The following is a 288,358-nucleotide window of genomic DNA, read 5'->3' as shown; positions in this document are numbered from 1 at the left end:
GCTACGAGATACGCGGCGAGTTAGAGCCTAGATACGGCAAGGCGAAGAGAGTTTAGAGAGAATGAAGTTGGAGAATGATATCTCAGAACGAGAGTTCGGAGAACGAGAGTTTGAAAAAAGAGAGAGAGAGAGTGGAGTCTTTTGAAGCCGAGCAACGGTGCCGTATGCAAAAGGAAATAATGGAACGGCATTGCACTTTGGACTCTGGACTTTTCGAAGAAAGACACTGGTAACTGAGGTCCTGTGAGCATCACTCGGCTAAAGTAAGGCCATTTGTTTCTACTCTTGCCATGACTAAGCTCTGGCGCAGTGCACAGCCGGTCCACTAGAGTTTTAGCGGTGATGGCCAGCTACGAGGAACCGTGAGGAGGGAAAGTTGTCTAGACGCAATGTGCCCAAGTGGAAATTGAGCAGGTTCTGGCGGGACTAGTCAGAAAGGGCGAGCGGTCGATCGTTTATGGTTTTAAGAGGCGTAGTCCGGAAGAGCCCAGCGGTTTTAGCAGAGAAGTCCCAGAACGGCGACTGATCGAGAAACTTAGTGCCAGAGATCACACTACTTGCCAGAAAGGGCGACCGATTGTGGTTTCAAGAGGAGTAGTCTTGGAGAGTCCTTTTTGCGTGCCTTACACTTAGAGCTGTGTATATAGAAGTTAATGCGTCTTAATACTTTTATGGCGCTCAGTGGAACTCTGAAAGAAGTTTTCTCCGTTTCAACCCACCAACTGCAGCCCACAAGGAAGGAGCGTGGGAGCGACTAGTTTTATTTTTAATTTTAATTTTATTTAATTTTTAATTTGAATGATGAACACTCCGTAAGCTCTCATGTAAGCTGAAAACATAATTTACTCCAGACCATTAACCTTTGTTTTTATAGATTCAGCAGACGGTGAAGGGCTAATAGGACCATCGGGGGAATGTTACCTCCCTAATTTAAATCGCCAAGACTGCCGCCAAACTTGATTGGCCACGTAGGCTAATATAGCATCACCAACCAAAGAATAATATGGTAACGACGAGTAGTCTTTATTTAAGACCTTGTCCGGTTAGTAGAGGTGCAGAAAACATCGATGTTTTAACAGGCAAACATCGAAAAACATCGATGTTTCTCCACCTCTACCGGTTAGTGAATCATCAGCATCAGAGTCTAAAAGCGCAAATATGTTACAAACTGCTTATTTGTCGGTGGCAGTGCCGCTAGCTCAGACTTTTCTCAGGGCAGAGTACCCCTAGTGCCACAGCTCGCAACATATTATCGACAGCTCCGCTGTCTCACATCACTAAACTATCGGTCATCACTGAGAACAAAAGAACGAAAAGAAAGGTAAGTACCTACAAATATTTGGTGGCTATCTATGACCTAGCCAAGCGCTCCCACCCAACCATAGATGCCCTTAAGATGTTGCAAGGCACCACCCGTTCTCAGTCGGCAGGAGCCCCCTCCTCGCGACTACGACGGTTCCATCTCCCCCACTGGGAACGCTTACTCACACATTGTGGGGTTTACAAATGTTTAATGCATATGTATGGTAAGTACAATATGTATGGTAAGTGCATGGTCACCCAATCCTGAGGAGCTCCTGTGGAAAAGAAGGGACAGGTGAAAAAGGTACGTAATTGCACTGTAAGCTATACCACTTAACTAATGCTCGCGACCTTTTTGATTCAAGGCAAACGACGAGGACAAATAAGGCTCTCCGGTCTAAATCTGGATAATTTCACAGTTAAACAGGGAAGTATATATCAATATCAATAATCAAGGTTCACATGTATTTAAATTTTTTCTAAATTTCAGCCACTATCGGGCCAGGCCTGGAGGGCGATTATAGCCCGGCTGAAGACTTCTCGCCGGAGGTCAGCGGCAACACGGGTCTCCACAAAGGAAAACTTGCGCACTATGGTGAGTTGCGCAAGGGAAGCAGTTCGACTGCCAAACAAAATGGCGGTACTTCTCAACTTTGCGATGCGACGGCTGGGAGTTCCCAAATGAGGTGGACGTGGTAGACCGGAACGGACTCACCGGGAAATGCTCGATGTCGTTGGCGTCGACTGCGAAAGGCGTTTGTGGCTGCTCGTCTGTGCGGGTCGAGCGGACACCGGTAGCTGGTAGCTAAGTCGAGGCTGGTTGTATTACGAAGTCGCGCAGAAATCCATGGAACTCCCAAGTAAATATCCCGGGGCTCTTTGTGTTGGGACCCCGTCTGCCTTTATAAATGATTAATAATAAATAACTAAATAACATGTTAACTTTCCTATCACTCGCTTTTATATAATTTTAAGCACAACAAATTTATCCTAGAACTTCCAGCTGCATCTGCCTGGTTGGACAATATGGGTGCGACTATACCAGCGGTCGGCAGCGGGCTATTAAGTGAGCATAGGGAATTGCTCTGCCCATCTGCTGCTCGCTCACGTATAACGTAGATTTTCGTATGACTTCGGCATGGGTTTTCGGGTCCTTTTTTCTCAGCTTCGGCGCGCTTTTTTGCTGCTGACAGAGAAACGTCAGGCTTCAGCGCTCTGCGCGCCAACTTCGTGTTTTCTACACTCACACTAATGCAAGGCAAACTTGTGATGTTATGTGTGTGCCGACCGCTGGACTATACTAATATCTGCTGATCATCGTCGTTCCTTCCCCGCCATATTACATGGCCTCTCCCAAAGTTGGGTCATTGAATACATGAGTGGCATTTAAGTTAATCTCAGAGCGAACCGGGATTAATCCTCCAAAGGCCAGATCGCCCGCCAGATTCATCCCGCTGCTGCAACTATCGCCCTATCGACCTAACCTATCGATAAAGTCCCTCTCATTATCAATTCCAATTGCAACAAATTAAAATGTTGCATGTTTTACCTCGTTCTATGCTAATAATTGGTTTAGACTGCTTGCACCATTGTCAAACATTCAAAAATCATGTCAGGCTCTTACACTTCACTTAGGGAAAACACTGTGTTAAAATCAAGTACAATCAGTCCTGAGTTAAGATCGATTTCATGGTTACCATTTTAAGAACGTTCGTACTGAAAAAGGGTTACATTGAGCACATTTTGGATTTAAATATCTAACAACTCTAAAAGTTCCCAACTGTTTGTTCTGAAAGGCCTCGCTGTATAATGCGCATAGAATACACAGTGTAAATGGCAGTGAGTGACAAATCATAAATAAAGTTATATTATTAATGTAATTGTAACTAAGCGTACAGATACGGCTTTTAAAAATTCGATTTTATAGACAACTTACTCTGGAAAGCGCTGCTAGTGTATTATTTTTTTTACAAGTGCATTAAAAAATATTTATCAAACATTCAACGTCATTATGAGAAAGTTAGAATGTTCTGTTCAATGGCAGACCATTTTATAAGTTAGTCGCCGAGTCGCCGAGCGGTTGGGGAATGCACCGGGCGCGAGGCGCTAATTCAGACCAAAACGGCCGAGGTATGCAGCGGGCTATGCAGCGGATGCGAAGTACAAGGTCAGCATTCTGTCCATAGCCGACGTCTGGCCTTCTGCCTGGCTTTCTAATAAAATACTTAAGTTAGCTTTAGACAGTTCTTAACAGACTCGCAAAGAATCCGAACGGATTCCGGGAAAAAATTAATTCCAACAATAGAAAGAGCGCTCTATCACAAGCTATGCTTTAATCTCCAGCTGACTCCACCACCAAAAGTCTGCGATATCTTCCGAGCAAGGAAATCACAACAAACACATGTGGATCCGGTAATAATAATTAAAATGCTAAACCCACGCGAAAAGATCAAGCTGCTTGGTCAAGTCGGAATGTACAGGCGCGAGCACAAGAAACAACTTAGCTTGCAGTTTCTGGGTTTCAATTCAGAAGCGTTAATTTATATTAATGAGCAATTGTTAAAAGAGCATTATCTCATCTTTAAAGAGGCTATGCGTATGAAAAAACATAAAATCCTTACGGCTGTCTTTACACGACGCGGCCTTGTGCACGTACGCTGCACTCGAAGAGAGGGTGTCTGTTGCATTAACAGTATGGAGGAACTTTCGTCCATTAATCTTTCGCCTGATCCACTTTCTACATCTCTCACTAACGCTTCGGCTGGACCTGAAGCTGATAGCTTTCGTTCTTAAGCGTATAAATCGTATCCTCTTAAGTAAGATATGTTTAAAACTAGTTTACTTTAAGAAATGTATAAGATACGCATTGAATATTGAGATTGCGCGCCTAATAATCATTGATAACAACAATGCAGGATGAGGAAGTTTGTTCCATAGCTAGTGCTATGATAAAAACTATAAGTAGCTATAACATTGGTCTAAAAATTGTTCACTTAAATGCACAAAGTTTGCTAAAGAAGATTGATGAGTTTAGATTCCTTTTCACTCAGTCTAATGTCGATGTGATATGTGTGTCTGAGACGTGGTTTGTAAATGATCTATGTGATTCGTCTATTATTTGTGAAGGCTTTAATGTCTATCGGTCCGACCGTACTGGTCTTGCAGGAGGTGTTGCTATATACGTGAATGTGAAGCTGAAATGTAAAGTGGTACTTAAACAGCCAAGTGACAGTACTATCGAATACATTCTATTATAACTTCCCAATAAATCCCATGGAAGAACCCTTCTAGGTTGCATATATAGACCGAATCGGACAATTGACTACGGGTCATTACTTAATGTTGTTTCAGACATTTCGTTGGAGTACACTGACATCATATTGGCAGGTGATTTTAACAGCATCCTATTATCAGAAAGCCATCTTGTGGATAACTTTAAATCCTTAGGTTTGTTTACCGTAAACGAAACGATTCCCACGCACTATAGCAGCCACTGTGATACATTACTTGACTTATATCTTATCAATGACCCTAGCAAAATCATACATTATGACCAGGTTTCATTACCAGCCTTCTCCAGACATGACCTAAAATTTTTAACATACGACTTGACCTTTGACAGCAAAATCAATTCTTTTACGTATAGAGATTACAAAAATATAAACTATAATGAATTAAAAACGGAATTTTTGTGCTGTGACTGGTCATGTATTTACCATCTTCGTCATGTAGATTGTCAATTAGAGGTTTTAACCAACAATGTCCAGTATTTGTTCAACAAGTTTGTGCCCCTAAGGGCCAAGGTGATTAAGCCAATGCAAAATCCATGGTTCAGTAGTGAAATTAAAAACCTAACCCGTCAGCGAGATGTAGCTTACCTCCGGTGGAAGCGATACAAAACTGATGAATTTCGAAAACAATACAAAGAGGCTAGGGTAAAAGTAAACAAAAAAGATAAAATCAGCAAAGAAAGAGCATTACAACATACAATTTAATAACTGTGTTAACTCAAAAAACAGATGGAACAAACTAAAACGGTTAGGTATTGGAAAGTGTAAACAATAGACAGAGTCTGAGGTGGATGTCGAATTAATAAACAAAAAGTTTTTGGAAATAGATGTACCTGAAGCAACATGCAATCCGTACCTGAATATTCAACCCCTCTGTGATAATAGTTTTAGCTTTATATGTATAAACCAAAGTGATGTCCTAGCTAGTATTCTGCATGTCAAGTCCGATGCTGTTGGTCTCGATAATATGAGTCCAAAATTTGTTAAGCTTTTGCTCCCCTTAATGTTGCCCCATGTTACATATATTTTTAACACGGCTATTACAACGTCTTCATTTCCGTTAATATGGAAAAACGCCAAAATTTTCCCAATTCCTAAGCCAAACAATGACTATAGACCTATTTCAATATTACCTTTTCTATCAAAAGTCTTTGAAAACCTTATGTCCTCACAGATTCAACTATACTTAGCTAATAATTCTCTACTTGACGAAAAACAATCAGGGTTCCGTAAGAAAAGGAGTTGTATTACTGCAATCACTAATATTGTAGAGGATATAAGACAAGAACTGGACAGTAACTGCGTAACGTTTTTGACGCTCCTTGACCACAGCAAGGCTTTTGATTCTGTGAATCATAACATTCTCTGTACCAAGCTTAGGAATATGTTTAATTTCTCAACTAATGCGACGAAGCGTATTAGGTCGTACTTAACGAATAGGTTTCAAGCAGTCGTCTCTGGAACGCAAGTTTCTTCTCTCCGGAACTTATCCGGGAGAGTGCCACAGAGATCTGTGCTAGGCCCTTTATTGTTTTCTATATATGTTAATGATCTCCCTAGTATCCTGTCTGAGTGTGAAGTACATTTATATGCTGATGATGTCCAAATATTTGTTAGTAGACCCGTAACAGAAATACATGATTGTGTCCGTATAAGTAATAAAATGTTGTGGCTAATTGAAAAATGGGCGAAGGAAAATGGCTTGGGTATAAATCCTAAAAAATTGAAGTGCTTGGTAATTGGTAAAAAGCAACTTTCAACACTTTCACTCCAAAAATTATATATAAACCATGCGCCGATAAGCTATGAAGTGAATGTAGTTAATGTAGGGATAACATTTAACAATACTTTATCATGGAGCAATCATATAGTCAAAGCGACAGGGCGTACATATGCTCTGCTGACAAAATTTTCATTCTCCAAATCGTTCCTAACTGAGGCAGTTAGACTATTAATCGCCAAAGTTATCCTCCTACCCACTCTCTTTTAGGGCATAGAAATTTTTGGAAATTGTGATGCGCGGGATTTGCGTACATTAACTGTAGCTTTTATTTCAGTTGTCCGTTATGTGTTTAACTTAAGACGTTTTGACCATGTATCAGAACTGACATATAAAATACTTGACCTTAACTTGACCTCCTGGATCGATCTCAGAATTTTAATATTCTTTCACAAAATAGTGACGAGTGGAGAACCAAAATATCTTTTCAATAAACTTATCCCAGCCACATCTGTAAGAACCAAAAATTACATATGCCCTCGAATACAAACACTGTGTTCGAGAAGGCAATTTTTCATAAATGGTATGCGGCTAGGGAACAATCTATCGCACCAATACAAAACAATTAGGAGCGCAACTCAATTTTACAATAAAGTTAAAGATCTTTTAAAATACCAGTACACATAAGTACAAAAATTAAATGAAATAAAATAAAACAAAAAAAAAAAAATAATAAAAATATATATATTTTAAAAACAATAATAATTGTAACTAAGAAACTTACGTCTTACGACTAAAATACGACCTTTTAAAGTATTATCACTTGTTTTTTTGTTCACTTGCTGGAAACTCCCCAGAATAGATTTTTATCTAAAAACATACTCTGGTCACACTCCCTAAAGAACCACGCCAAAAGGCCCACCAAGAAAATAGATTTCACTTTCCACCAAGTTGTAACAAATAGAATCTGAGCATCCCAGCTTTGTGCTTTAGTTAAGTGCAGGACTTTACCTTTGTTTGAAGTCAAACATAATTGGTGACCCCGACGTTTCGAATATATACTCAAAACCTCATCATAACCTCAAACAATTCTTGACAACGAAGACTCGACGAAGCGCAGGAGCCATTACAATGGGATTCCTCTAGGCAGCGGCCTATCTAGTGAGCATAGGGAAGTGGTCTGCCCATCCTCTGCGCGCTCACGTATAACGTAGATGTTCGTGTGACTTCGGCATGGGTTTGGGTCATTTTTTTCTCAGCTTCGGCGTGCTTTTTTGCTGCTGCGGTAGAGGATCTCAGTGCAAAGTAGAGTAACATTAGGCTTCAGCACGCCGCGTGCAAACTTCGTGTTTGTTACACTCACACTAATGCAAGACAAACTTGTGATGGTATGTGTGAGCCGACCACTGCTCTAGAATTTAGAGAAATGTAAGCAATTTTTTTTCGCTTTTATTAATATATATTATCAACTATACAAAAATATTTTCCCGCAGTTTCATTTGCTTACTCCGAATATTTACTATAATATACTCAAGTGCGTTATAGGTCGTTTTTCCGAGAAATATGGCATTTTGACAGTTTATTTACTAATTTGATGTCGAAAAACACGGATAAAATTATCACTTTTTTCTCAATTCTCAAAACCCATATTCTTTGCACATAATAAAAGCATCCTGAATAATAAAGAATTAACTTTTTTCGTTTTAGATACACCCAAAAAAAAAACCAAAAGTATACACTTAATAAGCGTTGTGTCAAAAGTATACTAAAGTTAGTATAAAAATGTAAGTATTAACTCAACACTAATTAGTTTCAACTGTATACTTTGTAGTGTAAGTGCTCTACCAAAGAGTATAAAGCGTAAACCTGTAGTGTTATTTTTAAACTAGTCATATTTGACTATTTAGTTTATAATTTATACTTTTGGTTTCAACAAAAACTTAATGTAGTATAAAGAAAATGTAGTTTCAAGTTATTACAAAATAGTTTCATGCCAACACTTTATAGTATTAAGCTTATACCAATTATTATATGAGTGAGACTCAGTAGTATAAATAGTATACTGAACATTAAATAGTTTTTCATGGTGTGAAACTAGGACAATAGCGAATATTCGAACATATATTTTGGTGTAAAACCAGGACAATAGCGAGTATACGAACACAGAAAATGCTACCGGAGTTGGCGTTGTTTGACGCGTTAATGATTATTGTGATGATTTATCTCGGTGAGTTTGGTCCCGCATTTTTGTGAATTTTGTGCCGAGTCAACATGTAAGTAAAATATTTGTTCTAAAATTAAAAAAAATCAATATTATATTGTCCCTGTTGGTAAATTTTGTGTGTATTGTGTATTTTCAGATGCAAGTGCTTTGCGCACGCGTACAGATGCATAACGCGAAGGAGCTAACGAACTCGACGTACCGCCTTTGTGCTGTCAGAACAGCGAGTGCCTTCCGGACGACGCAGCGCTCGTCATTGCAGGCCAAGTTCCCCTATGTGAACTGGTGCGGGAGCCACAGAACCAAGACCGAGGTGAAGAGGAGTGCCAGGATGCAGAGCGTCGACAACTGGCAGGCAGCCTGGGACAACTCCAGCAAGGGACGCTGGACGCTGGACGCAAGGGTAAATAGGAAGCACGGCCAGGTAGATTTCTACCTCACGCAGGCGCTGAGTGGACATGGTTGCTTCCGAAGCTTTCTTAAGCGCTTCGGACACGACACGGAGAACGGTTGTCCAGAGTCCGGCAGTGGGATTGTTGAGGACGATCAGCATGTCCTATTTTAATGTCACCGCTTCGGGTCTGATCGCCAAATGCTGATGAAGACCACCGGGGCAAGGGTTCGGCCAGCGACGGCAGCCTACGCAGCGAGTGTACTGCGAACGCTGCTTCGCATCGAGAATGAGAGGAGAGAAGCTACAGCCTAGGTGGCTACCATTGCGCTAAGCAATACCTTGCGGTGATACCGCGCAATCACGGCCCCTACTCTTGTTGCTTGTACTTATTTTAGTCTGTATATACGTGTTAGGTAAAGGAATATAAAAAAAAACACGAAGGAGCTAAAAACATGAGTTTTGTGTTGCGCAAAATATGAATATTTATGAAATAATAACAAAATAATATGTCAAATAGTAATAAAAGAAAAACAACATACAACTTGATTTTATTGGGTTTGGGATACCACAAAAAACAAAATAGTATACATTTTATACTACAGGCAACGGGGAAATCGTATAAGTTTTATACGAAATAGTATAAAATGTATACTAACGATTTCGATAAATAGCTTAAAAAGTATACTACGGCTCTCTAGATTAGTATAATATGTATACGAAATAGTATAAAACGGAGACTACATAGGATAGCTTTTATACTAAATAGTATAAAAAGTAAACTATCAGCATAAATGTCAGTACACTGAGTGAGTATAAATTGTATACTCGTTAGTTTAACTTTGATAACTTCGAAAGTTTCAGTTTAATACTTTCGGTGTCATAAGGTTAATACGCATCTTATCAAGATATTTTTGACACTCAATAGTTTAGTTTTAATGTACGAATAGTTTAGTTTCTATGATCATTTTTTTTTGGGTGTAAGAAGAAGAATAATAACAGGAAGTTGACGTCCGCAAAAAATGTCAACCAACGGTATTGTTGATTGTTCTTGATTAATGTTTTCGCAATTTTTTTCCCGACCTTACGCCTCCCCGTTACACATGGCCCACAAGGCTACTGGAGAATGGCGGTGATTAACGTGCTCCTAATTCCTAAGCCACCCCAGATCGGTATTTTTACCACACATACACACTTTCGAGGAGCACGTATTTATCAAAGATTTAAGTGTTCACGTATTTATGTCAAAGATCGATCAGAACCATACATACCATCTTACTCCGATCGAGGCTTGAGACGTCCCCATAATGGCCCCATTCGAATTCACCCACATGACTTTCGGACTGTGTAACGCTGCACAAACATTCCAACGACTCATGCATTCCACATTTTCAGAAATGGATTTTGTCTTCGTTTACGTCGATGACATCGCGGTTGCATCAGTTAATATAGAGCAGCACCAACTTCACCTCCCCAAAATATTTTAACGACTACGGAAATTCAACCTCATCAAGATAAATGTGGTTTCGAAAAGAATTTTGTCGATTTCTTGGGTCATCATATCGGTTCAAACGGCAGCAAACCACTGCCAGAAAAAGTGAAGGCAATTTCGGATATCCGTCTGCCCAAATTCGCTAAGGAGCTACGCAGGCTCTTGTCAATGATTAATACGTACAGATTCTTGCCAAATGCAATTCAACACCAGACACCGCTAAACCAACTTTTTCCTGGAAACACGAAGAATTACTTAACTCCAATCACTTTGACTGCCGCCACCGTCAACAATTTCGATGAATGTAAACGAACTCTTAAAGAGGCAACATTAATTGTCCATTCAACACCCACTGTATCCCTGCACAGATGCAAGCGATTTCGCAGTTGGAGCGGTACTACATTATGTCGTTTATCAGAAACGCAACGGAAGTATAGCACGTGTGGTCGTCGATATGATCGAAAAAAGCCAGACAAAGCCTCCCCACGGAAACTAAGACAATTGGATTTCATTAGCCAATTCACTACCTCTCTCGTGCATGTGGCTCAATTAAAAACACCACCGCTGATACGCTTTCCCGCATCTCAACTTATCGACTAAAACCAACCCAGCATCACAAGAAAGTTGCGGAGAGCTTAAACGCCTATTGAACGACAACACCACAGAATTGCAGTTAAAGTCAATCACCATTTCCAACTCTAATATGCAAGACACTGTATACCTTCTCAAAAATTAAAAATTGAAGAAGACACGTCCGCTCGCCGCTGCAGTCTACGATTCCTACACAAAGATTCGACAATATTAATTTGGACCTCATCGGACCATTACCCCAGTCAGGTCAATATAAATAGTGCTTAACAATCATTGACCGTTGTACACGTTGGACGGAAGCCACCGCATTCGAGGACTTGCACGCCTACACGGTAGCCTTAGCACTCATGATTTGTTCCATGAATTGTTATGAATGCTGGGAATATACTATCTTCGCACAACAGCGAATCCCCCGCAGCGGATCCCCCGAACGGAATCATCGAGCGCTGGCACAGAACTGTAAACTTTACTGAGTAAAGGCGGCCATTATGAATAAATTAAATATAAATTGGGCACAGAAACGTCTCCAGATCCTGCTCGGGTTGCGTTTAACATTCAATCCAGACATCAAAACAACATCAGCACAACTTGAGTGCGGCACAACCCTTTGCCTTCCAGGAGATTTATTTCATCAAAGGTCCAATTTCCAACCGCAAACTGTCTTTGTAAAGGAGCTGGAGAAAAAATAAGCGAGAAATTCGACCATTTGTTGCCTCTGAATAAGGCAACTCACGTCTTTCTACGAAACTACACCGTCCATGGATCTCTTCAACCGCCTTACGATGGACCCTTTAAAGTAAAAGAAAAGCAATCCTAATAGACCGACTCAAGCCCGTCTTAATCGAAACTAAACAGCCAACAATTTCACTTCCAAACTCATCCACTGACTCCAACAACAGGTCCGAAGACGAACGAGCCCCGCTGTTAACCAATCATTAGACCTCGTCGTACAATTATACTCCCTGTTCGTTTCACAACAGAAAGTCTAGGAAATAGTACTGTGGCGATCATGTTTATGCCATCTGGCATCGCTGGAAAAAGAAAAGAGATCTCTCAGTTTTAACAAAGTATAAAGTAAACAATATAATCTAAACATCTGTGTTTCACTTTAGTGCAGGACTTTACCTTGGTTTGAAGACAACCATAAGACAATAACCATGCATAGTTTGCTCTTATAAGGGCAATGCTAACGGCTTTGTATGATATTAAATAAAATACCAAAGATGACGGCTATACCTCTGCGTACACCACCAAAAAAATGTCACATCAAACATTAAACTCGAATTGTCTTGCCATTGATGCACGAATACAACTTTTTTGGATTACGTATTTTTTTAGAAATTATCATTCATTTAGATCGAAATAAAAGCGCACGATATCGATGTCCAATCCGCCAGTTTTTTCTCAACAATCGATTGTAATTGTACCCGGTACTCGTAGAGAAAAAGGAAGGAATTTTTTCCCACATTGTATCTACCCACGTCCGTATGTCCATATACAAACGTGGCTTGTATCGAGCTGCTTAAAGAGCAAGAACAAAAGAGAACGCCATGATCAAGTGCCTTGACTATTTCTATCATAAATTGATAAGTATTGACGAGAGTAATAAATTCCAGTTAAATTTTTTTAGCATTAAAATTGTAGGAGCCAAAGTTTTGGCTCCACTTTGGCTTCACTTAACACACTTACGATGCGTACGAAGCTAAGGAATCTAAATCTGAAATCTCAACCCTCAAGATCATATATGTAGTTTCCGAGATCACAACGCTCACACGGGCAGACGGAAATAGCTAAAAAGACTCGGCGAGTGATCTTGATCAAGAATATATATATATACCCAATGAGGTCGATAACACATTCTTCTACCTGATACATACTTGTAACCAGGTACAATACACCCTTTTGCACTATCAGTAACGGGTGTAAAAATGGCCGTTTTTACCCATAAACCATTTTGTTCTGTGAGTAACGGGTATAAAAATGGAAGCTTTTATTAGTTCAGAACAATTAACGCTGCCTAGGCATTGTAAAGTGTATTTTATTGTCAATGAATCATTTCATAGGTTTAATACACAAATATCAACAAAAAGAATAAAACAAGCTTATAAACATTAATTTTGGGTATAGATCCATTTTTTTTTAAATATGGTAATCAAACAAAAACACCTCTTTACGTGGTAAGGGGTCCTGACGATCGCACCTTCAACATACAAAAGTTCTAATATCAACTTTTGTGACGAAAAATGCTTGTACATTCGACTGAATAAATGAACTTTCCAAAATGCTTTCATTCTGCCCGCTTTAGCAAAATATTCAAGCTTCTCGCATACAAAAGCCATATTCTATTGCATTCAAATACCCCCAAAATCTTGTTTTTGACATAACCTTTGAACGAACCATTAAATTTTAACAAATGAAGTGACATTTTACGCGTTTAATCATCAGGAATAAAAAATGTGTTTTCTATATTTTCACTTTTTTAACGCAATTTCTGCCAAGCCAATTGCAATTTTTTAATTCTTGAGATGCTATCTTTTTAGTTTTGGAGATACTTTTTGATTGGTGTATCATCCGTTATGATCGGATCACCACTTCAAATTTTCAGCTCTGCTGCTATATATAGTAGTTGCCTTGGCAAACTCTCCGAGTGCGATTCGTCACTAAGTGGACCACCGCCCACAGTAATTAATTTATTCGCCTGTTTATTTAATTGTTTATGCTGAGTCCTTGTAACCCAGTTTTGATTTTTAAGTACTAATATTGCTAAAAGTTTGTCATGTTCAACAGGCCTGTAAGTGAATACCAAATTCAAATCAAAATACTTCGGACAACCGAACTTTAATCTGTGGAGTATAATGTTTACCTTACCTTTACCTTTTTAATTTTTTTACAGCGCATTGGTCAAGCAGTTTCATTTAATAGCCAAAAAATGACATGTGTTCCCTTGATAAAAGCAGATTATACATTATTACTGCAAATACATTAATAACCGGTTTGACAAGCAAAAATTAAATGTAGCCTATGCTATATATTATATATTTTTATTATTTTTGTATTATTATATTATATTATATATATTATAAATATATACACTTGCTCTATATAGCCATGTTCCACTGCCATTTCTACTTAAACTATTTTATTAGATTTAAAGTTATCTGAGTGAAACTTTCCCAAGTCTCTACTTAATTGTAGGTAGTATTTATGTCTGAATAGGACAGAATGCTCCACTTAATTTGAAAGCTCTTGTAGAAATGATCGAGTAACTTAAAAAACAAAATTATAATATCGTTGTTCTTCATCCTTTTTATACCCGTTACTCGTAGAGTAAAAGGGTATACTAGATTCGTCGGAAAGTATGTAACAGGCAGAAGGAAGCGTTTCCGACCCCATAAAGTATATATATTCTTGATCAGGATCACTAGCCGAGTCGATCTAGCCATGTCCGTCTGTCCGTCTGTCCGTCCGGATGAACGCTGAGATCTCGGAAACTATGAGAGCTAGGCTATTGAGATTTGGCGTGCAGATTCCTAAGCTTCTTACGCAGCACAAGTTTGTTTCAGTAGAGTGCCACGCCCACTCTAACGCCCACAAACCGCCCTACAGTTTTGATGCTAGAATAAAAATTTTAGCTGAAATGTAATGTTCTCATCAATACCTATCGATTGACCCAAAAAAAAGTTTGCCACGCCCACTTTAACGCCCACAAACCGCAAAAACTTGTGACGCCCACAATTTTCATGCTAGATAAAAAATTTTAACTGAAATGTATTGGTCTCGTAAATACCTATCGATTGATCCAAAAAAAACTTTGCCACGCCTACTCTAACGCCCATAACGCTTAAATCTGTATACCGCCGGTAGGTGGCGCATTTTAATCTCGCTTTGCTGCTTGCATATCTCCATTTAGCTGAGTAACGGGTATCTGATAGTCGAGGTACTCGACTATAGCGTTCTTCCTTGTTTATTCTTAATTTGGATGCATATTCCTTTATAAGTTTCAAATTACGATTTAAGTCTTTTGAAAAAGGGAAGGACAATATAAAACTGCTGTCAGAGGAACGATAAAAAAACCAGAGAGAATGCTATAGTCGATGCCATCGACTATCATATACCCGTTACTCAGCTAAGGGGAGTGCAAGGGAGACGGAAAATGCAAACAGAAAGATTGGACGTTGATAATCAAAAACAAGGAAGAACGCTATAGTCGAGTACCTCGACTATCAGATACCCGTTACTCAGCTAAATAGAGATATGCAAGTAGCAAAGCGAGATTAAAATGCGCCACCTACCGGCGGTATACAGATTTAAGCGTTATGGGCGTTAGAGTGGGCGTGGCAATTTTTGGACCAGTCGATAGGTATTGACGAGACCAATACATTTCAGTTAAAATTTTTTATCTAGCAAAAAAATTGTGGGCGTCACAGGTTTTCGCGGTTTGTGGGCGTTAGAGTGGGCGTGGCATATTCGCGTGACAAACTTGCGCTGCGTATAAGGCTACGGAATCTAAATCTGAAATCCCAATTCTCTATCTTTGATAGTTTCCGAGATATCCACGTTCATATTTACGATTTTTTGAAGTTTGTGGGCGGTTTATTAGCGTTAGGGTGGGCGTGGCAAACTTTTTTTGGGTCAATCGATAGGTATTGATGAGAACATTACATTTCAGTTAAAATTTTTATTCTAGCATCAAAACTGTAGGAGCCACAGTTTTGGGCGGTTTGTGTTAGAGTGGGCGTGGCACTCTACTGAAACAAACTTGCGCTGCGTAAGAAGCTCAGGAATCCTCACGCCAAATATCAATAGCCTAGCTCCCATAGTTTCCGAGAACTCAGCGTTCATCCGGACAGACAGACGGACAGACGGACATGGCTAGATCGACTCGGCTAGTGATCCTGATCAAGAATATATATAGTTTATGGGGTCGGAAACGCTTCCTTCTGCCTGTTACATACTTTCCGACGAATCTAGTATACCCTTTTACTCTACGAGTAACGGGTATAAAAATTTTATATAAAATTTTCAAAAATAATGAGAACTGTGCGTGATAAACGAATTTTAGCATTATTGGAGAGTTAGAGTGGGCGTAGAACACTGCTAAATCAATCTGTACATGCCGTACAACAACTATTTAGCTTTTATGGGGTCCGAGATCTCGTCGTTCATACAGACTGCCATAAAGACGGACAGTCTAGATCGACTACACTAGTGATCCTGATCAAGAATATATATTCTTTAAAGGGTCAGAAACGCCTTGTTCTAGTAACACATTTTCCGACAAATCTAGTACACCCTTTTACTCTACGAGTAGCGGGTATAATAATAAATGTTTAAAAAATAAACAAAGCTGCAAAGGAATGATACAAAATAATAACGAAAATATAGTTTCAGTTGCTGTATGAAAATGCCGAAATTGTCTTCATTTCTTGTTTTCGGGTCATCTGTTTTTAAGAAACTTGTTAAATAAGTACATGTGTCGACTTATACTATAAGCATGGGTTTCAGTTCTTATCACTAAAGTTTTCTTTATTAATTACCAATTCAACCTTGTGACTATGGCTGCAAGCTTTGAGCTCGTGTGTACATCTGTATATACATACATATGTAAACTTTCAGAAAATGTACGTGTCTTATTCGGCTTAAGCCCTCGTCGGCAGTAGTCAGCAAGCTTTATTCGTGTTCAGAGCAACTAAAGGAAACCAGCCGCATTTATATACATAGTAATTCTTAAAGTTCAATATTGTTACATTTTGCAGCTTATTAATATTTACCACTATACAAATAATCAATATTTTATAATAACGAGTCAATAATAGCCAAAAGACATGTACATATGTAGACAGTATTGGTCAGTATTTGGTCAGTTAATACTTATATATATGTATGTACATATGTGCAGCTATTCAACGGGTGCACTCGTTTTTGTCTTGTTCCGGTAGAACCACATCCTCAAAACACATTTTTGTGCTCTGCCTGAGGGTATTATAATTCTGCTAACTCACCATACGGACTTATATATTTTAAGCATAGCTCCCAAAGGAACAATCGGTTAAAATATGAACGAAATGATGCTGTTTTGACATTTTGTGAAGCTTGAAAGCTATTAACATTTTTATGATAGCCCTTAGTCAGGGTACAGAAGCTTGCCAATGCAATGTACAAGTTTAAGTTCGTGAAATCAGAAGGAATTTTTAAAGTTAAAGGGGAACAAATTGACACGCTTGTTTTAGTTGAAAATTTTTGGAGAAATGTATATACAGCTGCGGCAACAAAAATAGCACCAATGTGTAGGCAATTCTTCTTTGTGCTACAGAATTGTCATTTTTATACGAGGGTATATTGATTTCAGTTTGCAACGCAGTGAAGGAGACGTTTCCGACCATATAAAGTATATATATTCTTGATCAGCATGCCTAGACGAGTCGATCTAGCCATGTCCTTCTGTCCGTCTGTCCGTCCGTTTCTACGCAAACTAGTCTCTCAGTTTTAAAGCTATCGGGCTGAGACTTTCCAAAAGTCGTATATCTCTTGCAGGTACTATATAAGTCGGAACCAGCCGGATCGGACAACTATATCTTATACCTCCCATAGAAACAATCGAAAAAAAAAATTTTTTTAAATTATATCTTTTGTGTTTTTATACCCGTTACTCGTAGAGTAAAAGGGTATACTAGATTCGTCGGAAAGTATGTAACAGGCAGAAGGAAGCGTTTCCGACCCCACAAAGTATATATATTCTTGATCAGGATCACTAGCCGAGTCGATCTAGCCATGTCCGTCTGTCCGTCTGTCCGTCTGTCCGTCTGTCTGTCCGTCCGGATGAACGCTGAGATCTCGGAAACTATGGGAGCTAGGCTATTGAGATTTGGCGTGCAGATTCCTGAGCTTCTTACGCAGCGCAAGTTTGTTTCGGCACAGTGCCACGCCCACTCTAACGCCCACAAACCGCCCAAAACTGTGGCTCCTACAGTTTTGATGCTAGAATAAAAATTTTAGCTGAAATGTATTGTTCTCATCAATACCTATCGATTGACCCAAAAAAAAGTTTGCCACGCCCACTTTAACGCCCACAAACCGCGAAAACCTGTGACGCCCACAATTTTCATGCTAGATAAAAAATTTTAACTGAAATGTATTGGTCTCGTCGATACCTATCGATTGATCCAAAAAAAATTTGCCTCGCCCACTCTAACGCCCATAACGCTTAAATCTGTATACCGCCGGTAGGTGGCGCATTTTAATCTCGCTTTGCTGCTTGCATATCTCCATATAGCTGAGTAACGGGTATCTGATAGTCGAGGTACTCGACTATAGCGTTCTTCCTTGTTTTACTTATAACCTCCATAGCTTGGAAATAACATTTATTAATTAGTTTTGAATTTCGAATTAAATTTTATCAAAATCGGACGACTATATCATATATCTGCCATAGGAACGATCGGAAAATTGGTGGGAAAATAATATGAAACAAATTATAGCTTCGGTGTTTTTTAACATACAACCTTTTACGCTTGGAAATAACATTTTTTAATTAGTTCTGAATTTTGAGTTTAATTTTGTCAAAATCGGACGACTATATAATATAGCTGCCATATGAACGATCGGAAAATTGCTTGGAAAATAATATGAAACAAATTATTGCTTTCGTGTTTTTTAACAAATAACCTCCTACGCTTGGAAATAACATTTTTAAATTAGTTCTGAATTTTGAATTTAATTTTATCAAAATCAGACGACTTTGTCATATAGCTGCCATAGAAACGATCGGAAAATTGGTGGGAAAATAATATGAAACAAATTATAGCTTTGGTGTTTTCTGACATATACAATTGGGAATATCATTTTTTGTATTTTTAAATTTAATGAATATAACTGCAAGGGTATACAAGCTTCGGCTTGCCGAAGTTAACTTCCTTTCTTGTTTGCAATATTTTTATTCTGCTTGTAAGGGTAAGTAGGGTTACATATCTATTAACTAAAATAAAAGTGGTTACTCCCACAATGCGGATAGTTTTTAAAATTTCGTTACATTATCAAAAAAGTATCAAAGTTATGCGGCAACAAAAATAGCACCACTTAAAGAAAAGTCTTTAAAAACTTAAAAATAAAGCGATTTGAAAAATTTTTTTGATTGAAATGTATGTACTTATACATCACTAGACACCAGGATCTTTCTTAACGAAATTGTTGTGTGGCTATTTCAAAATAGCTCAAGGGCAGTTTTTTTTCTTGAAAGGTCCCCATTATACGATTTAGCTTAAGGGTTTGAAACTTTAGACGACTCTCTATCAGATTTTTCTTGGTTTATAATTGTGGTAAAGCTTCCACAATAAATTAATTTTGTATTACGAATAAAATTGCATCATAATTTCTGAGCTATCAAAGTTAACATGTTGATCCTCTATGGGTTCACATTATGATATGGTACCATCACTATAGTAAGAGAATATGCCCATACCATGATACTTGCTTCATCATTATTATTCTTTGCAAATGTGAATTGGGGATTCAATTTGGATTTGTAGGTTATCTGATGTGAATTTAAGCCTTTTTCATCTAAGCATAAGCAATTTTCAAGCGCCAGACCATAAAAGAGTTTTCCTTTTATTGTGGGCATTATTTAAAACTCGTCCTTCAAATTCACCCATGCTCTGCAGGGAAAATTTTTTTTTTGACGTCAAGCGCATAGTTTTTGTTTATGTACATTACATTCAACTTTTTATGTACCTACAAATATTAAAAAAAAAAATATTCAACTTGATAGGCGGTTTAAACGGGACCTACTTGCATTCATGCACCTGACTTTTTAACAGTTATGGGGTCATTGCGGCTTTCGCACTGCGTGCTATTCTTTTGTGTTCTTGTTTTAGGTACCTACTAATCATTATTTTAAAGAATTTGACGAACTTACCTTTTGCATTGCCTTTATAAATTAGCTTTTTGAATTTCCATATATTTTTATCATTACAGTGCGCTTAATGACCCATTGGGAACACTATTTTATTCATTATTTTACCAATTCAAATAGTAGTACTTATTCTTAATGCAACAAAACGAAAAACAGCCAAAAAATCTGAGCATATGAAGTTTTAAAACGAAAACCGTTAATAGTGCTATTTTTTTGCCGCTTAACTTTGCTACTTTTTTGATAAATGTATCGAAATCTTAAAAACCATCCGCATTATGCGCGTAACCACTTTTATTTTAGATAATAGATATGTAACCCTACTTACCCTTACAATCAGAATAAAAACATTGCAAAAAGTGAACATTTTGTAGCACAAAGAGCAATTGCCTACACATTGGTGTTATTTTTGTTGCCACAACTGTATAATGAAAAAAAAAACAGTTCCAATTGGGAATCGGAGTTATTCTGGGTGTTTATGGATTATGGATTCAGTGAACTTTCAAGTTCGCCGTTGGACTGAACCCACACTTGGGGCTATAAGCCTCAATAACATATGTAAAATAAACAGCCGACAGACCCCTAGGCTACTTCCTACTTAGGCCTATTTTACGATTAAAGGAGATTTTTTCTAAATTCCAAGGAACAATTTCTTAAGAAAAGAACATTTTCTTAAATCTGAAGCTGATATAAAGCGCGGAATTTTGTTATGCTTTTTTAAAAAGTATTTTTAAAAAATTTTTGTTACGTTTTTTGTTTTTAGAAAAACAACATTGCTACAATGCAAACATTTTTCTATTCCTAATGCCGTTTTTTTTTAGTATTAAAAAAGCTTAGTCTTTTTTTTGTAAAATCAATGGCGACTTTCACCATTGAATAAATGTTTTTGTTTTTGCTTTGTTTGTTTAATAGTTAAGCCACTACTAACATAGTAAGGTTCGCGTGATGTGTGTCTTTTGTTATTGCAATAGTAAATAGTTTATTAACTATTAACATGGAAGAACGCTATAGTTGAGTACATCGACTATCAGATACCCGTTACTCAGCTTTAGGGACCAAAGGGAAATGGAGATATGCAACAGCAAAGCATGATTGAAATTCGCCACCTACCCGCGATCTCAATATATGGTTATGCGGTAGATTGATTAAAGCGTTATGGGCGTTAGAGTGGGCGTGGCAAACTTTTTTTGGATCAATCGATAGGTATTGACGAGACTAATATATTTCAGTTCAAATTTTGTATTTAGCATGAAAATTGTGGATGAAACAGGTTTGGGCGGCTTGTGGGCGTTAGAGTGGCATATTCGCGTGACAAACTTTCTCTGCGTACAAGGCTACGGAATCTAAGTCTGAAATCCCAATTCTCTATATTTGATAGTTTCCTCGATATACTCGTTCATACTTACGATTTTTTGAAGTTTGTGGGCGGTCAATCGATAGGTATTGAAAACTGTAGGAGCCACAGTTTTGGGCGCTATGTTGGAGTGAGCGTGGCACCCTGCTGAAACAAACTTGCGCTGCGTAAGAAACTTAGGAATCTGCATGCCAAGTCCCAATTGCCTAGCTCTTAAAGTTTCCGAGATCTCTGCGTTCATCCGGACGGACGGACAGACGGACATGGGGCTAGATCGACTCGGTTAGTGATGCTGATCAATAATATATTTACTTTATGGGGTCGGAGCCGCTTCCTCTACCTGTTACAAACTTTTCCCCAAATACCATATATCACTGATGGAATTCTTACGATAGTGCTACTGAACGTACGAGTACATGGTTACTATTCATGGTGCACAAATTCTTGCATCATGATTAGTAAAAAGGAGCTTAAAAATAGTACGCTACCTGTTCACGATGTACTCGTATGATACATTACTGTTCGATTAGTGAAATATCGATAAGAATTAACAGAATAAATTTTAAAAAACCATGAAGACCCTAAGACAAAAACTATTTTAAGTTCTGTGGCTCTGTTCATTAAAATAGCAGTGCGACAGAAGCGAAACTATATAACGGTTTATTAGCATAGTCCTTTTCATTAGTTGATCGCTAGTACATTTCTTTTGTAGAATGGATCATAGAGAAACAAAACAAGCAAAAACCCCATTAGATTTGGTCTGTTTTTGGGTTTCTTTCAAATTTTTGCACACGGACACAACATTTTGGCTGTTCACTAAAATATCAGTTTTTGATTTTCTTCCAGGAAAAGTCCCGAAAATTTTTGTAATTTGGTAAAAATGGGTTTCAATGAAGACCATTATTATAAATCGAACCATAATACACTATAACTATAGACAAAAACAAGGAAGAACGCTATAGTCGAGTACCTCGACTATCAGATACCCGTTACTCAGCTAAATAGAGATATGAAAGTAGCAAAGCGAGATTAAAATGCGCCACCTACCGACGGTATACAGATTTAAGCGTTATGGGCGTTAGAGTGGGCGTGTCAAATTTTTTTTTGATCAATCGATAGGTAATGACGAGACCAATACATTTCAGTTAAAATTTTTTATCTACAATAAAAATTGTGGGCGTCACAGATTTTCGCGGTTTGTGGGCGTTAAAGAGGGCGTGGCAAACTTTTTTTTAGGTCAATCGATAGGTATTGATGAGAACATTACATTTCAGTTAAATCTTTATTCTAGCATCAAAACTGTAGGAGCCACAGTTTTGGGCGGTTTGTGGGCGTTAGAGTGGGCGTGGCACTCTACTGAAACAAACTTGCGCTGAGCAGGAATCTCAGGAATCTGCGTGCGTAATCCCAGTATTGTAACTCTCATAGTTTCCGAGATCTCTGCGTTCATACGGACAGACGGATGGCTAGATCGACTCGGCTAGTGATCCTGATCAAGAATATATATACTTTGTGGGGTCGGAAACGCTTCCTTCTGCCTGTTACATACTTTCCGACGAATCTAGTATACCCTTTTACTCTACGAGTAACGGGTATAATTATCTTTAGTGGGTAGAGGACCTCAGTGCTTCAAGGGAGAAAGGAAAAATTGATTGAGCTTAGAAAGGAAGGCAAAACGTTTCAATATATTCAGTGTCCCTTAAAATGTACAGCCAATATGGGTTACAATGCCATAAACTATGAACCGAAGCCCGAAAAACGTTATGCGATACGGAAAACCACAATTATAGAGGACGTTCGTAAAGTGCGCTTCAGCAAAACTTATCCTTTTGCGTCCTGTAGGACTATAAAAGCGGATCTGAGCTTAGGAATCAGGGATGACACTATTCTCCGAAGTCTGTTCGATGAAAATTTGAATGCTAGAAGTCCACCAAAGGAGCCATTACTTGGTAAAAGACACCCTAAAGACAGGTTGAAGTTTGCCAAAACCCACTTGAACTATCCACTTTCAAAGGGTCGATAAATCCTTTGGACAGATGAGTCTTAGCTGGTGTTTTTTGGTGGAACAGGTTTAAAATAGTATGTCCGTCGGCCACCATACACCGGGTACCACCCAAAACAAAATCTCAAGACCGTTAAGCAGGTGGCCTTAAAATCATTGTATGGGAAAATTTCTCATACAGCGGTGTGGGCCCCATACGTTTGATCGATGAGATCATGGACCAACATGTTTATGTAAATATACTGAGAAACGTCATTCTGTCGTATACTGATGATGAAATGTCGTTAATATGGACATTTCAGCAGGACAACGATCCTAAACACACCAACAAATTGCCCAAGGAATGGTTTAGTCAAAAACAAATTGACGTAATGTCGAGTCCAGCACAGTCCCCGGATCTAAATCCGATTGAGAACTTATCGAGGGACATAAGCGTTTTGTTGCCAAGAAATTCCCGACTTCTTAGCCGCAGCTTTGGCAAGTTGTGCAGAAGGAAAGGGGTCAGATTTCCCGCAAACTTGGTGGACTCCATGCCACGAAGGTGTTAGCCTGTAATAACCAATAAAGGCCATACTACAAAATATTTGGTCGTAATCAAATCGATGTTTAGTAGAATTAAGTTATTTATGAGCCATATTGAATTTTATCATATTTTTCTTTTAGGACTGCTATTTCTATGAACACCATATTTAAGTCTTTCTTTTTTGTTATTATCCATTTTTGCTAAAATATTTAAGAACCCAACAGGAAAAAACACCTAAATTATTTAAAAATAAATAATTAAAACTGTTGTATTTAAGTTTTGTTTCAATGTTGTGTTTATAATAGTGTTTTTCGATTTTATACGTGCAGGTCGTATGCACTGCTATTTCAATGAACACAGCTGTATATGTATATGTATAGCAGTCGCCTTAGCACACAGAAAGTGTTCTTCAATGGGTGGACTGCCGTCCACAGTGACTTACTTATTGTATAGCTACTTAAAGTATTACATTTATTTTACTGCTAGTATCAAGTAACCCAAATCCGCATGCCACAAAAAAAGTAATGAATTGTTGTTCTTTGCAGACTAAGATGATTGGCTACAAAAGTATTATGACCGCGTTATTGGCGATCCTAGCAGTAGCTCCTTCAGCGCCTGCTCCTCAACAAAACTTAAACGCTCAGAAAAACATTGAAGAAATATTTAACACTAAAACTAACAGTCTTGCGTCACAAATCAGCGGAATTGGATTAGTCGTTACACCTGAGCCTTTAGATGACGTAAGCACACAGAAAGTCTTTAACTCAATTAGTGGCAAAAGTACATCTTGCAATTGTGTACCTTATTATATGTGCGACCCGTCAACGAATAGTGTGACTGAGGACGGGTCATTTGATGGATTTGGTGTGATTGATATTCGATTTAACGCCGATGATCCGGTATGTCCTGCATCGGTAGACGTGTGTTGTGCGGATAATAAGACGCGTAATGTAACCTTAAATCCCACACCTTTAAATCAAAGACCAAACCAACCACGAGGCTGCGGTGTTCGCAACACAGGTGGATTAGATTTTGCTCTTTCTGGGGTGACGCAAAATGAAGCTGGGTTTGGCGAGTTTCCATGGACAGTAGCTTTATTACACTTCGGAAACCTAAGCTATTTCTGTGCTGGATCACTAATACATCAAAGAGTGGTTTTGACTGCGGTACACTGTGTTGAAGCGCATGGACCAGGAACTTTTATTGTCCGTGCAGGAGAGTGGGATACACAAACAACGAAAGAGCGTCTACCCTATCAAGAAAGAACAGTGCAAACGGTCATTAAACATCCACAATACAAGAGCAGAAACATAGCTAATGATTTTGCTCTTATAGTTTTAAGTGAGCGCGTTGTTTTGGATGATCACATTAATGTCATATGTTTACCACAGCAAGAAGCTATTCCAGAACCATCTACCACATGTTTTTCCACAGGCTGGGGCAAGGATGTTTTCGGTTCTTTTGGAAAATATAGTGTCATAATGAAACGTGTGCCCTTGCCTATTGTGGCATTTAATACTTGTCAATCGCGGCTTAAAAGTACTCGACTTGGACCCAAATTTACCTTGGATAGGTCATTTATATGCGCAGGTGGGCAGCGTGGAATTGATACATGCCAAGGTGACGGTGGAGCTCCATTAGCGTGTCCAATCGGGATTACATCAGAAAACCGATATCAGCAGAGTGGTATAGTTGCTTGGGGAATTGGTTGCAATGATGAAGTGCCAGCAGCTTATGCCAATACAGCTTTGGCACGAGATTGGATTGACCAGCAAATGATAGCCAATGGCTTCGGAACTGATGCTTACACTGCATAAATGGTGATTCCAGCAGACAAACAAATTTTAAATAAAATATTTAAGTATATTTACTTACAAATACAATATTTTTATATACGATACTTATAAAACGATTGAATAAACAATATATTTTATGAATAAAGCCAACGATAACGGATTCATAAGTCACATCCCTAGATGAAATTCCCCAAATGCCATTTATTTGTTTTGTTTAGGCGTGCTGGCAACATCGATCTCGTGATAATGGAATTTAATAATCCATTTTTGAAATTCAATCTCAACGATACGTGTGAAATGTCGTAAAATATTCAAAGATTAATATCTTAGAGGAACACGTTCGATTGTATTTGAGAATGATGTGTCCTGTAATTGTTAAACTAATTAAGAATTTAAAAAACCCCAATAAAAGTGTGCGAATACTTTCAAACACACATTTTGGTTTCCGACCCAGAACGTGAATTATCTAAGATTTTTTCATTTCCACAAATGGCTCATAAATATGTCTTAAGCAGGGCACAATATCTACCCGAGCATGCGCACCTTTCCATTACCTGACCGCAACAAAATGTATACATGCAGAAGCTTGAAGGCGCCCGATCATTGATATGATCATAGACCCAACGCCAACGCACAGGCTGACTGCTAGCTATAACGTATGCCACAATAGAGGTTGAAATCACGATCGCAGAGCAACTCGGAAGTAGCCGACGTACCTCAATCAAGGAAATATTTTGCATTCTCCGTTCATGTTATTTTAACTCCATATACAAGGTGGCTGATAAATTTTGCTACATTAAGAAACTCAAATAATTTTTTTTTCAGTGTATGGAATTCAGTTTTCTTTTATTCATGTTAAATCTCATTCAATTTTATTAAATATAGCTTAATTAGTTTTAAAATAATGAAAATTAAATGCCCCACTGCTCGTTGATGCATGTGCGGCATCTTACCAAAAAGTTGTTCATTACTGCTTGGAGAGTTGAGACAGGAGTAGCCGCAATTGTTTCTCGAATGGATTGCCTTAGTTCATTCAAATTTGTTGGTTTTGCTTTGTAGACTCCCTGTTTGCAATAACCCCACAAGAAAAAGTCAGGTGCAGTAAGGTCAGGCGACCTGGGTGGCCAACGGAATTTGGAGTTGAATGTGGATATCAACTTATTGGGAAATTTTCGTCGCAATTCTGTCATAACAGGTTGGGCTATGTGAGGAGCTGCACCATCTTGGTGAAACCACACAGAGTTGAAAGAAATTCTTATTCGGCGTAGTTCTGGATAGAAAAACTCTCTCAACATGCTCAAGTAACGGTCTTCAGTAACCGTAACGATGTGACCGTTTTCTTCGAAGAAGTAGGGCCCGACAACGCAGCGTGATGAAAATGCACACCACACTGTGACACGAAGTGGATGCAATTCCGTCTCATGGAGTATCTGTGGGTTGGAAGCACTCCATATTCGACAATTTTGTTTGTTTATGTTGCCGTTTAAATCGAAATGGGCCTCGTCAGACATGAAAAGACAGTTCAACATGTTTCCATCCTCTTCCACCATTTGTAGCATCTTCTGGCAAGCGAATCGGCAAGTCTGCAGTGTTCAGTTTGTTGGCCATTTGAATTTTATATGGGAATAAGTCCAAATCTTTCTGCATAATTGACTGTAATGACTATCTGCTTACACCCATTTGAGCAGATAAGCTTCTTGTCGAAACACGTGGATTGTTTTGTATGGCAGCAGCTACAGCAGCGATTGTTTCCTCCGTTCGAACTGAAGGGTTTCGATGTTAAGGTCTTCTGTTGACTTGGCAAAATTGTTTACAAGTCTCATTATGGTCCATCTGCTCGGAGGATTGCCGCCAAACGTGCGCCTATACTCTCTTTGAACCGATACTACGGACTCCAGTGCGTGATAGCGGCGGACAATCTAAATTCTTGTTTCAGTGTCCCAGTTATCCATTTTTGTTAAATGTAAAAGTCAATCTACAAAATAAAAAAAAATTAACCAGATTCATTAAATAGAAAAAAAGTTATTTAATTTTTTTTGGTAGCGGCTTTCATCAGCCACCCTGTACGTTTAAAAATTCAGAAGTCTATTTTGTAGCATAATAATATATTTGTCGGGCCAGCCACAGCAATTAATTAACGACTCATAGTCAAAGCTCTGATATCAGCGGCATCGCAATAAGCCTCTCTTTCATCTCGCTCACTTGATTTGCATTCTTGTGCCCACTCTTCAGTTCTGCAGTAGGCTCGGAGGGAAATGTCAGACGGCAAAAAGATTTTTGTTTTTATTTGTGCCTAAAATTCTGGCCGCTGCTGTTGACGTCAGCAGAGAAGTCGGCGCATCGTAGAAGAATGACTACGAAAACGGTCGTGCAAAAAAGAGAGGCAGATATTCAGAGATATCCCTCTCTTTCTTTGTCTTATAATCTGCCTGCACTCTGCGCTCGCAGAGACAAATTTCGGCCGGTCCGTTGTTCGTTTTAATACCCGTTACTTGTAGGGTAAAAGGGTACACTAGATTAATCGGAAAGTATGTAACAGGCAGAAGGAAGCGTTTCCGACCCCATAAAGTCCGGATGAACGCTGAGAACTCGGAAACTAGAAAAGCTAGAAAGTTGGGATTTGGTATGCAAATTCCTGAGCTTCTTGCGCAGCGCAAGTTTGTTTCAGTCAAGTACCTCTACTATCAGATATACGTTACTCATCTAAAGGGACAAAAGGGAAATCGAGATATGCAAGCAGCAAAGCGAGATTGAAATGCGCCACCGACTCCCGATCTTAATATATGGTTATGTGGGCGGCAGACAGATTTAAGCGTTATGGGAGTTAAAGTGGGCGTGGCCAACTTTTTTTTTGGTCAATCGATAGTTATTGAAGAGACTAATACATTTCAGCTCAAATTTTCTATTTAGCATGAAAATTGTGGGCACAACAGGTTTGGGCGGCTTGTGGGCATAAGAGTGGGAGCGGCAAACTTTTTTTTGATCAATCGATAGGTATTGACAAGACTAATATATTTCAGTTAAGAGTTTTTTCCAGCACAAAAATTGTGGGCGCCACAGGCTTAGGCGGCTTTTAGGCGTTTGAGTGGGCGTGGCAAACTTTTTTTGGATAAATCGATAGGTATTGACGAGGCTAATACATTCCAGTTAAAATTTGTATCTAGCATGAAAATTGTGGGCGCCACAGGTTTGGGCGGTTTGTGGGCGTGGCATATTCGCGTGAAACACATTCGCTGCGTACAAGGCTACGAAATGTAAATCTGAAGCCCCAATTCTCTATCTTTAATAATTTCCGAGATATCCGCGTTCATACTTACGACTTTTTGAAGTTTGTGGGCGTGGCAAACTTTTTTTAGATCAATCGATAGGTATTGACGAGACTAATACATTTCAATTAAAATTTTTTTTAGAACGTCCATTGTCGGAGTAGGCCAAGGGGTTGAGTCCAGGAGCAAGTACGTGGTTAACTTCAAGGTTCTAAGCACTAATAATTGTTTCTCGTTAGACGTCTCTTCGGCATACGTGTTGGCCACGGTCTCTATGCTGCTGCCCTGCACAAGCCTCTCATGGCAACGATGGACCCACATTCATGGACTTCCGCTAGCGGATCCGGAGTACTACCTTTGAAAGAGGATTGACCTTGTTTTGGGAGTGGACCTTATCGCGCAGATCATGCTGTCCGGTACGCGAATAGGAAGTCCTACGGAGCTAATTGCTCAACAGACTCAGCTGGGATGGATTCTCTCAGGTCAACCCGCCGACTCGACCAGCTCCACCCAGATCCGTTGCCATCATGTAGTCTCCGAGGCGGAGGCGCTTCTCAAGGGTTTTTTTCGAGATCGAGACCGTACCAGAGCGGACGGCTCGTACGGATGAGGATCGGTGGTGCGAATCGTTCTTTCGAAGAACGCATTCCCGTCGAACGGATGGACGCTACGTGGTGCGCCTCCCTTTTAAGAGGTATATGGATCACAACATCGTGTTGGGACGATCTCACTAAGAAGCCCTTAACCGATTTCTCCAGCTCGAACGGCGTTATGCGGCACGCCCAGTGCAAGGAATACAGTATACTGAGGACATTGAGGAGTATTTCACCTTGGGACAAGTCGCTGTCGCGGAAGGATCCAAGAGCAGCTTATGTGTACGCACCCGGCCGGAATACATCATGCGTCTTGTGTGCTACCCCATCATGCCGTCTATAAGCAGAAGCAGAGGATAATGTTCGACGCCTCCGAAAATGATGTTCTATTCACTGGAGCCCCGTTCCAAAACGACATGTCTGCAATGCTTCTCAATTGGCGAAAATATGTTTGTTTTTGCAGCCGACATTCAAAAAATGTATCGCTGCATTGACGTTCACCCGGAGGACACGCAATATCAGCGGATTTTATGGCGGGCGGAGGATGGAAACATCAAGACACACGCGCTGTCGACTCTGACGTTCGGAACGGCATCCGCACCATACACAGCCATTAGAGTCATACACCACTTAACGCAGGACGAGAAGGATTCTTTCCCAAGGGCTGCCGAGGTCTTAAAGAAGGAGATATATGTGGACGACACACTATGGAGGATGCGGACGAGAAGCGGGTGCAGGTCGTGGGAGCTATAAAATCGCTCGGACGGAATTGCGTAAATGGTCGAGTAACGATCCGCGATTGCCAGGCTCTGTTCCACAGGAGCATCGATGCTGCCAGACGCCTTTAAATTGGGATAAAAGAGATCCGGTAAAGGCGTTGGGGATGTATTGGCTCCCAGACTCCGACTGTTTCAAGTTTAAAATGAATTGTGACTTTCCAGATTGCACGACGAAAAGGACCTTGCTAGCCGCTATCGCGCGTCTTTTCGATCCGTTAGGTCTGATAGCTCCGGTCATCATAATTGGAAAGCTCATTTTAAAGGAGGTGACTTTCGTCAAGGTGGCGAACAGCGAGGGAGTGCAGGTGTCGTTGAACTGGGACTCACTGGTGCCAGCAGCGCTTCTGGAGCGTTGGCGAGCGTTTCGCTCTGACCTCCCAGGAATCGAGGACATCGCCGTCAGTCGGTGGACTGAGTACGATCCGGCCTCCGTAGCCTTTGTGCAGCTGCATGCGTTCTGCAACGGGTCGTCGTCGACGTATGCTGCCTCTGTTTACCTGCGAGTCGAGCACGTCAACGAGACCGTCGACACGACCTTGCTGGCGGCCAAGGCAAAGGTCACATCAGTCAAACCGTTAACCATACCCATGACGAAACTAAGCGGAGCAGTACTGGCAGTCAAGCTTGTCAGGTGGTTATCCACAGTGGTTCAAATTGGCGGAGTTCCAGTGGAGACTTTCTTTTGGACGGACGCCACTATCGTTTTGCACTGGCTGACTGGAGACGTACAATGGTGGAAGACCTTTGTGGCCAACCGAGTCGGATTCATCTTGGACCATTCTGACCCAAGTCAATGGCGGCACTTGGGTACCGAAGAAAAACCAAGTGGACTGCGAGACCAGAGGATTGGCACCTAAGGAGTTGCAGAACTTTACCCTGTGGTGGAGGCTAGTTGTCGCGTGAGCGAGATTCTTGGCCGAAGCACTTTCCCATCTCGATTTTACCGTCCGAGCCAGCGTTGGATGCGAAAGCGGGTAAGCTCCGGATCCACCACGCCTCTCCAGTCCCTTCATTTATCGCCCGTTCTTCCACGTATAGTCGAGCCGTTCGAGTGGTCGCCTACCTAAGGCGTTTTGTTATCAACGCTTCGCTCAAGCCGAGCCGACGCGCAGGATCCTCGAGCATACCAGAGCTCGACGACGCCATGTTTTGCATCGTACGGATGGTTCAGAAGGAATCGTTCGCGGCGGACCTTCAATCCGTAAGACACTCAAAGCGGATTCCTTCTCAGAGCAATCTGTTGCGACTGTCGCCCATTCTGGTGGAGGATATTTTACGGGTTCTCTGCGTTGCCGCCGAACAGGCGCCACTCTATTATTCTGCCCAGTACCCATCATTTTACCGATCTGGTTATTAACCATTCTCACCTAGCTTCGCTTCACGGAGGTGCGCAGCTGACCTTGGCTCACACGCGCCAGCGATACGCTGTTTTCGCGTCAACCCAACCACCTCGTCGCAGCTCATGGGAGACCTGCCTCTTCACCGGGTAAACCCGCCGCAGATGCCTTTCGTCACTACAGGAGTCGATTATACCGGAGCCATTGAGCTCAGAGCGGCGCGGATTCGGGGGTCGAGCACCTACAAAGGCTACATTGCAGTGTTCATCTGTCTCGAAACGAAAGCAGTTCATTTGGAGCTGGTAACCGGGCTCACCACGGAGCACTTCCTGCTGGCATTCGAACGGTTTACTGGGCGTCGAGGGATGGTCCAAGATCTTTATAGCGATAACGGCACCAATTTTGTGGGAGCAGACAGTCAGCTCAAAGGTTTGGTGAAGCAATTCCGCGATGACTATGAGACGCTCATCGCTCCGAAGTGGTCCCAGCTACGACTCACTTGGCATTTTAGTCCGCCTCAGTCGCCTAACTTTGGTGCGCTTTTGGAGGCCAACGTCAAGTCGGTCAAGCACCATCTCAAGCGCGTGATCGCGGATCGAAGGCTTACCTACGAGGAGATGACCACGGTGTTAGTCAGCATAGAAGCGTGCCTTAACTCAAGGCCGCAGTACGCGGATGACTTAGATGTGCTCACTCCGGCCCACTTCTTAATCGGCGACTCTATGTTTGCGCCCACAGAATACCAACCAGCCTCTTCCAAGTTTAGGGAGCAGTTTCTGCTTTGGCAATCAATGCTGCGCCATTTTTGGGACGGCTGGAGTAGGGATTGGCTTGGCTCTTTGCAGCAGCGTCCAAAATGGTCCCAAAGTTCAGAAAACTTAAGGTTGGACGAGTTTGTACTCGTCAAGGACGACAGATTCCCAACATCGCAGTGGCTGCTCAGAAGGATTATCGATCTTCACCCGGGTCAGCAAGGACAGCTGAAGTGTTCGGTAGCGAAGATCTGACGCTTGCCGATACAAGAATAGTCTCCCTCAAAGCGGCTCTAGTCGCTCACGCTTATGCACACAATTTCTTTTTCTGTCTCCTCTCAGATTCTAGGTATAGCTCAGGACTCTCAGGGCACTTTTAATGCTATGGTCTACCATTGGCGTACGGCAGGTTCAGATTCACGATCTGGCCCCACGGCGCCCAATACCTGCGGAGAATTTGGGCAAAGGAGCTTTCGGTACTGCTGAAGAGAAAGGAAAAAGTCAGTCTGAGCATTGAACTGCATCGCGACGCTAACGGAGCTGAGTTATTCTTTTTGATTGCTTGTTATATATAAACCACTCGAAAACCACAAATAAATAGTGAAATTATATTGTCTAAATTTCCAAAGTGTTTTGCACGACTAAGGGAACATCTTAATAATTTGACCCCGAGCTGCCGGCAGGGGACACATCTTAACAGTTTACTTGTTATACATTTTTGTTACAATATAATTTTTTAGTTTAGTTATAGAAATTTAGTCCGTTAAAATTTACTTCAATATTTAAAACAATTTAGTATTAACATTTTTTTGTGCGCAGCAAAGTTACTTTAATCGTTTCTTTAAGTTAAAATAATAAAGTCAGATAGGTGCTACATTAAGATTAAGATGTTGTGCATTTATCTTAGTTTAAAGTACGTAAATTTTGAAGGTATTCAATGGGTTCCGTTAGCCGAAAGTGGATAATAAAATGTTTTCTGTCAAAAAAATCCCGCAAAGGGCTTATACACAGCTCTAAATACAAATAAATAAGTTAAACGCATTTTTTAATCATATTCCCATACATTTTTTCAGAAGCGTTGGCCAAGGACCCTGAGGACCCGGACACATGTTTAAGAAAGGCGGTGACAAACGTGAAAAACAAACTAACAAAACAAAAAATCAGAAATACTAACAATAATTGTCCCTTAATGGAAAATCTGAAAAATATGATCTAACTAAAATGAATTTAAATGTAATTAAACATGTATGTATCTTAAATTATATATTTTCATAAGTGAAAACTCATGGGAAAAATTCTCAATTTCACAAGTGATTTCACTTGGGACGTGTCACTTGCAAGTGTTTTCATAAGTGAAAACTCATAGGAAATCTTATGAATTTCACAAGTGATTTCACGTGGGAGGTGTCATTGGCACGCGACAGGCCATCCGACCAATGAGTATAAGGAACTAGTGAAATCCCGTGGGACTTGGAAAAATTTTCATTTGAATTTTCGATTGTGGAAAGGCGGTCATTCCATACAATTGTCTATATGGAGTGTCACTTGTTCTTCATTTGTGCAAGAGGACATGTGCCACGGGACTCACAAGGTGGTTCATAAGTGAAACTTTTTTTTTGGAACTGAAGGGTATGTATGTTTGTACCTGATTTTATTTTACTTGTATATTTCGCTTAATGGGAAAAAGGAACATAAACACGATATATCGTTAAAAAAGTCGAAAAAGGTCCATCACCTAAAATGCTGTCATCGATTAATCTAAACCATCTGACGCCATTTTGTGTTTTAGAAAAAATGATTATAACAAAAAATCTGATTTATAAATATCTTTTGTTTTTGTCTGAAACATTTTTTGGTTTTCGTTATAATTTTGGGAGAAACAGCAAAAAACCAAACTGATATTTTCCAACCGATATTTTGCGCCAACTTTGACTATTTTTCCCGTAATCACAAACAACCAAAAAATGTCGATTTGAAAAGTTGGAACAAAATCGGGCGTTGCAACGCGTTGGTGCTAAACGGAAGCTTATACCGAATTTTTTAAAGTGAGCGTGGCAACATTTTTTTTGGGTCAATCGATAGGTATTGATGAAAACATTACATTTCAGTTAAAATTTTTATTCTAGCATCAAAATTGTAGGAGCCACAGTTTTGGGCGGCTTGTGGGGGTTAGAGTGAGTGTGGCACCCTGCTGAAACAAACTTGTGCTGCGCAAGAATCTCAGAAAACTGTGTGCATTATCTCAGTATCTTATGGGGTCGGTAACGCCTCCTTCTGTCTGTTACATACTTTCCGACGAATCTAATATACCCTTTTGGTCTACGAGTAACGGGTATAAAAAACGAATAATATTGTATTATATAAGTACATTTTTTGATCATAGTAAAATTAATTTAATTCAATTTACTTATAATGTTATGTTTGCGCATTATACATTATTATTACAATATTTTTCTTAGTTAAGTTAAGGAAATTAAGTATGTTAAAATTTATTTAAATATTTAAAACATTTTAATATAAACATTTAAAAAAAATGTATATTGTATTTTTTACTCAAGGCCGGAGCAGTGGCACCCGCCAACAGGGAAGAGAAAACAAAAGAAATCAAGTAAAGGCGTGAGAGGACTTGGTGCATTATGTTTGAGTAATTAAAAAAAAAGCAGGCTATTTGAATTGTGCGTAGCGAAACACATTTGTTTTGTTATTAAAAGTGATATTTTTAATTTTTGTTATTAATAATAAGGTCAATCTAAGTTTAAGATGTTGTGCATTGATCTAAGTTTAAAGTACGTAAATTCGGAGGACCCGGACAAATGTTTAAAGAAGGCGATGATCAATGTAAATAACAAATTGTCGAAACAAAACTAGGCTTATTAACAATAATTGTCCTTCAACAAAAGAACTAAATAACACAATTTAATAAAAATGAAGTAAAAAGTAATTAAAATTAAATGTATTTTAAATTCTATACTTTCATAAGTGAAAACTCTTTGGAATTCGGATTTTCACAATTTATTTTAAGTGGGACGTGTCACCTGCAGGTGACAGGCCAAACGACAAATGAGTAAATGAAATCACGATTGACTTCGAACAAATTTTATTTTAATTTTCACTTGTGTCACTTGTTCTTCACGCGCGCTAGCTGACATGTCACGCGTTATTCACAAGGTGATTTACAAGTGAAACTTTATTTTCGGAAGTGAAGGGCACCGTACGGCTGGCTAAAGTAGTATGCATTTGCTATCATTTGTTAGCCAGTACATAAAACCAACTATGAATTTCGCACTTTAATTTTACAACAGCTAATAAAGAAGCTTACTAGCTCAAGATTGATGACCCCGACTTGAATTGTGCATAAACAATATTTAGTGCAAATCATACGTATATATTTATATAATTAAGTCTTTGTTGCGGCTGCGGTGCGTTGGCAGAGCAACAAAACATTCGTCGCCAAAAACAATTAAGTATTAAATGCAGTGCAGATTAATTGCAGTTGTAACGAACTGGCACATTGAAATAAAATTCAGGCGCATGTGGTACCATGGAAATCAAGCGCACGCGGGTATGCTCGTCTGGCTGATTGTCGGCTGTGGAAGTGGATAAAAATGCTTGACCCCATAAAGTGCCTATTATTAATGGTAATCGAAATCTAATTTCGCGTGCTGGACAAGCTAAACTTGGAAACGAGCAAAGTCACATAAAAATCGAAAATAAAGTCCTGGCCGAGTCTCAAATTCCTCTCTCTATATGTTCCCGAAGTCCCTTAATGCCCACCCAGCCATTGGCCGTTCTCTTCCATACACCCCTATTGTCAGAACGACCCCCTCAAATGCATAAGACTTTTATAAAGGTCTTATTACCAGCTAAGAAAGTAAATAATTGTAAACGCATATCTTACAACTAAATATGCAGGATAATATAATTTAAATATGGGTACGATTAAGTGCATATTATGAAGATTTAAATTACAATTAAAATCATTACAAATCGTGGGTATAGTTATTCCTTTGTTGTTTCAATAATAAAGGAAGCAAAGGATACGAAATAAATGATCTAAATAAAACATTAATTAACAAGGAAGAACGCTATAGTCGAGTACCTCGACCATCAGATAACCGTTACTCAGCTAAAGGGACAAAAGGGAAATGGAGATATGCAAGCAGCAAAGCGAGATTGAAATGCGCCACCTACCCGCGATTTCAATATATGGTTATGTGAGCGGTATACAGATTTAAGCGTTATGGGCGTTAGAGTTGGCGTGGCAATTTTTTTTTTTGGGTCAATCGATAGGTATTTTGGAGACTAATACATTTCAGCAAAAATTTTTTTCTACCATGAAAATTGTGGACGCGGACAGACAGACGGACATGGCTAGATCGACTCGGCTAGTGATCCTGATTAATAATATATATACTTTATGGGGTCGGAAACGCTTCCTTCTGCCTGTTACATACCTTCCGACGAATCTAGTATACCCTTTTACTCTACGAGTAACGGGTATAATTATAGTGTTTTGAACTCCTCGAATATTTGAATCGGCGTAATATGATCCCCTGACACCCCTGAACACCAAAGTAACCGTTTGAATAAGTATGGTTTTCTGTTGGCAGCAAAACGGTCAAGGGAAGGGAGGGCGATGTAAATCTCTATCGACATCCGAGATTTTCTGATGTTTAAAGTTTAGATAAAGTGCAATAGACCCCCTAATTTTAAATTCTGTACAATTGCCGTTATGTCTGGATAAAATGTGTAGAATTTCGTCCCTTTGTTTTGGCTTGTCCTTTCACGCGATTATTTTAGATTTAATAATGAAAATAGGCAATACGAAATAAGTAGCAGAGACCTACACCTCTACTCGACGAGCCAAGCCGGAGAACAATTCGCGTGAGCGATCGTATTGCTAAGGTTAGAGACTTTCAGATATTTTCACTTAATTTAGCTTCGAACTTCACTTAAAATTTCACTCAAACGCTTTGGAAACGAAGAGACTGTCCAGACAGGTAAGTCATCCATCCACTCTTGTCCAAAATTTTTACTGAGACAAAGGAAGGCCCAACTAGTATACCCTTACATTTTTCAAGTCCATAGGCATGGTCACTTAACGCATAAGAACTGCAGGCATTTTTGTTATTATTTCGCTTTAAAAATTTAAATATTACAGGAGTAACCTAATTACTCATCAGACAGATCAGCTTGCCATAATTCGCATAGGATAGACATCGGATATTATTTACATAAAAATACAGTGACTACGATGAATGGCATAGCTAACATGCTCCGCAATTGTAAAGCGCGATGCAGACGGCTCGGATTATAGGCATTGTCGCGACGGTCGAACGATCGGCAAGCTGCTGTCTGCGCGTGGTGCTTATTGTTGTCGGTGTTTTTTTGGCAATGCGATAAGCGCAATGCACATGCAATAGCAATGTTTTTTTATGCACTTTTCTTATCTTTCTTAGGTTTGTCAGAACGGGAATATTTATGTTCGATGTCAAATTAATTTATGACAATTCTTTTTTTATGCTTCTTTTGTTTACAGATTTATTTGATATTATTTATTCAAATTTGTATGCTTTTACATGTTCATATTTCTGCTGTCAATCGATCTTTGATTTTTTCCTGTGTACTCGAGCAGTTCAATTGGATTTATGTACGCTGGAGTTCGAACCTTGAGTAATTTTTCACAGAGAGTTGGACAGCTGATTGATCAGAGGAGGTCATCGACCTCACAATACAAAAGGAGATAAGAAATTTTGGTTTATGTAACATGTTTTAATTTTACTTCGCCTTGTGCAATTTTGTTCGCTTTATCTAACTAGTTTCAAACTTTGATTTAATTTTTAGCACTCGAACATTTTTTTATATATTAGTTTAAATTTTATTAGTTCTTAAACTAGGATTTATTTATATTCAATATGGCTGATTGCGAAAGTACACAAGAAAAAAAGGCACAAGCCTTGTGGCACGCTTTCAGACAATAGCAATAAATATCTCTGAGCAAGAAGAAGGGGTCGATTTGGAGCGACAAATTCCAGTAGATCACACGGGTGTTCAAGCAGGCTCGGGACGAGGAACTCCTAGGGGCTTCACGTCCGATCTAAGCCAGTTTGTGATGCTCGGACGGACATGGATATAAGGGAGGCCATTCGTGATAAGAAACAGCGAGAAAAAGAGGGATTTGACTCCTTTTGCAATGTTTAGATAGTCGTAAAGTCAACGCTTTGACGAAAAAGGATGCATATCCTTTACCGCAGATCGATGGAATTTTGTCAAGACTACCCAAGGCAATGTTGCCTATTGGCAGATTCCTTTAGATCCAAAATCGATAGCGGTAAGACGGCTTTTACCATTCCGAGAAAACCTCTTTATCAGTACAAAGTGATGCCATTCGGGCTTACAAACGCCTCGCAAACTATGACGCGCCTAATGGACAAGGTCATAATAGCCAATCTACGCAATGAGGTTTTTGTTTATCTGGATGATCTGTTGGTAGTGTCGGATAGTTTTGAAACCCATAAAAAAGCGTTAGGCTTAGTAGCTAAGCAGGTAAAGATCGATTGTTTAACTCTTAACGTGGAAAAAATCCATTTTTGTATGCGATCAGTGAAATATTTAGGTCATTTAGTGGGGTAAGGAGTTATACGGACTGATCCAGAAAGGCAATGTCTGAATTCCCTCTTCCAAAGAGCTTGAAGTCTCTCCGAAGTGTCTTGGGGATGGTAGGCTGGTATATCAAGTTTTTTAGCAATTTTGCTTCGATAGCGGCCCAACTAACAGACTTGTTTAAACCCAAGAAAAAATTCCAGATGAATCCAGAGGCGAAACAGCATTTAATCAGCTGAACACTATGCTATGCTCTGCTCCTGTATTACGCAGCGCATATTTCAATAAGCATTCAATAACATTGAAGGACATGAACTTACGGTCATAACAGACCATGCATCTATTGAATGGCTCATGTCCCAGACCGATTTACATTCTCGTCTAGCTCGGTGGGCATTAAGCTGCAAGGCTTTAATCTTAAGATAGAGCATCGAAGTGGCAGGCTGACCGTTGTACCAGACGCCTTATCAAGAGTAAACGAGGCTGAATTAGCATATATTAAATCAAGTCATGGAGAGTTAATCGATCTTCAGTCGCCACAGTTCAGATCTGATGAATATGTGAAGCGTCCGAAAAGAGTAAAGGCATACCAAGACAAGTTGCCAGACTTGAAGGTAGTAGATGGACGGGTGTATAGGAGATCAGAACATGCCACTGGCGATCAGTTGCATGATAACTTTACTTGGAAGCTTTGGATTCGCGAAAATTCAGTATAAGAGGTGTTGAAGAAATCCCACGATGACCCACTTGCTTCGCATGGAGGCTTACATAAAACTTTGGAAAGAAATCTTGGGTATTAATATTGGCCTGGTCTGATTAATGGTGTTAAGTCATATATTCAATCCTGTGGAACTTGCAAGACCACCAAATATCCAAACAGAATACAGCGGCCACCAATAGGCGTGGCACCAGAGTCACAGCGGTCACAGCGGATCCAAGATATCGCTCTGGTAATGTGGGTATTATCATTGTTTTGGACCATTAATGCAAGTTCGAGTTCCTAAAAGCGGTCAAGAAGCTCACAGCAGACGTGGTGATAAAATATATACAACAGGAATTATTCGATACGTTCGGATTCCCAGAGACCATAGTATCTGACAATAGTTCCCAGCTCAAGGCGGAAGCCTTTCAGAAGTTTCGAATGGAATCCCAATATCTCATCATATCTTACAGCAGCTTATTCGCCTCAGGCGAACGCTTCCGAAAGGTAAATTGATCAGATATCGCCGCCATTTGGTCGTACGTAAGAGCTCACAAAATAGATTGGGATGAGCAGCTTAGTAGTATATGCTGTGCTCTTTGTTCTGCAGTCCATTCAGCTATAGGATCCACACCATATTATATGGTATTTGGGCAACATTTCATCTCGTCCGGATCTTCCTATAAACTGCTGAGAGTATTGGTAATTTTGGAGGACAGATCTGCTGTTTTAACTCGAAAGGATTCTCTGGATGTGGTCGGGAAAATTGCACAAGAAGTTATGAGTAGGCAAAACGCCAAAAACGAGCGCCAATACAATTTGCGGACAAGAGAGGTTGCAAACAGCGAAGGGCAAGAAGTACCCCGAAAGAATTTTAAACAGAGCAGTTTTGCAGCCGGATATATTTCAAAACAAGGAAGAACGCTATAGTCGAGTACCTCGACTATCACATACCCGTTATTCAGCTAAAGGGAGATGGAGATATGCAAGCACAACCTACCCGCTATCTTAATATATGGTTATGTGGGCGGCAGACAAATTTAAGCGTTATGGGCGTTAGAGTGGGCGTAGATCTTTGTAGATCGATAGGTATTGAAAAGACCAATACATTACAGTTACAATTTTTTATCTGACATGAAAATTGTGGAAGCCACAGATTTGTGAGGTTTGTGGGCGTAGCATATTCGCGTTACAAACTTTCGCTGCGTACAAGGCCCCGTAATCTAAGTCTGAGATCCAAATTCTCTATCTTGATAGTTTCCGATATTGATATCCGCGTTCATATTTACGGTTTTTTGAAGTTTGTGGGCGTTGGGACGTGGAAAACTTTTTTTTGGGTGAATCGATTGGTATTGATCAGAACAATACACTTCAGTTAAAACTTTTATTCTATCATCCAAACTGTAGGAGCCACAGTTTTGGGCGGTTTGTGGGCGTTAGAGTGGGCGTGGCACCCTGTTGAGACAAACTTGCGCTGCGCAAGAAGCTCAAGAATCCGCATCCCAACAGCCTAGCTTTTATAGTTTCCGAAATCTCAGCGTTCATCCGGACGGAGAGACAGACGGACAGACGGACATAGCTAGATGGACTCGCCTAGTGATCCTGATCAAGAATATATATATTTTATGGGGTCGGAAACGCTTTCTTCTACCTGTTACATACTTTCCGACGAATCTAGTATACCCTTTTACTTTACGAGTAACGGGTATAATTAGGACCAACGTATAGTACAGCCCGAAAGAAGTAAGGGAATTCTATTTATGTGATGGAAGATTTACAAGAAAATTTGGTAGGTCGTTTTCACGCTAAGGACCTGAAACAGTAGGCTGTATCAACTACAAGCTTGATGGAGATCATTCTTCGGGTTATTAAACCCTAAGTCTGCTCTTAGGAGGGTAGTAGTTGTAGTTGTAGTTGACCAAATGTAGAGTAAGGTGAGCGCCATCTAGGAGTAGCTCTGCGATACGGGAGGGGGCAAAAGGAATGCGGCAAGGAGAGCAACAGACCCTTCTGTCAACTTTACCTTGTTCTTATTCCCATACTCGGCTAGGGGTCACATTTTTGGCGTCTAGATATTTCTGTTCCGATCTGGTCGTGAAAGGATCAAGTTGTGCTAGAGGAAAATAATATATCTGAACTCTAATTTTTGTGCTCAGCCAACCCAGAAAGACGAGGCAGAACAGCAGATTTAATATACAGCGCAGCGCTAGGCCCTAACTGGTAAGTTTTTAAAGCTTGAGGTTTGGTGGACTAAAATTTAGCTGAAAAATTAATTTTTATTAAGTTCGGCGCTTAAGAAATATAAATTAGTCTCGGCCGAAAATGAATTACGCAATAGTTGAGTGGATTTTGCAAATGAAGAGAAAACCGAAGCATGCAACGAAATCCCGAAGTAGTGCAGCCAAAAAGTCTAAAACCGGCGCCCCTGCTCGAGTGTTTTGAATTCCCGCAGGAGTTGCGCAGTGCTTATCAATCGATTCACGCCCACAAACTTAAAAAAATCGTAAATATGAACGCGGATATCAATATCGGAAACTATTAAGACAGAGAATTGGGATCTCAGATTTAGATTCCGAAGCCTTGTACGCAGCGAAAGTTTGTAACGCGAATATGCCACGACCACTCTAACGCCCTCAAACCGCACAAATCTGTGGACGAGGCAGAGGCCTTTGTGCCTTTGCCTAGCTACGGGAAAATTCCGCCAAGTCCAATTTAAATCCTCAAGGGCCAACAAAAATGGTTAGAAATTTGTAATTGGTAAAAATTTGAGGAAATGTACCCGATAATATAAAAGGAAAAAAGGGAAAAATATACAGAAAGGAAAAGTTAAACAGCAGTCGAGAAAAAAAATAGTCGATGTTTTATTTAAGTTCTAGTTTTAGAATCATTTTTTTCATTTTACTAATTAGATAATGGCCATGTGGATGAGAAAAAAACGACCGAAAATGATGAAAAAAAGGCAAAGGCGAAATTGAGTGGTTTTAAATTCGATTGAGTGATTTGGTGATTTCTGTCTTTTTTTATTGTTATAAATGCATTAAAAGATAAGTAAATTACTTGGAATGTTGGCGCCGGGAAAAAAAAATATTATCTAAATTTCTAGGTTTTTCTCAGAAAAGCGCTTTCCTCGAGGAGGACATCAGCAGCAATTCGGTGAGCGAACAGAAGTTCCTAATACTTCTTAAAAGAATACTATAACAAACAAAAAAAATAATCCCAAGTCTAAGGAAAGATATGCGATAGGTAGCAAGGTATAAATATATATTATAGATAAATGAAAGTTTAAAAAAAAATTAATGGCAGATAGGTAATTAACAGATCAAGAAAATACAAAGAAATTTATTTGTTTATGGTTTTTTGTTGGTAGCAAAACGGTCAAGGGAAGGGGGGCGATCTAAATCTCTATCGATATCCGAGATTTTCAGGTGTTTAAAGATTAGATAAAATGCAAGAGACCCCCTAATTTTAAATTCTGTAGTATGTCTGTGTAGTATTTCGTCCCTTTGTTTTGGATTGTCCTTCCACGCGATTATTTTACATTTAATAATGAAAATAAGAAGCAAGGGCCTACACCTCTAGTCGACGAGCCAAGCAGGAGAAAAATTCGCGTGAGCGCTTCTTTAGAAAACATCTTAGCCTTAACAGTTGTGAATGTTCGTTACACATCCTGCCTTATTCTGCAATTTTGTGTCTCCTTTATCGATTTCATCTCGTCTTATTGGTTACATTTGTATCAAATATTTTCCAAAATCCATACTTCTCATCCTTCTAGCTAATGAATAGACTAACTAGCTGTAATTGTCTACATTTTTATTTAAGATAATCCAAAATATGCACCCCACAACTTCTATAATGTTCTACACACCCAATTCAAACACTATAAATGATCGAGGACAATAGATAGTTTACCAAAATCTACCCTGCTACGTCGAGTACCCGTGATCCCCAAGCTGTTGAAAATTGCTCAACTGTAGGAGCCATCCGTTCAGAGGCTTTGTGACCAATAGCATACTTCGGAGAAAGTGCCAATCAAAGCTAAAGTGAACTTATGCATAACTAAAAACCAATATCCTCAAGTAATACAATCAGAAAGAAAACATTCAAACATGCATACATTTAAACCAACCGAATCGATAGACAAAGTGCGAACCATGATGAACCATTAGAGAAGACGAGTCAATTCACCATCCGTTGAAGAAGTCTCATGCCTCTGTATTATATAAGTGAATTGGTATTGTTCATGTCGAACAAGGCAGAGTGCAACATTGCTGGGTTGGCATGACTGGTCGATGTTTCCGAACCGGTTAAAGAGCGCTCTATCTGTTCCTAGAATACCCGATAGACTAAGCTCACGCCATGTTAGTCCATTGGAGAATAACAAGTGAAAGTAAACGCAACCCCTCAGTTCTATTTCTTTGAGAAAAACTTGGACGATTCTTGGCACAGACCCACCCCAACATTTGGTCCTTCGAGCCGGATTTCTTTTCATCGTTTTCCACAAGCTAAATAATTCTAAAGTTTTTTGCACTTGCGATAAAATTTATATATATATTTCTTCCACACAGCCCCGCTTCACCGCCTCCATTTTCTGAAAATATATATATTTATATATTTTGTTTATCTTTCCCATCGGAAGCATAATCTGCTCACCACAAGTGGCACATTCCGCGCAAGTTCCACAAAATATATCGACATATATTTGTATATTATCAGCACAAACCCCGTTCCGCCAAATTGGCCGCTCGACCGGTAAGGCCTCCATTTTGTGCGAAAAAAATATATATATATTTTTTTTTTTTATCTTTCCGATCGGAAGCATAATCTGCACACCACAAGTGGCACATTCCGCACAAGTTTCACAAAATGTATTGACATATATTTATATATACAAAGTCAGCACACACCCCCATTCCACCAAATTGGCATCCCTTTTTTCTGAGAAAAAATATACATATGCGTAGATGTAGTTAAGATATATGAGTTATGAATTTCAGCGCAATTTAACAAAATTAAAACACAAAAAAAATTTAACATAATCCTGACATATACACATATACAAGTTATATATCTAGATTATTGTATAGATAAAACTTTTTACAGTGTAGTTATTTTTGGTTAGTTTCTCTCGCCCTTCATTCGCTGGCTTTTGCAGATAACGCTGTGGATCTTATCAACATGCTCAAGCTCAAGATAAGCCATCGAATAAACGGTTAAGTTAACACGAGGCGCCAGTCAATTATGCTGTACCTCTTCATAAGCTTTAACTTTAAGAGGAGTTCCTAAGTCAATGTCAACGAGAATAGAACGTGTAATAAAAGTCTGTCCAACAAACTCATACAAGAAAAACTTCAATTAAAGTAAAATAAAATAAAATAATTACTTAAATTAACTTCACACAATTGGCGCAGTCGGTGCGGTCTGAAAAAAAAACCCAGACCCGCAAAAGAATCTCATGAACAGATCCACAACAGGTGGACTTACAACGCACGACGAACAAAAATTCGCAAACAAAACTTAAACAAAAATCAGCCAGCTGAGTAAAAGTTTAAGTTGCGAATAAGAACAGCACAGGATGGCAGGAGAACATGTCCTTTCGGATCCCAATGCTTAACACAAATCCGACAAATACCTCCGTTTAATGGCGCTTTTCATCAAAAGAGTCGAACACCAACTTGGCCTGTACCCCACCAATAACCCAGTCCAGTCCAGCATTATTAATGTTAGAGCCCTCGAGAACCTCATCATTGGAAACGTTCAACACTTGCTCATGCGATCAACACCACGAGGCTGGACCTGAAGGACCTACTAATCGGGGAGTATAACACCCAAACACCAATCCCTCAATTACTTATTGATATTTACAAAATTAAATATTCTGGAAATTTAAGAAAATTTGTCGATGACTTAGAACTGAAATCATTCATCATTTGTAATAAATTACATTTAGATGGCAGTATAAATAATAGATACCTGTTCACCAAAGCAATGAACTCAGCTGTTTGTGAAATTATTCGAAAAGAATTACCAAACCGAATATATATGTCAGTGTGTATATTTGATGTTAGTACCCCAAGTAAATTAGGACGTGTTGCTCAAGAACTTGGAATTTATAAAAATTAAGCAACATCAAAATTATTCAAATAAGAAATATTTTAACAACCCTCAAATGCTTCCTTATTTTGAGTACCAGCCTCCAATTATGCAAAACCGAAATTGATTTAATCCATTTTATCAGAATACTATTCAAAATATAATTAATAATCACCCATATCCACAGATTAATCAGCAAGTCCAAAGTCAAAATTATTTTAGAAATCAAGCTAGGCAAAGTAGAAACGATAGATTTGGCAACAACAGGTTCCTAAACAATTATGATACCAGAAACATTCAACAACAAGCCAATTCAAAAAATTATTGGTCTTTCGAATTTCAAAATCAGAAAGAAAGCAATGGTCGAAGCAATGGACACTAACGAAAATTTTCTAATAGAAGCCTCGGTCGATCAAAAAACTCCACAATTTGCATACAAATAAATAAACAAAAATATTTATGTCACGTAGATACAGGATCTAGTATTAGTCAAATTAGGCCAGACATGTTAAATACTCTTCCGTCGCATGAAACAAGCACGAAAGCAATATATACAATGATAGGAAAAGTCATTTTGAGTACCGTACGAGAAATTAACGCCAAACCTTTAACTAGGAAACCTGGAAAATTAAATCTTTTAATCCATGATTTTTGACAAAATATGATATTTTGATTGGAAGAGATATACTAGAATTAACTAATGCCCAAATAAACTTCAAAGAAGAATATCTAAAGTAAAATAACATTATTTTTAATTTCACCTCTAAAAAACCTAGTTACAATATTAATTTACCAAGTGATCTAAAAGAAGAAGTTAAGCAAAATTATATCCCAATTAAAAAAGTCACAAATTTGGACGAGAAATTGGAAGATAAAGACTTTAATTATGCGCTTAATGAAGAAATTAGTTATTCTAATAAAATTCGCATTAGTCATCTAAATAGTGAAGAAAGGAAATCAATAATGAATTTAATAATATCGTATGGAGATCTACAATTTGTTGAAGGTGACAATTTGACCTTTACACATACCATTAAACACATAATAAAAACTAAACATGAAAGTCCTGTCTATGTAAAACCATACAGATACCCATACATTTATAGAGATGAGGTCGAGAAGCAAAAAAAAGAATTAATAAGTCAGGGTATAGTTCGAAAATCATCTTCTCCGTATTGTAATCCAATATGGATAGTCCCAAAGAAAGATAATGCCTCGGAGACAACGAAATTTCGCTTAGTGATCGATTATAGACACTTAAAGAATATCACTATTAGCGACAAATTCCCAATTCCTAATATTGATGAAATATCAGACAAACTGCGAAAATGTCAGTACTTTTCGACCCTTGACCTTGCCAAAGGATTTCATCAGATCGAGATGGACCCGGAGTCCATAGAAAAAACCGCATTTTCAACACAAAACGGTCATTATTAGTACACTCGAATGCCTTTTGGGTTGAAAAACGCACCGGCGACATTTCAAAGGTGTATGAATGAGATTCTTAAAGATTTAATTGGTGTTCACTGCTTAGTTTATCTCGACGATATCGTTATTTTTTCTACGTCACTGCAGGAACATAACCTTTCAATTTTTAAAGTTTTCGATAAATTAAGAGAAGCTAATTTAAAATTACAATTGGAAAAGTGCGAATTTCTAAAACGTAAAACAAACTTTCTTGGTCATATAATTACACCTAATTGTATTAAGCCGAACCCAAGCAAAATAAAAGCCATATTAGATTTTTTCATCCCAAAAACATGTGGTTTTTATAAAAAGTTTATTAAAACTTTGCTAAAATTGCTAAAACTATTACAAAATGCTTAAAAAAGGGACAGTCAATCGATATAAATAACATAGAATACAAAAGCGCATTTAACAAATTAAAATTATTGATTAGAAGTGATCCTATTCTAACTTATCCAAACTTTAATAAAAAATTTACATTGACGACGGACGCCAGCAACTTTGCTTTAGGTGCAGTTTTGTCGCAGGACCAGAATCCAATTTGTTTTGCAAGCCGCACTCTTAACGAACATGAGACTTGGTATTCAGTTATAGAAAAAGAATTATTGGCGATAGTGTGGGCAACCAATTACTTCCGCTGTTACCTTTACGGTAGAAAGTTTAAAATTATTTCCGATCACAAACCTTTGGCTTGGTTACACAATGTAAAAGAGCCAAACATGAAGTTACAGAGGTGGATAATCAGACTAAACGAATACGACTTTGAAATTGAGCACATTAAAGGCAAACCAAATTTTGTAGCAGACGCTCTTTCCAGAGTAAACATAAAAGACAGAAGTCAAGAAGCGGCGACAAACTTTATAAACAACGAATCAGATTCACTTGTATCTGGAACTGAAGATTTTGAATCATTAGTCCCTACAATTCATAGTGCAGAAGAAGATGGCTTTCTAGGTATTCCAATTACAGAGCGTCGTCTGAATATTTATAAAAGACAATTAATATTCATAAAAAGTGACAAAGAAAAAGTCGATGTAGAAAAAATATAAAATCGCACTATTATAAAAATATTTTATTCTGAAATGACCAGTGAAAAGGGAAGCGATATAATACTAGAAGCCATTTGTGGACGAACCTCTACTACTTTGTTCGAAAATATTAATGATTTTGTTATTTTTCAAATAATATAAAATATATAAATATATATATATAATATAATAATATATAAAAATTATTCGACCAAACACTGGAACTAAACTCTATAAAGCTACAAAAAATCTTATAAATATAAGTAGCTATTCAGAATTTAAAGACCTTATTATTAAAATACACAAAAATAAAATTCATCAAGGAATACAAAAAATGATAATAGACTTTAGAAACTCATATTTTTACCCAGACTACATAAAATTAATACAAAACATAATTAACGAATGCAATACGTGTAATACGTGTAATTTATATATTTCTTCCACACAGCCCCGCTTCACCGCCTCCATTTTCTGAAAATATATATATTTATATATTTTTTTTTATCTTTCCCATCGGAAGCATAATCTGCTCACCACAAGTGGTACATTCCGCGCAAGTTCCACAAAATATATCGACATATATTTGTATATTATCAGCACAAACCCCGTTCCGCCAAATTGGCCGCTCGACCGGTAAGGCCTCCGTTTTGTGCGAAAAAAAAAAATATATATATATTTTTTTGATCTTTCCGATCGGAAGCATAATCTGCACACCACAAGTGGCACATTCCGCACAAGTTTCACAAAATGTATTGACATATATTTATATATACAAAGTCAGCACACACCACCGTTCCACCAAATTGGCATCCCTTTTTTCTGAGAAAAAATATACATATGCGTAGATGTAGTTAAGATATATGAGTTATGAATTTCAGCGCAATTTAACAAAATTAAAACGCAAAAAAAATTTAACATAATCCTGACATATACACATATACAAGTTATATATCTAGATTATTGTATAGATAAAACTTTTTACAGTGTAGTTATTTTTGGTTAGTTTCTCTCGCCCTTCATTCGCTGGCTTTTGCAGATAACGCTGTGGATCTTATCAACATGCTCAAGCTCAAGATAAGCCATCGAATAAACGGTTAAGTTAACACGAGGCGCCAGTCAATTATGCTGTACCTCTTCATAAGCTTTAACTTTAAGAGGAGTTCCTAAGTCACTGTTAACGAGAATAGAACGTGTAATAAAAGTCTGTCCAACAAACACATACAAGGAAAACTTCAATTAAAGTAAAATAAAATAAAATAATTACTTAAATTAACTTCACACAATTGGCGCAGTCGGTGCGGTCTGAAAAAAAAAACCCAGACCCGCAAAAGAATTTTATGAACAGATCCCCAACAGGTGGACTTACAACGCTCGACGAACAAAAATTCGCAAACAAAACTTAAACAAAAATCAGCCAGCTGAGTAAAAGTTTAAGTTGCGAATAAGAACAGCACAGGATGGCAGGAGAACATGTCCTTTCGGATCCCAATGCTTAACACAAATCCGACAAATACCTCCGTTTAATGGCGCTTTTCATCAAAAGAGTCGAACACCAACTTGGCCTGTACCCCACCAATAACCCAGTCCAGTCCAGCATTATTAATGTTGGAGCCCTCGAGAACCTCATCATTGGAAACGTTCAACACTTGCTCATGCGATCAACACCACGAGGCTGGACCTGAAGGACCTACTAATCGGGGAGTATAACACCCAAACACCAATCCCTCAATTACTTATTGATATTTACAAAATTAAATATTCTGGAAATTTAAGAAAATTTGTCGATGACTTAGAACTGAAATCATTCATCATTTGTAATAAATTACATTTAGATGGCAGTATAAATAATAGATACCTGTTCACCAAAGCAATGAACTCAGCTGTTTGTGAAATTATTCGAAAAGAATTACCAAACCGAATATATATGTCAGTGTGTATATTGATGTTAGTACCCCAAGTAAATTAGGACGTGTTGCTCAAGAACTTGGAATTTATGAAAATTAAGCAACATCAAAATTATTCAAATAAGAAATATTTTAACAACCCTCAAATGCTTCCTTATTTTGAGTACCAGCCTCCAATTATGCAAAACCGAAATTGATTTAATCCATTTTATCAGAATACTATTCAAAATATAAATAATAATCACCCATATCCACAGATTAATCAGCAAGTCCAAAGTCAAAATTATTTTAGAAATCAAGCTAGGCAAAGTAGAAACGATAGATTTGGCAACAACAGGTTCCAAAACAATTATGATACCAGAAACATTCAACAACAAGCCAATTCAAAAAATTATTGGTCTTTCGAATTTCAAAATCAGAAAAACTGGAAAAACTGCAGCATCAATATTTTTATTTAACGAAGAGCCAGCGATAGACGTAAAACAAAATAAGGAAGATATAATACAGCGATTAAATAAAGAGGGAAGGGAACATGAAATTGATACACCTTTTGCCAAAGTAGATATGCAACTAAAAAGAAAATTAAAAATTGATAACCCATTTAGGAAAAGTAAACATATATCTAAGCTTGATGATACTCATTATAAGGAATATATTAACAATAGAAATATAAGGCGACACAGATCTAAATTTAAACGATTGAAATTAATTAGAAATTCATAGTACTCAAATGAATACGAAAGGAACAAAATGCTAATTCAAATGATAGTCGCAGCGAACAAGTTTAGTTGTATAAACACCACTTAAAATCCATTGTAATTTGTTTTTTTTAAGTAAATATTATATATTAACGAGGACGTTAATCATTCTTAAGAGGAGATGAGTTATATATGTATCTAGATTATTGTATATATAAAACTCTTACAGTGTAGTTATTTTTGGTTAGTTTCTCTCGCCCTTCATCCGCTGGCTTATGCAGATAACGCTGTGGATCTTATCAACATGCTCAAGCTCAAGATAAGCCATAGAATAACCGGTATGTTAACACGAGGCGCCAGTCAATTATGCTGTAGCTCTTTATAAGCTTTAACATTAAGCGGAGTTCCTAAGTCATTGTCAACGAGAAAAGAACGTATAATATAACTCTGTCCAAGAACTACATATAAGGAAAACTTCAATTAAAATAAAATAAATTAAATTTAAAATTAAATAAAATCCATCCACCGTGCAATACCCAATACAAGTACTTTGACGGCATCAGTCATAAACACTTTGTTTCTTCTTTAAAAACCAGTTTTTCTCCCTACGCGGCATCCCGAATGGAAAACACAGCCCAATAATCGTTTAGCTGATATTTCAGTAGATTTTAATTATTAGGGGTATTTACATTGCGCACTGGTATGTGTGCCGTCATACATGGTGTTCCGAGCATTCCGTACTGCAACGCGTCGCATAAGGGCTAAGACAGGCCGTTCACACTGCACTGCATTTGGGACGTCGGTAAAAAGAAACTCTATAACTTTTCCAAACTTACACATATATATATAAATATACTTATTTCAAAGTGTTTTAGCGAAAAATGAACTAAAAGCTCAAGTAGCGTTCCGATTTTACGTGTTCCGAATCCAACCCTTCTGGTTCAGTTTATGATTTATTCTATCCAACCACATATTATTTTTCTTTAATTTATATCCTTTAAGCGTATACATCCAAATCAAATTCCAGCACAATAATATATCGTATCCACTAACATATAAGTATTATTATATTATATATTATATTACATATGGTCTTTAATTTGAATTGTGTCGAAGTGTTTCATCCAAAAATAAAGTAGGTCCTCAGGCAGCGTTCCGATTCCACGCGTTCCGCATCCATTCCTTCTCCAAGATATACATCCATATCACAATCCAGCCAAGTAATATATCGGACCCACTTACACATTTTTATACCCGTTACTCGTGGAGTAAAAGGGTATACTAGATTCGTCGGAAAATATGCAACAGGCAGAAGAAAGCGTTTTCGACCCCATAAAGTATATATATTCTTGATCAGAATCACTAGCCGAGTCGATCTAGCCATGTCCGTCCGACCGTCTGTCCGTATGAACGCTGAGATCTCGGAAACTAAGAGCATCAATTCTGGGATTAGGCATGCAGATTCCTGAGATTCCTGCGCAGCGCAAGTTTGTTTCAGCAATGTGCCACGCGGACTCAAATGCCCATATACCGCCCAAAACTGTGGCGCCTACAGTTTTGATGCTAGAATAATAACTTGAACTGAAACGTATTGTTCTCATCAGTACCTATCGATTGACCAAAAACAAGTTTGCCACGCCCTTTCTAACGCCCACAAACGGCCCAAACCTGTGGCGCTTACAATTTTCATGCTAAATAAAAAATTTTAACTGAAATTTGCCACGCGCACTCTAACGCCCATAACGCTTAATTCTGTATACCGCCGGTAGGTGGCGCATTTTAATCTCGCTTTGCTGCTTGCTTATCTCTATTTAGCTGAGTAACGGGTATCTGATAGCCGAGGTACTCGACTATAGCGTTCTTCCTTGTTTTTATTATTTGAAATTACTATGTTATCTTTTTCTACTATACTTTCAACCTTATTGGGTCCGGTATATTTAAAGTCTAGCTTATGCCCTGTTTCATGTTTGTCAAAGCTAATTATACCCGTTACTCGTAGAGTAAAAGGGTATACTAGATTCGTCGGAAAGTATGTAACAGGCAGAAGGAAGCGTTTTCGACCCCACAAAGTATATATATTCTTGATCAGGATCACTAGCCGAGTCGATCTAGCCATGTCCGTCTGTCTGTCCGCGTCCACAATTTTCATGGTAGAAAAAAATTTTTGCTGAAATGTATTAGTCTCCAAAATACCTATCGATTGACCCAAAAAAAAAAATTGCCACGCCAACTCTAACGCCCATAACGCTTAAATCTGTATACCGCCGGTAGGTGGCGCATTTTAATCTCGCTTTGCTGCTTGCTTATCTCTATTTAGCTGAGTAACGGGTATCTGATAGCCGAGGTACTCGACTATAGCGTTCTTCCTTGTTTTGTTTTATTGATGTCGTACCATGGTCTTCGTTACTTAACTCTAAAAATTGTGTTTCGTTAACACTTATTTTTTTTAAACTTTAAATGTAGTTATTTTGTGTGCTTTTGATGTAAGCATTGTTCTAAGAGTTCCCAGATAATAAACCGTTTTTATAGTGTTCAATTGTAAGATTTCGTGAACTCACTCCCTTTGCTTTATTATGGTAAGATTCAACTTCATCTATTTTATAACCATAAACCTTTGAGCACAGACCTTCAAATTATGTCATGAGTTTAAAGTTAAGCTCATCTTTAAAAAACCTTAAACTTTTTTTGTTAACTCTTTTAAAGTTATGTATGAATAGTCCGATGTATCCAATTTTGCTTCAAGATTATTACGAATATCTTTATAAAAATCAAAAAAAAAACTTTTCCTGGCTTCATATATTAGTAGTGAAAATCATACATTTTCCATTTCAATAAGTCTAATACTGCAAATCCTAATAAATTGGCTTAATATATAGAAATATACAGAAATGATCATTAATTTTAGTTGCACTATTAAAATTGGGTTTTGAAATTCAAGTTTTGGCATAATGTCCCTTTCGTCCAGTCTTGGTGCTATCTGGAGCTTCCCATGTACTAACAAGCTTAATATCAACCTTGCACTTTCAAATTGGTTTTTTGCATTTTGCCTATGTAAAGTATTTAGATCAATGTAATTCTTTTACCAAGGCTTTGGTAAGACCTGAACTTCTCTATGGATCTTTTTCAGTACTAGCCCGTTCTGTATTTATTGTTGCAAATTCCGATAATGTATTACATAATTGTTCTTATTTCCCAGTTCAGCAAGTCATTTTTTTACCATATCCTCTTTTGAGGCCAGACAATGGAAGATCATTATGAAGATCGAACGGTACGGATATATTAAGTCCACTTCCAAAAAATAACCGTATTTGCTATCAATGGGAATATTATGAATATCAAAACTGTCTATGTCTGTGGAAGACATGTATTTAAAGTCTTTATATGGTAAAGGTTGTGACATTGCCCAACCATATAAGTTATTCGCATCCACATACATTAAAAATGAAGACTCCTTCGAGGAATCAGAATCTAACAAGCATTTATTATTTGCTTTTGTAAAATTATGAAAAAAAAGGCAAAGGCAAAATTGAGTGGTTTTAAATTCGTTTGCGTGATTTGGTGATATCTTCCCTGTGAATAACTTGGAATGTTGGTGCCAGAAAAAGAAAATATTTTCTAAATTTCCAAGTTTTTCTCTGAAAAGCGATTTCGTCGAGGAGGACATCAGCAGTAATTCAGTGAGCGTACAGAAGTTTGTTATACTTCTTAAAAGAACACTATAACGAACAAAAACGAATCCCAAGTTTAAGGAAAGAAATGCGATATTGAGAACCCATAATTTATTTTAAAGTAAAAACAAGAAAGAACGCTATAGTCGAGTACCTCGACTATCAGATACCCGTTACTCAGCTATAGGGACAAAAGGGAAATGGAGGTATGCAAGCAGCCAAGCGAGATTGAAATGCGCCACCTACCCGCGATCTCAATACATGGTTATGTTGGCGGTAAACAGATTTAAGCGTTATGGGCGTTAGAGTTGGCGTGGCAATTTTTTTTTTTGGGTCAATCGATAGGTATTTTGGAGACTAATACATTTCAGCAAAAATTTTTTTCTACCATGAAAATTGTGGACGCGGACAGACAGACGGACATGGCTAGATCGACTCGGCTAGTGATCCTGATTAATAATATATATACTTTATGGGGTCGGAAACGCTTCCTTCTGCCTGTTACATACCTTCCGACGAATCTAGTATACCCTTTTACTCTACGAGTAACGGGTATAATTATAGTGTTTTGAACTCCTCGAATATTTGAATCGGCGTAATATGATCCCCTGACACCCCTGAACACCAAAGTAACCGTTTGAATAAGTATGGTTTTCTGTTGGCAGCAAAACGGTCAAGGGAAGGGAGGGCGATGTAAATCTCTATCGACATCCGAGATTTTCTGATGTTTAAAGTTTAGATAAAGTGCAATAGACCCCCTAATTTTAAATTCTGTACAATTGCCGTTATGTCTGGATAAAATGTGTAGAATTTCGTCCCTTTGTTTTGGCTTGTCCTTTCACGCGATTATTTTAGATTTAATAATGAAAATAGGCAATACGAAATAAGTAGCAGAGACCTACACCTCTACTCGACGAGCCAAGCCGGAGAACAATTCGCGTGAGCGATCGTATTGCTAAGGTTAGAGACTTTCAGATATTTTCACTTAATTTAGCTTCGAACTTCACTTAAAATTTCACTCAAACGCTTTGGAAACGAAGAGACTGTCCAGACAGGTAAGTCATCCATCCACTCTTGTCCAAAATTTTTACTGAGACAAAGGAAGGCCCAACTAGTATACCCTTACATTTTTCAAGTCCATAGGCATGGTCACTTAACGCATAAGAACTGCAGGCATTTTTGTTATTATTTCGCTTTAAAAATTTAAATATTACAGGAGTAACCTAATTACTCATCAGACAGATCAGCTTGCCATAATTCGCATAGGATAGACATCGGATATTATTTACATAAAAATACAGTGACTACGATGAATGGCATAGCTAACATGCTCCGCAATTGTAAAGCGCGATGCAGACGGCTCGGATTATAGGCATTGTCGCGACGGTCGAACGATCGGCAAGCTGCTGTCTGCGCGTGGTGCTTATTGTTGTCGGTGTTTTTTTGGCAATGCGATAAGCGCAATGCACATGCAATAGCAATGTTTTTTTATGCACTTTTCTTATCTTTCTTAGGTTTGTCAGAACGGGAATATTTATGTTCGATGTCAAATTAATTTATGACAATTCTTTTTTTATGCTTCTTTTGTTTACAGATTTATTTGATATTATTTATTCAAATTTGTATGCTTTTACATGTTCATATTTCTGCTGTCAATCGATCTTTGATTTTTTCCTGTGTACTCGAGCAGTTCAATTGGATTTATGTACGCTGGAGTTCGAACCTTGAGTAATTTTTCACAGAGAGTTGGACAGCTGATTGATCAGAGGAGGTCATCGACCTCACAATACAAAAGGAGATAAGAAATTTTGGTTTATGTAACATGTTTTAATTTTACTTCGCCTTGTGCAATTTTGTTCGCTTTATCTAACTAGTTTCAAACTTTGATTTAATTTTTAGCACTCGAACATTTTTTTATATATTAGTTTAAATTTTATTAGTTCTTAAACTAGGATTTATTTATATTCAATATGGCTGATTGCGAAAGTACACAAGAAAAAAAGGCACAAGCCTTGTGGCACGCTTTCAGACAATAGCAATAAATATCTCTGAGCAAGAAGAAGGGGTCGATTTGGAGCGACAAATTCCAGTAGATCACACGGGTGTTCAAGCAGGCTCGGGACGAGGAACTCCTAGGGGCTTCACGTCCGATCTAAGCCAGTTTGTGATGCTCGGACGGACATGGATATAAGGGAGGCCATTCGTGATAAGAAACAGCGAGAAAAAGAGAGATTTGACTCCTTTTGCAATGTTTAGATAGTCGTAAAGTCAACGCTTTGACGAAAAAGGATGCATATCCTTTACCGCAGATCGATGGAATTTTGTCAAGACTACCCAAGGCAATGTTGCCTATTGGCAGATTCCTTTAGATCCAAAATCGATAGCGGTAAGACGGCTTTTACCATTCCGAGAAAACCTCTTTATCAGTACAAAGTGATGCCATTCGGGCTTACAAACGCCTCGCAAACTATGACGCGCCTAATGGACAAGGTCATAATAGCCAATCTACGCAATGAGGTTTTTGTTTATCTGGATGATCTGTTGGTAGTGTCGGATAGTTTTCAAACCCATAAAAAAGCGTTAGGCTTAGTAGCTGAGCAGGTAAAGATCGATTGTTTAACTCTTAACGTGGAAAAAATCCATTTTTGTATGCGATCAGTGAAATATTTAGGTCATTTAGTGGGGTAAGGAGTTATACGGACTGATCCAGAAAGGCAATGTCTGAATTCCCTCTTCCAAAGAGCTTGAAGTCTCTCCGAAGTGTCTTGGGGATGGTAGGCTGGTATATCAAGTTTTTTAGCAATTTTGCTTCGATAGCGGCCCAACTAACAGACTTGTTTAAACCCAAGAAAAAATTCCAGATGAATCCAGAGGCGAAACAGCATTTAATCAGCTGAACACTATGCTATGCTCTGCTCCTGTATTACGCAGCGCATATTTCAATAAGCATTCAATAACATTGAAGGACATGAACTTACGGTCATAACAGACCATGCATCTATTGAATGGCTCATGTCCCAGACCGATTTACATTCTCGTCTAGCTCGGTGGGCATTAAGCTGCAAGGCTTTAATCTTAAGATAGAGCATCGAAGTGGCAGGCTGACCGTTGTACCAGACGCCTTATCAAGAGTAAACGAGGCTGAATTAGCATCTATTAAATCAAGTCATGGAGAGTTAATCGATCTTCAGTCGCCACAGTTCAGATCTGATGAATATGTGAAGCGTCCGAAAAGAGTAAAGGCATACCAAGACAAGTTGCCAGACTTGAAGGTAGTAGATGGACGGGTGTATAGGAGATCAGAACATGCCACTGGCGATCAGTTGCATGATAACTTTACTTGGAAGCTTTGGATTCGCGAAAATTCAGTATAAGAGGTGTTGAAGAAATCCCACGATGACGCACTTGCTTCGCATGGAGGCTTACATAAAACTTTGGAAAGAAATCTTGGGTATTAATATTGGCCTGGTCTGATTAATGGTGTTAAGTCATATATTCAATCCTGTGGAACTTGCAAGACCACCAAATATCCAAACAGAATACAGCGGCCACCAATAGGCGTGGCACCAGAGTCACAGCGGTCACAGCGGATCCAAGATATCGCTCTGGTATCAGAGACCATAGTATCTGACAATAGTTCCCAGCTCAAGGCGGAAGCCTTTCAGAAGTTTCGAATGGAATCCCAATATCTCATCATATCTTACAGCAGCTTATTCGCCTCAGGCGAACGCTTCCGAAAGGTAAATTGATCAGATATCGCCGCCATTTGGTCGTACGTAAGAGCTCACAAAATAGATTGGGATGAGCAGCTTAGTAGTATATGCTGTGCTCTTTGTTCTGCAGTCCATTCAGCTATAGGATCCACACCATATTATATGGTATTTGGGCAACATTTCATCTCGTCCGGATCTTCCTATAAACTGCTGAGAGTATTGGTAATTTTGGAGGACAGATCTGCTGTTTTAACTCGAAAGGATTCTCTGGATGTGGTCGGGAAAATTGCACAAGAAGTTATGAGTAGGCAAAACGCCAAAAACGAGCGCCAATACAATTTGCGGACAAGAGAGGTTGCAAACAGCGAAGGGCAAGAAGTACCCCGAAAGAATTTTAAACAGAGCAGTTTTGCAGCCGGATATATTTCAAAACAAGGAAGAACGCTATAGTCGAGTACCTCGACTATCACATACCCGTTATTCAGCTAAAGGGAGATGGAGATATGCAAGCACAACCTACCCGCTATCTTAATATATGGTTATGTGGGCGGCAGACAAATTTAAGCGTTATGGGCGTTAGAGTGGGCGTAGATCTTTGTAGATCGATAGGTATTGAAAAGACCAATACATTACAGTTACAATTTTTTATCTGACATGAAAATTGTGGAAGCCACAGATTTGTGAGGTTTGTGGGCGTAGCATATTCGCGTTACAAACTTTCGCTGCGTACAAGGCCCCGTAATCTAAGTCTGAGATCCAAATTCTCTATCTTGATAGTTTCCGATATTGATATCCGCGTTCATATTTACGGTTTTTTGAAGTTTGTGGGCGTTGGGACGTGGAAAACTTTTTTTTGGGTGAATCGATTGGTATTGATCAGAACAATACACTTCAGTTAAAACTTTTATTCTATCATCCAAACTGTAGGAGCCACAGTTTTGGGCGGTTTGTGGGCGTTAGAGTGGGCGTGGCACCCTGTTGAGACAAACTTGCGCTGCGCAAGAAGCTCAAGAATCCGCATCCCAACAGCCTAGCTTTTATAGTTTCCGAAATCTCAGCGTTCATCCGGACGGAGAGACAGACGGACAGACGGACATAGCTAGATGGACTCGCCTAGTGATCCTGATCAAGAATATATATATTTTATGGGGTCGGAAACGCTTTCTTCTACCTGTTACATACTTTCCGACGAATCTAGTATACCCTTTTACTTTACGAGTAACGGGTATAATTAGGACCAACGTATAGTACAGCCAGATCCCGAAAGAAGTAAGGGAATTCTTGTTATGTGATGGAAGATTTACAAGAAAATTTGGTAGGTCGTTTTCACGCTAAGGACCTGAAACAGTAGGCTGTATCAACTACAAGCTTGATGGAGATCATTCTTCGGGTTATTAAACCCTAAGTCTGCTCTTAGGAGGGTAGTAGTTGTAGTTGTAGTTGACCAAATGTAGAGTAAGGTGAGCGCCATCTAGGAGTAGCTCTGCGATACGGGAGGGGGCAAAAGGAATGCGGCAAGGAGAGCAACAGACCCTTCTGTCAACTTTACCTTGTTCTTATTCCCATACTCGGCTAGGGGTCACATTTTTGGCGTCTAGATATTTCTGTTCCGACCTGGTCGTGAAAGGATCAAGTTGTGCTAGAGGAAAATAATATATCTGAACTCTAATTTTTGTGCTCAGCCAACCCAGAAAGACGAGGCAGAACAGCAGATTTAATATACAGCGCAGCGCTAGGCCCTAACTGGTAAGTTTTTAAAGCTTGAGGTTTGGTGGACTAAAATTTAGCTGAAAAATTAATTTTTATTAAGTTCGGCGCTTAAGAAATATAAATTAGTCTCGGCCGAAAATGAATTACACAATAGTTGAGTGGATTTTGCAAATGAAGAGAAAACCGAAGCATGCAACGAAATCCCGAAGTAGTGCAGCCAAAAAGTCTAAAACCGGCGCCCCTGCTCGAGTGTTTTGAATTCCCGCAGGAGTTGCGCAGTGCTTATCAATCGATTCACGCCCACAAACTTAAAAAAATCGTAAATATGAACGCGGATATCAATATCGGAAACTATTAAGACAGAGAATTGGGATCTCAGATTTAGATTCCGAAGCCTTGTACGCAGCGAAAGTTTGTAACGCGAATATGCCACGACCACTCTAACGCCCTCAAACCGCACAAATCTGTGGACGAGACAGAGGCCTTTGTGCCTTTGCCTAGCTACGGGAAAATTCCGCCAAGTCCAATTTAAATCCTCAAGGGCCAACAAAAATGGTTAGAAATTTGTAATTGGTAAAAATTTGAGGAAATGTACCCGATAATATAAAAGGAAAAAAGGGAAAAATCTACAGAAAGGAAAAGTTAAACAGCAGTCGAGAAAAAAAATAGTCGATGTTTTATTTAAGTTCTAGTTTTAGAATCATTTTTTTCATTTTACTAATTAGATAATGGCCATGTGGATGAGAAAAAAACGACCGAAAATGATGAAAAAAAGGCAAAGGCGAAATTGAGTGGTTTTAAATTCGATTGAGTGATTTGGTGATTTCTGTCTTTTTTTATTGTTATAAATGCATTAAAAGATAAGTAAATTACTTGGAATGTTGGCGCCGGGAAAAAAAAATATTATCTAAATTTCTAGGTTTTTCTCAGAAAAGCGCTTTCCTCGAGGAGGACATCAGCAGCAATTCGGTGAGCGAACAGAAGTTCCTAATACTTCTTAAAAGAATACTATAACAAACAAAAAAAATAATCCCAAGTCTAAGGAAAGATATGCGATAGGTAGCAAGGTATAAATATATATTATAGATAAATGAAAGTTTAAAAAAAAATTAATGGCAGATAGGTAATTAACAGATCAAGAAAATACAAAGAAATTTATTTGTTTATGGTTTTTTGTTGGTAGCAAAACGGTCAAGGGAAGGGGGGCGATCTAAATCTCTATCGATATCCGAGATTTTCAGGTGTTTAAAGATTAGATAAAATGCAAGAGACCCCCTAATTTTAAATTCTGTAGTATGTCTGTGTAGTATTTCGTCCCTTTGTTTTGGATTGTCCTTCCACGCGATTATTTTACATTTAATAATGAAAATAAGAAGCAAGGGCCTACACCTCTAGTCGACGAGCCAAGCAGGAGAAAAATTCGCGTGAGCGCTTCTTTAGAAAACATCTTAGCCTTAACAGTTGTGAATGTTCGTTACACATCCTGCCTTATTCTGCAATTTTGTGTCTCCTTTATCGATTTCATCTCGTCTTATTGGTTACATTTGTATCAAATATTTTCCAAAATCCATACTTCTCATCCTTCTAGCTAATGAATAGACTAACTAGCTGTAATTGTCTACATTTTTATTTAAGATAATCCAAAATATGCACCCCACAACTTCTATAATGTTCTACACACCCAATTCAAACACTATAAATGATCGAGGACAATAGATAGTTTACCAAAATCTACCCTGCTACGTCGAGTACCCGTGATCCCCAAGCTGTTGAAAATTGCTCAACTGTAGGAGCCATCCGTTCAGAGGCTTTGTGACCAATAGCATACTTCGGAGAAAGTGCCAATCAAAGCTAAAGTGAACTTATGCATAACTAAAAACCAATATCCTCAAGTAATACAATCAGAAAGAAAACATTCAAACATGCATACATTTAAACCAACCGAATCGATAGACAAAGTGCGAACCATGATGAACCATTAGAGAAGACGAGTCAATTCACCATCCGTTGAAGAAGTCTCATGCCTCTGTATTATATAAGTGAATTGGTATTGTTCATGTCGAACAAGGCAGAGTGCAACATTGCTGGGTTGGCATGACTGGTCGATGTTTCCGAACCGGTTAAAGAGCGCTCTATCTGTTCCTAGAATACCCGATAGACTAAGCTCACGCCATGTTAGTCCATTGGAGAATAACAAGTGAAAGTAAACGCAACCCCTCTGTTCTATTTCTTTGAGAAAAACTTGGACGATTCTTGGCACAGACCCACCCCAACATTTGGTCCTTCGAGCCGGATTTCTTTTCATCGTTTTCCACAAGCTAAATAATTCTAAAGTTTTTTGCACTTGCGATAAAATTTATATATATATTTCTTCCACACAGCCCCGCTTCACCGCCTCCATTTTCTGAAAATATATATATTTATATATTTTGTTTATCTTTCCCATCGGAAGCATAATCTGCTCACCACAAGTGGCACATTCCGCGCAAGTTCCACAAAATATATCGACATATATTTGTATATTATCAGCACAAACCCCGTTCCGCCAAATTGGCCGCTCGACCGGTAAGGCCTCCATTTTGTGCGAAAAAAATATATATATATTTTTTTTTTTGATCTTTCCGATCGGAAGCATAATCTGCACACCACAAGTGGCACATTCCGCACAAGTTTCACAAAATGTATTGACATATATTTATATATACAAAGTCAGCACACACCCCCGTTCCACCAAATTGGCATCCCTTTTTTCTGAGAAAAAATATACATATGCGTAGATGTAGTTAAGATATATGAGTTATGAATTTCAGCGCAATTTAACAAAATTAAAACACAAAAAAAATTTAACATAATCCTGACATATACACATATACAAGTTATATATCTAGATTATTGTATAGATAAAACTTTTTACAGTGTAGTTATTTTTGGTTAGTTTCTCTCGCCCTTCATTCGCTGGCTTTTGCAGATAACGCTGTGGATCTTATCAACATGCTCAAGCTCAAGATAAGCCATCGAATAAACGGTTAAGTTAACACGAGGCGCCAGTCAATTATGCTGTACCTCTTCATAAGCTTTAACTTTAAGAGGAGTTCCTAAGTCAATGTCAACGAGAATAGAACGTGTAATAAAAGTCTGTCCAACAAACTCATACAAGAAAAACTTCAATTAAAGTAAAATAAAATAAAATAATTACTTAAATTAACTTCACACAATTGGCGCAGTCGGTGCGGTCTGAAAAAAAAACCCAGACCCGCAAAAGAATCTCATGAACAGATCCACAACAGGTGGACTTACAACGCACGACGAACAAAAATTCGCAAACAAAACTTAAACAAAAATCAGCCAGCTGAGTAAAAGTTTAAGTTGCGAATAAGAACAGCACAGGATGGCAGGAGAACATGTCCTTTCGGATCCCAATGCTTAACACAAATCCGACAAATACCTCCGTTTAATGGCGCTTTTCATCAAAAGAGTCGAACACCAACTTGGCCTGTACCCCACCAATAACCCAGTCCAGTCCAGCATTATTAATGTTAGAGCCCTCGAGAACCTCATCATTGGAAACGTTCAACACTTGCTCATGCGATCAACACCACGAGGCTGGACCTGAAGGACCTACTAATCGGGGAGTATAACACCCAAACACCAATCCCTCAATTACTTATTGATATTTACAAAATTAAATATTCTGGAAATTTAAGAAAATTTGTCGATGACTTAGAACTGAAATCATTCATCATTTGTAATAAATTACATTTAGATGGCAGTATAAATAATAGATACCTGTTCACCAAAGCAATGAACTCAGCTGTTTGTGAAATTATTCGAAAAGAATTACCAAACCGAATATATATGTCAGTGTGTATATTTGATGTTAGTACCCCAAGTAAATTAGGACGTGTTGCTCAAGAACTTGGAATTTATAAAAATTAAGCAACATCAAAATTATTCAAATAAGAAATATTTTAACAACCCTCAAATGCTTCCTTATTTTGAGTACCAGCCTCCAATTATGCAAAACCGAAATTGATTTAATCCATTTTATCAGAATACTATTCAAAATATAATTAATAATCACCCATATCCACAGATTAATCAGCAAGTCCAAAGTCAAAATTATTTTAGAAATCAAGCTAGGCAAAGTAGAAACGATAGATTTGGCAACAACAGGTTCCTAAACAATTATGATACCAGAAACATTCAACAACAAGCCAATTCAAAAAATTATTGGTCTTTCGAATTTCAAAATCAGAAAGAAAGCAATGGTCGAAGCAATGGACACTAACGAAAATTTTCTAATAGAAGCCTCGGTCGATCAAAAAATTCCACAATTTGCATACAAATAAATAAACAAAAATATTTATGTCACGTAGATACAGGATCTAGTATTAGTCAAATTAGGCCAGACATGTTAAATACTCTTCCGTCGCATGAAACAAGCACGAAAGCAATATATACAATGATAGGAAAAGTCATTTTGAGTACCGTACGAGAAATTAACGCCAAACCTTTAACTAGGAAACCTGGAAAATTAAATCTTTTAATCCATGATTTTTGACAAAATATGATATTTTGATTGGAAGAGATATACTAGAATTAACTAATGCCCAAATAAACTTCAAAGAAGAATATCTAAAGTAAAATAACATTATTTTTAATTTCACCTCTAAAAAACCTAGTTACAATATTAATTTACCAAGTGATCTAAAAGAAGAAGTTAAGCAAAATTATATCCCAATTAAAAAAGTCACAAATTTGGACGAGAAATTGGAAGATAAAGACTTTAATTATGCGCTTAATGAAGAAATTAGTTATTCTAATAAAATTCGCATTAGTCATCTAAATAGTGAAGAAAGGAAATCAATAATGAATTTAATAATATCGTATGGAGATCTACAATTTGTTGAAGGTGACAATTTGACCTTTACACATACCATTAAACACATAATAAAAACTAAACATGAAAGTCCTGTCTATGTAAAACCATACAGATACCCATACATTTATAGAGATGAGGTCGAGAAGCAAAAAAAAGAATTAATAAGTCAGGGTATAGTTCGAAAATCATCTTCTCCGTATTGTAATCCAATATGGATAGTCCCAAAGAAAGATAATGCCTCGGAGACAACGAAATTTCGCTTAGTGATCGATTATAGACACTTAAAGAATATCACTATTAGCGACAAATTCCCAATTCCTAATATTGATGAAATATCAGACAAACTGCGAAAATGTCAGTACTTTTCGACCCTTGACCTTGCCAAAGGATTTCATCAGATCGAGATGGACCCGGAGTCCATAGAAAAAACCGCATTTTCAACACAAAACGGTCATTATTAGTACACTCGAATGCCTTTTGGGTTGAAAAACGCACCGGCGACATTTCAAAGGTGTATGAATGAGATTCTTAAAGATTTAATTGGTGTTCACTGCTTAGTTTATCTCGACGATATCGTTATTTTTTCTACGTCACTGCAGGAACATAACCTTTCAATTTTTAAAGTTTTCGATAAATTAAGAGAAGCTAATTTAAAATTACAATTGGAAAAGTGCGAATTTCTAAAACGTAAAACAAACTTTCTTGGTCATATAATTACACCTAATTGTATTAAGCCGAACCCAAGCAAAATAAAAGCCATATTAGATTTTTTCATCCCAAAAACATGTGGTTTTTATAAAAAGTTTATTAAAACTTTGCTAAAATTGCTAAAACTATTACAAAATGCTTAAAAAAGGGACAGTCAATCGATATAAATAACATAGAATACAAAAGCGCATTTAACAAATTAAAATTATTGATTAGAAGTGATCCTATTCTAACTTATCCAAACTTTAATAAAAAATTTACATTGACGACGGACGCCAGCAACTTTGCTTTAGGTGCAGTTTTGTCGCAGGACCAGAATCCAATTTGTTTTGCAAGCCGCACTCTTAACGAACATGAGACTTGGTATTCAGTTATAGAAAAAGAATTATTGGCGATAGTGTGGGCAACCAATTACTTCCGCTGTTACCTTTACGGTAGAAAGTTTAAAATTATTTCCGATCACAAACCTTTGGCTTGGTTACACAATGTAAAAGAGCCAAACATGAAGTTACAGAGGTGGATAATCAGACTAAACGAATACGACTTTGAAATTGAGCACATTAAAGGCAAACCAAATTTTGTAGCAGACGCTCTTTCCAGAGTAAACATAAAAGACAGAAGTCAAGAAGCGGCGACAAACTTTATAAACAACGAATCAGATTCACTTGTATCTGGAACTGAAGATTTTGAATCATTAGTCCCTACAATTCATAGTGCAGAAGAAGATGGCTTTCTAGGTATTCCAATTACAGAGCGTCGTCTGAATATTTATAAAAGACAATTAATATTCATAAAAAGTGACAAAGAAAAAGTCGATGTAGAAAAAATATAAAATCGCACTATTATAAAAATATTTTATTCTGAAATGACCAGTGAAAAGGGAAGCGATATAATACTAGAAGCCATTTGTGGACGAACCTCTACTACTTTGTTCGAAAATATTAATGATTTTGTTATTTTTCAAATAATATAAAATATATAAATATATATATATAATATAATAATATATAAAAATTATTCGACCAAACACTGGAACTAAACTCTATAAAGCTACAAAAAATCTTATAAATATAAGTAGCTATTCAGAATTTAAAGACCTTATTATTAAAATACACAAAAATAAAATTCATCAAGGAATACAAAAAATGATAATAGACTTTAGAAACTCATATTTTTACCCAGACTACATAAAATTAATACAAAACATAATTAACGAATGCAATACGTGTAATACGTGTAATTTATATATTTCTTCCACACAGCCCCGCTTCACCGCCTCCATTTTCTGAAAATATATATATTTATATATTTTTTTTTATCTTTCCCATCGGAAGCATAATCTGCTCACCACAAGTGGCACATTCCGCGCAAGTTCCACAAAATATATCGACATATATTTGTATATTATCAGCACAAACCCCGTTCCGCCAAATTGGCCGCTCGACCGGTAAGGCCTCCGTTTTGTGCGAAAAAAAAAAATATATATATATTTTTTTGATCTTTCCGATCGGAAGCATAATCTGCACACCACAAGTGGCACATTCCGCACAAGTTTCACAAAATGTATTGACATATATTTATATATACAAAGTCAGCACACACCACCGTTCCACCAAATTGGCATCCCTTTTTTCTGAGAAAAAATATACATATGCGTAGATGTAGTTAAGATATATGAGTTATGAATTTCAGCGCAATTTAACAAAATTAAAACGCAAAAAAAATTTAACATAATCCTGACATATACACATATACAAGTTATATATCTAGATTATTGTATAGATAAAACTTTTTACAGTGTAGTTATTTTTGGTTAGTTTCTCTCGCCCTTCATTCGCTGGCTTTTGCAGATAACGCTGTGGATCTTATCAACATGCTCAAGCTCAAGATAAGCCATCGAATAAACGGTTAAGTTAACACGAGGCGCCAGTCAATTATGCTGTACCTCTTCATAAGCTTTAACTTTAAGAGGAGTTCCTAAGTCAATGTCAACGAGAATAGAACGTGTAATAAAAGTCTGTCCAACAAACTCATACAAGAAAAACTTCAATTAAAGTAAAATAAAATAAAATAATTACTTAAATTAACTTCACACAATTGGCGCAGTCGGTGCGGTCTGAAAAAAAAACCCAGACCCGCAAAAGAATCTCATGAACAGATCCACAACAGGTGGACTTACAACGCACGTTGATTATAAATTGTATATTATAAATTTATATTATAAATTAAAAAGATAGGATTATTTTAACATTTTAAATGCGGTGTACAGTCAAGTAAATTTGTTTGTAAACTAAAATTAGTTTTGCCGATCTAAGGATAATATTTCAATATGTTTTAGAACGAAGAATTTTTTGTTAAATTATATATAATAAATTTAATTAAAAACAAAATTTTTCCCATCTGTAAACAAACCCACTCACAAATACACACACTCGCAAATCAAGTGACAACGCCGCTAGCAAGAAGAAGAACCCGCCATGCCACATAGTGGCAGTAGAAATTAGTTGTCATATTTCATTTTAACGATGGCCGTTTATGAAATGCTAAATGCAGAGAGGCCAGTCGCTTAAAACCATAGACTTCTTTTCAAAAGTTCGTTTTGTTCCCGGTACTCGTAGAGTAAAAGGGTGTATTAGATTCGTCAGAAAGCACGTAACAGGTAGAAGGAAGCGTTTCCGAATCTATAAAGTGTATATATATTCTTCATAAGGATCACAAGCCTAGTCGATCTAGCCATGTCCATCAATCCGTTGAATAACTCCCCACAAATTGCATCGGCAATTATTCAGGATGGCCGGCCGGCTACGAGATACGCGGCGAGTTAGAGCCTAGATACGGCAAGGCGAAGAGAGTTTAGAGAGAATGAAGTTGGAGAATGATATCTCAGAACGAGAGTTCGGAGAACGAGAGTTTGAAAAAAGAGAGAGAGAGAGTGGAGTCTTTTGAAGCCGAGCAACGGTGCCGTATGCAAAAGGAAATAATGGAACGGCATTGCACTTTGGACTCTGGACTTTTCGAAGAAAGACACTGGTAACTGAGGTCCTGTGAGCATCACTCGGCTAAAGTAAGGCCATTTGTTTCTACTCTTGCCATGACTAAGCTCTGGCGCAGTGCACAGCCGGTCCACTAGAGTTTTAGCGGTGATGGCCAGCTACGAGGAACCGTGAGGAGGGAAAGTTGTCTAGACGCAATGTGCCCAAGTGGAAATTGAGCAGGTTCTGGCGGGACTAGTCAGAAAGGGCGAGCGGTCGATCGTTTATGGTTTTAAGAGGCGTAGTCCGGAAGAGCCCAGCGGTTTTAGCAGAGAAGTCCCAGAACGGCGACTGATCGAGAAACTTAGTGCCAGAGATCACACTACTTGCCAGAAAGGGCGACCGATTGTGGTTTCAAGAGGAGTAGTCTTGGAGAGTCCTTTTTGCGTGCCTTACACTTAGAGCTGTGTATATAGAAGTTAATGCGTCTTAATACTTTTATGGCGCTCAGTGGAACTCTGAAAGAAGTTTTCTCCGTTTCAACCCACCAACTGCAGCCCACAAGGAAGGAGCGTGGGAGCGACTAGTTTTATTTTTAATTTTAATTTTATTTAATTTTTAATTTGAATGATGAACACTCCGTAAGCTCTCATGTAAGCTGAAAACATAATTTACTCCAGACCATTAACCTTTGTTTTTATAGATTCAGCAGACGGTGAAGGGCTAATAGGACCATCGGGGGAATGTTACCTCCCTAATTTAAATCGCCAAGACTGCCGCCAAACTTGATTGGCCACGTAGGCTAATATAGCATCACCAACCAAAGAATAATATGGTAACGACGAGTAGTCTTTATTTAAGACCTTGTCCGGTTAGTAGAGGTGCAGAAAACATCGATGTTTTAACAGGCAAACATCGAAAAACATCGATGTTTCTCCACCTCTACCGGTTAGTGAATCATCAGCATCAGAGTCTAAAAGCGCAAATATGTTACAAACTGCTTATTTGTCGGTGGCAGTGCCGCTAGCTCAGACTTTTCTCAGGGCAGAGTACCCCTAGTGCCACAGCTCGCAACATATTATCGACAGCTCCGCTGTCTCACATCACTAAACTATCGGTCATCACTGAGAACAAAAGAACGAAAAGAAAGGTAAGTACCTACAAATATTTGGTGGCTATCTATGACCTAGCCAAGCGCTCCCACCCAACCATAGATGCCCTTAAGATGTTGCAAGGCACCACCCGTTCTCAGTCGGCAGGAGCCCCCTCCTCGCGACTACGACGGTTCCATCTCCCCCACTGGGAACGCTTACTCACACATTGTGGGGTTTACAAATGTTTAATGCATATGTATGGTAAGTACAATATGTATGGTAAGTGCATGGTCACCCAATCCTGAGGAGCTCCTGTGGAAAAGAAGGGACAGGTGAAAAAGGTACGTAATTGCACTGTAAGCTATACCACTTAACTAATGCTCGCGACCTTTTTGATTCAAGGCAAACGACGAGGACAAATAAGGCTCTCCGGTCTAAATCTGGATAATTTCACAGTTAAACAGGGAAGTATATATCAATATCAATAATCAAGGTTCACATGTATTTAAATTTTTTCTAAATTTCAGCCACTATCGGGCCAGGCCTGGAGGGCGATTATAGCCCGGCTGAAGACTTCTCGCCGGAGGTCAGCGGCAACACGGGTCTCCACAAAGGAAAACTTGCGCACTATGGTGAGTTGCGCAAGGGAAGCAGTTCGACTGCCAAACAAAATGGCGGTACTTCTCAACTTTGCGATGCGACGGCTGGGAGTTCCCAAATGAGGTGGACGTGGTAGACCGGAACGGACTCACCGGGAAATGCTCGATGTCGTTGGCGTCGACTGCGAAAGGCGTTTGTGGCTGCTCGTCTGTGCGGGTCGAGCGGACACCGGTAGCTGGTAGCTAAGTCGAGGCTGGTTGTATTACGAAGTCGCGCAGAAATCCATGGAACTCCCAAGTAAATATCCCGGGGCTCTTTGTGTTGGGACCCCGTCTGCCTTTATAAATGATTAATAATAAATAACTAAATAACATGTTAACTTTCCTATCACTCGCTTTTATATAATTTTAAGCACAACAAATTTATCCTAGAACTTCCAGCTGCATCTGCCTGGTTGGACAATATGGGTGCGACTATACCAGCGGTCGGCAGCGGGCTATTAAGTGAGCATAGGGAATTGCTCTGCCCATCTGCTGCTCGCTCACGTATAACGTAGATTTTCGTATGACTTCGGCATGGGTTTTCGGGTCCTTTTTTCTCAGCTTCGGCGCGCTTTTTTGCTGCTGACAGAGAAACGTCAGGCTTCAGCGCTCTGCGCGCCAACTTCGTGTTTTCTACACTCACACTAATGCAAGGCAAACTTGTGATGTTATGTGTGTGCCGACCGCTGGACTATACTAATATCTGCTGATCATCGTCGTTCCTTCCCCGCCATATTACATGGCCTCTCCCAAAGTTGGGTCATTGAATACATGAGTGGCATTTAAGTTAATCTCAGAGCGAACCGGGATTAATCCTCCAAAGGCCAGATCGCCCGCCAGATTCATCCCGCTGCTGCAACTATCGCCCTATCGACCTAACCTATCGATAAAGTCCCTCTCATTATCAATTCCAATTGCAACAAATTAAAATGTTGCATGTTTTACCTCGTTCTATGCTAATAATTGGTTTAGACTGCTTGCACCATTGTCAAACATTCAAAAATCATGTCAGGCGCTTACACTTCACTTAGGGAAAACACTGTGTTAAAATCAAGTACAATCAGTCCTGAGTTAAGATCGATTTCATGGTTACCATTTTAAGAACGTTCGTACTGAAAAAGGGTTACATTGAGCACATTTTGGATTTAAATATCTAACAACTCTAAAAGTTCCCAACTGTTTGTTCTGAAAGGCCTCGCTGTATAATGCGCATAGAATACACAGTGTAAATGGCAGTGAGTGACAAATCATAAATAAAGTTATATTATTAATGTAATTGTAACTAAGCGTACAGATACGGCTTTTAAAAATTCGATTTTATAGACAACTTACTCTGGAAAGCGCTGCTAGTGTATTATTTTTTTTACAAGTGCATTAAAAAATATTTATCAAACATTCAACGTCATTATGAGAAAGTTAGAATGTTCTGTTCAATGGCAGACCATTTTATAAGTTAGTCGCCGAGTCGCCGAGCGGTTGGGGAATGCACCGGGCGCGAGGCGCTAATTCAGACCAAAACGGCCGAGGTATGCAGCGGGCTATGCAGCGGATGCGAAGTACAAGGTCAGCATTCTGTCCATAGCCGACGTCTGGCCTTCTGCCTGGCTTTCTAATAAAATACTTAAGTTAGCTTTAGACAGTTCTTAACAGACTCGCAAAGAATCCGAACGGATTCCGGGAAAAAATTAATTCCAACAATAGAAAGAGCGCTCTATCACAAGCTATGCTTTAATCTCCAGCTGACTCCACCACCAAAAGTCTGCGATATCTTCCGAGCAAGGAAATCACAACAAACACATGTGGATCCGGTAATAATAATTAAAATGCTAAACCCACGCGAAAAGATCAAGCTGCTTGGTCAAGTCGGAATGTACAGGCGCGAGCACAAGAAACAACTTAGCTTGCAGTTTCTGGGTTTCAATTCAGAAGCGTTAATTTATATTAATGAGCAATTGTTAAAAGAGCATTATCTCATCTTTAAAGAGGCTATGCGTATGAAAAAACATAAAATCCTTACGGCTGTCTTTACACGACGCGGCCTTGTGCACGTACGCTGCACTCGAAGAGAGGGTGTCTGTTGCATTAACAGTATGGAGGAACTTTCGTCCATTAATCTTTCGCCTGATCCACTTTCTACATCTCTCACTAACGCTTCGGCTGGACCTGAAGCTGATAGCTTTCGTTCTTAAGCGTATAAATCGTATCCTCTTAAGTAAGATATGTTTAAAACTAGTTTACTTTAAGAAATGTATAAGATACGCATTGAATATTGAGATTGCGCGCCTAATAATCATTGATAACAACAATGCAGGATGAGGAAGTTTGTTCCATAGCTAGTGCTATGATAAAAACTATAAGTAGCTATAACATTGGTCTAAAAATTGTTCACTTAAATGCACAAAGTTTGCTAAAGAAGATTGATGAGTTTAGATTCCTTTTCACTCAGTCTAATGTCGATGTGATATGTGTGTCTGAGACGTGGTTTGTAAATGATCTATGTGATTCGTCTATTATTTGTGAAGGCTTTAATGTCTATCGGTCCGACCGTACTGGTCTTGCAGGAGGTGTTGCTATATACGTGAATGTGAAGCTGAAATGTAAAGTGGTACTTAAACAGCCAAGTGACAGTACTATCGAATACATTCTATTATAACTTCCCAATAAATCCCATGGAAGAACCCTTCTAGGTTGCATATATAGACCGAATCGGACAATTGACTACGGGTCATTACTTAATGTTGTTTCAGACATTTCGTTGGAGTACACTGACATCATATTGGCAGGTGATTTTAACAGCATCCTATTATCAGAAAGCCATCTTGTGGATAACTTTAAATCCTTAGGTTTGTTTACCGTAAACGAAACGATTCCCACGCACTATAGCAGCCACTGTGATACATTACTTGACTTATATCTTATCAATGACCCTAGCAAAATCATACATTATGACCAGGTTTCATTACCAGCCTTCTCCAGACATGACCTAAAATTTTTAACATACGACTTGACCTTTGACAGCAAAATCAATTCTTTTACGTATAGAGATTACAAAAATATAAACTATAATGAATTAAAAACGGAATTTTTGTGCTGTGACTGGTCATGTATTTACCATCTTCGTCATGTAGATTGTCAATTAGAGGTTTTAACCAACAATGTCCAGTATTTGTTCAACAAGTTTGTGCCCCTAAGGGCCAAGGTGATTAAGCCAATGCAAAATCCATGGTTCAGTAGTGAAATTAAAAACCTAACCCGTCAGCGAGATGTAGCTTACCTCCGGTGGAAGCGATACAAAACTGATGAATTTCGAAAACAATACAAAGAGGCTAGGGTAAAAGTAAACAAAAAAGATAAAATCAGCAAAGAAAGAGCATTACAACATACAATTTAATAACTGTGTTAACTCAAAAAACAGATGGAACAAACTAAAACGGTTAGGTATTGGAAAGTGTAAACAATAGACAGAGTCTGAGGTGGATGTCGAATTAATAAACAAAAAGTTTTTGGAAATAGATGTACCTGAAGCAACATGCAATCCGTACCTGAATATTCAACCCCTCTGTGATAATAGTTTTAGCTTTATATGTATAAACCAAAGTGATGTCCTAGCTAGTATTCTGCATGTCAAGTCCGATGCTGTTGGTCTCGATAATATGAGTCCAAAATTTGTTAAGCTTTTGCTCCCCTTAATGTTGCCCCATGTTACATATATTTTTAACACGGCTATTACAACGTCTTCATTTCCGTTAATATGGAAAAACGCCAAAATTTTCCCAATTCCTAAGCCAAACAATGACTATAGACCTATTTCAATATTACCTTTTCTATCAAAAGTCTTTGAAAACCTTATGTCCTCACAGATTCAACTATACTTAGCTAATAATTCTCTACTTGACGAAAAACAATCAGGGTTCCGTAAGAAAAGGAGTTGTATTACTGCAATCACTAATATTGTAGAGGATATAAGACAAGAACTGGACAGTAACTGCGTAACGTTTTTGACGCTCCTTGACCACAGCAAGGCTTTTGATTCTGTGAATCATAACATTCTCTGTACCAAGCTTAGGAATATGTTTAATTTCTCAACTAATGCGACGAAGCGTATTAGGTCGTACTTAACGAATAGGTTTCAAGCAGTCGTCTCTGGAACGCAAGTTTCTTCTCTCCGGAACTTATCCGGGAGAGTGCCACAGAGATCTGTGCTAGGCCCTTTATTGTTTTCTATATATGTTAATGATCTCCCTAGTATCCTGTCTGAGTGTGAAGTACATTTATATGCTGATGATGTCCAAATATTTGTTAGTAGACCCGTAACAGAAATACATGATTGTGTCCGTATAAGTAATAAAATGTTGTGGCTAATTGAAAAATGGGCGAAGGAAAATGGCTTGGGTATAAATCCTAAAAAATTGAAGTGCTTGGTAATTGGTAAAAAGCAACTTTCAACACTTTCACTCCAAAAATTATATATAAACCATGCGCCGATAAGCTATGAAGTGAATGTAGTTAATGTAGGGATAACATTTAACAATACTTTATCATGGAGCAATCATATAGTCAAAGCGACAGGGCGTACATATGCTCTGCTGACAAAATTTTCATTCTCCAAATCGTTCCTAACTGAGGCAGTTAGACTATTAATCGCCAAAGTTATCCTCCTACCCACTCTCTTTTAGGGCATAGAAATTTTTGGAAATTGTGATGCGCGGGATTTGCGTACATTAACTGTAGCTTTTATTTCAGTTGTCCGTTATGTGTTTAACTTAAGACGTTTTGACCATGTATCAGAACTGACATATAAAATACTTGACCTTAACTTGACCTCCTGGATCGATCTCAGAATTTTAATATTCTTTCACAAAATAGTGACGAGTGGAGAACCAAAATATCTTTTCAATAAACTTATCCCAGCCACATCTGTAAGAACCAAAAATTACATATGCCCTCGAATACAAACACTGTGTTCGAGAAGGCAATTTTTCATAAATGGTATGCGGCTAGGGAACAATCTATCGCACCAATACAAAACAATTAGGAGCGCAACTCAATTTTACAATAAAGTTAAAGATCTTTTAAAATACCAGTACACATAAGTACAAAAATTAAATGAAATAAAATAAAACAAAAAAAAAAAAATAATAAAAATATATATATTTTAAAAACAATAATAATTGTAACTAAGAAACTTACGTCTTACGACTAAAATACGACCTTTTAAAGTATTATCACTTGTTTTTTTGTTCACTTGCTGGAAACTCCCCAGAATAGATTTTTATCTAAAAACATACTCTGGTCACACTCCCTAAAGAACCACGCCAAAAGGCCCACCAAGAAAATAGATTTCACTTTCCACCAAGTTGTAACAAATAGAATCTGAGCATCCCAGCTTTGTGCTTTAGTTAAGTGCAGGACTTTACCTTTGTTTGAAGTCAAACATAATTGGTGACCCCGACGTTTCGAATATATACTCAAAACCTCATCATAACCTCAAACAATTCTTGACAACGAAGACTCGACGAAGCGCAGGAGCCATTACAATGGGATTCCTCTAGGCAGCGGCCTATCTAGTGAGCATAGGGAAGTGGTCTGCCCATCCTCTGCGCGCTCACGTATAACGTAGATGTTCGTGTGACTTCGGCATGGGTTTGGGTCATTTTTTTCTCAGCTTCGGCGTGCTTTTTTGCTGCTGCGGTAGAGGATCTCAGTGCAAAGTAGAGTAACATTAGGCTTCAGCACGCCGCGTGCAAACTTCGTGTTTGTTACACTCACACTAATGCAAGACAAACTTGTGATGGTATGTGTGAGCCGACCACTGCTCTAGAATTTAGAGAAATGTAAGCAATTTTTTTTCGCTTTTATTAATATATATTATCAACTATACAAAAATATTTTCCCGCAGTTTCATTTGCTTACTCCGAATATTTACTATAATATACTCAAGTGCGTTATAGGTCGTTTTTCCGAGAAATATGGCATTTTGACAGTTTATTTACTAATTTGATGTCGAAAAACACGGATAAAATTATCACTTTTTTCTCAATTCTCAAAACCCATATTCTTTGCACATAATAAAAGCATCCTGAATAATAAAGAATTAACTTTTTTCGTTTTAGATACACCCAAAAAAAAAACCAAAAGTATACACTTAATAAGCGTTGTGTCAAAAGTATACTAAAGTTAGTATAAAAATGTAAGTATTAACTCAACACTAATTAGTTTCAACTGTATACTTTGTAGTGTAAGTGCTCTACCAAAGAGTATAAAGCGTAAACCTGTAGTGTTATTTTTAAACTAGTCATATTTGACTATTTAGTTTATAATTTATACTTTTGGTTTCAACAAAAACTTAATGTAGTATAAAGAAAATGTAGTTTCAAGTTATTACAAAATAGTTTCATGCCAACACTTTATAGTATTAAGCTTATACCAATTATTATATGAGTGAGACTCAGTAGTATAAATAGTATACTGAACATTAAATAGTTTTTCATGGTGTGAAACTAGGACAATAGCGAATATTCGAACATATATTTTGGTGTAAAACCAGGACAATAGCGAGTATACGAACACAGAAAATGCTACCGGAGTTGGCGTTGTTTGACGCGTTAATGATTATTGTGATGATTTATCTCGGTGAGTTTGGTCCCGCATTTTTGTGAATTTTGTGCCGAGTCAACATGTAAGTAAAATATTTGTTCTAAAATTAAAAAAAATCAATATTATATTGTCCCTGTTGGTAAATTTTGTGTGTATTGTGTATTTTCAGATGCAAGTGCTTTGCGCACGCGTACAGATGCATAACGCGAAGGAGCTAACGAACTCGACGTACCGCCTTTGTGCTGTCAGAACAGCGAGTGCCTTCCGGACGACGCAGCGCTCGTCATTGCAGGCCAAGTTCCCCTATGTGAACTGGTGCGGGAGCCACAGAACCAAGACCGAGGTGAAGAGGAGTGCCAGGATGCAGAGCGTCGACAACTGGCAGGCAGCCTGGGACAACTCCAGCAAGGGACGCTGGACGCTGGACGCAAGGGTAAATAGGAAGCACGGCCAGGTAGATTTCTACCTCACGCAGGCGCTGAGTGGACATGGTTGCTTCCGAAGCTTTCTTAAGCGCTTCGGACACGACACGGAGAACGGTTGTCCAGAGTCCGGCAGTGGGATTGTTGAGGACGATCAGCATGTCCTATTTTAATGTCACCGCTTCGGGTCTGATCGCCAAATGCTGATGAAGACCACCGGGGCAAGGGTTCGGCCAGCGACGGCAGCCTACGCAGCGAGTGTACTGCGAACGCTGCTTCGCATCGAGAATGAGAGGAGAGAAGCTACAGCCTAGGTGGCTACCATTGCGCTAAGCAATACCTTGCGGTGATACCGCGCAATCACGGCCCCTACTCTTGTTGCTTGTACTTATTTTAGTCTGTATATACGTGTTAGGTAAAGGAATATAAAAAAAAACACGAAGGAGCTAAAAACATGAGTTTTGTGTTGCGCAAAATATGAATATTTATGAAATAATAACAAAATAATATGTCAAATAGTAATAAAAGAAAAACAACATACAACTTGATTTTATTGGGTTTGGGATACCACAAAAAACAAAATAGTATACATTTTATACTACAGGCAACGGGGAAATCGTATAAGTTTTATACGAAATAGTATAAAATGTATACTAACGATTTCGATAAATAGCTTAAAAAGTATACTACGGCTCTCTAGATTAGTATAATATGTATACGAAATAGTATAAAACGGAGACTACATAGGATAGCTTTTATACTAAATAGTATAAAAAGTAAACTATCAGCATAAATGTCAGTACACTGAGTGAGTATAAATTGTATACTCGTTAGTTTAACTTTGATAACTTCGAAAGTTTCAGTTTAATACTTTCGGTGTCATAAGGTTAATACGCATCTTATCAAGATATTTTTGACACTCAATAGTTTAGTTTTAATGTACGAATAGTTTAGTTTCTATGATCATTTTTTTTTGGGTGTAAGAAGAAGAATAATAACAGGAAGTTGACGTCCGCAAAAAATGTCAACCAACGGTATTGTTGATTGTTCTTGATTAATGTTTTCGCAATTTTTTTCCCGACCTTACGCCTCCCCGTTACACATGGCCCACAAGGCTACTGGAGAATGGCGGTGATTAACGTGCTCCTAATTCCTAAGCCACCCCAGATCGGTATTTTTACCACACATACACACTTTCGAGGAGCACGTATTTATCAAAGATTTAAGTGTTCACGTATTTATGTCAAAGATCGATCAGAACCATACATACCATCTTACTCCGATCGAGGCTTGAGACGTCCCCATAATGGCCCCATTCGAATTCACCCACATGACTTTCGGACTGTGTAACGCTGCACAAACATTCCAACGACTCATGCATTCCACATTTTCAGAAATGGATTTTGTCTTCGTTTACGTCGATGACATCGCGGTTGCATCAGTTAATATAGAGCAGCACCAACTTCACCTCCCCAAAATATTTTAACGACTACGGAAATTCAACCTCATCAAGATAAATGTGGTTTCGAAAAGAATTTTGTCGATTTCTTGGGTCATCATATCGGTTCAAACGGCAGCAAACCACTGCCAGAAAAAGTGAAGGCAATTTCGGATATCCGTCTGCCCAAATTCGCTAAGGAGCTACGCAGGCTCTTGTCAATGATTAATACGTACAGATTCTTGCCAAATGCAATTCAACACCAGACACCGCTAAACCAACTTTTTCCTGGAAACACGAAGAATTACTTAACTCCAATCACTTTGACTGCCGCCACCGTCAACAATTTCGATGAATGTAAACGAACTCTTAAAGAGGCAACATTAATTGTCCATTCAACACCCACTGTATCCCTGCACAGATGCAAGCGATTTCGCAGTTGGAGCGGTACTACATTATGTCGTTTATCAGAAACGCAACGGAAGTATAGCACGTGTGGTCGTCGATATGATCGAAAAAAGCCAGACAAAGCCTCCCCACGGAAACTAAGACAATTGGATTTCATTAGCCAATTCACTACCTCTCTCGTGCATGTGGCTCAATTAAAAACACCACCGCTGATACGCTTTCCCGCATCTCAACTTATCGACTAAAACCAACCCAGCATCACAAGAAAGTTGCGGAGAGCTTAAACGCCTATTGAACGACAACACCACAGAATTGCAGTTAAAGTCAATCACCATTTCCAACTCTAATATGCAAGACACTGTATACCTTCTCAAAAATTAAAAATTGAAGAAGACACGTCCGCTCGCCGCTGCAGTCTACGATTCCTACACAAAGATTCGACAATATTAATTTGGACCTCATCGGACCATTACCCCAGTCAGGTCAATATAAATAGTGCTTAACAATCATTGACCGTTGTACACGTTGGACGGAAGCCACCGCATTCGAGGACTTGCACGCCTACACGGTAGCCTTAGCACTCATGATTTGTTCCATGAATTGTTATGAATGCTGGGAATATACTATCTTCGCACAACAGCGAATCCCCCGCAGCGGATCCCCCGAACGGAATCATCGAGCGCTGGCACAGAACTGTAAACTTTACTGAGTAAAGGCGGCCATTATGAATAAATTAAATATAAATTGGGCACAGAAACGTCTCCAGATCCTGCTCGGGTTGCGTTTAACATTCAATCCAGACATCAAAACAACATCAGCACAACTTGAGTGCGGCACAACCCTTTGCCTTCCAGGAGATTTATTTCATCAAAGGTCCAATTTCCAACCGCAAACTGTCTTTGTAAAGGAGCTGGAGAAAAAATAAGCGAGAAATTCGACCATTTGTTGCCTCTGAATAAGGCAACTCACGTCTTTCTACGAAACTACACCGTCCATGGATCTCTTCAACCGCCTTACGATGGACCCTTTAAAGTAAAAGAAAAGCAATCCTAATAGACCGACTCAAGCCCGTCTTAATCGAAACTAAACAGCCAACAATTTCACTTCCAAACTCATCCACTGACTCCAACAACAGGTCCGAAGACGAACGAGCCCCGCTGTTAACCAATCATTAGACCTCGTCGTACAATTATACTCCCTGTTCGTTTCACAACAGAAAGTCTAGGAAATAGTACTGTGGCGATCATGTTTATGCCATCTGGCATCGCTGGAAAAAGAAAAGAGATCTCTCAGTTTTAACAAAGTATAAAGTAAACAATATAATCTAAACATCTGTGTTTCACTTTAGTGCAGGACTTTACCTTGGTTTGAAGACAACCATAAGACAATAACCATGCATAGTTTGCTCTTATAAGGGCAATGCTAACGGCTTTGTATGATATTAAATAAAATACCAAAGATGACGGCTATACCTCTGCGTACACCACCAAAAAAATGTCACATCAAACATTAAACTCGAATTGTCTTGCCATTGATGCACGAATACAACTTTTTTGGATTACGTATTTTTTTAGAAATTATCATTCATTTAGATCGAAATAAAAGCGCACGATATCGATGTCCAATCCGCCAGTTTTTTCTCAACAATCGATTGTAATTGTACCCGGTACTCGTAGAGAAAAAGGAAGGAATTTTTTCCCACATTGTATCTACCCACGTCCGTATGTCCATATACAAACGTGGCTTGTATCGAGCTGCTTAAAGAGCAAGAACAAAAGAGAACGCCATGATCAAGTGCCTTGACTATTTCTATCATAAATTGATAAGTATTGACGAGAGTAATAAATTCCAGTTAAATTTTTTTAGCATTAAAATTGTAGGAGCCAAAGTTTTGGCTCCACTTTGGCTTCACTTAACACACTTACGATGCGTACGAAGCTAAGGAATCTAAATCTGAAATCTCAACCCTCAAGATCATATATGTAGTTTCCGAGATCACAACGCTCACACGGGCAGACGGAAATAGCTAAAAAGACTCGGCGAGTGATCTTGATCAAGAATATATATATATACCCAATGAGGTCGATAACACATTCTTCTACCTGATACATACTTGTAACCAGGTACAATACACCCTTTTGCACTATCAGTAACGGGTGTAAAAATGGCCGTTTTTACCCATAAACCATTTTGTTCTGTGAGTAACGGGTATAAAAATGGAAGCTTTTATTAGTTCAGAACAATTAACGCTGCCTAGGCATTGTAAAGTGTATTTTATTGTCAATGAATCATTTCATAGGTTTAATACACAAATATCAACAAAAAGAATAAAACAAGCTTATAAACATTAATTTTGGGTATAGATCCATTTTTTTTTAAATATGGTAATCAAACAAAAACACCTCTTTACGTGGTAAGGGGTCCTGACGATCGCACCTTCAACATACAAAAGTTCTAATATCAACTTTTGTGACGAAAAATGCTTGTACATTCGACTGAATAAATGAACTTTCCAAAATGCTTTCATTCTGCCCGCTTTAGCAAAATATTCAAGCTTCTCGCATACAAAAGCCATATTCTATTGCATTCAAATACCCCCAAAATCTTGTTTTTGACATAACCTTTGAACGAACCATTAAATTTTAACAAATGAAGTGACATTTTACGCGTTTAATCATCAGGAATAAAAAATGTGTTTTCTATATTTTCACTTTTTTAACGCAATTTCTGCCAAGCCAATTGCAATTTTTTAATTCTTGAGATGCTATCTTTTTAGTTTTGGAGATACTTTTTGATTGGTGTATCATCCGTTATGATCGGATCACCACTTCAAATTTTCAGCTCTGCTGCTATATATAGTAGTTGCCTTGGCAAACTCTCCGAGTGCGATTCGTCACTAAGTGGACCACCGCCCACAGTAATTAATTTATTCGCCTGTTTATTTAATTGTTTATGCTGAGTCCTTGTAACCCAGTTTTGATTTTTAAGTACTAATATTGCTAAAAGTTTGTCATGTTCAACAGGCCTGTAAGTGAATACCAAATTCAAATCAAAATACTTCGGACAACCGAACTTTAATCTGTGGAGTATAATGTTTACCTTACCTTTACCTTTTTAATTTTTTTACAGCGCATTGGTCAAGCAGTTTCATTTAATAGCCAAAAAATGACATGTGTTCCCTTGATAAAAGCAGATTATACATTATTACTGCAAATACATTAATAACCGGTTTGACAAGCAAAAATTAAATGTAGCCTATGCTATATATTATATATTTTTATTATTTTTGTATTATTATATTATATTATATATATTATAAATATATACACTTGCTCTATATAGCCATGTTCCACTGCCATTTCTACTTAAACTATTTTATTAGATTTAAAGTTATCTGAGTGAAACTTTCCCAAGTCTCTACTTAATTGTAGGTAGTATTTATGTCTGAATAGGACAGAATGCTCCACTTAATTTGAAAGCTCTTGTAGAAATGATCGAGTAACTTAAAAAACAAAATTATAATATCGTTGTTCTTCATCCTTTTTATACCCGTTACTCGTAGAGTAAAAGGGTATACTAGATTCGTCGGAAAGTATGTAACAGGCAGAAGGAAGCGTTTCCGACCCCATAAAGTATATATATTCTTGATCAGGATCACTAGCCGAGTCGATCTAGCCATGTCCGTCTGTCCGTCTGTCCGTCCGGATGAACGCTGAGATCTCGGAAACTATGAGAGCTAGGCTATTGAGATTTGGCGTGCAGATTCCTAAGCTTCTTACGCAGCACAAGTTTGTTTCAGTAGAGTGCCACGCCCACTCTAACGCCCACAAACCGCCCTACAGTTTTGATGCTAGAATAAAAATTTTAGCTGAAATGTAATGTTCTCATCAATACCTATCGATTGACCCAAAAAAAAGTTTGCCACGCCCACTTTAACGCCCACAAACCGCAAAAACTTGTGACGCCCACAATTTTCATGCTAGATAAAAAATTTTAACTGAAATGTATTGGTCTCGTAAATACCTATCGATTGATCCAAAAAAAACTTTGCCACGCCTACTCTAACGCCCATAACGCTTAAATCTGTATACCGCCGGTAGGTGGCGCATTTTAATCTCGCTTTGCTGCTTGCATATCTCCATTTAGCTGAGTAACGGGTATCTGATAGTCGAGGTACTCGACTATAGCGTTCTTCCTTGTTTATTCTTAATTTGGATGCATATTCCTTTATAAGTTTCAAATTACGATTTAAGTCTTTTGAAAAAGGGAAGGACAATATAAAACTGCTGTCAGAGGAACGATAAAAAAACCAGAGAGAATGCTATAGTCGATGCCATCGACTATCATATACCCGTTACTCAGCTAAGGGGAGTGCAAGGGAGACGGAAAATGCAAACAGAAAGATTGGACGTTGATAATCAAAAACAAGGAAGAACGCTATAGTCGAGTACCTCGACTATCAGATACCCGTTACTCAGCTAAATAGAGATATGCAAGTAGCAAAGCGAGATTAAAATGCGCCACCTACCGGCGGTATACAGATTTAAGCGTTATGGGCGTTAGAGTGGGCGTGGCAATTTTTGGACCAGTCGATAGGTATTGACGAGACCAATACATTTCAGTTAAAATTTTTTATCTAGCAAAAAAATTGTGGGCGTCACAGGTTTTCGCGGTTTGTGGGCGTTAGAGTGGGCGTGGCATATTCGCGTGACAAACTTGCGCTGCGTATAAGGCTACGGAATCTAAATCTGAAATCCCAATTCTCTATCTTTGATAGTTTCCGAGATATCCACGTTCATATTTACGATTTTTTGAAGTTTGTGGGCGGTTTATTAGCGTTAGGGTGGGCGTGGCAAACTTTTTTTGGGTCAATCGATAGGTATTGATGAGAACATTACATTTCAGTTAAAATTTTTATTCTAGCATCAAAACTGTAGGAGCCACAGTTTTGGGCGGTTTGTGTTAGAGTGGGCGTGGCACTCTACTGAAACAAACTTGCGCTGCGTAAGAAGCTCAGGAATCCTCACGCCAAATATCAATAGCCTAGCTCCCATAGTTTCCGAGAACTCAGCGTTCATCCGGACAGACAGACGGACAGACGGACATGGCTAGATCGACTCGGCTAGTGATCCTGATCAAGAATATATATAGTTTATGGGGTCGGAAACGCTTCCTTCTGCCTGTTACATACTTTCCGACGAATCTAGTATACCCTTTTACTCTACGAGTAACGGGTATAAAAATTTTATATAAAATTTTCAAAAATAATGAGAACTGTGCGTGATAAACGAATTTTAGCATTATTGGAGAGTTAGAGTGGGCGTAGAACACTGCTAAATCAATCTGTACATGCCGTACAACAACTATTTAGCTTTTATGGGGTCCGAGATCTCGTCGTTCATACAGACTGCCATAAAGACGGACAGTCTAGATCGACTACACTAGTGATCCTGATCAAGAATATATATTCTTTAAAGGGTCAGAAACGCCTTGTTCTAGTAACACATTTTCCGACAAATCTAGTACACCCTTTTACTCTACGAGTAGCGGGTATAATAATAAATGTTTAAAAAATAAACAAAGCTGCAAAGGAATGATACAAAATAATAACGAAAATATAGTTTCAGTTGCTGTATGAAAATGCCGAAATTGTCTTCATTTCTTGTTTTCGGGTCATCTGTTTTTAAGAAACTTGTTAAATAAGTACATGTGTCGACTTATACTATAAGCATGGGTTTCAGTTCTTATCACTAAAGTTTTCTTTATTAATTACCAATTCAACCTTGTGACTATGGCTGCAAGCTTTGAGCTCGTGTGTACATCTGTATATACATACATATGTAAACTTTCAGAAAATGTACGTGTCTTATTCGGCTTAAGCCCTCGTCGGCAGTAGTCAGCAAGCTTTATTCGTGTTCAGAGCAACTAAAGGAAACCAGCCGCATTTATATACATAGTAATTCTTAAAGTTCAATATTGTTACATTTTGCAGCTTATTAATATTTACCACTATACAAATAATCAATATTTTATAATAACGAGTCAATAATAGCCAAAAGACATGTACATATGTAGACAGTATTGGTCAGTATTTGGTCAGTTAATACTTATATATATGTATGTACATATGTGCAGCTATTCAACGGGTGCACTCGTTTTTGTCTTGTTCCGGTAGAACCACATCCTCAAAACACATTTTTGTGCTCTGCCTGAGGGTATTATAATTCTGCTAACTCACCATACGGACTTATATATTTTAAGCATAGCTCCCAAAGGAACAATCGGTTAAAATATGAACGAAATGATGCTGTTTTGACATTTTGTGAAGCTTGAAAGCTATTAACATTTTTATGATAGCCCTTAGTAAGGGTACAGAAGCTTGCCAATGCAATGTACAAGTTTAAGTTCGTGAAATCAGAAGGAATTTTTAAAGTTAAAGGGGAACAAATTGACACGCTTGTTTTAGTTGAAAATTTTTGGAGAAATGTATATACAGCTGCGGCAACAAAAATAGCACCAATGTGTAGGCAATTCTTCTTTGTGCTACAGAATTGTCATTTTTATACGAGGGTATATTGATTTCAGTTTGCAACGCAGTGAAGGAGACGTTTCCGACCATATAAAGTATATATATTCTTGATCAGCATGCCTAGACGAGTCGATCTAGCCATGTCCTTCTGTCCGTCTGTCCGTCCGTTTCTACGCAAACTAGTCTCTCAGTTTTAAAGCTATCGGGCTGAGACTTTCCAAAAGTCGTATATCTCTTGCAGGTACTATATAAGTCGGAACCAGCCGGATCGGACAACTATATCTTATACCTCCCATAGAAACAATCGAAAAAAAAAATTTTTTTAAATTATATCTTTTGTGTTTTTATACCCGTTACTCGTAGAGTAAAAGGGTATACTAGATTCGTCGGAAAGTATGTAACAGGCAGAAGGAAGCGTTTCCGACCCCACAAAGTATATATATTCTTGATCAGGATCACTAGCCGAGTCGATCTAGCCATGTCCGTCTGTCCGTCTGTCCGTCTGTCTGTCCGTCCGGATGAACGCTGAGATCTCGGAAACTATGGGAGCTAGGCTATTGAGATTTGGCGTGCAGATTCCTGAGCTTCTTACGCAGCGCAAGTTTGTTTCGGCACAGTGCCACGCCCACTCTAACGCCCACAAACCGCCCAAAACTGTGGCTCCTACAGTTTTGATGCTAGAATAAAAATTTTAGCTGAAATGTATTGTTCTCATCAATACCTATCGATTGACCCAAAAAAAAGTTTGCCACGCCCACTTTAACGCCCACAAACCGCGAAAACCTGTGACGCCCACAATTTTCATGCTAGATAAAAAATTTTAACTGAAATGTATTGGTCTCGTCGATACCTATCGATTGATCCAAAAAAAATTTGCCTCGCCCACTCTAACGCCCATAACGCTTAAATCTGTATACCGCCGGTAGGTGGCGCATTTTAATCTCGCTTTGCTGCTTGCATATCTCCATATAGCTGAGTAACGGGTATCTGATAGTCGAGGTACTCGACTATAGCGTTCTTCCTTGTTTTACTTATAACCTCCATAGCTTGGAAATAACATTTATTAATTAGTTTTGAATTTCGAATTAAATTTTATCAAAATCGGACGACTATATCATATATCTGCCATAGGAACGATCGGAAAATTGGTGGGAAAATAATATGAAACAAATTATAGCTTCGGTGTTTTTTAACATACAACCTTTTACGCTTGGAAATAACATTTTTTAATTAGTTCTGAATTTTGAGTTTAATTTTGTCAAAATCGGACGACTATATAATATAGCTGCCATAGGAACGATCGGAAAATTGCTTGGAAAATAATATGAAACAAATTATTGCTTTCGTGTTTTTTAACAAATAACCTCCTACGCTTGGAAATAACATTTTTAAATTAGTTCTGAATTTTGAATTTAATTTTATCAAAATCAGACGACTTTGTCATATAGCTGCCATAGAAACGATCGGAAAATTGGTGGGAAAATAATATGAAACAAATTATAGCTTTGGTGTTTTCTGACATATACAATTGGGAATATCATTTTTTGTATTTTTTAATTTAATGAATATAACTGCAAGGGTATACAAGCTTCGGCTTGCCGAAGTTAACTTCCTTTCTTGTTTGCAATATTTTTATTCTGCTTGTAAGGGTAAGTAGGGTTACATATCTATTAACTAAAATAAAAGTGGTTACTCCCACAATGCGGATAGTTTTTAAAATTTCGTTACATTATCAAAAAAGTATCAAAGTTATGCGGCAACAAAAATAGCACCACTTAAAGAAAAGTCTTTAAAAACTTAAAAATAAAGCGATTTGAAAAATTTTTTTGATTGAAATGTATGTACTTATACATCACTAGACACCAGGATCTTTCTTAACGAAATTGTTGTGTGGCTATTTCAAAATAGCTCAAGGGCAGTTTTTTTTCTTGAAAGGTCCCCATTATACGATTTAGCTTAAGGGTTTGAAACTTTAGACGACTCTCTATCAGATTTTTCTTGGTTTATAATTGTGGTAAAGCTTCCACAATAAATTAATTTTGTATTACGAATAAAATTGCATCATAATTTCTGAGCTATCAAAGTTAACATGTTGATCCTCTATGGGTTCACATTATGATATGGTACCATCACTATAGTAAGAGAATATGCCCATACCATGATACTTGCTTCATCATTATTATTCTTTGCAAATGTGAATTGGGGATTCAATTTGGATTTGTAGGTTATCTGATGTGAATTTAAGCCTTTTTCATCTAAGCATAAGCAATTTTCAAGCGCCAGACCATAAAAGAGTTTTCCTTTTATTGTGGGCATTATTTAAAACTCGTCCTTCAAATTCACCCATGCTCTGCAGGGAAAATTTTTTTTTTGACGTCAAGCGCATAGTTTTTGTTTATGTACATTACATTCAACTTTTTATGTACCTACAAATATTAAAAAAAAAAATATTCAACTTGATAGGCGGTTTAAACGGGACCTACTTGCATTCATGCACCTGACTTTTTAACAGTTATGGGGTCATTGCGGCTTTCGCACTGCGTGCTATTCTTTTGTGTTCTTGTTTTAGGTACCTACTAATCATTATTTTAAAGAATTTGACGAACTTACCTTTTGCATTGCCTTTATAAATTAGCTTTTTGAATTTCCATATATTTTTATCATTACAGTGCGCTTAATGACCCATTGGGAACACTATTTTATTCATTATTTTACCAATTCAAATAGTAGTACTTATTCTTAATGCAACAAAACGAAAAACAGCCAAAAAATCTGAGCATATGAAGTTTTAAAACGAAAACCGTTAATAGTGCTATTTTTTTGCCGCTTAACTTTGCTACTTTTTTGATAAATGTATCGAAATCTTAAAAACCATCCGCATTATGCGCGTAACCACTTTTATTTTAGATAATAGATATGTAACCCTACTTACCCTTACAATCAGAATAAAAACATTGCAAAAAGTGAACATTTTGTAGCACAAAGAGCAATTGCCTACACATTGGTGTTATTTTTGTTGCCACAACTGTATAATGAAAAAAAAAACAGTTCCAATTGGGAATCGGAGTTATTCTGGGTGTTTATGGATTATGGATTCAGTGAACTTTCAAGTTCGCCGTTGGACTGAACCCACACTTGGGGCTATAAGCCTCAATAACATATGTAAAATAAACAGCCGACAGACCCCTAGGCTACTTCCTACTTAGGCCTATTTTACGATTAAAGGAGATTTTTTCTAAATTCCAAGGAACAATTTCTTAAGAAAAGAACATTTTCTTAAATCTGAAGCTGATATAAAGCGCGGAATTTTGTTATGCTTTTTTAAAAAGTATTTTTAAAAAATTTTTGTTACGTTTTTTGTTTTTAGAAAAACAACATTGCTACAATGCAAACATTTTTCTATTCCTAATGCCGTTTTTTTTTAGTATTAAAAAAGCTTAGTCTTTTTTTTGTAAAATCAATGGCGACTTTCACCATTGAATAAATGTTTTTGTTTTTGCTTTGTTTGTTTAATAGTTAAGCCACTACTAACATAGTAAGGTTCGCGTGATGTGTGTCTTTTGTTATTGCAATAGTAAATAGTTTATTAACTATTAACATGGAAGAACGCTATAGTTGAGTACATCGACTATCAGATACCCGTTACTCAGCTTTAGGGACCAAAGGGAAATGGAGATATGCAACAGCAAAGCATGATTGAAATTCGCCACCTACCCGCGATCTCAATATATGGTTATGCGGTAGATTGATTAAAGCGTTATGGGCGTTAGAGTGGGCGTGGCAAACTTTTTTTGGTCAATCGATAGTTATTGAAGAGACTAATACATTTCAGCTCAAATTTTCTATTTAGCATGAAAATTGTGGGCACAACAGGTTTGGGCGGCTTGTGGGCATAAGAGTGGGAGCGGCAAACTTTATTTTGAGTCAATCGATAGGTATTGACGAGACTAATACATTTAAATTAACATGAGCATGAAAATTGTGGACGCCATAGGTTTGGGCGGTTTGTGGCCATTAGAGTGGGCGGTGCAAGCTTTTTTGTATCAATCGATGGGTATTGACGAGACTAATACATTTCAGTTAAATTTCAGTTTTTTTTTCTGGCATGAATACTGTGGACGCAACAGGTGCGGCTTGTGGGCATTGTGGGCGTGCCATATTCGCGTAAAACACTTTCGCTGCGTACAAGGCTACGGAATGTAAATCTGAAATCCCAATTCTCTATCTTTGATAGTTTCCGAGATATCCGCGTTCATACTTACGACTTTTTGAAGTTTGTGGGTGTGGCAAACTTTTGTTAGATCAATCGATAGGTATTGACAAGACTAATACATTTCAATTAACATTTTTTCTAGCATGAAAATTGTGGGCGCCACAGGCTAATACATTTCAGTTAAAATTTTTTTCTAGCATGAAAATTGTGGGCGTTACTGGTCCGGGTGTGGCATATTCGCGTGAAAGACTTTCGCTGCTTTCTGAAGTCCCAATTCTCTGTCTTTGATAAATTCCGCGATATCTGGCTATTAAAGTGGGCGTGGCAAACTTTTTTTGCGTCAATCGATAGGTATCGAAGATAACAATACATTGCAGTTAAAATTTTTATTCTAGCATCAAAACTGTAGGAGCCACAGTTTTGGGTGGTTTGTGGGCGTGGCACATTGGCACATTGCTGAAACAAACGGGCTCTGCGCAGGAAGCTCAGCAATCTGCATGCCTAATCCCAGTATTGTAGCTCTTATAGTTTCCGAGATCTCAGCGGTCATAAGGACAGACGGACAGACGGACATGGCTAGATCGACTCGGCTAGTGATCCTGATCAATAATATATATACTTTATGGGGTCGGAAACGCTTCCTTTTGCCTGTTACATACTTTCCGACGGATCTAGTATAGTCACAAGGAGAGAGCTTGACGTCTCGATCTGCCGGATCGCAGGGCATTTGCGTGCGGTGTGACTTATTTTTTCTTTTTTATTTTCTTTATACCGCCTTGATTTTTTTTTTCTTATTATTTAAAAGCAAAAATTAAGGCACTTACCGCTTGCAGGAACATCCATCGATGAAAGCGCTTTCGCCGAGACGCTTGCGGCTAACTGCGGGAAATTTGTAGGTAATTCACAGAAACTGTGAAAAACTACAAAAAAAACTAAAATCCATTTAAAATTGCATTACAGAATGGCACACTCTAATAAAAACTGGATTGATAAACTGCTTCGCCATGAACTGGTTTTTTTCATCTTAAAAATTCCACTTAAACTAACTCGTGTTACTAATAATCTCCTTTTCACAGGTCCTTAACAATTTTCTCCTTCGTCCTGAAGGTTAGCCCGAATGTAGCCGGTCACAAAATTTCTCTGAACGCGTTTAAACGGGCGGGGTCACCAAAAATGATAGAGAGCTTAACTTTTCCGATTCCCCCTTTCTTCCCTCTTAAAGCTTAGCTTAATTTTCAGGCATTTTTACGGGAAATGTACGGCTCCATCACAAAACTCCGCCAAGGTTCCACGACGGACCTCTCGCCCTCGCTCAATCGAAGAACGGATCTCCCAAAAGCAAACACTGTCGACGTGGCCCTGAGCTGAGTTTTTCTTCTGCTTCTCGACCGAGTTTTTCCAGCAGCTTGACGGACTTCGGTTAGGGGATGACTTCCACAGACCTCGCTGGAACAAACGGTGGCCACGCATGCCCCTTTGTAGACGCGCCAGTAGCTGCCGAATAAGCTTAACGTTATAATTGCGTTCTCTGCTACAACTCACCCTAAGCCGCAGTTAATTCCTGATTATATTTCGTTATTTTCCGATGGCTCAATACGTAGAACCGACTGATACTAGTCAGTTGCGCTAAACTTTGAGGGTTGGACTCCTGTAGAAAAACTTTTACCTCTGATCGGTTAGGCTGCCAAAACGGAAAAGACCAACCTCGACGCCAAAATTCGGGCGGTAAATTAAACTCCGGAGTACGAGGTGAAAAGAAAGCCTGACACTGGCCCCTGTAGCTCTCACTTAATCCGAAAACGATATGTATCATAATCACGAAATCTTGGCCATTTGCCGTTTACTTTATCGATATTCTCTGTTATTATGTACACTCTAATATACCAAAAATACCACAGCTATACAGAGCCGAATAAAGTCAGTTGGACATTAAATCTCAACCCGATCTGTCGTCTCCCTTTAATTGGAATACAACAATAAAGATTATTATAATGTTTTAATTATTACCATCGGCTTTATTATTTGGAGCGGATTAAGGATAGTCCTTGAAAAATCTCAATGACTGAACATTGGTAACCCCGACGTTATACAATTAATAATATTACCAATTTCACGAAAATAAAATACAACCCGTTTAAATATACATGTGTACCGATTTTTAAATAAATATACATAGCCTAATACACTTATAAATTGCATTCCGGCCGTCAATTGTTATCCGGCCCGTTATCTAGTGCATATACTACTTACATAGTACATACATTCCGTTTTCGAGTGCATTCGCCAGCGCACAAACCGTTATATAAACATACGTCCGTTAATGCGGCTTACGGTTCTTGTGTGCACAGTGGGACAGATTGTGTTCGCCGCGAACAAATTAAAAATTTTATTACATTATGTTTTTTAATAATTAATAATTCTAATTTGGCTACAGCCTAGTCCCAGAATTAAGTACAGCGGGTTTATTAAATCGGTCGTAATCGGTGGCGATGGGTTCCAGCATCGCAGACACAGGTGCACCCACTTAACCTTTGGTAGATATTTCAAAATGCAAGGCCAACGCTCTCCCCCAGGATTTGAAGAGGATCCAAGGAACCTTTCAGTCAATTTCAAAGGTGGAGGACGCCATGCTCCACGTGCGTCAAGGTTAGTTAGTCGCTATGTAACGGGGAACGACGCAACAAATCACCGGCCGCGTCATCGTCCAGGTGCTCCTTCAAAGACCCAATAACCCAGGCGAAGTGGGAGGAAGGCCAGACTGCCTCCAATTTGGACCTTGTTCCTACGTGGGATTCGATGGCGAAATTCTTGGAGCAGCGATGCAGGACTCTCGAGGCTGAGGATGTGGCCATGGCCAGGTGCGCCAAGGTGCGTGTCCAAGATTTCTACTGTTGCCCCCTGAGAGCCGCTTTGGCGAGGCTAGGCGACTCGGCCTTTGTCGAAAATGTCTCCGAACGGGCCATAGCCTGCGGGACTGCGTCGTTAATAATTGCCGCAGCTGTGGGTGGAGGCATCACAGCTAGCCGTGCGACGATTTCTCTCCCTCGAAAAGAAGCTCAGTCGTCACTCTCAATTGAAGAACCAGTATGCTGCGTTTATAAAGGAGTATTTGGCGTTGGGGCATATGTCTCTAGTTCCGGCTAATGCGAGCATCCCAGTACTTCCTTACGCACCATTGTGTTTTGAAACAACCCTGAGCTTAGTTGTTGAACTGTCCTCCAGGGTTGTTTTTGATGGATCTGGTGCTACCGGTTCTCCAGCCAAAGTTGCTGCACATCCTTTTAAGGTTCCGTTACCATCGGTCATTACAGGAGATATCTGCAAAATGTACCGATGTGTCAGAGTTGACCCTGAGGACAGCTACTCGCAGTGTATCCTTTGGCGGGATTCGACCAAGAATGAGTTGCAGTTTTTTAAGCTTGATACTGTAACTTATAGAATAAAGCCGGAATCATTTTTGTCAGTGCGAGCGATGCGTCAATTGGCTGAGGATGAGCAGCCGATGTTTCCAAAGAGTGTTAAAATTCTGCGTCGCGCTTTTTACGTGGACGATTTAATTTCAGGAGATGGTTCTCTGCTGAAGCTATCAATATAATGAAGCAAACATCAAGGATCCTCGCTAAGAATCAATTCCGCTTGAAGTCTGATGTGCCGGAAGAGGATCGCGAGTCCTTTCTGAGGTTTGATAACGGCAGCAACTTTACGAAAACTATTGGCCTCGCTTAGGATCTTGCTACTGATCGCTTGCTATTTGCATTTGATGGGCTCCAGTCAAGCTCAAGTTCAACTAGGCGCATCGTCCTATCCTCAATCGCTCGGTTATATGATCCTGTTTGTGCCTAACCGAAGCAGACACTTCCGGGTCACACCGCGGGACAAGGGGGTAATGAGCACTTGTCGCTGGCACGGGGACGCTTTGATGGCAGGACGATCGCGTCGCGGCAATGGTAACGATGGTTACTGCGATGGGGTACCCTCAATTAAGTCGTGATGTCGGTCAGCTCTTGGCCGAATTGTATAGGAATCACCTAACAAATCAATGACCGAGGTGGATCCTTCCTTCAACTGCGGCGGTTCATGTTTGTGATTCAGGTCACTCATACCTTCTTGATGCTGCTTAACACTCCCCGTTGCGATAAAATTTACATTACCGTGGGGACTGAAATTGTGCCCTCGTAAATCTTGATTATTTGGCACGTCTGTGGTATGTGGACTTTCTGCAACAACACTTAGATATTTCTTGGTTCAATTTAGAAATTTTGAACAACAGTCAAGCTTCTTATTGGTTTTAAGTTGATGAGAAGTCGGTTCTGTATCAATTGGTTTTTCTTTTGTAGTATTAAATGCTGCAATTAACTATTATGTAAAATGGTTGATCCGCAATCGGACGAGTCAGTGTCGCTGGTTCTTGATTGGCTACATATATCTTCAGGTTCCCTTATTTTATGCTCCATCAATGCTAAGTTCGTTAAATGAATCCTTTCTTTGGCGCATAAGCAACATTCGGTCCTGCAAGATCATCTCTGTCTTCTATTAGAATAGGGTTGATTTCCGTATCAGATGAGGTTTCTTTATTGAGATAACCTGTGATTACATAACCAAGCCTTGTGCCTTGTGCCAAAGGTTTATTAGGTCCTAGTTCAAGAAGTTCACCGGTAATTACACGAGAATACAACTCAACCCCTAAGGTTAGGTCAACGGGTCCAGGTTGCCGAAAGTCAGGATGTGCTAACGGCAGTCCCCCGGGAATATTAAGATCGGTATCAATCGGTACTGACGGTTGGTCTGTAATGACTGTGGGAATAATAAATACCTCTATTAGTATTTCAAACCCTGATGTAACTGATGAGAGCTTTAGTGTTGATCTAATTGCTGTTGATATTTTTCCTCCGATTCCCGATATTTCAATCGGTGACCTTTCCTTAAGAGATAGCAGATCTGCCATTCTCCTTGAGATAAGATTCACCTGTGATCCACCATCTATTACAGCGCGACATGTTTGAAATTGCCCGTTTGGCCCTTGTAATGAGACCTTGGCGGTCGCGAGCAGAGTTTATCCTCTAGGGTTGTCGTAGCCTGCAATGGTTACTGCGCCGGCCACTGGATTGCTAGTCGGTCCTTGGTGTAACAGTGAATGATGCCGTTGCTGGCAGACTCGACAAGTGGTCGGTTCACAGTTTTCAACCTTATGAGCTGTAGACAAACAATTTGTGCATGCTCCTACTTGAATAATGGCTTGGCGCCGTGCTTTGGGGTCCATTTGCTGGATACGGCTACATGCTCTAAGATTATGTTGTCCGAGGTGACAAAGCTCTCTTCGTTGTGAACTGAATGATGGCGGAGTGTTCTGTAGGTTGTGCGCTTATCGTCTCCAGCATGCAAGCGCGCCGCTCAATAAACGTCAGTACACTCCATAACGTTGGAATTTCCGTTGGTGTATCCGCTGAATTTTCTAGAGCAGCTAGAAACTGCAGGTCTAGTTTTCTTCTGATAAGAAAACACAGGATTGGATCCCAGGATTTTGTGCTGATATCGAGGTTTTTAAGAGTACTCATTGAGTTCTTTATAGTGTCATGTAAGGCCCTTAGTTGGCGCGAGGAGCCGTCTATAGGCTTATGGTCAATAATTTTTGCAATGGCGGCGAATACTAGTATTTTTCCGTTCTGGTACCTGGCCTTTAAACGCAACCAGGTGTCGTCATAGCCACCCTGTGAGAAGGCTGTATCTGTCAAGACGTTTCTCGCTTCACCACGAAGCGAACTCTGTAGAATATGTAGTTTTTGACTGGTCGAATATGGCTTATTATGTACCAATTCCACAAAGAGATCACGGAACCGTGGCCAGGCTAGAAACTCGCCGTGAACTTCGGAATGCTAATTGGCGCAAGTGCCAAGTTTAGGCTCATTGGCGAGTCGTTTTCTCGAAGCAGGTTCATTTCGTATTCCTCGTATAATGTGTGGAATTGAGCTAGCTCTGCTTCTGCCAGGACTGCGGCCCCAGGTGCAACGCCCCAGCAACGCCCAATGGAGATTCAGGTGCCTTTGAGCTGGGGTGACGGTTGGAGCGTTCGAGGCTAATGTTAATGATGACTCCAATTCGTTGCATCTTCTCTGCAACTGTCGGATCACCGTGTCAATTGATCTCTTGACTTGATCTCTCTCTTTGACTTGATCTCTTGTTGTGATCTTGATGTTGGCCGAAGTTCGTCTCGGGGCCTTCGGAAGCCCGCTTCCAGTCGGCATGTTGTCCAGAAAGATATTCTGATATTTTTCGACCAGCTTCTTAAGTGCTACTACTCGTGAAGAGTACTCACTTCCAGTGGGTAATGCCGCTTGCTGGACTTCTTCATCTAGGTCGCAAAACTGCTGCCAGAGATCGTTTAACTGATTTAGCTTACCGGAATAATAGCCCTCTCGGTGGCGTCTGTCGGCAGAATCCTTGCCTTAATTCTTAATGAGCTGTTGGATTTTCCCTTGCAGCTCGTTTTGGGTGTCTAGTCATCGATTGTGTAAATCGATTCTTGTGTGACTTGTTTCCTCTATTAATGAAATAGACATATTGTGTGTCTTGGAAACAAAGAATCCTGTGAAGCTGAGTATACTGTGAAGCTGGATGAAGCTGAGTATCTTGTGAAGCTGGATGAAGCTGAGTATCCTGTGAAGCTGGATGTAGCTGACGCTCCTGTGACGCTGGAAGAAGACGCGTATCCTGTGAAGCTGGATGAAGCTGAGTTCCTGTGACGCTGGAAGAAAAAGCGTATCCTGTGAAGCTGGATGAAGCTGAGTTCCTGTGACGCTGGAAGAAAAAGCGTATCCTGTGAAGCTGGATAAAGCTATGGCTTCCAGGGCGGGTGGATGTTGTGAACTTAACGGGTCTTCTCACCAGTCAGAGGTTCAGCCTTTGGTGGGAAGGGGGTTGCTTGAGTGTGATCCTTTGTTGGTAAAGGATCACGTCGGGGTCACCAATGTTTGTGCCTAACCGAAGTAGACACTTCCGGGTCACACCGCGGGACAAGGGGGTGATGAGCACTTGTCGCTGTCACGGGGACGCTTTGATGGCAGGACGATCGCGTCGCGGCAATGGTAACGATGGTTACTGCGATGCCAGACAACAGGCAATGCTGGAGCTGCGCTGTGGGTGAGCTAACGTGGTTAGCTGCTAGTTTAGATAGTGTATTACGAGCACTATTCCAAATGTAGGAAATAGAACCGCGGAGTTATGAGGTGTGTTGATAACTGATTTATTCTTCATTTGGTACATGTTTATATACTATTTGGAACACGGAAGTTTAGTGTAATGATTAGTGAAGTAAGTTATATTCTAAAGTAGGTCAGGGAATTATGATTATGGTAGCAGTTTGCGTAGTTGGCTTTGCGTAGTTGGCTGACACTGCAAAATGTGCTGACTGCATTGGCGGGTCAGTGTGCCATTGAGTCGGTGAGACGGTGAGTTAGTGAGACATATAATATGCTGATCAGCAATTCTCATATGCAGTGGGTGCTACTGAGCGCCTGGTACTGTTCCCAACTTGTCTACTGCTTGATTTGTTGGGTGTGGTCTTGTTGAGCACCTTTGGGTACGAACAGATCGTTTAGAACTGGTCGGGCAAGTCATCACAAGGTCAAAGATCTTCCTACAGAAACTGTGCCGGGAAAAGTTGTCCTGGGACGAGAGTCTTCCTCTGGCTCTTCACTTTGAATGGGAGAAGATTTGCTGCAGCTTTGCTATGACCCAGCGGGCCGAATTTCCTATATGGTCACTATCATCACCGGCCGATTTGGAGATTCATGGATTCTGTGACGCCAGCATCGGGGCTTATGGTGCGTGTGTTTATGTCGTGTCAAGAGGTACAGGATCGAGAAGTCACCTGCTTTACTCGAAGTCTCGAGTGGCGCCTCTGAAGACTGATACGGTACCGGAACAGGGATTATCAGGAGCCGAAATGCTGGCGAGGCATATGTCAGAAGTAGGTAATCTGAAGGTGCACTATGGGAAGCATTTTTGCAGTGGTGCTGTCCTGGATTCGAGAGGAACCCGCCCGGCTTAATGTTTTCATTGCCAATCGAGTTTCGACGATCCAGGAGTTAACTAGAACGATGGAACGACGGTATGTTCCCACGTCCTTGAACCCGGCGTACATCCTGTCTCGGGGTGCTCTTCTCAATGAGTTGATCGACGATGATCTGTGGGCACATGGTCCTCCGTTTCTTCTTGGTCCTCAAGATGAGTTGCCAGTTGCGGTCCCAGTCTCCGTACTTGGGCATAATAGCTGGTTCTAGGTACGCTGATTCATTTTCATCACTGCAGCGGGTATTTGCTTGTGCACAAAGCGGCAGTCAAAACTACCAAGCATCACTTTTACCGGGCGGAGGGGCCCTCAGTTTTTGGATTTGAGGAGCTGCGAACTCTGCTCTGTCACATTGGTGCTGTCATAAATTCACGACCGATATTGCCTCTTTCAGAAGATCCTGCCGACCTTGATTAATTGAGTTAAGGCCAGCCCATTTTTTAACAGGAGGTCGACTGGACAGTTGGCAACGTGTGTCCTTCCTGCAGCAGTTTTTCTGCACCCGATGGAAAGAGTAGTACTGAAGCCTCCTTCAGCAACGCTCCAAATGGCGTACCTCCGGCCAGCCTTGGCTGTCAACGATGTGGTGCTGGTCAAGGACGATAACCTACCCCCGATGAAGTGGCCACTGGCGAGAATTATGGAGCTGATCCCTGGTCGGGATGAAGTCGCTCGAGTGGCAGGGATCAGAACGTCATCTGGAACCACCAAGCGCGCAGTGTCAAAGCTGTCCCTTTTGGCCCTTAAGGACGAGTTGCCCAACTGGGGGAGGATGTCGGGTCAGGCAGCAGCCGCCACCTACCGTATAAAAAAAGTTTAATGAGCATTCATAATTATTATAGATTTCTATTGCATTTTTGGTTCCAAGTCGACTCTCTCTCTCTCGGCTGCTCGACTTCAACGGGTCTAGCTTATCTTCAGCATCTTCAGATCGAGAGCTTTCTCTCCGCCAAATATCTAAGGCGTGCGCTTCGTATATTGGCATATCGTTGTATCCCCAATTTCTTCCTCATACAATAAAGAATTTTATAACGTTTAATTATAGTTTAATTATAAAATTATCATTGAGTGGTTTTTGAATTCTTTAAAAGTCCTCTAGAGTACAGCGAACTTCTATTGTTATATTTGGGGAAATATATCCCCTCAAGATTGATGTTAAATTTTCAGGAGTGTCCTACTCTATTATATGTGTAGTACTTCCGAATACATTAATCGACTCATGTATTGTATACCTTCCTATTGCTTATAGCGATTGTTGCTTAAACTGGTGTGAGGAGTTAAATAACTCCGCACAAATAGAAGCGGATATCGACTGTACGGAGGCCTACCAGCTGCTAAATACGCGTAGTAGCGGCACTGCGGGAAAAGAGATTTTGGAGAATTCAGTTCAAGAAAGTTTGGAGAAGTCAATTCGAGAGATTTTCGAGAGTACGAGGAAAGAGAGCTTGAAGAGAAAGAGCGAAGTGTTAACGGTAGATCGCCGCGCTTGGTACCCTAGTGTGGGGCCTGTTGCAGAGGGCGAAAGGTCAAACGGTAAAACCGTGGAATTCAGACCCTGAAGTGGTGCCGATCAGTCGATCACGAGTAGTCAATCCGCCACGATCAGTGAATTGTAAAAGTCGAAATACCTAGTCAACCAGCAGCAAGTCAGCAACAACAGATGCAGTCATCGGAAGCAGCGCCGTGGGAAGCCTACAAGGAGTAAGTCAGCTACGTCGAGACGTTCGGGACTGGGACATCAAGTCAAGGCGATTTGTTTCCAACTTTGTCACGACCACACCCTGGCGTATCGCCCTGGGGATCTGTCAGAGTCCAACAATAGAGTCCTGCGACGAGAAACCGTGAGCTCGGGGGGAAAGTTGTCTAAGACCCAGTGTACCTTGCTGGACCAAGCAGCGCCTGGCGCGAAGGACGAGCGGTCGATCGATTTGTTGTTTCAAGAGGCATTGTCTTGGAGAGCCCTGCGATTACCGGCGAAGTCCCGGAACAGAAACTGCCCAAAACCCCGAGTGCCAGAGTACCAAACTAGCAGTCAGGAAGGGCGAGCGATCGACAGCAAGGGACAGGCGTTTATTGTCTCGAAAGGCGTAGCCCTGGAGAGCTAGGCCTGTTCACCCTAGTCTGAGATTGGTGACGCTTTCCTAAGCCCGCAAGGCCGATCTCTCTGCGGGTCCAAGGCGCGACAAGCGACCCCGAGGCAACGCGTCGGCGTGCGAGCAGAGGCGGGTCAATACGAGCATCCCGAGATAGAGGAGCCAGCGGACGTCGAGTCAACGCGTCGACAAGCCAGGACGGGGAACATCAGCAGCCAGTGCTACCAGCGCGAGGAGATACCGAGAGCAGCCGAGCCACACACCCGCTGTTTGGTCGAACCCGTTCGAGTTCCTGGAGCAGATAGAATGGTCCGACAATGCCGGAATTGCTTAAGGAAAGGGCTTTGAAGTGGTTCATCGCCAACAACAAGCAATGGAGAACCTGGGCGGAGTTTATAGAAAGCTTCCACACCTATTTTCTGCCGAGAGATTTCTTCACCACGCTGGCGGATCAGGTCCGGCAACGGAAGCAGGGCTTCAACGATTCGTTCGATGACTACATGATCGACATGCAGGCGATGGTGAGGCCACTTAAAAGTCTTAAAGTCTAAGGATCTTCCTAAGAGCGTACAAACTGTCGGACCTGGATACGCTAATGATATTAGCCGATGAGTACGAACAACTCAAAAAAGAACGGAAAGCGTTCGGACAGGCGAACAAGTTCTCGAAGACCAATTCGGCATCACCAACGCAGGTCACATGCAGAAGATGCGAAGAGACAGACAACCAGGAGACACAGGGAAATGACCAATGGTCACCACCACAACGAGTCAGACGGCAGCAGGCAACAGACGCACCACTCGGAGGGGAATGCACATCACCCCAACAGCAACAGAGACAGCCAGAAAATACCTTGTGGAGACCGCATATCACAGACCCGCAGGATGTCAGTCAGGAATGTGGTGGGAGCGGATACTGGGCTTGGGGATGTTGAAACCAACGGCTGTTATTCTGCTAGATATGCGGAAAGGTGGGTGTCAGAAGCGCCGATTGCTGCATACGATCGGGAAATGGCCAGCGATCTCAGGGAGGCGAGCGGGGGTCGCACAATACTACCCCTCCAAGCTAACTGGGAACAGCCACAAAGAAACAATTGACACCGGAGCTACGGCAAGCTTCGTTAGCGAAGAAATGGCGGACAATCTTGCTGCTCTAGGAAGGATTAAAAGGACGAGGTGGCAAGCTAGGTTGGCAGACGGAAGATGCGGCGGAATTAATGCGCAGCTCGAGGTGGCGGTCAAATTCGGCATCAAACAGGTGTCCATGAGCCTGTTGATTTTACACGGAGTAGTGGATCCGTTGGTTTGGGGATGGATCTTCCTGACACAAGTCGTAACCGAGATAAGGTGTGCTGGACACGAGATAATAATACCAGCCAGGAACCGACAAAATGGATGGCTTGAGGAGAATCTATCGGTAGCACTCCTTAAACAGGCAAGCGAGTTGAACGATACTGCAGCGTTCCTGCAAACAGAGCTGGAAGACTTCAACACAATGACGGTAACATCGAATATGGCAGAACAACAGATCAAAATGAAGGATGACAAACCAATCAAGCAGAGGTTCTCCAAATGGGGTTCATAGAGCATTCAAAGAGCCCATAAAGCTCTTCCATCAAGATGGTGAAAAAGAAGACAGGCAAGTGGAGACTGTGCGTCGACTTCAACTAGGTCAACGTGAAGTCAGTGAAGGATGCCTACCAAATTCCCCGCATAAACTACATCCTAGATTAACTAAGGGAAGTGCGGTACATCAGCAGCTTGGACCTGAAGGATGGGTACTGGAAGATCCCACTGGAAGAAAATAGCAGTCAATACACGGCGTTCACGGTGCCAGGCAAAGGTCTATTCCAGTGGAAAGTACTGCCGTACTGACTCTACTCAACGTCGGCAACATTTCAGCGGGCTTTGGACCAAGTAATTGGCACCGAGATGTCACCTCACACATTCGCTTACCAAAATGACATAATAATGATCGGTCGCAGAGTAGAAGAACACAAGGAAAACATAAAAGAAGTGTTCCGACGTCTAAAAGAAGCAAATGCTAACTCCAGAAAAATGCCAATTCTTTAAGTAGGAACTGCTGTGTCTTGGACAACGAGTGACTATCGAGGGAATAGGAACAGATCCGAAAAAAGTAGCTGCCATCGCTGAACTGGAACCACCCTCGACCGTCAAAGAACTCCGGCAATACCTAGGAGTAGCGTCGTGGTACCGCCGAATTGTACCAGATTTATCAAGAATCGTCAAACCCCTGAATGACCTGCTAGGCAAAGGCAGCAAGTGGGAGTGGACACCAGAGCACCAGATGGTGTTTGAGGAAGTAAGGGCAAGACTCAGTAGAGTTTTCATCCTGCAAACAGACGCCAGCGACTACGACATCGGAGCAATACTGACCCAGGATACCGAAAAAGTAATCTTATATTCGTGCCAAGCACTAAACGGCACGAAATATAACTATTTAACAACGGAGAAGGAGTGCTGTGATGGAAGGTGAGATACTGTACAGAAACATACCACACCGAGCAGGCAGTGAAGACGTCGCGTCATGGAAGATGTGCGGCCCAAAGTCGCTACGGGTATCAGACAAAAATTCACCGCACACACCTTTACACACCTCAAGAGAATCCGACAGAACGAGCAAACAGAACGGTCAAGACTATGATTGCGCAATTCGCAGGGCAGGACCAGAGAAACTGGGACGAAAAATGGCCGGAGATTGTGCTAGCAGTGAACAAGGGCACATCGGAATCCACCGGCGTTTCTTACCCAATATGATAAGGAAGCCCTACGCACTGGACGACGCAATACGGAGACCCCAAAAGCATATCATTCAAACATAAAATAATGCTTCAAGGATACCCCAAAGATACCCTAAGGATACCCCAAGAATACCCCAAGGATACCCCAAGGATACCCCAAGGATAGCCCAATGACACCGCAAGGATACACTAAGCATACCCCAAGGATACCCCAATGATGCCCGAAGGATACCCTTAAGGCTACTTCAAGGATACCGTGCAAGGACACCCCAAGGATAACAGGCAAGGATACTATAAGGATACTGCCCAGAAATGCCCCGAAGAGTACCCTCCAAGGATACCGCCCAGGAATGCCCCGAAGGATACCCTCCAAGGACAACCTCCAGGGATACTTACCAAGGTTGGTCGAAGTTAGGGTTTGAAAAGCAAGTTAGTTAGGAAAGTCAGAGAAGCAACGAACCGCAGCATACAGAGTGCCACTATGATCTGACGGAGTACAACGTTTGTGTGTTTTACGAAGGTAGGGGGAAGACGGCACAGCAAAGAGAGCTGTACCGTAAGAGAGCAAGCGCCCCAGGGAAGGACATATCGGTGTCAAGCAAAGAGGAAGGCCTGCAACCGAGGTTTCGTGTAAGAGGAGCCCTGCGATCGAGAGGTCAAAATGAGCACCAGGATCACGAGGTCTGAACATCGAACGAAGGAGGAGCAGGCCAGGCTGCGCCAAGACCATAGAAAGGCGCCGGCGAGATGTCATGCCTGGCTGCGAGAGGCGATGCAGGAGGAGCCGCGGTGGCAGGCCAGGCTGTGCCAGGACCATAGGGAGGAGGCGGTGCGATGTCATGTCTGGCTGCGAGAGGCGAAGGAGGAGGAGGACCGGTGGCAGGCCAAGCTGCTCCAGGACCATGAGAGGGCGGCGGCGCGATGGTAAGCCCGGCTGAGAGAGGTGGAGGAGGAGGAGCGACGGCTGTGGGATCCGAAGGCAAATTCGTGGAAGGTCCCACTTACTCCCAGTTACGCGGCCGAGGAGCCCAGTCCGGGGCTGAGGGACGAGGACGAGGACGAGCCCTGCCCGCCGTCCCCTCCGTGGTGTCTGCCGGAGGTGCCACCCACTCCCCGCTGGTATATCGACCAGGACCGGGATAGCGACGGAGGATCCTTGGTGGCCACGCCTCCGTGGAGGCCGGCCCGGCGCAAGAAATACTGAAAATATCGGTAAAAAGGTAATACATCGCAACGAGCAGGTGGCAACGCTTCACTCAAAGGCTACGAGGACTCACAGGATAACAGCAGGGGAGAATGTGAGAAGTTAAGTAACTCCGCACAAATTGAAGCGGCGATCCCCTGTAGGGAGGCCTGCCACTGCTGGATACGCAGCGAATACGCGTAGTAATGGCACTGCGGGAAAAGACAGTTTGGAGAATTCAGTTCTTGAGAGTTTGTAGAATTCATTTCAAGATAGTTTTTAGAAGTCAGTTCGAGAGAGTTTTGAGAGTGTCAATTCGCCACTATTTCTGAATTGTAAAAGTCGAAATACCAAGTCAAACAGCAGTAAGTCAGCACAGGTCCAGTCGTCGGAAGCAGCGCCGTGGGAAACCTACAAGGATAAAGATCGCTACATATAGACGTTCGGGATTGGGACATCAGGATTCTCCGAATTGAGACACAATTAGCTGAGGTCCGGAAGCCATCACACGGCTATGTCAAGGCGATTTGTTTCCAACTTTGTCACGACCGCACCCTGTCGTATCGCCCGGCGGGTCTGTCAGAGTCAAACAATAGAGTCCTACGACGAGAAACCGTGAGATCGGGGGGCGCGATGGACGAGTGGTCGATCGATTTGTTGTTTCAAGAGGCGTTGTCCAGGAGAGCCCTTAAATTACCGGCGAAGTGCAGGAAAAGCAACTGCCAAAAACCCCGAGTGCCAGAGCACCAAACTACCAGTCAGGAAGGGCGAGCGATCGACCCGTTGAGGCATTCAAGAGGAGTTGTCCTGAAGAGGCGGTTCAGCAAGTCCCGGAACTGCGGTTTGTCCAAGAGCACGCAAGACAAGAAACAACGCAGAGGACCTCGGCATCGACGCCAACAGACATCACCGGCGGCCACGTCACGATCGCCGCGCAGAGCTCATCGCAGAGCGAACGTTCATCTGAGCTAGGCGATAGTGAGCTGCTAGGCAGCAGAACCTAGTGGGACCATCCGGGATAGAGCAAGGGACAGGCGTTTATTGTCTCGAAAGGCATTGCCCTGGAGGCAAGGACATTTTGGTTTTCTAAATATTTTGTTTAAGTTTTCGCAATCTTTGCGTAATTTTGGACAAATTTTCTGTAATGTCCTGTAGGGCCAAGAAATCTCCTAAGCTCTCAAATATTTTTAGGAATTGGATATTTTATGTTAGTTTCTAATTTAAAGAACTTTGATTTTTCAGTTTTTAGAGCGGAATCATCAAACTCTATTGAAGTTTTACGTATCCATTGCTCGTTGGAATATTCTTGGAGCGTTTGTTAACCCAAAAGGCATTCTCAGAAATTCGTATTTCCTATTGTTTATTGAGTATGAGGTTTTCTGAATGTCGGTTTTATTCATAAGAATCTGATGATGATGATGATATTTTTAACTTTTTAGTATTTTACTTCCATTTTTATTAAAGCCTAGTACTCACATCGACGAAAACCGCGAGCTAGCCATAGGAGTGAGCCAGAGGCAAATACGCGGCTAACGCTTTCGTCGGGTCTGTTTTTCAGCGCGGTACTCAGATGAGCTAAGGAAATACCAGAAAAAAATACCAGATTTCGCGAGTGAATTTTCGATGAGCGCCGTTAGCCGCGGCCCAAAGTATAAGAAATTTAATCTTTGGCGGTGTTCGATCAAAGGCGATGTGGAAACTACAAATTCAAAATTAAAGGAAAACCCCAAAATCGGATGCAGGAGGTAAGTGAAGATGAAATAGGACGCCTAATCCAAGCTTCTGAACTTTATTGTGGGATTTCACCGACAGGAAGCAATTCCACAAAAGGGGCAAATTCGCAGAATAGTTGAGGTTCTGAAGGAGATCCACTAGAGAATGCCAGTGGGTAGGAACATGCCGAGTGGGACTTCGATCTCTACATGGACATCCTGCCGGGCGCGTCCTCGCAAAGAAGGTAAGATCTGGCCAAAAGAATTTGGTTGCGTTGTACTAATAGAAGTATCTTTTTAACAGAACAACCAGTAATACGATCTCCGACGACCTCTCCATTTGGACTCCGGACACCACCACCACCAGCTACTAGGAAGCTTAAGCGGAGCTGGAGGACCCGCTGGCTTCTATAGGAAGGAGGAAAACAGGACGCCCGCTAAGGAACAATTGGAGAAGCCATAGCCAGCCAATGCCAGGATGCTGGGCGACTTCCTGCAGCATCAGCGGATCAACCCCGTTCTCCCACTTCCTCAAGGTCCAATATGCCTATTGGGACTCGGAGCTGGACTGCGGTGGCGGGAAAGATGGCGAAGCATCCGTGGGACGAGAAGGAATCTTTAAACTACTTATTTACATGAGTGAAAACATTCGTTGAACATTCCATTTATTTTTATTTAAATTTCTTTAAATATCGCAGACTCCTCCTTTTTTAATTTTTCCAATTGATTTGTTTTCCGTTTGGCAACAAACTCAGCTACTTGACAGTAAGACCATGCTATATGCATTGCGGGTGAACTTTGAAAACTTCGGTCACACTACAAAGAATAAGATTTTTCGACTAGTGAAACTATTAGCCGATCTGAGTATTAGGCTTAAGAAATTTCACTAGTCGAAAAATCTTATTTTTTGTAGTGTGACCGATTTTTTCAGAGTTCATCCGCAAACCATATAGCATGGTCTAATTGTCAATCATCTGGGTTTGTTGTCAAACAAAAATCAAACAAATTGAAAATTTAAAAGTTACAAAATGTGGAAGACCAAGGATGCAAGCTTTACCTTTGCAGTTGGCATGGCGATGTGCATTGCCGCAGAAGAGCAGGAGGAGGCGGAAAAAAGGACACAAAGGCGGAAATATTCGGTGATCCCGTATCTCAAGGAACGCTCCTTCAAAGGCCGCTATGCTTCAGACGTAAGTAAGATTGTTGAATAATAAAGAAATACTCTTGCACCTATGAGCATTTTCTTCTATTTTAAAGTTTTAGAACTTGGTTAACACCCCATCCATTTTCTTCCATATGCCGGAAAGCAGCTTCAAAGCACTCTTTGGATCGGTGGAGAATACCTTATCCCCAAACGGAACACCCGGCCAGATGCCATACCGCTAAAAGCAAAGTTGGCCATCGTTTTGGAGTAAATAGAATATATATACATATATGTTTAGACTTTGATACCATTATTGTATTTTAATATTGTGATTTAATATTCCTTTGTTGGATTTCTTGCTTCTGGAGATCTGCAACGCCATGTTGGATCCACTTATTGGATCAGCAAGCAACATTTCGGAATCGTCCTCTACCACGTTTGCACAGCAATTTCGACTAAGTTGCAAGGGGAATTTCCGAAGTGGACCACCGATAACATGCTGAGGTGGGCGAAAGACTTCAAGGACGAATGGAACTTTCCAAGCTGTCTTGGTGCCGTCGACGGGAAGCATGCGGCGATTTTTTACAATTATAAGGTATGTACTTTTAAATATCAAAGAAAATGTAATAAGTAAATCTATTCTAATGTAGGGATTGCGCTTATGGCAATTTGCGACGCTTACTACCGGTTCACTTACATAGAAGCCGGGGCGTTCGGAAGCGAGGGAGACATGAACGCTTTTTCCCACAGTACGCTTGAAAACCCCTACTTTTGGATGAGCTACCGTTTCCAGAGGACAAAGTGATAAACAGGCACCGAACTCCCTACTTCATAATCGGCGATGATGCGTTTCCCCTTCATAAGCGCATTATGAAGCCATACAGTGGCAAGGACCTGCATAGAAGACCTGCACGGTGGATGGCTGTGCAACGCACTTTGCTGAGTAACCCGAGCAAGTCTCAGAAAGTTATTGCAGCCTGTTGTGCCCTGCATAATTTTTTGATGCGGAAAAGTCTTACAACTTACACGTTGCACGAAGTACCGAGCAACGTGCTTGTCGACCTGCGAGCCTGCCGACGAGGTCGCCCCCAAGATTTCAGCAAGGAAGTTCGAAGCAACTTGATGGAATATCTAAACGTTAGTTCTGGGTATTCTCAAGTACCTTGGCAAGACGAGTCTGCTGGTGTATGAAGAAAATAAAATAAAACAAGGAAGAACGCTATAGTCGAGTACCTTGACTTTCAGATAACCGTTACTCAGCTAAAGGTCCCAAAGGGAAATGGAGATATGCAAGCAGCAAAGCGAGATTAAAATACGCCACCTACCGGCGGTAGACGGATTTAAGCGTTATGGGCGTTAGAGTGGGCGTGCCAATTTTTTTTTTTTGGTCAATCGTTAGGTATTGATGAGAAAAATACATTTCAGTTAAAATTTTTATTTTAGCATCAAAACTGTAGGAGCCACAGTTTTGGGCGGTTTGTGGGCGTTAGAGTGGGCGTGGCACTCTGCTGAAACAAACTTGCGCTGCGTAAGAAGCTCAGGAATCTACACGCCAAAGCTCAATAGCCCAGCTCTTATAGTTTCCGAGATCTCAGCGTTCATCCGGACAGACAGACTGACGGACATTGCTAGATCGACTCGGCTAGTGATCCTGATCAAGAATATATATACTTTATGGGGTCGGAAACGCTTCCTTCTGCCTGTTACATACTTTCCGACGAATCTAGTATACCCTTTTACTCTACGAGTAACGGGTATAATAATTGAAATGTTCAACAAATGTTTTTATTAATCTAAATTAGTAATAAAGGGATTCTTTTTCGTCCCACAGAAGCTGCGTCATCTTCTTCTCCACCCTGGCAGCATCTTCCGGACGCATGGCGTTCAGCTCCCCACCCCAATAGGCCAATATGGGCCTTGATAGAGTGGTGTTGTCTCGCTGATGCTGCAGGAATTCCCCCAGCATGTTACACATGGCCACGGCTGGTGAGCCGACACCATCCAGCTTTCTCTTCTTTGGGGTTGGCTTTTTTCCTCCTCCCTATGAAAGTGAAAGTAAAATCATATAAATGTTACAAAATCAAACAAGAGAAGAGCAACTTACGTAGGTATACAATTCCTCGGGTACCTCAACCTCTAGAGCGGCCTCCAGCTTCGCTTCAGCTGCAGAGTAGCTGATGGTGGTGGAGTCCAGTGTCCAGTCTTCAATAGAGATCTCGTCTGAGATCGCGGTGGCTCTGCTATAATTGAAATGATTAGTAAAACGTAACCAAATTCATTTGGCCAGAACCTACCTTCTTTGCGAGGACACGTCCGGCAAGAAGTCCATGTACGGAGCGAATTCCCACTCGGCACACTCTTTTCCACTGGGCTTCTCCAGTAGATCTCCTCCAGCTCTTCCACTCTTCTGCTTTCTGACCTTGTTGTGATACTTAAGGCTGTCCTGCAGGGACTTCCAAGCCAGCTTGCAACTATTATCTAAGCATAATAAGTATATATTATATACTTATGTTCACAAATGTTTAATAATGCAAAATTATAACTTACAATCTTTGTCAATGACCAGCGCAATCTCCTCCCAGGTTCTCTTCATAAAAACAGCATCGAAATGCTTTTTGTGGGTCAAGTCCCACAACACTGGGCGCTCCTCCACAGCTTGGATTAAGCTCACTTTTTCCTCAGAACTAAACTCCTGATGGCATTTTTGGCGTGGTTTTTTTTCCATTTTTGAATTTTTGTTTCCACCCGCTTCTGCACCAACACAGCCAAAGATTAAATTTCTTATTCTTTGGGCCGCGGCTAACGGCGTTCATCGAAAGTTCACACGCAAAATCAGGTATTTTTTCTGGTATTTCCTTAGCTCATCTGAGTAGCGCGCTGAAAAACAGATCCGACGAAAAGCTTTAGCCGCGTATTTGCCTCTCGCTCAATCCTATGGTTGGCTCGCGGTTTTCGTCGATGTGAGTACTAGGCTTTAAAATGGAAATCGACGGCAGGAGGTCAGTGCAGATGAAATAAGAAGCCTAATCCAAGCTGTGGCCCTTTATTGTGGGATTTCACGACAGGAAGCAATTCCACAACAGGTGCAAGTCCGTGGAACAATCGAAGTGCTTTAGGAGATCCACTAGAGAATCCCAGTGGGAAGGAACATGCCGAGTGGGACTTCGCTCTCTACATGGACATCCTGCAAAAGAATTTGGTTGCGTTGTACTAATAGAAGTTTTAGCAGAACCGCCAGTAAAATGATCTTCGACGACCTCTCTATTAGGACTCCGTACACCACCACCACCAGCTACTTGGCAGCTTAAGCGGAGCTGGAGTACCCGCTGGTTTCTATAGGGAGGAGGAAAATAGGGCGCCCGTTAGGGAACAATTAGAGAAGCCATAGCCAGCCACTGCCAGGATGCTGGGCGACTTCCTGCAGCATCAGCTAATCAACCCCGTTCCCAATCCGGCTCCCACTTTCTCAAGGTCCAATATGCCTATTGGGACTCGGAGCTGGACTGCGGTGGGGGCGGGTAAGATGGCGAAGCATCCGTGGGACGAAAGGGAAGTTTTAAACTACTAATATACATAAATAACAACATTCGTTGAACATTTCATATATTTTCAATTTAATTTCTTTATGTACCAGGAGACTCCTCCTTTTTAAATTTCTCCAATTGCGGGTGAGCTTTGAAAACTTCGGGCACACTACAAAGAATATGATATATTGACTAGTGACACTCTTAGCCAATCTGAGTGCTAGGCTTAAGTTGGGAAAGCCTACTCCTGCTTTTGTCTAAAAAAATGGTCCTCCTCAATTTTTTGAGTCTTATGGTCTTGTTAGCCGGTTGGTTAACAGTTCCCGTTCGTAGCCTATTATTTTGGAGTTGACCTTGCTAAGTGTTCTGGGTTTCATTTCTTTTAGTTTGATCCCACTTGATCTGGTTATAATTGTTATTTTGATATTTGTTATAGCCTTGATTATATGCTTTATTGGCCCTTTAGACTCTGAATCGTCAAAATCCATTGGCTCTGGCTTATTTTTTGGCTGCCAATAAGTGTTCCTCTGTTTTCGTTGATTAAACCTGTCCGGTTTTCAGGAGTTAATTTTAAATTCATTATAATTACTATAAGTATTTTTGTTCTGATTATTGTCTTTCTTAACCCTCTAATTATTATTGTTTCTCTGCACCCAAAAAAAACCAAAAGTTTACATTTAATAGGCGTTGTGTTAAAAAAGTAAGTATGAAAATGTAAGTATTAGCTCAACACTAATTAGTTTCATCTGTACTTTACCTTTACTTTTTACTTACACTATGTAAGTGCTCTACAAAGGAGTATAAAGCGCCAGCCTGTAGTGTTATTTTTAAACTAGTCATATTCGACTATTTAGTTTATTATTATTCTTGTGGCTTTAAAAAAAACTTCATGTAGTATTAAGAAAACGTAGTTTCTAGTTATTACAAAATAGTTTCATGCCAACACTTAATAGTATTAAGCTTATACTAATTATTATATGTTAATGATTTATAATATGAAGATAAAATAGTTTTTCATGGTGTGAAACTTGGACAATAGCGATTATTCGAACATATATTTTGGTGTGAAACCAGGATAATAGCAATTATACGAACACAGAAAATGATACCAGATTTGTCGTTTTTCGACGTGTTAATGATTATTATGATGATTTATCTCGGTGAGTTTAATCGTACATTCTCGTGAAATTTGTGCCGAGTCAACATGTAAGTTTATTCTAAAATTAAAAAGTGCAAAAATATGTCACAAAGACCTTGTTTATTGTACTGCGATCCTGTTTGAAGTCCCCAATATGGGGTGCATATAGACCGGATTAAGTCTGTGCAGAAAAACTTCGGAGACTTAACTGGGATACAAGCCTAGTACTACCATCTTTCTCTAGTAGACTACCTTAAATAACTTACCATCATTAGCTTACCGTAGAACTATGCTTCGTATTACGTTTAATAGAAATCTTATTCATGGTGATGCGGAGAATGTGCCAAATAGATTCACTAGAAACTATTACTATGTTTATGCTAAGGATTTCATGATTTCTTAAAAGCGTGAAATAAAATTTGCTCCTGTTTATGCGACACAGCCGAATTCATGCTTTTTATCAATCTCAGCTGACAGAGATGCCGGACCGGTGGAAAAAGGTGTTAGCGATTATAAAACCGATTATTTTTTTTCGATTCGCATGAAATAATCTTGCTTGTATTAAAGATAAAGTGTGTGCAAGCCAGTATAACATTTTTTTACCGTCCAAATAAAAGATGAAAACTAGTTTCCATTGGCACTGAATGAACTAAAAATTTGTTAAATGTAAGGTGTATTTATGTATTTATATCGATCTGGCAACTCCGATAATTATATAGAGTTACCGGAGTTTAATTGTGACCATTTCACGCTTTCAGGTTGAATTCATAGTCAACTTTCGTGTGTTGTCGAATTCACGAAATGGCGTTTATGCACACACGAATCGGCTGAAATCGCGAAATGAAAGCGTGAATTCGGCATCGCATAAACACAGTATATATTTCTTTAGTATTAAGTCACTGTATCTGTAGTTATGCAATGCATGAACCTTTTAGAGTACTTTGCAATGATTGTATATATATCAACTATATCAACTAATATCTACTACCGACTCACTTCCTATCTTTAAATCAATTACTGTGTTTATGCGATGCCGAACTCACGCTTTCATTTCGCGATTTCAGCCGATTCGTGTGTGCATAAACGCCATTTCGTGAATTTGAACAACACAGGAAAGTTGACTATGAATTCAACCTCAAATCGTGAAATGGTGCCAATTAAACTCCGGTAACTCTATACAATTATCGGAGTTGCCAGATCGATATAAATATATAAATACACCTTACATTTAACAAATTATTTTTTCATTCAGTGCCAATAGAAACTTGTTTTCATCTTTTGTTTTGACGGTAGAAAAAATTTTATACTGACTTGCACACACCTTATCTTTTATACTAGCAAGATTAGTTCATGCGAATCGAAAAAAATATTCGGTTTAATAATCGCTAACACCATTTTCCACCGGTCCGGCATATCTGTCAGCTGAGATTGATAAAAAGCATGAATTCGGCCGAGTCGCATAAACAGGAGCATACGTTATTTCACGCTTTCTAGATATCATGAAACCCTTAGCATAAACATAGTAAATAATACTACCCTACCTAGTAACTAATGAGTTTTACTTTACGTATCTTGTCTATTCGTATTTTGACCTGTATTTATAATTGTCTATTGCTATATTGTCGAAATATATAAATATGTGTATATATACGAAATAGTATAAAATGTATACTAACGGTTTCGAAAAATACCTTAATAAGTATACTACACCTCTCTAGATTCGTTTTATATGTATACGAAATAGTATAAAACGGAGACCACATAGCGTAGCTGTTATACTAAATACTATCAAACAAAAACACATCTTAACGAGGTAAAAAGTAGTGGCGAACGCGCCTTCAACAAGAATTTCTGATATCAACAGACGAAAAATGATATTACATTCGATAAAATAAAAAACTATATTAAATTTATCACTTCGGCCCGCAACAGTAAATATTTATTTACCTACTCGTAAATTTTCTGTTGTTGCCTGCCGAATACATAAATTTAATATAGTTTATTTATCTTGTCTTCTTGTTGCTTGATGATCCTGTTTTGGAGTCATCTTTCTCTTGATTGATGATCCTGTCGTCCTTATCTTATTGTTTTTATGGTTTTTGAACTTTTTAACTATTTTTGCCAGGGATTGGTCTTCAGCCTGTTTTTTTATTATCTTTTTTTATGATGGTTTTTTATGTTTTGATAATTTTATTAGTTTATATTTTGACAAATTGTTCTCGTTACTATCACTGTTATCTAATTTGGGGATCTAAGGGGATTATTACAATAATTATTTTCCACCTTATTATTATTTTTTGTCGTCTTTCGTCAGTTGTATCGGGTTTTCGACCGCACTGATACTTTTTCCAATTTAAAACCTTTTTTTGTTTTTATTTTAAAAACTCCTTTTGGAATTTCAGTCACGCGGCTCCACGTTATGCGCCAGTTAACTTTCTCACTTGTGAATTTGTTAAATAAAATTTTTTTTTTTTCAATTTTACTTATTCACTATTAAAATATTATAGGTCGAACTTATTATATATTCACTGCTCTTTACTTTTCACTCGTTTCAATTGCTCGACTCGATTCTCAAAAACGGACTGCCTTGCCTCGAGTGTAATAATCAATAATCAAACCTCGGCTTAAGAGATTTATCTCAAAATTAATTAAGAGAGTGACTCAAAAAAGTCAGAAAGTAGAATGATGAAATTTGAGAATAAATTGGAAATTGGTGTTTACGTTAGCGGGCTTTAGGGATCACTTTGGGGATCTTGTGTTTACGTTAGCGGACTTCAGGGCTCTTGTGCCTTTAATATCGGCTTGGATCTTAACAGTATCCGTTTGATGCGGAGTCTGTGAAACTGATCTGGGTGTGAATAAGTTGGAAGCGCAGTTGAAAAAAATAGCTCACCACTAATATAACTCGGAGTCAGTCAGATTTATTTCGCTCAAAGGTGTTTATAAATTGGGTTAGTGACCCTAAATAATGTGTCATATAACTTTCATGTGTTGAGTAAGCTAGTTGTTCGGTAAGCACACTCGTTCAGTTAAAAGACATATTCATTGTGCAAAAATATGTGGCTTTTAAAGGTGTTTAAAGACATTACAATAATTACTTCATCCTAATGCCAAGTTCAACATCTAAATAAAAAAGGTGTGTAAGTATTTAAAATAATCCCCGCACGTATATATTATTTACTTTATCTGTAATATTTAAAAAAAAGGTGGGGCTGCGTATATGCAACATTGAAAAACAAGAAAAAGAAAACCTGTGAAGACGAGAGATCGGCAGCACTTTACAAGGCTGCCATCACTAAGTTGGCGAGGTCTACCCCGGGGTAGACCCGTCTCGACCGAGAGAGTGTGGCTGCCGTCTGAACCCTCTGAGCCAGGAACTATCCTGCTGACTAGGTTAAACCCGAAGCTTCCAACAGATGGTTGGAAGGTGGTTAAGGTGGAGAGAACAGAGCGCGTCACCATGAACGTGGTAATCCTCCTGAGCCAGGCCTGCTTGGAACCCCTCGCAGCGCAACAGAACTGACTGTTGCTGAGGAAACGCGGGTACCCAGCCCGATCACGGTCCTAAAGATGGTGCAGTTTCTACAGATTAACCTGCACCACAGCAAGGCAGTATCCGCTGCCCTCCTCATCCGCCTGGCAACAGGCAAAATAGACGTAGTCCTCATTAAAGAGCTATGGATATTTGGTAACAACATCTGTGGCTTATCAACCCCCCTATATAAGCTATTTTACTCCAAGGGTAAGGGTAAAACCAGAACTTGCATTCTTACAAAGACACATATTAACACATTTCTTATTCCACAGTTTAGCGAAGGCGACCTCCGTACGGTCAGACTGGAGCTAAACGAACACACTCATCACACCATAGCATCATTCTATCTGGCTCACGACTATGACGGGCCATTTCCAAACACCACAACACAGCAACTCATACATGCACACTTATCTAAGGAACTCATCCTTGGAAGGGACAATAACTCACACCACACGCATTAGGGAAGTACAAACACAAACGAAAGGGGTGAGTTACTCTACGACTATCTCCTTCAATCAAATCTGTTAATCAGCAACAAAGGTAATCTCCCAACTTTCATCACTAGAAATAGGAGGGAAGTTTTAGACATTAAACTAATATCTGATCCCCTACTTTACCAGCTAGAAGCGTGGAAGGTGGGGATCGAGCACTCATTCTCAGACCACCGATACATAGAATTTTCAATAACTCCAGACTGTCCTCCCGCCGAGAACATTACTAATCTAAGATTAACCAACTGGGGATACTACAAAAATCTCCTCAATAGGAACTTACACGCTCCACCGACGCACGTACTCAATGGTCAAGAATTAGAAAGCCTAGTTTATACTTTCACTGACATTTGCGATGAGGCCATAAAAAGGGCTTGCCCAAGCAGAACAGCCAAAGCAAAGCAAAAACCGTCATGGTGAAAAGAACGTGTAGAGCTTATTTCAATAGAGCTAAATACAACAACAGCGAATCTTCCTGTTATACCATACAAAGCTAAGACTATACAAAAAGGAAATAAGAATATCAAAACGAAGAGCATGGGCTTAATTCTGTAGTAGACTCAGACTCAGAAGATTTTTAGTAAAATCTCCAGCAACCATTGGCTACCTAAAAACCAATGCTGACAGCTGGACGGAAAACAATCAGGAAACCCTTGAACTCCTGTTAGACACGCACTTCCCTAGTGGAGGACCTCTACATAGAGGAGAACCTTGACGACCAGAGCATAGACAACATCTCGAACCCTGTCCGCATTAAGTGGACTATTAACTCTTTTGAGCCCTTCAAGTCCCCCGGCCCTGACGGGTTCTTCTCGGCCCAGCTACAACGGACACTAGATATACTCGTATGCCTACCCTGGCTGACAGCCATCTTCCACGGCTGACCTTCTCTAAACCACATTGCAACAAGGTGGCTGGACGTTAAAGTAATTTTAATACCGAAAGCTGGGAAAGCCCTCCCACACCAACCCAAAGAACTTCCGCCCGATAAATCTCTCTTCCTTCTTGTTCAAGACCCATATCAGGCTAACCATCAACCCAAGCCTACTCTCCGACGCACAGCACGCGTACCGTAAAGGCAGATCAACAGATACCGCCCTCGACCTCCACATCTAGTATTTAGTTTAGAGAGAGGTTTCCGCAATAAGAAATACTCTCTAGCAGCGTTTCTAGACATAGATGGCGCCTTCAACAACGTCACCCCACCGGCTATTACTGGCGCTCTGACTGAACTGTGCATTGAACGGCCCATAGTGGGACTCATACACACCATGCTTACCAGCAGAGTAGTGTACTCCACTGTACGATCAGCCCACTCGACCAGGAATGTCAGCAGAGGAACCCCACAAGGGGGTGTACTCTCACCTCTTCAAACTACTATCACTTCTAGAAGAGGCGGCCACTAAAGTGGAAGCCTACGCGGATGAGGTGGTTATCCTACTGCAGGGTAAATTCCCGCAAACTCTTTGCAATCTGATGGAGACAGCCCTATCCACCCTCTCAAGGACTGGGAGTAAGCCCAGAAAAGAGCGAACTAGTTCTTTTTACAAGGAAGTATAAGATACCAAATCTAATTCTCCCAAAACTACACCAAACGCGCCTAACCCTTAGCAATCAAGCAAAGTACTTAGGTGTCATCCTTGACAAAAAGCTGCACTGGACAGACAACATCCTAGATCGCACACGCAAAGCGGACGTAGCTCGCTTCGCTTGTAAAAGCCATAGGGAGGAAGTGGGGTTTCTCCCCATTATAGTTCACTGGCTATACACTGCAATAGTCAGGCCCATTCTCCTCTACGGCACCATCTATGGTTGTCTTCCCTAGAAAATAATTGTAACCTCAGCATCCTCCCCAAGATCCAAGGAAGCGCAGAACTCTGCATCAATGGGGCGCTCCGCACCACCGCCACTGAAGCACTAAGCACAATCCTCGACCTCCAACCCCTGGACCTACTTGTCAAAAGCTGGGAATCTGCAACAGCGCTTAGGCTCCGCGAAGCAGCGGCATGGACAACAGGCTCTACGAGTCACTCCAGTATCCTAACAAACCAGATATCCATACCACATAATACAGACTACGTTCCACCCATAGTCAACGTCGAAAGAAGATACAAGATCTTCATATGCACCCGTGCAGACTGGGACAACCTCCCACACCAATTCGAAAACGCCCTCAACATATGCACAGACGGCTCCAAGCCTAACTCCCAAACAGATGGTAGCGTCTTCTCTCCCGAACTAGACATAAAAGTCTCATTCCGCTTACCAGACCACTGTAGTGTTTTCCAAGCGGAAGTCATCGTATTTACAATTCACACATCAGAACATCACGACATAGACATTTTCATCGTTTCGGATAGGCAAGCAGCCCTCAGGGCTCTCCACTTTACACAACAAACTCAAAAACTATCTCTGAACGAGATGGCCACTCATCTGAGAATCAACCTTATCTGGGTGCCTGGACACCGAAATATTGAGGGCAACTGCATAGTAGACGAGCTAGCAAGACAAGGAACAACCGCCGAAATCCTTCGCGATAAGGAGACGGTGGCCTGTGGCTACCTGTTAGCTGCATCGCAGGCAGAGACTGTACACCCTCTCCAACAACCGTTGGAACTCAATCTCAACGTGCAACAATTCTAGACTCACGTGGCCAAATTACAACTCGAAAAGAACTAAAACTCTCCTACAATGTAATAGGGAAGGCATCTCCACTATCCTAAATGCCCTCACGGGCCACTGTTTTATAGGGACTCATGCGCACAGGCTGGGACTCAGTAACCACGACTTCTGCCGCGGCTGCAAACAGATAGACGAAGAAGAGAGCATCGAACCTCCTATGCTCCTGCCCAGCGCGAAACCTAAAGCGCTTTCAAACCCTAGGAATCTGCACACTTCCGAGCCTTGAGGCCGTTCAAGCGTAAATATTCAAAAACTTTTATGTTTCCTAAGAAGAACAAACTACTTCGCGAAAACAAATAACCCATGAGCCTGGGAAAAGGATCTGCACAGAGATCACGTGGGCCCAGTGTGGCCTAAGTGTGGGGACTAGTATCAAGTGTCCAACCATTTCTACCTCCCCTAACCTAACCATGCACGTTCTAAGATGCGCCCAAACTGTCTGACTCAAGCTAAGATTAAAAGATTTTCCAACTTTGATAAGATCGATTCGGCTGACGAGGGAAATGAAGAACACAAAGATCGAAATATTGAGGAATTTATAGAAGAAACTTTGAACAATTTGGATGACAAATGATTTGATTTGGATGAAAATGAAAACGTTGTACAGGAGGTGATGGAAAAATTGGATTGAGGAGCTTGAAGTGGAGGAGTGCAGAGTTTATCGAAAGCGAGACCACTTGAAAAGGTAAACTATGCAGCAATGCGGTGAAAACCCGCATCGAATATTTACTACTTTCTTTGCGGATGAACGTGGGAAACGAATTTATATGACATGCAAAGAAGTGCCTATGATTTAAATGCACTGTGCCTGAGAATTGTGAAAATAGCAGGACAAATTCCAAAGTACAGATGAGCAAATGATTGCATATGAATTTGACTTATTATTTGTGAATAAATTTCTGAATAACACAATAGTGCATTCTTTTCTTAGGTCAACATAGTTTTAAACAATATCTTTCAATGGGACTTGGGATTATATATGATTTTACTCTTTACTTTGAAGAAGGCACATGCAAGACTTATGGTTTGGTAATTTCATTAGATATCGTGCTATTTTTATCATCCAATTGGCCAGTAAACCAAATATTTAAACTGTCTTTTAACAATTGGTTTATGCCAATAGGCTTGATTATTGCTCTGAAAGAAAAATTAATATTGGCCTATATTAGAAGCAACCGATTCAAAAATTGTTCTCTTATCAGTGAGAAAGACCTTCATTACCGCGGACGAGGTTCAAGCTATTTAAAAAAACGCAAGACGAACTACAGTTGTCGCCAAAAGAAGAGGTCGTCTATCATCACTCCTTTTGACAAAGAATGCATCCCCATCATCACCATCTCCTTTTACGAACTCTGAATCAAAACCCTATAGAAAAGCTTATGTTGCAGACCCAGGAAAAGCCACTTGATGGTTATAATCATTGGCCGGAACGGGGAACAAGAGGAAGATATAGATTTTGCTGGTGTTCCAAGCTGTCAATGCAGCAAATAATAAGCACTTGTGCTCCAATCCCCAAAGAAATTGTTTCATACATAAATATAAATATTCGGCAAAAATCAACTTTACTTTAAATGTATACCACCATTGCCCAATGTTGCATGTACGCAATATCCTGTAGCTCTTGAACCAGGACACCTAGGACATCGAAATTGTTGTATTGTTAATATTATTAATATTAGTATTATTATTATTGATATTAAGGTCAACCATAGCTAATATGTCTACTAAAAAAAATTTTTGCCACCCTTTTTTTGTGCATTGGAGGGGCTAAGCGTTCTGGCAGGAATCTTTAGAATCTGCATGCCTAATCCCAGTACTGCAGCTTGTATAATTTTCGAGATCACAGCGTTCATACCGACATGGCTAGATCGACTCGACTAGTGATCCTAGTGATCAAGAATATAAATTCTTTATGGGGTTGGAAATGCTTCTTTCTACCTGTTACATTCTTTCCGACGAATCTAGCAAACACTCTTATTAGATTTCGAGGAAATTGAAAGTGATTTGAGCGAGAGATTTGATAGAACGTCATCAAAGTTCTTAAATCATCGGATCGAGGGGAAATTTAAAAGCGCGACTCGCAATTGCTTTCGCACTCAACATTTGCTGATGCTATTACTCCCAGTGCTTCCGGCCTTCAGCAGCGTCAACCTCGACGTAGGGAAACCTTACTGGCCTATCTTGAGCTTCCAAAATTCGAGGTGGTTCGAGTTTTACTCTATGTTCACTACGATCATAGTTAGACCATAGACCTTACCAACACAGAAAAGAAGCTATATGCCGCTGCGATCATGTCTAAGGGACTCTGCTCTGGAAACCATTAGCTCGCTGGAAGTTGAGGATGGCAACTATGCTATTGATTTAAATTTGTTGCAAAACCGATTTGATAATCGTCGTTTGGTTTTTCAGACACACATTAATGACATCCTAGGGCTAAAGGCGGTGTAGAGTGATTCCGATTCAATGCTCCGTAGACGGAAAAAATCACAGAATGCATCATCGCCTAAGTACTGCTTCAAAAGCTGAATCCGGAAAGTCAGGACAAATGGCGAAAGCGTTTGGAGGACCCTGCTTTCGTCAATTTAATTTCGACGTAGGTAATGCTCAGGGCATTCGGTGGGAAGTAACCGATTTTCCAATACGCGTAGATCTCAATTTGTTGCCACAAGTCTTAACTCTTGGATCTGTGCATTCTTTTTTGATGCGGATCACTCTTTTTACCATTGTTAGAATTTTAAAAACCTTACGCCTACGAATCGCTTTCATCAGACAGCGTTGTAGCAAAAAACCGTTCTGGAGGTTTCGTTCTTTTGTCGACCTCTACTCGATTCGGGCACTCAGATGCACCTAATGACATCCCGATACGCAAACCAGCTTCAAACGAAGAAGATAAGGACTTCAGCATGTGTTACAGGAATAGTAGATAATAATTTTAAGACGAATGGTAACTCGGTTAACATTACAATGCAGTCCCGAACGTCCGAATACTCAGTCAACATTACCGCAGTAATCACATCGGGCAAAACCGAGCGACGGCATAGTTTAATTGTCGACATTGGAAACTGGAACATACCTTAAAATATACAGTTAGTTAACTTCAAGTTATATGATCCCCTCTTAAGTATAGCCAGCCTTTTCTACGAGCTGTTGTGCGTTGGGCAAGTCAAGCATCCTCCTGGATTGCCCCTAATTCAAAAGAAAGGCCTGGATTGTGTTGTTTCTAGAGGTAATGGCCTCTTCCATGGCTCCTCCCAAATGTCGTCTTATGATCTGCCCTTCACTAGTAAGGAGAATAGTTTAGATCGGTTAGATGATCTCCTTCGACGATTTCGGGAAATGGAAAGCTGCGCCGAGCCAATTATAAGTGCTACAAAGGAAGAGTTAGACGGTCGTTTGCCAGCGGGTGATTATTCTGTTTGATTACTTGCCAAACTGAATCTTGATCTGTTAGGAGAGTCCTACTAGCAAACTCATCGTAGATTCTTGTCCCTAGAGAGAAAGCTGAATCGTCGGCCAGCCTTTAAGGCTCAATATGCGGCATTCATAAAGGAATACCTCGATTTAGGGCATACGAGTATGTCACTAGTCTCTGAAACTTCTTTCCTGATCATTGCGTGGTGCATAGCTCCACCACAAAACTTCGCGTAGTTTTCAACTGCCTATTCTCTCAACGACGTGCTTATGGCGGGTCCTGTAACTCAGCATAAACTGTTCCAGATTCTTCTTTGGTTACGTTTACACCCAGTAGCAATCACTGGAGACATTTGCAAAATGTACTGTTGTGTTACGGTTTGCAATGCGTTCTGTGGCGGGATTCCCCTCAGGACCAATTGCGGGTGTTCAAGCTAGACACTGTTACTAATGGAACGAAACCAGCATCATTTCTGGCTGTACAAACTTTCACCAAAACGCTGGACCTCGCTTGGGATCCTGTTTCTGGCCAGTTACTGTTCTTCTTTTCGGTTTAACATTCAGCGATCTGTCTTATCTGCAATTGCGCGGTTTTACGATGCACTCGTCTTATGTGGGCCTGTGATCGAAACGAAAATTTTCCCTTTTCTTGGATTTTGTATAGCATAGGTATGGCACCTGTGTCTACATGGTTTACAACGGACAAGCTCAATAGCTTTGTTCGAAGTCGAGGGTAGCGCCTAACAGTTGAATGGATTAGTACACTCATCTAGCTCGATCGCACCGCTTTCGCATTTCATTGACCAGTTTGGACTTCTTAGAGTGGATGGCCGATTGAGGAATAGAGGGCCATCATTACTCTCTTTCATGAACGCAATGTCAACACTGGTCCCCCAGCCCTACTTGGCCTAATTCGATCCCAATATTGGCCTATTGGGGGGAGGAAGACGGTAAACAAGGCAGTTCACAAATGCGTTAGATGCTTTCAAACGAAGCCCCGATTAGTAGAACATATAATGGCGGATCTTCCATAGAAGCGACTTGATGGATCTCAATTATTTGAAGTCACTGGCATTGTTTTTTGCGGACCATTCCTCTACAAATCGGAAGTGCGAAACAAGCCTCCAACACGAAAGCTATTTATTTAAAGCTGATCAAGGATCCCTCGACGATGTCGTTTCTTCATGGTCTTAAACGATTTATATGCACCATAAGCTTGCTCGTAACTCTTGCCAGTCGCCTACGCCTTAAGCCGGCGTACAGGTGCCGGAGAGAATCCACCCGAACGCCGCCTTCTGGGCTACTGTCGGCAAATTAAACGCGGCGGGGTGCGTCGGGGTGCACGGATCGATGAGTGCGGCGGTGTCGAGCGTCTTCTCCCCGGTCTCGACTATAACCAAAGCAGTCGGGAGGACGTTGACGCTATGACGTTGGAGAAGTGCCGCGAGCGACGGAGCTGGTGTCGAGGATGCTGAGCGCGGTGGAGGGCAAGCGTTTGGCAAGTTGGCGGATCTTGCCATCGCGAACGCTGAGAAGAAGCTTTTACTGGGAGCCGGACTTTTTCCGGGAAACATGTTTATGCATGTGGAGCAGCGTGTGATGGTTCCGGTCGCACGTTCTGCACCGGTCACCGCTACGACAGCTCCCAGTGGAGTGCTCGTGTGCGAGACAGTATGCGCAGTACTTGTTTATGAGAACTTCCCGCAGCCGCTTCTATGCGCTCAGCTTTTGGAACCTCTGACACTTCCGAAAAGGATGTATTCCTACGTACGTCTGCTATCCAATGCCTGAGCGCTACGTGGACGGGGAGCCATTTTCCTGGTTAGAGTGTGGATAAGGAAAAACCAACAGGGCTGATTAACAATGACGTGGATAATGGTTACGGACTAAGGTCTATGGAAAACGCGGCTCTGTGGGAACTTGCCACTTGTTGCGCTTGTGGAGCTCCTTAAGGTACTCATTCTTCCATCGATTGCGGAATTGTTGATGGAGAGACTTCAATTGCTGCCACCGGTTCAGAATGGACTTTGATTCGCCCTTTACTTTAGGTTCCACTATGGACAGAAGAGTTCCACCGACAAGAAAGTGCCCTGGAGCCAACTAAGAGATCAGTTGGATTCTCGGACATGGGAGATAGCGGTCCGGCCGACGAAGGGGTTTCCATTGTCGATCTGGACTTGGCGAGGACTCCCACGTTAAGTCGGATGTAGGCTCTTGATGGAGGGCCTTTGTAAAAAAACAAACGCAAACCAACACATTCCCTTTTGTAATGAGACAAACTTTTGCGGTATAATTTTTTATATCAAACGGGCCGACGTAATCAATCTCTGTGTAAGTCAACGGACGGGAAAAAGACACTCGCTCTTTCGGAAAACTTCCCATCATCTGGACTTGCAATCTCGTTTTGTGGGTAACGCAGACCTTGCAGGAGTTAACCACTGCCTTTACCAAGTTCTTTATTCTCGGAACCCAGTATCTGGACCGGGTGAAACGGACCACTAACTGAATACCATGTTAGCAAATGAGATGCGTAAATTTTACCGGAAGCCGCGAGAGTGCACACTCGTACGGTTGGATTATAGAATGTCGTTCATCATACCGCAAACTGTTGGAGGACGCTACGCGGCCGCACGCCCTGATTAGCCCTTTCTGGTCTAGAAAGGGGTTCAGGGAGAGAATCGAGTTTACCGCGGGCACAGGACGCTTCTGACTCAAGCAGCGGTATTCTTCAGAAAAAAACCTGCGCTGAGTACATATTGTCATTAGCAGTTCCGCGGCGGCAACGTCATGGGCCTCTAGACGGACCCGGGAAAGCGGTGATTTCGACATCGCTCGACAAATCGATGGACATACGCGAGGACCCGCAATGCTCTATCTAATTTGGGAAAGCGATCTAGCAAATCTTCTGTTGGCATATACGCCACATGGGCTTTGACGGCACGCTTTTAGATCTCGGTCACCGGCAGGTCGGTTCCCTGGCTAGAGCAATGATCGCGTGGCCGTGGCAGCCAAGTGGGTCCATGCCACCAAAGCGAGTTGTCCAAAAGCTCTTGAAGGAGAACTCCTCGAACTCCTTGAACGTGTGACCAATTGGCTGCCTTAGTGAACTAGGAGATCTTCGTCACCCTGTTGGCAACGAAAGTTGTCCACTGACACGCTGGTTCGGCTAACCATGCTAGCACAATCGTGGAATCGGTCCAACAATGGAATTTTGAGGTCAGCCAGCCAGCCTGCTGGGTCAAACAGCTTGGCGATTCGGGAAAGGATTTTACGTTTCGTGGGGGAGATTTTCGATGCTAAATCTGGTGGGACGAAGAAGAATTCATCGAACGTCGACAGTTTTAGTTGTGCTCTCAGTGTCGATCTCAAGGAAGTCTGTTGTCAGAAGATGATCGCGTTGGATATGAGCTAATATTCCTTTGCAGGACTCGAATCGCCAGGAATGGCGCGCAATTGACTCCAAAAGTTACCGTCGGTGCCTCTCTCTGTTGCGGAATAAGATGCGCTGGAACGGGGAATGCTTCGGATCTACCCATATCTGTCGATACATTTTCTCGATATCGTCACTGTAGACGTATCGGAAATATCGCCACTTCAGGATCTGGATAGTTAGATCGGACTGTAGGACTGGGCCAGCATGAAGGCTATCATTTAAACTGACCCCATTCTCTAAAGGGCTGGATGCATTGAAAACCACACGCAGCTTGGTGGTTGTACTTTCCGGCTTGAGCACGGCATGATGCGGAAGGTAATAACTGGCAGAATTATGGGTAGGATGGACCCTCATGTGATGGAGGTCGAGATACTCTTGAATCACAGAGTTATAATTGGTTATCATCTGACTGCCCCTCTTTAGGCGTTGCTTGGTTTATAGGAACTGCGACAACGAGGAAGATTTGGAGTGACCGAGGGCGGATTTTACGTTTTCAGGATCACGAAACTGAAGACTTACGACATACCTGCCGTTATCGTCCCTCGTAGTCGTCCCGAGAAAAATTTCTTCACAGGTTAAATCGGAAGATTTTGCCACTTTTACTGGCAGATCCTCCACCTCCCAAAATTTTGTGGGAAGCTTATCCAGGGACGTGTCAACCGTGTGGGAGATTCGCGAGGATAAAGCGGAAATCTGATTCTCCCTTGGAGCAGGAACGGAACCTATTAGGATCCACCCAAAAACTGAAGATCCCGTAGAAACTGTTGCAGAATCGGACAAGATGGGAGGTTTCCAGCTAATTGATGAAGAGCATACGCCGTTGTGTTTATTTGCAGGCCAGGCCTGGTCGGAGAACGGATGGTAAACTGACAGAGCTTTTTAGATTCAGCAGATTCTGTCTTGTTTAAGCCTGATACTTGGGCTCGGATTACTTGGTGAGGCAACTTAATTAATTTTAGCAGCCGCTCAGAAATGAAGGTTGCCTCTGATCCTGAATCTATTAAGGCACGAGTATTAAAATTCGATCCCAGGTAATGCCCTCGTGCGAAACAGTTCAGACACAGCTGCTTTCTCTTTATATATGCCGACCGCTCGTCGACCGTCATCTGTAGAAATCGTTCACATGTGCGGACAGGATAGTTTTCCTCTTACCCAGGAATTTATTCTTCGAGGCGCTTGGCAGAGATTGACTGAAACCTGACGGCCGTAAGTCGTCTAAGGCTTCTAAGGTCCGGTGACGCTCCGCAAGGAATGCGTTCAGCTCCTGCCACGTCGGAATCTCGGCCCTGTTATGCAGGGACTGTTCCCACAAGGATAGCGTAAGCTTAGGAAGCTTGGAGGAGCCAATGTACACTAAGAGGCCATCCCAATTTTCGGTTTGAACTCCGGACATTTCTAATGCCGTGAGGCAACCCTGGATGGTGCGTTGAAGTTCACAGATAGCTGACCCAGATTCCTGATTAACGGACTGCACATTAAAAAGTATTTTTAATTGGCTAATTACTTACAACCGCTTGTTTTCGAAACGCTCAGTTAGGCCCAGGCTGAACGAAAGCCATCGTAAGTAATGGGAGAATTCGAAACTATAGTGTGTGCATCGCCACTTGTTTTTGCATTCAGGAGAAACAGTTTTTCGACTGGCGTCAGCCTTGGATTGTTTATATAAATGGCCGTAAGCAGATCCCTGAAGGTCGGTCACCGCAGATAATCTCCGGTGAAAACGTCGGTATCGCACGGAGGCAGCCGACAGCCAGAGGAAATGTAGGTCTGGGTAGGAACAGCTTGAACTTGGGGAGCTTGGGCTATCATATCCGCGACCTGAGCCCCACATCTCTCGTAAACGGAATATCAGTAGCCGTATTTATCTTTGAGAATTGGCAAGCTTAGCGGTTAGTTCTGGTTGGGTGGATCTACGGATATGCCTGGGACTACGGCAGGTGGAATAGACAACTTGTTGTTATCACCTCCAACGGACATTTAAAAAAAATGTCCTTTTTTGGGCCAGAATCTACTTGCCTTTGCTTGTGTCGAAAAAATAAGAAACCTGTCGCACTTCTGGAACAGTGGAACGAGGTGTCGACAAAAAAAAGTCGTGGATCGGAGAAATAGAAATTGGAGCACGTACCGACCTGGTTACTTTGCGGAATTAAACACAATAATACGGATTAGGAACGGTGATGAAGGAGTTTGTATGTCTTTATTTTTCTTGTACTTATGCTTTTTGGTATATGTATATTGTAATATTGTATAATTGGGATCGATTTTGGTATTTTTTAGTGCTGGTATTATTTTTGCTTTGAAATAATTTGAGTGGGAAAAATACCAAATATGTGTTAATATGTAATATAAACCCCTATGGAGTAATAGTAATATTTCACACTTATTAAACTTCTGAGTGACGAAAAAATTCCAAAATATGACAATAAGTTGTTGGCCGGTAGATGATATTTGTTAATTATTTGGTACTTGTGTATACTTTTGATTTTATTTAATATTCCGAGAGGAAAAATACTAAAATATACCAAAAAAAAATGGTGGACGGAGGATGCTACGCATGCGGTGGAGTGCTGGATAAATAATTTTACGGAGTAAATACCAAATACCAAAAAAATACTAAATAGTTTGTTTGTTAAATAAAAAAGAATGACCAACAAAATTTTCACGTCGGTTGGTGTAATTTTTATTTTATTATATTTAACCGGATGGCCGACGGAAAACTTTAATTAGTGGGAACGGGATGGTGGGAATTAAAAATATATGTGAATATTACAGGTATGTGTGAATGTAGATATGGATATATATGTAGGTATATATATGTATGTAGATATGTATATGTATGTACATTTGTATATGTATGTAGATATGGATATGTAATATTAATTAATTAATATTAATGTTTATTAATTATTTAATGCCGGCGGGTATGTGTTGTGATAGACGTTTTCGATTTCTTTGTATGTGGACTGTATTTGGAAAAACGAAAAATATGTGAAAGTATTTTAGAGGCTGCGGATATACAGTGAGAAAATCTTGAACAGTTTTGGGGACCTGAATTGGCAGAAAACTGGAAATTAAATAAGTCGCACTGTATGCTTGGCATATATTTGCACAATATTTTTTCTAAGAATGGAATTTTTTTCTCGATTTTATATAAGTGTATGTATGTATTGATGTACGGCCAAATGCAATTAAAACAGGATTAAAAATGGGCAATATTGTCGCACGTAGCAAACGGAAAATTGAAGAAAAATGGCGAAGTAATTTTAGAATTGACGTTGTCGGATTTAATCGGACTTGGATTTTGGATGAATACGTCGGGTGCGGCGGACTACTGTAGGGGAGAAACCACTCGATTCGCGAAGTACCCCGTTAACCGAAATTACACATTTGTTCACTTGAAAAGAAAGTAGAGTCGGGGGCGCAACCGCGGGTTTTTTCGTAGACTGACACAATCGAACTACTTAAGCCTAAGCAGAGTTCCGCGCCCCAATGCGCAGTGGATACTCCATGGAGGAGATATGGGAACAGAGCGGGAGAGCGGTGCACTAGGAGAACGGTGCAATTGGGTAGCGGAGTCGGGGTCCAGATTCGCCGGACAGTGGGCCTGAACAAGCTCGAATTATTCGATTTCGAGGAAATTGAAAGTGATTTGTGCGAAAGATTTGATAGAACGTCATCAACGTTCTTCTATCATCGGTTCGAGGGGAAATTTAAAAGCGCGACTCGCAATTGCGCCCGCACTCAACATTTGCTGATGCTATTACTGTCAGTGCTTCCGGCCTTCAGCAGCGTCAGCCTCGACATAGGGCAACCTTACTGCCCTATCTTAAGCTTCCGAAATTCGAGGTGGTTCGAGTTTTATTCTATGTTCACTACGATCATAGATAGACCATTGACCTTACCAACACAAAAAATAAGCTATATGCCGCTGCGATCATGTCTAAGGGACTCTGCTCTGGAAACCATTAGCTCGCTGGAAGTTGAGGATGGAAACTATGCTATTGATTTAAGTTTGTTGCAAAACAGATTTGATAATCGTCGTTTGGTTTTTCACACACAATAATGAGATCCTGGGGCTAAAGGCGGTGTAGAGTGATTCCGATTCAATGCTCCGTAGGCTGTCGGATAAATTCAACGATAACATACCCGCTCTAAAAAGAGTCAGCACAACGGAAAAAATCACAGAATGCATCATCGCCTAAGTACTGCTTCAAAACCTGAATCCGGAAAGTCAGAACAAATGGCGAAAGCGTTTGGAGGACCCTGCTTTCGTCAATTTAATTTCGACGTAGGTTTCTGTGGCACCCTTTCTGGAGCAGCTATGCAGGACGTTGGAGACTATGTATTTAGCCATGGCAAACAATGCTCGGGGCAAACAGGTGGGAAGTTACCGATCTTCCATTACGCGTAGATCTCAATTTGTTGCCACAAATCTTAACTCTTGCATCTGTACATTCTTCTCTGATGCGGATCACTCTTTTTACCATTGTTAGAATTTTAAAAACCTTACTCCTACGAATCGTTGTAGAATTGCAAGCGTTGTAGCAAAAAACCGTTCTGCAGTTTTCGTTCTTTGTCGACCTCTACTCGATTCGGGCTCTCAGATGCACCTAATGACATCCCGATTAGCAAACCAGCTTCAAACAAAGAAGATAAGGACTTCACCATCTGTAACAGGAATAGTAGATAATAAATTTGTGACGGATGGTCACTCGGATAATTTTAAAATGCAGACCCGAACGTCCGAATACTCAGATAACTTTACCGGGCATAACCGAGCTACAGCCTAGTTTCAGCCAGCCTTTTCTACGAGCTGTTGTGCGTTGCGCATTTCAAGCTTCCCCTTGGATTGCCCTTTATTCAAAAGAATGGCCTGGTTGTGTTGTTTCTGGAGCTAATGGCCTCTTCCATGGCTCCTCCTTAATGTCGTCTTATGATCTGCCCTTCACTAGTAAGGAAAATAGTTTAGATCGGTTAGATGATCTTCTGCGACGATTTCGGGAAATGGAAAGCTGCGCCGTGCCAATTACAAGTGCTACAAAGGAAGAGTGAGACGTCGTTTGCCAGCTGGTGATTATTCTGTTTGATTATTTGTCAAACTGAATCTTGACCTGTTAGGAGAGTCCTACCAGTCAGCGCATTAGCAGTAGTATGGCAAGGCGTATTCTGGGACAATTAGCATATTAATGGATACCTATGATTGTAAAACGAATTTAGTAATCAAAAGAACGCCAATAAAATAAATACCACAAGTTAATGATTCTCAGATGTGAAATATTTTCAAATACATATTTTTGATTCTAGCCCAGAACGTTTAACTGGTAAATTGTCTAAGATTCTCTCCTTTCCACAAACGAGTCATAAACTTGTCATAAAAGGGATTCAGCAAGAGCTACCCGAACATGCGCACCTGTCAATTACCTGACCGCAATAAAAGGGACACATGCACAACCCAGAAGGCGCACCCTCATTGACAAGATCATGGGCCTCACGCCAACGACCTCATGGCTGACTGCTAGCTCTAATACGTTCCCATAATAGGGGTTGAAATCACGATCGCGCAACAACTCGCAAGTAGCCGGCATATCTTAGTCAAGGAAATGGTTTCCATTCCCGTACCTGTAATTTTAACTCGAAATAAAAAGTCAGAAATTTATTTTGTAGCATAATAAAACATTTATTCATTTATTTTGGTATTGCGAACATGTTTTATTATGTCATTTAATCATTTCATTCTTTTTTTCTAGATTATAGTATTTATTCATAATGTTGAGTGCTTCCTTTTTGAAATCCGAAATTCGATGGCATACACAAGTATCAACTCCCTCAGTGGCTGCATCATTGCTCCACACGCAGATGTCCATATGATTTCCATGAAAAGATGTTTTCATATTACCTCGTTCACCTTCAAAGAGTTTTGGTTGTATGAACTGGACCCGTACATAGTGTACATTGAACAGAATTCCGTCAAATACATTCAGAAAGTTATTTATTTTAACTGAATGCATGTTGTCTATCTAAGTCAACAATCTCGTCTTACCCCTGTTAAATATGCTTACACAATTTATACGGAAATTTTATACTGGTTTTCATCATCTTCTTTTACCCAAAAATATGCATTCTCGAAAATCAACAAATGAAAATCTTTGATTTTTCCTCTTCTTTTACCCAAAAATGTGCATTCTCGAAATTCGACAAATGAAAATCTTTGTTTTTTCCCAAACTCGAAATGATTTTTTTCAAACTGTCCCCTATGACCTACCTGTGTATGATGGTGTGTATAAAAAATGACCTTTCCTTTCCCACCTGCAGCAAAGTATGTGCGACCTCTTCTAACCAACACTCTCCTTTATTCTATGATTTTGTGTCTCCTTTATCGATTTAATGGTGTCCTATTGGTTACACTTGTATCAAATGTTTTTCAAAATCAATACTTCTCATCTCTTCTAACCAATGAATAGTCGATGTAACCAACAAGAATTGCCTACGTTTTATAATTTAAAAAAATCTTAAGTATGCATCTCTCATCTTCAATATTATCGTTCACGCCCACTTCAAACACTATAAGTGATCGAGGACAATAGTTAGTCTTGAAGTGGGATACTCTGCTACGTCAAACACAACTTAAGTAAAAGCGAAAAAGTGATCGTGAAAAAAGAATTTAAAAAACACGAATAACGGAAGAGTCAAACAAATATCTGAGGGATCCAAGGGAAGAATACTACATTACATGTATGTAAACGATGCATCGGACAATATTGATCATGTATCCTTTTCCTCATTATCAGCAATTAATAGTCAGGTGAGAAAGGTGCACGTGAGAAAGGTCGCACAACCATAGTACCCAAAGGTTGTTATCTTAGAGGAACATATCCGATCATGTTGGGGAAAGGTGTGATCACGTACCCTTTTTCCTCATTATCACAGGTGTTGCTGTGCACGTGAGAAAGGTCGCAAACACAAAACATCTAAAGCTGGTTGCCTTAGAGGAACATGTCCGATCATGTTGGGGAATAATTTTTCCTATGATTGTAAAACTAATTTAGAAATCAAAAGAACCCCAATAAAATAAATCTCACAAGTTAATGATTCTCAGATGTGGAATATTTTCAAACACACTTTTTTGTTTCTGCCCACAACGTTTAGCTGGTAAATTGTCTAAGATTTTCTTCTTTCCGCAAATGGGTCATAAACATGTCTTAAAGGTGTTCAAGCAAGAGCTACCCGAATATGCGCACCTGTCCATTACCTGACCGCAATAAAAGGGCCACATGCACAAGCCTGAAGGCGCATGCTCATTGACAAGATCATAGGCCTCACGGCTGACTGCTAGCCCTAACACGTCCCATAACAGGGGTTGAAATCACGACCGCGCAACAACTCGCAAGTAGCCGACACATCTCAGTCAAGTGTAATTTAATTTTGGCTCGAAATAAAGAGTCTGAAGTTTATTTTGTAGCATAATATCATATCAGGATTTTTATAAAAATTTTTATTTAGCAAAGTAAAGTCATGTGGTTCTATTAAAAAAGTTGTATTCAAGTTTGGATCTTTTTCGAACACAATTTAAATTTCCTTTAGAATAAAAAATTATTATTATTATCAAAGAAACCTTGAACATCAATCGAAACAGTATCTTTCAACATTTTTCTAATGTTAAACCACTCGTTGTACTAGTCCGTTAAATGGGTAATATTCAACTAAACGGTCATGTATGAGGAGACAATAAGATTGAGTATTTTCATGACTTGGTGGCTTCAGTTTGATTTGATTTACGGTTATAGTAACTAGATTGAAATCTTGTGTACATTTCATATAGGTGAGCATACTGATTCTTAAAAAAATCGACTCAGAATTCTTAGTTAGCATCAACACTAGTCGTATTTACAATTTAACAAAACTTTTTTATAGTCCTCAGCAAATCCCAACAAATTTTTAATGGTACAGAAAAGTTGAAGTAGAAATTTCGTCTCCACTGCTCCATCCAGAATTTAATATATTTTGACTTTGAAGATTATCCAGAGATATACACTTTTTTAGGGTAGCAGTCATGTCAACAAATCGTGTATTATTAATCTTACATCCATTTATTTCGTACTTAATTTCATCCAAAAAGTAAGCCATACAATTATTTTTAAAAAAGTGGTAGCATTATCAGTTGTAGGTCCACCCGGTGAATCTTTTCTAATAATTCCTTAAAAATTAAGGTAGCTTTCGAGATGGAGCACGTACATGTCTTGATTTTGGATAGTAATTCAAATTTCATCGTTTGGCTTAAATGTTTTATTATACGATGAACAAATATAAAACTCTTTCTTCGAAATACTCTCATCTGAGTAAACCTTTTCTCGAACATTTAAAATTTCGTTCATTGTTTTCCTTTCCACCTTTTATATTATACTCGAAGCTTCAATCCTAACGACTTTAAGAAAAGTTTATTTTTCAAAGTAAGTGAGCTTCGTTTTACTGTTGATCCTCTTTCTATAGAATATCAATTAGTAATGCTTGGCTGAGGACTAAAGCTACGTCTCTTATTACCACGTAAGTTACCACGTTTTCACCACGTAAGTTCACCAAATCACCGTTTTGATCAACTATGCCTATAGAGAGTGTGCTTATTTCGTCACAGTTGATTGGTAAATAAATTAGGTTATGTGGTGTCATAGTCATTTTATACAAAGGCGGAACAATAATGCCAAACTCAAGTAACGTGTGGTTTGGTGTATTATCTGCATATGAACCGCTGATTATATTACTTTCCAATCGAATTGATCTGATCGATAGGTTTTTTGTAGGATGTGGTTCTACTACTTTTTGATGGAAACCAAACAGTTGTCCAACCGATCTTTCCTTATTTAAGTAAACTGACTCTCTCATGGTAGTTATTTCAACTGTAAGTGTCTTATTCTTACTTTGACTTTGAAATGTATTTTCAGGTTATAGTCTTTTAGTTTATTGTAAATGAAATCGGTGATATCATTAAATTCGTAATAAATTAAATTCCAGTAGGAAGTGTAATAACATTGTTACCGTTTTTGTTATTTTTCATCAATATTTGAAATCGAATTATACATATTAAAGTCGATAGGTGCGCACTCATATCGACCATTCAATTCGAAAGGTGGAAAAAAGTTTGTATTTATAATAGAACTATTTCCACTCAAGGATACTGCAAGTGGTCTAGACATATTGAAATCTCTTGATAAACTGTGGGATCTAACCTAGCTTTATATTGATATTACTCCTTAAACTATAGAAAATTGACCAAGTCCCTTTCTGTGTCTTCCGTTATCCATTTCGATATCTTTGCTAATTAATAGGAATCCGTGCTTGTCCTCCCAACATTTTTGACAAATTTTCACAAACGTTTTATAATTTATATTAGTCTTAATATGGTCCCGATATATATGCCGCGTATTTAAATCATCTTGTTTAAGCATTATAATAAAGTTGGCATTGACCCGAATCAGATGTTTCGGTATATGAGTATATGTTTGACATAAATAAAAAGAGTCGATATTTTTATTTCGACCCATACAGAAATAAGATCTTATGTTATCTTGGTTTTTACACGCAACGTCATCGAATATCATAACGGAATTGTTTTTGGCTTCACTGGGGTCTAGTACTCCGTCATTATGGGAGAATGTATGATATCCGAATCCTTTAATCGGTTTGATAAATTTCTCCTCATATTTAGGTTGATATAAACTTTTTGAAAATATATAAACATTTTCGAATTATATTCCATTAGGACTCTCTTTTAAAATTAGCATAATATTAGTTTTACTACATTTCGGAGGCCCAACAATAAGAGCCCTTATTGTGATTAGTAAGAGAGCACTATATCGTGGCCGTAGATGGCGGTACTTGGGATATAGAATACAATTCAATTACGATAGAGTTTAAGACTTTGATACATACAACCTGTGCCTCGCTTTTCTACATTATTTCATAGAAGAAGTGGAGTCAAGCCCGGTAAATTTAAATGGTTAGTATAAAAAGTGGACCTGCTCGCGTTGAAATTCACAGTCTACGTTTTTGTTACACATCGAACATCGTCTAGAGGACAAGAATTTTTGATCATTCTTAACAACAACTACAACTGCTCATAACAGTCAATAACAGCTAGTTACCAGCATATAACAACTAATAAGCAACTAATAAACAGTTACTTATCAAATAGTAACTATCTAATAACAACTAGTAACTAGTAAACAAGTACTTAACAACTGCTAAACACGTAGTAAACATAAAAATACACCTAAATTCAACGTGTAACAACTGTACCAAGTCCAAAAACTTCAACCACCATCATGAATCAGGAAAACCAGATGAACATTGTAATTAAAGAGTTCAATAAATTTAATAAAAATACACTGCTATCGAAGAAAAGGATGCCTGAAAGTGTAAGATTCCCGATTCCCAAGGCAGAGCGCAAAACAACAATGATTGGAGAATCTATAGCTCTCGAGTTGGAGGAGCACATCCTGTACATGCCTCTTTTCAGGATGATATCATCAATGAAATGGTTGATGGAAAATTTAACATTCGTAAAAGTAATTACAATTTGTATTTAGAAATAAGTCAGTACTCATTAAAAAGATTGCGATCTTAAGAATATAACAATAAATACACTTCATTAAATATTATGAAGAAAATATATATATATATAAATCTTTTTATAGCGTCTCTTAAACAGTATTTGTTTAGTAACTGCGGAGTGACTACATGAATTTCGGAAATCTTAAATCTTTCACTTATAAAGTTTGTAAAATATACTACAATGAATATTTTGTTTCAGTTAACCAAAGCTATATTTGCTTTGAAACAAAAATTCGATGATCTCAAACAAGTCAAAAATCGTAGAAGTTTACATATGGAGGAAAGTTTTAAGCCCATTACTGAGCCCTTGCATGAACTTGTTAAGAAAAATAAAAAACAAAAGATTTCTAATGTAAAAGATAGTCTGGGTATTCCCTAAACTGTTGAATTGCTGAATTGTTGAATTTTGATCAGCTGTTAATCAGCTGTTCCATACAAAGTCAACTGTCAGAAATTTCAGCAATTCAACAGCCTCGGGACTGTTGAAAATTTTGTTTAATTGCTGAAAACCAGAGATGTCGCTGTTCTCGACAAAAAGTTATCGACTTAAAGATATCTGATAGGATGCTGCCTGTTAGCAGTTCTAATAGTTTAGTTTTTTGGCTCATTCTCGGCATTTTCCTTAATTTTAAACATAATCTTTGGTAAACACAGCCTGGCAATTTGACAATCTGACAAACAGCAGTCATCTTAAAATTTAAAATTCAACATGGAACTTTTAGGGTCGTTCCCTAAATTGCTGAAATTTTCTGTTGAATTTTTAACAATTCAGCAATTTAACAGTTTAGGGAATACCCTGAGTATAAAATTAAAGCGTGAATTAAAACAAATTAAAAAATAAGACGATGATGAGAGAGAGCTGGACGATTTCTACTTTACAACTAATGAGAAAGATCGGCAGTCTAATCGAAACATAACTCCACCAAGGTACCAATGTATACAGGAGAGGTCGATATGGGTGTGGATGCAGAGCTAGAAGATAATAACACTAGTTATAATTATGATTTTAATATCAGTTATTTGACCAAAAGGAAATGTGTTGGATAAAGGTTATGACCTAAAAAAAGCGCAAGCAATTCATTAACATTGGGAGATAAAGAATTAAAAATTAAAGATAATAAAATAACATTTTCTAGTGGAATGAGTTGTGATTTGACTTCTGGTCTCTCTAATTTTTCTTAGTAAACCTAAAAACTATGATAATCAAGACTTGAAAATGTAAAAAAAAAATAATTTTAGAAACGAATATACATAGAGTAGGCTTTAAACCTAATAACAGAATCAAGGGTACACGAGCATACAAATATAGCCACTTCGCTCAAAAACAGGTTTTGGTTACATGACTCTTCAGAGATCAAATCCAAACTATGTATATTGGAATGATGTAATGAATTAGTCGAACGATTGGAAATTTTAGTAGCATCGAAAGGAGCGGGTAACACCAGCCACAATAACAAAATTTTTTCAATATTAGAGGAATTGCGTGAAGAAAGGATTATATATTAATGGGTAATGGGTAAAAATCATGTTGACAAGTTTGGACATTTTTCTGTTGATAAGGAACGATCAGAAAATTTGAAAAGACGTGCTAAGTCTACTGAGGTATTATTCATCGATGAGGGCGGTAATGTAAATGCTTAAAATAAACGTATCAAAAACGGAACAAAACCTTTAGACAACAATGATCTAGCAAAGAAACAATATACTGATGAGATCCTCGGAAAGTTGGGAGAAGACTTAAAAAAATGTTATCTCAAAATATTAATTGTCGACTCACAAATATTTCAAGCTTAGAAAATAAAGTTTAACTATTCTTCCTGATGATTAACAAAACGCCAATTGAGAAAGTGGAAACCGCCAATAATTTGGATATCACATTAAACAAAACATTGAACTGGAATGACCACTTAAACAAAGCTGTAGGCAAAACATACGGACTAATAAGATCCTTGTCACTAGTTAAATGTTTCTTACCTGTTAGTGTGCGTCTTCTAATTGCGAAGTCTTGTATAATACCAACTCTCTTCTATGGTCTAGAGATCTGCGCAAATTGTGATGTAGCAAGTCAACATAAGCTGAAAATAGCATACAACAGTATTGCGCTTTTAATATTTAATTTGCATAGATCTGACAGTAGAAAAATAATCTTTTTACACAAAGTTATATACACCAGAGAGCCATCACACTTATTTGAAAAATAACAATTCTCCAGATCAACAAGAATACAGAATATTATCTGCATCCGACACAAGTTTCTGCTTTCAATTAGACAATTTTTTATAAATGCGATTAGAATGTGGAAGGAGCTCCCCAACTACATAAAAGAAACTAGGAGCGCAACACTATTTCAGACAAACTTCTCTCACACCAAAAAAATAGCAGTTCTAGTTTGCTATAAGGTATATTATCCTATCTTAATATTGCGACTTATCCGCAAATCCTTTTCCGATGCTTTTTTAATTTCGATTTAACTTTATTTGTCATTTTAATGTTCAACAATTAATGTAAAAATGTATGTCATTAGATTTAAGAACCAATTTTGTCCAAATTTAAATATGTTTACCAGTTGTGACTAGCGCAGTAATTTATAAGTTTTAGAACTTGTATCGTTAATAATAAGAGTGCAGACAGCGCTGACCAAATATTTGCGAAAATTCTGGAAAAGATTTATACCATTAACGACTATATATTTAAATATGTAACAAAACCGATATCATAACCGAAAAAAACCACAATTGACTTAGAAGGTGTCGCTTTTCAGCCTATTAGAAGAATATGATTAAACGAGAAATCGTAAAAAACGTTCAACGAAGACAAGTGATTACATGGGGTATAAACGATCTGTAGCAAGCAGATTTGGTTGAAATGGGAGCCTTTTCAAAATCAAATGATGGGTACCGATACTTGTTGACTGTTATAGACACATTTTCGAAATATGCTTGGGGTCCCCAATAGCATAAGATAATATGTCAAAAAACACCGAAGCTATAATTTGTTTCATATTATTTTCCTACCAATTTTCGGATCGTTCCTATGGCAGCTATATGATATAGTCGTCCGATTTTGATAAAATTAAATTCGAAATTCAGAACTAGTTAAAAAATGTTATTTCCAAGCGTTGGAGGTTATATGTTGAAAAACACCGAGGCTATAATTTGTTTCATATTATTTTTCCACCAATTTTCCGATCGTTCCTATGGCAGCTATATGATATAGTCGTCCGATTTCGATAAAATTTAATTCAAAATTCAAAACTAATTAAAAAATGTTTTTTCCAAGCTAAGGAGGTTATATGCTAAAAAACACCAAAGATATAATTTTTCTAAATTTTTTTGTCCGATTATTCCTATGGGAGCTATAAGATATAGTTGTCCGATCCGGCTGGTTCCGACTTATATACTACCTGCAAAAGATGTAAGACTTTTGGGAAAGTTTCAGCCCGATAGCTTCAAAACTGAGAGACTAGTTTGCGTAGAAACGGACGGACAGACGGTCATGGCTAGATCGACTCGTCTAGTCATGCTGATCAAGAATATATATACTTTATGGGGTCGGAAACGTCTCCTTCACTGCGTTGCAAACTTCTGACTGAAATCAATATACCCTCTGCAAGGGTGTAAAAATGCAAATGATGTTTCCCAAGCCATGGAGCTGATGATGCCACTTAGTTCTTTAATTCGAAATTTAGGGTATTAACGAAAAGTTATAGAATAAATCATTCAACCTTAACGTTTCAATAGAACTCTTAAAGGATTAATGTGGCGAGAGTTTAGTTCCAATGAAAAATATTAGTGGATAGATATATGTAAGCAATTAATTAATAAATATTACAAGGAAGAACGCTATAGTCGAGTACCTCGACTATCAGATACCCGTTACTCAGCTTAAGGGACTAACGGGAAATGGAGATATGCAAGCAGCAAAGCGAGACTGAAATGCGAAACCGTTGCGTTGAATGGCCGTGGCATATTCTCGTAACAAACATACAAAGCTACGGAATCTAAATCTGAAAACCCAATTATCCATCTTTGATATTTTCCGAGATATCTGCGATCATATTTACGATTTTTTGAAATTTGTGGGCGGTTTGTGGGCGTGGCACTTTGCTGAAAAAAACTTGCGCTGCCCAGGAATCTGCATGCCTTTTTCCAATGAAAAACAAATATTACAAACAACCTATAATCACCTGAAAATATATGTTGCAAGTATTAGTAAATATAAACATGTCTTTGAGTAAGGGTATACACAAAACTATACAACTTGAATCTTGTAACGAACACACTCTATGAGCCTTGTCCTCCCTAACACCTCTGTCTACGCTTTGACCGGCCTGCTCAGGGAGATGGGTGTGGGTTTGTGTTAAGATGAAACAAGAGTTTCGCAGAACTAACAATAGTAGACAGAGAGACGGTAACGATAAGAATTTTAACCCAACGGCTAAGATTCGGACGAGAGACTGTACCTATCGAAGGCGGAGGCCCAAATGTTATTGGCCACCTTCTATGAAGTCTCATTGAAGTCTCATTAGACTCCACCCTTAAAACAACCGCTGCGCTACATCCTCTAAGGTGCCCTCAAAAGATCACAAATTAATTCATCTTAAATTTCATTTAATACGGCAAATACGATAAAATGGTTCATGGTTCTTAATATTACAAGTCCTATCACTAAATCCTTAAAACTAAGCGTTCTTCATGCCAAACAACTCTCTATATGATCGTGTGTCAGTACAAGATAATCAAATAGGAAAAGACATGGATATTTAGTTAACGTTAAATTATTACGAAACTGATTACATATTTTATCGATATGCGGTGAACTTATTCAAAAATTACAGAAAAGCACTTAGGCGGTGTTTACGTCAAAAGGGCGTTTCATTTCAGGAGGCAGTGTCGAGCGGCAGTTTTATCCAGATGTCTACATCTCGCGCGCTCGCACTGCCGTCCGCTCTCCCTCTCCATCTCTCCCCTAAGTCTCCGCTCTGCTCTGGAGCACTTAAGTTAAGTTAGGCTTAAGCAGTTCTTATATCCAAGTGTACAAATAAACATCTAGGCACGTCGCGTACAAACCCCAAGGTACCCCCGTGTTTTTTGCGTACCATTCGATCTTGGGGCTTCAACTACTTTCAGCGATCAAGCCACCCCGCCCCAACAGGCGGATTACGTTCAATTATATAAGGGCAAAAGATTCTTATTTAAAATTTATTAATACACGAAAGTAAAAAAATTTACATGTATATATTTGTACCAAAAGTGTGCGGGCTCAGACAAGAATGAATATATATATTTAGGAATGTAAATGATTTATGGCTATGCCGTACTTACGAACTCTCCAACGAAGTCAGCAGGCCTGATGACGATCGATGTGCGCTGTAAGTAGTTTAATTTAGGTGTATATATGTCATACTATGTCGTAAGCACACACGCAAGTATAATGGCTAAATAGGAATCGTAAATTAAATTATAAACTTGTCTTAAAAATATTTACAATGAGAAAATTAAACTACAATCGCTATAGCGATACAAAAACAAGTTGGCGGTCCCGGCCAAAATTAACTGGAAACCAGAATTTGAACTCAAATTCCAATTGGGATGCGGCATCGCGGTCTTCCGAATTACGCCGAATCGGCGCCGGTGCGATTTTCGCACATGTCTCTGGTCAGCTTTTCGGGAATTACGATTAGATTCTCTCAATTATCGTCCCAACTTTATTACCGCCAATATTGGGAGTGATAACAGGCCGTACTGGTCAACAAAATTCTAAGAATTTCACACGCGGACGTATGGATGCGGACGGGTTACGCAGGGAACGAATCGATCTCGGGAGAAGCTTGCTACAAAGGGGAGGAAATCATGGCGTCTAGAGTGGATGTATGAGGCACAAAATCCCCAAAATCCATAAAAATGGTATTTTTGGTATTGGGGGGAGGATCGAATCCTTGCTAAACTGATGGGTTCCATTTGGGCTATTTATGTTAATTACCATGGGTAATGTCCTAACTAAGAATGCCAATTTAGCCGAATATACTGACTCCCAAATTCTTTAAAATTACAAAGGAGAAGAATACGTACCCTAAAACATACTTACTTGAAGATTTAGATGGTAGAGTTTTGGGAAAGGAATTTTGTATTTTGTTTTTATACCCGTTACTCGTAGAGTAAAAGGGTATACTAGATTCGTCGGAAAGTATGTAACAGGCAGAAGGAAGCGTTTCCGACCCCATATAGTATATATATTCATGATCAGGATCACTAGCCGAGTCGATCTAGCCATGTCCGTCTGTCCGTCTGTCTGTCCGGATGAACGCTGAGATCTCGGAAACTATGAGAGCTAGCCTATTGAGATTTGGCGAACAGATTCCTGAGCTTCTTACGCAGCGCAAGTTTGTTTCAGTAGAGTGCCACGCCCACTCTAACGCCCACAAACCGCCCAAAACTGTAACTCCTACAGTTTTGATGCTAGATAGAAAATTTTAACTGAAATGTGTTGTTCTCATCAATACCTATCGATTGACCCAAAAAAAAGTTTGCCACGCCCACTTTAACGCCCACAAACCGCAAAAACTTGTGACGCCCACAATTTTCATGCTAGATAAAAAATTTTAACTGAAATGTATTGGTCTCGTAAATACCTATCGATTGATCCAAAAAAAAACTTTGCCACGCCTACTCTAACGCCCATAACGCTTAAATCTGTATACCGCCGGTAGGTGGCGCATTTTAATCTCGCTTTGCTGCTTGCATATCTCCATTTAGCTGAGTAACGGGTATCTGATAGTCGAGGTACTCGACTATAGCGTTCTTCCTTGTTTTGTTTTATTGATGTCGTACCATGGTCTTCGTTACTTAACTCTAAAAATTGTGTTTCGTTAACACTTATTTTTTTTAAACTTTAAATGTAGTTATTTTGTGTGCTTTTGATGTAAGCATTGTTCTAAGAGTTCCCAGATAATAAACCGTTTTTATAGTGTTCAATTGTAAGATTTCGTGAACTCACTCCCTTTGCTTTATTATGGTAAGATTCAACTTCATCTATTTTATAACCATAAACCTTTGAGCACAGACCTTCAAATTATGTCATGGGTTTAAAGTTAAGCTCATCTTTAAAAAACCTTAAACTTTTTTTGTTAACTCTTTTAAAGTTATGTATGAATAGTCCGATGTATCCAATTTTGCTTCAAGATTATTACGAATATCTTTATAAAAATCAAAAAAAAAACTTTTCCTGGCTTCATATATTAGTAGTGAAAATCATACATTTTCCATTTCAATAAGTCTAATACTGCAAATCCTAATAAATTGGCTTAATATATAGAAATATACAGAAATGATCATTAATTTTAGTTGCACTATTAAAATTGGGTTTTGAAATTCAAGTTTTGGCATAATGTCCCTTTCGTCCAGTCTTGGTGCTATCTGGAGCTTCCCATGTACTAACAAGCTTAATATCAACCTTGCACTTTCAAATTGGTTTTTTGCATTTTGCCTATGTAAAGTATTTAGATCAATGTAATTCTTTTACCAAGGCTTTGGTAAGACCTGAACTTCTCTATGGATCTTTTTCAGTACTAGCCCGTTCTGTATTTATTGTTGCAAATTCCGATAATGTATTACATAATTGTTCTTATTTCCCAGTTCAGCAAGTCATTTTTTTACCATATCCTCTTTTGAGGCCAGACAATGGAAGATCATTATGAAGATCGAACGGTACGGATATATTAAGTCCACTTCCAAAAAATAACCGTATTTGCTATCAATGGGAATATTATGAATATCAAAACTGTCTATGTCTGTGGAAGACATGTATTTAAAGTCTTTATATGGTAAAGGTTGTGACATTGCCCAACCATATAAGTTATTCGCATCCACATACATTAAAAATGAAGACTCCTTCGAGGAATCAGAATCTAACAAGCATTTATTATTTGCTTTTGTAAAATTATGAAAAAAAAGGCAAAGGCAAAATTGAGTGGTTTTAAATTCGTTTGCGTGATTTGGTGATATCTTCCCTGTGAATAACTTGGAATGTTGGTGCCAGAAAAAGAAAATATTTTCTAAATTTCCAAGTTTTTCTCTGAAAAGCGATTTCGTCGAGGAGGACATCAGCAGTAATTCAGTGAGCGTACAGAAGTTTGTTATACTTCTTAAAAGAACACTATAACGAACAAAAACGAATCCCAAGTTTAAGGAAAGAAATGCGATATTGAGAACCCATAATTTATTTTAAAGTAAAAACAAGAAAGAACGCTATAGTCGAGTACCTCGACTATCAGATACCCGTTACTCAGCTATAGGGACAAAAGGGAAATGGAGGTATGCAAGCAGCCAAGCGAGATTGAAATGCGCCACCTACCCGCGATCTCAATACATGGTTATGTTGGCGGTAAACAGATTTAAGCGTTATGGGCGTTAGAGTTGGCGTGGCAATTTTTTTTTTTGGGTCAATCGATAGGTATTTTGGAGACTAATACATTTCAGCAAAAATTTTTTTCTACCATGAAAATTGTGGACGCGGACAGACAGACGGACATGGCTAGATCGACTCGGCTAGTGATCCTGATTAATAATATATATACTTTATGGGGTCGGAAACGCTTCCTTCTGCCTGTTACATACCTTCCGACGAATCTAGTATACCCTTTTACTCTACGAGTAACGGGTATAATTATAGTGTTTTGAACTCCTCGAATATTTGAATCGGCGTAATATGATCCCCTGACACCCCTGAACACCAAAGTAACCGTTTGAATAAGTATGGTTTTCTGTTGGCAGCAAAACGGTCAAGGGAAGGGAGGGCGATGTAAATCTCTATCGACATCCGAGATTTTCTGATGTTTAAAGTTTAGATAAAGTGCAATAGACCCCCTAATTTTAAATTCTGTACAATTGCCGTTATGTCTGGATAAAATGTGTAGAATTTCGTCCCTTTGTTTTGGCTTGTCCTTTCACGCGATTATTTTAGATTTAATAATGAAAATAGGCAATACGAAATAAGTAGCAGAGACCTACACCTCTACTCGACGAGCCAAGCCGGAGAACAATTCGCGTGAGCGATCGTATTGCTAAGGTTAGAGACTTTCAGATATTTTCACTTAATTTAGCTTCGAACTTCACTTAAAATTTCACTCAAACGCTTTGGAAACGAAGAGACTGTCCAGACAGGTAAGTCATCCATCCACTCTTGTCCAAAATTTTTACTGAGACAAAGGAAGGCCCAACTAGTATACCCTTACATTTTTCAAGTCCATAGGCATGGTCACTTAACGCATAAGAACTGCAGGCATTTTTGTTATTATTTCGCTTTAAAAATTTAAATATTACAGGAGTAACCTAATTACTCATCAGACAGATCAGCTTGCCATAATTCGCATAGGATAGACATCGGATATTATTTACATAAAAATACAGTGACTACGATGAATGGCATAGCTAACATGCTCCGCAATTGTAAAGCGCGATGCAGACGGCTCGGATTATAGGCATTGTCGCGACGGTCGAACGATCGGCAAGCTGCTGTCTGCGCGTGGTGCTTATTGTTGTCGGTGTTTTTTTGGCAATGCGATAAGCGCAATGCACATGCAATAGCAATGTTTTTTTATGCACTTTTCTTATCTTTCTTAGGTTTGTCAGAACGGGAATATTTATGTTCGATGTCAAATTAATTTATGACAATTCTTTTTTTATGCTTCTTTTGTTTACAGATTTATTTGATATTATTTATTCAAATTTGTATGCTTTTACATGTTCATATTTCTGCTGTCAATCGATCTTTGATTTTTTCCTGTGTACTCGAGCAGTTCAATTGGATTTATGTACGCTGGAGTTCGAACCTTGAGTAATTTTTCACAGAGAGTTGGACAGCTGATTGATCAGAGGAGGTCATCGACCTCACAATACAAAAGGAGATAAGAAATTTTGGTTTATGTAACATGTTTTAATTTTACTTCGCCTTGTGCAATTTTGTTCGCTTTATCTAACTAGTTTCAAACTTTGATTTAATTTTTAGCACTCGAACATTTTTTTATATATTAGTTTAAATTTTATTAGTTCTTAAACTAGGATTTATTTATATTCAATATGGCTGATTGCGAAAGTACACAAGAAAAAAAGGCACAAGCCTTGTGGCACGCTTTCAGACAATAGCAATAAATATCTCTGAGCAAGAAGAAGGGGTCGATTTGGAGCGACAAATTCCAGTAGATCACACGGGTGTTCAAGCAGGCTCGGGACGAGGAACTCCTAGGGGCTTCACGTCCGATCTAAGCCAGTTTGTGATGCTCGGACGGACATGGATATAAGGGAGGCCATTCGTGATAAGAAACAGCGAGAAAAAGAGGGATTTGACTCCTTTTGCAATGTTTAGATAGTCGTAAAGTCAACGCTTTGACGAAAAAGGATGCATATCCTTTACCGCAGATCGATGGAATTTTGTCAAGACTACCCAAGGCAATGTTGCCTATTGGCAGATTCCTTTAGATCCAAAATCGATAGCGGTAAGACGGCTTTTACCATTCCGAGAAAACCTCTTTATCAGTACAAAGTGATGCCATTCGGGCTTACAAACGCCTCGCAAACTATGACGCGCCTAATGGACAAGGTCATAATAGCCAATCTACGCAATGAGGTTTTTGTTTATCTGGATGATCTGTTGGTAGTGTCGGATAGTTTTGAAACCCATAAAAAAGCGTTAGGCTTAGTAGCTAAGCAGGTAAAGATCGATTGTTTAACTCTTAACGTGGAAAAAATCCATTTTTGTATGCGATCAGTGAAATATTTAGGTCATTTAGTGGGGTAAGGAGTTATACGGACTGATCCAGAAAGGCAATGTCTGAATTCCCTCTTCCAAAGAGCTTGAAGTCTCTCCGAAGTGTCTTGGGGATGGTAGGCTGGTATATCAAGTTTTTTAGCAATTTTGCTTCGATAGCGGCCCAACTAACAGACTTGTTTAAACCCAAGAAAAAATTCCAGATGAATCCAGAGGCGAAACAGCATTTAATCAGCTGAACACTATGCTATGCTCTGCTCCTGTATTACGCAGCGCATATTTCAATAAGCATTCAATAACATTGAAGGACATGAACTTACGGTCATAACAGACCATGCATCTATTGAATGGCTCATGTCCCAGACCGATTTACATTCTCGTCTAGCTCGGTGGGCATTAAGCTGCAAGGCTTTAATCTTAAGATAGAGCATCGAAGTGGCAGGCTGACCGTTGTACCAGACGCCTTATCAAGAGTAAACGAGGCTGAATTAGCATATATTAAATCAAGTCATGGAGAGTTAATCGATCTTCAGTCGCCACAGTTCAGATCTGATGAATATGTGAAGCGTCCGAAAAGAGTAAAGGCATACCAAGACAAGTTGCCAGACTTGAAGGTAGTAGATGGACGGGTGTATAGGAGATCAGAACATGCCACTGGCGATCAGTTGCATGATAACTTTACTTGGAAGCTTTGGATTCGCGAAAATTCAGTATAAGAGGTGTTGAAGAAATCCCACGATGACCCACTTGCTTCGCATGGAGGCTTACATAAAACTTTGGAAAGAAATCTTGGGTATTAATATTGGCCTGGTCTGATTAATGGTGTTAAGTCATATATTCAATCCTGTGGAACTTGCAAGACCACCAAATATCCAAACAGAATACAGCGGCCACCAATAGGCGTGGCACCAGAGTCACAGCGGTCACAGCGGATCCAAGATATCGCTCTGGTAATGTGGGTATTATCATTGTTTTGGACCATTAATGCAAGTTCGAGTTCCTAAAAGCGGTCAAGAAGCTCACAGCAGACGTGGTGATAAAATATATACAACAGGAATTATTCGATACGTTCGGATTCCCAGAGACCATAGTATCTGACAATAGTTCCCAGCTCAAGGCGGAAGCCTTTCAGAAGTTTCGAATGGAATCCCAATATCTCATCATATCTTACAGCAGCTTATTCGCCTCAGGCGAACGCTTCCGAAAGGTAAATTGATCAGATATCGCCGCCATTTGGTCGTACGTAAGAGCTCACAAAATAGATTGGGATGAGCAGCTTAGTAGTATATGCTGTGCTCTTTGTTCTGCAGTCCATTCAGCTATAGGATCCACACCATATTATATGGTATTTGGGCAACATTTCATCTCGTCCGGATCTTCCTATAAACTGCTGAGAGTATTGGTAATTTTGGAGGACAGATCTGCTGTTTTAACTCGAAAGGATTCTCTGGATGTGGTCGGGAAAATTGCACAAGAAGTTATGAGTAGGCAAAACGCCAAAAACGAGCGCCAATACAATTTGCGGACAAGAGAGGTTGCAAACAGCGAAGGGCAAGAAGTACCCCGAAAGAATTTTAAACAGAGCAGTTTTGCAGCCGGATATATTTCAAAACAAGGAAGAACGCTATAGTCGAGTACCTCGACTATCACATACCCGTTATTCAGCTAAAGGGAGATGGAGATATGCAAGCACAACCTACCCGCTATCTTAATATATGGTTATGTGGGCGGCAGACAAATTTAAGCGTTATGGGCGTTAGAGTGGGCGTAGATCTTTGTAGATCGATAGGTATTGAAAAGACCAATACATTACAGTTACAATTTTTTATCTGACATGAAAATTGTGGAAGCCACAGATTTGTGAGGTTTGTGGGCGTAGCATATTCGCGTTACAAACTTTCGCTGCGTACAAGGCCCCGTAATCTAAGTCTGAGATCCAAATTCTCTATCTTGATAGTTTCCGATATTGATATCCGCGTTCATATTTACGGTTTTTTGAAGTTTGTGGGCGTTGGGACGTGGAAAACTTTTTTTTGGGTGAATCGATTGGTATTGATCAGAACAATACACTTCAGTTAAAACTTTTATTCTATCATCCAAACTGTAGGAGCCACAGTTTTGGGCGGTTTGTGGGCGTTAGAGTGGGCGTGGCACCCTGTTGAGACAAACTTGCGCTGCGCAAGAAGCTCAAGAATCCGCATCCCAACAGCCTAGCTTTTATAGTTTCCGAAATCTCAGCGTTCATCCGGACGGAGAGACAGACGGACAGACGGACATAGCTAGATGGACTCGCCTAGTGATCCTGATCAAGAATATATATATTTTATGGGGTCGGAAACGCTTTCTTCTACCTGTTACATACTTTCCGACGAATCTAGTATACCCTTTTACTTTACGAGTAACGGGTATAATTAGGACCAACGTATAGTACAGCCCGAAAGAAGTAAGGGAATTCTATTTATGTGATGGAAGATTTACAAGAAAATTTGGTAGGTCGTTTTCACGCTAAGGACCTGAAACAGTAGGCTGTATCAACTACAAGCTTGATGGAGATCATTCTTCGGGTTATTAAACCCTAAGTCTGCTCTTAGGAGGGTAGTAGTTGTAGTTGTAGTTGACCAAATGTAGAGTAAGGTGAGCGCCATCTAGGAGTAGCTCTGCGATACGGGAGGGGGCAAAAGGAATGCGGCAAGGAGAGCAACAGACCCTTCTGTCAACTTTACCTTGTTCTTATTCCCATACTCGGCTAGGGGTCACATTTTTGGCGTCTATATATTTCTGTTCCGATCTGGTCGTGAAAGGATCAAGTTGTGCTAGAGGAAAATAATATATCTGAACTCTAATTTTTGTGCTCAGCCAACCCAGAAAGACGAGGCAGAACAGCAGATTTAATATACAGCGCAGCGCTAGGCCCTAACTGGTAAGTTTTTAAAGCTTGAGGTTTGGTGGACTAAAATTTAGCTGAAAAATTAATTTTTATTAAGTTCGGCGCTTAAGAAATATAAATTAGTCTCGGCCGAAAATGAATTACGCAATAGTTGAGTGGATTTTGCAAATGAAGAGAAAACCGAAGCATGCAACGAAATCCCGAAGTAGTGCAGCCAAAAAGTCTAAAACCGGCGCCCCTGCTCGAGTGTTTTGAATTCCCGCAGGAGTTGCGCAGTGCTTATCAATCGATTCACGCCCACAAACTTAAAAAAATCGTAAATATGAACGCGGATATCAATATCGGAAACTATTAAGACAGAGAATTGGGATCTCAGATTTAGATTCCGAAGCCTTGTACGCAGCGAAAGTTTGTAACGCGAATATGCCACGACCACTCTAACGCCCTCAAACCGCACAAATCTGTGGACGAGGCAGAGGCCTTTGTGCCTTTGCCTAGCTACGGGAAAATTCCGCCAAGTCCAATTTAAATCCTCAAGGGCCAACAAAAATGGTTAGAAATTTGTAATTGGTAAAAATTTGAGGAAATGTACCCGATAATATAAAAGGAAAAAAGGGAAAAATATACAGAAAGGAAAAGTTAAACAGCAGTCGAGAAAAAAAATAGTCGATGTTTTATTTAAGTTCTAGTTTTAGAATCATTTTTTTCATTTTACTAATTAGATAATGGCCATGTGGATGAGAAAAAAACGACCGAAAATGATGAAAAAAAGGCAAAGGCGAAATTGAGTGGTTTTAAATTCGATTGAGTGATTTGGTGATTTCTGTCTTTTTTTATTGTTATAAATGCATTAAAAGATAAGTAAATTACTTGGAATGTTGGCGCCGGGAAAAAAAAATATTATCTAAATTTCTAGGTTTTTCTCAGAAAAGCGCTTTCCTCGAGGAGGACATCAGCAGCAATTCGGTGAGCGAACAGAAGTTCCTAATACTTCTTAAAAGAATACTATAACAAACAAAAAAAATAATCCCAAGTCTAAGGAAAGATATGCGATAGGTAGCAAGGTATAAATATATATTATAGATAAATGAAAGTTTAAAAAAAAATTAATGGCAGATAGGTAATTAACAGATCAAGAAAATACAAAGAAATTTATTTGTTTATGGTTTTTTGTTGGTAGCAAAACGGTCAAGGGAAGGGGGGCGATCTAAATCTCTATCGATATCCGAGATTTTCAGGTGTTTAAAGATTAGATAAAATGCAAGAGACCCCCTAATTTTAAATTCTGTAGTATGTCTGTGTAGTATTTCGTCCCTTTGTTTTGGATTGTCCTTCCACGCGATTATTTTACATTTAATAATGAAAATAAGAAGCAAGGGCCTACACCTCTAGTCGACGAGCCAAGCAGGAGAAAAATTCGCGTGAGCGCTTCTTTAGAAAACATCTTAGCCTTAACAGTTGTGAATGTTCGTTACACATCCTGCCTTATTCTGCAATTTTGTGTCTCCTTTATCGATTTCATCTCGTCTTATTGGTTACATTTGTATCAAATATTTTCCAAAATCCATACTTCTCATCCTTCTAGCTAATGAATAGACTAACTAGCTGTAATTGTCTACATTTTTATTTAAGATAATCCAAAATATGCACCCCACAACTTCTATAATGTTCTACACACCCAATTCAAACACTATAAATGATCGAGGACAATAGATAGTTTACCAAAATCTACCCTGCTACGTCGAGTACCCGTGATCCCCAAGCTGTTGAAAATTGCTCAACTGTAGGAGCCATCCGTTCAGAGGCTTTGTGACCAATAGCATACTTCGGAGAAAGTGCCAATCAAAGCTAAAGTGAACTTATGCATAACTAAAAACCAATATCCTCAAGTAATACAATCAGAAAGAAAACATTCAAACATGCATACATTTAAACCAACCGAATCGATAGACAAAGTGCGAACCATGATGAACCATTAGAGAAGACGAGTCAATTCACCATCCGTTGAAGAAGTCTCATGCCTCTGTATTATATAAGTGAATTGGTATTGTTCATGTCGAACAAGGCAGAGTGCAACATTGCTGGGTTGGCATGACTGGTCGATGTTTCCGAACCGGTTAAAGAGCGCTCTATCTGTTCCTAGAATACCCGATAGACTAAGCTCACGCCATGTTAGTCCATTGGAGAATAACAAGTGAAAGTAAACGCAACCCCTCTGTTCTATTTCTTTGAGAAAAACTTGGACGATTCTTGGCACAGACCCACCCCAACATTTGGTCCTTCGAGCCGGATTTCTTTTCATCGTTTTCCACAAGCTAAATAATTCTAAAGTTTTTTGCACTTGCGATAAAATTTATATATATATTTCTTCCACACAGCCCCGCTTCACCGCCTCCATTTTCTGAAAATATATATATTTATATATTTTGTTTATCTTTCCCATCGGAAGCATAATCTGCTCACCACAAGTGGCACATTCCGCGCAAGTTCCACAAAATATATCGACATATATTTGTATATTATCAGCACAAACCCCGTTCCGCCAAATTGGCCGCTCGACCGGTAAGGCCTCCATTTTGTGCGAAAAAAATATATATATATTTTTTTTTTTGATCTTTCCGATCGGAAGCATAATCTGCACACCACAAGTGGCACATTCCGCACAAGTTTCACAAAATGTATTGACATATATTTATATATACAAAGTCAGCACACACCCCCGTTCCACCAAATTGGCATCCCTTTTTTCTGAGAAAAATATACATATGCGTAGATGTAGTTAAGATATATGAGTTATGAATTTCAGCGCAATTTAACAAAATTAAAACACAAAAAAAATTTAACATAATCCTGACATATACACATATACAAGTTATATATCTAGATTATTGTATAGATAAAACTTTTTACAGTGTAGTTATTTTTGGTTAGTTTCTCTCGCCCTTCATTCGCTGGCTTTTGCAGATAACGCTGTGGATCTTATCAACATGCTCAAGCTCAAGATAAGCCATCGAATAAACGGTTAAGTTAACACGAGGCGCCAGTCAATTATGCTGTACCTCTTCATAAGCTTTAACTTTAAGAGGAGTTCCTAAGTCAATGTCAACGAGAATAGAACGTGTAATAAAAGTCTGTCCAACAAACTCATACAAGAAAAACTTCAATTAAAGTAAAATAAAATAAAATAATTACTTAAATTAACTTCACACAATTGGCGCAGTCGGTGCGGTCTGAAAAAAAAACCCAGACCCGCAAAAGAATCTCATGAACAGATCCACAACAGGTGGACTTACAACGCACGACGAACAAAAATTCGCAAACAAAACTTAAACAAAAATCAGCCAGCTGAGTAAAAGTTTAAGTTGCGAATAAGAACAGCACAGGATGGCAGGAGAACATGTCCTTTCGGATCCCAATGCTTAACACAAATCCGACAAATACCTCCGTTTAATGGCGCTTTTCATCAAAAGAGTCGAACACCAACTTGGCCTGTACCCCACCAATAACCCAGTCCAGTCCAGCATTATTAATGTTAGAGCCCTCGAGAACCTCATCATTGGAAACGTTCAACACTTGCTCATGCGATCAACACCACGAGGCTGGACCTGAAGGACCTACTAATCGGGGAGTATAACACCCAAACACCAATCCCTCAATTACTTATTGATATTTACAAAATTAAATATTCTGGAAATTTAAGAAAATTTGTCGATGACTTAGAACTGAAATCATTCATCATTTGTAATAAATTACATTTAGATGGCAGTATAAATAATAGATACCTGTTCACCAAAGCAATGAACTCAGCTGTTTGTGAAATTATTCGAAAAGAATTACCAAACCGAATATATATGTCAGTGTGTATATTTGATGTTAGTACCCCAAGTAAATTAGGACGTGTTGCTCAAGAACTTGGAATTTATAAAAATTAAGCAACATCAAAATTATTCAAATAAGAAATATTTTAACAACCCTCAAATGCTTCCTTATTTTGAGTACCAGCCTCCAATTATGCAAAACCGAAATTGATTTAATCCATTTTATCAGAATACTATTCAAAATATAATTAATAATCACCCATATCCACAGATTAATCAGCAAGTCCAAAGTCAAAATTATTTTAGAAATCAAGCTAGGCAAAGTAGAAACGATAGATTTGGCAACAACAGGTTCCTAAACAATTATGATACCAGAAACATTCAACAACAAGCCAATTCAAAAAATTATTGGTCTTTCGAATTTCAAAATCAGAAAGAAAGCAATGGTCGAAGCAATGGACACTAACGAAAATTTTCTAATAGAAGCCTCGGTCGATCAAAAAATTCCACAATTTGCATACAAATAAATAAACAAAAATATTTATGTCACGTAGATACAGGATCTAGTATTAGTCAAATTAGGCCAGACATGTTAAATACTCTTCCGTCGCATGAAACAAGCACGAAAGCAATATATACAATGATAGGAAAAGTCATTTTGAGTACCGTACGAGAAATTAACGCCAAACCTTTAACTAGGAAACCTGGAAAATTAAATCTTTTAATCCATGATTTTTGACAAAATATGATATTTTGATTGGAAGAGATATACTAGAATTAACTAATGCCCAAATAAACTTCAAAGAAGAATATCTAAAGTAAAATAACATTATTTTTAATTTCACCTCTAAAAAACCTAGTTACAATATTAATTTACCAAGTGATCTAAAAGAAGAAGTTAAGCAAAATTATATCCCAATTAAAAAAGTCACAAATTTGGACGAGAAATTGGAAGATAAAGACTTTAATTATGCGCTTAATGAAGAAATTAGTTATTCTAATAAAATTCGCATTAGTCATCTAAATAGTGAAGAAAGGAAATCAATAATGAATTTAATAATATCGTATGGAGATCTACAATTTGTTGAAGGTGACAATTTGACCTTTACACATACCATTAAACACATAATAAAAACTAAACATGAAAGTCCTGTCTATGTAAAACCATACAGATACCCATACATTTATAGAGATGAGGTCGAGAAGCAAAAAAAAGAATTAATAAGTCAGGGTATAGTTCGAAAATCATCTTCTCCGTATTGTAATCCAATATGGATAGTCCCAAAGAAAGATAATGCCTCGGAGACAACGAAATTTCGCTTAGTGATCGATTATAGACACTTAAAGAATATCACTATTAGCGACAAATTCCCAATTCCTAATATTGATGAAATATCAGACAAACTGCGAAAATGTCAGTACTTTTCGACCCTTGACCTTGCCAAAGGATTTCATCAGATCGAGATGGACCCGGAGTCCATAGAAAAAACCGCATTTTCAACACAAAACGGTCATTATGAGTACACTCGAATGCCTTTTGGGTTGAAAAACGCACCGGCGACATTTCAAAGGTGTATGAATGAGATTCTTAAAGATTTAATTGGTGTTCACTGCTTAGTTTATCTCGACGATATCGTTATTTTTTCTACGTCACTGCAGGAACATAACCTTTCAATTTTTAAAGTTTTCGATAAATTAAGAGAAGCTAATTTAAAATTACAATTGGAAAAGTGCGAATTTCTAAAACGTAAAACAAACTTTCTTGGTCATATAATTACACCTAATTGTATTAAGCCGAACCCAAGCAAAATAAAAGCCATATTAGATTTTTTCATCCCAAAAACATGTGGTTTTTATAAAAAGTTTATTAAAACTTTGCTAAAATTGCTAAAACTATTACAAAATGCTTAAAAAAGGGACAGTCAATCGATATAAATAACATAGAATACAAAAGCGCATTTAACAAATTAAAATTATTGATTAGAAGTGATCCTATTCTAACTTATCCAAACTTTAATAAAAAATTTACATTGACGACGGACGCCAGCAACTTTGCTTTAGGTGCAGTTTTGTCGCAGGACCAGAATCCAATTTGTTTTGCAAGCCGCACTCTTAACGAACATGAGACTTGGTATTCAGTTATAGAAAAAGAATTATTGGCGATAGTGTGGGCAACCAATTACTTCCGCTGTTACCTTTACGGTAGAAAGTTTAAAATTATTTCCGATCACAAACCTTTGGCTTGGTTACACAATGTAAAAGAGCCAAACATGAAGTTACAGAGGTGGATAATCAGACTAAACGAATACGACTTTGAAATTGAGCACATTAAAGGCAAACCAAATTTTGTAGCAGACGCTCTTTCCAGAGTAAACATAAAAGACAGAAGTCAAGAAGCGGCGACAAACTTTATAAACAACGAATCAGATTCACTTGTATCTGGAACTGAAGATTTTGAATCATTAGTCCCTACAATTCATAGTGCAGAAGAAGATGGCTTTCTAGGTATTCCAATTACAGAGCGTCGTCTGAATATTTATAAAAGACAATTAATATTCATAAAAAGTGACAAAGAAAAAGTCGATGTAGAAAAAATATAAAATCGCACTATTATAAAAATATTTTATTCTGAAATGACCAGTGAAAAGGGAAGCGATATAATACTAGAAGCCATTTGTGGACGAACCTCTACTACTTTGTTCGAAAATATTAATGATTTTGTTATTTTTCAAATAATATAAAATATATAAATATATATATATAATATAATAATATATAAAAATTATTCGACCAAACACTGGAACTAAACTCTATAAAGCTACAAAAAATCTTATAAATATAAGTAGCTATTCAGAATTTAAAGACCTTATTATTAAAATACACAAAAATAAAATTCATCAAGGAATACAAAAAATGATAATAGACTTTAGAAACTCATATTTTTACCCAGACTACATAAAATTAATACAAAACATAATTAACGAATGCAATACGTGTAATACGTGTAATTTATATATTTCTTCCACACAGCCCCGCTTCACCGCCTCCATTTTCTGAAAATATATATATTTATATATTTTTTTTTATCTTTCCCATCGGAAGCATAATCTGCTCACCACAAGTGGCACATTCCGCGCAAGTTCCACAAAATATATCGACATATATTTGTATATTATCAGCACAAACCCCGTTCCGCCAAATTGGCCGCTCGACCGGTAAGGCCTCCGTTTTGTGCGAAAAAAAAAAATATATATATATTTTTTTGATCTTTCCGATCGGAAGCATAATCTGCACACCACAAGTGGCACATTCCGCACAAGTTTCACAAAATGTATTGACATATATTTATATATACAAAGTCAGCACACACCACCGTTCCACCAAATTGGCATCCCTTTTTTCTGAGAAAAAATATACATATGCGTAGATGTAGTTAAGATATATGAGTTATGAATTTCAGCGCAATTTAACAAAATTAAAACGCAAAAAAAATTTAACATAATCCTGACATATACACATATACAAGTTATATATCTAGATTATTGTATAGATAAAACTTTTTACAGTGTAGTTATTTTTGGTTAGTTTCTCTCGCCCTTCATTCGCTGGCTTTTGCAGATAACGCTGTGGATCTTATCAACATGCTCAAGCTCAAGATAAGCCATCGAATAAACGGTTAAGTTAACACGAGGCGCCAGTCAATTATGCTGTACCTCTTCATAAGCTTTAACTTTAAGAGGAGTTCCTAAGTCACTGTTAACGAGAATAGAACGTGTAATAAAAGTCTGTCCAACAAACACATACAAGGAAAACTTCAATTAAAGTAAAATAAAATAAAATAATTACTTAAATTAACTTCACACAATTGGCGCAGTCGGTGCGGTCTGAAAAAAAAAACCCAGACCCGCAAAAGAATTTTATGAACAGATCCCCAACAGGTGGACTTACAACGCTCGACGAACAAAAATTCGCAAACAAAACTTAAACAAAAATCAGCCAGCTGAGTAAAAGTTTAAGTTGCGAATAAGAACAGCACAGGATGGCAGGAGAACATGTCCTTTCGGATCCCAATGCTTAACACAAATCCGACAAATACCTCCGTTTAATGGCGCTTTTCATCAAAAGAGTCGAACACCAACTTGGCCTGTACCCCACCAATAACCCAGTCCAGTCCAGCATTATTAATGTTGGAGCCCTCGAGAACCTCATCATTGGAAACGTTCAACACTTGCTCATGCGATCAACACCACGAGGCTGGACCTGAAGGACCTACTAATCGGGGAGTATAACACCCAAACACCAATCCCTCAATTACTTATTGATATTTACAAAATTAAATATTCTGGAAATTTAAGAAAATTTGTCGATGACTTAGAACTGAAATCATTCATCATTTGTAATAAATTACATTTAGATGGCAGTATAAATAATAGATACCTGTTCACCAAAGCAATGAACTCAGCTGTTTGTGAAATTATTCGAAAAGAATTACCAAACCGAATATATATGTCAGTGTGTATATTGATGTTAGTACCCCAAGTAAATTAGGACGTGTTGCTCAAGAACTTGGAATTTATGAAAATTAAGCAACATCAAAATTATTCAAATAAGAAATATTTTAACAACCCTCAAATGCTTCCTTATTTTGAGTACCAGCCTCCAATTATGCAAAACCGAAATTGATTTAATCCATTTTATCAGAATACTATTCAAAATATAAATAATAATCACCCATATCCACAGATTAATCAGCAAGTCCAAAGTCAAAATTATTTTAGAAATCAAGCTAGGCAAAGTAGAAACGATAGATTTGGCAACAACAGGTTCCAAAACAATTATGATACCAGAAACATTCAACAACAAGCCAATTCAAAAAATTATTGGTCTTTCGAATTTCAAAATCAGAAAAACTGGAAAAACTGCAGCATCAATATTTTTATTTAACGAAGAGCCAGCGATAGACGTAAAACAAAATAAGGAAGATATAATACAGCGATTAAATAAAGAGGGAAGGGAACATGAAATTGATACACCTTTTGCCAAAGTAGATATGCAACTAAAAAGAAAATTAAAAATTGATAACCCATTTAGGAAAAGTAAACATATATCTAAGCTTGATGATACTCATTATAAGGAATATATTAACAATAGAAATATAAGGCGACACAGATCTAAATTTAAACGATTGAAATTAATTAGAAATTCATAGTACTCAAATGAATACGAAAGGAACAAAATGCTAATTCAAATGATAGTCGCAGCGAACAAGTTTAGTTGTATAAACACCATTTAAAATCCATTGTAATTTGTTTTTTTTAAGTAAATATTATATATTAACGAGGACGTTAATCATTCTTAAGAGGAGATGAGTTATATATGTATCTAGATTATTGTATATATAAAACTCTTACAGTGTAGTTATTTTTGGTTAGTTTCTCTCGCCCTTCATCCGCTGGCTTATGCAGATAACGCTGTGGATCTTATCAACATGCTCAAGCTCAAGATAAGCCATAGAATAACCGGTATGTTAACACGAGGCGCCAGTCAATTATGCTGTAGCTCTTTATAAGCTTTAACATTAAGCGGAGTTCCTAAGTCATTGTCAACGAGAAAAGAACGTATAATATAACTCTGTCCAAGAACTACATATAAGGAAAACTTCAATTAAAATAAAATAAATTAAATTTAAAATTAAATAAAATCCATCCACCGTGCAATACCCAATACAAGTACTTTGACGGCATCAGTCATAAACACTTTGTTTCTTCTTTAAAAACCAGTTTTTCTCCCTACGCGGCATCCCGAATGGAAAACACAGCCCAATAATCGTTTAGCTGATATTTCAGTAGATTTTAATTATTAGGGGTATTTACATTGCGCACTGGTATGTGTGCCGTCATACATGGTGTTCCGAGCATTCCGTACTGCAACGCGTCGCATAAGGGCTAAGACAGGCCGTTCACACTGCACTGCATTTGGGACGTCGGTAAAAAGAAACTCTATAACTTTTCCAAACTTACACATATATATATAAATATACTTATTTCAAAGTGTTTTAGCGAAAAATGAACTAAAAGCTCAAGTAGCGTTCCGATTTTACGTGTTCCGAATCCAACCCTTCTGGTTCAGTTTATGATTTATTCTATCCAACCACATATTATTTTTCTTTAATTTATATCCTTTAAGCGTATACATCCAAATCAAATTCCAGCACAATAATATATCGTATCCACTAACATATAAGTATTATTATATTATATATTATATTACATATGGTCTTTAATTTGAATTGTGTCGAAGTGTTTCATCCAAAAATAAAGTAGGTCCTCAGGCAGCGTTCCGATTCCACGCGTTCCGCATCCATTCCTTCTCCAAGATATACATCCATATCACAATCCAGCCAAGTAATATATCGGACCCACTTACACATTTTTATACCCGTTACTCGTGGAGTAAAAGGGTATACTAGATTCGTCGGAAAATATGCAACAGGCAGAAGAAAGCGTTTTCGACCCCATAAAGTATATATATTCTTGATCAGAATCACTAGCCGAGTCGATCTAGCCATGTCCGTCCGACCGTCTGTCCGTATGAACGCTGAGATCTCGGAAACTAAGAGCATCAATTCTGGGATTAGGCATGCAGATTCCTGAGATTCCTGCGCAGCGCAAGTTTGTTTCAGCAATGTGCCACGCGGACTCAAATGCCCATATACCGCCCAAAACTGTGGCGCCTACAGTTTTGATGCTAGAATAATAACTTGAACTGAAACGTATTGTTCTCATCAGTACCTATCGATTGACCAAAAACAAGTTTGCCACGCCCTTTCTAACGCCCACAAACGGCCCAAACCTGTGGCGCTTACAATTTTCATGCTAAATAAAAAATTTTAACTGAAATTTGCCACGCGCACTCTAACGCCCATAACGCTTAATTCTGTATACCGCCGGTAGGTGGCGCATTTTAATCTCGCTTTGCTGCTTGCTTATCTCTATTTAGCTGAGTAACGGGTATCTGATAGCCGAGGTACTCGACTATAGCGTTCTTCCTTGTTTTTATTATTTGAAATTACTATGTTATCTTTTTCTACTATACTTTCAACCTTATTGGGTCCGGTATATTTAAAGTCTAGCTTATGCCCTGTTTCATGTTTGTCAAAGCTAATTATACCCGTTACTCGTAGAGTAAAAGGGTATACTAGATTCGTCGGAAAGTATGTAACAGGCAGAAGGAAGCGTTTTCGACCCCACAAAGTATATATATTCTTGATCAGGATCACTAGCCGAGTCGATCTAGCCATGTCCGTCTGTCCGTCTGTCTGTCCGTCCGGATGAACGCTGAGATCTCGGAAACTATGGGAGCTAGGCTATTGAGATTTGGCGTGCTTCTGAGCTTCTTACGCAGCGCAAGTTTGTTTCAGAAATGTGCCACGCCCACTCTTACGCCCACAAACCGCCCAAAACTGTGGCTCCTACAGTTTTGATGCTAGAATAAAAATTTTAACTGAAATGTATTGTTCTCATCAATACCTATCGATTGACCACGCCCACTTTAACGCCCACAAACCGCGAAAACCTGTGACGCCCACAATTTTCATGCTAGATAAAAAATTTTAACTGAAATGTATTGGTCTCGTCGATACCTATCGATTGATCCAAAAAAAAATTTGCCACGTCCACTCTAACGCCCATAACGCTTAAATCTGTATACCGCCGGTAGGTGGCGCATTTTAATCTCGCCTTGCTGCTTGCATATCTCCATATAGCTGAGTAACGGGTATCTGATAGTCGAGGTACTCGACTATAGCGTTCTTCCTTGTTTTTTGTTTCTGTTTATGAGATTCTAACATTAATCTAGCTCTCTTAAATGCTTGTTCTAGTCTAAACTTATATTCTTTAGCGTTGTCATCTATATTATATAGTGTTTTTTTTGGTCTATACTAATAAAATGTTTAGGTAAATTTTAAGTTTTGCCAAAAACTAACTCATATGGACAATAGTCATGTGCCATAGAGGGTGTTGTGTTGAAACAATAAACGAAGTATTGGAGTCATACATCCCAATCTGATTTATCAACTGAGATGTATGAGCGGATGAACTCATTACATGTTCTGTGTTTTCGCTCCACGGTTCCTACAGTCTGGTGATGGTGTGCGGTAGAATCTATGTTTTTGATATTTAAATTTTTTTTTCAATTATCAAATTTTTATATTTTCTTGTCCCCCGTCCGTACTTCAAAATAAAATCTTCGAATACAGCTTTTGCTTCCGTTTTTGTTCTGAATTGGTATTGCCACAAGGTATTTAGTTAAATAGCAAATTAGGGTTATTGCATATTAATTTCCTTGTTCTGATTTAGGTAGTGGCCGATCGTACACACAATTACCCTGTCAAAAGCAATTTTTGGCGTTTCAGTAATAGTCAATGGTGTTTTTGTATGTTTGGTTGTTTTGGATTTTTGGCATTTTCTTATATAATTCGTTATATCTCGGGTCATATTTTTCCAATAAAAATTCCTTTTTATCTTTGCTAAGATCTATATGATCTATATGATCTCCTTTTATTGCATCTTCACGGAATGTAAACAGTAATGCTTGTTTCTCTTTATCATTATTTGATAATAGGGTCACCGCATTGAGTAGCGCTACTCTTAAGGATTGTAATTTTTTATTGCCCATTATTTTAAAAGATTCCATTGAGATTGTGTCAAAGATCTTTTTGCTCGGTGCCACTTTGAGTTGGCTGATATTTAGTATACCGGCTTCATTTTCAAGCCTTTGAAAGAACTGACCTAAGTCGAAAATTCCATTGATGTACATATCGCTAACATCAATTCCCGCTATAACTTTTTTTTTATGCTTCAGTAAGCATAGTGAATCTGTTATTCGCAAGGTCACTACTCTTCGTACCTCGTCAATGACTTCGTATACGTTGGGCTGAGAAGCTTTACTTAGAGTTTGCCTAGGCAAATCTATTTTTTCTTTTCCTGCGCAGAAATTTTTCTGTTTACTTTGGTTTCTGATAGTGACTCCCAGAACTTTATTATTCGTTTGAATATTTTTAAAGTCCGTTATATTTATTCTTGAAAGCGCGTCGGCTATATGATTTTCCTTTCCCTTTCTGATAGTGACTCCCAGAACTTTATTATTCGTTTGAATATTTTTAAAGTCCGTTATAGTTATTCTTGAAAGCGCGTCGGCTATATGATTTTCCTTTCCCTTAAAATATTCTACAGTAAAATCATATTCTTCTAAGTCTTATCTCATTCATGTTAGTTTTGAGCTCGGGCTTGTCATTGAAAATAAGTAAGTTAATGGCCTATGGTCTGTTTTGACTGTGAAATGTCTTCCATAAATATATGGTCAAAAATAATTTATCGCCCAGTGGATAGCTGCTAACTCTTGTTCAGTTGTATTTTTGTTGCTTTCTCCTTTTGTAAATAATCTTAATGCATAGGCTACTGATAGCTTGGTGTTATTGTAATCTTGAGTTAGAACTGCTTAAAATCTGGATAATGCAGTAGTGTGGGTATCATCAATTGAATTTTATTCGAATGTTTAGTTGTGTTGTGTTTCCTACATAAATCAAAAACGTTTTTGAGATTTTTAATCGTGTGCTTTTCTGAACAACTTATGACATGTCATCCATATACAAAAATGCCTGTGAAGGTTCTATACCTGAATATGCAATTGTCACATTCTTTGAAAAGAATTTGGCGCTATTTTTAAACCATAAGGTATTCGCGTGAAGCGATAGGAGCCATTGCTCGTGGAAAAGGACGTTACATTTCTAGACGTTTCTTCGAGTTCTATTTGATGAAATCCTGACAACAAATCTAAACATGAAAAGTATTTAGCTCTACCTAGTTGGGCAAGAATATCGTCTATTCTTGATAGTGGATATTTATATGATAAATTTTTTTTTGTTAATTTGGCGGTAATCAATTACTAAATGCCATCTCTTAGTATCGCAACCTGGTAATGATATTTTTGGGACGAATAATAATGGACTGTTGTATTCAGAAACTGAAGTTTCTACTATTTTGTCTTTAATTAATTTTTCTACTTCGTCTTTTTGACTGTGTGGAATTCTATATTTCTTTATCTTTCATTCTTACTTTTTTTTTTTAAATTATTAGTTGATATCGATTTGGATTCTATTCCGAATATATCTGTGTATTTCGTGCATAATTTATTAAGTGTTTCCTTGAACTGAGGTGCAAAATTTTTTTTCAGTATGTCTAAAATTTCTTCTTTGTTTTAATTTTTATTAGATTTAATTATGTCGTAATCATCCAATGGTTCAACTTTCAATGTATTTAATCGAATGATTGCAGTTTTATCAGTTGTATTCAAAATTGGGACAAAAGTGTTTTTAGGATCTGCAATGGAATTTCCAACGAATACTCCGTTTTGGATTTCTTGGTTTGATATTAATATATACCTGGTTGCTGAATTTATAACAATTTTTAGGACTACTTCGGATTTTGCTGGTTAAATTGTCAAATTATTTTGGTATGAATGGGATTATAGAGGTTATCTGGTCTCAGTATGAGCCAATCATTTTCTGGTTTTAGATCTATTTGACAGTTGCATTTTTCATAGAATCTATGCCTATAATTCAATCACATGGAATAGGAAAATTTGATGTTACTATATGAAAATTATGTTCTATTGATACTAATCCTTTTGAGTTGGTTGTTCCTTCACCAACACTTGATATTTGGGTAATATTTTTATAGTCAAAATTTTTAAATGAGTCCGAAGTTTCTTTTATTAAAGAGATGTCTGCACCTGTATCAACTAATAATGTATATAATTTATTTGTTTGTTCATTTTTAAAAAAGAAAAAAGATTGAAGTTACGATTGATAGCGTGAACCGTATTCTTTACAGGGTTTTTTATCTTAACGGTCTTTATTGGTTTTCCGACGTGGCTTGTACCAGTCGGACATTATTATTATAGTTTTGTCTGTTTGTTGTTATTGGGCAGAACACTTCCCTATGCTCACTAGATAGGCCGCTGCCGACCACTGCATTAGTGTGAGTGTAACAAACACGAAGTTTGCGCGCGGCGTGCTGAAGCGAGACGTTTCTCTGCTTTGCACTGAGATCCTCTGCCGCAGCAACAAAAAAGCGAGCCGAAGTTCAGAAAAAAATGACCCGAAGACCCATGCCGAAGTCACACGAACATGTACGTTATACGTGAGCGAGCAGAGGATGGGCAGAACACTTCCCTATGCTCACAAGATAGGCCGCTGCCGACCACTGCTCTATAATTACCACGGCCGCTGTAATTGTTGTTGGTCTCATTATTATATTTTCGGTTATAACTGTTATTTTGGTTATAGACATTATTTTGGTAATACCCGTTATACTGATAATTACCTCGGTTATTACATCTACCGCGGTAATTATTTCTGAAATTGTTAACGCGATAGTTGTTTCCTCTTTGTGTGTACAATATTGAGTTTGCATTGCCCGTCATTTCAGTACTGCATTGTAAGTACTTAGTGACAGCTTTATTCATAGTTGAGAAGTTGCTTGCCTCTAAAATTGTTTTAAGGCGGCCATGCTCTGTACCTTGTATGGTGTAGATCATATAATTTTTGATTTAATGACTTCTACACCCAAATCTTCGAAAGTGGTTCAAGTTAACCAACTTCAAGGCTGTTATAAATTTTTAAAGATGTGTCTTTTGCCCGTTAAGGTCCGGGATGGCATTCGAGATATCTTTTATAAATGCCCTTTGGGCTGCTGGATCTGCCATTATGTTTTCTTTTATGTCTGGCACACTTATTTCTGATTCTATATCTTCTTCTTCTTCTGCTTCTGTTACTGTTATAACTGGAATTGTTAGATCATTTAGATCTTTTTCTATTATTTCAATTCCTTCGCTCGAATCGGAATCTTCGTTTTCCGTTAGGTCTATTTCTTGATCTATTGTCAAAGAGGTATTTAAAATTGTCGGTATCGATATATTTAAATTATACGTATCTTTGACAGTTATTAGATTTTACTATTGTATGTATTATGTATTGGCCTATTTTGGTTTATACATTTGTAAGACTTCTCAAAGGTGTCCTTTAATTCTCGTATATAAAGAGTTAATAGCTCCTATTCCATAATAAGATTTTATTACTTTTTTTTTGTATTAATTGTGCATAATATATTTTTTCTTTTCTTTTCCTGCGCAGAAATTTTTCTGTTTACTTTGGTTTCTGATAGTGACTCCCAGAACTTTATTATTCGTTTGAATATTTTTAAAGTCCGTTATATTTATTCTTGAAAGCGCGTCGGCTATATGATTTTCCTTTCCCTTTCTGATAGTGACTCCCAGAACTTTATTATTCGTTTGAATATTTTTAAAGTCCGTTATAGTTATTCTTGAAAGCGCGTCGGCTATATGATTTTCCTTTCCCTTAAAATATTCTACAGTAAAATCATATTCTTCTAAGTCTTATCTCATTCATGTTAGTTTTGAGCTCGGGCTTGTCATTGAAAATAAGTAAGTTAATGGCCTATGGTCTGTTTTGACTGTGAAATGTCTTCCATAAATATATGGTCAAAAATAATTTATCGCCCAGTGGATAGCTGCTAACTCTTGTTCAGTTGTATTTTTGTTGCTTTCTCCTTTTGTAAATAATCTTAATGCATAGGCTACTGATAGCTTGGTGTTATTGTAATCTTGAGTTAGAACTGCTTAAAATCTGGATAATGCAGTAGTGTGGGTATCATCAATTGAATTTTATTCGAATGTTTAGTTGTGTTGTGTTTCCTACATAAATCAAAAACGTTTTTGAGATTTTTAATCGTGTGCTTTTCTGAACAACTTATGACATGTCATCCATATACAAAAATGCCTGTGAAGGTTCTATACCTGAATATGCAATTGTCACATTCTTTGAAAAGAATTTGGCGCTATTTTTAAACCATAAGGTATTCGCGTGAAGCGATAGGAGCCATTGCTCGTGGAAAAGGACGTTACATTTCTAGACGTTTCTTCGAGTTCTATTTGATGAAATCCTGACAACAAATCTAAACATGAAAAGTATTTAGCTCTACCTAGTTGGGCAAGAATATCGTCTATTCTTGATAGTGGATATTTATATGATAAATTTTTTTTTGTTAATTTGGCGGTAATCAATTACTAAATGCCATCTCTTAGTATCGCAACCTGGTAATGATATTTTTGGGACGAATAATAATGGACTGTTGTATTCAGAAACTGAAGTTTCTACTATTTTGTCTTTAATTAATTTTTCTACTTCGTCTTTTTGACTGTGTGGAATTCTATATTTCTTTATCTTTCATTCTTACTTTTTTTTTTAAAATTATTAGTTGATATCGATTTGGATTCTATTCCGAATATATCTGTGTATTTCGTGCATAATTTATTAAGTGTTTCCTTGAACTGAGGTGCAAAATTTTTTTTCAGTATGTCTAAAATTTCTTCTTTGTTTTAATTTTTATTAGATTTAATTATGTCGTAATCATCCAATGGTTCAACTTTCAATGTATTTAATCGAATGATTGCAGTTTTATCAGTTGTATTCAAAATTGGGACAAAAGTGTTTTTAGGATCTGCAATGGAATTTCCAACGAATACTCCGTTTTGGATTTCTTGGTTTGATATTAATATATACCTGGTTGCTGAATTTATAACAATTTTTAGGACTACTTCGGATTTTGCTGGTTAAATTGTCAAATTATTTTGGTATGAATGGGATTATAGAGGTTATCTGGTCTCAGTATGAGCCAATCATTTTCTGGTTTTAGATCTATTTGACAGTTGCATTTTTCATAGAATCTATGCCTATAATTCAATCACATGGAATAGGAAAATTTGATGTTACTATATGAAAATTATGTTCTATTGATACTAATCCTTTTGAGTTGGTTGTTCCTTCACCAACACTTGATATTTGGGTAATATTTTTATAGTCAAAATTTTTAAATGAGTCCGAAGTTTCTTTTATTAAAGAGATGTCTGCACCTGTATCAACTAATAATGTATATAATTTATTTGTTTGTTCATTTTTAAAAAAGAAAAAAGATTGAAGTTACGATTGATAGCGTGAACCGTATTCTTTACAGGGTTTTTTATCTTAACGGTCTTTATTGGTTTTCCGACGTGGCTTGTACCAGTCGGACATTATTATTATAGTTTTGTCTGTTTGTTGTTATTGGGCAGAACACTTCCCTATGCTCACTAGATAGGCCGCTGCCGACCACTGCATTAGTGTGAGTGTAACAAACACGAAGTTTGCGCGCGGCGTGCTGAAGCGAGACGTTTCTCTGCTTTGCACTGAGATCCTCTGCCGCAGCAACAAAAAAGCGAGCCGAAGTTCAGAAAAAAATGACCCGAAGACCCATGCCGAAGTCACACGAACATGTACGTTATACGTGAGCGAGCAGAGGATGGGCAGAACACTTCCCTATGCTCACAAGATAGGCCGCTGCCGACCACTGCTCTATAATTACCACGGCCGCTGTAATTGTTGTTGGTCTCATTATTATATTTTCGGTTATAACTGTTATTTTGGTTATAGACATTATTTTGGTAATACCCGTTATACTGATAATTACCTCGGTTATTACATCTACCGCGGTAATTATTTCTGAAATTGTTAACGCGATAGTTGTTTCCTCTTTGTGTGTACAATATTGAGTTTGCATTGCCCGTCATTTCAGTACTGCATTGTAAGTACTTAGTGACAGCTTTATTCATAGTTGAGAAGTTGCTTGCCTCTAAAATTGTTTTAAGGCGGCCATGCTCTGTACCTTGTATGGTGTAGATCATATAATTTTTGATTTAATGACTTCTACACCCAAATCTTCGAAAGTGGTTCAAGTTAACCAACTTCAAGGCTGTTATAAATTTTTAAAGATGTGTCTTTTGCCCGTTAAGGTCCGGGATGGCATTCGAGATATCTTTTATAAATGCCCTTTGGGCTGCTGGATCTGCCATTATGTTTTCTTTTATGTCTGGCACACTTATTTCTGATTCTATATCTTCTTCTTCTTCTGCTTCTGTTACTGTTATAACTGGAATTGTTAGATCATTTAGATCTTTTTCTATTATTTCAATTCCTTCGCTCGAATCGGAATCTTCGTTTTCCGTTAGGTCTATTTCTTGATCTATTGTCAAAGAGGTATTTAAAATTGTCGGTATCGATATATTTAAATTATACGTATCTTTGACAGTTATTAGATTTTACTATTGTATGTATTATGTATTGGCCTATTTTGGTTTATACATTTGTAAGACTTCTCAAAGGTGTCCTTTAATTCTCGTATATAAAGAGTTAATAGCTCCTATTCCATAATAAGATTTTATTACTTTTTTTTTGTATTAATTGTGCATAATATATTTTTTCTTTTCTTTTCCTGCGCAGAAATTTTTCTGTTTACTTTGGTTTCTGATAGTGACTCCCAGAACTTTATTATTCGTTTGAATATTTTTAAAGTCCGTTATATTTATTCTTGAAAGCGCGTCGGCTATATGATTTTCCTTTCCCTTTCTGATAGTGACTCCCAGAACTTTATTATTCGTTTGAATATTTTTAAAGTCCGTTATAGTTATTCTTGAAAGCGCGTCGGCTATATGATTTTCCTTTCCCTTAAAATATTCTACAGTAAAATCATATTCTTCTAAGTCTTATCTCATTCATGTTAGTTTTGAGCTCGGGCTTGTCATTGAAAATAAGTAAGTTAATGGCCTATGGTCTGTTTTGACTGTGAAATGTCTTCCATAAATATATGGTCAAAAATAATTTATCGCCCAGTGGATAGCTGCTAACTCTTGTTCAGTTGTATTTTTGTTGCTTTCTCCTTTTGTAAATAATCTTAATGCATAGGCTACTGATAGCTTGGTGTTATTGTAATCTTGAGTTAGAACTGCTTAAAATCTGGATAATGCAGTAGTGTGGGTATCATCAATTGAATTTTATTCGAATGTTTAGTTGTGTTGTGTTTCCTACATAAATCAAAAACGTTTTTGAGATTTTTAATCGTGTGCTTTTCTGAACAACTTATGACATGTCATCCATATACAAAAATGCCTGTGAAGGTTCTATACCTGAATATGCAATTGTCACATTCTTTGAAAAGAATTTGGCGCTATTTTTAAACCATAAGGTATTCGCGTGAAGCGATAGGAGCCATTGCTCGTGGAAAAGGACGTTACATTTCTAGACGTTTCTTCGAGTTCTATTTGATGAAATCCTGACAACAAATCTAAACATGAAAAGTATTTAGCTCTACCTAGTTGGGCAAGAATATCGTCTATTCTTGATAGTGGATATTTATATGATAAATTTTTTTTTGTTAATTTGGCGGTAATCAATTACTAAATGCCATCTCTTAGTATCGCAACCTGGTAATGATATTTTTGGGACGAATAATAATGGACTGTTGTATTCAGAAACTGAAGTTTCTACTATTTTGTCTTTAATTAATTTTTCTACTTCGTCTTTTTGACTGTGTGGAATTCTATATTTCTTTATCTTTCATTCTTACTTTTTTTTTTTAAATTATTAGTTGATATCGATTTGGATTCTATTCCGAATATATCTGTGTATTTCGTGCATAATTTATTAAGTGTTTCCTTGAACTGAGGTGCAAAATTTTTTTTCAGTATGTCTAAAATTTCTTCTTTGTTTTAATTTTTATTAGATTTAATTATGTCGTAATCATCCAATGGTTCAACTTTCAATGTATTTAATCGAATGATTGCAGTTTTATCAGTTGTATTCAAAATTGGGACAAAAGTGTTTTTAGGATCTGCAATGGAATTTCCAACGAATACTCCGTTTTGGATTTCTTGGTTTGATATTAATATATACCTGGTTGCTGAATTTATAACAATTTTTAGGACTACTTCGGATTTTGCTGGTTAAATTGTCAAATTATTTTGGGATGAATGGGATTATAGAGGTTATCTGGTCTCAGTATGAGCCAATCATTTTCTGGTTTTAGATCTATTTGACAGTTGCATTTTTCATAGAATCTATGCCTATAATTCAATCACATGGAATAGGAAAATTTGATGTTACTATATGAAAATTATGTTCTATTGATACTAATCCTTTTGAGTTGGTTGTTCCTTCACCAACACTTGATATTTGGGTAATATTTTTATAGTCAAAATTTTTAAATGAGTCCGAAGTTTCTTTTATTAAAGAGATGTCTGCACCTGTATCAACTAATAATGTATATAATTTATTTGTTTGTTCATTTTTAAAAAAGAAAAAAGATTGAAGTTACGATTGATAGCGTGAACCGTATTCTTTACAGGGTTTTTTATCTTAACGGTCTTTATTGGTTTTCCGACGTGGCTTGTACCAGTCGGACATTATTATTATAGTTTTGTCTGTTTGTTGTTATTGGGCAGAACACTTCCCTATGCTCACTAGATAGGCCGCTGCCGACCACTGCATTAGTGTGAGTGTAACAAACACGAAGTTTGCGCGCGGCGTGCTGAAGCGAGACGTTTCTCTGCTTTGCACTGAGATCCTCTGCCGCAGCAACAAAAAAGCGAGCCGAAGTTCAGAAAAAAATGACCCGAAGACCCATGCCGAAGTCACACGAACATGTACGTTATACGTGAGCGAGCAGAGGATGGGCAGAACACTTCCCTATGCTCACAAGATAGGCCGCTGCCGACCACTGCTCTATAATTACCACGGCCGCTGTAATTGTTGTTGGTCTCATTATTATATTTTCGGTTATAACTGTTATTTTGGTTATAGACATTATTTTGGTAATACCCGTTATACTGATAATTACCTCGGTTATTACATCTACCGCGGTAATTATTTCTGAAATTGTTAACGCGATAGTTGTTTCCTCTTTGTGTGTACAATATTGAGTTTGCATTGCCCGTCATTTCAGTACTGCATTGTAAGTACTTAGTGACAGCTTTATTCATAGTTGAGAAGTTGCTTGCCTCTAAAATTGTTTTAAGGCGGCCATGCTCTGTACCTTGTATGGTGTAGATCATATAATTTTTGATTTAATGACTTCTACACCCAAATCTTCGAAAGTGGTTCAAGTTAACCAACTTCAAGGCTGTTATAAATTTTTAAAGATGTGTCTTTTGCCCGTTAAGGTCCGGGATGGCATTCGAGATATCTTTTATAAATGCCCTTTGGGCTGCTGGATCTGCCATTATGTTTTCTTTTATGTCTGGCACACTTATTTCTGATTCTATATCTTCTTCTTCTTCTGCTTCTGTTACTGTTATAACTGGAATTGTTAGATCATTTAGATCTTTTTCTATTATTTCAATTCCTTCGCTCGAATCGGAATCTTCATTTTCCGTTAGGTCTATTTCTTGATCTATTGTCAAAGAGGTATTTAAAATTGTCGGTATCGATATATTTAAATTATACGTATCTTTGACAGTTATTAGATTTTACTATTGTATGTATTATGTATTGGCCTATTTTGGTTTATACATTTGTAAGACTTCTCAAAGGTGTCCTTTAATTCTCGTATATAAAGAGTTAATAGCTCCTATTCCATAATAAGATTTTATTACTTTTTTTTTGTATTAATTGTGCATAATTTTTAGCACATTTATGTGTATGTGTGTATGTCTATTTCCGAGAATACTCAACCGTTTCTTACGGTAGACAGTACTATTGCTTTTTGCGTGCAGTTGCAATGAATAAGCGGAAAGAACTCTAGGTTGTACCTATTCGTATACTCATGTTCAAAATCTGAAATTAATAGAGGCTCTGCTCTGTTTCTACCTATGGCTAATACCCTATTCTCAAAATTTGGTTCATTGTCAATAGTAATTCTAATGCAGTCCTGTGTATTCATTTTTAGTTTTTAATAATTTGTATCTGTGTCAAAAGGACCTTTTCTGAGAAAACATTTAATTCTCTCTTTTTAATATGTCACTGTGTGCATATACATATATTGTATTTTGTTTTTGTTTTAAAACATATTTTTATAACAATTGTTTGTGATTTATTAATTTAAATCTTATCCAGATCGTTAGCCTGTCTTCTGTTTATGGCCCTTTTTGATACACACTTGTTGTGGTACATATAGGCTTTATACAAAATGTATGCACTCATAATGAAAACAATTATTGATAATAATATGTTTGTTAGTTCGGTATCAATAGTTTTTGATTCGATTTTATTAATTACGTCTGCAGTGCAGTCCACTGTTTTAGTATCAATTAAACCATTTTGGGTATTATTTCTGTAATGTATTTAAATTCGGCTTTAGAAATTGCATTACTGTTCATTTAAAAAAAATTTTATTCATATTTAATTTTTTTTTATTTTCATATATTTAGTTTTTGTTGTGACATGTATATTCGCAATCTGTATTTCCGAAAGGCCCTTTACAATCTGCAGGGCACTTTTGTTTTCTCGCTTCTTTCATGTCTTTCTTATTTTCATATATTTCTCTATACGTATTCTCTAATTCTTGATTAGTTTCTACGTTTTCCTGCCATTTTTGTTGCATTAGGCATTTATAGTTAATTAATTATTTAATTTTTTTTTAATTTTCTAGAGATATATATGTATAAAATGTTACCTAGGTAAAAAAATTAAGGTCTGTACAATTTGTATTAATTATAAATTGCATCGCAGATGCATAGATATATATATATATATATACTCATATATATAAAATTATAGCTGTTCGCTCTTGGAAGCGCTATCGGCTGCACATGACATCCTGTGTCGTCAGTCCTCATACATGTCACGATCATATGCATCATCCATACAATACGCGGGTACAGGTGCCGCGTTTGCCGAGGGCTCCACACGCTAAGGAAATGCCAACGGTTCCTCCGGCTCCCGGCCTTGAAGCGGCTCCGCTCGGTCCTAATAAACCAATATTGTGCGAACTGCCTTCGTTCCAATCCTTCTGCAGTAATGTCAAGTGCCACGTCTGCAGCGGAAATCACCACGCTCGTCGCGACCCCAAGACAGACAGCAGCGGCAGATAGCGTCGTCGACGACGTCGCTTGGCTCATCAACACCGAAGGAGATATCCCCGACCCGAAGCCCTCCTACCGGCCCATCGTGCGCCGCTATCCTGCAGCGCACGAGTGTGAGGATCTTGCCAGCCGCGTCCACTTTGGTGGGGTCCGATGAGAAACGGTTTGACATCCGAGCTTTGGTGGATCCTTGCTGCCCCGTGAGTCGCATTCACGCATCCTTTGCAAAGACCCTCAATTTTTCTGTCCTATTTCTTTAGAAAAAACTTGGACGATTCTTGGCACGGACCCGCCCCAAGAGGTATACTTAAGAACAGCAATATTATGGTGCACGTGTATTTACATATATATATAAAATATAATATTTTCCAAAGCCCAGGATCTGGAGCTTCGATATCTCATCGCTCAGGATTTAAAAAGAGGGTAGTTTTGGCGGAACACGGTTCCTTTCCTATAAACATAAAAGTATAATTATTCGTGCAATCTCTTACAATATTATAGACCAATATAATCTTTTCAGCGGCGAGTATTATCCTTGTCGTTGTATGTACAATTGCAAGAGCCCTCTAAGCGACGTTTGTATCCGTGAATAGTTAACGTTTTGCTGATGTGTGCAACTTAATAGGTGGTAAACTAATAAAAATAATTGACAATTAAATTTATTTCATATGCATTAGCCAATATTATATTACTTATCCAGGGCGCACGCCGATATATTAACAAGGGGGTGTGCTGTCGCCAGAAGTGGAGTAGGTCAAGAACAATGACATAACTTTCGACGGACAACCTTGACAATAGGGGATCGTTTTGCACACGAATGTGTGAAGGGGAGGGAAAACCGACGAAACACAGCCGTATTGCGATCAAGCGACAGCTAAGCTTGTGGGGCAGTGTGGACTGACGACTGACGACCTTTACGGACTAATACTATTCTTCCATGCACTTTTAATATTTATTCCCGTTATGTTGGAGAGGAGAGAGGCTTACCAAGATCCCACGACCCAAATACGACGTAGCTTTTGACGGAAAATGGTGCCTGAAAATCGGACGCCTCTCCCTCGGCTTAGGACCCTGTCAGGACTCGGGCACTAATATGCTCAGGTGACAATGTATTAAACATAAGCAATTAACAATATAACAGCAATAAGTAAATTGGCCAGAGGACACAGGGAAAAATGGACAAATAGTTTATTGTTAATTATTCAATAGAATTACCCGCGCTTTCTGCTCTTTCTTAGGGTTGGCAGCGCTTCTCGTTCTGACTTTTTTTGTCGTTTGACTTTCTGTACGATTTGTCTAAAGTCCAAGTCCGATAAAGCCCGACAACGGCCATTATAAGTTGCTTCGCACGTTTTTTTCGTTTTTCCTTTCATACTTGCGGCCATATTGCTCATTTTGCGACTCTTTTTTGGGTGCAAATTAATTATTTCAACAGTGACAGTTTTATAAAAATATATTTTTATTTTTTGTTCACTTATTTACAACTTTTCCTTACTGTTTACAACTATTCTTTGTTAGAATTGATCTTCTAGGATGCAAAAACGGACTGCCTGGCCAAGGGCCGATTATCTGATAAGCAAACCTCGGTTTAAGAGAATTGGGGAACTCATTAAGATTTGGACAAGAGTTGTACTCAAGAGAGTCGGGAAATTGGATGATCAAATTATCTGCTCGATTGCTAAACGTGTTACTTTGCAGGCTCGCCGGGTGTTGACCGGATGCTTGTGTTTACATTAAGTGGACCCAGCTTAGTTTATGTTAGAAGGACCGCGGCGCAATTGAATCTTAATAACGAACTTCTACTGAAGTGAGGGAGCTAATTGCTAGGAATTGTTTATAAGAAATTGTTTACGACTTGGGTAAGGCTGGTCACTTGAGCTGGAAGGCGTTCTCAGCTAAGAATTGTTTATAAAGAGTTTGTTTATAAATTGGGTATGGAAGCTGGGATCTTGAGCTGGATAACTTTCCGAGTTCTAAATTGAATCGTCGCGATTCATTGGAAGTGACGGATAAACTGAATTTAGATGATTTGTCAATTCGACTATAATTTCATCTTCAGTTGTATTTGCATTTTCGGACATATTATTTTCGGTGTTTATTTCAATATGATATATATATAAATTTATTAGATATTTTTTAAATTTAAATTCAAGCGTGATAATTATTATCATCAGTATTAACGTTGTTGGGATTTGAGTTTGTTTAATTTGAGTAAAGGTGTTTAATATGTTAATATGTTAATGATAGTTCCGAATCCTTTGACATAAGATATTCGGATACTAAAAAATTATAATACTGTTTAGCAGTGACATATTCTATTATCTTATGGTCCAGATTAGTGTAGGGTATATTATTTATTAAAGTAGTACTATTAAAAGTAATTAAAAATTACCCATCAATTTTTTTATTATATTCCTTGATTTTATTGCAAAGAGATTTTTCTCCATTTAGTAGAATAGTAAAACAAGTACTTTCAGGGCCTAAAGAGCCATAATTGTTAAATATTTCTGTCTAAAAATTTAAAATTACATAGTACCTATTGTTACATTTAGCGACATGATTATCAATTAATAGTTTTCCATCATTGTGTTATACTGGTATTTTATATATATTACAAATAACTCTTTGTGTATTAAAATTTTAAAATTTGATATATCTTATATGTCAGTAATTGCTACAGGTTTGCGATTAGAATTTTAGTGTTGAAAACATCTAATGTAGTTATATCCATTAAATTCATCAGATCGTAAGTGAGGAAGCGAAGTCGGTGATTTCTGAATGGAAATTCTTGAAAGGATTGTTTTAAGATTCCCAGATAAGGTTTTTATTTCTGTAAATAGGTTAGAATTAATAACAAATTTATTGTTATTATTAAATCATCAATTTTTGTTTGGACCGTTATCAAATCATCATGATCGGGAGTCCCTGCTATTCATTTCTAAGGGGTGCCTAATTCATTGATTCCTCTCTTTTCCCTACTTGGTAAAATTTGTGAAAGAAGCATTTTAATAATATCTAAGTCATAGGAAATTTCCCTCTGTATATGCTGATTACTTTTGGTTATGTGTGTTGAATCGAGTTTGATTATGGCTTTATATAAACTTAAATTTCTCATATGAAATAGGTCAGCATATGAATCATAAATAAGAATCATATCCCTGTAGAGGAAGAAATCATAGTTCGTATAAACCATTCTTTCGGAATTGGTAGCCGCTACTATCAATAATACATATGTTATTGAATTCATGTTCGGTATTTTAAGACACACTGTGTTTAAAATTTGATGTTATCTTGTCTTTATCTTTATTATGTAAATTCTCCTAAACTACTTGTTTTTTGTATCTTGAGTTAAACTTATTCCTTTCCCCGTGTTTTTTCTCATAAATGACTTCCCCTACGAGATAGTCCTTTATCTTTCTACTTTTGTTGTGAGAATTTAACATTTTCTCTTGTGCATCTTTTAATACCTATGGAATTGTAACATGTTCGATTTTATTATATAATGTATCGAACGGTCGTTGGTTGGTAATGGAATGTATAGTCATGTTATATTTCTGAGCTGCTTTAATTATAATTTCAGAATAATCAACTAATTTAAGTTCATCTTTGATGCAACAAACTATTTCTGTAAGGGTTGAATGGGCCCTTTCTATTTGTTTATTAGACGTACTAAAATATATATTAATACCGCATCTTTGTGCGAAGGATTTAAATTGTGTTGATGAAAAACTAGGCTGGTTATTTCTGAAACCTTGGTTTATAGTAGTAGAAGTAGTAGTATTCTTTATTTATAAAAAAACATTGAACAAACGGCGTTTCAAGTGTGCAATTAAATGGATTCATAATTTTGTATATAAACAAGAATGGATTTAAAATAGAACTAAATTTTTCGACTTGGTTATTTTAACCGTGTGTCGATCTCCGCTTTCCCAGTGTCAAAACTGCACAGTCAGTATATCAGATCGTTCTACCAAATAGTTTAACAACTAGGTGTTGGATTTAGAATATTAAGTATTTAAAAGCTTTCCGTTAAAATGTTGTTTCGGTACTTTAGAGCCTGGTTGATAAAGTTGTAGAGAGTTGACCAGCATTGCCCATGCAGTGAATTGAATACATCACGCGGTTGCAGCTGTGCCTTACCAAAATGCAGCAGGCGGATCTCCCGTAGAATGGGGCAGCGTCCTATAAAGTGCAAGATGTTTTCCTGCTCCCTCATATTGCAGACCGGGCACACAGTGTCGCTGGCGATCACGTTTGGGTTATAGCTTAGTGGGAGGATTTCTCCCCTGCCCATGTAAATGCTATGAATCTTCTCCACAGTGAAAGCGTCAGTAATATAGTTATTGGTTAGAAATATAAACGACTTGGATGTGTTTTTATTTGATACTGATATGAATTTCACAAAAAAGACGCCGTCGTACCAGCGTTGCCAGAAGCGAAAAAATGTATATACGAGTATATATTTGTATGTTGGTTTTCTGTTACATAAGATAGAGAGGGCATTATGCGCCTAATGATGGGAGGTTATTAAAGACTGCAACCGTTCATGAACATCCCGGCCCGCCCTGAAACACAGTTTCTGAACTGGGCAATACGGCAATCTTCGTGATTGGCCTGGTCATCTCTCCTGTTGGGGTCTTCAATTTGACTGCTCGAACGAGGTTGTCCTTCCCTGGATAGGTTTTCATAACCCGTGCGATGTGCCAAGATGATGGTGGTGTATTGGACTCCTTAACGAGAACTACATCATCGATTGAGGGGTTGGGTGTTGAAGTGGTCCATTTTGGACGTTGTTGCAGAGTAGTCAGATACTCCTGATGCCATTTCTTCCAGAATCCTTGAAGCATAGCCTGGATGCTTTGCCAATATCCTAATCGGCCCACAGGGATGTGGCTTAAGTCAGGATCTGGCACGGTTGTTAACGGTCGCCCAATTAAGAAGTGGGCGGGTGATAGGTAGTTGTTTTCCGTATCCGATGTGTAGCATAAGGGGCGTGAATTTATCACTGCGCTGATTTGAGCAAGCAAGGTGCGCATCTGTTCGAAGGTGAGCGTTGAATTGCCGGTGACTCGGGGCAGATGCAGTTTGACACAGCGAACTGCCGACTCCCATTTCCCTCCCCAATGAGGTGCTCTAGGGGGAATGAGTACCCACTGAATTCCGTCAGCCGCCAAAGTGGATGTGACGATGTCCTTGTGTCGTTGTGATGAAAGCAACTCTTGCATTTCGTTAAGGGATCGCTTAGCTCCAATAAAGTTTGTTCCGTTGTCGCTGTGGATCTTGTTACACTTGCCACGTAGGGATATGAAGCGCCGCAAGGCAGCCAAGAAGGTTTCTGTTGTCAGGTCTGTGACAAGTTCCAGGTGTATGGCCGTGGTGACCATGCAGACGGACAGGCAAATCAGCCCTTGCTGATACGTGGCTTCCGAACTTTGGCAACCTTCAGAAAGATTGGACCTGCATAGTCGCAACCAGTATTGACAAATGGAAGGGCTAGAGTGACACGCACGCTGGGTAAATCAGCCATTTGTTGTTGGGGAGTGTGATAGCGTTGACGAAAGCAGGATAAACAGTCGTGTGTTATTCTGCGAATGAGATTACGTGCTCCAATTATCCAGAATCTCTGCCGAACGATTACAAACAAGGAAGAAACGCCAGGATGAAGATTTACTCAGGGCTCGTGCTCCAGGATCAGCTTCGAGATTCCGTGCGTTTTTGGTAGCAAAACTGGGTGTTTTGCTTCTCGTGACAACTGCGATTGGTGCAGTCGTCCGCCTACCCTCAGCAAATCGTTTTCGTCTATCATTGGAGCAAATTTGGCCAGCTGCGATCGGTTCCTTAGGGGTTTCTTGGCAAGGAGCAATTGGTAGTCCTCCTGGAAACAGTGCTGCGCGTGTTTTATACATGTGATCCTTGCTGCCTTAATTTCTCCAAACGTAAGAGCTCTTGATGCCCTATCGCAGGACGGGTTTTGTGTGCGTTGAATGAATCGCTTCACATAGGCGACAATGTGAACGAGCTTGAGCCAAGAAGAAACTCGTGCGATCAGCTCATCGAGTGGATGAACCTGAGTTGCAACAGCCACTGTAGCCAAATAGTTGGACTTGACTTCTCCTTGAATGCGTTTGTCTGAAAGAGATAAACCAAAACGTGTATCGTTCAACTTTACCAGGTATTGATCCTTGTCCCGGAGCCACAAAGGTCCATTCCACCACAAATGGAAGTCGATGAGGTCAGCAGCCATCAGACCTCTGGATGCGCGGTCAGCTGGGTTTGATTTGGAGTCTACGTGCCGCCAGGCCTTCCTAGGAATGGTGTCAAGGATTTCCGAGGTTCTGTTTCCAACAAAAGTCTTTAGTTGGGCTGGTTCATTAGATAACCAGGAGAGCACTATTGAGGAGTCGGACCAGGCAAAAACAGTTATGTTCTTGTGGCTTAATCCAGAAGGTATCGAACGAATAAGTTGGCTTAGAAGAAGTGCTGCGCAAAGCTCCACGCGTGACAAAGATTGTTGTTTCAGTGGCGCCACCCTTGTCTTCGCAGACACAAGGGACATACGCCTTGGTTGAAGTATCCGAAAATCCGTGAAGCTCGATATTGTCTGCGTCGTTGGGAACGAAGCGTGGTAATTGGAATTTTTGAAGAGTGTCTAGATCTGCTCTCCACTTCAGCCAGTTGTCCGCTAGTTTGGTTGGGAGCGGGTCATCCCGATCCAAGTTTAAGAGCCAGAGTTTTTTGGATAATAGTCTTAAACTGTATTATAATTGGTGCTAAGAGTCCGAGAGGATCAAATATCCTGGAGACGTCGGAAAAGACTTGTCTCTTTGTGCAGTCAGGATTTGCCGCTAGACCTATGTTGTACGTAAGAATGTCTTTTCCAGGATGCCAGTATAGTCCGAGAACCTTAACTGGCGACGTTTGTGCTGCGGTATCATCCGTTTGTATGAATGAGGTATTGGATACCCATTTCCCGAGTTCCAGATTTGCGCACGACATCAGCTGAATCAACTCGTCTCGGTTTCGACGCAGTTCATCCTCATTGTTTGACCCAGTAAGAACATCATCGACAAAAAAATCCTCCAGTAGGATTTTTGAAGCATTCGGGTATTCCTCTTGATGATCCACAGCGAGTTGTTCTAGGACTCGTACCGCCAGGAAGGGTGCACATGACGTTCCGTAGGTTACAGTGCACAACTGGAAATGCTTGATCGGATCGGATGGATCCTCTCTCCAAACGATCTTCTGATAGTTTCTGTGCTTTTCGTTTACCCATATTTGGCGGAACATTTTAACGATGTCCGCTGAGAATGCGAACTTGTACATTCGAAAGCGTAGGCACACAGCAAATAGATCGCCTTGGATACTGGGCCCTGTGAAAAGAGTGTCATTTAAGGCCTTACCATAAGCGTCCCGAAAGGATTTATCAAAGACCACTCGCAGTTTTCGGCCTATCACTGGGTGGTGGGGAAGAAAGAACTGATTCCCAGTATCGATTTCCTATGGCGGCACCTCACGCATGTGTCCCAGATTGATATACTCTCGCATAAAGTATACGTACTGTGTCCGCAGCTGCTCGTTTTGTTGTAGTCGTCGCTCCACCGATTTGAAACGTTTAAGAGCTCCTTGTAGAGTTTCTCCGAATTCAGGACTTTCCGTGTTGAATGGAAGTTCAACGATATACTTCCCGTTTTCATCGCGGCTGTGGGTGGCGAGAAAGTGCTTCTCGACCTGGTCGTCTTCCAGTTCCAATTTTGTGTTGCTTTGAACGTTTTCCAGTTCCCAAAACTTCTGAAGCGTGTTGTCGATATCCATTGCTGTGGTTAGTGCAATAGCGTTGCTTGCGTTCGATGTGATGAGTGAAGTGATTATCCATCCGAATACCGTCCGTGACCATACGTGTTCGCTTCCCAATAGTATATCTACTGGTGTGTTTGCGTTGAAATGTGTATCCGCCAGCTGCAGATCCTTAAATACCTCGAGTGTCGATGCGTCGATATTTTGGCGTTCCAGAGATGAGGTGATTCTGCCTAGCACGTGGGCATAGACAACGAAACGATCATCGGATATGCGAGACTTGATTTGCAGGGTGCTGCATCCCCTTGTAGTGTCTGCTTTTACGGAAGAGATTCCCTGTAACCAAAATGCGTGATGCCGACCGTGTCAGTCCGAGAGCTTGGATGCAACGCTCAGATACATACGACAGCTCTGGTCCTGTGTCCAATAGAAGACGGCATGTTACATGGTCACCTTTTGCGTTTTTAACATACACCATAGCAGTTGGTAATATGCTTCGTTTAAATTCCGTTAGATGAGTAGTTTTTTCAGTGCCTTGTCCACATACAACCTTTTGGGTGCCCGCTCCTTGGGCCAAATGACTGAGTGTCACTGAGTTTGTGTTAGACGCGCTTAAGTTTTGCTCGTCCCCCTCCGCTATCTGGGCAAGATTCCCACTAGCCTGTGGATTCGGTTGGAGATGAAGAAGGGAGTGATGATTTCCTTTGCATTGCCTGCACTTGTATGTTGACTTGCACCTGTTGACCCCATAACCAGGTCGCAAGCAGTTGTAGCATAGTGATTTCTCCTTCACAAATGATCGCCTCTGCAGTCCAGACATATCCAGAAACTGCTGACAGCCATATAGAGTGTGTTCCGTAGAACTACATTTGGTGCAGCCACTACTTTCAACCGCAACCATCGATTGTGTGATCCGTTTTGGCTTTTCAGGATGTGTTGTTGTCTTGCTTCCAGTCGCAAGCTCCCTTTTGCTCAGCTCCAGTTCCTCGCAGCGAGAATCGAGAAACTTGAAGAATTCCTCTAGAGTAGGTGAATCTGTCTCCATGCTGCGCTCAATCCAACTGCGCCGTGTGTCAGCGTCAAGTTTCTCTAGGGGATATATGATCCAACAATCGCGTCCCGTCTGATTCACCGCATTCAATCCACGAACAATTTCGTTTGCTCCGTCCGAAACCTTCCGTAGAACTGTTGCATTGATCTTTGTAGTTGTTGGCAGGCTCATAAACTGTTCCAAAAACGAGTTTACAATGTGCCGTGGACGATTGTATCTTTCCTTAAGACGTTCCCATGCAGTGTTGTAAGCCGTGTCCGCAATTGCCAAGTGTCGAACCAAGTTGGCAGCCTCATCAACGAGTAGTGTTTTTAAGTGATGGAACTTCTGGGTGTTGGACAAATGCTGTTTGTTATGAATTGTGCTTTTATATATGTCTTGAAAGGATGGCCACTCTGTGTAGTTGCCCGAGAACCGTTTGATTTGAATTTTAGGCAATTCGCTCAGATTTGAATTCGCCGTGAGTACCGAGTTCCGAGAATTCGCTAATGTGACGTCATTACCAACATGATCAGGCGTGTTTGGTGTGCTCTGACTTACAGCAATTCGCTCAAATAGTTGTTGGTTTTGTTGCAGCAAGTTCAAGATTGCATCGTTGTTTGAGTGTAGCCCTTTGCTGCCAGGTGCCCCGAAAACGGCTAACACGTAGGATAACGTGACAAAAATCCACAATCTCGTATTGGCAGACCGCCGATTGAAGATACGCGAGATAGCTGAGACAGTAGGCATGTCAAAAGACCGCGTGGGTCATATGCTGCATGAAATTTTGGGCATGAGAAAGATGTCGGCGCGATGGGTTCCGCGTTTGCTCACTCCGGACAACAAACGCAACCGTGAGACCACTTCAGAGCAGTGTTTGACGCTGTTTAAGCGCAATCCGAAGGAGTTTCTGCGCCGTTTCGTGACCGTCGACGAAGCATGGATCCACCCGGCGAACCTGCTCCGAAGAAGGCGAGGACTGTCCCATTGCCCGGAAAGCTGATGACCACCGTTTTTTGAACCCATTTGGCGAAGAAAAAAGTGGTCTTCCATCATGATAACGCACCGGCTCACACTTCCGCCCTCGCCAAGGCCAAATTGGTGGAATTGGGCTACGAACTGCTACCCCATCCACCATATTCACCAGATTTGGCCCCGTGTGACTTCTTTTTGATTCCAAACTTGAAAAAGTCACTCGTTGGACAGAAATTTGCGTCGAATGAGGAGGTCGTCGCCGTCACAGAGGCCTTTTTTGCAGACCTCGAGAAAACGTATTTTTCAGACGGGTTAAAGAAGTTGGAGAATCGAGCTGGAAGGAGATTAGCTGAAAAAAAAATTGCCACTTTTCAAAATTTTTCTTTTTTCTTTTGGAGGCTAAGTACTTATCGGACCACCCTCGTATGTACCAAAATACTTTTCGCCCATTGCGACTATTGTGATGGCTCGCCTAACTAAAACCTTTCTCCGTAGGTCTTGGCAAGCGTCTCCCATTCTATGACCCATTGCTTACGTTCCTGCACCAAATAGTTCGCTAGAATTCGTGGCAGCCTATGTTCGGGCAAACGCATTTCAGCTTTAAAGATATGCAGCGGCGACAGTCCTGTTTCAAGATATAGCATCCTGTTCGTAGTAAATCTGGGTAGACAAAACATTTTCTCTAAGAAAAATATTGGTTTCTATGTTGAGTTTATTTTGAGTCTCCTTTACAAATAAATATTTTGAATATGAATCAATACAAGTAATGAACATTAAGTTCTGAGCGTAAAAAATGTCGATATACAGATTTTCTTCCTCTTTGTTTGGGATGGGTGCTTGACCAATAGGAATTAGTAATACAAATTGTACATTTCTTTATGCACTCCTGGAGATTTTTGTTCAAATTTGGCCAATAGTATAGTCTGTTAATTTGCTTGTAATTTTCGTCCAGTCTCCTGTGTGCTCTACAATGAGTTTCTTCGATTATTAATGCTCTGTCTTCATGGTTTTCTACATCTTTAACGAATATTTTTGTATATTGGAATTTATTCGTGAAATTTTCTTTAAGTGGATTATGAATTTTGTAAAAGTCTTCTAAAGTACAGTGAACACCTATTGCTATGTTAGGAGGAATATATTCTCTTAAGATTGATAACAAATTTTCCGGAGTATCAAATTCTATTATATGTCTGGTATTTCCGAATATATTGGCCGTCTCATGTATTGTATACTTCCCCGTTGCTATTAGCAATTGTTGCTTACACTGGTTTAAGGGTTTGCGGGTTTCTCGTATAACATTATCAAAACTACTCTCTGCTGAATGCTGAGTGTTTTGATCTGAGACCGACTCGTTATTGTCAGTTAAATTGTTAATTTGAATTCTTGAGAAGACATCAGCGACTACATTGGTAGACCCTGGTTTAAAAATTATTTTGGGAGAGTAACCATCATAAAATAACATCTTTTCATTACGATGTTTGGATTTTTTTGAGAGATTGAGAAAGACAGAATTTGATGATCTGTATAGATTTCTGTGTTGCTAACGCCGTATAAATAATTTCGCAAAAAATTTTTAAATTCCCAAACTGTTGCTAAAAGTTATTTCTTATTAATTGCATATATTTGCTCGACTTTAGTTCGAGTTTTTGAAATAAAGGCTATTGGTTTTCCTTCCTGAGAAAGAACAGCACCAATAGCTAAATCGGACGCATCGGTCGTTAGAGTTTTTTTTTATAATAATCTGGTTGTTCCAATTCGATTTGTGCAATTAAATTATCTTTGAGCTCGTTAAAAGTGTTGAAGTTATACGGGACATTTTTTTAGATACTTTACCATTTTGACCTTCTAAATACTTTGTTAGAGGTTTTGCAATTTTTGAGTAGTTTTGTACAAATTTTCTGTAATAGCCGGTAAGGCCTAGCCGGCTTCTAAGCTCTCGAAAGTTTTTGCGAATTGGATATTTTAAAATAATACATATTTTTCGGGGTCGGTTTTCATTAGATTGTATTAAACAACGTATCCAAGTAATGTGATATCTAATTTGAAGAACTGATTTTTAAATTGAAATTTTCATGTGTTTTCTCATAGAAAATGAGGTTTTTTCAATGTCTGTTTCTTTCATGAGAATCTGGTTTGTTATAAATAGCTCTTTCCTTCTCTGTGTTTATTTCACCGCGAATATCAGTCCTGAAAGGGACTTGCATGCTTATCTTCGAGTGCTCTTTATTGATAATATTTACTATCTCATTTTCCAAATCCCTTCTTTGATTGACTCATATTGTTTACTTCATTGTTGTCGGATATTTCAACGACGGCTTGTTCCGAATCCCAAACTTGTTATTTTTTTTGGATACTTCAACGGCGGCGTGTTCAGGATTTTTGAATCCAAACTTGTTTTGCTTTGATTTGCCTCTTCAGACTCATTTCTGATTTGGGCCTTTTCATTTCAAAGTATTTTCGTACAATAGATTCCTTTAATTGAAGAATGTTTTTTACTTCGGATAATGAAAGTTGGTGAAAAAAGCTGTCATTATAATAAATCAATTTTTCTTCTTTGCCACCATATCTCATTACTCCTTTTTCTTTGTCAATTACAGCTCCTATTTTTTTCAATAGGTTGTAGCCTATTAAAAAGTCTGATTTTAAACCATCTATTTCATAAAATGTGTAACGCGTATCAAAGATCGTTAGCATGTGATAATATTTAATTATAGAATATCCATTAAGCGTAGATACTTTTTTATATATAGGAAACTTATTTTTGTTTTTTAAGTCCCTGTTCGGTTCGGCCAAAGAGCTAGTGGGATGGCTCTGAGGGCGCCAAGCTGAAGGCTACCGAACGGGTCGCAGGTTGCGGATAGCGAGCGCCCTGGTTCTCCAGGGTAGCTACGAATAAGCGTGGAAGTTGGACACGGCCCGGCTACCGCCAAGCCCCCAACACGAAGCGCAAATAAGTAGCCCCGGACAGTCAGCGGGTATCTGCGCCGTAGCAGTACCGACGTCGCGCTTGTGCTGCCGCCTCCGACAAATAGCTCACACATACCCCTTCCCACACTCTTGAACCTACCTCTTCCCTACCCACACAACTCATCTCACCCCGGGCTGGACTAAGGTGTCATTCGTACCGTGCCGACAGTCAATCTGGCTGGGAGCCCGAGTCATAAAATAACTTAGTCTCAAACGGTGAGCTCAGGCAAGTGGCGACCGCCTGTTCTAAGTCAGCCTTACCCGGGTACGGTGGATCTCTGCCCGGGTGGACCTGTCCTTTCTCCGCAGCTCGTGGGGTTTAACATGGAGAACTCAACAAATACAAAAACAAAAGACTGCACCAGACAAGAGCCCGACACTCTTAAAACGTCGGAAGTCGTAACCACCGACGATAGAAAGAGCAAGATCACGGCTCCGACCACCTCAGTCCATGTGACGTCTACCCCTGCCAAGGCCAGCGAACAACGCAGCCGGCTAAGCCCAACTCGCCATAGCGACAAGCCCAAGCCTCCCACCAGCGTAGGTGTGGCTAACCAGCCACTCCAACCTGAGGGGAGCGCTAAAGCCGGTCTCGTGGTGAGTACCAGGGCAAAGGAGTTTAAGAGGATACCACCTAACCAGGCAGGACCTCTTGAACGAAAGAAGGCTTTTAGGATCCTCAAACGGCTGGCCACCAATCCGATACGTGAGGATCAGACGTCAAAATTGGATTACCAGAAAATCCAAGAGGACATAGCCTGGGCAAAGGCAGTTATCCCAGACTTCGACATCGCTATGACTACCAGCAACAGCAACAAGCGAGAGAGGTCGATGGAGTCAGCTCAACCAGCGAGCAAGAAGGCTAAGGTAACCAACCGCGGCACATGGTCGAGATCCTTTGCGGAAGTGGTAAAGGATCGGAAGATTATTGGTGTCATCGACCAGAGCGATGAAGGCGGTAGGATCCCAAAAAACCAATGGGGTCTGGTTAGACGGGCCCTTGCGTCAGTGGCCTTGAAAGTGCTGGACGAAAACCCAGCCCCGCCACCCGATTGTACAGATGCAGGGTGGTACCAGGGCAATGTAAAGTTGATCGCCTGCGAAGACGAGAGATCGGCTGCACTCTACAAGGCTGCAATCAACAAGGTCGGCGAGGTCTACCCCGGGGCCAAGCTGGCACTTTGTGAGACTGCAGACATCCCGTCTCGACCGAGAGCGAGGGTGTGGCTGCCGTCAGAACCATCGGAACCAGAGGCTATACTCAGCCTGCTGACCAGGTTCAACCCAAAACTTCCAACAGACGGTTTGAAGGTGGTCAAGGTGGAGAAAACCGAGCGAGTCACCATGAACGTGGTTATCCTCCTGAACCAGGCCTGCTTGGCACCCCTCGCAGCCCAACAACACCGGGTGAACTACGGGTTCGATAAGGTGCAGCTACGTATATACGACACCGATAAGTCAGCGGCAGACAACCTGGCTGCCTGTGCGTCGTACGAACCCCCGAGCGACGACGAACTAGATCATGAAGAGGCCACCCTCACCGGCTACGTGTCAACCGACTCGGTGCTGACTGAGAGCCTGAAGCAGCTCTGCACCCAGGACACAACCCGACCAGGGCGCTCTGTTCTCCAAGACATAGCGGAGGAAGCGGAGGGTACCCAGCCCGACCCCAGACCCAAAGATGGTGCAGTTTCTGCAAATTAACTTGCACCACAGCAAGGCAGCATCCGCTGCCCTCCTCACCCGCCTGGCAACAGGAACCTGAAGAGCAGGAAGGCACCCGGGCCGGATTTTGTCCCGAACAGGGCAGTGAAGACCCTGCTATCCCTCCATCCGGGCGCGGTAGCATCGCTCTACAACACGTGCCTGCTGGAAGGGACCTTCCCCGACAGGTGGAAGCGCCAAAAACTTCTGCTCCTGCCGAAGCCAGGGAAACCAGCGGGCGAAGCTTCTTCCTATAGACCCATCTGCCTGCTGGACACTATAGGCAAGGTCTTCGAAAGGGTCATTGCAACAAGGCTTAACGCTGCTATGGAGGATGCCGGTGGACTGTCTTTCAACCAGTACGGTTTCCGGAAAGGGAAAAAAAAACTGGACGCGATAGAGAGGGTCACCAACATTGCTGCTAAAGCCATCGCGGGTACCAGATGGAAAGGTGGGACGAAAAAGTATTGTCTAGTGGTCACGCTGGGCATACGGAACGCGTTCAACTCAGCCGATTGGGGGAGGACACTGGAGGCACTACGGTCCTTCAACATCCCGGATTACCTGCTGAATGTAGTGCACAGCTACCTGAGCAAAAGGGAGTTGGTCCTAGATACCTCTGTGGGCCCCAGGACTTACGAGGTGACAGCCGGTGTTCCTCAGGGCTCGGTACTGGGCCCTCTGCTTTGGAACACGATGTATGACGGTGTTCTGCAGCTCCCACTGCCGAGCAGCACCGACATTGTGGGCTTTGCGGATGATGTGGCGCTGGTTGTGGTGGCCAAGGAAGTTGCGGCCGTGGAGGCAGCTGCAAACTGCGCAATTCGAGCAGTGGAGGTGTGGCTCGCAGTGGCGGGCCTAGAGCTGGCCTCACACAAAACTGAAGTGCTGATTTTAAGCAGGAAAGCAGTGGAGTCGGTGCATATTCAGATCGGAGGGTCAACGATAACTGCTCAGCGTGGAGTTCGTAAACAAGAAGGCAAGCGAAACCACAGGATCGCTCTGCAGGATCCTGCTGAATACCAGGGGACCGAAGCAGGACAGACGCAGGCTCCTCGCGACTGTTGTCAAGTCGCAGTTGCTGTACGCTGCTCCAGTGTGGGCTGAGGCCACTGGTGTTAACTCGACGTACCGCCTGTGCGCCGTTAGAATTTCGAGTGCCTTCAGGACGATCTCGGACGACGCAGCCCTTGTCATCGCAGGCCAATTTCCCCTAAGTGAACTGGTGCGGGAGGCCAAGGAGATTCGCGCGGCTTTAGCAGGCGAACAGGCGGACCGCAGTACCAAGACCGAGGTGAAGAGAAGGGACAGGATGCAGAGCGTCGTCAACTGGCAGGCAGCCTGGGACATCTCCAGCAAGGGTCGCTGGACGCACCAGCTCATCCCCAGCATAGAGCCATGGCTAAGTAGGAAGCACGGCCAGGGGGGATTTTTACCTCACGCAGGCGCTGAGTGGACACGGCTGCTTCCTAAGCTTCCTTAAGCGCTTCGGACACGACACGGAGGACGGTTGCCCAGAGTGCGGCAGTGGCATTGTCGAGGACGCTCAGCATGTCCTTTTTGAATGTCGCCGCTTTGGCTATGACCGCCAGATACTAATGGAGACCACCGGGGCATGATCCTTCATGCTGCTGAAGGAAGCGAATTGGGAAGCGACGGCAGCCTACGCAGCGAGCGTACTGCGAACGCACCGACAACGAGAGGAGAGAAGCTACAGCATAGGTGGCTACCATTGCGCGAAGCAATACCTGGCGGTGATACCGCGCAACCACGGCCCCCTATTCCTGTCCTTGAACTCACTTTTACTTGTATATAATTGTAGGGAATAAATGAATATAAAAAAAAAATAGCATCATTCTATCTGGCTCACGACTACGTAGGGCCACTACCAAACACCACTACACAACAACTCATACGCACTCACTCATCTAAGGAACTCATTCTGGGTGGGGACGCTAACTCACACCACACACAATAAGGAAGTACAAACACCAACGAAAGGGGTGAGTTACTCTACGACTATCTCCTTCAATCAAATCTGTTCATCTGCAACTGAGGTAATGACCCAACTTTCATTACTAGAACTAGGAGGGAAGTACTAGACATTACTCTAATATCTGATCCCCTACTTAACCAGCTAGTAGCGTGGAAGGTGGGGACCGAACACTCATTCTCAGACCTCCGATACATAGAATTTACAATAAGTCTAGACTGTCCTCCCGCCGAGAACATCACTAATCTAAGATTAACCAACTGGGGTTACTACAAAAATCTCCTCAGTAGGAACTTACACGCTCCTCCGACACACATACGCAACCGTCAAGAACTAGATAGCCTAGCTAACACTTTTACTGATATCTGCGGTGAGGCCATAAAAAGGGCTTGCCCAAGCAGAACAGTCAAAACAAAGCACAAACCCCCAAAAGCAACCCTGGCGAACCTTAAAAGAGATTGTAGAACTTACTTCAATAGAGCTAAATACAACAATAGCGAATCCTCCTGGAATTTATATCATACAAAAAGGAAATTAGAATATCAAAACAAAGAGCTTGGGCTAACTTCTGCAGTAGCATATAATTTACTGCGGAGGCATCCAGACTCAGAAGAATTCTAGCTAAAGCTCCAGCAACCATTGGCTATCTTAAAACCAATGCTGACAGCTGGACGGAAAACAGTCAGGAAACCCTTGAACTACTGTTAGACACCCACTTCCCTAAGAACACCCATGTAGTGGAGGACCTCCACATAGAGGAGAATTTAGACGACCAGAGTATTAACAACATTTCAAACCCTGGCCGCATTCAGTGGGCTGTTAACTTTTTTAAGCCCTTCACATCACCTGGCCCAGATGGGTTCTTCCCGGCCCAGCTACAACGGAAACTAGATATGTCCCTTCCCTGGCTGACAGCCATCTTCCACGGCTGCCTTGCTCTAAACCATATTCCAACAAGGTGGCTGGACGTTAAGGTAATTTTTATACCGAAAGCCGGCAAGACCTCCCACACCAACCCAAAGGACTTCCGCCCGATTAGTCTCTCTACCTTCTTGTTGAAGACCCTGGAAAGACTAATTGACACCCATATCAGACTAACCATCGACCATAGCCTACTCTCTGACGCACAGCATGCGTACCGTAAGGGTAGATCAACCGATACCGCCCTCCACTCTCTAGTGCACAGTATAGAGAGAGGCTTCCGCAATAAGGACTACTCTCTTGCAGCGTTTCTAGACATAGAAGGCACCTTAAACAACGTCACCTCAACGGCGATTACTGGTGCTCTGACTGAACTGGGCATTGAGCGGCCCATAGTGGGACTCATACACACCATGCTAACCAGCAGAGTAGTGTACTCCACTATGGGATCGGCCCACTCGACCAGGAACGTCAGTAGAGGAAACCCACAAGGGGGCGTACTCTAACCTCTTCTATGGGTTGTAGTGGTCAACCAACTGCTATCACTTCTAGAAGAGGCGGGCACAAAAGTGGTAGCCTACGCGGATGACGTGGTTATCCTTCTGAAGGGCAAAATCCCACAAACCCTTTGCAACCTAATGGAGACAGCCCTATCCACCCTCTCCCGGTGGACGGCTGGGAGTGGACTTGGAGTTAACCCAGAAAAGACCGAATTAGTTCTCTTTACTAGGAAGTATAAGGTACCAATTCTAGTTCCCCCAAAACTACACCAAACGCGCCTAACCTTTAGCAACCAAGCAAAGTACTGTGAGGAGTTGAATAACTCCCCACAAATAGAAGCAGCAGCAGATGGCCGGCCGCTTACCAGATACGCGGCGAATTCGCGTAGTAACGGCGCGGCGGGGAGAACGAGAGAGTTTGGAGACCAACGAAGGAGAGCGAGAGAGTTTGGAGACCAATGAAGGAGAGCGAGAGAGATTGGAGACCAAGGATGGAGAGCGAGAGAGTTTGGAGACCAATGAAGGAGAGCGAGAGAGATTGGAGACCAAGGATGGAGATCGAGAGAGAATGGAGACTTCGCGGGCAGAGCAAGAGTGCCGTATGCAGAAGGGGATAACGGAACTCCACTGGACTTTGGACTCTCCCGTGAACTTTGGACCGGGAGAGGAAGTGCCACATCTCGGCAGTGGAGCGGCACACAGGCGTGCCACAAGCGGCACGGGAATCAGCGGAACGGCAGCAGTGGGCGGAACATCTATTGGAAGCGGTACGTGAAGGAGAAGTGGGTCATCCAGGAGGCACGGACTTTGGACCCAAAGTGGAGAGATCCAGCGGGCCGTGCGCAAAGGGGAATAACGGTGCTTGGAGGCCCTATATAAGGCCGCAGAGCGCTGGCAGCTGGATCAGTCGATCACGAGGAGTCGAACCTTCAAGATCAATTAAAGTACCAAATAAACAGTCAGTCAAGCAAATAATCTACGAGGGAGCTACAACCAAGCGAGTCGTCGGAAGCAGCGCCGTGGCAAGCATACAAGGAGCAAGATCGCCGCGTCGAGACGTTCGGGATTAGGACATCAGGAATCTCCGAATTGAGACACAGGTGGCTGAGTTCTGAAAGGCATCACGCGGCTAAGTCAAGGCGTTTGTTTTCTAACTTTGTCACGACCACACCCTGGCGAGTCGCCCGGCGGGTCTGTCAGAGACAAGCAAAAGAGTCCTACGACGAAGAGCCGTAAGCTTGGGGAGGAAAGTTGTCTGCGACCCAGCGTACCTGACGGACGAGCGGTAGATCGATTTGTGGTTTCGAAAGGCGTCAGCCTGGAGAGCCCTGCGATTACCGGCGAAGTTCCCGAGCAGCGACCGCCCAGCTACCCGAGCGCCAGAACAACGAGATACTGGTCAGAAGACAGCGCAGAGGACATCGACAGCAACGCCAGCAGACATTTCCGGCAGCCACGTTACCATCGCCGCGCGGAGCTCATTGGGGAGCGCAGGAGCGTCGCGGACGTCACGCATTAGGGTGAAGCCGGGTGGAACGTTCGTCTGCGCTAGGCGTAAAGCGAAGTGAACCGCTAGACAGCCTCCGGGCGGCAGCCTTGACTGTCAGCGCGAATTGAGCAAGAACCTAGCGGGACCGTCCGGGACAGAGCAAGGGACAGGTATTGCCTCGAAAGGCGTCAGCCTGGAGAGCAAAGCTTGTTCACCCTAGTCTGAGAACGGTGACGCTTCCCTAAGCCCACAAGGCCGAACTCTCTGCGGGTCTAAGGCGCTACAAGCGACCCCGAGGCAACGCGTCGGCAAGCAAGCAGAGGCGGCCACTACGAGCGTCCCGAGACCCAGGATCCAGAGGAGGACGAGTCAACGCGTCGAGAAGCCAGAAGGAGGAGCACCAGCAGCCGGCGGAACCAGAACAAGGAGATACAGAAACCAGCATAGCCACACACCCGCTGTACCAATACCACGAGAATAAATCCCACTGTTACCATTTGAACACTTTGTTTTCTCACTGATCTACGGGCAATCACGTCATATAAATTTGGTGGGACGAACGCACAATCTTCTGAGCTAGCCGCACGAATCTCGTAGCGAGCAGACACACAAAATCAGTTCGTTACATCTGGCGCCCAACGTGATTGTCCCAACAGTGAGAACAGCACAGTAAAAATGGGAAAGAAGTGGATTTACCGCCTCAAGAAGGAAGACTTCGCCCATGTCGCACAGAGGCTCAACGTCGCCCTGGAGGGCAGGCTAGACGACATGAGGAAGGCACTATCGGAATACTACTCCGAAACAGAGAACGATCCACAACTCGTCGACATCTGGGCTGAGCTAGAGGCGACATACTACGACAGAGCCGGCCCAAGCATTACGTTAACGAACGCTGAAGGGGACAACCTGGTGGCAAGCCTGAGCGTTGACAACATACAGAAAGAGGCCCACAGGAGAGAATCCAGCCAAGAAAAGAAAGCAGCAGCGCTGATCCCGAGACCTAGCCAGTCGGACTATGCAAAGGTCGCTAAGCAGGTCCGCGAATGGTCGTTCAGGTTCGACGGGGCGGAAAAACCATTCGAGTTCCTGGAGCAGGTAGAATGGTCCGCCAACACGTACGGGTTGGAGCTTGATATGATTCCTCGAGCGATGCCGGAGTTGCTAAAAGGAAGGGCCTTGAAATGGTTCATCGCCAACAATAAGCAATGGAGAACATGGGCAGAATTCATTGAAAGCTTCCACACATATTTCCTGCCAAGAGACTTCTTCACCAGGCTGGCGGACCAGGTCCGGCAAAGGAAGCAAGGCTTCAGTGAGTCGTTCAAGGACTACATGATCGACATGCAGACGATGGTGAGGCCACTTAACTATTCTACGAAAGAGACGTTAAGGTTCATTAAAGAGAACTGCACCCCAAGCCTACGAATGTTCTTAAGAGCATACAAAGTGTCGGACCTGGACACGCTAATGATCCTAGCCGATGAGTACGAAGAACTTGAAAAGGAACAAGTTCTTAAAGACAAAGTCGGCGTCACCAACACAGGTGACATGCAGGAGATGCGAGGAGGAAGATAACCAGGACACACGAGGAAACGACCAATGGTCACCACCACACCAAGCCAGACGACAGCAGGCAACAGACGCACCACGCGGAGGCCATTGGGCACCACCCACACAGCAACAGAGACAGCCAAACAATACCTTGTGGAGGCCGCCAAGCAACACACAGAGGCCACAAGATGCCACCCATATCACAGACCCGCAGGAGGCCTGTCGGAAATGCGGTGGGAACGGACACTGGGCTAGAGGATGTCGTAACCAGCGGCTGCTGTTTTGCTGGATATGCGGCAAGGTGGGTGTTAGGTGCTGCCAACGATCGGGAAATGGCCAGCGATCTCAGCCGCAGAGAGGCGAGCGGGGATCGCACAAAGCCACCTCTCCAAACTAACGGGCGAGCTAATCGAGGAGGAGCAGCAGTTGTCCGCAGCTGTGATGATTGGTGGGAAAAGCTACAAAGCCACAATCGACACCGGAGCAACGGCAAGCTTCGTTAGCGAAGAATTGGCGGACAATATTGCTGCTCTAGGAAAGATTACAAGGACGAGACGGCAAGTTAGGTTGGCAGATGGAAGGTGCGGCGGAATTAATGCGCAGCTCGAGGTGGAGGTCAAATTCGGCAACAAACAAGTGACCATGAGCCTGTTGATTTTACCCGGGGTAGTGGATCTATTAGTGTTGGGATGGAACTTCCTGAAACAAGTCGGAACCGAGATAAGGTGTGCTGGACACGAAATAATAATACCAGCCAGGAACCGACACAATGGATGGCTCGAGGAGAAGCTATCAGTAGCAGTCGTTCAACAAGTAAACGAGTTGGACGATACTACAGCGTTCCTTGAAACAGAGCTGGCAGACTTCAGCACAATGTCGGGAACATCGAATATGGCAGAACACCAGATCAAAATGAAGGACGACAAGCCAATCAAGCAGAGATACTACCCAAAGAACCCAAAAATTCAAGGGGAAATCAACGCAAAGGTGGACGAGCTTCTCCAAATGGGGTTCATAGAGCATTCAAAGAGCCCATACAGCTCCCCCATCGTGATGGTGAAAAAGAAGACAGGCAAGTGGAGACTGTGTGTCGACTTCAGGCAGATCAACGCGAAGTCAGTGAAGGATGCCTACCCAATGCCCCGCATAAACTACATCCTAGATCAACTAAGAGAAGCGCAGTACATCAGCAGTTTGGACCTGAAGGATGGATACTGGCAGATCCCACTAGAAGAAAGTAGCAGGCAATATACAGCATTTACGGTACCAGGCAAAGGTCTGTTTCAGTGGAGGGTAATGCCGTTCGGACTTCACTCGGCGTCGGCAACGTTTCAGCGAGTCTTGGACCAAGTAATTGGCCCCGAGATGTCACCTCACGCATTCGCTTACCAGGATGACATAATAGTGATCGGTCGCACGCTGGAAGAACACAAAAGAAACCTGAAGGAAGTGTTCCGGCGTCTAAAGGAGGCAAATCTGAGGCTGAATCCAGAAAAATGCCAATTCTTCAAAAAGGAGCTGCTGTACCTGGGTCACCGAGTGACTAGCGAGGGAATAGAAACAGATCCAGAAAAAGTAGCCGCCATCGCCGAACTAGAACCGCCATCGACTGTCAAAGAGCTCCGGCAATACCTAGGAGTAGCGTCGTGGTACCGCCGGTTTGTACCAGATTTCTCCAGAATCGTCAAACCCCTGAACGACCTGCTGCGCAAAGGCAGTAAGTGGGAGTGGACACCAGAGCACCAGATGGCGTTTGAAGAGGTTAAGGCAAGACTCGTGGCAGATCCAGTGCTAGCATGCCCGGACTTCAGTAGAACTTTCATCCTGCAAACAGACGCCAGCGACTACGGCATCGGAGCGATACTGACCCAGGACACCGAAAAAGGCGAAAGAGTAATCTCCTACTCGAGCCGAACACTGAACGGCGCGGAAAAGAACTACTCGACAACGGAGAAGGAATGCTTGGCGATCGTCTGGGCGATCCGGAAGCTCAGGCCATATCTGGAAGGTTACCACTTTAAGGTAGTAACCGACCACATGGCCCTGAAGTGGCTCAACAGCATCGAAAGCCCTTCAGGAAGGATCGCCAGATGGGCCCTGGAGCTACAACAGTACGACTTTGAGATAGCGTACAGAAAGGGTCAACTAAACGTGGTGGCCGACGCATTATCAAGACAACCACTACCGGAAACACTACGAGGTTTAAAGGAGGCATCGGCAACTACAGCTTCAGGAGGGTGCAGCTGGATCAAGGACATCGGCGAAAAGATAAGAACCCAACCGCAGAAGTACCCGGACTATGTTATGGATGGTGAGACACTGTACAGAAACATACCTCACCGAGCAGGCAGTGAAGACGTCGCGTCATGGAAGATGTGCGTCCCGAAGTCGCTACGAGAAACAGTGTTGAGGGAAAACCACGACGCACCGTCCGCGGGACACGTAGGAAGCCGAAGGACAATTGCACGGTTGGCAGCCCGATACTACTGGCCAGGCATGCATAGAGACGCCCGAGCCCACGTACGAAAATGCGAGATTTGCATGCGGTTTAAGCCCAATCAGATGCAGGCGGCTGGGAAGATGTTGACCCAAGTGCCGGAGGAACCATGGGTCACGGTATGTGCAGACTTCGTTGGACCCCTACCAAGATCTAAGCACGGGAACCAAATGCTGCTGGTCATGATAGACAGGTTTTCGAAATGGACGGAACTGGTGCCCCTACGCAGTGCGACGGCAGAGTCGCTCAAAAAGGCATTTAGGGAGCGCATAATCGCAAGGTACGGGGTCCCGAAGGTGGTCATAACGGACAATGGAGTACAGTTTGCAAGCCGCATATTTAAAAAATTCCTGGCTGAGATGGGTATCAGTCAACAATTCACCGCGCCATACACACCACAAGAGAATCCAACCGAACGAGCAAACAGAACGGTCAAGACCATGATTGCGCAGTTCGCAGGGCAGGACCAGAGAAACTGGGACGAGAAGTGGCCGGAGATTATGCTAGCAGTGAACACGAGCACATCGGAATCCACCGGCCATACACCGGCGTTTCTTACCCAGGTAAGGGAACCACGTCTACCCAGCAGCCTATACGATAAGGAAACCCTAGGAACCGGACGAGCTACGGAGACCCCTGAGGAAAATGCCAACAAACTAAGAGAGGTATTCGAGATCGTGCGGCGAAATATGGAAAAGGCGTCCCAGGACCAGCCAGACACTACAATCTGAGAAGGAGACAGTGGTCTCCAGCGGTGGGCGATATAGTGTGGGCCATGGAACATCACCTGTCCAAAGCGGCAGAAGGATTCGCTGCAAAACTAGCCCCGAGGTACGATGGCCCTTACCAGGTGGTAGATTTCGTCTCTCCAGTGATCTGCAAAATTCGCCACACACAGTCGAAGAAAGAAAGGACAGTTCACGTTGGCGAGCTCAAGCAACAACAAAACGAGCAGACAGCAGAAACGTCAGGTACGAGGCGACAGGATTAGGCGTCAGGCCGAAGCGAGAGTCATCAATACGCCACACGGAAAGGACAATCAGGATAGAACAAGGACATGGATAAGGATCACACGTTGATCCAGACTGCGAGGCCACAGGATTAGGCGTCAGGCCGAAGCGAGAGTCATCCACACGCCCCGCAGAAAGGTCAACCATAAGGGTAGGGCACAAGGACGTGGATAGGGATGGATGGTGATCCCGACCGCAAGGCAACAGGATTCAGCGTCGGGCAGTTGCCAGAGTCATCCGCGATAACGCCAGGCGGAAGGGACACTTACAAAACGGCACAAGGATACGGGTAACGTAGAAGAGAGTATGCGCGGAAGGAGACAAGCAACACAAGACGCGCAGTCCAGACATACACCGCAGCATCCGGAGATTCTATACGGAATGCGCCGGACGAGCTCGTCTAGTTGTTACCCGAGGAAAAGGGGAGGACGGTGCAGAATCAGATCTACACCGTAGCCAGCTGGTCACAAAAAAAAAAAAAAAACAGAAACACGCACCACACCAACAGTTGACTAAAAACAAGAAAAGGAACGGGGCACGCATGGGCCGCACCAGCAACCTGAAATTTAAAGGGGGCTTAATGCAGGAAGCAGAAAGACATCATAAATACTTACCGGCTGTCCTGGTTGCGAAGCGAATGCGAAGTCCTCTCCGCACCCGCTCTCGAGAGCTGCCAATATGGAGTCCGATGCAGCCGATAGAGGACGAGTGAAGGGCGAGAGAGGACGAAAGGATGAGATGAAGAGGAGTGAAGGAAATGCAAAAGAAACTTATCTATGAATTTCATAGTATGAAAGTTGCAAAATCACCACGAGCCAGGGAAGGGGGCGCCTCGATAGGCGATCGATTGGCACTGGACGATAGTGCGATCGATGGGCACACGACAATGGAAATATCGGCCAAGGTGGAAATATCGCAAACGAGCAGGTGGCAACGCCGCACCGTCGGTATCGATATGCGAATAAATATCGATCACGCACGAATGGTGTGACCAGGCGGAGGAAACATGGAAAGGAGTGAGACGCAGCAATGAGCAGCGAGCTGGGGATCGATAGCCTAGGAGTATCGATGTCCCAGTGGGAACACAGGAAATATCGGCGCGGGAGATTTAAAGTTGCTACGAGGCGGATGGCCCCCGCTGTAGAAACTCAAGGGAGTTAAGAGCGTCGAGGGAGCATCGAGGGAGCAACGATGGAGCGCCGCGGGAATCACAAGGACTCAAAGGCTAGGATAAGCAAGGAAACGCCGGAGAGTAGGAACCAGTTTTAAATGTTTCCCGAAGTAAGGGGGGAATGTGAGGAGTTGAATAACTCCCCACAAATAGAAGCAGCAGCAGATGGCCGGCCGCTTACCAGATACGGGGCGAATTCGCGTAGTAACGGCGCGGCGGGGAGAACGAGAGAGTTTGGAGACCAACGAAGGAGAGCGAGAGAGTTTGGAGACCAATGAAGGAGAGCGAGAGAGATTGGAGACCAAGGATGGAGAGCGAGAGAGTTTGGAGACCAATGAAGGAGAGCGAGAGAGATTGGAGACCAAGGATGGAGATCGAGAGAGAATGGAGACTTCGCGGGCAGAGCAAGAGTGCCGTATGCAGAAGGGGATAACGGAACTCCACTGGACTTTGGACTCTCCCGTGAACTTTGGACCGGGAGAGGAAGTGCCACATCTCGGCAGTGGAGCGGCACACAGGCGTGCCACAAGCGGCACGGGAATCAGCGGAACGGCAGCAGTGGGCGGAACATCTATTGGAAGCGGTACGTGAAGGAGAAGTGGGTCATCCAGGAGGCACGGACTTTGGACCCAAAGTGGAGAGATCCAGCGGGCCGTGCGCAAAGGGGAATAACGGTGCTTGGAGGCCCTATATAAGGCCGCAGAGCGCTGGCAGCTGGATCAGTCGATCACGAGGAGTCGAACCTTCAAGATCAATTAAAGTACCAAATAAACAGTCAGTCAAGCAAATAATCTACGAGGGAGCTACAACCAAGCGAGTCGTCGGAAGCAGCGCCGTGGCAAGCATACAAGGAGCAAGATCGCCGCGTCGAGACGTTCGGGATTAGGACATCAGGAATCTCCGAATTGAGACACAGGTGGCTGAGTTCTGAAAGGCATCACGCGGCTAAGTCAAGGCGTTTGTTTTCTAACTTTGTCACGACCACACCCTGGCGAGTCGCCCGGCGGGTCTGTCAGAGACAAGCAAAAGAGTCCTACGACGAAGAGCCGTAAGCTTGGGGAGGAAAGTTGTCTGCGACCCAGCGTACCTTGCCCGACCAAGCAGGACCTGGCGTGACGGACGAGCGGTAGATCGATTTGTGGTTTCGAAAGGCGTCAGCCTGGAGAGCCCTGCGATTACCGGCGAAGTTCCCAAGCAGCGACCGCCCAGCTCCCCGAGCGCCAGAACAACGAGATACTGGTCAGAAGACAGCGCAGAGGACATCGACAGCAACGCCAGCAGACATTTCCGGCAGCCACGTTACCATCGCCGCGCGGAGCTCATTGGGGAGCGCAGGAGCGTCGCGGACGTCACGCATTAGGGTGAAGCCGGGTGGAACGTTCGTCTGCGCCAGGCGTAAAGCGAAGTGAACCGCTAGACAGCCTCCGGGCGGCAGCCTTGACTGTCAGCGCGAATTGAGCAAGAACCTAGCGGGACCGTCCGGGACAGAGCAAGGGACAGGTATTGCCTCGAAAGGCGTCAGCCTGGAGAGCAAAGCTTGTTCACCCTAGTCTGAGAACGGTGACGCTTCCCTAAGCCCACAAGGCCGAACTCTCTGCGGGTCTAAGGCGCTACAAGCGACCCCGAGGCAACGCGTCGGCAAGCAAGCAGAGGCGACCACTACGAGCGTCCCGAGACCCAGGATCCAGAGGAGGACGAGTCAACGCGTCGAGAAGCCTGAAGGAGGAGCACCAGCAGCCGGCGGAACCAGAACAAGGAGATACAGAAACCAGCATAGCCACACACCCGCTGTACCAATACCACGAGAATAAATCCCACTGTTACCATTTGAACACTTTGTTTTCTCACTGATCTACGGGCAATCACGTCATATAAATTTGGTGGGACGAACGCACAATCTTCTGAGCTAGCCGCACGAATCTCGTAGCGAGCAGACACACAAAATCAGTTCGTTACAGTACCTAGGTGTCATCCTTGACAAAAAGCTCCTCTGGACAGATAACATCCTAGATCGCTCAAGCAAAGCGGCCATAGCCCTCTTCGCTTGTAAAAAAGCCAATGGGAGGAAGTGGGGTTTCTCCCCCATGATAGTTCACTGGCTATATACTGCAATAGTCAGGCCCATTCTCCTCTACGGAAACATCGTTTGGTGGCCTTCTCTAGATAAGAACTGCAACCTCCGGATCCTTCACAAGATCCAAAGAAGCGCAGAGCTCTGCATCAGTGGGGCGCTTCGCCCTACCGCCACTGAGGCACTAAACACAATTCTCGATCTCCAACCCCTGGACCTACTTGCCAAAAGTTGGGCATCTGCAACAGCGCTGAGGCTCCGTGAAGCAGCGGCATGGACTACGGGCCCCACGGGTCACTCCAATATCCTATCAAAACATTCACCCCTACCACGTAATACAGACTACGTCCCACCCATAGTCAACTCCGAAAGAAGATACAAGATCTATATACCCACCCGTACAGACTGGGACAACCTCCCACATCAATTCGTAAACGCCGTCAACATATACACGGACGGCTCTAAGCTTAACTCCCAATCAGGTGGGGGAGTCTTTTCCCCCGAACTAGACATAAAAGTCTCATTCCGCCTACCAGTTTACTGTAGTGTTTTCCAAGCGGAAGTGATGGCAATTCAGGAAGCCACTACCCACCTGAACACGTCTGTACATCAAGACATGGATATCTTCATCTTCTCGGATAGTCAAGCAGCCCTCAGGGCCCTCGACTCCTACACAACGAACTCAAAAACAATCTCTGAATGCCGCAAATCTCTTAACGAGATGGCCACTCATCTGAGAATCAACCTCATCTGGGTGCCTGGACACCGCAACATTGAGGGCAACTGCATAGCAGACGAGCTAGCAAGACAGGGGACAACCGCCGATATCCTTCGTGACAAGGACACGGTAGGTATGCCCATGGCTACCTGCAAGCTCCATCTCAGGCAGAGATTGTATACACTTTCCAACAATCGTTGGAACTCAATCTCAACATGCGACAATTCTAGACTAACATGGCCAAACTACAACACGAAAAGAACAAAAACTCTCCTTCAATGTAGCAGGGAGGACATCTCCACTCTCCTAAATGCCCTCACGGGCCACTGCCTTGTAGGGACTCACGCGATAAGGCTGGGTCTAAGTAACCACGACTTCTGCCGCAGCTGCAAACAGATAGACGAAGAGGAGAGCATCGAGCACCTCCTATGCTTCTGCCCAGCGCATAACCTAATAAATTATATCCTTAGTGTTTTTTAACATATATCCTCCTAAGCTTGGAAATAACATTTTTAAAATAGTTTTGAATTTCGAATTAAATTTAAACAAAATCGGACGACTAAATCATATAGCTGCCATAGGAACGACCGGAAAATTGGTGGGAAATAATATGAAACAAATTATAGCTTCGGTGTTTTTATACCCTTGCAGAGGGTATATTGATTTCAGTCAGAAGTTTGCAACGCAGTGAAGGAGACGTTTGCGACCCCATAAAGTATATTTATTCTTGATCAGCATGACTAGACGAGTCGATCTAGCCATGTCCGTCTGTCCGTCCGTTTCTACGCAAACTAGTTTCTCAGTTTTAAGGCTATCGGGCTGAAACTTTCCCAAAGTCTTATATCTTTTGCAGGTAGTATATAAGTCGGATTAAGCCGGATCGGACAACTATATATTATAGCTCCCATAGGAATAATTTTTTTTTTTTTTAATTATATGTTTTTTAACATTTAACCTCCTAAGCTTGGAAATAACATTTTTTAATTCGTTTTGAATTTCGAATTTAATTTTATCAAAATCGGACGACTATATCATACAGCTGCCATAGGATCGATTGGAGGTGTTTTTTGACATATTATCTTATACTATTGGGAATATCATTTTTTGTATTTTTAAATTTAATAATTATAACTGCAAGGGTATACAAACTTCGGGTTGCCGAAGTTAACTTCCTTTCTTGTTTAACATATAATCTCCTACGCTTGGAAATAGCATTTTTTAGTTAGTTCTGATTTTCGAATTTAATTTGATCAGAATCGAAAGACTATATCATATTGCTGTCATAGGAACGATCGGAAAATTGGTTGGAAAATAATATGAAACAAATTATAGCTTCGGTGTTTTCTGACATATTATCTTATACTATTGGGAATATAATTTTTTGTATTTTTAAATTTAATAATCTTAACTGCAAGGGTATACAAGCTTCGGCTTGCCGAAGTTAACTTCCTTTCTTGTTGACTAAAAACAAGAAAAGGAACGGGGCATGCATGGGCCGCACCAGCAACCTGAAATTTAAAGGGGGCTTAATGCAGGAAGCAGAAAGACATCATAAATACTTACCGGCTGTCCTGGTTGCGAAGCGAATGCGAAGTCCTCTCCGCACCCGCTCTCGAGAGCTGCCAATATGGAGTCCGATGCAGCCGATAGAGGACGAGTGAAGGGCGAGAGAGGACGAAAGGATGAGATGAAGAGGAGTGAAGGAAATGCAAAAGAAACTTATCTATGAATTTCATAGTATGAAAGTTGCAAAATCACCACGAGCCAGGGAAGGGGGCGCCTCGATAGGCGATCGATTGGCACTGGACGATAGTGCGATCGATGGGCACACGACAATGGAAATATCGGCCAAGGTGGAAATATCGCAAACGAGCAGGTGGCAACGCCGCACCGTCGGTATCGATATGCGAATAAATATCGATCACGCACGAATGGTGTGACCAGGCGGAGGAAACATGGAAAGGAGTGAGACGCAGCAATGAGCAGCGAGCTGGGGATCGATAGCCTAGGAGTATCGATGTCCCAGTGGGAACACAGGAAATATCGGCGCGGGAGATTTAAAGTTGCTACGAGGCGGATGGCCCCCGCTGTAGAAACTCAAGGGAGTTAAGAGCGTCGAGGGAGCATCGAGGGAGCAACGATGGAGCGCCGCGGGAATCACAAGGACTCAAAGGCTAGGATAAGCAAGGAAACGCCGGAGAGTAGGAACCAGTTTTAAATGTTTCCCGAAGTAAGGGGGGAATGTGAGGAGTTGAATAACTCCCCACAAATAGAAGCAGCAGCAGATGGCCGGCCGCTTACCAGATACGGGGCGAATTCGCGTAGTAACGGCGCGGCGGGGAGAACGAGAGAGTTTGGAGACCAACGAAGGAGAGCGAGAGAGTTTGGAGACCAATGAAGGAGAGCGAGAGAGATTGGAGACCAAGGATGGAGAGCGAGAGAGTTTGGAGACCAATGAAGGAGAGCGAGAGAGATTGGAGACCAAGGATGGAGATCGAGAGAGAATGGAGACTTCGCGGGCAGAGCAAGAGTGCCGTATGCAGAAGGGGATAACGGAACTCCACTGGACTTTGGACTCTCCCGTGAACTTTGGACCGGGAGAGGAAGTGCCACATCTCGGCAGTGGAGCGGCACACAGGCGTGCCACAAGCGGCACGGGAATCAGCGGAACGGCAGCAGTGGGCGGAACATCTATTGGAAGCGGTACGTGAAGGAGAAGTGGGTCATCCAGGAGGCACGGACTTTGGACCCAAAGTGGAGAGATCCAGCGGGCCGTGCGCAAAGGGGAATAACGGTGCTTGGAGGCCCTATATAAGGCCGCAGAGCGCTGGCAGCTGGATCAGTCGATCACGAGGAGTCGAACCTTCAAGATCAATTAAAGTACCAAATAAACAGTCAGTCAAGCAAATAATCTACGAGGGAGCTACAACCAAGCGAGTCGTCGGAAGCAGCGCCGTGGCAAGCATACAAGGAGCAAGATCGCCGCGTCGAGACGTTCGGGATTAGGACATCAGGAATCTCCGAATTGAGACACAGGTGGCTGAGTTCTGAAAGGCATCACGCGGCTAAGTCAAGGCGTTTGTTTTCTAACTTTGTCACGACCACACCCTGGCGAGTCGCCCGGCGGGTCTGTCAGAGACAAGCAAAAGAGTCCTACGACGAAGAGCCGTAAGCTTGGGGAGGAAAGTTGTCTGCGACCCAGCGTACCTTGCCCGACCAAGCAGGACCTGGCGTGACGGACGAGCGGTAGATCGATTTGTGGTTTCGAAAGGCGTCAGCCTGGAGAGCCCTGCGATTACCGGCGAAGTTCCCAAGCAGCGACCGCCCAGCTCCCCGAGCGCCAGAACAACGAGATACTGGTCAGAAGACAGCGCAGAGGACATCGACAGCAACGCCAGCAGACATTTCCGGCAGCCACGTTACCATCGCCGCGCGGAGCTCATTGGGGAGCGCAGGAGCGTCGCGGACGTCACGCATTAGGGTGAAGCCGGGTGGAACGTTCGTCTGCGCTAGGCGTAAAGCGAAGTGAACCGCTAGACAGCCTCCGGGCGGCAGCCTTGACTGTCAGCGCGAATTGAGCAAGAACCTAGCGGGACCGTCCGGGACAGAGCAAGGGACAGGTATTGCCTCGAAAGGCGTCAGCCTGGAGAGCAAAGCTTGTTCACCCTAGTCTGAGAACGGTGACGATTCCCTAAGCCCACAAGGCCGAACTCTCTGCGGGTCTAAGGCGCTACAAGCGACCCCGAGGCAACGCGTCGGCAAGCAAGCAGAGGCGACCACTACGAGCGTCCCGAGACCCAGGATCCAGAGGAGGACGAGTCAACGCGTCGAGAAGCCTGAAGGAGGAGCACCAGCAGCCGGCGGAACCAGAACAAGGAGATACAGAAACCAGCATAGCCACACACCCGCTGTACCAATACCACGAGAATAAATCCCACTGTTACCATTTGAACACTTTGTTTTCTCACTGATCTACGGGCAATCACGTCATATAAATTTGGTGGGACGAACGCACAATCTTCTGAGCTAGCCGCACGAATCTCGTAGCGAGCAGACACACAAAATCAGTTCGTTACAGTACCTAGGTGTCATCCTTGACAAAAAGCTCCTCTGGACAGATAACATCCTAGATCGCTCAAGCAAAGCGGCCATAGCCCTCTTCGCTTGTAAAAAAGCCAATGGGAGGAAGTGGGGTTTCTCCCCCATGATAGTTCACTGGCTATATACTGCAATAGTCAGGCCCATTCTCCTCTACGGAAACATCGTTTGGTGGCCTTCTCTAGATAAGAACTGCAACCTCCGGATCCTTCACAAGATCCAAAGAAGCGCAGAGCTCTGCATCAGTGGGGCGCTTCGCCCTACCGCCACTGAGGCACTAAACACAATTCTCGATCTCCAACCCCTGGACCTACTTGCCAAAAGTTGGGCATCTGCAACAGCGCTGAGGCTCCGTGAAGCAGCGGCATGGACTACGGGCCCCACGGGTCACTCCAATATCCTATCAAAACATTCACCCCTACCACGTAATACAGACTACGTCCCACCCATAGTCAACTCCGAAAGAAGATACAAGATCTATATACCCACCCGTACAGACTGGGACAACCTCCCACATCAATTCGTAAACGCCGTCAACATATACACGGACGGCTCTAAGCTTAACTCCCAATCAGGTGGGGGAGTCTTTTCCCCCGAACTAGACATAAAAGTCTCATTCCGCCTACCAGTTTACTGTAGTGTTTTCCAAGCGGAAGTGATGGCAATTCAGGAAGCCACTACCCACCTGAACACGTCTGTACATCAAGACATGGATATCTTCATCTTCTCGGATAGTCAAGCAGCCCTCAGGGCCCTCGACTCCTACACAACGAACTCAAAAACAATCTCTGAATGCCGCAAATCTCTTAACGAGATGGCCACTCATCTGAGAATCAACCTCATCTGGGTGCCTGGACACCGCAACATTGAGGGCAACTGCATAGCAGACGAGCTAGCAAGACAGGGGACAACCGCCGATATCCTTCGTGACAAGGACACGGTAGGTATGCCCATGGCTACCTGCAAGCTCCATCTCAGGCAGAGATTGTATACACTTTCCAACAATCGTTGGAACTCAATCTCAACATGCGACAATTCTAGACTAACATGGCCAAACTACAACACGAAAAGAACAAAAACTCTCCTTCAATGTAGCAGGGAGGACATCTCCACTCTCCTAAATGCCCTCACGGGCCACTGCCTTGTAGGGACTCACGCGATAAGGCTGGGTCTAAGTAACCACGACTTCTGCCGCAGCTGCAAACAGATAGACGAAGAGGAGAGCATCGAGCACCTCCTATGCTTCTGCCCAGCGCATAACCTAATAAATTATATCCTTAGTGTTTTTTAACATATATCCTCCTAAGCTTGGAAATAACATTTTTAAAATAGTTTTGAATTTCGAATTAAATTTAAACAAAATCGGACGACTAAATCATATAGCTGCCATAGGAACGACCGGAAAATTGGTGGGAAATAATATGAAACAAATTATAGCTTCGGTGTTTTTATACCCTTGCAGAGGGTATATTGATTTCAGTCAGAAGTTTGCAACGCAGTGAAGGAGACGTTTGCGACCCCATAAAGTATATTTATTCTTGATCAGCATGACTAGACGAGTCGATCTAGCCATGTCCGTCTGTCCGTCCGTTTCTACGCAAACTAGTTTCTCAGTTTTAAGGCTATCGGGCTGAAACTTTCCCAAAGTCTTATATCTTTTGCAGGTAGTATATAAGTCGGATTAAGCCGGATCGGACAACTATATATTATAGCTCCCATAGGAATAATTTTTTTTTTTTTTAATTATATGTTTTTTAACATTTAACCTCCTAAGCTTGGAAATAACATTTTTTAATTCGTTTTGAATTTCGAATTTAATTTTATCAAAATCGGACGACTATATCATACAGCTGCCATAGGATCGATTGGAGGTGTTTTTTGACATATTATCTTATACTATTGGGAATATCATTTTTTGTATTTTTAAATTTAATAATTATAACTGCAAGGGTATACAAACTTCGGGTTGCCGAAGTTAACTTCCTTTCTTGTTTAACATATAATCTCCTACGCTTGGAAATAGCATTTTTTAGTTAGTTCTGATTTTCGAATTTAATTTGATCAGAATCGAAAGACTATATCATATTGCTGTCATAGGAACGATCGGAAAATTGGTTGGAAAATAATATGAAACAAATTATAGCTTCGGTGTTTTCTGACATATTATCTTATACTATTGGGAATATAATTTTTTGTATTTTTAAATTTAATAATCTTAACTGCAAGGGTATACAAGCTTCGGCTTGCCGAAGTTAACTTCCTTTCTTGTTTTATTCTGATTATAATTATCGGGTTGGTTAAACATCGAGTTATTAGTATTCCTCTGAAGGCTATGATAGTTATTATGGTTACTTTGCCTGGGTTTATTATTTGAGTTTTGGTACCCGTATATTATTAGCCCTCAAATTATTGCTTTCTAGTTTTTGTACTATTACCATAGCGTTCGGTAAGTCTGGTGGGTTTATAGAAAATATTACGTCTGAGATATGGCCGTTGAGGCCAGTTATGAATGCTCTTAGTACTGTCTTTTTGTGTTTTTAATTCTTTTTAGCAGTTAATGGTTTATTTCTGCCGTAAGTCATAATGGTTTTATTTATTAGAAGAGATAGTTTTTTATTAACTAGCCCACTCCTAAATCTTGTTCAATTATATGAATTGGACGTTTGTCGCTAAAAACAAAGTCCAACCTTGCCGTTATGGCGTTAAAATGTAGTACTGTTTCATTATGTGTTAGGGCATCATTTGCTATACCGCCTATTTTGTTTTTCAAGATTGAAAATGCTGAAAATAATCTTTCGCTACCTCTAGCATATTCCTCACCTTAAAATTCCCTGACTGATTTGATAATTTCAAATGAAGTTTCACATTTAATAATGACTTATACTTGAAAATCTTCAACCTTTTATACCCGTTACTCGCAGAGTAAAAGGGTGTACTAGATTCGTCGGAAAGTATGTAACGCAGAAGGAAGCGTTTAAGACCCCATAAAGTATATATAATTAATCAGGAACACTAGCCGAGTCGATCTAGCCATGTCCGTCTGTCCGCCTGTCCGTCCGTCCGGATGAACGCTGAGATCTCGGAAAGTATAAGAGCTAGGCTATTGAGATTTGGCATTCAGATTCCAGAGCTTCTTACGCAGCGCAAGTTGCGCAATGTGCCACGCCCACTCTAACGTCCATAGCGCCTAAATCTGTCTGTGGCGCATTTCAATCTCGCTTTACTGCTTGCATGTCTCCATTTCTCTTTGGTCCCTTTAGCTGAGTAACGGGTATCTGATAGTCGAGGTAATCGAATGCAGCGTTCTCCCTTGCTTATATTATGATTTATTGTGCTTTTAAACTCACGATTTCATTCCTCAAAAAATTCAACTAATATCATATATGTAACTAAATCGCTAACTTGGTTATTAGCTTGGCTGCTAGAAGCCATTGCAGGATGGGGTTGTGGCATGGTGAGAATTCTTTCAAAATCGTCAATTAAGTCCACCACCTTGTTCGGTGTTATTTAATTTTTTGCTTAAAGTTCTTATAAAAAATAAACAGTGTACGCTCACTAATTGTCTTCTTTCTTCCTTGGTTTAATGGGATGCCTTCTGCGTTCCTTTAATGATGCTGCTGGGGTCGACCTTCTAAGCTCTTCCTTCGATTTATTTTGTTCGATTTATTTTGCGGTTGTAACTGTTAGGCCTAGTATTCAACCTAACAAAAACTGGCCCAAAAAAAATATTATTTTCAAGCCATTATTCCAGTATGGATTAATGTGGTAATATTCGCTTTTATATTTACGTTCACATTGGCTTGAATAAAATCCAAAAATTGTCAACAACAAATAAAATGGATACTGCACTTCTAAAAAGAATATAAACGAGTGCTGTAATAGCCACTGCTGTTACAGCATTAGTTATCAAGGACGAAGACAAAAAGAAGCGATCTATATCTTGTTGGGTTAATCCGTATTTGGCTGAACGTCTTAGGAAAGGACGATTTTCAACCGATGTAAGATAACAACAAGAATAGGCTACATTATAAATATCTTCTTTCACAATTTGAAAATTTAACACGAAATCCGTCGCTTTTTTTGTAAACTTTCATATAAGTATGGTCCATTTCCAAGAATTGTATGGAAAGTTGAAGCCAATTCTTGTTCCAAAAATGTTTTCTCATTCTGACTCTATTCGCCCCCACGAAAAATTGGCATTAGTACTTGAGTAAGTTGTTCTTTAAATCGCGAGTACTATTCATGAAATATTAAACATAGGTATCTAGCTTCGGGTGATATTCATCGTCATATTGCTTCATCTTATCGAATAAGCAAACAACGTGTAGGACCGATAATTGATTTGGTATGCACTGAATTATGCAAGCTACTTAAAAATGAAGTGCCTCCCTGAACCAAGGAATGTGTGGAATTTTCCTCACTGTGTAGGAGCAATTATTGGGAAACATATTTTTGAGATTAAATTAACTGTTTTCTTCTTGAAGGGATTCCACTCGATTGTAACATTGGCTGTTAGTGACGCTAAATACAGATTCACTTATTTGGATATTGGAGCGTACGGAAGTGAAGGAGACATGAAAGCATTTTCTCATTGTAAGCTTGGCAAAGCCATCCTCCTGGACCAGTTGGACTTTCCAGATGACAAGCCACGAAATGAAGGTATGGTGCCATTTTACTTGGTGGCAGATGATGCATTTTCATTATCTAAGCGAATTATGAAGCCGTATAGCGTGAGAAACTTAACTAAAGCTGAGTTAGTTTTCAATTATCCGCTTAGCCGAGCGCGAAGAGTCGTAGAAAGTGCATTTTGCATACTAAGCCATAAGTGGATGGCCGTGCACAGAACTCTCATGTGCCATCCAGATAGAGCTAAAAATATTGTCGCTGCCTGTTGCTTACTCCACAATTATGTCCTCAGAAGATGTCCCTTGGACTATAGTATTAATGAACATATCAATCCAGTTCTTCACTCTTTGCCTGCTGAATTCAATGCAAATGCAAATAGTGAAACAACCTTCTGATTTTGTAGGTTGATCTGTGTATCAATAGTTTTCTTTGATTCCTTTAAGTATCCGCCGAGCATCTCGACTAGAGCCATGTTTTCATTCGTCTTCGGTTTTCCCTTGCCCAGTTTCGCGTTTTGTTTCTGATTAAAGATCGGGGGTTATAAAACTCCGATAATATTAAAATATTGCTTACATAGTCATAATTGCTATTCGGCGTTAATGCAGAACAGCTTGAGAAATCAATGGACCCGTCGTCCTTGTTGAAATTTGTGTTGAATGTTCTAAAAAATTTGAATTTCATATCTTCTGTGTAACTCATATAAAGGATAAAGAGTGGAGTGTGGAGAAGTCGGGCAAGAAGGACATGCGGTCGCCAAACTCCCACTGAACTTTCGGTTGGGACTCCAAAGCGACCCCGCCATCTGCACCACTTTTTTTTGGAATCGTAAAGAGGCCTGCTTACGATGGTACCTTTAACTCTCTCGTTGAGAGGTCCACGCATTTTTGCATTCAATAACTTATTAAAAATCATAATGCTAGATAATTATTCGTGCTTATTGATAATAACATACCAGTTTTATCTAAAGTTTCGGCAATGAATTCCCAATCCGCCCTGACAGAGCCATGGTTCATAACGCAATGAATTAGCAAATTCTTTTCATCACGTGAGAACCCCTTGGTGCGCTTCCGTCGTTGCGAAATCATTTTGTTGGTATTTAACTTAAAGTGACATAACCCGGTCGTCTATAAAATATATATAAAATGAATTATTTCTTGAGCGGTAATTTAGTATTTTTTTTTGGGAGGCATGGAGACTGCCGTCCAGAAACTTTAACTAAAATTTTGCAACCAAAAATTTTGTGACGTTTATTTTGTGCATTATTATTGTGCATTTTTAAGTTTGTTTTTAATCCACTTTGTTTTTTTTTGTTAAAAAGCAAGCATTGTTAAACTGATTACTCTGCAGGTTTTAGGCTCGCCGGGTGTTGACCGGATGCTTGCGTTTACATTAGCTGGAAATTATTTACGACTTGGGTAAGGCGGCTGGGCACTTGAGCTGGAAAGCGTTCTCAGATAAGAATTTTTTATAAAGAGTTTGTTTATAAATTGGGTAAGGAAGCTGCGATCTTGAGCTGGATAACTTGCATATTGATGTACGACAAATCTCATTGCATTTGGCCGTACTTACATTGTTACATACAATGTACATCCATTCATACATACATAAAATTGAAAAAAAAAGCGTCAGAAATATTGTGCAAGTATATGACAAGCACACAGTGAGAACTAATAAATTTCCAGTGTTCTGTCATCTAGGGCCTCCAAACATTGCGCAATATATTTTCATTGTATATCCGCTGCCGCATAAATATTTGCACATATTTTGTATGCAAATACAGTCCACACAAAATCGAAAAGTCCATCACAACACATACCCGCCGGCAAGAATTAATAAATACATAAAATAGGCAAAAAACATACATATTACATACAAAATACATACAAACATATTGAATACAAAATTAATACACATATCTACATACAATGTCCTACACTCCCAGCATGCGATTTCCACAAATTAAAGTTTTTGTCGGCCATCCTGTTGATTATAATAAAATAAAAATCCACCAACCGACGTGAGAAACTTTTTTGGTCAGTGTGTTTTTTTTTCGTACAACAACCGAATTCAATCTCCAAATTCCCGTGCATTCCAGCCTATGGTTTGTCCCCTTACGGAGTTTTCCACAATTACGGGTTTTAAATAAGATTTAAAGATCATTCACGATCCAACGAAGTATTTGGAATTTTGTGGTATTTTCCTTCTCAAATTTTTAAGCCAGTCAAAAAATAGTACCAGTACTCCACCGGGGACAATAATACTAATTTAATACTATCCACCAAACCTTTTGGTGCTTTTTGGATATTTGGTTTTATCCCACCCTCAAATTATTTATCCAAGGCAAGATATAATACCAGTACTCCAGAAAAAAAACTGTTTAAGTCTCAGTTATACTTTTTTTTGGGTTTTAAATCATCTCATGGATGATAGGGCTGTTGGTCGCAACAATACTGCCGCATAAACCAGGTACTAGTGATTTAAAGGTGCATGCGCGATACACCCACGTAGACTCAGCTGCTATCGATATTAATCGTGGATATTCTCAATGTCGTGATGATCGAGTTTATTTATCCCGAATGTTCATCTCAAGGTAGTGATGTCAGAAAATGTGGGTAATTTATCCTCCAGACAGGTTATCCGAGAGGTTTTAATATGGCGTTGTTGGTACAAGACCATAGGTTGCGTTTTGCAAGGAGCTTCAGGATGTGGTCGTACTTAGACTCGAACTTCACTCTGAATGTCTCAGACTTGGAACCAGAGAAGGTGGTCCTACAAGGACCTTCTTGCAGTGAGCTTGACAGGCGGTTGGTTGGCCAAACGCCACAGAATTTTACTTATTATACATGGTGAAAAAAGAGGAAGATTAAAAGTTTTGATTTGCTATTCTGATGAATTTTGCCAGCTCTCTTAAATGGAGTGGTTCTTTTTTAATAAGTAATTCATTCAAATCTTTATAGTACTTAAATATTTTGAATATGGATCGTATGATGTTAAGTTTTTGGCATGAGGTTTGGTCCCTTGATTGTACACTTATTCTTGTAGTCCGCATTCCAGTTAGATTTTTATACCCTTGCAGAGGTTATATTGATTTCAGTCAGAAGTTTGCAACGCAGTAAAGGAGACGTTTATGACCCCAAAAAGTATATATTCTTGATCAGTATGACTAGACGAGTCGATCTAGCCATGTCCGTCTGTCCGTCCGTTTCTACGCAAACTAGTCTCTCAGTTTTAAAGCTATCAAGCTGAAACTTTTCCAAAAGTTTCTTGTTTCTTTTGCAGGTAGGAAATAAGTCGGAACCAGCCGGATCGGACAACTATATCTTATAGCTCCCATAGGAATAATCGGGAAAAAAATTAAAAAAATTATATCTTTGGTGTTTTTTATCATATAACCTCCTAAGCTTGGAAATAACATTTTTTAATTAGTTTTGAATTTCGAATTAAATTTTATCAAAATCCGACGACTATGTCATGTAGCTGCCATAGGAACGATCGGAAAATTGGTGGGAAAATAATATTTTTTTTTTTTTTTTAAATGCTTTGCTATTTATTTATTGAATCTTAGACTAATTAATCTAACTCACAGACATATGACTGATGTTGTGCTAAAGGGGCCCGAAAGTTATAGCTGGCTTGGCAGGTCGTTGCGTTGTAGACGAGATCGGCTGGAAACCCAAGTCAAGCCTCTTGCGAGGCGATTGGGGTGCACAGAGAGTTTTTCGTTGTAGGACGCTTTTTGTTTGTCTATTTCATCTTTTACGGTAAGAATGCTTAGGTCCCTGTGGATGTTTTGGTTGCGAATATACCATGGTGCCCCAGTGATAGTTCGCAGGATTTTCGATTGAACGCGCTGTATAATGTCTATGTTGCTTCTGCTGGCGTTCCCCCATAGCTGGGAGCCATATGTCCAGATGGGCTTGAGAGTGGAGTTGTAGAGCAAAACCTTGTAGTCCAGACGCAGGGCGAACGAGCGTTAAGAATCCAGTGGAAGCTGCTGGCCTTTAGATTTAGATGTACTTTCTTGCGTTCGATGTGTCTTCTCCAGGTTAGTCGTCTGTCAAGGTGGACGCCGAGATACGTTACATCGTTGACTTGGGGAATCTGCGTATTATTCAATAATAGTGGAGGGCATGTTTGCCTGTTGAGAGCAAACGTTATGTGTTTACATTTTTGTTCATTTATTTTAATCCGCCAATCAGATAGCCACCTCTCTACTACGAGGAGGTGGTTTGCTAGCTGTGTTGTGGCTCGGCCTGGGCACCTCGAGCGACTTAAAATTGCGGTGTCGTCAGCGAAGGTAGATGTTGTTAGCTGCTCGTTCGTGGGAATATCCGCTGTGTATAGGAGGATAGAACAGAATAGGCCCTAGCGCGCTTCCTTGCGGGACTCCAGCTTTGATAATGTAGTCGTCGGATGTAGTTGTTTTGCACCTTACTGCGAAGGTCCTGTTGTATAGATACGACTCAAGAAGCTTGTGAGTGTAATCAGGTAAGTGTGTTTTGATTTTGTGCATGAGACCATCTAGCCATACTCGATCGAAGGCTTGAGATACATCGAGGAATATTTCGCTGCAGTATTCCCGATGCTCAAAGGCTGTGCGTATTTCTGATGTTATTCTGTTAACTTGTTCGATTGTTCCATGGTTTTGACGAAATCCAAATTGATGAGCAGGGATAACATTGTGTGCTCCTAGATATGGTGAAATGCGAGTTAGAAGGCATTTTTCGAACAGCTTAGACAGACACGATAATAAACTAATTGGTCTGTAGGATGACGGAATTGTGTGGTCTTTTCCGAGCTTCTGTATCATAATGATAATAGATTTTTTTCATTTTTTCGGATAGTAGCCGAGAGTTATAATCCCATTGAAGAACTTACAAATAACCTCAATGGCAGAGTTTGTAAGTTCAATTAACATTTTTGGGGTTATTTGGTCACCGCCAGGGGCCTTTTTCGGTTTCAGTTCCCCAATGACTTTCGCGATCTCCTTTGGCTGAAAAAATGGTGGTAGGGAAATAGATTCAGATTCGATTTGTGGTATGAAAAATGAACCAGTGGCAGAGTTCGGCTGGAAGACGTTTCTTAGATGTAAAGCAAAAGTTTCGGCTCTATCTTCGTCGCTGCGGGCCCAGATGCCAGATGAGTTTCTTATCGGAGTGACTGTTTCGATTGGAGAGCTCAGATTTGGGTGAGCCCTCCACAGAGGATGTTTTGTACTGGTTGGCGATAGTTTTTTAATGTACTGCAGCTGTGCATTTTCTGTTTCTTGCTTTAGAGCTCGATTAGTGAGCGAGTAGCTTCCTTAAGACGTTGTTTTGATGACGGCGATCTGTTGGTTTGCCAGGCACGTCGCAGGCGCCTCTTTTCTAGGACTAACCGTTCAATTTGCAGATTAGTTTTGAAGTGGTTGGTTTGCACGTCCCTGCCTTGTGGTGTTGAGATAGTGGCTGCTTCCACGAATACTTCTTCAAGAGCATCGGTAGAGCAGTCGATGTCCGCTTCGATGTTGAAGTGAGGGGTTAATTTGATGTGTGAGTTTACATACTTTTTATATTTTAACCAGTTGGTTCTGTGCGACGTCAGCCTGAGGGGGTGATCTGTGGTTTTTGTGCTTTGAAGAAGAGTTATTAGCACTGGCGAATGGTCTGACGACAGGTCCGAAAGCGCTTTGGCGCTTATTATATTGCGGGGAATGTTTTTTGTCACCGCAAAGTCTATTAGGTCGGGAACTTTCCTGGGGTCTGTTGGCCAGTATGTGGGGCTGCCAGGGGAAACATAGTCTAATTTGTTGTTCGGTTTTATGATTGCATTGTATAATTGCCTTCCTTTGGGAGTCACAAGGCGTGATCCCCAGTGCGTGTGTTTGGCATTATAGTCCCCTGCAGCTATAAAGCGGTCTCCAAGCAAGTTATAGAAGTCCATGAATTGTCCTTCAGAAATTGTAAAGCGAGGCGGGCAGTAGACAGCGGCTATGTTGAGGTTTCCGTTGCCTGACTGCACTTTGATAGACGTGGCTTGCAAGTAATTAGTTGAAAACCTTTGGTGAAAGTGGTGCTTGATGCGTTCCCTGATTAGGATGCCGGTTCCGCCGTGGGCTTTACCATCTGGATGGTCTGTGCGGTAGAAAGTGTAGCCTCTTATTTGGAAGTTGTATTTGTTTGTGAGGTGCGTCTCTACCAGTAGCATAATGTCGATATGATTTTTATTCAGGAACTGTGTTAGTTCAAGGTTGTGCCGTGAAACGCCATTGGCGTTCCACATTGTTATTCGTAGATTTGCCATCTGATTATTTGGACTGCTTAGCTGCAAATAGCTGTAACACCATGTTCTGGTTTTGAACCAGTGTTTGCATGGTCGTTTTCATGAATGACATGAGTTCCATCATACTTTGTTGCATGGTGACCATCATAGTTTCCAGAGTGCTTTGCGACTGTTCTTGGATCTGCTGAGCGTTTCCTAGATTAGATTGAAGTGGGTTTTCCGTCCCCGATCGAAGGGCATCGGCGTATGAGAATCCCTTCTGGGTATTTAGTTGACCAAAGGAGGATCTTGCAGCCGTGCCGAAAAATACTTCCGGCGTCGTACGCGAGTAAGTGTACGCATTTTGGGTATTCTGATGACGCGTTGCTATCACTTTTCGCATGCGGTCCTTCATCTCCTTGTAGAGCGGACAGCCCCTGTAGTTTGCCGTGTGGTTACCTTGACAGTTGACGCATTTTTTCTTGGGTCTGGGGTCTTCTTTGTTGGCAGGGCAGTTAGCCGAATTGTGGAAGTCTCCACAAGCTACACAGACTGTTCGAAGCGAACAGTATGCCCTGGTGTGTCCATACTCCTGACAATTTGTGCATTGCACTGGGCCGTTCCTTTTTTGTGGCTCTTCCACGTTAATTTTTCGGTGCAATAAGTATTGCAGGTTATAACTGGGGTGCACTTAATTTTTCTTCAAGACTCTGCTGTCTGGCTCCAGCTCGACACTGAAGAGTTGTTGCGGCTCTTTTTAATTAGGTCTGAATTTCGAATTTTATTTTGTCATATAGCTGCCATAGGAACGATCGGAAAATTGGTGGGAAAATAATATGAAACAAATTATAGCTTCGGTGTTTTTTAACATATTATCATGTACTGTTGGAAATATAATTTTTTGCATTTTTAAATTGAATAATTATAACTGCAAGGGTATACAAACTTCGGCTTGCCGAAGTTAACTTCCTTTCTTATTAAATATGGCATTCCCCTGTAGGGGTCTGATCTAAAAATGATCTTCAATAATATTATTTAATCTTGTTACCTTATTAGCTGGCTGATTAACTGTTCCCTCCAGTACCACTTCAATCTCTGAATAGGCAAGTCGTGTTACACCAGCATAAAATCGCGATTATCAAAACATAAGAAACCTTACCAGCAAAACTTTGAAAACAAATTTCTAGAACAAAAGAAATAAAAAAAGAAAATTTAAAACAAAAACAACACACAAGCAATACCCAAGCTTGGCTCGAGGCCACTCGAAACCATGGGAAAACCACTGGACAAATTCTCTTCCAGATCATACAACTCCAGACTGGGCAAACCGCAGTTCATTGTCATCAAAAGAAAAGACAATCAATCGTACGAAAAAATATCAACATTCATCTGTGGACTATGCATGCGGAGGAGAAATTGAGTCTTTAAAAAAGCTAAAGGTCGGGTCAATTTTGATTAAGACTAAACACGATATACATGCCAAAAAACTCCTAGGATTAACTAAAATTGCAGGCATAGATGTAACAGCAGTCGAACACAAGGCATTTAACTTTTCGAAAGGAATAATATATTGCAACGAACTACGATACATTGACGAAGCCACAGTACTCCAAAAGCCAAAATCACAGAAGGTTACCGAAGTTAAAAAATTATGAAAAAAATAATAACAACACCAACCTCGCAGACAACACTTTGATAGAAACTGGCCTAGTCAAAATTTCATTTGAAACCACCAAACTGCCAGAAACAATAAAAATTGCCTACGAATCCGTTCGCGTAAGAGATTACATACCCCTTCCACATCGATGCAAAAAATGTCTCCGATTTGGATACCCAACAACCATATGTAAAAGTACAGAAACATGAGCAAATTTTTCAGACACAAAACACACAAATGTAGGAAATATATGCTCAAAAGAAATAAATTGTTCAAGTGTTAAAAATAAAACAGAAATCGATTCCCGATACTGCCCGCTCGACTGCAAATGCCCAACTTTTCTTAAACAATAGGAACTGAGAGCTATAAAACTATAGAAAAAGTCGACCATAAAACTGCCCAACGAATATTCTTTGAACGACATGGCTATCAAATAAGAGGAACCAACGCCAAAGCACTAACATATGCCACAACGCCAAACACAACAAACACACAATCATTAAACGCAAACTCAACAAAAACTTTGCTGCAACATCAAAACACTTACATCGCACCTGTACCCCGAGACAGCAAAGCAACAACATCATCAAACCATCACATCCAACACCATAACTATCACTACCCTGACGAAATAGAAAAAAAGGACACCGACTACATTAACTTTCTCACACCAAGGACTACACCACACTTAGCAGAACTCACCGGACACCTTAAATTAAGAATCTTCCCCAAAGATAAGTCTAATACCCTAGGTATCAGTCTGAAACCCTCCAAACAAAAATCCGAAACTATTAACAAAAACAAACTCACTAACCAGAGTGATAACGAATCTGTTTACACCGCTACAACTAACGTAAGACCTAAAAACTTAAATACTCCATACTGCCCACTTTAAAGTACATATACGTAGGATCGCCGGTGATTGGTTTAAAGATAATCTCAACAATTACGTTTTATGACTTTATTTAATTGAGATGGAATAAGATATTCAGTTGTACATCTTCTTTCTCGGAAAAACAGTAAGCAAAAGCGAGTACTCTATGCGACGATTCTTTTCGTGCGATATCGAATATAATATTTTGACAGAGTTGTAAGCGATAATTTTACGTTAACAGATTTGAATATACCTTAATGTAAATAACGTAAAATAAGTTTAGGCAGAGCTGTTGTTGACATGACTACTTCTTGTCCTCTTTTCCTTTCCCACATATATATCTATAGAATGTCCTTAATAACAATCCAATGGAATATAAAACGTGATTAAGTACAACAACCTACTTATGTTGATAAATAATACTGACCTCACATATTATCACTACAAGAAACACACATACAATACATTAACAACATACCAACACCAATCAACTACACATTACTAACAAATCTTGTCACCAATAGGCTTGCCGGCGTGGCACTACAAATACATAACTCAATTCAACATACTACAGTCAGTCTGTCAGTCTGTCAGTCTGTCAGTCTGTCAGTCTGTCAGTCTGTCAGTCTGTCAGTCTGTCAGTCTGTCAGTCTGTCAGTCTGTCAGTCTGTCAGTCTGTCAGTCTGTCAGTCTGTCAGTCTGTCAGTCTGTCAGTCTGTCAGTCTGTCAGTCTGTCAGTCTGTCAGTCTGTCAGTCTGTCAGTCTGTCAGTCTGTCACATCCCAGACGATCATGAAGCACTAGCAATTCACATTCAATCCAAACTAAATCTAAACGTATTTTCAACATATATCTCTCCAAACATAGCCTTTACAAGTCAATCACTCCAAAACACACTTATTACTAAACAAACACCCTCACTACTCACGGGGGATTTTAACGGTTGGCACCCATCCTGGGGACCACCTAGAAAAAACCCTCGAGGGAAAATAATACAAAGACTCATTGATAACACACAATTAATTATTCTTAACGACAAATCTCCCACACACTTCTCAACATACAATGCGTACACATAGACCCACTCTCTGCACACCATCACTTGCTTCTCACGCTAAGTGGGAAATACTCAATGACCTCCATGGCAGTGACCATTTTCCCATAATCATTTATCTATTTTCAACAACCAACACACTTAAATTCAATAGACCATTTTTTAAATTAAAAGAAGCAAATTGGGTACAATACAATATACTTACCCAAAACATAAATGACAAATTCCCACCTTCCCAATATGTTAACAAAGAAGCCGCCGAAGTCAATAAAATTATCTAATATAGCGCAATTCCTTCTATCCCACAAACCTCACCAAACATTAAGCCACCACCATGGAACCCTGGAACCCAGCTTGGAAAACGCTTAGCCGCAATGTAACCCCAGAATCCATAATAGACTACCGGCGCAGGAATGCAAAATTTGGATATGAATTACGAAGGAAGTCCGATAAGTACTTAGCCTCACCGCCCGATGGCGTCACTATCGCAAGAGAAATTTCCTATCGTGTAGTACCTTCTCGTAGACGGCTACTGTCCAAATTTTAGCCGAGTCGGACTTGTAGTTTTGTTTTGACTGCGTGTGGAATCGGACGTGTCCGCGGATTTTAGAAAGATGGAGAAAGAGCAATATCGGCCTGTGATTCGATTCTTGTTTTTGGAAGGGAAATCGCGCAGCGAAATCAAAGAGCGCTTGGATGCTGTGTACGGTCACTCTTCTCTTTCGATGGCGACCGTCAAAAATTGGTTTAACGAGTTTCAACGTGGTGCGCCGAAAACGGCTACCACGGAGGATAACGCGACAAAAATCCACATAATCTCGTATTGGCAGACCGCTGATTGAAGATACGCGAGATAGCTGAGACAGTAGGCATGTTAAAAGACCGCGTGGGTCATATCCTGCATGCAATTTTGGGCATGAGAAAGCTGTCGGCGCTCTTCCATTATGACAACGCACCGGCTCACAGTTCCGCCCTCGCCAAGCCCAAATTGGTCGAATTGGGCTACGAACTGCTACCCCATCCACCATATTCTCCAGTTTTGGACCCGTGTGACGTCTTTTTGTTTCCAAACTTGAAAAAGTCACTCACTGGACAGAAATTTGCGTCGAATGAGGAGGTCGTCGCCGCCACAGAGGCCTATTTTGCAGACCTTGAGAAAACGTATTTTTCAGACGGGTTAAAGAAGTTGGAGCATCGCTGGGTCAAGTGTATCGATCTAAAAGGAGATTATGTTGAGAAATAAATCGCCACCCTTCCAAAATTTTAGTTTTTCTTTTGGAGGCTAAGTACTTATCGGACCACCCTCGTAAAAACAAGAAAGGAAGCTAACTTCGGCAAGCCGAAGTTTGTATACCCTTGCAGTTATAATTATTAAATTAAATTCAACATTTTTAAATATACAAAAAATTATATTCCTAGTAGTATAAGATAATATGTTAAAAAACGCCGAAGCTATAATTTGTTTCAGATTATTTTCCCACCAACTTTCCGATAGTTCCTATGGCAGCTATATGATATACAAGTATACTGTGTTTATGCGATGCCGAATTCACCCTTTCATTTCGCGATTTCAGCCGATTCGTGTGTGCATAAACGCCATTTCATGAATTCGGCAACACACGAAAGTTGACTATAAATTCAACCTCAAAGCGTGAAATGGTGACAACTAAACTTCGGTAACTCTATATAATTATCGGAGTTGCTAGATCGATATGCAGGTGTTTGAGGGCGAAGCTGGTGGCTACGACCCTTGGATGGGTAGAGCGGAGGCCATTCTGAAGGACTACGAGATAATCAAGGAAAGACCTCTCTATCGTTCTATAGTCGTTAGCACTAGGACAAAGATTAGGGGTAGTGCCGAGACGACCCTTTTGTCGTACAACGTGGCAGAAGACGACTGGCCCGAGACGAAACGCGTCCTAATGCTCCACTACGCCGATAAACGGGATCTGCGCACGCTGGAATACCAGATGGGGCAAATGACTCAGGGGACGAAGACCATAGACGCGTTTTACTCAGGAATAAATACTCATTTTGCCCGGATAATACGCTGTCTTAAAAATGGTAACCAAAATCCAGAGATTCTTAGCGCGCTCGTCCAATCCTATAGGTACAGAGCCTTGGATGTTTTTATCAGAGGTCTGAGCGGTGACCTCTCGAAGCTACTAGTTATTCGCGGCCCAAAGAATTTGCCAGAGGCCTACGCAATCTGCTTAGAGTTACAGAATCTGACCTCAATGAATCATGTCACATACCCTAGCAAGTTTTAATCCCCTTAGCCTTACCGCCAAAAGTACTCTTGGCCCCAACCTAACTACTCTTCTTATAATAAACAATACCAGTGCCAGGACGCAGGCAGGAATTCTCAGCCCCCGCACAGATATTCAAATCCCCGAGCGATCAAAATGGAGCCCCACCAGTCCGGCCACTCCTATCGCTCGAACCAGGGTAACGATAACCCGAGCACTATGCGCAGCCCCAGCACCTCATCTAACCTTAACCCTTTCCGGAAATCCCAAAGATTGGATCAACTAAATGCTGCCCCATCATCGGGTGAGGCCGCTTTTAGCCAGCATGAAGAAAAATCGGTCAGTGAAGCTTACTACGGTGAAGCCTTACCACACAATCAGGCTGGCCACTAACCTCACACGGAGGCTGGTAGTAGCGGGGCGGTAATTTTATGGCCGACGCCTCTCTAGCGTTCCATACATAGAGTATGGCGTGAAAGATGGGGCTAAGCTGCAGTTTCTGATAGACACTGGCGCAAATAAGAACTTCATTAGCCCCCAGATAGCCGAGGGATGCAAGCCCTTCACGAAACCCTTCCCGGTGCAATCCGCTGGAGGGGAGATTAAAATAACGCATCGGACTTAATTCCACACGTGGAAGCCCCTATTAACGTGTTTAGGAACCAACTTGTCTTTGACCCAGATAGGTTAGAATATTCTTGCGAAACCACACATACAGGATACGTACGTCACCTGATCCCCATTGATAGCACACAAGACTTGCTACCCTGTTTAATGAAATACTTGAAACCATTAATTATCAATGGCATAAAAATTCCTGAGAGCTACTTACAATCTCTGAAAGAGCGCTGCCGGGAGAACCTCCTGGGGTACAAACTTCGCATTACGCAAAGACTGGTAACCGATGTAGCGGGTGAAGAAGAGACGATTAGAATAATAAATACAGAGCATACTAAAGCCCACAGAAATCCGAAAGAGATGAAGTTACAGATCTTGGAAAAATTTTATTTCCCCAGAATGGCCAGCCGCATTAGGTCGTTGGTCTCTTCCTGCCGGACCTGTAAAATGTTTAAATATGACAGACACCCGGCCAAGCCGGAACTGCAATTAACCCCTATCCCTAATTACCCATGCGAAATCCTGCACATTGACCTTTTTACGATCGAGAGTCTCAAATTCCTGAGTTGTATAGATAAATTTTCAAATTTTGCCAAACTTTTTCCGATTGAATCAAAGTCGGCAGTCCATCTCCGCGAGAAGCTGACCGAAGTCCTGCATTATTTCACAGCACCGAAAACGATAGTCTCAGACAACGAAAGTCTAGGGTCTACTCTGCCCCACAGTGCTCAATTATTTACAATCTCTCGGAATAACCGTTTATCACACACCTTCTCAGAAGAGTGAAGTAAACGGCCAGGTTGAGAGATCCCAATCAACCTTTCTCGAGATATACCGGTGTCTGAAAAACGACAACCGTAACATGAAGGTAATCGAATTGGTTTTTATTGCCGTGGACAGATATAACAACTCTATCCATTTGGTGACGAACCGCAAACCAGTCGATATCTTCCTCAATAGAACTTCCAGGATAAATTATCACGGACTCAACAATTTTAAAGAGCAGACGCAGGAAGACATAAGGGGGTTACTCCTACATAAGCAAAAAATGTCAACCGATAGGCTTAATAAACACAGAAATAGGACGACACAATACAACCAGGGGGACACTGTTTATGTCTCCAACAGGCAGATCAAGAGCAAGGATAAAAATCGATTCAAACCAGAGGAGGTGGAAGTTGATGGTAGGGTCACGGTCAAGACTAAATCATGGAAAGTCTTCCATAAATCCCATGTAAAAAGTTAAAGACCGCTTCGCTGAAAATGTTTCACAGACCCTTTATAAGAACAAATATAAAAAAAATAAAAAAAATACAATAATCAAGAATAAATAACAGAATTCGTAAAATTTTAAAACGCCAGCCAAATAGAAATATATAGAAGGCAAAAAAAAACCCTATACTTTGATTGAAAACAAAAAAACATAAAACTAAAAATAATTAATTAAGTAATAGCAATTAACAAAAATATAAAATACTACGTTAAGATTAAATACTAAAAAACAAAATTGGGTAACGTCTCTCCCCCAAGTATGGCGATTATTCAAGTCGCGACTGCTCTTCACATCTTTAAATACGATACGCCGGTCGTCCCACTTCAACAAGGTGTGGTATGGCGCGTTAATGGGGTGTTCAAACTCGCCCATGTAATCGACCTAAAAGAAATACAGAATATAATTGACAAGACCACCGAGGAAACATCAGTGGTCACCGACACCAGAGTCGCTTCGCTGATATGCCACTACCTGGAAGAAGCTACCAGTGGCATTACAAGAATGACGTCGGCACACCGCGCGCCTCGACTGGCTGGGGTCGGCATGGAAATGGGTTGCCGGGTCACCCGATGCATCAGATTGGAATACCATCCTCCAGTCTCAAAGCAACGTGATCGAAAACAGTAACCAACAGATACAAATTAATACAAGGCTGTTTGACGCTGCGCACGACTCGCTACAGAAGCTCGACGATATGATGGCAAGGGTGAACTCCATTGACGGAGAGGTCCATTTGGCCTCAATTTTAATGCACAAGGCAATGATACTGCTGAAGCAAGTCGACGAAATCACACGAGCCTGTCAACTGGCAATGGCGTCCGTAGTAAACACGAATCTCTTGGACCAAAAAGAGGTGGAAACCCTTCTAGCAGAAACCCGCAGCCCTCCATATAAAAATGTGGTGGAAGCGGTGGAGTTCGCAGAACCATCGATCCTAACTAACGGAACCTGCCTTTTATACGTGCTGGCGTTACCCAAGGTCGTGGACACCAAGTACAAGCTGATGCTACTTTATCCCACGATTACGGAGGGCAAACAAGTGGTGCAGGATGGCGGTGGACCCCCAGGAAACCTATGCAGTACTGGGAAACTGCCTCTCCATCGGAAATACGACTGTTTGCCAGGAAAAAAATTTAAGGAAGCTAGACGAGGCCAGCTGTATCCCCAGGCTTCTAAAAGGAGGACACGCTCTCTGCGATCACCTGAGAAACGATCAAGAGATAGTGGAGTTGGTTGACGACGGCACTCTGTTCCTGACGAACTTCAACGGAACGGTCGTAGCGGACTCAGGGAAACGCCATCTACTGGGATCGTTTATAATTCAGTACGACAACGAGACCGTCCACATCGGGAATATGTCTTACAGCAGCTACTCGACTTCGCATGTGATGGCCATTCCGGCCGTACTCAGCAAAGTAACCGCCACTGGATACCAGCTCTCGCTAAAATATGTTCATGATTTTAGCCTGCAGAACTTAAGAAAGCTGTCGGCAGTATCTAAAAATTTTCTATTCTCAATCCTAACAGAAACAGTGATGATCCTCGTTGTCGCCTTGTTATTATACTTCGTATGGAGAAAAATAACCTCCACCAAGGGCATCCCAACGCATCGAGGCATCGTCGAACTGGAGGCGCACACCACCGGTGCGGCCCCCGTGAAGAGTTGCTGATCTGCGGGACGCAGATTTTCGGAGGGGGAAGAGTTAACTACAGAGGGCTGGCAGCCCACCTAATAAATAGAAGAGGGCTGACCGGCCGGCTTCCCCTTCCCCCCGCCGCGATGCCGACTCAGCGCGGCAACATGCGCCCACCGGGCGCTGACCTACCCGCACCCCGTGCCGAGTCAGCACAACGACATCCGCTGGCCTGGCTCGGGAACGCTGACCGCTCACCGTGCAAGTGGAGCACGGTGAACTGCAAGGTCGGCAAAACTTCAGCCGGCCGCTGATGCTGACACCGACGTCGACGCCGGGACCGGACTCACTGGGCTCTGGCAGGTGTCGGCGCAGAAGACTGGGGCAGAGCCAATTGGACCGGCGAATCAACACGACTTGTCAGCTTAAGTTTATTCAATAAAGAATAATTATAACGTATACAAAAGGCCAACGCTATTGATTGGGAGGAACTATAACACATACAAGGCCAACGCTGTCGATTGGGAAGAACGAGCTACGCTTGGGACTGCACAAGTACACCGGAATGTCTAGGTATTAAGTCGGTCCTTCCCGGGGACATACGAGGCCCCTCGGGAAGGACTTAACTTATATATATTTATCCGTGCACCATGATCACTTCAGAAAATTTAGCAAAGACTATAGACAATAATCCACAATTTAACGTACGAATTCTATACTTGTTATCAAAAGCAACCCTACCTATAAGTTCTATATAAGACCGAAAAGGCAATCATTATCTCTACCATTCCAACGGTCATTGTCCTTTCCCGTTTAGATAAGAATTTATTTTTGGGCAATGTTAAAACCTTCCTAGTTAAGACCAGGAATTAATCTTTTAAGAATTCGTATAATAATATTCAAATATAATAATTAATCATATATAATCATTTAGTTATACATTCCTCTTTTTATACATTTTACAATTTTATATATATAATAATTAAATGTTAATTTTTCAGCGCCGAGTATCAGTCTTGTAATTGTATGACAATTGCAAGAGCCCTCTGAGCGACGATTGTAGTCGTGAATAGTCAGCATTTTGCTGATGTGTGCACCTTCGCAGGTGGTAAATTCGATTCTCTCCGCTAACAAAAGTAATTGTCAATTAATTTAATTTAATTTACTCATCCACGGCGTACGGCCGATATAAATATTACCCAATAAATTTGTAATGTAAAAGAATATCAAAACATGAAGTGCTAAAGCTTTATTAAGGGGTTGTGCTGACGCGAGAAGTGGAGTAGGTCAAGAACAATGACATAACTTTTGACGGACAACCTTGACAATAGGGGATCGTATTGCGCAGCCCGCGACGATCCATTGGCACACGAATATGTGAAGGGGAGGGAGTATGGCCAAAACACAGCCCGATCGTATTGCGATCAAGCGACAGCTAAGCTTGTTGGGCAGTGTGGACTGATAACTGACGAACTTTATGACTAATGTTATTTTCCAGGCACTTTTTATTACACATCACAAAATTTTTTGGAACGATGGAGAAAACAGTTTTTTACAAACTCGAAAGTATCTAAGGACAATTACAAGCGGAAAACCTATTATTTGTAATGGTGTGGAAAAGAAACGATTTCTATAGAAGTTTTTTGGGAGTCGTCAGCTCATTAATATTGAGGAAATGGGCTGTCCGTCATTAAACAGGTTTAAAGGAAACCGGTTTCACTATTGTGAAACACACCTTAAGGGGTTTGTGCTCAAAACAATGCATACATTATTTTGACATTTTTTAAAATTAGCTCCAAAACAATAATATAATTTTTATACATCATTTTAAATTTGAGACTAGATGTGTGAAGACCTACAAGAAAAAAAATTTACAAAATGAAATTTCATGAGGAAATTGACCAATTTATTGAACAATTTAAAGGACAGATAATTTGTCAGCATTTTCAATACCTTCTAAACACAAAAACTATGTTCATGAATAGAGGGGGTCATGATCTCAAAACTACAAATTATGGTGAACACTTTACATTTTGGAATCCAGAAATGACGTCGGAAACGTGCTACTGCTTCTTATATGCAAATCGCCGGAATCAAAGCAGAAAATTAATTTCTATATATAATAAAAATGTTCGCAATACCAAAATAAATGTATTATTATGCTACAAAATAAACTTCAGACTTTTTATTTCGAGTTAAAATTACAGGTACGGAGGATGGAATGGTCGTGATTTCAACCCCTATTATGGGAACGTATTAGCGCTAGCAGTCAGCCGTGAGGTCGTTGGCGTGAGGCCTATGATCTTGTCAATGAGCGTGCGCCTTCTGGGCTGTGCATGTGTCCCTTTTATTGCGGTCAGGTAGTTGACATGCTTACGACCCATTTGTGGAAAGGAGAGAATCTTAGACAATTTACCAGTTCAACCGTTCCACATCTGAGAATCATTAACTTGTGAAATTTATTTTATTGGAGTTCTTTTGATTTCTAAATTAGTTTTAATATGCTAACTGTCCCAGAATCCGCGCTTCCATACTACTTTGGAGGAAACTTGAATCGGATTTTTCGCAACTTTGTAATACTGAAGTTCCACGCTGCGTAAATACAATAAATTCATTGATTTGCTGATGAATCATATGGATATTGATTATACATTCGCTCCAGGATGGGCAACAGTCTTTATAAATCAACTTTATTATTCCTCCACATTGAATTGCTTTGTAGGTAATCGCCTAGCCGAGTTACAAACAAAATCCGATTGAATCACTTGGAAACATACAACACTGCTGACTTTGTCTCGCGTGGATGCAATGCAAACGATCTGCCACAAACAATTTGGTTTCACGAACCGAGTTTTCCTTCCTAAGAAGAATCGAAATGTCCGAAACCCTTATTCAGCTCAGCGATAGATAAAGAATTACTTGAACTTCGAAAATGGTGGTTTTAAAGAGTAGCAAATTTAGCCAGAACAGTAGTGAAACCTTAATTAATATATTGCTTGACCGAGTTTCTTCTTTTAGCAAAATATTGCGGATATTTTCGTATATTTCTCGAGTTTTTAATCGCATACTTCCCGATCGGAACCTTAAACCTTATAATGTCAAATCTGTATCTCCACTCGAAACACAAGATTCGTTTCTTAGTTCTATTAGTTGGCGTTGGAGGCCGCTTATCAAAAGCTCCAATCAGCTTTAATGCCAAATTTCCAAAAATTTACCCGAAAAATCGTAAATTGACGTGGATTTTTGTGGATCATTTACATAGAACAATTATTATAATGTATTTCAGTTTATTATTGCTTTTATTAATTATGTTTTTAATTAAGCTATATTTTAATTTTATGTACTTTTCGTAATCGGTAGTGACGATGCGAACGCTTAAGTAGTTTAAACTAGAGTAAAATGTAAAACTGAACATAAATGTAGGCATGCGGTTTTCTTATAGGAGACGAATATAGGTAAAGGAAAAAAGTCCGAAATTTGCTAGGTAGAGAAATATTGGAGCTATAAACTACGCCCCTTTAAATTTACATTACTCCTGGAAAGCTATAAAAACAGGCTTTATGTGCACTTTTATTACAAAATTTTTTTTTGGTAAATTATAGCTTTGTTGTTTTCTGTATATGTTTACTAATATCTTAACTTACAATTTACATACATAATCTCTTTTTCCAAAATTAATTCATCGAGCTTGTATATTTCGACCAGTTATTTTAGTATCAAAGTTAACATCTTCAATTTCATTTTGATATTTATATTTCCTTTTAACAAAAGTTCTGTCTCTTTTACAGCCCTTTTCATCAATAAAGTTTGTTTTCTTTTACTGTTTTAATTATCTACTTTGACTTATGTTCAATGTTTTGAAACGCCAAATTTTTAACTATCTCACGAATTTTAAACTCAGTGTGGTCAACTCTTTCGCTATTTAATTTATTAATATTTTTATATATTTTGTATTTCATTTTTTCTTGTAAGCTTTTCCAAACATATTCATCAACATGATTGTGTAGTAAGTCATTTGGTTTCTGGTTAAATGAAGTGTGTTTTGTCTCTTTATATATTTAAACAGACTTAAAAGCAAGGGTATTATTGTCCATATACGTAGTTTTATCATCTAATTTAAACGTCCTGATGTGCTCATTTAAAGGTAAATGAAAACGTTTGATATTTGAGTTTCCTGTGCGCGTATTTGGTGAAGTAATGTGGAATTCTATGCTTTCAGTATTAGGAAAATCCTTAGTATATGCCGTACAAAACTCATTGTCGGCAATAATCTTTGTTGGCTTGCCTAGATTTGCAAATCGTTCTTAAAGAGTGCTTGTTATTGTTATAGAGTTTCGGTCGGCCAGAAATTGAATAAAACCGTGTTTTCAGGTTAAAAACATTAATGTTTTTTTGAGGAACCATATATCAACATGGAAAATTTCATTGGCTTTTGCTGGAGTTTTCGTTATCATTAGTTTTAGCTATCATATTTGCACATATTGCAGACTATGCAGTTATTAATATATTTATGGACTTCTAATTTAAGATTTGGGAAATATATTTCCTCCTTAAGTTCGAAATACGCCAGATGAATTCTTCTATGATTTTTTTGATCTTGCTTAAATTTGAACATATAAGTTCCTAAGGTTCTCAAAGCATTCTAAAAAATCCGCTTTGGTAAAAAATATTTTTGAGCCTTTCTTGAGGCATAAAGTAAGAGAAAGGGCGACTTTACTGTAATCTCTTATAAACTTTCTATAAAACCCGGTGAACTCAGGAAATGACCGAATTTGTTTTGTAGTTTTCGGAACAGGGATTATCTGTATAATGGTAATTTTTTCAGGGTTAGGTCTAATACCTAAGTACTAAGCTTGACGTTTTAGAAAATTGCATTTGTGGATTTGGACTATCTCAGCAATTAAGTCAATATGTTCATCTAGCGATGTCGAAAATATAAGTATATCGTCAGATCTGCCATTCTCCTTGAGATAAGATTCACCTGTGATCCACCATCTATTACAGCGCGACATGTTTGTAATTGAGCGTTTGGCCCTTGTAATGAGACCTTGGCGGTCGCGAGCAGAGTATATCCTCCTACGTCGTCGTAGCCTACAATGGTTACTGCGCCGGCCACTGGATTGCTAGTCGGTCCTTGGTGTAACAGTGAATGATGCCGTTGCTGGCAGACTCGACAAGAGGTCGGTGATCCACAGTTTTCAACCTTATGAGCTGTAGACAAACAATTTGTGCATGCTCCTACTTGAATAATGGCTTGGCGCCGTGCTTTGGGGTCCATTTGCTGGATCCGGCTACATGCTCTAAGATTATGTTGTCCTAGGTGACAAATCTTACAGCTTTCTTCGTTGTGAACTGACTGATGGCGGAGTGTTGCTGTAGGTTGAGCGCTTATCGTCTCCAGCATGCAAGCGCGCCGCTCAATAAACGTCAGTACACTCCATAACGTTGGAATTTCCGTTGGTGCATCCGCTGAATTTTCTAGAGCAGTTAGAGACTGCTGGTCTAGTTTTCTTCTGATAAGAAAACACAGGATTGGATTCCAGGATTTTGTGCTGATATCGAGGTTTTGAAGAGTACTCATTAAGTTTTTTATAGTGTCATGTAATGCCCTTAGTTGGCGCGAGGAGCCGTCTATAGGCGTATGGTCAATAATTTTTGCTATGGCGGCGAATACTAGTATTTTGCCGTTCTGGTACCTGGCCTTCACCGCAACCAGGTGTCGTCATAGCCACCCTGTGAGAAGGCTGTGTCTTTCAAGACGTTCCTCGCTTCACCACGAAGCGAAAGAATATGTAGTTTTTGACTGGCCGAATATGGTTTGTTATGTACCAATTCCACAAAGAGATCATGGAACCGTGACCAGTCTAGATACTCGCCGTTGAACTCCGGAATGCTAATTGGCGGAAGTGCCAAGTTTAGGCTCATTGGCGCGTCGTTTTCTCGTAGCAGGTTCATTTCGTATTCCTCGTATAATGTGTGGAATTGGGCTAGCTCTGCTTCTGCCAGAGCTGCGGCCCCAGGTGTGCTATCCAATTCGTCGTGGGCTTGCCTCAGTAACGCCCAATGGAGATCCAGGTGCCTTTGTAAGGCTGGGGTGACAGTTGGGGCGTTCGAGGCTAATGTTAATGATGACTCCAATTCGTTGCATCTTCTCTACAACTGTCGGATCACCGTGTCAATTGCGGAATCTCCTTTGACTTGATCTTTTGTTGTGAGCTTGATGTTGGCCGAAGTTCGTCTGGGGGCCTTCGGAAGCCCGCTTCCAGCCGGCATGTTGTCCAGAAAGATATTCTGATATTTTTCGACAAGCTCTTTAAGTGCTACTAGTCGTGAAGAGTACTCACTTCCAGTGGGTAGTGCCGCTTGCTGGACTTCTTCATCTAGGTCGCAAAACTGCCGCCAGAGATCGTTTAACTGATTTAGCTTACCAGAATAATAGCCGTCTCGGTGGCGTCGGTCGGCAGAATCCTTGCCATAATTCTTAATGAGCTGTTGGATTTTCCCTTGCAGCTCGTGTTGTGTGTCTAGTAATCGATTGTGTAAATCGATTCTTGTGTGACTTGTTTCCTCAATGAATGAAGTAGACATATTGTGTGTCTTGGAAACAAAGAATCTTGTGAAGCTGGATGAAGCTGAGTATCCTGTGAAGCTGGATGTAGCTGAAGTTCCTGTGACGCTGGAAGAAGAAGCGTATCCTGTGAAGCTGGATGAAGCTGAAGTTCCTGTGACGCTGGAAGAAGAAGCGAATCCTGTGAAGCTGGATTAAGCTGAAGTCCCTGTGACGCTGGAAGAAGAAGCGTATCCTGTGAAGCTGGATGAAGCTGAAGTTCCTGTGACGCTGGAAGACGAAGCGTATCCTGTGAAGCTGGATTAAGCTGAAGATCCTGTGACGCTGGAAGAAGAAGCGTATCCTGTGAAGCTGGATTAAGCTGAAGTTGCTGTGACGCTGGAAGAAGAAGCGTATCCTGTGAAGCTGGATTAAGCTGAAGTTCCTGTGACGCTGGAAGAAAAAGCGAATCCTGTGAAGCTGGATGAAGCTGAAGTTCCTGTGACGCTGGAAGAAGAAGCGAGTCCTGTGAAGCTGGATGAAGCTGAAGTTCCTGTGACGCTGGAAGAAGAAGCGAATCCTGTGAAGCTGGATTAAGCTGAAGTTCCTGTGACGCTGGAAGACGAAGCGTATCCTGTGAAGCTGGATTAAGCTGAAGTTCCTGTGACGCTGGAAGAAGAAGCGTATCCTATGAAGCTGGATAAAGCTGTGAGTCCTTTAGTGGGAAGGGGGTTGCTTGAGTGTGATCCTTTGTTGTTAAAGGATCACGTCGGGGTCACCAATGTTTGTGCCTAACCGAAGTAGACACTTCCGGGTCACACCGCGGGACAAGGGGGTAATGAGCACTTGTCGCTGGCACGGGGACGCTTTGATGGCAGGACGATCGCGTCGCGGCAATGGTAACGATGGTTACTGTGATGCCGGACCACAGGCGATGCTGGAGCTGCGCTGAGGGTGAGCTAACGTGGTTAGCTACTAGTTGAGATAGTGTATTACGAGCCCTACTCCCAGAGGTAGGAAGTAGAACCGCGGAGTTATGAGATGCGTTGATAACTGATTTATTCTTCATTTGGTACATGTTTATATACTACTTGGAAGACGAAAGTTTAGTGTAATGATTAGTGAAGTGCGCTATATTCTAAAGTAGGTAGGTAGGTCAGGGAGTTTTGATTATGGTAGCAGTTTGTGTAGTTGGCTCGGCAGACACTGCAAAATGTGCTGACTGCATTGGCCGGTCAGTGTGCCGTTGAGTCGGTGAGACGGTGAGTTAGTGAGACATATAATATGCTGATCAGCCATTCTCATATGCAGTGGGTGCTACTGAGCGCCTGGTACTGTTCCCAACTTGGCTACTGCTTGATTTGTTGGGTGTGGTCATGTTGAGTACCTTTGGGTACGAATAGTTAACAAACAAAGTAAACAGCAAAGGGCCCAAATGACTACCCTGAGGCACTCCAGATGTCACGTAGATCAATTTTGAAGCAGCATTCTTGAACATAACCCTCTGAGTCCTACCATTCAAATAACTTGAAATTCAAGGTAATAGATTACATGGAAACCCAAGCTGATTTAATTTGAATAAGAGAAGAGAATGGTTGACAGAGTCAAAGGCCTTACTAAAGTCTGTATATATAACGTCAGTCAGCATTTTTTCTTAAATCCATTTGTTACAGTAGATAACAATTCATTAAGGTGGTTGTCGATCTTTGCTTAAAAAAACCATGGTGACACAGTGATATTAGCGAGGAACATAAGTGTTGCAAATGAGAAGTAATAATACGTTCAAATGCTTTAGGAATTGCCGACAATTTAGAAATACCTCTATAATTCTGGGCATCCGCCTTCGCACCTTTTTTGTGAAGTGGAATGATAAAAGAGTCCTTCCAGATAGTAGGAAAAACTGACGATGTAATAGACAAATTAAAAAGTTTAAGAATCGGTTTACATAGGGTTGACGCACAAAACGTAAGCACACACCCGGGGAGTCCAACTGGACCGCGAGAATAAGTTGGCGTTGTTGTTTCTAAGTCTCTTAAGAACTTTTCGTAATTACAGGAGTAAAAATACAATTTGCCCCTTTTAAGGGATTAGGGTAGTTAGAATTTGACCAAGCAGCCGAACTATAAGCAGTTTGGAAAAACTCGGCAAATAAATCAGCAATTTCAGAAGCCGTCGATGCCTCCATTGAGTTAAAACTTACCGATGAAGGTAATGCCGACGACTTACGCTTGGCATTAACAAAGTTATAAAACTGCTTCGGATAATTTGAAAATTCAAATTAGTTATAAAACTGCTTCGGATAATTTGAAAATTCAAATTTACATCGACTTAAATACATAGAATAGCAATAACTATTAAGAACATTAAAATCCGATCGAGCCACCACATATTTCGAAAAATTAGATGGTTTACTCGATTTTTTATACTTTAAATAAGTGTTTGTTATCAGGTTTTTAAGTCTTTGAAGCGCATTGGTAAACCAATGAGGCCTATTAAGCTTTGAAGCCTATCAGGAATAGTCAGTGACACTTTCAATATCCATACAATTGTACAAGCCTGTCCAATTATATTGAGAAATCATAACGTTAAGTTTTTTATAGTCACATTTTCGAAAACATCTCCTTTTAGTTTGAGGAACTAAAGGTGAGAGGGTATCAACGCATGGGAGGCAGATTATCAATTCCAATGTTGGTTGATATCGGTCTTCAGGTACAACAACAGCTTCAATTCTAGATACCGTGACTTCAGACGGGTCTGAAACAAACACAAGATCTAGTTGTCTATTTAATGAATTCCGTATAAAGCTTACTTGCTGTAACGATAATTCAAAGAGGCCATCTACAAAATCATGGACTGATAAGGGTATAGCGACAAGTGAGTCAGTAGGAGGAGACCAAGAAATATCAGGGAGATTAAAGTCACCCAAAACAATCAAAAGATCTCTGTTAAAAAGAGGGGATAGAACAGATTTTATCGCAGACAGATGGTGCTCATAAATTATTAGATCAGAGCCAGGTGGAATATAGGAACATGTAACAAAAATAGATAAGGATTGCAAGGAAACTTGCACACTAACAAATTCAATTTCGTTAGGGGTATCATAGTGCATTTTTTCTGATGTTCGGCTAGTGGTAACGGCATTCAGCACACCGCCTCTCCTACGTGAGGATCGATCGGTCCTATAGGCATTAAAGTTATTTGACAGAACTTCAGAGTCAGATATCTCTGGTTTCAGCCAAGTTTCCGTAAAAGCCAAAATATCTGCGGTAAATGCAGAGGAGTCAGCATAAAGCTTAGTTCCCTAACATTTTGATAAGCGAAAAATAAACTGTTTAGTTTTTTGGCGCAGTGGAAGGTCTGTTATTTGTTCTCGGTTTATTGGGAACAAATTCTTTTATTACTAAATCATCATTAAGCCAAAAGCTTTCAGAAAGTTGTACCTTAAACACATCAGGCGGTGCAAATATTTTAAAAGAGGATATACTAAGAGTGTATGAAAATCGAAATTGTTCAACTGAAATATTCTCGGATGCGAATTTTTCACGTATAAGCTCCAAAACATCCTCAGATGTGGTGTCTGGGGTGAATCTAGAAACAAATAATTGCTTCCTATGTGGAACAACTGACAGTTTCTCACGTCCCCCAGCAGCAGATTGAACCACACTAAGCTGAGGGCCAGAAACGGTATCTTCTGTACCTATAGGTACGGTCGGCACCGTAGCCGGCACTGAAGATTATTTTACCACCAGGCTTCGAGAAACAGTGACTCCACCTGAATCAGCTGTATCCCTAGGCGCAGTTGGTTCACTTACCCCAGTGTCGACAGAAACTGCTGCAGCTACCAAGTTCGGATTTGGGGAGGATACCGTGACCGTATTAACTGCCGCTAAGCTGGCTTTTTTGCGTTTAGGCGACTCAGTTAGTAATTTTTTATTATTAAATTGGGCACAAACGGAATTGATCCCCTCATTGAGCTGTTTAAAAGCACCTGAGAGATTTAAAAGGCTGTCTCGAGTCTGCTTCATAAAGCCGCTCATCTCAACTACCATTTCCTTGCAGGATCCACATGACCACATGAGACCAGAATTAAGATCAATGAAGTCTTTGACTCTGCAGGAAATCCTGCGCATTTAACGTGCATCATCGATTCGCAGAGCCAGCAGAAAATAAAAGGGTCTTTAGTTGAAGACGAAAGAGTACAATTTTTCTTACAGCAGACAAGACCCATTTAAAGATGAAATAAAATAAAATAAAATATGAAAAATACCTCAAGTAAATTTGGCACTGGGATCAAATTCCAAAACCACAAAGGCACAAAACACGAAAAAAAATAAGAGCGCGAGATCGCATATTAATTTAAATGTAAGAGAGCACGAGAGAATAAATCTTCTATCGACTGAGCGTTGCTTGTGAGACACTGACAACTTTACGCACGAACAGTTACAATGTAAAGCAAGCAAGAGATAGAGAGAATAAGAGAATAGCACACCAAAAGTCTAACAGAAATTCGGCAGGTTCCGAGAGAGTTTAAATTACAGTTGTAATATAGAGCGGGAAAGCGAGTGGAAATAAAAGAGTTCTAGCAAGATTAGTGAGTGTAAAATTACACTAACAACACTAGAAGAATAAACAAGTCTAATAGAAATGTTAAAATAACTATAACCACATACCCGTTATTGGGGGATCTAGTCAAAAACACTAACACAACTATTAGGCTAAGCTTCGTTAAAAAACAAACACTTGCAAAAAATCACTGAATAAAACAAAAACTCAGAGCACAAAAGTAAACACATCTGTTCACAAGTGACGCTAAATCGAATGATTTTGACGCGATAATGGCAAGGTTGGACTTTGTTTTTAGTGACAAACGTCCAATCCATATAATTGAACAAGACTTAGGAGTGCTAAGTCAAGGGAAACTGTCTATAATGGAATATTATGGGTTATTTAATAAAAAACTAACTCTTCTAATAAATACAACCATTATGACTTACGGCAGAAATAAACCATTAACTGCTGAAATAAACGAAAAACACAAAAAGACAGCACTAAGGGTATTCATAACTGGCCTCAACGGCCATATCTCAGACGTAATATTTTCTTTGAATCCACCAGACTTACCGAACGCTATGGTAATAGTTCAAGAACTAGAAAGCAATAATTTAAGGGCCCAATTCGCAAACAATTTTACATCATCACAGCGCAAAAATTATGAGTCAAATTTATTCGGGTACCAAAACTTAAATAAAAATCCCAGGCAAGGTAACCATAATAACTATAATAGCAATCAAAGGAATACAAACAACTTGAGGTTTAACCAACCCGATAGCCAAAATAGAAACAATTATAATCAGAATAAAAATCATAATTGGAATCAGAGCAGACAGTAATCCTTAATATAATTCCCATAATCAATGGAATTCCAATAAAGCTCAACAAAACAAGCCAGAACCGATTGAAGTAGATGAATCTTAACAGATTCAGAATAGGGCCAAAGTACAATCAGGGTTATAGCAGTTATAACAACACATATAACCAGAATAAATGGAATCAAAATAAAAAGCAGGAGACACAAACAACTCCGCAAAATAATCCGCAGAACAAAAGGGAACCAATAGGTACGGTTAACCAACCGGCAAATAAAACTATGCGATTAAATAATTTCGAAGAGGACCATTTTTTAGGCCAGAATCCGGACCCTACTTAACAAGATATGATTGCAAAATAAATAAAAAACACAAGAGCAACCTCCTGGACTTATAAATACAAAAACGAGCTTCCTATATATAAAAGAGTATCTACGGTTAATGGATATTCTATAATTAAATATTATCACATGGTAACGATCTTCGATACGCGTTACATATTTTATGAAATAGATGGGTTAAAATCAGACTTTCTAATAGGTTACAACCCATTGAAAAAAATAGGAGCTGTAATAGACACAGAAAAACGAGTAATAAGATATGGGGGCAAAGAAGAAAAATAGATTTATGATAATGACAGTTCTTTTAACCAACTTTCCTTATCTGAAGAAAAAACAAAAAAAATCCTGAACACGCCGTCGTTGAAGTATCCGACAACATGCTAGAGGTAGCGAAAGATTCTTTTCTTCATTGTCACTCTTGAGAAACAAAATTACTGGTACAGCAAACGATGCCCTAACACACAATGGGACAGTATTAAATTTTTTTTTGTTATTTGATGGACGTTGATGCACTACGAGTAGTACAAACAAGTGGCCCAACGACACCAAGCACGTGCTTGTTACGCGCGGGGCCCTTTTATCAATTTGGACAAAAATGCGAGTTCGCGAGGAAAATATAAAAAACAAATAGAGACGGGACACAAATGAAAATAAAAGAAGCAACTAAGAATGAAGCACATGAGTTAAAATATTAGTTTTTAATACCGGGATAGAAGTTGAAGTGCAAATTAAATGGTAAAGGTTGTTATAATTATTACAAAAATTTGATGTACATCGTGGCAAATATAGGGGATAATAATTTCGTGTTAGTCCAGCAGGGGCATTGAAAGTTAAGCGGTTTACAAGTTCTACAGAATCAATATCACCTCTAATAAGATTTTGCATAAAAATAGTACCAAGCATTGTTCTACGATTTACAAGTGTAGGTAAATTAAGCAATAGTAATCTACTCTGATAGGAAGCTAGCCTTACGTTTTGATCCCAGTTCAAACTACGAAGGGCAAAAAGAAGACATTTTTTTTGTACCGACTCAATACGGTCAATGTGCACTTGATATTGTGGATTCCAAACCGAAGAACAATATTCCAAAATAGGACGGACAAGGGAGGTAAATAATAATTTGGTTGTATAAGGGTCATCAAATTCTTTTGACCAACGCTTTATAAACCCAAGAACACTCATGGCCTTGTTGGCAGTGGACATTATGTGGCAGTTAAATTTAAGTTTTGGGTCCAGTAGAACGCCTAAGTCATTAACTGAATATATACGGTCGAGTGACGTATTTTGAAGAAAGTAACTAACAAAAGTAGGAGTACCCCTATAGAAAGTCATAACGTTGCAATTAAGGCATTTCAAATTTAAAAGGTTGTACTCACACCATCCCTGAAAACAATCAATATCTGACTGTAAGTTGAAACCCGACGCTATATCATTATATGATAAACAAAACTTAACATCATCAGCATACATTAGTACACGAGAATGTGTTATGGTAGAGAGAAGATCTTTAATAAACAAAGTAAACAGCAAAGGACCCAAATGACTACCCTGAGGCACTCCAGATGTCACGTAGATCAATTTTGAAACAGCGTTCTTGAATATATATATAAAATCCAAGTTAATAGATTACATGGAAACCCAAGCTGATTTAATTTGAATAGGAGAATAGAGTGGTTGACAGAGTCAAAGTCCTTACTAAAGTCTGTATATATAACGTCAGTCTGCATTTTTTTCTTAAATCCATTTATTACATTAGATGACAATTCATGAAGGTGGTGGTCGATCCTCGCTTAAAAAAACCTGCTGACACGGTGATATGCGAGGAACATAAATGTTGCAAATGAGAAGTAATAATACGTTCAAATGCTTTAGGAATTGCCGACCATTTGAAAATACCTCTATAATTCTGGGCATCCGCCTTCGCACCTTTTTTGTGAAGTGGAATGATAAAAGAGTCCTTCTAGATAGTAGGAAAAACTGACGATGGAATAGACAAATTAAAAAGTTTAGGAAACGGTTTACATAGGGTTGACGCACTAAACGTAAGCACACACCCGGGGAGTCCAACTGGACCGCGAGAATAAGTTGGCGTTGTTGTTTCTAAGTCTCTTAAGAACTTTCCGTAATTACAGGAGTAAAAATACAATTTGCCCCTTTTAATGGATTAGGGAAGTTAGAATTTGACCAAGCAGCCGAACTATAAGTAGTTTGGAAAAACTCGGCAAATAAATCAGCAATTTCAGAATCCGTCGATGCCTCCATTGAGTTAAAAAGTACCGATGAAGGTAATGCCGACGACTTACGCTTGGCATTAACAAAGTTATAAAATTTGAATTTGGATAATTTGAAAATTCAAATTCACCACATATTTCGAAAAATCAGATGGCTTACCCGATTTTTTATAATTTAAATAAGTGTTTGTTTTCAGGTTTTTAAGTCTTTGTAGCGCATTGGTAAACCAATGAGGACTATTAAGCTTTGAAGACTATCAGGAACTCATTCATTAAAAAAAGGAATTAACACTATAAAGAATAGTTCAGTGACACTTTCAATATCCATACAATTGTACAATTCTGTCCAATTATATTGAGAAATCATATCGTTACGTTTATTATAGTCACATTTTTGAAAACATCTCATTTTAGTTGGAGAAGCTAAAGAAGAGAGGGTATCAACGCATGGGAGGCAGATTGTCAATTCCATTGTTGGATGGTATCGGTCTTCAGGTACAACAAGAGCGTCAATTCTAGATACCGTGACTTCAGACGGGTCTGAAACAAACGCAAGATCTAATTGTCTATTTGGTGAATTCCGTATAAAGCTTACTTGCTGTAACGATAATTCTAAAAGACCATCTACAAAATCATGGACGTATAAGGGTATAGCGACAAGTGAGTCAGTAGGAGGAGACCAAGAAATATCAGGGAGATTAAAGTCACCCAAAACAATCAAAAGGTCTCTGTTAGAAAGAAGGGATAGAACAGATTTAATTGCAGACAGATGGTGCTCATAAATTTTGAAATCAGAGCCAGGTGGAATATAGGTGCTTGTAACAAAAATATATAAGGATTGCAAGGAAACTTTCACACTAACAAATTCAATTTCGATAGGGATATCAAAGTGAATTTTCTCTGATGTTAGGCCAGTATTAACGGCAATCAGCACACCGCCTCCCCTACGTGAGGAGCGATCGGTCCTATAGGCATTAAAATTATTTGACAGAACTTCGCAGTCTGATATCTCTGGTTTCAGCCAAGTTTTCGTTAAAGCCAAAATATTTGCAGTAAATGCAGAGGAGTCAGCATAAAGCTCGGGTAGCCTAACATTTTGATAGGTTAGGTTAGGTTGGAGTGGTTGGAGATTAGATCCTAATCCCCACACTTAGGCCGCATTGGGCCCCTTGTGATACCACATGATCTCTGGTTAGATCCTTTTCCCTAGCTTATGGGTCATTTGCTTTCGCGAAGTATTTTGTTCTTCTCAAGAAACATAATAGTTTTTGAAGCCTTACGTCCTGAATGGCCGCAAGGTTCGGAAGTGTGTAGCTACCTAGGGTTTGAAAGCGCTTTAGGTTATGCGCTGGGCAAAAGCATAGGAGATGTTCGATGCTCTCCTCTTCGTCTATCTGTTTGCAGCTTCGGCAGAAGTCGTGGTGACTGAGTCCCAGCCTGAGCGCATGAGTCCCTATAAGGCAGTGGCCCGTGAGGGCATTTAGGAGAGTGGAGATGTCCTCCCTGCTACATTGTAGGAGAGTTTTTGTTCTTTTCGAGTTGTAGTTTGGCCATGTGAGTCTAGAATTGTGGCATGTTGAGATTGAGTTCAAACGGTTGTTGGAAAGTGTGTACAGTCTCTGCCTGAGATGGAGCTTGCAGGTAGCCATGGGCATACCCACCGTGTCCTTACCGCGAAGGATATCGACGATTGTCCCCTGTCTTGCGAGCTCGTCTGCTATGCAGTTGACCTCAATATTGCGGTGTCCAGGCACCCAGATGAGATTGATTCTCAGATGAGTGGCCATCTCGTTAAGAGATTTGCGGCATTCAGAGATTGTTTTTGAGTTCGTTGTGTAGGAGTCGAGGCCCCTGAGGGCTGCTTGACTGTCCGAGAAGATGAAAATATCTATGTCATGATGTGTTGACGGGTCCACGTGGGTCATGGCTTCCTGAATAGACATGACTTCCGCTTGGAAAACACCACAGTTGTCTGGTAGGCGGAATGAGACTTTTATGTCTAGTTCGGGGGAGAAGACTCCCCCACCTGTTTGGGAGTTAAGCTGAGAGCCGTCTGTGTATATGTTGACAGCTTTTTCGAATTGGTGTGGGAGGGTGTCCCAGTCTGTACGGGTGGGTATGAAGATCTTATATTTTTTTTTGAAGTTGACTATAAGTGGAACGTAGTCTGTATTACGTGGTAAGGATGTATGTTTTGATAGGATATTGCCTACGGCTTTTTTACAAGCGAAGAGAGCTATAGCCGCTTTGCGTGTGCGATCTTTGCTTGGTTGCTAAGGGTTAGGCGCGTTTGGTGTAGTTTGGGGAGAATTAGATTTGGTATCTTACACTTCCTTGTAAAGAGAACTAGTTTGGTCTTTTCTGGGTTTACTCCCAGTCCACAGACAGCCGTCCACCTGGAGAGGGTGGATAAGGCTGTCTCCATAAGATTGCAAAGAGTTTGCCGGAATTTGCCCTGCAGTAGGATAACCACGTCGTCCGCGTGGTTTGCCACTTTAATGCCCGCCTCTTCTAGAAGTGATAGCAGTTTGTTGACCACTATAACCCATAGAAGAGGTGAGAGTACGCCCCCTTGTGGGGTTCCTCTGCTGACATTCCTGGTCGAGTGGGCTGATCCCATAGTGGAGTACACTACTCTGCTGGTTAGCATGGTGTGTATGAGTCCCACTATGGGCCGCTCAATGCCCAGTTCAGTCAGAGCACCAGTAATCGCCGTTGGGGTGACGTTGTTAAAGGCTCCTTCTATGTCTAGAAACGCTGCCAGAGAGTATTCCTTATTGTGGAAACCTCTCTCTATACTGGCCACTAATCGGGCGGAAGTCCTTTGGGTTGGTGTGGGAGGGTTTGCCGGCTTTCGGTATAAAAATTACCTTAACGTCCAGCCACCTTGTTGGAATATGGTTTAGAGCAAGGCAGCCGCGGAAGATGGCTGTCAGCCAGGGTAGGGATAAATCTAGTGTCCGTTGTAGCTGGGCCGGGAAGAACACATCTGGGCCGGGGGATTTGAGGGGTTCCAAGCAGGCCTGGTTCAGGAGGATAACCACGTTCATGGTGACGCGCTCGGTTTTCTCCACCTTGACCACCTTCCAACCGTCTGTTGGAAGTATTGGATTGAACCTGGTCAGCAGGCTGAGTATAGCCTCTGGTTCCGAGGGTTCCGACGGCAGCCACACCCTCGCTCTCGGCCGAGACGGGATGTCTGCGGCCTCGCATACTGCCAGCTTGGCCCCGGGGTAGACCTCGCCGACCTTGTTAATGGCAGCCTTATAAAGTGCTGCCGACCTCTCGTCTTCACAGGCGATCAACTTAACGTTGCCCTGGTACCACCCTGCATCTGTGCAATCGGGTGGCGGACCTGGGTTCTCGTCCAGCACTTTTAAGGCCACTGACGCAAGGGTCTAACCAAACCCCATTGGTTCCTTGGGATCCTACCGCCTTCATCACTCTGGTCGATGACTCCAATGATCTTGCGATCCTTTACTACCTCAGCAAAGGATTTCGACCATGTGCCGCGGTTGGTTACTTTGGCCTTCTTCCTCGCTGGTTGAGCTGTCTCCATCGACCTTTCTCGCTTGTTGCTGTTGCTGGTGGTCATAGCGATGTCAAAGTCTGGGATTACCGCCTTTACCCAGGCTATGCCCTCTTGGATTTTTAGGTAATCCAATTTTGACGCTTGATCCTCTCGTATCGGGTTGGTGGCCAGCCGTTTAAGGATCCGAAAAGCTTTCTTGCGATCAAGAGGTCCTGCCTGGTTAGGTGGTACCCTCTTGAACTCCTTTGCCCTGGTACTCACCACGAGACCGGCTTTGGCGATCCCCTCAGGCTGGTGTAGCTGGTTAGCCACACCTACGCTGATGGAAGGCTTGGGCTTGTCGTTGTGGTGAGCTGGGCTTAGCCGGCTGCGTTGTTCGCTGGCCTTGGCAGGGGTCGACGTCACAGGGACTAGGGTAATCGGAGCCGTCATCTTGCTCTTCTTGTCGTCGTTGGTTACGACTTCCGACTTTTAAGAGTGTCGGGCTCTATTTTGTTGTTCATATCTCTTTTTGTTAGTATTTGTTAAAATCTCCATATTTATTCCCACGAGCTGCGGAGAAAGGACAGGTCCACCCGGGCAGAGATCCGCTGTACCCGGGTAAGGCTGACTAGAACAGGCGGTCGCCACTTGCCTGAGCTCACCGTTTGAGACTGCGTTTTTTGATAACTCAAGCTCCCAGCCAGATTGACTCTCGGCACGGTTCGAATGACACCTTAGTCCAGCCCGGGGTGAGATGAGTTGTGTGGGTAGGGAAGAGGTAGGTTCAAAGAGTGTGGGAAGGGGGTATGTGTGAGCTATTTGTCGGAGGCGGCAGCACAAGCGCGACGTCGGTACTGCAGATACCCGCTGACTGTCCGGGGCTACTTATTTACGCTTCATTTTGGGGGCTTGGCGGTAGCCGGGCCGTATCCAACTTCCACGCTTATTCGTAACTACCCTGGAGAACTAGGGCGCTCGCTATCCGCAACCTGCGACCCGTTCGGTAGCCTTCAGCTCGGCGCCCTCCGAGCCATCCCACTAGCTCTTTGGAAGAAAACATTTTGATAAGCCAAAAATAAACTTTTTCGTTTTTTGGTGCAGTGGAAGGCCTGTTATTTGTTCTCCGTTTATTGGGAACAAATTTTTTTATACCTTAAACACATCAGGCGGAGCAAATATTTTAAAAGACGATATACTGTGATTGGTTGCTTAAACTTTCTCAGAAATGAATTCTGCACAGTATGCTAGAGTATAATAAACCTTTATAATGAACATTGAATTATTTGAGTATTGTTGTTTAAATTGGTGAGATTTTTCAGATTAAAGATTATTCAGTAGCATTTGTATTAAGGGTTTTGCACAGCTCGGCTACGGAAAACATGGTAGGGAGGGTAAAGAGCCAGTCTCTTAATGTAGACACACACCACACCTTAGTAACCCATTTATTTAGTTGAACAATAGTTAGAATCAAATGTAAAAGTTTATTATAGAGGGATTCTGTAATATATTAGTGTGATGGACGTCCAGAGTTTGATTTCCAAGAACCCGCAAGCATACAAATTTTGGAATAGAACGGAAGTGTTAGATGGGTTAAGTAAAACGAGTTCTAACAGGATCCGAGATAAAGAAGAGAAGCTGCCTGTGGCCTGCACTACTACCTTTTAGAAAAAAAAAACCGCTAGAACTCAATTGTAATGGGTATAAATAGAAAATGCAAATATGTTTCACATTTATAAACATCATGTCTGTCGACCAGTTTGGACATTTGTCTGTTGTTAAGGAACGATCAGAAAATGTGAAAAGACGTGGTAAGTATACTGAGGGACTATTCATCGATGAGGATGCTAAACTAAATGCTCAAAATGAATGTATCAAAAACGGAACTAAACCTTTAGATAACGATGATTTAGAATTGAAAGAATATACTGATGAGAACATCGGAAAGTTGTAAGAAGATATAGGAAATCTTTTAGCTCAAAGTATTTATTGTCGACTCGCAAAAACTTGAAGCTAAGAAAATAAAATTGAATTGTATAATACAAGTGCAGACCACGCTGAACAAATTTTTTCAAAAATTCTGGAAAAGATTAATAGTATTGAGAATTATGTCTTTATTCATTGTTTTATTCAATCGTTTTTTATTTATACGTTTTATCTTATCTTACATTAATTTAAGTACTAATATTTTTGTACAATGCTTATTTAAAACTTAACAAAAATAATAAATATATTTCTTACAAACTCAAAATAATTTTATTTATACTTTTTAAAGTTTTGATCATAAAAAAGCATCTTCAATTAGCTGATGTATAAAATATTTATTTTTCCATATTTTTTTTTTTTTGAAATTTTTTCGTTTTCTTTTATCTTTGGATCAAAGAGTTTTCTTATTAACTTTAATCGTAGACATTTTTTTTTGTGTGCCTTGGTCTAAAAATGGTTCAAGTAACAAATGGTGGCAAAGGGAGTAATATGCTATATTAAATGAAGATTCATCTTGATCTATTATGTAACAATAAAACTTTGAACAAAAACCTGTAAGCTTTGTTATGAGTTTACCATTAAGACATCTATGAAAAACCCTAAACTTTTGTGTTAACTCTTTTGATTTTATATAAATTAATTTTTTTGTCTGAATGGTATACCATTAAATTTAGTTGTACTATGAAAATTGAATTTTGAAAATAAAATTTAAGCACAATGTGTTTTTCGTCCAGTCATGATGCTATCCGTAGATTCCCATGAACTTACAAGTTAAATGTCGACTCTCCGTTGCCGGTTTTCCATTGTTTTTCCGTAAACATAATTATTCATCAATTTAAAAAAAAATTTTTTAATTCATTTGTTGCGTTTTGCCTATGCAAAGTATTTAGATCAATGTAACTTTTTAACAAAGGCTTTTGTAAAAACTGAACTCCTCTATGGATCTATTTCAGTACTAACCCATTCTGAACATTGTTGCAAATTCCTATAATGTATTACATAATTTTTCTAATATCCCAGATCAGCAATTAATTTTTTTTCCTTATCTTCCTTTGAGGCCAGGCAAAATATGACGGACTTAATGAAAGATCATTATAAAGGTTATAGGATATGTCCGCGCCAAGGAGGCGCTACTGTGAACGATTAGTGGTTAACAGACGAGAGCAGTTACGTCCAGATGGCCTCTCATCTCGCTCTCGGACTGTTAACAGTCTCCACCCCCGCTCTCCTAACATTAGATTTAAGTTCAAGCTGTTAGTTCTAAGTTACCACTCCAAGAATGCCCACGCTGCGGCTAATAAATTGAATTTCAAGTGAAACGAAGTACAAGTCAGTTTTTCTGTGCCCTGCATATTGCATCCAGGAATTTCTCCACCACAATCGTGAAGAACCCAGGAAAGCCGCCACCCTCCATTTCATGATCCATCGGCCGGATATTTTCAAGAGGTTACGAGTTCCAGCGTTCAGCGGTGGAATTTTCCGAGTTCTTCAAAAAATCCAAGATAAGTACGAATTTTCCATATTTCCATTGCCGACATGCCAGATATTTCCCAAGAACCCAATTTTCTTATATCTGTCTGATCGGCCATTTCCATCGTGCATACGATCGCCATATTCCGGCTTCTTTTTCGTATTTGCCATTTCCATACATATTCGTATTCATATACACATACTTCCATTCGAGTTGCACCCATCAACATTTCTACAGCGACATTTACATACAGTCCACATTATCTCCAATTTCCAAAATTATTACAAATTACAAATTTAAAATTGCAATTTACACACATGTATTTCCGAGTTCCCACAAACACACAAATCATACGCCCATACATACACACATATAACCCTGATGCATGCTTATTTTTTTTTTTTTTTTTTTATTAAATAAGCTTAAATATATACAAGAATATAAGTGGTAGAAGAAGAGAAGAGGTAGAAAAAGTTCCGATCCCGCGGGACTGCCGCAAAGCTATACTTCGCGGGACGGATGGCGGTCAGGTTGCCGCTCGTCCTTATAACTCCATGCGTCGACTCCGTTCTCGACGCCTAAGATCCTTCAGGATGCCAGCGGCCATGTTGGCTATCACGTCCCACTTGCTTTGATCTTCCAGCATGCAGCTGATCACGTTGTCCGCTGTCAGGTTACATACGGTTGTCGTTTCAGCTTCGGCTCGGTTCCTATCGTATAGGGGGCAGATGAATAGCGCGTGCTCCGCGTCTTCGATGCTTCCTGTGCCGCAGTGGTCGCAGTAGGGGTTTGGCTCGTGCTTAAACCTATGCAGGTATTCCTTAAAGCATCCGTGCCCGGAGATCATCTGCGTGACGTAGAAGTCTACCTGTCCGTGTCGTCTCTGCAGCCAGGGTGTTAGACTGGGAATTAGCCTGTGCGTCCACCGCCCTGTGGTCGCATTGTTCCACCTCATTTGCCATGCCTCGATCGTGTTACCGCGTTGGGTCCTGCTTCCTCTGCTCCCAGTTCTTCGTTCTGCCGCCAGCAGGTCTATCGGTATAGTACCGGCTACCACTAGCGCGGCTTCCTCAGATACCGTGCAGAAGCTGCTTGCATTCTTATGAATGTACGTACATGTGCCTGGCCATCTCAACATATGTACCTAAGGGAAAAAGTCACGTAGCGCAACGTAAGGCAACGTAAGCACGGTAATCCACGTACCTTTTTTCGCGGTACACCCTACAAATATTTCGAAAGCGACATTTACATACAGTCCATATTATTTATAATATCCAAATATAAAAAGGACCATTTAAGCACATATATTTCCAAGTTCCCACAAACACACATATCCATACGTCCATACATACACACATATAATCCTAATGCATGCTTATTAATATACGTACATATGCCGGCCCGCTGCATCATATGTACACAAGGAGAAACGCACATAGGTTCATACGGTACACCCTACAAAAGTTTCAACAACGATATTTATTATATGTATAACAATATTACCTAAAATCAAAATAACCTGATTCCACCGAACCCTTAAACACGACACGCCTTTCCAACTTGAATGATATTTATTTGAGCAGCGGTAATTCGCATCCAGCGGCAATTCACATCCATTAAATAAAAATAAATAAATACTTTTTTTTGCAAGCCGTGACGGTGCGAAATAGATATTTATTTTCCTATTCCTAGCGCTCATTTCCGCAGCACAGCAAACAACGGCAAATATCCCTTCAGTTCTGCAGTAGGGACGCGGTGACATGGCTCAAGGCAAAAAGCTTTTTTTGTTTTTTTTTTTGTGCCTAAAACGCTGTGCCGCTGTTGACGTCAGCAGAGCAGTCGGCGCAGCGTAGAAGACTGCCCACGAAAACGATCGTGCAACAAAGAGAGGCAGATACTCGGATATTTCCCTCTCTTTCTTGTCTTATAATCTGCCTGCACTCCGTGCTCGCAGAGACAAATTTCGGCCGGTCCGTTATTTTTTTTTGCGTCTCTCCGTTATGTTCGGCTAGCGACTAATATTTCGGCGGAAATCGTGGAGCAGCGACATGTGAATGCCCTAATATTTTAGGAGCATTATTGTGTATCGAAAATATACAACTTATATTGTTTTATAAAAGTTAATTATTTGATTATAGTAAAATTAAGTAATTTGGATTTACTTATAATGTTATGTTTACTTATTATACATTTTTATTACAATATATCTTTTTAGTGTAATTATAGAAAATTAGTCCGTTAAAATTGATTTCAATATTTAAAACATTAGTAGTATTAGTATTAACATTTTTAAAAAATTCGTATTGTATTTCTTACTTAAGAAGTACAAATTATATAGTCGGATGTATTTCGCCTTATAAAGGGTATAAGTGCAGTGGCACGCGCCAACAGCGAAGAGAAAACAAAAGAAATCAAGTAAAGGGGAGAGAAGACTTGGTGCATTCTGTTTGAGTGATTGAAAGGGAAGCATCCATGTTAATTGTGCGCAGCAGAGTTACTTTAGTCGTCTCTTTAAGTTAATATAATAAAGTCAGGTAAGTGCTACGTTAAGTTTTAGATGTTGTGCATTGATCTTAGTTTAAAGTACGTAAATTTTGAAGGTATTCAATGGGTTCCGTTAGCCGAAAGTGGATGACGAAATGTTTTGATCCAATAAAAATCCTGCAAAGGGTTAAACACAGCTATAAAAGGTAAATATACAATTAAACAAATAAAACGCATTTTTTAAACATATGTTTTTTCAGGAGCGTTGGCCAAGGATTCAGAGGACCCGGACAAAGGTTTAAGAACGGCGATGACTAACGTTTAAAATAAGCTTACGAAGCAAAAAAACAGAAACAATAATTGTACAATTTTTGAAAATCTAAATAATACCATATAATTAAAATGAATTAAAATGAAATTAAATATGTATGTATTTTAAATTCTATATTTTTATAATTGAAAACTCAAGGAAAAATTCTGATTTTCCCAAGTGATTCACTTGGGACGTGTCCCTTGCAAGTGATTTCACAAGTGAAAACTCAAGGAAGAATTCTGATTTTCCCAAGTGATTCACTTGGGACGTGTCCCTTGCAAGTGATTTCACAAGTGAAAACTCAAGGAAAAATTCTGATTTTCCCAAGTGATTCACTTGGGACGTGTCACCGGCACGTGACAGGCCATACGAAAAATGAGTATAAGGAACAAGTGAAATCCCGTAGAACTTCGAAAAATTTTCATTTGAATTTTCACTTGTGAAAATGCGGACATCCCATACAATTTTCTATATGGAGCGTCACTTGTTCTTCACTTGTGCACGAGGACATGTCCCAGGTGATTCCCAAGGTGATTCACAAGTGAAACTTTTTTTTTGGAACTGAAGGGATCTGTCAGAACAGTCGTTCCGAATTCTCGTTATTTCCTCGCACATCAAGTAGTTGATGTGCAACTGTTCCATTTCCACATACTCCAAACGTAGACCGGAGCTGCAACGCTAATAGCGAACACAAGCGGACTGCTTGCAATTGCCATAACGGGAAAACGGAGAAGCCACTGCGAAATATAATTTTTTTTTGGTTTTTTTTAAAGTCAAGTTAAATAAATTCCATACGATTTTTCGTATCTTTTTTTCTCTTGGAATCCACACTTAAGGACAGACTTTTCCGGGCGGGTCTAATTTTTACAAAGCAACAAGGGCGGCCCAGATAATCGGAGTTCTGGAATGCCAGGTCCAAGCCCAACAGCCCCAAAGTCGATCACAAAGGCAAAGAGCGAAACATCCTTAGCCACCCAAGAAGACGACAAGAAGCTGTCTGTTCCTACGAGCAATCAGAAACGATAGTCTCTGAGTCCGCTCACGCCAAAGGTTAGGCCATCAATCCAGACCAAGTCCGTAAAGTCGCTAGCAACTCGTTCGCAGGAAAAAATGAGTAACGAAATTGCATTTGCAGCCCTCGCGCGGTTCATCACGGTGTCCGACCGTATGAGCCATTTCAGAGCGACGATTGAAACTCTTGGGTCGTCATCTCCGTCCGTCCACACCTGCAAAGTCCGTAAGGAACAAGTCCGCTCACTCTGGGACAAAGCCGAGAAAAAATTTGAAGCGTGTCTAGACACGATTTCCAGCGTTACGACTGAAGGGGCGGAAGAGATTCTGGCGACTTTGCACCGAAAATATGAATATTGCTATTCGGTGTACGAGGAGCTAGCGGTTCAGCTCAGTGAGCTTATCGACCGAGCCAATTCTCAGCATCCGCCCACGAGCACCAACAATCAGTCCACTTACATTCCATCTGCGTGCCGGTTACCGCCGTGCGATACTGAAGTATTCGAAGGGCACTATCTGAAATGGCCAACATTTATGGATCTTTTTACAGCAGTTTATGTCAACAATTTTAGGTTGACATCGGTCGAAAAACTTTTTCATCTCAACGCTAAAACTAGCGGCGAGGCTAAGGCAATCGTAACCAAGTCCCCTCTCACAAATGAGGATTTTGATTCAGCATGGGCAGCGCTTCGAGACCGTTTCGAAAATAAGAGACTGCTAGTAAACAGCCAACTCAAACTCCTTTTTAATTTGAGTTCCGTAAGTTCCGAATCTGGCCAGGCTTTGAAAGACCTGCGGAGCACAATCCAAGGGTGTCTAATAGCGCTGGCTCATTCCAACATTTCCACAGAGAATTGGAACTGTCTCCTGGAATTTCTGTGCGCCAGCAGATTACCAAAATTGACCCTCTTCTTATTAGAGCAGTCCCTTTCATCCAAATCCGACATTCCGACCTGGGATGAAATGAACACGTTTCTTAGCGACAGGTACCGAACGCTAAAGGCGATTGAGGATATGAAACCAAGCACCAGCACGCTAAGAGTCAACCCGTTTCCAGGAAGCTCAACTCCTTCGAAGCTAAGGTGGTCACAAAAACAAAGAATTGCGATCTGTGCTCAAAAGAGAGTCATCCAGTGCGCATATGCCAGCGTTTTCTCCAGATGTCTGTGGATGCACGAACGAACTACATAAAAAAAAGCAGCTTTGCCTAAATTGTTTCGCGAGAGGCCACCAGCTACGTGAATGTAATAGCACTCACAGCTGTTTCAAATGTCGAGCGTGGCATCATACACTGTTGCATAAAGGCAACCCCAATTCCCGTGGATCAACTTCCGCAATTAGTTCTTCAGCAGGCCCACAAAATACAGCTGTACAGGGGGCCGCCGGCGGTTCAGAAAATCTGCCCCGTGTGCAGAACTATTTAGAAACCGGTTCTAGAGCGGTTTTGCTAGGCACGGCCATTATTGACATATGCCACTTGGGAACGAACTACAGGGCTCGCGCTCTGATAGACTCGGGTTCTGAAGCTACGTTTATTACGGAACGCCTGTTCAATCTGATTAAGCTGCCGTTCCGCCATATCCAAGCCCAAGTTTCAGGCTTAAATCAGACCGTTTCCGCTCAGGCGACCAGGCTCTGCCATTTTTCTATTCGAGCCCCTAATAAGCCAGGCCTCTAGCTAGAAACCGCAGCTTACGTTTTGCCTGAATTGACCGGAAAGCTACCATCTTACCCAATCCCACGAGATGCGTTGATTGATTTACCTGCCATTCCTATGGCAGATCCGACATTTTTAGAGAGTTCCCATTTTACCGTCCGTGTTGCTGAGCGGCACGCGCAAAAACATTTGCGGTTCTCTCCTAGGTCAGGAAACTATTTTCGGCTGGGTGCTTTCCGGCCCAGTTGCTAGTACATCGAGCCAAAAGCGGGTGTCAGCTTTCACGACCCAGATAACCGAAACGAGTGACAGGGGCCTGGAAAAACTTCTCACTAAGTTTTGGGAGGTGGAGAACATACCAACTAAGAGGTTAAAAGAATCCGATTCCTATTGCGAGAGCAATTTTCTCCAAACCACCACTAGAGACGCAAGCGGTAGATACGTGGTAACTTTACCGTTTCGCGAACCCGAACATTTCGGATCCAAACTGGGGGGCGATCCATTGCCCTAGCTCAGTTTCTTAGAAAAGAAAACCGTTTGAAAAGAGACTTTCCATTAAAAGAGCAATATGACTCAGTCATTGAAGAGTATTTGGATCTGGGTCACATGAGAGAAGTCCCCCCGTCTTACGATTCTCCAAGCTATTATCTTCCACACCACGCGGTGGTCAAACCTGAGAGTACCACCATCAAACTTCGCGTGGTATTCAATGCTTCTAGCCCTTCAGCAAATGGGACAAGCTTGAACGATATTCTTCATGCTTGTCCAGTCCTACAATCTGATTTAACCATTCAGGTCTTGAAGTGGCGTTATTGTATGTAGATCTGGGTCGATCTCAAGCATACGCCGTTCCAAAGAATTTTATTCCGGAATAAAGAAGGAGAAGTAAGCGATTTTGAGCTAAAAACCGTCTCCTTTGGTGTCAACTGTGCACCGTTTCTGGCACTCCGCGTACTCCAACAATTGGCAGATGACGTAGAAAAGGACTTCCCTAAAGCAAGCAATATTGTTCGGCATTTTATGTACGTAGACGACAATCTGGCAGGCGCCAATTCCATTCAAGAGGATCAACTTGCGATCAGCGAGCTTCACCACGCTTTTAATCGCACCGGCTTCCCGTTAAGAAAGTGGACAGCTAATCAGGAGAGCATACTTGAAGACATCCCAAACGAGCATCTACTCCACGACGACTTTCGTAACCTTAAGTCCGAAAGTTTTGCCAAAACACTTGGTGTTCGGTGGAATGCGACCTCGGATGAGTTCTATTTTGTCCCACCGCCAGTTTCGATTGAATCTACTTATACGAAGAAAGAGGTTCTTTCCCAAATCGCGAAACTTTTTGACTCAGCCGGATGGCTGTCCCCCTTTATTGTCCGCTCAAAAATCTTTATGCAAGAGATTTGGTTGCAAGAGTTGGGCTGGGATGAAAATATCTCCGCAGAAATGAATCAAAGATGGCAAGAATTTTTTTCTGAGCTTGAACAGATCCGTATTCCAAGGTGGGTTGGTTTCCAGCCAGAGGTAAAGGTAGAGCATCATGGTTTTTGTGATGCGTCGCAGAAGGCATATGGGGCCGCAATATACTTGCGGGTTGAAGTAGGCCATAACATTATGACACGTCTGCTTACCGCCAAAACCCGAGTCGCCCTGTTAAAACGGTGTCCGTTTCACGGCTAGAGCTGTGTGGGGCAGTGTATTTGTCAGAAATGATCGCAGCTATCCTTCCGAATATGCCAATTTCCAATTCCGACATTTTCTGCTGGACTGATTCCACCATCGTCCTCGCAAGGTTGAATAATCCGGCATGCCACTGGACCACGTTTGTAGCCAACCGAGTGACCAAGATTACTCAGGTGACAAGCGCTGAGCATTGGGCGCATGTGCGATCTGAGCACAATTCCGCGGACCTAGCCAGTCGAGGCGTGTCGCTGCGGGAGCTGGTTCATAGCCAACTCTGGTGGGAGGGACCGGATTGATTACAACAGCCAAAAGACAAGTGGCCAACACTGGGGCTTGCACCTCCAGTCACAGACATAGAGCAGCGCGCTCTGAAGGTCAACTTCGCAAAGGCCCCAGCCGAAGATTTTCTGGAACGGTTCTCCAAGTTGGACAAGGCTCTGTGGGTCCTTGCGTACTTGTTACGGTTCATTCAACGCTGCCGCAAGATGCCGAGGGGCCCAGCTGATCGGCCTACCAAGGAAGTGGTCCGAGAAGCTGAAAGAGCCCTGATTCTATATGCCCAGCGGGAGGAATATGCCCAGGAGCTTAAATTCCTAAACGATAAGCGTCCAATTCCAGTTTCCAGCCCGATAGCCAACCTGTATCCCTTTCTAGACCAGCGAGGCCTGTTAAGGGCATGTGGTCGCATTACAGCCTCAACAGCCCTTCAGTATGACGAGCGGCATCCTACTATACTGCCATACAACTGTCACTAGCTCGTCTGCTCGTCCTTCTTTCACACCAGATTTCCCTGCATGGAGGCAACCAACTAGTGGTACGCCTTATCCGATCGAAGTATTGGATTCCTAAAATCAAGAATCTGGTAGAAGCTCTGCTAAACTCCTGTAAGGTGTGCACTATTTACAAGAAGAGAGTACAGACGCAATTGATGGGCGATCTTCCTACCGATCGAGTCTCCTTCTCCAGGCCATTTACATATACGGGCATTGATTATGCAGGCCCGTTTGAGATAAAGAACTATACAGGCAGAGCATTCCTTATTACCAAGGGATATGTATGCGTGTTTGTGTGTTTCTCCACAAAGGCTATTCATTTAGAGCCTACGTCCGACCTGACAACCGAGAAGTTCCTTGCCGCATTTGTCCGATTCGTAGCGAGAAGAGGGTGTCCTCAGCGGGTCCATTCGGATAATGGCAAAACCTTTGTGGGGGCAGTACTTTCTCGGGATTTCATGCAGACGATTAGGGAGTCTGTGACTGATACCTATAGCCATCAGGGGATCTCGTGGCGGTTCATTCCTCCAGGAGCTCCACATATGGGTGGATTGTGGGAGGCTGGAGTGAAAAGCTTCAAGGCACTTTTCTACAAGTCGACGTCAAGTCGGAAGTTTACGTTTGAAGAGTTCTCCACTCTTCTAGCCAAAGTTGAAGCATGCCTCAATTCCAGGCCGTTGTCTCCCATGTCCGAAAATTCTGCTGAGTTGTTGGCATTGACGCCAGGCCACTTTCTGATTGGGGTCCGTTGCTTTCCACAGCTGAACCCGAAATTGAGGGCGAAGTCGATTATAAATCGCTGGCAACACTTAAAGGCCCTGCATCAGCAGTTCAGTGCGCGATGGAAAGAGGAGAACTTAAAAGAACTTCACAAGCGCAATAAGTGGCATAATCCTTCCAGAGATATCCAAGTCGATGATATTGTGGTCGTCAAAGAAGACAATATGCCATCAAACGACTGGCGGCTCGGCGAAGTTGTATCTGTCTTTCCAGGGGCCGATAGTAGAGTTCGCGTAGTCGAAATCCTTACCGCTCGAGGGACTATAACGCGTCCCATCCACAAGCTAGTACTTCTTCCTATGGAGGCCAAGGCAACCTCCGCTCTTCCACAATAGTGCCTTCTGTCCTCATGCTTCAAAATCCATTCACAATTAATCCTAAATGCCCTTATCTCTTTTTTTTATTATTCAAGCATTAAAACCATGGCTCCACGTCCTCGCAGCGCCCAAACTTTGGACGACAGACGTTCACGAGGTACTCGATCCTACCGCTGCAGAGTCTGTCGGGGAAATCATCCTCTACGGAAGTGCAACCATTTCCTGAGGCTCAGCACTGAGAAGCGGCTCCGCGCCGTTCTCATAAATAAATATTGTGCAAATTGCCTGGCCCACCAGCATTCCGAGGGAGTATGTCGCAGCGGAGACACGTGCAAAAAGTGTGGGCAGGACCACCACACGCTGCTCCATTTGCTCGAATCTTCCGGCTCGCGCTGCCGATCAATTTCTCCGCTCCGACCCTCGATGACGTCACCACGACCTTCAGCTTCCGGTTTACGCTCGCCAAGTCCAACGCCAAGCTCGCGGAACCATTCCCGGTGTTCCGACCAGTTCGACCAGCCAACTGCAGCTCCATCTGTGGCGTCTCTCTTGCAGCATCGGAGTGTGCAAATCATCCCGACGGCCATCGTGGTTCTCGACACGGGAACCAATAAGTACGAGGCGGGGGCCCTGATCGACCCGTGCACACCAGTGAGCACCATCGACCGGTCGCTGGCCGCGGCGTTCGGCCATTCCACAACGAGCGTCGGAGACGAGACGGTCTGTTCGGCGACGATAAGGTCACGGACGGGCACCTTCAGAATCGACGTGGTGCTGAACGTTAGACCCAACTTCCGCACTCGCACTCCAATCCGCGCCCTAGCCGACAATGTTCGCGCTAAGTTCAACGACATCCGCCTCGCTGACGAACAATTTCATCGACCGGCGACTATATCCCTGGTGTTGGGCTCTGACGTGTATCGTGACGTCATCCAGCCCTGGTTCCTGAATCTGGATGAGGGGTTGCCTGTGGCACAAAGCACTGTGTTCAGCTGGATTGTCCCCGGATCATGTCGACAGTCTTAAGGTGCCCGACGAGGTCTGATTTGGTTGCTACGTTTGTCGTCGCAAGGGGGAGAGAATGTACGCGCCAAGGCGGCGCTACTGTGAACGATTAGTGGTTAACAGACGAGAGCAGTTACGTCCAGATGGCCTCTCATCTCGCTCTCGGACTGTTAACAGTCTCCACCCCCGCTCTCCTAACATTAGATTTAAGTTCAAGCTGTTAGTTCTAAGTTACCACTCCAAGAAAGCCCACGCTGCGGCTAATAAATTGAATTTCAATTGAAACGAAGTACAAGTCAATTTTTCTGTGCCCTGCATATTGCATACAGGAATTTTCCCACCGCAATCGTGAAGAACCCAAGAAAGCCGCCACCCTCCATTTCAGGATATATTTAAATCCAAAAAGATATAATGAAAACATCCATTTAAAGCTCGTAATCCTACACTATCTCAACTAGCAGCTAACCTACATTAGATCAACCTACAGAGGGTCTTGTGTTGCAGAAATATTGAGATCCCTTTTGACTTCCTCTTCGAGCAGTCATTAGTCTTTGAAGCGAAATATGTACAAATTTACTTATTTAGATTAAATAAAAAAATATGAATAAATGAATTTACCTTGAAATACTATTAATGTAAATATAATGTCCATTGCCGCCGTCTTCCAAGAGCCACATTTTGATATAAAGAGCGTTTTCCACATCCGATTGAAAAAGAGATCCAATTAGTTCCTTCGTATCTTCATTATATCCGAAAACTTTTAAGCTCATATGAATATATTTTCTAAAAAATTTATTTCCAATTTTTTCCAACCCTCTGAAATCTAATTATATTTCGTTACTTAAACGATTTATCTCCAGGGATATGTCAATATTATAAATTTTTTGTAAAATCGAAAACAATATAGATAATTCCAGCTAGTTAGATCGACTATTCATTAGTAAGAAGAGATTGGAGAGAACATAGAAATAGCCAATAGGACGCCATCAAATCAATAAAGGAGGAACAAAATCGAAGAATTAGGGAGTGTGTTGGTTAGAAGAGGTCTCACATACTTTGCTTGCAGGTGCTTGCAGGACACCATCATACTCAGGTAACAGGGGACAGTTTTGAAAAAATCTTTAATTTTTTTTTGAAATATCAAGGTTTTTTATTTGTTGAGTTTCGAGTATGCAATTTATCCAGCTCATGATCCCAGCCTCCTTACCCAATTTATAAACAAACTCTTCATATACAATTCTTAGCTGAGAAAGCTTTCCAGCTCGAGCGCCCAGCCGCCTTACCCAAGTCGTAAACAATTTCTTAGCTGGGATCCCCTTACTCACCGTTCCCACAGAATCCCAATTAGCTCCCCCACTTCAATCTAAGTTCATTATTAAGATTCAATTGCGCCGCGGTCCTCCTAACATGAACTAAGCGGGGTCCAGCTAATGTAAACACAAGCATCCGGTCAACACCCGGCGAGCACCAAAACTGCAGCGTAATCCGTTTAGTAGTCGAGCGGATTTCCCGACTCTCTTGAGTCCAACCCTTGTCCAACTCTTAATGAGTTCCCCAATTCTCTTAAACCGAGGTTTGTTTATCAGATAATCGGCCCCTGGCCAGGCATTCCGTTTTTGATTCCGCGAAGATTGGTTCAATAGAAAATATTGTGAACAGTAGAATAAAAGTCGGTATTAAGGAAAAGTTCTAAAGTTGTAACTTAGTGAATAAAAAATAAAAATAAATTTTTTAAAATTATTTGCAAGTGAAATAATTAATTGCCGCCCAACGTGCGGCCACGCTTAAATTGTTCTAAATAAAAGCTTTAAAATAGATAGCTAACGGTCTTAAAGTAAAAAGGAACTTGCGTGGTCAAATAAAAACCTAACCAACCGACGAAAAGTTCGCGCTGAAAACAAAGGAGGAAATCAATAAATGAAATTATCCCCTTTGCTTACAACAATCCGCTAATTAATAATCGGCGTAATAAACCTACTGTTCAACAAAAACTAAACGGTCTCAAAAAAAATAATTCACAAAATTAAAGAAAAATTGTAAAACTGTGAAAGTTGATGCAAAAAATATGAACTGAGAAACAAAAGTCAAATACAATTATAAATCCAAAAATACAAATTCAACAAGAAGGAAGAGCTGAGGGCCATCCCTCGCTAAACAGTGACGATCAGAAAACAAACCGAAGGAAGAGCTGAGGGCAATCCCTCGTTAAAAATTAACAACCACAAAAATAAATTGAAGGAAGAGCTGAGGGCCATCCCTCGCTAAAAACAACCAAGAAGGACGACCCCTGCAGGATCATCAAGGAAAACAGAGGACCTCATATTAATCCCAGGAAGAAAAGAACATAGTTAGTGAGCGTATACTGTTTATTTTTATTTTAGGTACTATTAGCGTAAAATTTTTAAATAAAATCAAACAAGGTGGAAGACCTAATAAACGATTGTGAAAGAATTCTCACCATGCCTCTACCCCAACCAGAAATGGCTTCTAGCAGCCAAGCTAATAACCAAGTGAGCGATTTAATTGCACATATTGTCAATAACAAGTTGAATCCTTTAAGGAATGAGATCGTGAGTTTAAAAGCACAACAAAATCAAAATATAAAAAAGGTTGAAGATATTCAAGTAGAAGTCATTGACCCAAATATTAAATGTGAAACTTCATTCGAAATTATTAATTCAGTCAGGGAATTTAAAGGTGAAGAAGACAAATAAGTGAGTTGGAGTGAATCAGCAGAAACAGCCGAGGGGCAACATGCTAGAGGTAGCGAAAGATTCTTTTCTGCATTGTCAATCTTGAGAAACAAAATAACTGGTACAGCAAACGATGCCCTAACACACAATGGGACAGTATTAAATTTTTATACCCGTTACTCGTAGAGTAAAAGGGTATACTAGATTCGTCGGAAAGTATGTAACAGGCAGAAGGAAGCGTTTCCGACCCCACAAAGTATATATATTCTTGATCAGGATCACTAGCCGAGTCGATCTAGCCATGTCCGTCTGTCCGTCTGTCTGTCCGTCCGGATGAACGCTGAGATCTCGGAAACTATGGGAGCTAGGCTATTGAGATTTGGCGTGCAGATTCCTGAGCTTCTTACGCAGCGCAAGTTTGTTTCAGCACAGTGCCACGCCCACTCTAACGCCCACAAACCGCCCAAAACTGTGGCTCCTACAGTTTTGATGCTAGAATAAAAATTTTAACTGAAATGTATTGTTCTCACCAATACCTATCGATTGACCCAAAAAAAAGTATGCCACGCCCACTTTAACGCCCACAAACCGCGAAAACCTGTGGCGGCCACAATTTTCATGCTAGATAAAAAATTTTAACTGAAATGTATTGGTCTCGTCGATACCTATCGATTGATCCAAAAAAAATTTGCCACGCCCACTCTAACGCCCATAACGCTTAAATCTGTATACCTCCGGTAGGTGGCGCATTTTAATCTCGCTTTGCTGCTTGCATATCTCCATATAGCTGAGTAACGGGTATCTGATAGTCGAGGTACTTGACTATAGCGTTCTTCCTTGTTTTTTATTATTTGATGGACGTTGATGCACTACGAGCACTACAAACAAGTGGCCCAACGACACCAAGCACATGCTTGTTACGCGCGGGGCCCTTTTATCAATTTGGGCAAATATGCGAGTTCGCGAGGAAGATATAAAAAACAAATAGAGACGGGACACAAATGAAAATAAAAGAAGCAACTAAGAATGAAGCACATGACTTAAAATATTAGTTTTTAAAACCGGGATAGAAGTTGAAGTGCAAATTAAATGGTAAAGGTTGTTATAATTATTACAAAAATTTGATGTACATCGTGGCAAATATAGGGGATAATAATTTCGTGTTAGTCTAGCAGGGACATTGAAAGTTAGGCGGTTTACAAGTTCTACAGAATCAATATCACCTCTAATACGATTTTGCATAAAAATAGTACCAAGCATTGTTCTACGATTTACAAGTGTAGGTAAATTAAGCAATAGTAATCTACTCTGATAGGAAGCTAGCCTTACGTTTTGATCCCAGTTCAAACTACGAAGGGCAAAAAGAAGACATTTTTTTTGTACCGACTCAATACGGTCAATGTGCACTTGATATTGTGGATTCCAAACCGAAGAACAATATTCCAAAATAGGACGGACAAGGGAAGTAAATAATAATTTGGTTGTATAAGGGTCATCAAATTCTTTTGACCAACGCTTTATAAACCCAAGAACACTCATGGCCCTGTTGGCAGTGGACATTATGTGGCAGTCAAATTTAAGTTTTGGGTCCAGTAGAACGCCTAAGTCATTAACTGAATATATACGGTCGAGTGACGTATTTTGAAGAAAGTAACTAACAAAAGTAGGAGTACCCCTATAGAAAGTCATAACGTTGCAATTAAGGCATTTCAAATTTAAAAGGTTGTACTCACACCATCCCTGAAAACAATCAATATCTGACTGTAAGTTGAAACCCGACGCTATATCATTATATGATAAACAAAACTTAACATCATCAGCATACATTAGTACACGAGAATGTGTTATGGTAGAGAGAAGATCTTTAATAAACAAAGTAAACAGCAAAGGACCCAAATGACTACCCTGAGGCACTCCAGATGTCACGTAGATCAATTTTGAAACAGCGTCCCTCTGAGTCCTACCATTCAAATAACTTGAAATCCAAGTTAATAGATTACATGGAAACCCAAGCTGGTTTAATTTTAATAGGAGAATAGAGTGGTTGACAGAGTCAAAGTCCTTACTAAAGTCTGTATATATAACGTCAGTCTGCATTTTTTTCTTAAATCCATTTATTACAATAGATGACAATTCATGAAGGTGGTGGTCGATCCTCGCTTAAAAAAACCTGCTGACACGGTGATATGCGAGGAACATAAATGTTGCAAATGAGAAGTAATAATACGTTCAAATGCTTTAGGAATTGCCGACCATTTGAAAATACCTCTATAATTCTGGGCATCCGCCTTCGCACCTTTTTTGTGAAGTGGAATGATAAAAGAGTCCTTCTAGATAGTAGGAAAAACTGACGATGGAATAGACAAATTAAAAAGTTTAGGAATCGGTTTACATAGGGTTGACGCACAAAACGTAAGCACACACCCGGGGAGTCCAACTGGACCGCGAGAATAAGTTGGCGTTGTTGTTTCTAAGTCTCTTAAGAACTTTCCGTAATTATAGGAGTAAAAATACAATTAGGGTAGTTAGAATTTGACCAAGCAGCCGAACTATAAGCAGTTTGGAAAAACTCGGCAAACAAATCAGCAATTTCAGAAGCCGTCGATGCCTCCATTGAGTTAAAACTTACCGATGAAGGTAATGCCGACGACTTACGCTTGGCATTAACAAAGTTATAAAACTGCTTCGGATAATTTGAAAATTCAAATTTACATCGACTTAAATACATAGAATAGCAATAACTATTGAGAACATTAAAATCCGATCGAGCCACCACATATTTCGAAAAATCAGATGGTTTACTCGATTTTTTATACTTTAAATAAGTGTTTGTTATCAGGTTTTTAAATCTTTGAAGCGCATTGGTAAACCAATGAGGCCTATTAAGCTTTGAAGCCTATCAGGAACGCATTCATTAAAAAAATTATTTAACACTATATAGAATAGTTCAGTGACACTTTCAATATCCATACAATTGTACAAGCCAGTCCAATTATATTGAGAAATCATAACGTTAAGTTTTTTATAGTCACATTTTCGAAAACATCTCCTTTTAGTTTGAGGAACTAAAGGTGAGAGGGTATCAACGCATGGGAGGCAGATTGTCAAATCCAATGTTGGTTGATATCGGTCTTCAGGTACAACAAGAGCTTCAATTCTAGATACCGTGACTTCAGACGGGTCTGAAACAAACACAAGATCTAGTTGTCTTTTTAATGAATTCCGTATAAAGCTTACTTGCTGTAACGATAATTCAAAAAGGCCATCAATAAAATCATGGACTGATAAGGGTATAGCGACAAGTGAGTCAGTAGGAGGAGACCAAGAAATATCAGGGAGATTAAAGTCACCCAAAACAATCAAAAGATCTCTGTTAAAAAGAAGGGATAGAACAGATTTTATCGCAGACAGATGGTGCTCATAAATTATTAGATCAGAGCCAGGTGGAATATAGGAACATGTAACAAAAATAGATAAGGATTGCAAGGAAACTTTCACACTAAGAAATTCAATTTCGTTAGGGGTATCGTGGTGCATTTTTTCTGATGTTAGGCTAGTGGTAACGGCATTCAGCACACCGCCTCCCCTACGTGAGGATCGATCGGTCCTATAGGCATTAAAGTTATTTGACAGAACTTCATTGTCAGATATCTCTGGTTTCAGCCAAGTTTCCGTAAAAGCCAAAATATCAGCAGTAAATGCAGAGGAGTCAGCATAAAGCTTGGGAAGCTTCATATTTAGTCCCCTAACATTTTGATAAGCGAAAAATAATGCGAATTTTTCACGTATAAACTCCAAAACATCCTCAGATGTGGTATCTGGGGTGAATCTAGAAACAAATAATTGCTTCCTTTGTGGAACAACTGACTGATTCTTACGTCCCCCAGCAGCAGATTGAACCACACTAAGCTGAGAGCCAGAAACGGTATCTTCTGTACCTATAGGTACGGTCGGCACCGTAGACGGCACTGAAGATTATTTTACCACCAGGCTTCGAGAAACAGTGACTCCACCTGAATCAGCTGTATCCCTAGGCGCAGTTGGTTCACTTACCCCAGTGTCGACAGAAACTGCTGCAGCTACCAAGTTCGGATTTGGGGAGGATACCGTGACCGTATTAACTGCCGCTAAGCTGGCTTTTTTGCGTTTAGGCGACTCAGTTAGTAATTTTTATACCCGTTACTCGTAGAGTAAAAGGGTATACTAGATTCGTCGGAAAGTATGTAACAGGCAGAAGGAAGCGTTTCCGACCCCATAAAGTATATATATTCTTGATCAGGATCACTAGCCGAGTCGATCTAGCCATGTCCGTCTGTCCGTCTGTCCGTCTGTCCGGATGAACGCTGAGATCTCGGAAACTATGGGAGCTAGGCTATTGAGATTTGGCGTGCAGATTCCTGAGCTTCCTACGCAGCGCAAGTTTGTTTCAGTAGACTGCCACGCCCACTCTAACGCCCACAAACCGCCCAAAACTGTGGCTCCTACAGTTTTGATGCTAGATAAAAAATTTTAACTGAAATGTAATGTTCTCATCAATACCTATCGATTGACCCAAAAAAAAGTTTGCCACGCCCACTCTAACGCCCATAACGCTTAAATCTGTACACCGCCGGTAGGTGGCGCATTTTAATCTCGCTTTGCTGCTTGCATATCTCCATTTAGCTGAGTAACGGGTATCTGATAGTCGAGGTACTCGACTATAGCGTTCTCCCTTGTTTATTATTAAATTGGGCACAAACGGAATTGATCCCCTCATTGAGCTGTTTAAAAGCACCTGAGAGATTTAAAAGGCTGTCTCGAGTCTGCTTCATAAAGCCGCTCATCTCAACTACCATTTCCTTGCAGGATCCACATGACCACATGAGACCAGAATTAAGATCAATGAAGTCTTTGACTCTGCAGGAAATCCTGCGCATTTAACGTGCATCATCGATTCGCAGAGCCAGCAGAAAATAAAAGGGTCTTTAGTTGAAGACGAAAGAGTACAATTTTTCTTACAGCAGACAAGACCCATTTAAAGATGAAATAAAATAAAATAAAATATGAAAAATACCTCAAGTACATTTGGCACTGGGATCAAATTCCAAAACCACAAAGGCACAAAACACGAAAAAAATAAGAGCGCGAGATCGCATATTAATTTAAATGTAAGAGAGCACGAGAGAATACACGGCCGAATTCATGAATTTTATCAATCTTAGCTGACAGAGATGCCGGACCGGTGGAAAAAGGTGTTAGCGATTATTAATAATAATCTTGTTAGTATTAAAGATAAAGTGTGTGCAAGCCAGTATAACATTTTTTACCGTCAAAATAAAAGTTGAAAACTAGTTTCCATTGGCACTGAAGGAACAAATAATTTGTTAAATGTAAGGTGTATTTATATCGATCTGGCAACTCCGATAATATATAGAGTTACCGGAGTTTAATTGTCACCATTTCACGCTTGGAGGCTGAATTCACGAAATGGCGTTTATGCACACACGAATCGGCTGAAATCGCGAAATGAAAGCGTGAATTTGGCATCGCATAAACACAGTAATAAAGATACAAATTGTTGGAGTGTTATTTTATGCATGAAAATGGTGGGGGACCGTCGATTGCCATGATCGTTCAAGGCCGTCACTGAAATCACGATGCGACATATATCATGTGTCTAGACCGAACTCCACGTATAACATGATTATTTGGATATGCTTTTCCAGTAGACAAAAAATAACATAACATTTGCATAATTCCTCCATACGCAGGTACCTAGATTATTTCCATGAATAAATGTTTTCATATTATCTCCATCAAAGAGTTTTCATTGCATGAACTGGAGACGCACATAGAATGCATTGAGCAGAATTCCGTCAAGTTCGCTCAGAAAATTCTTTATTTTATTAAAATGCATTATGTCGATCTAAGTCAACAATCTTGTTTTCCATATAGGTTTTTATCTTTTTCTTTTACCCTGAGATGTGCAAATTAATTATTTCACTTGCGAATAATTTAAAAAAATTTATTTTTATTTTTTATTCACTAAGTTACAACTTTACAATTTTTCCTTAATACCGACTTTTATTCTACTGTTCACAATATTTTCTATTGAACCGATCTTCGCGGATGCAAAAACGGACTGCCTGGCCAAGGGCCGATTATCTGATAAACAAACCTCGGTTTAAGAGAATTGAGGAACTCATTAAGAGTTGGACAAGGGTTGGACTTAAGAGAGTCGGGAAATTGGATGATAAAATTCTCCGCTCGATTGCTAAACGGATTACGCTGCAGTTTTGGGGCTCGCCGGGTGTTTATGTTAGGAGGACCGCGGCGCAATTGAATCTTAATAATGAACTTCGATTGAAGTGGGGGAGCTAATTGGGATTCTGTGGGAACGCTGAGTAAGGGGATCCCAGCTAAGAATTGTTTATAAGAAATTGTTTACGACTTGGGTAAGGCGGCTGGGCGCTCGAGCTGGAAAGCGTTCTCTGCTAAGAATTGTATATGAAGAGTTTGTTTATAAATTGGGTAAGAAGGCTGGGATCATGAGCTGGATAACTCTCCCCCTTCTAAATTGAATCGTCCCGATTCATTGGAAGTGTCGGATAAACTGAATTTAGATGATTTGTCAATTCGACTATAATTTCATCTTCAGTGGTATTTTCATTTTCGGACATATTATTTTCGGGGGTTATTTCAATATGAATTTGCCGTGGTTTGAATATTAGATATTTTTTGAATTTAAATACAAGCGTGATAATTACATATATTAAAGTTAATATGATCAGTATTAACGTTATTGGAATTTGTGTTTGTTTAATTTGAATAAATGGGTTTAATATGTTAATGTTATCGAATGAAAGTTCCAAATCATTTGACATAAGATATTCGGATACTAAAAAATCATTATACTGTTTAGCAGTGATATATTATATTATCTTATGGTCCAGATTAGAATAGGGTATATTATTTATTGTAGTAGTACTATTAAAAGTAATTAAAAATGACCAATTTAAATGAGTATCATTAATAGTATTATAACCATTTATAAAAATGGCTCCTTCTTGGATTACATCAATTTTTTTTATTATATTCCCTGATTTTTTTACAAAGGGATTTTTCTCCATTTAGTAGCCTAGTAAAACAAGTACTTTCGGGACTTAAAGTGCCATAATTATTAAATATTTCTGTCTTAAAAATATAAATTACATAGTACCTATTGTTTCATTTGGCGACATGATTATCAATTAAAAGTTTTCCATCATTGTGTGAGATGGATCTTGCATTAAACACTTCGCAACGGTTTGTTATGATGGGGTATTTTATATATATCACAATTAATTCTTGGTGTATTTATTTCTTTAAATAATTTAGAATTAATAACAAATTGATTGTTATTATCTTGGATTAAATCATCAATTTTATTTTGGACCGTTATCAAATCATCGTGATCGGGACCCTGCTATCCATTTCCAAAGGTTGCCTATTTCATTGATTCCTCTTTTGCCCTACTTGGTAAAATTTGTTAGTACTTGTTTTTTATATCTAGAGTTAAGCTTATTTCTTTCCCCGTGATTTTCTCATAATTGACTTCCCCTACAAGAAAGTCCTTTTCCTTTCTGCCTTTGTTGTGAGAATTTAACATTTTCTCTTGTGCCTGTTTTAATAGCTGTGGAATAGTAACATATTCGATTTTATTGTATAATATATCGTATGGTTGTTGGTTGGTAATGGAATGTATAGTCATGTTGTATTTCTGAGCTGTTTATTTACAATTTCAGAATAATCAACTAAGTTAAGTTCATTTTTGATGCAATTTCTGTAAGGGTAGAATGAGCCCTTTCTATTTGTGCATTGGACTTCCAATGCGGGGATCCGCGAAATATAAATTTATACCGCATCTTTGTGCGAAGGATTTAAATTGTGTTGAAGTAAAACTAGGCTCGTTATCCATCATTCAAGTTTTGGCAAGTGGAAATTGTTGCAATATTTCTCCAATTTTGGTTTCTATGTTGAGTTTATTTTGGATCTCCTTTACAACTAAGTATTTTGAATATGAATCAATACAAGTAATGAACATTAAATTCTGAGCGTAAAAAATGTTAATATGCAGATTTTCTCCTTCTTTTTTAGGGATGGGTGCTTGAACAATAGGAATTAGTACAGGGTGATCTGTATAGATTTCTATGTTGTTTACGCCGTATAAATAGTTTCTCAAATTTGTAAATGCCCAAACTATTGGTAAAATTTCTTTCTTTTTGGTTGCATATATTTGTTCGGCGCTAGTTAGAGTTTTTGAAATAAAGGTTATTGATTTTCCTTCCTGAGAAAGAACAGCACCAATAGCTAGATCGGACGCATCGGTCGTTAAAGTGAATTTTCTATTTGATCAGGTTGTACCAATTCGATTTGTGCAATTAAATTATCTTTGAGCTCGTTAAAAGCTATTACAGCTGAATCATCTAACTGTATGGAAGTTTTACGGAACATTTTTTTGGATACTTTACCATTTTGACCTTCAAAATATTTTGTCAGAGGTTTTGCAATTTTTGCGTAGTTATAACTGGCCTCAACGGCCATATCTCAGACGTAATATTTTCTTTGAATCCACCAGACTTACCGAACGCTATGGTAATAGTTCAAGAACTAGAAAGCAATAATTTAAGGGCCCAATTCGCAAACAATTTTACATCATCACAGCGCAAAAATTATGAGTCAAATTTATTCGGGTACCAAAACTTAAATAAAAATCCCAGGCAAGGTAACCATAATAACTATAATAGCAATCAGAGGAATACAAACAACTTGAGGTTTAACCAACCCGATAGCCAAAATAGAAACAATTATAATCAGAATAAAAATCAAAATTGTAATCAGAGCAGACAGTAATCCTTAATATAATTCCCATAATCAATGGAATTCCAATAAAGCTCAACAAAACAAGCCAGAACCGATTGAAGTAGATGAATCTTAACAGATTAAGAATAGGCCAAAGTACAATCAGGGTTATAACAGTTATATCAACACATATAACCAGAATAAATGGAATCAAAATAAAAAGCAGGAGACACAAACAACTCCGTAAAATAATCCGCAGAACAAAAGAGAACCAATAGGTACGGTTAACCAACCGGCAAATAAAACTATGCGATTAAATAATTTCGAAGAGGACCATTTTTTAGGCCAGAATCCGGACCCTACTTAACAAGATATGATAGCAAAAAAAATAAAAAACACAGGAGCCACCTCCTGCTATATCAAAACAGGGATTTATAAATACAAAAACGAGCTTCCTATATATAAAAGAGTATCTACGGTTAATGGATATTCTATAATTAAATATTATCACATGGTAACGATCTTCGACACGCGTTACACATTTTATGAAATAGATGGGTTAAAATCAGACTTTCTAATAGGTTACAACCTATTGAAAAAAATAGGAGCTGTAATAGACACAGAAAAACGAGTAATAAGATATGGGGGCAAAGAAGAAAAATTGATTTATATAATAATAATTTATAATTCTCCAGTTTTAGTGGTACCAAAAAAGGTTTTTAATGAAGATGGTACTGCAAAGCTCAGATTATATTTAGACTATAAGAAACTAAATGAATACACCAATTCGGACAGATATCCAATGCAAGATCCTTCGGTGATTTTGTCAAACCTTGGAAAAGCAAAATACTTTTCCACGATCGACTTGGAGTCTGGGTTTCACCAGATTCTCATGAAAGAGACAGACATTGAAAAAACTACATTTTCTATAAATAACAGAAAATATGAATTCTTGAGAATGCCATTTGGGCTAACGAACGCTTCCAGAATATTCCAACGTGCAATGGATGACATTTTGAGAGAACAAGTAGGGAAAACATGTCATGTATATGGATGACATTATTATATTTTCTAAAACAATAGAACAACACTACAAGGACTTAATCGTCATAATTAATATATTACTGAACGCAAATATGAAAATTTCAATTGAAAAAACAAAATTCTTCAAATTAGAAACCACATTTCTGGGTTACGTTGTTTCTCACAATGTAATCAAAACAGACCCCGAACTAAAAATCTCCAATTTTAAAATATCCAATTCCAAAAAACATTCGCGAGCTTAGAAGCTTCCTAGGCCTTACCGGCTATTACAGACAATTTGTGCAAAACTACGCAAAAATTGCAAAACCTCTGACAAAATATTTGGAAGGTCAAAATGGTAAAGTATCCAAAAAAATGTTCCGTAAAACTTCCATACAGTTAGATGATTCAGCTGTAATAGCTTTTAACGAGCTCAAAGATAATTTAATTGCACAAATCGAATTGGTACAACCTGATTATAATAAAAAATTCACTTTAACGACCGATGCGTCCGATCTAGCTATTGGTGCTGTTCTTTCTCAGGAAGGAAAATCAATAACCTTTATTTCAAAAACTCTAACTAGCGCCGAACAAATATATGCAACCAAAAAGAAAGAAATTTTACCAATAGTTTGGGCATTTACAAATTTGAGAAACTATTTATACGGCGTAAACAACATAGAAATCTATACAGATCACCCTGTACTAATTCCTATTGTTCAAGCACCCATCCCTAAAAAAGAAGGAGAAAATCTGCATATTAACATTTTTTACGCTTAGAATTTAATGTTCATTACTTGTATTGATTCATATTCAAAATACTTAGTTGTAAAGGAGATCCAAAATAAACTCAACATAGAAACCAAAATTGGAGAAATATTGCAACAATTTCCACTTGCCAAAACTTGAATGATGGATAACGAGCCTAGTTTTACTTCAACACAATTTAAATCCTTCGCACAAAGATGCGGTATAAATTTATATTTCGCGGATCCCCGCATTGGAAGTCCAATGCACAAATAGAAAGGGCTCATTCTACCCTTACAGAAATTGCATCAAAAATGAACTTAACTTAGTTGATTATTCTGAAATTGTAAATAAACAGCTCAGAAATACAACATGACTATACATTCCATTACCAACCAACAACCATACGATATATTATACAATAAAATCGAATATGTTACTATTCCACAGCTATTAAAACAGGCACAAGAGAAAATGTTAAATTCTCACAACAAAGGCAGAAAGGAAAAGGACTTTCTTGTAGGGGAAGTCAATTATGAGAAAAACACGGGGAAAGAAATAAGCTTAACTCTAGATATAAAAAACAAGTACTCACAAATTTTACCAAGTAGGGCAAAAAGAGGAATCAATGAAATAGGCAACCTTTGGAAATGGATAGCAGGGTCTCCCGATCACGATGATTTGATAACGGTCCAAAATAAAATTGATGATTTAATCCAAAATAATAACAATCAATTTGTTATTAATTCTAAATTATTTAAAGAAATAAATACACCAAGAATTAATTGTGAAATATATAAAATACCTCATCATAACAAACCGTTGCGAAGTGTTTAATGCAAGATCCATCTCACACAATGATGGAAAACTTTTAATTGATAATCATGTCGCCAAATGAAACAATAGGTACTATGTAATTTATATTTTTAAGACAGAAATATTTAATAATTATGGCACTTTAAGTCCCGAAAGTACTTGTTTTACTAGGCTACTAAATGGAGAAAAATCCCTTTGTAAAAAAATCAGGGAATATAATAAAAAAAATTGATGTAATCCAAGAAGGAGCCATTTTTATAAATGGTTATAATACTATTAATGATACTCATTTAAATTGGTCATTTTTAATTACTTTTAATAGTACTACTACAATAAATAATATACCCTATTCTAATCTGGACCATAAGATAATATAATATATCACTGCTAAACAGTATAATGATTTTTTAGTATCCGAATATCTTATGTCAAATGATTTGGAACTTTCATTCTATAACATTAACATATTAAACCCATTTATTCAAATTAAACAAACACAAATTCCAATAACGTTAATACTGATCATATTAACTTTAATATATGTAATTATCACGCTTGTATTTAAATTCAAAAAATATCTAATATTCAAACCACGGCAAATTCATATTGAAATAACCCCCGAAAATAATATGTCCGAAAATGAAAATACCACTGAAGATGAAATTATAGTCGAATTGACAAATCATCTAAATTCAGTTTATCCGACACTTCCAATGAATCGGGACGATTCAATTTAGAAGGGGGAGAGTTATCCAGCTCATGATCCCAGCCTTCTTACCCAATTTATAAACAAACTCTTCATATACAATTCTTAGCAGAGAACGCTTTCCAGCTCGAGCGCCCAGCCGCCTTACCCAAGTCGTAAACAATTTCTTATAAACAATTCTTAGCTGGGATCCCCTTACTCAGCGTTCCCACAGAATCCCAATTAGCTCCCCCACTTCAATCGAAGTTCATTATTAAGATTCAATTGCGCCGCGGTCCTCCTAACATAAACTAAGCGGGATCCAGTTAATGTAAACACAAGCATCCGGTCGACACCCGGCGAGCCCCAAAACTGCAGCGTAATCCGTTTAGCAATCGAGCGGAGAATTTTATCATCCAATTTCCCGACTCTCTTAAGTCCAACCCTTGTCCAACTCTTAATGAGTTCCTCAATTCTCTTAAACCGAGGTTTGTTTATCAGATAATCGGCCCTTGGCCAGGCAGTCCGTTTTTGCATCCGCGAAGATCGGTTCAATAGAAAATATTGTGAACAGTAGAATAAAAGTCGGTATTAAGGAAAAGTTGTAAAGTTGTAACTTAGTGAATAAAAAATAAAAATAAATTTTTTTAAATTATTCGCAAGTGAAATAATTAATTTGCACATCTCAGGGTAAAAGAAAAAGATAAAAACCTATATGGAAAACAAGATTGTTGACTTAGATCGACATAATGCATTTTAATAAAATAAAGAATTTTCTGAGCGAACTTGACGGAATTCTGCTCAATGCATTCTATGTGCGTCTCCAGTTCATGCAATGAAAACTCTTTGATGGAGATAATATGAAAACATTTATTCATGGAAATAATCTAGGTACCTGCGTATGGAGGAATTATGCAAATGTTATGTTATTTTTTGTCTACTGGAAAAGCATATCCAAATAATCATGTTATACGTGGAGTTCGGTCTAGACACATGATATATGTCGCATCGTGATTTCAGTGACGGCCTTGAACGATCATGGCAATCGACGGTCCCCCACCATTTTCATGCATAAAATAACACTCCAACAATTTGTATCTTTATTACTGTGTTTATGCGATGCCAAATTCACGCTTTCATTTCGCGATTTCAGCCGATTCGTGTGTGCATAAACGCCATTTCGTGAATTCAGCCTCCAAGCGTGAAATGGTGACAATTAAACTCCGGTAACTCTATATAATTATCGGAGTTGCCAGATCGATATAAATACACCTTACATTTAACAAATTATTTGTTCCTTCAGTGCCAATGGAAACTAGTTTTCAACTTTTATTTTGACGGTAAAAAATGTTATACTGGCTTGCACACACTTTATCTTTAATACTAACAAGATTATTATTAATAATCGCTAACACCTTTTTCCACCGGTCCGGCATCTCTGTCAGCTAAGATTGATAAAATTCATGAATTCGGCCGTGTCGTATAAGCAGGAGCAAATTTTATTTCACGGTTTTAAGAAATCATGAAACCCTTAGCATAAACATAGTATATATTTATTCAAATAATTTCAATGATCACATTTCCCAACCACCATTGAGGATATGTTCCACTCTCGTTTTTTTTATAGTGGTGTCCCGCATAGGCCTAGTCCACGTTCCAGATCCGAATATATGAGAAAGAGTGTCCTAATTAACAACTTAGTCGACATCGGTGGTATCCTATATGAGAAATTTTATGATGTATGTTAAAAATGTACACGCGATTTTTTTTTTATTTCATGCCAAATTTTACTTGTTGCATTTATTTTTATACCCGTTACTCGTAGAGTAAAAGGGTATACAAGATTCGTCGTAAAGTATGTAACAGGCAGAAGGAAGCGTTTCCGACCCCATAAAGTATATATATTCTTGATCAGGATCCGAGTCGATCTAGCCATGCCCATCTGTCCGTCTGTCCGTATGAACGCTGAGATCTCGGAAACTATACAAGCTACAACACCGAGATTGAAATGCGCCACCTACAGGCGGTAGACAGATTTAAGAGTTATGGGCGTTAGAGTGCGCGTTGAAATTTTTTTTTGGATCGATCGAAAGGTATTTATCAGACCAATACATTTCAGTTAAAATTGTTTATTTAGCATGAAAATTGTGGGCGCCACAGGCTTGGGCGGTTTGTGGGCGTTAGAGTGGGGGTGGCATATTTGCGTAACAAACTTGCGCTGCGTGCAACGTTTCGGAATCTAAACCTGAGATCCCAATTCTCTATCTTTGATAGTTTCCGAGATATTCACGTTCATATGTACGATTTTTTGAGGTTTGTGGGCGTTATTGTGGGCATGGCAACCTTTTTTTGGGTCAATCGATTGGTATTGACGAAAAGTACACATTTCAGTTAAAATTTTTATTCTAGCATCAAAACTGTAGGAGCCACAGTTTTGGGCGGCTTGTGGGCGTGGCACCCTGCTGGAACAAATTTGCGCTGCGCAAGAAGCTCAGGAATCTGCATCTCCCAATAATCTAGCTCTTATAGTTTCCGAGACCTCAGCGTTCATCCGGACGAACAGACAGACGGTTACATACTTTCCGACGAATCTAGTATACCCTTTTACTCTACGAGTAACGGGTATAAAAAGACTATGCGTCTAAGTCTGAAATCACTGTAAAACTTGCCGGCCGTCCAAGTATCCAATTCTCTGATGGCTGCAATCTTTTTAGTCTTCTTCTGTTCATACACCCAGAAAAAAATCCTTTCGAAACTTCAAAAATCAAGCCCAAACGGGGTAAAAAAATGCGTAAGCCCGTTTGTTGACTATTCATGAAGGCTCGTTCATGAAATTTGATCGAAATTTGTGGAGTGGTTTTCGAACGAATTGGGTCAGTTTATGAACATTTTTGTATTGAATTAGTAACATAGTTAGGATACGACCTGGTATTTTTCTGTAAACGTATTGAAAACAATTTTGGAACTCCTCTGGTAAAATATGTGAGCAGAACGTTCTTAGATAAAGAACGGTTGGTAAATATTCCGAACCGCCGTAACAAAAAACGTTTATATATTTTATTTTTTTTTATACATTTTTTGGACAGTGGGTTTATATTTAATTCTAAAAAATACTTTGTTATTACTAAGAGGATAAACCAACTTCAAATGACTGAAAATGGTCATCGAAACGTTTTACATTAATTTCATTGCCTGCTATATATGCAAGACTATACTGAATTATTAAATATTTGATGGATTTACTCTTGACATTGAATTGTTGAAATACATTTTCTCGGTTCTGTGTTTTTCCTCAAAGGGGATACACCATAAATTGCGGAGAGGATCACATTTCCTAATCGCTGACGCGTAATATACCAAGAAATGATGCTTAGGCTTCAGGATTCTGTACAGTTTTGTATACATTGTTCTTAATTAATAGTTGTAAATGACTTAAATCTTCTTATAAAAAACTTGGTTTTAAAATAACATCAATAATTTGAAACAATGATGTGATAACTAGCCAATGCTTGTTGTTTACAAGTATCAAATGAACTAAAATAAAGCTTTAAAAATTTACAAAACACATTGATTCACTTGCGGAAAGGCTTAAGCTAAAATTAAGCCTATGAGAGTCCAAGTCACCACAAACTTTCCAATTTCTATTTCTCCAAACTGGAGAAGAGATTGCCTAGTATTTATAATACTTAAAGAAACACCATCATCTTTAATCAGCGATTGTAATACGTTGCATAAGTCATATTGGCAAACGCCTTCAAATATACGAGTATAATGCATAATATCGAATGCCATATTATCGGTTACATTGAAGCCAGGTAATCCTTCAAATATGCAAATATTTTCAACTCATGTGTCCTTAAAATTATGTAATTGTAAATCGGTTTTATAGTTTTTTGACTGTTCTGAATCAAATTGCATTTCGAAAGGAGAGTAGTACAAGCTCTACAGTAATTTAAAGCATTTAATGACTGCACTGCCTAAAACGCTATTAGGGCTTAAATTGTCGCCTACAATCAAACCTAATACAAAATGGACCATGCGTATTTTACCTCCAGTATCTATTGCTATACCTTCTTGTAACTCTTTCAGCATTTCTACTAATGAAAAAAGGACTTCTCATAACCAAGATATTTTAAATCTTTTGTCAGTATGAAAGCAGCAGTTAAAATATATTCTTATTTAGATTGTAAATATTGTGAGAACCTTGGAAAACTGATATAAACACAACTGATGGAAGTTTTGTGGCTTCCTAGAGGATTGTTGATTTGAAAATCATCTAGATAGAGAATAAACGGTAGACTCAAATCGAACCCAAGCTCTTAAACTTTCTTTATAAACCACTAGCAAAGTTATTTATGGTACTGCTTTTCATGTACATTTCGGTATTTTTCAAAATTCTGTTTAAATCTTCAGGGATTTCAAATATTGATTTAAAAATAAACTAAAGTGGCATTATGCAAATGGTTTCTGATTTGGAAGATAAGGTAAGATTACCCTTACTGACTTTCTCAGCAATGGTTGTTAGAATAATCTTGTCGATCGGTTCCTCGTACAACAGGAGTTCTTTTAACATTTTAAACAGTATATTCCGTTTAAATGTCAATAATGTTGCAAAAATGTAGAATACAATTTAAATCTGTATTAGTTTCTTTATTGTTTAAAGTTTTTTCAATTAAAGTGTTTGCTAATAAAAATAGACTCGATATCATGTTTTAAATTTTAAGGAACACTTTTACATTGGTGCATTTTTTTAATATGCACTTTAAAGTTTCTTAAAGTTGTAAAGTTTAAAAAAATGTTGGGTAATACATGGTCATCATTTAAGTGGCTTGTTAATAATGTGAAAGATACCAAATCCTTATCACACTTAAAACAAAAATACATTTTGCTCCTGAATCTCGTTAAAAACATTAAAAAGGCTGATTATACTGACAGATTTTTTGTCGTGTTCAGTGTTTATTTCTTAAAAAAATGTTTGTACTAACAATCAAACATTGTAACAAGCTAGTGGATATTGTAGCCCTAAGACTTGAAAGATTTTAAAACAAACGTCTAGACACTCAATGAAAGACCCACATTTTAGCAGAACTTTGTTACAGCTGATGTAGAATCCACGTATTTCATCTGGAGGTAGTCCTTCGACCATAATGAATGTTTGAAGACCTCCATTTGCCTCTGGTAGTCGTTTAGTGTTGGCAAACATAAAACCAGACTTTCTTGATCGTCGAGTATGGTAGTTTTCTTAGTCTTTTTTCCAGTTTCGTATAGAAATGCTGTTGTCGAATGAAAAATGGCTATTAAAAGAATGGCTTAAATGTAGTCCTGAGCATCTGTAACATTGATTTTTAATATACCTATATTTTGAATGGAGGAGCCACAAAGAAAACGACTTTTATGGTAAGCATTAGTAATTTTTTTATAGTGTCTTTCGATATGCTTCTTGAAAAAGGACCACTTTGCGAACAGAAAATTCCCCTTCGAAGGGTAGAGAATATAAAAATCAATTTTGATCTGGATTTATAATATATAAAAATAAAAATAAATAATTATATGATAATATAAAATTACCAGTTCGTCAGCTTTTGGATGCGCAAATTTTGACTATTCGTAAAAAAATCCAAACTTCCCATTGACTTTAAATCCATCTGACGAAAGTGATAAGTCTTTTGCCATTTATCAATCACTCCAGCCCAATCGCATCCGTCTCGATTAAGAGCGGTCTTGTAAGCAATTAATATTATTGAATCTACTTGAACAAATGAGTCCAAATCAGCAAAGCAGGGCGTTGAAGGCCTCGACGGAGAGAGTTAGGCCTGGAGCTTACGTTTTTTTGCTATTGTACCGGGAAAACAACTTCCCAGCAGAGTTATTTCTGTTCTTCCTTGGAATATATTAAAAATCCTGCGAAGTAAACAGTAAAAATATTTAATATTCGCCTTATTTAGTATATGTCTTTTATACGGGTTTGCAGTTATTGTTATAAGTAACGTTTAGAATTACCTACAGTTGACTTTGGGATGGAAATGATTCACAATTTCTTCAATTAATTGGTTAAACTGCGAAAAAAGGACTTATTCTGTAATAATGTCGATCAAGCCATATCTATGAAAGTCCGTAAAATTTTTATTTTTCTTATAGTGCGCAATAATTGAATTCCCTCTTGATCTTTCTTGTAAAAATTTGACTATGTCATACACATTCTGTTAAAATGATTATTATTTTACCTTATTCAGAACTTTTGACTTGGAAATGTTAAGAAATTTTGTTTCTAGGGGACTTGTGACCTTTGTGAAAAACATATACATACTAAAATTCAAATTTTTTATTATGATCATGTTAGTATGTTTCAGATTTTTCTAAAACCACTTCTTAAGGTGCCTGAATAGTTTTTGCTATATGCATGTAATTTGACACCGACTAGTTCGTCGGTTACCAATACCGTTCGATTTTTTTGAAACAAACGCTCAAGAAGAGAGAACTGTGCCTTTTCAACTCCCAAACGTACTGGTTGTGTTTGTTATAGAGTAAAGGACCTGTGCATATTTCAAATTTAACTGTATAGTTTTGAACTTAGTGTGCTGGGAGTCCTCTTGAAGTGTCTGCTAACCCTAATTTAAGGGCGATTTGATCTTCGAACTGGGTAAGTTTTAAGCTAAAAAATATAGCTAATTAAAAAAGTGAGCAAAGAAAAGAGAAAAAATATGGCCGATGCCGACATGTTGGCGGCTGGCCCAGAGGAGGATGCTGACAACTCTGGTGAAGAGATGTCGGGTGATGCTAATTTCGTAATAGTTGGCAAAAATCCACCAAAAAAATTAAAAACCAACACAAAACTTAAGTTTTTGATAAGCTTAAAAATGGTGTAATTATAAATGAGGTTCTAAACGAAGTTCTAGGTGTCTCCAAAGAGCAATGAGATGATCGTTAAGAACGGTTCTAGCACATCTAAATGCAGTTCTACTGAATCTATAAATTCAGTTGTTGCAGTAGTGTTACGTACCCTCCACATAGAAAGATTCACATAGAGAAACAAAGACGAACCTATAGCCAGGGGGAGGGGGCATGTGACTAACCAGACTCATACTGGTAAAGGCAGAAGAAAATGCAATTCAGAAATTCTCGGGTGTCGCGTGGCCAGAACAACGGCCACGATCGAACTACTGGTAATCATACTCAGGTCGGCAACAACCGACCGATGACTCCCAAGATAGCAGATATCAAGAAACAGTAATCCCAGGTGGGAACACCTAGCTTATCCGACCCATACCGGAGGCCAAGTAAAAGCTTTAGTCTGGTATAAAAGTACTTAGACAAATAGAGAAAGGGAGAGAATCCATTTGGGTGTTTTGCTGACGGAAACCGGCAGCTCCGAGGGAAGGCGACTTTCCCAGGGGTAGTCGTCCACGGAGTCTTTTGCCACCAGGACCAGCCACCATATCCAACAGTCCTTGAGGAGAACACAATTGCAGATCGAAAGGATCTTATGTGTCAAACCAGCGCCGCCATTGTTATCAAAGAACGTGGAGAAGGTCAACAATAAGGACGACATCCGACATACTGTGATGTTTGTGGACGCAGCATCCGTGATCCTCTGGCTCCAGAATTTGTTCAACTGTAGAAACCACCCGTTCAGAGGCGTAGCGACCAATAGCATACGTCGGAGAAAGAAGATATGCAATGTAAATGTGTTAATCGAGCCAACCAAAGCTAAAGTGAACTCATGCATAACCAAAAACCAATGTCCTCAAGTAATACAATTGGATAACAAGTGAAAATCTAAAAGAAATTGGAAGCATTCAAACATACATTGAAATACATTTAAACCAACCGAATCAATAGACAAAGGGCGAATCATGATGAACAATTAGTGAGGACGATTCTCTCCGCCAACCGTTGAAGAAGTAGCATGCATCTGGCATAATATATAAAATTAAATGTCTGCACCATAAGTGTATTATAAAAAAATAACTTTATTTAATTTACTTTTACACTGGTTACAATATTTTGGGTTGGAAAAACACCGACTTGCTATTGACAAATCTCAAACCGAACTCACTGTCCAACTCCTACTTCATTTACGATCATACCTCGGCTTTGAGCTTTACAGCTTTTTTTGAGTGGGACTTATTGCTATTGAGTGACTGTCTGATTTTGGACTTTGGACTCCAGACTTTGGTCCCGAAATCTGCGTATCCTGAATTGTGGGAACGTGCCGATAGTCTGAACAGCGGCTCGTTCTAATTGTTTAATCTATAAACTGTGTTTTTTTGTTTCATGGTAATTTTCCTCTGGCTTGCTTATAGTTCGGTAATTTTCCATTGGATTGTTGGCAATTAAATTTGGGTTCTTATTTCTTAGATGGTGTCTCGACATGTACATAGGAGTATGTGAGGCTATGGATATGTCACTCCCCCATCCGTTGAATTTGGCCTGTCCTCAGGCGGATAGTCTTGGGTATGACATTACATTTTCTTCTATGTTAATCTGATTGGGTAGATTGTTTACAATTTCTGTGCCCTTTGGTGTTTCTTCCTTTGATTTTACAAATTTTACAATAAGTTTTCTTGGGATGCTTTTTAACTTATACCATAAATACAATAAAATGCTTATAATAATGATTACAAAGGTTGTTAAAGTAATTATTTGAAATACATTATACTATTTTCTATGTGATTCTATTATTTCTTTTGTTTGAATATAAGACAATGGTTCCAATTTTGTTATATTATTATTTATGTAAACACTCTGTGCGTTGAATTGAAAGAGTGAATTCATCTAATTGTATTAAACAATTAAGGATTTTAACGAGGTTACTTCCGACTATAGAAATTTCTTTATTATTGCAATTTTGATTCAGCAATGTTTTAGGGATGTTCCAAGTCAATAAAATATTGGGTTCAACAAAATTAATTTGGAAATTTTTATAAGGTTTAGTGTATTTGTATTCAGTGTTTTCCTGTCTAATTATTCCATTTATACAATCATCAATTACAATTTTTCCTGTTTCTTTATTAAATATTTTATCGTCATATAGGAAATATTTATCAAGTATATTTTCTGTTAAAATATTGTTGTTTTCATCGGGATAAAGAATAATTTCGAAAACGGGAGATTTGACTATCTCTGAAGGAATGTGGGAAATAATCATAATTTCATTTGTGTCTGTTTTAGGCCAAATGGAAGTTTTGATTTTCAACATTTTCTCAGGGCTCAAATTTTTTTAATAATCGTGTTTTAATAGTTTTGGATTAAATAGTCCCAATCTTGTCATTTGCATTCCTAGTTCGATATCTTCTACGTATTCCGTAAAGTGTTGTAAGTTAAATATTAAAACGCTAACTTGTTGATCTCTTTCTCCTTTTTCTGTTAAATTGGTAATTATTTGGATTCCGTTATTTATGACATCGATAACCATATTTAAATCAGTGTTTTGAACGCTAGTATCTACCAACTTATTGATTTTCTGTTCCATCTCATTTTTATCATCTTGATCTAAAGTTCCGAATAGATACTTGTAAACTGTTCCTAAGATATTGAATACACCTCTCTTACTATGTTTTGCTATTGTAATTCCATTGATTTCTCTTTTAAGTTTTTCTACTAAATATCTGATTTGGATAAGATCATTAAATTCATCGGCTTCTTTGAAAGGATTTTCAAATGTTTGCTCGTTTTTTGTTACATTTACACTTAAGTAATGGTATCACTGTGGACGGAAGTACACATAGTGGCGAAGTGCGCAAGAGAGCGTGCGAAGACAACTATTATATATAGCCGCAGAATTGAAAATCTGCAATTATGGTCCGATCATAACGAGTGATACACCAATCGAAAGGTATCGCACTAACTAAGAAGATTGTATACCAAGATTTTCGAAATATAGATTTGTTTGGGAGAAAAAGCGGTGAAAATGTAAAAGTAAAAATTTAGAAAATTGGAGCTGCTGGATACGGCGGGGATTTGTTGAAATCCGATGTTCCGTTTAAAATTAATTTAAAAAACAAGATTTTCTTCTTCCCAAAATGAAAATGTTTGTCCCTTTGTTTGTGGGTTTGTATGCATCCCATCTTAGTTTTAGGGTTTCGAAAACCCTATGGGTGTATAAAGAAGCTTGAAATAGGAAACGTTTGTTCTACGACTTTTGGAAAAACCCGCTAGTTTAGCGGAAAATCCAAAAAAAAGCCAGATTTAAAATGCTTATAGTAGCTAAACAACTAATGCTACAGAAACGTGCTATATATCTCTGAAAAGATAATTTATTTTGCTAAATACTTTTCATATTGTAAAATTTTATGAATATAATAGATTTAGAGTTATGATAAAAAGTTATTTTTTAAAACTACTTTTTAACTATTTTCTCAAAATTGAGTCGAACGATTTCCTTTGAAATTTTATATCGTATAGCCCTTAAGATTCCTCAACTTTTATTCTATAACACTTTTTGCCCTAAAAATTACCGTTTGGAAGATATTAAGCGATAAAAAGTGCAAATTGTTTCAGCTCCGTATACGTAATATTTCATACTTATTGGAATAAACAAGAAAAAAACCAATTTGATGACAAATATTCTTATTCCATTTTTTCAAACGGAAAATCTGTTATGGTTTTATGGTCCTTTGCTTGCATGAAGCTAATCGAAATAGGAAACTTGATAAATTTGTTCTACCACCTTGGAAAAACCCGCTAGTTCAGCGGGAAATGTAAGAAACGACAGATTTCACTTGGAATTTGAAACTACACAACCCTTGAGATTTTAAACTTGTGCTATTAAAATAGGTAATTGAAGCGATAAAACTTGTTATTAAAAAGTTTAATATTCATATTAAATGTTTCATTCTTATTAAAATGTGAATGTAAACAACCCCTACCTTATTAGAATAAAGTTAAGCCGAAATGGAACATGAAAGTGTGTGTTTGGTTTTTCAATAGCCAAGACATATGGGGATGACTCCTAGTCATGGTATTGGGGTACTTAAACTCTTGTGCAAAAAAACTTCTGATATCAAACAAAAACACCTTTTAACGAGGTAAAAAGTAGTGGTGAAAGCGCTCTTAACAAAAATTTCTGATATCAACAATTGTGACGAAATATGATATTACATTCGATAAAATAAATAAACTATATTAAATTTATGTATTCGGCACGCTACAGCAGAAATTTTATGTGTAGGTAAATAAATAATAAATATAATAAATTTAATATAGTTTATTTATTATATCGAATGTAATATCATTTTTCGTCACAATTGTTGATATCAGAAATTTCTGTTAAGAGCGCTTTCGCCACTACTTTTTACCTCGTTAAGAGGTGTTTTTGTTTGATTCATAATTAGTTGGTATTTCAATTGATCCTGTTTTAAATACAAGATATCCATTTTGTGCCTTTATTGGATTTATTTCAATACTTTGTCCAATTGTCAGTTGAATTACAGTTGCTAATATTATAGAGATTGTGATTGTAAATGTAAAGAATTAATTCGAACTTAGTATATCTGTTTTCAAAATCTTATTCGCATCCTATAATTCTTAATTTTTCATTTACTGCTTTATGAAACCTTTCTATGTCCGAAATACCGTTTTTACTTGTTGTTACTTGAATTTGAACTCCTTCCGAATTTAACCAATCGTGTAAGGCTACGCACATAAATGCTGAAAATTTATCTCTACCTGTGACTTCTACTAAAGTAGCAAATTTTGAATATACATCGTTACATGATAAAAATTGTTGGTTATCTCTCTTATATTTTAAATTTCTGGGGTAAGTTCAAATGTTAGTTTAGTATTTCTGTGTTCTGTTTTAGCAATGTTACAAATTTCACATTCATTTACTATATTTTGAATTAGTTTTTGATAATCAGGGAAATAATATTTTTCTCTAAGCCATTTAGTAGTTTTTTCGATTCCTGGATGTAAAAGTTCTTTAAGTCTTTTCAAAATTGTTTCTTTAAAATCTGTATATGTCAATATGTCTTCGAGTCTGGTCGTACATCTTACTAAGTTTGTTAAATGATTTGCATTTATAATTTCAACATAGGCTTTTTGGAATGTGAGAAAATCTGAGTCATGTTTAAAATAAACCGCGCTCTTTTTGGTGCATAAGTATGCTTTAATAAATTCCTTCGCTGCAGTCTCTGTCATTTCTTTATAAATAATTTTAATTTTCAGTTTGTGAAAATAGTGTGTTACTTCAGTTGTCTTCGTTTCCTTTTATTATTTCGATTTGTCGGGGAAAAAAAGTAAACGGTAGTAGGGTGTATTTGTATGTTCTGGATAAAACGATGGTGTATTTGTATGTTCTGGATAAATTTTTATTGTATGTTCTGACTCACTGTTTCGCTGGTGCGGGGGCGCTTATCGCGAGCGGAAGTTGTTGTTGTGGAAGCTGCTAGGGCCGCGCTCACTTCCCCTCCCTGTTCCCCTCCCACTTCCCCTCCCACTTCCCCTCCCCCTTCCCCTCCCACTTCCCCTCCCACTTCCCCTCCCCATTCCCCTCCCACTTCCCCACCCGCTTGTCCTGGTGCTTGACCCTCTGGGGAGTTGCGCTCACTTCCCCTCCCCCCTTCCCCTCCCGCTTGTCCTCGGACTCTCACTCTCGTTTGCGATAGCGCCCACTCCGCCATCCCCTCCCACTCCGCCCTCCAACTTGTCCTCTCACTCTCGTTTAAAAGTTATGTATGTATATATTGTTATCGTGAAACATTGTTGTGTGTATATATATTTTTGTTATGGCTTACCACATGTATTTATTTTATTGAAATATACTACATAAGTATTTTATCTCTCTTTCTTTTCAGATTTTTTTTCGTCTCGCAAACTGGTATAAATATGAGATGTATAGTACTGGGGTAATTCAGAAAGCAGAAGTCAAATTCAGAGCAAGAACTCACTTACACTATTTGAAAAATCCTTCATCATCAGCATTATAAGCAGCAGCAGCAGCAGCAGCAACATGTCTGACTTTGGAGAACAGTTTAACGAGCTTGGGGCCGTCTCTCTACCCCCAATTAAGAGTGTTAAGGCTCTCCCGTTTGACACACCGATTGTGATACAGAACAGTGAAGTGAAGCGGACACGCTTCGGCGACAAATTAATGCTTACATGCGAAGAGTTTGTGGTATTTTTACCAGAACGTTTTAGTACTCTGCAACCGAAAGCTGTCGAGCACATGGCGACGGGGGGCTACAAGCTAGTCAAACTTAAATCAGAAGGGGATAATTATATTTTAAATTTTTGTAACGAATAAGAAAAAAAATAAAATAAACTTTTTTAATTAATATTTGAAACAAAACAAAAACAAAAATGGGTGATGCTTTGCTAACAATAACAATCCTGGGCCTAGTAACACAAATCCTGTCGCTAGTGAAATACGATATTGTGATGTCTGTAATCTAAATGTTGCTAAAATTAGTTGGTCGCATCACTTACGCACCAACTTGCATAAACAATTATCTGGTGCGCAAATAAGTGATAACTTGCGGTGTATAAGAAGTGCATTTCGGAATCGTATTGAAACTTATATAATCACAAATCCAAATAAAGAATGCTTGGATATCAATTTATTTCAACAATCAATCAAAGAACAAGTGATCACTCTACTCCAAGAAGCTCAAAAAAAACACGTCAATATCAAATTTAATTTTGAACAATTCTGTAATTATGTTTTGATTAAAGAGAGTGAAGATCATTGTGAAATCAATCTAAAGTCATTTCAAACAAAAATGCAAGTCTTAAATCCAACAATGAGTCAGACTGAAAATCTAAATGAAATAATCAAAAATTTAAATGACTATATGAAAAGTGAAATGAGCGAGTTTCAAGAACGAGACAGTGGTTGGTCCCTAATTGAAATAGTTCATTTATAAGTTAATATAAATAAATATCAGCCAATAAAGGGCTCGAATTTCATTGGTTTACCAAGAGAAATAGTAAATAGAAAAGCCTGCATCAACGTGCAAAATAGAGACGAATATTGTTTTAAATGGGCATTAATATCGGCTTTTGTGAAATTACCTTGTAATAAGAATCTACCCAATCAATATAAACGTAAAGGCATTTACAACATTGGATCGGATATAATAAATATAAGAAATAAATCGTTAAATTTTAGTTGGTTAAAATTTCCCACACCGGTCGACAGCATAAAAATATTTGAAGAAAATAATCCTGAAATTAGTGTAACTGTGTTGGGTGTAGACAGCGATGAAAAGACAATTATCGGCCCATATTATTTAACTAATAATAAAACTAGCAACGTCTTACACACAATATATATACTACTTCTCGAGAAGGATGACAAATATCACTATGCTTGGATTAAAAATATTTCCAAGTAAGATTTAAATTAGAAAATTAAAAAAAAAAATTATATATATATTTCTTTGCTTCACCATTAGATTACTTCGCAAACAAATAACGAAAAGTACGAGGAAGATTCATCTATGCAATGGCTGTTTTCTACATTTCTACGATAGCGACAAACTGGAACGACATATTATGGAGTGTAGTAGAATTATAACTGAGATGCCCACAAATGAAACGGCGACTTTAAGATTTAAAAATTTAAAAAATCAATTAGATGTTCCTTTTGTAGCATATGCTGATTTTGAATGTATTTTAGAAGGGATGAATCTGAAAACTTCGGATAACATAAATTTGATTCAAAAGCACATACCGTATGCATATAGTTAATATATAAAGTGTTCATTTGACAATAGTTTGGATATATATCGAATATATTATGGTGAAGATTGTGCAAAACATTTTGTTGAGAGCATATATAATGATTGTTTAGTGTTATATCAAAATCACTTAAATGTAACGATACCCTTATATTCGCTATCAATGGAGCAACAAAAAATAATTGACTTAGAAGAAAATTGTAGTATATGCGGTAATATATTCACTGATCAATCTAAAAGAGTTCTAGACCATTGTCACTTAACAGGCAAATATAGAGGTGTAGCACATAATAATTGCAATTTAAACTATAAATTAGCAAAATTTTTCCCAATATTTTTCCATATTCTCTCGGCATACGATGCTCATTTATTTGTAAAAGAATTAATTAAAATTCCTGGTGATATTTCTATAATTCCGCTAAACAAAGAGTTTTATATTTCGATCTCAAAGAAAATTTATATAAGTCCCAATGAAACGTTAGAACTTCGATTTTTAGATTCATTTAGATTTATGCCTTCCATATTATATTTGAAGGTAGATGTGCTGTTGCTATGCGATGTTTTTGAGAATTTTAGAACAGTATGTAAAAAAATCTATAATTTAGATCCTTGTCAATATTATACAACTCCTGGTCTATCGTGGGATGCTATGTTGAAGACAACTAAAATTGAATTAGAACTACTCACAGATATTGATATGTATAATTTTATAATTAAAGGTATTAGAGGTGGTCTTGTTCAATGTAGTAAACGTCATTCTATTGCAAATAACAATAACGATTACGACTGTGAGAAAGAATCAAATTATATTGTATACTTAGATGTTAATAATTTATATGGGTATGCTATGTCACAAGCTATTCCGTATAAAAATTTTAAATGGCTAGAAGAAACAGAAGAGGGAAGTTTTGAAAATTTTGATTTAAACACGTGCGTAGGTGATCAACCAATTGGTTATATTTTAGAGGTCGATTTGGAATACACTGAAAACTTACACAGCCAGCACAATGATTTACCATTTTGTTCGCAGAACAAAATAAAATTAAAATATGCAACAATCAAAATTGATTGCAGACTTGACAAACAAATATAATTATATAATTCACTATAGAAATTTGCAGCAATGTCTTCGACATGGACTGATTTTAAAGAAAATTCATCGAATATTACAATTTGATCAATCTGATTGGCTTAAAAAATATATTGATTGTAACAATCATCACAGAACATTGGCTGTTAATGATTTTGAAAAGAATTTTTTCAAACTGCTTAACAATGCAGTCTATGGCAAGACAATGGAGAATGTCGACAATAGAAAATCAATTAAATTTGTGTCCAGGTGGGAGAGTGATGGTAAAAAATTGGGAGCTAGAGCACTTATCTCAAAATTTAATTTTAAGAATATTTTGCATTTGGCCGATGATTTCTTTGCAATTCAAATGAAAAAAGTGCATGTTGTCTATGATAAGCCTGTCTACATTGGCTTCACCGTTCTAGAATTATCAAAATTTAAAATGTACAATTTTCACTATGACTATATGAAGCCGAAATATCAAGAAAATATAAATTTAATGTATATGGATACTGATTCTTTTATCTATGATATTAAGACTATAGATTTTTATGATGACATTCGTTTTGAAATTGATCAGCATTTCGATACTTCAGAATATGATAAAGATAATGTT

The 288,358-nt window shown here is 39.9% G+C and overlaps 12 protein-coding genes and 4 long non-coding RNA genes across 29 annotated transcripts in view; 11 read left to right on the top strand and 5 right to left on the bottom strand.

The window, feature by feature from the left end:
- The window catches only part of LOC139353112 (uncharacterized), a 2,482-nt gene extending 299 nt beyond the window's left edge, over nucleotides 1–2,183 (top strand). Inside the window, exons 1-3 of the long non-coding RNA XR_011604267.1 lie at nucleotides 1–1,321; nucleotides 1,386–1,606; nucleotides 1,668–2,183. The exon at nucleotides 1–1,321 is cut by the window's left edge and continues 299 nt beyond it. This is a non-coding gene — a long non-coding RNA (uncharacterized lncRNA). The remainder of the gene's footprint in view (nucleotides 1,322–1,385; nucleotides 1,607–1,667) is intronic.
- A 6,293-nt stretch (nucleotides 2,184–8,476) lies between these two features.
- Nucleotides 8,477–9,468, top strand: LOC139353226 (uncharacterized). Its single transcript, XM_070996776.1, has 2 exons — nucleotides 8,477–8,585; nucleotides 8,673–9,468. Exon 2 carries the CDS (start codon nucleotides 8,673–8,675, stop codon nucleotides 9,096–9,098), a length of 426 nt encoding a protein of 141 aa, XP_070852877.1. The 5' UTR covers nucleotides 8,477–8,585; the 3' UTR covers nucleotides 9,099–9,468.
- Nucleotides 9,469–16,595: 7,127 nt separating this feature from the next.
- Nucleotides 16,596–25,737, top strand: LOC139353177 (phenoloxidase-activating factor 2-like). Of its 2 annotated transcripts, none has more exons than XM_070996626.1 (2): nucleotides 16,596–16,727; nucleotides 24,337–25,737. In XM_070996626.1, exon 2 carries the CDS (start codon nucleotides 24,343–24,345, stop codon nucleotides 25,606–25,608), a length of 1,266 nt encoding a protein of 421 aa, XP_070852727.1. In that variant the 5' UTR covers nucleotides 16,596–16,727; nucleotides 24,337–24,342; the 3' UTR covers nucleotides 25,609–25,737. The 2 variants fall into 2 exon arrangements, with proteins under 2 accessions (XP_070852727.1, XP_070852728.1); XM_070996627.1 differs by having other exon boundaries at nucleotides 16,721–16,855.
- A 4,416-nt stretch (nucleotides 25,738–30,153) lies between these two features.
- Nucleotides 30,154–31,082, top strand: LOC139352823 (uncharacterized). The gene is made up of 2 exons (XM_070995458.1): nucleotides 30,154–30,226; nucleotides 30,388–31,082. Exons 1-2 carry the CDS (start codon nucleotides 30,154–30,156, stop codon nucleotides 31,080–31,082), a joined length of 768 nt encoding a protein of 255 aa, XP_070851559.1.
- A 305-nt stretch (nucleotides 31,083–31,387) lies between these two features.
- LOC139352822 (uncharacterized) lies at nucleotides 31,388–32,569 on the top strand. The gene is made up of 2 exons (XM_070995457.1): nucleotides 31,388–31,551; nucleotides 31,612–32,569. Exons 1-2 carry the CDS (start codon nucleotides 31,388–31,390, stop codon nucleotides 32,567–32,569), a joined length of 1,122 nt encoding a protein of 373 aa, XP_070851558.1.
- Nucleotides 32,570–50,928: 18,359 nt separating this feature from the next.
- On the bottom strand, nucleotides 50,929–51,777 carry LOC139353092 (uncharacterized). Its single transcript, XR_011604227.1, has 2 exons — nucleotides 51,344–51,777; nucleotides 50,929–51,214 (listed from the first exon to the last, which is right to left on the bottom strand). It is a non-coding gene; the product is annotated as an uncharacterized lncRNA (long non-coding RNA).
- Nucleotides 51,778–67,986: 16,209 nt separating this feature from the next.
- Nucleotides 67,987–70,472, top strand: LOC139353114 (uncharacterized). Its single transcript, XR_011604271.1, has 3 exons — nucleotides 67,987–69,610; nucleotides 69,675–69,895; nucleotides 69,957–70,472. It is a non-coding gene; the product is annotated as an uncharacterized lncRNA (long non-coding RNA).
- A 6,293-nt stretch (nucleotides 70,473–76,765) lies between these two features.
- LOC139353227 (uncharacterized) lies at nucleotides 76,766–77,757 on the top strand. The gene is made up of 2 exons (XM_070996777.1): nucleotides 76,766–76,874; nucleotides 76,962–77,757. The coding sequence occupies exon 2, from the start codon at nucleotides 76,962–76,964 to the stop codon at nucleotides 77,385–77,387; it is 426 nt and encodes a 141-aa protein (XP_070852878.1). The 5' UTR covers nucleotides 76,766–76,874; the 3' UTR covers nucleotides 77,388–77,757.
- Nucleotides 77,758–84,388: 6,631 nt separating this feature from the next.
- LOC139352999 (uncharacterized) lies at nucleotides 84,389–91,787 on the top strand. Its single transcript, XR_011604074.1, has 3 exons — nucleotides 84,389–85,016; nucleotides 90,636–90,698; nucleotides 90,763–91,787. It is a non-coding gene; the product is annotated as an uncharacterized lncRNA (long non-coding RNA).
- Nucleotides 91,788–105,400: 13,613 nt separating this feature from the next.
- LOC139353179 (uncharacterized) lies at nucleotides 105,401–107,817 on the top strand. Of its 6 annotated transcripts, XM_070996636.1 has the most exons (7): nucleotides 105,402–105,652; nucleotides 105,720–105,864; nucleotides 105,924–106,597; nucleotides 106,685–106,809; nucleotides 106,930–107,030; nucleotides 107,132–107,358; nucleotides 107,414–107,817. In XM_070996636.1, exons 4-6 carry the CDS (start codon nucleotides 106,690–106,692, stop codon nucleotides 107,220–107,222), a joined length of 312 nt encoding a protein of 103 aa, XP_070852737.1. In that variant the 5' UTR covers nucleotides 105,402–105,652; nucleotides 105,720–105,864; nucleotides 105,924–106,597; nucleotides 106,685–106,689; the 3' UTR covers nucleotides 107,223–107,358; nucleotides 107,414–107,817. The 6 variants fall into 6 exon arrangements, 4 of the variants coding, with proteins under 4 accessions (XP_070852737.1, XP_070852736.1, XP_070852738.1 ...); XR_011604340.1 differs by having other exon boundaries at nucleotides 105,401–105,652; nucleotides 106,877–107,358; XR_011604339.1 differs by having other exon boundaries at nucleotides 105,405–105,652; nucleotides 105,924–106,809; nucleotides 106,877–107,030.
- Nucleotides 107,818–108,526: 709 nt separating this feature from the next.
- Nucleotides 108,527–158,919, bottom strand: LOC139353178 (uncharacterized). 7 transcript variants are annotated; one of them, XM_070996630.1, is made up of 8 exons: nucleotides 158,775–158,919; nucleotides 158,466–158,645; nucleotides 140,910–140,954; nucleotides 137,560–137,660; nucleotides 109,311–109,947; nucleotides 109,058–109,241; nucleotides 108,868–109,003; nucleotides 108,527–108,804 (listed from the first exon to the last, which is right to left on the bottom strand). In XM_070996630.1, the coding sequence occupies exons 5-8, from the start codon at nucleotides 109,486–109,488 to the stop codon at nucleotides 108,562–108,564; spliced, it is 741 nt and encodes a 246-aa protein (XP_070852731.1). In that variant the 5' UTR covers nucleotides 109,489–109,947; nucleotides 137,560–137,660; nucleotides 140,910–140,954; nucleotides 158,466–158,645; nucleotides 158,775–158,919; the 3' UTR covers nucleotides 108,527–108,561. The 7 variants fall into 7 exon arrangements, with proteins under 7 accessions (XP_070852731.1, XP_070852732.1, XP_070852735.1 ...); XM_070996631.1 differs by having other exon boundaries at nucleotides 158,788–158,893; XM_070996634.1 differs by having other exon boundaries at nucleotides 108,868–109,000; nucleotides 158,466–158,906.
- Nucleotides 116,781–118,097, top strand: LOC139352821 (uncharacterized). The gene is made up of 2 exons (XM_070995456.1): nucleotides 116,781–116,967; nucleotides 117,280–118,097. Exons 1-2 carry the CDS (start codon nucleotides 116,781–116,783, stop codon nucleotides 118,095–118,097), a joined length of 1,005 nt encoding a protein of 334 aa, XP_070851557.1.
- An 18,647-nt stretch (nucleotides 158,920–177,566) lies between the features above and the next one.
- Nucleotides 177,567–178,406, bottom strand: LOC139352820 (uncharacterized). The gene has a single exon (XM_070995455.1). The coding sequence runs from the start codon at nucleotides 178,404–178,406 to the stop codon at nucleotides 177,567–177,569; it is 840 nt and encodes a 279-aa protein (XP_070851556.1).
- A 287-nt stretch (nucleotides 178,407–178,693) lies between these two features.
- Nucleotides 178,694–179,578, bottom strand: LOC139352819 (uncharacterized). The gene has a single exon (XM_070995454.1). The coding sequence runs from the start codon at nucleotides 179,576–179,578 to the stop codon at nucleotides 178,694–178,696; it is 885 nt and encodes a 294-aa protein (XP_070851555.1).
- Nucleotides 179,579–179,724: 146 nt separating this feature from the next.
- LOC139352818 (uncharacterized) lies at nucleotides 179,725–182,834 on the bottom strand. The gene is made up of 4 exons (XM_070995453.1): nucleotides 182,805–182,834; nucleotides 181,364–182,212; nucleotides 180,537–181,152; nucleotides 179,725–180,392 (listed from the first exon to the last, which is right to left on the bottom strand). Exons 1-4 carry the CDS (start codon nucleotides 182,832–182,834, stop codon nucleotides 179,725–179,727), a joined length of 2,163 nt encoding a protein of 720 aa, XP_070851554.1.
- A 63,602-nt stretch (nucleotides 182,835–246,436) lies between these two features.
- On the top strand, nucleotides 246,437–286,751 carry LOC139352955 (uncharacterized). Of its 2 annotated transcripts, XR_011604018.1 has the most exons (3): nucleotides 246,437–247,223; nucleotides 284,787–286,321; nucleotides 286,386–286,751. XR_011604018.1 is itself a non-coding variant. In XM_070995847.1 (2 exons), the coding sequence occupies exons 1-2, from the start codon at nucleotides 247,135–247,137 to the stop codon at nucleotides 257,227–257,229; spliced, it is 1,020 nt and encodes a 339-aa protein (XP_070851948.1). In that variant the 5' UTR covers nucleotides 246,688–247,134; the 3' UTR covers nucleotides 257,230–257,488. The 2 variants fall into 2 exon arrangements, 1 of the variants encoding a protein (XP_070851948.1); XM_070995847.1 differs by lacking the exons at nucleotides 284,787–286,321; nucleotides 286,386–286,751 and adding an exon at nucleotides 256,299–257,488 and having other exon boundaries at nucleotides 246,688–247,223.
- The last annotated feature ends 1,607 nt before the right edge of the window (nucleotides 286,752–288,358 follow it).

The sequence above is a fragment of the Drosophila suzukii genome, chromosome 3 (genome assembly GCF_043229965.1).
Source record: "Drosophila suzukii chromosome 3, CBGP_Dsuzu_IsoJpt1.0, whole genome shotgun sequence".
Taxonomy (NCBI): domain Eukaryota; kingdom Metazoa; phylum Arthropoda; class Insecta; order Diptera; family Drosophilidae; genus Drosophila; species Drosophila suzukii.
Note: the sequence above shows the minus strand (reverse complement) of the source record. Positions and strands in the feature narration are given on the sequence as shown.

What these genes read in the sequence shown, in the direction of transcription:
- LOC139353226 (XM_070996776.1), top strand. Translation starts at nt 8,673, where the DNA reads ATGCAAGTGCTTTGCGCACGCGTACAGATGCATAACGCGAAGGAGCTA.
- LOC139353177 (XM_070996626.1), top strand. Translation starts at nt 24,343, where the DNA reads ATGATTGGCTACAAAAGTATTATGACCGCGTTATTGGCGATCCTAGCA.
- LOC139352823 (XM_070995458.1), top strand. Translation starts at nt 30,154, where the DNA reads ATGGAGGATGCGGACGAGAAGCGGGTGCAGGTCGTGGGAGCTATAAAA. An exon ending in CGGACGGAATTGCGTAAATG is followed by an intron (nt 30,227 to 30,387) that starts GTCGAGTAACGA and finishes GTGACTTTCCAG; the next exon opens with ATTGCACGACGAAAAGGACC.
- LOC139352822 (XM_070995457.1), top strand. Translation starts at nt 31,388, where the DNA reads ATGGTTCAGAAGGAATCGTTCGCGGCGGACCTTCAATCCGTAAGACAC. An exon ending in CCACTCTATTATTCTGCCCA is followed by an intron (nt 31,552 to 31,611) that starts GTACCCATCATT and finishes CGCTTCACGGAG; the next exon opens with GTGCGCAGCTGACCTTGGCT.
- LOC139353227 (XM_070996777.1), top strand. Translation starts at nt 76,962, where the DNA reads ATGCAAGTGCTTTGCGCACGCGTACAGATGCATAACGCGAAGGAGCTA.
- LOC139353179 (XM_070996635.1), top strand. Translation starts at nt 106,648, where the DNA reads ATGTGGAAGACCAAGGATGCAAGCTTTACCTTTGCAGTTGGCATGGCG. An exon ending in AAGGCCGCTATGCTTCAGAC is followed by an intron (nt 106,810 to 106,929) that starts GTAAGTAAGATT and finishes GCCGGAAAGCAG; the next exon opens with CTTCAAAGCACTCTTTGGAT. An exon ending in AAGTTGGCCATCGTTTTGGA is followed by an intron (nt 107,031 to 107,131) that starts GTAAATAGAATA and finishes TTGCTTCTGGAG; the next exon opens with ATCTGCAACGCCATGTTGGA.
- LOC139353178 (XM_070996630.1), bottom strand. Translation starts at nt 109,488, where the DNA reads ATGGAAAAAAAACCACGCCAAAAATGCCATCAGGAGTTTAGTTCTGAG. An exon ending in GACGTGTCCTCGCAAAGAAG is followed by an intron (nt 109,004 to 109,057) that starts GTAGGTTCTGGC and finishes TTTCAATTATAG; the next exon opens with CAGAGCCACCGCGATCTCAG. An exon ending in CCGAGGAATTGTATACCTAC is followed by an intron (nt 108,805 to 108,867) that starts GTAAGTTGCTCT and finishes TCACTTTCATAG; the next exon opens with GGAGGAGGAAAAAAGCCAAC.
- LOC139352821 (XM_070995456.1), top strand. Translation starts at nt 116,781, where the DNA reads ATGTCAGCAGAGGAACCCCACAAGGGGGTGTACTCTCACCTCTTCAAA. An exon ending in CACCCTCTCAAGGACTGGGA is followed by an intron (nt 116,968 to 117,279) that starts GTAAGCCCAGAA and finishes TGTCTTCCCTAG; the next exon opens with AAAATAATTGTAACCTCAGC.
- LOC139352820 (XM_070995455.1), bottom strand. Translation starts at nt 178,406, where the DNA reads ATGGTCACCACGGCCATACACCTGGAACTTGTCACAGACCTGACAACA.
- LOC139352819 (XM_070995454.1), bottom strand. Translation starts at nt 179,578, where the DNA reads ATGTCCCTTGTGTCTGCGAAGACAAGGGTGGCGCCACTGAAACAACAA.
- LOC139352818 (XM_070995453.1), bottom strand. Translation starts at nt 182,834, where the DNA reads ATGGGACAGTCCTCGCCTTCTTCGGAGCAG. An exon ending in CCTCGCCTTCTTCGGAGCAG is followed by an intron (nt 182,213 to 182,804) that starts GTTCGCCGGGTG and finishes CATAACAAACAG; the next exon opens with CATTTGTCCAACACCCAGAA. An exon ending in TATCAATCTGGGACACATGC is followed by an intron (nt 180,393 to 180,536) that starts GTGAGGTGCCGC and finishes CTCTTTTCACAG; the next exon opens with GGCCCAGTATCCAAGGCGAT.
- LOC139352955 (XM_070995847.1), top strand. Translation starts at nt 247,135, where the DNA reads ATGATCCATCGGCCGGATATTTTCAAGAGGTTACGAGTTCCAGCGTTC. An exon ending in CTTCAAAAAATCCAAGATAA is followed by an intron (nt 247,224 to 256,298) that starts GTACGAATTTTC and finishes TTATTATTCAAG; the next exon opens with CATTAAAACCATGGCTCCAC.